Source organism: Lissotriton vulgaris, chromosome 12, assembly GCF_964263255.1.
Source record: "Lissotriton vulgaris chromosome 12, aLisVul1.2, whole genome shotgun sequence".
Classification (NCBI taxonomy): Eukaryota; Metazoa; Chordata; class Amphibia; order Caudata; family Salamandridae; genus Lissotriton; species Lissotriton vulgaris.
Genome location: NC_141700.1, coordinates 50377202 through 50659788, shown reverse-complemented (window position 1 = coordinate 50659788; position 282587 = coordinate 50377202). Strand labels below are relative to the sequence as shown.

Below are 282587 nucleotides of genomic sequence, written 5' to 3'. Positions count from 1 at the left end.
GGTCTAACAAAGGACCAGAGGTGCGACTTTGGAACTAGGGAACTAGTTTCGATTTCCGGCGTCGGCTCAATAACCTGTGATTCTGGACAAATCACTTAATCTCCCCGCACCTAAAAAAACTGACCTTGTGTAATATGACCCGGTGCTTATGTAAAGGTCTCTGATGCCTTTGCACCAAGTTTGCACTAAATAAAAGTGCCACAAAAGTCATATCCTTTACTTGAACATGGCGCCGCCAGAAGTGCTCTTTGGCTACATAGGCACAGAGGCCCATCGTCAGGTGGACAGTACTGTTCTGCACCAGCTGGTCACCATCCATATGACATACATAGCCGGCTTATCAGATGTTAGTGCCACTCCTGGCGTTAAAAACGAATGCGGAGGCCCCACCCCGGATGCTTTTTTCGTTTTGGTCTCCAGCACCCATTTCTAAGTATTTAAATGTACCTTAGGGAAAGAGAAAACATGGCGTCTGGCACCAGCTAGTGGGGTCAGTCTGTACAACCATGTCGTTATTAAGGAAGGCAGCAGTCTTGCTTGCAATTAAAAGCCTATAAATGATGTTGTATTTGAGCAAGGCCCTGGGCCAGGAAAATATAATGCCCCGCCCCTCCCCCGGATGACCCGGATTAACGGGCTGGGTGCTGGGACTAGATGGCCGAGCACCAGTTTAAGCTTAGTGCCTCCATGGCTCTCTGCTGTTCGCTGTCCTTGTTTGCTTGTTGCTCGTCCAGCCCACAGTAGCCAGTTGGATCAATCTAGTGATGGTGCCACTTGCCCATACATTCAGTTTATTTCTTTGCTCAAGGCAGAATATCCAGCTTCACATCTAATATTTGGTTTATTTGCTGCATTCCAGGTAGATTTACTGATGAGCTAAGAAGGCGACAACCAAGGTCAGCGGCCAGACCCCGGTCCTGCCAAGGATCCATTGGTGGGAGCTGCAGATTTGACCTGGTACCAGTGCTTAATTTATACAAAAATTGTCAGGACCCAGGATATTTCACACTGGTCCACTTCAGCAGGCTGTAAACACATGTAACTTAAACCCTTTGCGTCCAACGTCATGGTGGGTATGTGCGGAGGACAGCCGGGGGCCGACCGAACCACGCCCAGTCATAAATCACCCACATGCGGTCAACGGGTTAAACTGTAGAATTACATGCTAGTTTTATCATGTTTTTAAAATATATTAGAACATTGGAATATTGACAGCTCAGTTGAAGACATTGGAGTAGCTCTGGACTTAAAATGGCCGCTATAAGCCCGCAGTGCCAATATTCCAACGTTTGTTTTGATGTTTTTTCCTTTTTAATTTAGAGCATTCCACCCTTAGTGGATGGAATGTTCTAATAGCCTTAGAGCCCAGCTGCAGAGTGCTATACCAGTTGTTAAAGGCCTTCACTCTCGTTTTAACTCATGTTCAGGGCCTTTAGCAACCGGTATAACATTTGGCAGCAGGCTATGAGGCTATATTAAGTAGGTGAATGCTCTAATAATGAACTCTGATAAAAATAAAATACAGGCACAGTCCCACCAGGTGGTAGAATTCATAAATACATGGTGGTGTTTACAAACAAATTACGGTGCCAAGCACCGGCAAACACCATCACAAATTAAGCACTGGTATCTCCCATTCCTCAGGAACTTTGGTACTTTTCTTTTGATGTTGGGGTCCTGTTCAAACTGGGAGGTCTAGCCTCCAAACCTTCCACCTTATGGTCCCCATGACTTGGCCTGCAAACTTCGCAGTTAGGTGTCTGTATATCTGATGGGTGGATGAATGGGTAGATAGATAGATAGATAGATAGATAGATAGATAGATAGATAGATAGATAGATAGATAGATAGATAGATAGATAGATAGATAGATAGATAGATAGATAGATAGATAGATAGATAGATAGATAGATAGATAGATAGATAGATAGATAGATAGATAGGTAGGTAGGTAGGTAGGTAGACGTTACTGTACACATTCCTTGAAAAGTGCTCCAATGCTGTTGGCCACGTTTGTGCGCAATATTTACAGATATAGAAATAAAGCAAAATTAGGCTGAAATAAAGTGAAGCTGGGGTAGGCAATTGTAAGGGATCTGCTAAACATACCGAGGCTACCAGCAGCATGGGAGTCTCACCAAGGGTTCTTGTCTTCACGTTAGAACAAAGAGAGAGGACCCCTTTGCTGCAGTGTTATTCGGTGTCCCTTTTCTGGTCTGTGCAGTTTTCAGATCTCAGCTAAAAGCTCGAATCACTACTCTAAGGGCACTTTCACAGAAATAACCACGGTCCTTCTGCTCAGCCCTCCTGCTAATAAAAGCCATTTGCAGAATTGAAACTCTCTGCTGGAGTGTTCCACACAAATATTTGCAGAGTGATGGTGATGGCCGGCCGTGGTCATTAGAGAGCTCATTTCGGAGGCCTCCTCTTGACCCTGCTAGAATACAACCCTTCCGCCTGTCTGGCGAGCGAGTCAGTTAATAAAGTGCCCAGAGGCGGGCTGCCTAGGGGGAGGTGGGGAGGTTTCTAGACCGGCCAGGGTCTATGAAGGCCCTGCACGGGTGGCTACCTTATTTTTTTGTATGTTTATTGATTAGTTAATTAAAACCTTAACAATATTTGCATTATATAAAACAGATTACAAGGAAATGTATCATATAAGACCATTAACTTAACAGACCTAGGGCCAGATGTACGACGGGATTTTGCATGCTCAAACGGGTTTGCGACCCGTTTGCGCATGCAAAATCCCTGTGGTATATGTACTAACACTAATTTGCGAGTCCAAGGGCGTCCCTTCCTAATAGCGACTCGCAGCCCTATGTATGAATGTTTTGCGACCGCAATTGCGGTCGCAAAACACTTGCAATTTACTGCCCTCTTCAAGAGGGTGGTAATGCAGTCGCAAATGTGAAGGGGCCCCCAGGGGACCCCTTCCCCTCTGCAAATGCAGGGGAAAATATTTTTTAGGGGCAGGCAGTGGTCCCAGGGACCCCTACCTGCCCTTAAAAATTGAAACAAAAACGTTTAATTAAAAAAAAAAAAATACATCCTGTTTTCCTATAAGGAAAACGGGCTGCATTAAAAAAACTGCTTTATTTAAAAGCAGTCCCAGACATGGAGGTCTGCTGAGCCCAGCAGGCCACCATACCTGGGAGGGCCTGCCATTCTCAATGGGGTCGCAAATTTTGACAGCCTCATTAATATCCATGACCCATGCAATTTGCGATCCCATTTTGAATCACAAACAGTGTCTCAGACACTGTTGGACATTGGAAATTGCGACTCACATTTTGCGACTCACAATCAAGCGCAAATTGCGAGTCGCAATTTCCCATGGTCGTACATCTGGCCCCTAAAAACCAGTGAAAGAGAGACATGGGTATACATTGTTAAATATGCATTTTCAAATGGCATATTTAACATGAATAGTTATCGAAGAAGCTGACATATTTTAATTCCTTTATTGATATATAATTTATTAATATGTCATTCGAATGTACTTACATTCTAGTATGTCTTCTATGTGTGTGTAACTTCCAACTCTTACTAACCCCCCCCCCCCACTAAAGATGACGCAACCAAGGCTTTCTCAACTGCAGAAACCCTGCCTCATTCAAAGTTTTTTAATGTCAGCGATTTTCTACTCAACGGATTGTAAATTCCTTTTATGCCTCCCAGTGATGTGTTTAGACTGAGATACACTAATTGTTCTTAGTAAATAAATAAATATTTCCATTGATTAAGTGTGATGTCCGAAATGCCAAGTAGCAGGCGTTGCATTGGAGTAACTTGCCTAAAACTCAGAAGTTATCTTGTTGTAATATTGAAGACTTACAGCTGTGGGCCCTTAGCTGTGAAGTGCACCTTGGCATGAGCAAGCATTGTAGTCTCTCTTAGGGCCACATGTAAGATCGTTTTTAGCTGTCTCAGGCCGTTTGCGACTGCTTAATAGTTCTATGGCATGTACAAACCCTATTTTTCTAGTCGTAACCTATTACTGACTCTTAAAATTGGGTTTGCGACTCGCTATTAGGAAGGCGCATGCCAAGGGCGTCCCTTCCTAATAGCAACTCGCAGTGCCATGTATGAATATTTTGCGACCGAAATGCAGTCTCAAAACATTCGCATTTTACCACCAATGGAAAGTTGGTGGTAGACCAGTTGCAAATGGGAAGCGGCCCCCTTTGCGAATGTTGGTGCAAATATATATGAGCAGCCAGTGGTCTCACAAAGCAGTGCCTGAAATGGTTCATTTTTAGGTCTCGCCTGTCGATGCGCATGCGCATCGAGCTTGCGAGACTATGGGGGCTTATCCACTCTTGAACCAACTTGCAAGGAATCGTGGCGATTCCTTGCAGTGCACGAGAAATTTAACCTCAATGCGCATGCGCATTGAGCTAAAAAGCGCGTGCACATGCCCCCAGCCGCCTGCCTTGCCTACTCTCTCTCTCACACCCTCCCCCAGCTCCGCCCCCTCACTTCTTGATTGCACGGCCGCCAGGCCGTGCCTCCCCTACTCTCCTCCCCCCTCCTCCTCCTACTCTCCTCCCCTGCCTGCTCGTCTTTAGTTTGCCAATGGCGCCCGCGTTTTTTTTGTAAAGGGGTTTTCGCAAGCGGTAGCAGCACGTTATTTTGTGAAACATTTTGATTTACCTTTATTTTGAAGAAGGTGGCCGCCTCGGTGTTTAGAAGCTGACTCACTTCTTGATTGCACGCCTCCCCTACTCTCCTCCACCCTCCTCCTCCTACTCTCCTCCCCTGCCTGCTCGTCTTTAGTTTGCCAATGGCGTATGACATCGCTACTCTGGGAGATTCACCTACATTAAAGTAAGTCTTGCGCGCACCCGGCCCTTTGCCCGTTGAACAATGAGACTACTAGCTGCCTATATTATTATATATATTATTCTATCGTTTGTCCCGACTTGGCCCCATCTTTTAAATACGAGGGGAGCCGATCTCTCATCTTGCCCTTACCTGATCTCAATATCGGAACAACGTCGTTGCGCCTATATTGTAAGGGGCTTTAACTAGGTTAGTGCATTCAGAATGATCCTATCCGCTAAATCACGGGACTTCCGCCTTTTTCCTCCTCATGTTCCCTCTCCCCGCTCCGCCCCCTCCCCTGCCCGCCGTGTCGCATTTCTCCTCCCCCCTCCCCGTAGGACATCGCTACTCTGGGAGATTCACCTACATTAAAGTAAGTCTTGCGCGCACCCGGCCCTTTGCCCGTTGAACAATGAGACTACTAGCTGCCTATATTATTATATATATTATTCTATCGTTTGTTCCGACGTGGCCCCATCTTTTAAATACGAGGGGAGCCGATCTCTCATCTTGCCCTTACCTGATCTCAATATCGGAACAACGTCGTTGCGCCTATATTGTAAGGGGCTTTAACTAGGTTAGTGCATTCAGAATGATCCTATCCGCTAAATCACGGGACTTCCGCCTTTTTCCTCCTCTTGGTGCGGCCTTTGTTAGATAACAAAACCAAGCTTACCGTTATTCTCATTTTGGGATTATGACTCCTTCGGAGTCTCATGGAATGTTATACTAAATGTTTGCGAACTCACATCAATGCGCCCTATTACACCCTGCAGCCACAGGTCACCACTGATTTATGTTTTGAATTACCAATATACCATAATAAGAGACCAACACTCTCGTTTAAGGGGCTTACTTTATAATCAATAAAACTAGAAACTATTCATCCTGTCCTAAAACAATAGCGATACAATTATAGGGTTCTTAACCAAGCTCTGCCTTTTAATTTAAATAGCAATAATAAAATCGATGTTTTTTTACAAAATGATACAAGATGTATAGAAGGCTAAAATGTTTTATGATGTTGAACTACATTTTCCCTTACAGAATTGTATGTATAAAAACATCTTTGTTGACACTGTGCATTGGCAAAACTGAAAACATCTATTGAATGACTAAACCAACCTGATATAGGTATTAATAATAATGATGTATTTTATAGCTTTACCTTTTTTACTAGTACTTTGGGTGTCTTTCTGCTTTCTCACATAATACTCTATCCCTAAAAATAAATGTGAACTATATAGGGATCTCCACACAGGACTGCATGCACTATCTGAAACATACACCCCTCACCCTCACTCACTCACCCTCAACCCCTCACCCTCAACCCCTCACCCTCACTCACCCTCACCCTCACTCACCCTCAACCCCTCACCCTCACTCACCCTCAACCCCTCACCCTCACTCACCCTCAACCCCTCACCCTCACTCACCCTCACTCACCCTCACCACCCTCAACCCCTCACCCTCACCCTCAACCCCTCACCCTCACCCTCACTCACCCTCACCCTCACTCACCCTCACTCACCCTCAACCCCTCACCCTCACTCACCCTCACTCACCCTCACCCTCACTCACCCTCAACCCCTCACCCTCACTCACCCTCAACCCCTCACCCTCAACCCCTCACTCACCCTCACTCTCACTCATCCTCACTCACCCTCAACCCCTCACCCTCACCCTCACTCTCAACCCCTCACCCTAACTCACCCTCAACCCCTCACTCACCCTCAACCCCTCACTCACCCTCACCCTCACTCACCCTCAACCCCTCACCCTCAACATCAACCCCTCACCCTCACTCACCCTCAACCCCTCACCCACCCTCACTCACCCTCAACCCCTCACCCTCACTCACCCTCACTCACCCTCAACACCTCACCCTCACTCACCCTCACCCACCCTCACCCTCACCCTCACTCACCCTCAACCCCTCACCCTCACTCACCCTCAACCCCTCACCCTCACACAGTGCAATAGGTCTCGGAGCATTTGAGTTAGAGCTTTTAGAAATGTTTATGGCTTTTTTTATTTGTAATTCTTTAGCATTGGCTACAGGAAACAAAAATGCTAAAGATTTACAAAAAAAACCCATAAACAATTCTAAAAGCACGAACTCTAATGATGCGAGACCTATTGCATTTCCAATGCTTGTTATTTTTGTGTGGCATCCTGTTTTCCTTTGAGGAAAACGAGCTGCATTTCAAGATTAAAAATTGCTGTATTAAAAAAGCAGTTACAGACATGGGGGTCTGCTGAATCCGGCAGGCTACCGTCACTGTGAGTGCCGGCCAATAATGATGGGCCTCAAATTGTGACCTGCCTCATGAATATTAATGAGGCAGGTAGGTCCCTTGTGGCCCATTTGGGAATCACAATCAGTGTCTCACACACTGTTGTACATTCCATTTTGCGAGTCGGAAATTGCAATGATGGAATGATCGTACATCTGGCCCTGTGTTATGAAATATGTCTTTTCAAGATGCATGCCTCTCAGCAAATCTCCTGTATGCTGAGCAAAATGTTACCAATCGATGATAACTTTATGAAAATCAATTTGTGGCTTCTAATCTATTGAGAATCAAAAATTGTGTTGCCTCTTTCATTGCTCCGGTTCAGACAGGTAAGCAGCGAGATCTGATGAAGGTGCGGGATAATCTCATTATCCTACCTGAAGAAGTACATCTCCAGCCGAGCGTACCCCTCCACGCGTCACTGAAAACATAGTTACCACGGTGATAAAGACAAAGAGATCAGTCAATATGAAGCTTCTTCAGGCTCTTAATCTGCTCTTCTTAAGGATAAGTACATCATGAAGATATTTTCTGCAGCAAACACCTCTGAAATTATTCATCAGTAGAAGACACCTTTGATTTTTCAATTTTTTTACATGGTGATGTAAGGCGGGGCAATGTCTGCGATGAAATACTTCTTCGGTTGCACATCTGAAATTTGATTTGATCAGCAGCTGATCGAAGATAAGATCTTTGTAAACTTTGTTAAGACAGTAACAAATGGTTGTTCTGCTAAAAAAGTTACAAAAACATAGATTTAAACAAATTAAACTGCCAATTTACACAATCCTTCTGGATCCGTATGCTAGAAGTCAATATCATGCATTAAGCAAACGGCCTTGTCTTATTTCACAGTGTAGAATGTGGGGGCAGACGCATTACTTCAATTTGGACTTTGCATGGTTAGAAGAAGGCTGTCCGCATGTGATCCATGTGCTAGTGACAAATCCAAGGATGTGAAAAGGCAGGTCCGTGTTGCCTTCCGCTCCACGTTCCCAACGACTGAGAGTTATAAACAGTGAAGGTGAAGCTAGACTTTTTGGTTATGGATCTGCAAAAGTTGCAAATATTTTCAAACACAAGCTACCTGAAGTTAGAAAGTAAAAATTGCAAGGGAAAAAATCTTGCAAATGTTGGGTCTGCAGCAAACCCCTCTACTGCTAAGCAGTAATCACTTTCACCAGGAGAATCTGTTCTTAAAAAATGGTTGGGTCAAAATTCTTACCCAAAACTTTTTTGTATTTATGTCAATTTTGCAAACGTTTGCATACTGGATCTCAACCGCGAAAAGCCATAAAAATTAGCTGTTAGAAGAAAGGATGGAACCAAATGGACCCTGGCTGAGGGAACATGATTGCCTTTAGCGGGTCAGAGGATGAACAAAGAACCCCTCCCCCATTGAGATTCTATACTTAACATGTCACATTTATGATGTCTATGAACAACGTCGAATAGACCGGGGCCCTATTACGTACAGGGCGCAAACAAGGAAACTGCAGCCTATTAGTTTGAATGCACTGCCCTCAGGGCAGCCACAAGCTCGTGCTGCCCTGGGGGCAGCACATTCACGCGAAATAGAAGCAGCTGCTTCAAAGCCGCTCCGTGTTTGACACCTGCCTGCACTTTAAAGAGGGGGAGAGATCCCCTTGCAGCTGGGTGTAGTGAGTGACTGCACCCGCCAGCAAGGGGATGTCTGAGGAGTGCCCAGGACCACCTTGACCAACTCCAGAGTTCTGCCATGAGTGGGCTCACTGACAGTGCGCCACCTTTATGTGGCACACTGTGAGTGAACCTCCTGACAGCTTCTTTACCTCTGCGTCCGCATCCATAGTATGACTCGTGGCTGAGGTGAAGCGATTCCCTCATTTGCATGCAGTCACACCCCCATGCAAATCAGGGAACGCGCTCTTGAGATAGCGCGGGCGCAAAATGTGCTGCAGAGCTATCTGTGTTACAGAAGAGGCCGAACAGGCGTCTGCTGCCCCGTCTTTAATACCAAAGTACCCCGGGGGCGCACAAAGCAGGTGCAAACATCCATTGCGCCTCTGGGGTAATTCTGTAATATGCGCCCTGGTGTGCATGTATGTATGTGTGTGTGGAATCATTTGTTTGTGAAATTTTGACAAATTCTGTGAAAATGGTTACAAAATTACACAAATGTGAATTTCCAAGTACCTCACATGAAATCGTCACTCAGGGTCACATCTTGTGTAAAAGAAAGTCATAAGAGATACCAGCAGGAGGCTGATTCGAACTGATAATATCTCCCAGTGAGTGCTTGAACCAGTTTGTCATGAGCATAAAGTGACAAAGTTGGGCTTTGTGAAAGTTGATGAATTTCTTTAATTTTGCGTTGCACGAAATGTACAACTTTTGTAAACATAATTAAAATTTCACAAAGCCTACACGTGTGCATTATTCATGGAACACGGACATATACCAGACTGTGCCCCAGCCCTTCCAGCTTTACGGATGTTCAGATTCTCAACTTCCCTATGAGTCAAGTAGTCCTATATACATTATATAGCCCCTTAATGGAAAGCATAACACCTTTATTTGAAATTATCTTTCATTATATTTGAATAGAGCACCCCTACCAGGTGTTTGAAAAATTTTCAGGTCAGCTACGAGTTCTGGGTCACATGTACAATCATTTTTAGCGGTCGCAAACGGTGAATCGGGCTATTTGCGACCGCTAAAACGGCCTGCAGCATGTATCAACCTGTCACGACTCGCAAAATAGGGTTTGCGAGTCGCTATTACAAAAGGGCAAGTCACAGGGGGATGTACAATTGTTTTGCAACTGGAATGCGGTTGCAAAAGAATCGCAGTTTACTGCCTACTTCAAATAGGAGGTAAGCGAGTCGCAAACGGGAAGGGGTGCTGAGAGGACCCCTTCACCTTTGTGACTGGAAGCAAAAACGTATTTCATGAGCAGGCAGTGGTCCCACGAACCACTGCATACTCTTTAAAAATGAAACTGAAACATTTCATTTTTCTTTTTGAAACGCATCCCGCTTTCCTTTACGGAAAACAGCCTGTATTTTTTTTTAACTGCTTTATTGAAAACACAGTCACCGACATGGTGGTCTGCTGACCCCAGCAGGCCACCATCCCTGTGAGCGCTGGCCATTCTCAACGGGTCGCAAATTGCCACCTCCCCATATTAATAAAGAAGGTCCCTTGCGACCCATTTGGTAATCACAAACAGTGTCTGAGAAACTGTTGTACATTTCACTTTGTGACTCGCTAATTGCAGTGGTGTAGCAAGGTCAGGTGGTATCCGGTGCGGAAAATTTCTTGTCACCCCCGGCTTGACAAAATGGCAAGAATATGTGTTTAAACCACATATTTTTTTGCCATTTTGTCACCCCCCGCCGTGATGACACCTGGGGCCGCCCGCACCCACCACACCCCCCTTCCTATGCCACTGGCTAATTGGGCGTCGCAAAAAAATTGCAATTTGTGAGTCACAAAATGAAATGGTCATACATGTGGCGCCTAGTTCTTTTGTAATTCCATAAGGTTTGTTTTGTAATTGTGTAAAGCTTGTTTTGTAATGCTTGTTTTGTAATTCTGTAGAGCTTGTTGAGTAATTTTATAATACTAGTTTTGTAATTCTGTAAAGCTTGTAATGTAATTTTGTAATGCTTGTTTTGTAATTCTCTAAAACTTGTTTTGTAAATTTGTAAAGCTTGTTTTGTAATTTTGTAATGGTTGTTTTGTGATTTTTTTGGGGGTAGCTTGTGTTGTAATTATGTAATGCTTGTTTTTCATCGTGGATCTAATGAAACTGAAAGCAACATAGAGATGACCTTGATATTTTTCTACAGGCGATGGCCACAGAACTTGCTTTGTGGTGGAGACTAGACTCCAGATGGGACAAAGCCGTGGTAGCGAATGAGATGGCTAGAGGTGGAAGGGCAGGAACAAGTGAAAGGTGTCTAGACATTGGGCAGAACTGGACAATGCCAGAGGTGTAGAGAGGGGGCAGAGAACCATCAATCCGGACATTGGGCAGAACTGGACAATGCCAGAGGTGGGTAGAACTGGATAATGCCAGATGTAATCCAAGCACTTCCCCCTGGCTATCAGATCGCTCGCAGAGACCGTACCCAACGTCAAGGAGGAGGCATTGTGATTATATTCAAATCTGCATATCAGTGTCACTACTCGCCAGATTCGATTCCAGACTGTGAAAGTCTATCTTTCTGCCTTAAATTCACCCCTAACGACAGCATAACAGGGATACTCCTTTATCGCCCCCCAGGACCTCTGAACAACTTTCACACGTCACTACCTTCGCAAGCGGCGGTTGCTGCCATGTCCTCTTCCAATTTTACCATACTGGGCGACTTAAACATGCACTTTGACGACCGCTCTGACAATACTGCAAAGGAGATAGTTTCCAGCCTAGCCGCCATCCAATTGGAGCAACTAATCAAAACCCCTAGCCAGAACAAAGGTCATCTACTCGACCCTGTCTTTAGTAACTGTCCCAACCTTTCGGTTGGCTCCATCACACACCTCCCATGGACAGACCATTTTCTCATCCCCCTCACTTGGTCCACCCACAAAGTAACTCCTAACACCCCTTCCTCACGTACAATGAGGAACTGGTCAAAACTCCCTCTAGAACAGTGGCATAACCAACTAACGGCCACGAAACCCTCGTTCACCCAGGACCCCCTACTTGATAGTGGGATCTTTAATAAATGGATCGAGGAATCTCTCGACACCGTTCTTCCCATCAGGAAAACAGCATTAAAAAGAGCTCAAAAAACGGTCCCTTGGTACTCAGAAGAACTCAGGGAACTAAAACGTCAGTGTAGAAGGTCGGAAAGGAAATGGGGCCTTGAATACACTACCATTGACAAATCCAAATACAAGGAAGCCATAAAGGCATACAAACTTGGGATCACTATAGCCCAATCCACTTATTATAGAGAAAAAATCCTCTCTGCCAGATCTAAACCCAGAGAAATTTATCAAATCGTCAAAACCATCTCCAAAATTTCCTCCACTGCAGCTTCAGTGAACAACCTTATCAGCCGCTGAAATGATTTAGCCGATTTTTTTCATCAAAAAATCAACAATATATACTCTTCCTTCACCACCTCCGCCCCGAGCCTAATATCAATGGCCCTCATTTATCAACAGATACAACACTCCTGTGCCGAGCAACCATGAGCAACTTCCCACCACTAGACCTGGAATCACTTCAAACTCTTGCACAACAGATACAATCTGGCTCTCCCTCTGACCCAGAACCCCCCTCATGATGACCAAGGCCAGCCAACTATCTTTCCCACCCTTCTAGAGCTATTGAACTGTTCCTTGGAAAAGGGAGTCGTACCTCCCATACGGAAACAGGTGATGGTGAGAGCGCTTTTGAAAAAGCCCAATCTTAACGTGAACGACTCCAACAACTACCGTCCCATCTCCTTGTTACCTTGGGCAAGTAAGATACTGGAGAAACATGCTAATCTCCACCTAACTAAACACCTTGAAGAAAATCTCCTATTAGATGCCACGCAAACAGGATTCCGCCCAAAACATGGCACGGAAACAGCTCTTCTAGCCGTCGTGGAAGAATCTAGAAAGATTCTAGATCGAGGGGGATCAGTGGCAGTGGTCCTCCTCGATCTCAGCACCGCATTTGACACGGTGTGCCACAAAACCCTGTTGCAACGACTGCTTGATCTTGGAGTCTCTGGAGATGCTCTTGCTTGGTTAAGATCTTTCTTGAGTGGAAGGACCTTCCAGGTCTTCGATGATGACGCCCGCTCCACCAGCAAACCTCTGAACTGCGGGGTGCCCAAGGGCTCTTCCCTAAGCCCCACGCTGTTCAATGTGTACATGAGACCGCTGGCTGGGATCGTTCGTCAATATGGTATTAAGATCATATCATATGCGGACGACACCCAGCTCATGGTCTCTCTGGCACAAAAGAACAGCGGGCTCCCGCAGGTCAACATGGCCTCCTGCATGGAAGACATAAAAAGCTGGATGACGGCTTCTTCTCTAAAGCTGAATGGGGATAAAACCGAGATCCTGCTTCTCGGTCCCCCCTCCCCCACCACCATCCCCCAGCTATGGCCCTCCAGTTTGGGCTTGCCCCATACCCGAAGGAGAATATCAAGAGCTTAGGAGTCTGGCTCGATAAATCCCTGACTTTTAACACTCAGGCAACTAAGACATCAGCAATCTGCTTCGGATTAATCCGGATGCTAAAAAAATCCTTCCTATCCTCCCCCTTGAAGCCAAACAAATCGTTATCCAGGGCCTTATTCAATCTCGGCTTGATTTTAACAATGCCCTCTACTTGGGAGCACCGGAATACGTATTAGAAAAGCTTCAACGGACCCAGAACTGCGCAGCCCGGACCCTACTCCAGATACCCCGTAGAGAATCAGTCAAGGCAGGGATCCGATCACTCCACTGGCTCCCTGTCAGGGAGAGAATAAAATTTAAAGCCCTCTGTATCTCTAACCAAGCTTTCTACAGAGTCGGCCCTCAGATCAATCACTCCCTTCTCTCCCCCTACTGCCCCGGTAAACAACTTTGTTCTTCAAACGCCTGCCTGGCCGCAGTTCCCCGAATCAAAAGATCCAGGGCAGGGGGCAGGTCCTTTGAGCTCAACGCTGCTAAGCTTTGGAACTCCCTCCCCCCCTCCCTAAGGTCCAACCAGATCCTCTCTTCTTTCCGCAAAGAACTTAAAACTTTCCTTTTTAAAAACTAGGCACCCCTTTCCCCCTCAGAGTACTATACCCTCTACTCAGCGCCTGGACGCCCTCGGGCAGCAGCTGCGCTATACAAATTCCCTTTTCATTTCATTTCATTCATTGAGGAGAGGGGGCAGAGCGGCATCAAACCGGACATTTGGGCAGAACTGGTCAATGCCAGAGATGAAGAGAGGGGGCAGAGAACCATCAAACCGGAATTGGGCAGAACTGGGCAATGCCAGAGGTGAAGAGAGGGGGCAGAGAACCATCAAACCAGACATTGGGCAGAACTGGACAATGCCAGAGGTGAAGAGAGGGGGCAGAGCGCCATAAAACCAGACATTGGTCAAAATTGGACAATGCCAGAGGTGAAGAGAGGAGGCAGAGCGGCATCAAACTGGACATTGGGCCAAACTGGACAGTGCCAGATATGAAGAAAGGGGGTAGAGAATCATCAAACAAGAAGTTGGGCAGAACTGGATAATGCCAGAGGTAAGAGAGGGGGCAGAGCGGCATCAAACCAGACATTGGGCAGAATTGGACAGAGCCAAAGGTGAAGAGAGGAGCAGGGCTTTAAGTGGGCCGGGTTTCGCCGGTGCTGAGCACCGCCATTTCTAAAAAGCAGGTGTCGAGACGGGTCCCTGTTGAGCTCTCCGTTTTTGACAACACCATCGGGTGGAAACAAATCTTAACTCTGCAGCAGTGCCACCCTTCATTGCTTTTGATCTAATAACTTCAGAGACTCGTTAAAGTTCTATCACAGTCTCATCATTTCAGAGCTGAAGGATTATCATATTATATTGAACGAAGTCATTAGTTGTTGCTTATGCAACTAGCAACCATTGACAAAACCAATAGTTTTGGCCTGCTGTAGGTGTAATGTTAATTGTAGTGTTATATATCTGGGTGCAATGACAGAAACAGCAAAATACCAGCAGGGGCGGCACACTATGCTTAGCACAGATTTTTTGCTTACGTGTTTTAAGCCACGCCCTTCACTACATTGGCTCTGCCCCTTTGATAGACCCCCCGCCGTCCAGTTTTTCCATCCCACTTAAAGCCCTGGAGAGGGGGCAGAGCGCCTTTAAACCTCTAAAGATACAGGGCCAGATGTAGGTCACCAAATACAGGTCGGTAACGGCCGATTTCGGCCGTTACCGACCGGTATTTGGTGATGGAGATGTAGGGGGCCTAAATTTTACAGAATCGGTAAATTTACCGAATCGGTAAATTTACCGATTCTGTAAAATACTGATTCGGTAACTTTACCGAATCGGTAAATCTACATGTAGGTGGCACTGCAAACAGTGCCACAGGCCCCTAACAATTCGTTATTTACCATGTAATACTATTGCTTGGTAAATAACGGATTCCTGCGTACATGCACATCTGTGCATGTACACCTGTGTCATGTGGCACACAGACATGCCCTAAGGGCATGTATGTGTGTCACATGGCACACAAGCCTGAATCAGGGGTGCAACAGGGTGTCAAAGTGACACCCTGCCCCCCTTGTCAATTTGGTAATTTTACCGAATCGGTATTTACCAATTCAGCAATTGCCATAGGTTCCTATGGGCCTCAAGGCCCATAGGAATCAATGGCAATTACCAAATCAGTAAATACCGATTCGGTAATTCTTTGAGAAGATAAGGTTATGTGATCAAACATAATGAATTCGTGATGGGTCACCAGCTGCACCCTACCACACAGTCCAAGACTGACTGCCATAGACCCTGACTAATGGGGCTAAAGCTTCCCTGTGCAGAAATGCACTAAAGAGGGACACTAAAAGAGCCCTTAAAACTAATAAGCCAATGACTAGGAGGGATGTATGTCAGTACTATGCGATCTTTTAGATCGCGTACTTGACAACGCGATTTCTACAACGCAAGTCGTTACAACGACTTGCGTTGGAGGGCGCGGATTGAGGATTATTATTATGTTATATTCCAACACCAGCCCACGTAACAGTAGGAAAGGTGTTGGAATATAAAATTACAATATTTCTTAACCAACAGCGCCATCCAGCGCAAGTCGTAGTAACGACTTGCGTTGTAATGGCCGCTTGGTGAAGGTAGTGCAGTGTAAACACCGCGTTGTAAACGATGTTCCCCACTAGGAATCAGTGGTGAAAGTTCCCCATGAAAGGCGTCTGAAAAGTGAGCTCTCCCTTTAGTTAAACCTTTGAGTGGCGGTTACTATTACAGTGGAGCTGTGGTGTCTCCAGTCACCTGTAATGAGAAAATGGCCTATCTGCTCAACTGCAGTAACTTATTACAGTTGAGTTGTGACGTCATAATGCCTGCTGCCGGGGCTAGTAGTCGAGGTGAATGGCAGGTCACAGAACATAATTACAGCTGCAGTTAAAGCAAGAAAAATACTTTTCATTCTTCTGATCAGATTGCCTAAAATAAGATATAATCAGTAGAAACCAAGTATTTCTGGAATTATATTTTTTTACTCCACAATGTAGGCCATTATCAGGGTTATTAAAATGAATGCATGCTTCTTTATATTCAGAGGTACGTTTTTAAGTATGGCTTGCATTAAACTGAATCTAATTGTTTTGCAGTAAATTACGGATCGCTTTTTGAAGTGTTTAATTTTGCTCTACAGATTCTACTTATATTCTTAATTTCTGCCAACATGCTATCAGTTTCATGTGGAAGAGACAGACACAAATGATTTAAGCAGCTTGTGGAATGGGTGATGGTGTAACCCTGTTATATAAGGAATAAAATACCCTCAGCTGAATTTTGTAAGGATATTACAAGTCACCGCGGAGTTCCATTTCCTTATAAAGGAGCTCGGCGTGCAGCCTCGTTCCTCTATATGCTCATGGAACTCCTCGGTCACTTGCAATATCCTTAAAGTATGCGGCAGGAGTACCTAAACCCATATAGGAACACACAACTCAAGTGTAATAAGTGTATTACAGAAGAGCTGCTACATCACTTTCTTATTACAGGTGACAGGTGAAGTCACAATTACTGTAACATTACAGCCAGGTTTTGATACATATAATGAATCGTGTAGTCCTCATCCTCCCCCGCTCACCATCCCCGTTCCAAGCCTGAGTTTTTTGTATACTTCAGTATAGAGCCGAGCCGGCGGCTGCTTTCGAGCCACAGTAAATCGACCATGGAAACAAAACAAACTGTACTGTTCCGCGTGGTTACACCCACGAAGGATGTGCTCAGAGAGTGTTCATCTATGAGTCCTGGCGGTATTTTCTGGCGGTAGAGGCCTTAGGTGGCAGTGCAGATTTAAATCCTGGCTTTAGTTTCTTGTGGGCAATATTTGGAGCCATAGATTTGATGACAAAGCCGAGGCTTTGGTCTGTAATGCTGCCAAATCCAGGGCTTACACTGTGGACAGAGCTACCTCTGGTGTAGTCCCCTCTAACATATAAACACACTTGCCTAGGGCACCGTGGAAATGGCAAAATGTGTAGAAATCACATTAACAAACATATCTCCTGTGATCTGTGGTGGCCCGCTGGACACAGGTACCAAATTAGCTGGGTGACTCAGCCTTTCATGATATCGGCGATGATAAAATGATCAGCGTTTAAAAGCATTGGCAAACCCAATTGTTCTAATGTTGGTGTAGCGTGCTATTGGCTTTGACAATGCTTGTTTGTGTACAGGCATGAGTGCTGACAAAAGTATCTGCAAAGTACATGATAGCATAATGAAGGTTGCTTTATATGCAGTAACATCCAGTGTCAGCGCTCAACCCTCAGTGCTTCTGGGCCTCTGGCTGCTTGGAAACACTGAGACAAGCATTGGCAAAAACCAATATGTCTCGAAGAGGAGAGCTATTTTCTCTGGCAATGTTTTGTAGCCATGCTTTACAGCAGTGTGGATACTTCTAAGTGTAGCTAAAACTGATTTTAAAAAGCACTACGATGCAGCCACGGCTAGCGCTTTTTTTAAATGTGCATTAGCGCTGAATGCATAATGTTCTTTTTATTATTATTATGTTTAGCTATGCTGCACAGCAGCCACACCCTATACAGCGTGGCTACAAATCATTGCAAAAGTTGGCAATGTCCATGCTGTACAACATTTGCAAACAAGCCAATAGTCTCAAAGGTGAAACCCATTGGCTCTGCCAATGCTTGTTAGATGTTGGCACAACTCCCCTGTGATACTGACCAAATCAGTTAATCTCCCCATGCATGAAAAATAAAAAACATGTGACTGTTAGCTACAAATGCTACAGCATAAAGAAAGCAATTGCACCCACGGCTCGTCTTAAAAAAAGTACATTTGGAAACCGGAAACACATGTTGTCATAGTAAAAGCAAATAACATCTGTATTAAAATATGCATCCATTTCAAAGGAGACAAGGCCGTCTTTGAAGTGTGTGTGGCCTAGTAAAACATAGCTACATACGGCAAGAGGTTCAACCAGGACGACAGGGAAGAAGGAAAAAAATAAAATAAAAGTAGCACCTTGATCACAGCATGATCAATGGAAGGACGGCCATCAAGCTGATGCAATCAGTACTTGACCCGTGCTCCAGCCGAAAGAAGAGGAAGTGAAGACGGCACACACTGGCCAATTAGAAGGCAGTAAATAAGAGTGACAATGAAGCCAACGAATGCTTATCGGTGGACAGGCTGCCAAGCCCCTTGTATACAATATCTCTCGCAAGCAAGAGCGCATTAAGTGCATGCGCTATTGCAGGCGAGACCTAGAAACGGTGTGACTGGGATACTCATGTGGGCTGATCCAAGACATGATTAACAATGTCTTAAGCCAGTAGCTGAAGAGTCTGAACAAAAGAAACAAACCAGTGAGTGTAGGAGTCTAACCCTATGTCCCTGAAGCAATTACATAATACAAAATGCTCCCTGTAAATAGCACAAGCATCATACACATTTACCTCAAAAGCATTTCCAAAGCAAATCAGTCTCTCTTTGCTGATTTGGAGAGAGCATCGCAAAATGCTCTGCTAGTGCCCAACCAGTCCTGTTGAAAGTATCAAAAAACATCTTTTTTTTATATTTTGAAAAAGGCCACAGTATTGTGCTTCGCAACCCGCATTGTGTCATTGCCTTGCGAAGCGTTACGCAATTTGACGATGCAACAACACACATTGTGGCACAGAAAGTGGCAGTCATTTTAAAAGTTTAAAAAACAATCTTTCCTTGTTTTCTTTGATTTTTACTTAGCAATGTTGCTGCAATTGACTTTGCTAATTCCAGAGACATTTAAAAGCCTCTGTCAACGGCAAAGCCAATAGCTGCTACTGCCATGGAGCGGTACAGCATAGTGCAGCAGGGCAACGTGTTATTTATTTTATTTTTGCAAATTTATATAGCACGAACATGGCCCGAAGGCATCATAGCGCTTTACAGCAATTGCATGATACAAGGGTGCAGCAAGTTACAGTTGCGATAATTACGTTCCGACATATTGCATCGGTAGCTGCGACCAGGACAAAAGGAGCCACTGGATAGGGAGGTACACGGTTCAAGCATTGATTAAGATGGCGGGTACACACAATGAAGGTAGCTTGTCTCCTGGATAGAGTACTTAGGTATGGTCGAGGGTGATTAACCCATGTGTCTGTCAAACAGGAGAAGCTTAAGGTCCTTTTTAGGTTTTGACTGGCGATGCGTACTTCAGTACGCATGCGCCAAAAAACCTTTTGATGTGTGTGTGTGGGGTCGGGAATACGCCCTCTCCTCTCATTGGCTAGCTCCATAAATGGAGGCTAGCCATTGGCAGGAGGGGGCGTCCGTCAATCTCGGACCAGATTCGGGGTCGTTCCCGGGAATTTTTGGCTTTTGGCTACGTCACGCGACGTCAGCCAAAAGCCGGGAACGCCCCCGAATCTGGTCCGGCATTGAGCCGGCACCCTTTCCTGCTTGCGTGAGTGCTTTGCCGTCCGTTTCCCCTCCCGCCCCCCTCCCGCCGTCCGTGTCCTCTCCTGCCCCCCTCCCGCCGTCCGTGTCCCCTCCCGCCGTCCGTGTCCTCTCCCGCCCCCCTCCCGCCGTCCGTTTTGTAACATGTTTGTAGCGAACCTGCTGGGCATAATGAGTTTGATTTTTCTAATTTTGATGCCTTTGACTGTGTATCATGTTTGCATGTCACTGGAGAGTCCTGTGCAGGGAATTAACAAATGGGCAATTAAGAAAGATTTGTATAATCACTTGCTATGATCGAGCAGTGCCCGGTCATTGAAATACACACACGTTATGACGCTCATTCCTGCTTCAAGATTTCTTTCTACCGACTGAAGCGAAGCTATGAAAACAGCAGATGCCATAACGGCGCAGGATGAACCCTTCCTGGCGCATGACGCTTGCATTTCTCTTCAATCAACCAATCACAAAGCAAACCCCCCCCCCACCACCCCCCACCCGCGATGTCACCCACCGCTCGCTGCCATACTGCCCCCACTGTCTCCAGAGAGAGGCCTCCTCTGAGAGGACGGCTGGGCAGAGTCAGTCACACCTCATACAATGGTGAATGGTCGAAGGGAGAGCCTCTTCACCGGCTGCATCCGGGGACTCAGGACTGGGGAGGGCCACAGCCCGCACACAACCTACCAGTGCCTCCTTCAAGCCTACAGCCTCCACTGGCCCCGCGCCTGTAGGTGCGTTCAGGGGGTTCATGCACCTGAAGCGGAGCTCAGCCTGCAGGACGGGGAGTCAGAGCTTCCAGGTGCGTCCGTGTGTCCACTGGCCCCGCGCCTGGAGTTGCGTTCAGGGGGTTCATGCGCCTGCTGCGGAGCTCAGCCTGCAGGACGGGGAGTCAGTACTTCCAGGTGGGTCCGTGTGTCCTCTTGCGCAGTCTGCCGGTCTGGGCTTTTGCACCAACAGCTCTTTCCATTTTGGGGCTTTTAGTTTCGGTTTGCAGTCCCATCATGCATGCGCGGCTGGCTGAAAGCCCAGGACGGGCAGCAGGTGCCACAAACGACCAGGGCCGCTTGATGTAGGAATATCTGCTCTCCCTACCCAGGCCAGACCTCACCCTCCCCTCCATCCTGCCAGGGTACCACCACCCTCTACCCTTCCCCTGGCTGCTTGGCTCTCACATCCCGCATTCCTCGCCCTCCACCCACCCGTTCATTCTCACCACCTTTGCACCCTTACCCTCCCGCCCAGCTCTCAGGCCCTCCCACCCGGTACCTCTCACCCACCTTTGCACCCTTACCCTCCCGCCCAGCTCTCAGGCCCTCCCACCCGGTACCTCTCACCCACCTTTGCACCCTTACCCTCCCGCCCAGCTCTCAGGCCCTCCAACCCCGGTACCTCTCACCACCTTTGCTCCCGGCCCTCTCAGCTCTCAGGTCCTCCCACCCTGATCCCTCTCACCACCTTTCCTCCCGGCCCTCTCAGCTCTCAGGTCCTCCCACCCCGATACCTCTCACCACCTTTGCTCGAGCCCCTTCACCGGCTGCATCCGGGGACTCAGGACTGGGGAGGGCCACAGCCCGCACACAACCTACCAGTGCCTCCTTCAAGCCTACAGCCTCCACTGGCCCCGCGCCTGTAGGTGCGTTCAGGGGGTTCATGCACCTGAAGCGGAGCTCAGCCTGCAGGACGGGGAGTCAGAGCTTCCAGGCGCGTCCGTGTGTCCACTGGCCCCGCGCCTGGAGTTGCGTTCAGGGGGTTCATGCGCCTGCTGCGGAGCTCAGCCTGCAGGATGGGGAGTCAGTACTTCCAGGTGGGTCCGTGTGTCCTCTTGCGCAGTCTGCCGGTCTGGGCTTTTGCACCAACAGCTCTTTCCATTTTGGGGCTTTTAGTTTCGGTTTGCAGTCCCATCATGCATGCGCGGCTGGCTGAAAGCCCAGGACGGGCAGCAGGTGCCACAAACGACCAGGGCCGCTTGATGTAGGAATATCTGCTCTCCCTACCCAGGCCAGACCTCACCCTCCCCTCCATCCTGCCAGGGTACCACCACCCTCTACCCTTCCCCTGGCTGCTTGGCTCTCACATCCCGCATTCCTCGCCCTCCACCCACCCGTTCATTCTCACCACCTTTGCACCCTTACCCTCCCGCCCAGCTCTCAGGCCCTCCCACCCGGTACCTCTCACCCACCTTTGCACCCTTACCCTCCCGCCCAGCTCTCAGGCCCTCCCACCCGGTACCTCTCACCCACCTTTGCACCCTTACCCTCCCGCCCATCTCTCAGGCCCTCCAACCCCGGTACCTCTCACCACCTTTGCTCCCGGCCCTCTCAGCTCTCAGGTCCTCCCACCCCGATACCTCTCACCACCTTTCCTCCCGGCCCTCTCAGCTCTCAGGTCCTCCCACCCCGATACCGCTCACCACCTTTGCTCGAGCCCCTTCACCGGCTGCATCCGGGGACTCAGGACTGGGGAGGGCCACAGCCCGCACACAACCTACCAGTGCCTCCTTCAAGCCTACAGCCTCCACTGGCCCCGCGCCTGTAGGTGCGTTCAGGGGGTTCATGCACCTGAAGCGGAGCTCAGCCTGCAGGACGGGGAGTCAGAGCTTCCAGGCGCGTCCGTGTGTCCTCTGGCCCCGCGCCTGGAGTTGCGTTCAGGGGGTTCATGCGCCTGCTGCGGAGCTCAGCCTGCAGGACGGGGAGTCAGTATTTCCAGGTGGGTCCGTGTGTCCTCTTGCGCAGTCCGCCCGTCTGGGCTTTTGCACCAACAGCTCTTTCCATTTTGGGGCTTTTAGTTTCGGTTTGCAGTCCCATCATGCATGCGCGGCTGGCTGAAAGCCCAGGACGGGCAGCAGGTGCCACAAACGACCAGGGCCGCTTGATGTAGGAATATCTGCTCTCCCTACCCAGGCCAGACCTCACCCTCCCCTCCATCCTGCCAGGGTACCACCACCCTCTACCCTTCCCCTGGCTGCTTGGCTCTCACATCCCGCATTCCTCGCCCTCCACCCACCCGTTCATTCTCACCACCTTTGCACCCTTACCCTCCCGCCCAGCTCTCAGGCCCTCCCACCCGGTACCTCTCACCCACCTTTGCACCCTTACCCTCCCGCCCAGCTCTCAGGCCCTCCAACCCCGGTACCTCTCACCACCTTTGCTCCCGGCCCTCTCAGCTCTCAGGCCCTCCCACCCGGTACCTCTCACCCACCTTTGCACCCTTACCCTTTCGCCCAGCTCTCAGGCCCTCCCACCCGGTACCTCTCACCCACCTTTGCACCCTTACCCTCCCGCCCAGCTCTCAGGCCCTCCAACCCCGGTACCTCTCACCACCTTTGCTCCCGGCCCTCTCAGCTCTCAGGCCCTCCCACCCGGTACCTCTCACCCACCTTTGCACCCTTACCCTCCGGCCCAGCTCTCAGGCCCTCCCACCCGGTACCTCTCACCCACCTTTGCACCCTTACCCTCCCGCCCAGCTCTCAGGCCCTCCAACCCCGGTACCTCTCACCACCTTTGCTCCCGGCCCTCTCAGCTCTCAGGTCCTCCCACCCCGATACCTCTCACCACCTTTGCTCCCGGCCCTCTCAGCTCTCAGGTCCTCCCACCCCGATACCACTCACCACCTTTGCTCCCGGCCCTCTCAGCTCTCAGGTCCTCCCACCCCGATACCGCTCACCCACCTTTGCACTCAGGCCCTCCCCCGTTCACCCTCACGGAGAAGGACAGGACCTTGACGAATAGGAGACAAGCGGCCAGGCAGTGGGATGGAGGAGCTGGGATGGCTAGAGACAAGGAGGTAAAGGGCAGAAGCCGCGGGACACCGCTTGGGGTAGGGGTTTGTAGGCTAGAACCTGGGTGGACACCCTTGAGACAGCAGGACTTGATGGGCAGAAGCTAGAGGTGACGTTCAGAGGGGCTGGGGAGGTTGAGGGCAGATGTTGGGGATGCAGAAGTGTGGATGGTAGCAGCTGGGAGGGCAGATGCTCGGGGTGGCATCTGGGTGGACATGGTCTAGGATGACAGCACTGAGGGCGGAGGACCTGGGAAGTGAGGGTCAGGGGTCAGATCCCCGGGGAGCACAGCTTGAGAGGCAAGGCTTGTGACTGGAAGCAGGGAGAGGGTCGGGAGGAAATCCTGGTAAGAGAGGGCCTTGAAAAACTAAAGTTCATTGTGCTTGAGAGCGTCTGCGAAAACAATGCACTCTCTGAAGCACGTTAAAAGAGCACCCTTTCCATGTAACATAAATGAGGCTGCTGTTGGCGGATAATGTGACACATCGTTACATACGTGTTTTATTGTCATGGCTGAAAACGGAAGTATTGCCAGGGCTGTCATTTCAGTAATGCTAAAGACCATAACCAACGGAGGCCTCCCGTACCGAGTTTAAGCTTTCCCACAAGGCAACCTTCAGGCGTATGGCCATAAATTACTTAATATAGAAAATGACAGTTGTCAAGGGAAAATACTATCTCTCCTAAAACAGCTGAACAAGGATTATTGTGGTGGATTCCTTCCAACTACTTGGTGTTATTGTCTCTCATACCTGCAATATACAAGGAAAGAACAAGCCTGCTATGGTGTATGGCAGATACAAGGGTAACAGAACACTTCATACCAACCTGTTAGGTAAAGCGTGCTGTGCACAATAGCTTTAAAAACACCTCAAAGTGAGTAAAATCCAGTGTAGGTTAAAAGGGATGCCTAATGAAGTGTTTAAGTAAGCACATCTGTTAGGTATAGTGATCATCCCTGTAATTACACACAGAATTGCAAACAACACACTTGATAATGCAACAATCATGTATGGTAGACACTACATGCATTTCGAAAGCAAACGTTTTGCTCCATAGTTCCTCTGGTTGCACGGTGAGTCTGTAGTCACATTCCATGTCTATATAAACAGGGGTAGTTGACATGATTAAGTAAGGAAATCGTCCTGCAATGTGGTTAAGAGTCGGCTATGCAGTATTTACTGCATCAAGTCGCCCCCTCAGCCTATACATCTCAGAGTATCACACCAGGGCCTGAATATTAGCCGACTTGCGTTATTCATTCTAATTTTAAGTAATTGGTCTGAAGTCTGAGGTGGTGCTTTCTGAAGGCTAGGGGTGTTTTCTGAAGGCTGGGAGCTGATGTCTGAGGCTGGGGGTGCTTTCTGAAGGCTGGGGGTGCTTTCTGAAGGCTGGGGGTGCTTTCTGAAGGCTGGGGGTGCTTTCTGAAGGCTGTGAGGTGATGTCTGAGGCTGGGAGGTGCTGGCTGGGGGTGCTGTCTGAAGGCTGGGGGTGTTTTCTGAAGTCTAGCTGGTGTTTCCCAGAGAAACATATACATGATGCTTGTGAGACGGAAGGCTGTGCCCCATTGAAACAGTTACCAGCAGTCTCTGCCCTTGTGTCCTTGTATGGCGAAAAACTACTTTAATTATACCTGGGTCGGAAAATGCATAAAACCTCATGTGTGAAGGTGCCTTTAGTCCAGGCTTGTCAGAAGTGTTTGTGGGGCTTAAGTGAAAAAAACGAATGTGTAAGTCCAAGTTATTCAGTTTATGCAAGGTGCCAAGAGCACCTCAATGAGAGCTAAAATGATACAGTTTGTGGGGGGGCTCGCAGTGTGTGGGGGGCTAGCAGTGTGTGGGGGGCTCGCAGTGTGTGGGGGGCTCTGTGTGGGTGTGTGTGGGGGGGCTCTGTGTGTGGGGGGCTCTGTGTGGGTGTGTGTGTGGAGGGCTCTGTGTGTGTGTGTGTGTTGAGGGGGCTCTACGTGGGTTTTTGTGTGTGGCATTTGCGAGAGATTAAGCTACTGGCATTGTAAATGACAATGTCATTTATTTATGTTAAAAAAAGAAAATAACAATGTTAAGAGCAATGCCAATAGCTCTAACTTTAACAAAGGCAAAACCATTGCATTGTAAATGCTTGTTGAAGGTGGCTATGAAGGGTATTTGGTGAAGGAAGGGCGGGAGGTAAGGAGTTCCAGATTCTTGTGACACTACCAGAGAATGACCGGGTCATGTACCGCTCTCGACTGAAGGTGGGGGTTCCAGGAGCAGGGATTGGGCATTTCTGGAACGCCTATTTGCTTCGGACATTTTCCGTTTCTCACTTAGATAGGAGGGTGGAGAGGTGTGCAGCGCTCTGAGGGTAAGGTGGTTTTGAATTGGGTCCCAGCTTCAATGGGAAGCCATTGAAGGGTTAGTTGGGCGGGGGAATTGTGGTCACATTTCTTGAGACCTAATACGAGTCGCGATGCTGCATGTAGAGTTGCCCTTCAGTGGGCCTAGATAAACTTTGGGAATGCCTTAGAGAAGGGAAATTCCTCAAGCTAGTCTGGAGAGGACAAGAGACTGCACCACTATTTTGAGGTCTTGTTCTGGGATCTATTGTCTGACGCCCCAAAGCACCCTGAGTTTGTGTTGTGTGCTTTTGGCCGTGGCTGTGATGTGGCTGTTGAGAATTAGGTGATTGTCAATTGTGATACCAATGGATCTATCACACTGGACAATGGCAGGGCAGCCACCCAGGGCAGGAAAGTTGGCCATCCATTCATCTACTGGTGTTTTTGCTTTCGGAGGTGAGGTCAAAAGAAATTCTGTTTTAGTTGGGTTGAATTTTAGATGATGGTTAGACATCCAGTTTAGAGGAGCGTGATTGTAAGGAAGAAAAGGTCTTCAGGGGAAAAGACTTTCATGTATATTTGAGTGTCGTTAGTGTAGAGGTGGAAGAGAATCCCAGCGTTTCTGAGAATCACGCATATTGGTTCTAGGTACAGGCTAAAGATGGTTGGGAGAGGATCAAGCGTTGAAGGACCACTTGATGTACATTGACTGGTCTCGAGAATGCATTGCCCATATTCTTATTTGGGGAGCTGCTGATTAGGTAAGAGGAGAGCCAATAAAGACTGTACCGCCACAGCCCATACGTTGTTAAAGAATGGGAAGGAGTTCCAGATGCTTGACAGTGTAAAATGCAGCGAACAAATCCAGGAGGACCAGGAGGCAAGAGTTATTTGTCGAATCGCAGTTTCTGTACTGTGGCCCTGGTGGAAACCAGATTGGAAAGAGCCTAGGAGTATGTTTGTTTGATTGTGTGAAGCGAAATGGGAAGGAGCACAGCTTTCAATGACTTTGCCTAAAAATGGAAGTGTGGAGAGTGAGCGGTAGTGGTTCATGTTCTCTGGGTCGAAAGATGGTTTTATCAAGAGAGGAGAGACTTGACCCACTTTTAGTCGTTCCGGAAATAGGCCCTGTTGAAGAGAGGAGTTGACCATGTTGGTCCATAGGGGAAGTAGGTGTGTGGCAAGAGAATTGCTGATAGACCCTGGAATGGCGCCCTGAAGGTGGTTGGAGGGTTTAACTTTAGAGATTGTTCGCTGTAGGTCTCGTTAGGAAACAGGGGAGTAAGAGGTCCATGATTGAAGTGCCCTGCACTGTAGAATCTCAATTTCTGGCAGTTCACAGGCGTGTAGCGAAATATGGATGTTTCTGACATTTCTGTCAAAGAAGTCCACAAAGTGGTTGCTGCGAATTACTGATGGCTCAAGAGTTGAACTGGTGGAGGGGGTTGTAGTTTGTGCTAGAATCTCAACAGGTGCTTTGGTCTGTTCTTTGCAGAATTGTGAGGGGATTTGCCTCTAAGTATTCGGTCCTTGTACTGTTTTCGCGCTATTCAAAGCTTATTCATACTCAAGGGAGAGGGCGCTAATCTCCATTCTCTCTCACACTTTCTCATAAACTTTCTTTCTTCGTAACGTTCTCTTGAGAACCAAGGATTGGAGGATTTTGGTCTAGATAATTTCCTCTTCAGGGGTGTAAATTTGTAGATCAGGGATTCAATGCAGGAGTTGTATTTGTCGGTGGCCTCATTCATCTCTAAGTGAAAATGGAGATTAGGGAAGGCTGCTTCCAATGGAGACTGAGGCCACCCTTGCAGATTTGTGTCCTAGCTGCCAGGGCTCCCAAGGGGCCTGGCTCTAAAAAGACTTAACTTTCGTCCTTGTTTGTTCTGTTTTGACTGCTTGTATCCTTCTTGATGTATAAACTGTAAAGCGCTCTGATACCCTAGACGGTCATGTTGACGCTATAGAAAACTTTCTAAATAAATAAATAAGGCCCATGGTGGCCATGGCTTCTGTGTCAAGGTTGGGTGTGTCCCTGAACCATACTCCTTTTTCTTGGGTTGCCGGTCAGTTTTGGTATAAGAACCGGCGAGGGAGAATGGGATCTGCATGTGATCAGACCGGTCAATTGGAATGGGGTCGTATGACTGTAGATTGGGGAAATTTGAGATTATCAGGTCAAGGATGTCGCTTTTGTGTCATGTGGGTTGAAGGCAGTGTTGTTAGAGATCGTTGTCTCTGAGAAAGGCTGTAAAGGTGTCCACTAGGCTGGTACCCTCGATTCCCAAGTGGATGTTGAAGTCTCCAAGGAATACCAATTGTTATGACCAGGTCGATGGTAATTCATATTCAGTCTGATGTTGGAGGTAGTGGATGTGGGCATTTCCAGCGACATGCATTCAAAAGACTGAAACTGAGTTGTTTGGAGGATCCTGCAGCTCAATGAGTTTCTGTGAAAGAGTGTGAGACCTCCGCCTGGTCTATCTTTTTGGTCTCTACATAAGATGGAGTAATTGGGAGGAATCAGAAGGTCTAGAGCTTTGTTAGATGAGTCATGGAGCCATGTTTCAGTGAGAATCAGGAAATAAAGATTATGGTCCAGGATCGAGGCCGATGTCTCTAGGCAGTGTTTGCCTGCAGACCGACAATTGTGTGGCAGGCAGTTCAGGTAGAAGCTGCTGACTCTTTGGCTAAAAGGGGTACAAAAGGGGGTGGTGATGGACGGAGCATCTGAATCAATCAAACACTCACACCCAGTCAAAAGATCTGGGTTTAATCCATCACCGTTCTTTAGCCCACTCTGCCACCGCAGTTTAGACATGGCTATATGCAAATCAGTCTGACCCTGTGCCTCATGGGAACAGTCCAGCTCGAACTACCAAGCCATGTCTTCCCTGGACCGGAAACAAGCTTCCGAGGACCGGTTTCTGTCATTCCAGCCGTCTTCAGCCCGGCTTGCTTGAATCCAGTGGCAAAGTGAGCAAGGGACTCACGTCTGAGCATACCCTGCCACACTTATGGCGGCCGAAAGCGGTACAAAAGGGGGTGGTGATGGACGGAGCATCTGAATCAATCAAACACTCACACCCAGTCAAAAGATCTGGGTCTAATCCATCACCGTTCTTTAGCCCACTCTGCCACCCCAGTTCAGACATGGCTATATGCAAATCAGTCTGACCCTGTGCCTCATGGGAACAGTCCAGCCTGAACTGCCAAGCCATGTCTTCCCTGGACCGGAAACAAGCTTCCGAGGACCGGTTTCTGGCATTCCAGCCGTCTTCAGCCCGGCTTGCTTGAATCCAGTGGCAAAGTGAGCAAGGGACTCACGTCTGAGCATACCCTGCCACACTTATGGCGGCCAAAAGCGGTACAAAAGGGGGTGGTGATGGACGGAGCATCTGAATCAATCAAACACTCACACCCAGTCAAAAGATCTGGGTTTGATCCATCGCCGTTCTATAGCCCACTCTGCCACCCCAGTTCAGACATAGCCATATGCAAATCAGTCCGACCCTGTGCCTCATGGGAACAGTCCAGCCCGAACTGCCAAGCCATGTCTTCCCTGGACCGGAAACAAGCTTCCGAGGACCGGTTTCTTGCATTCCAGCCGTCTTCAGCCCGGCTTGCTTGAATCCAGTGGCAAAGTGAGCAAGGGACTCACGTCTGAGCATACCCTGCCACACTTATGGCGGCCGAAAGCGGTACAAAAGGGGGTGGTGATGGACGGAGCATCTGAATCAATCAAACACTCACACCTAGTCAAAAGATCTGGGTTTAATCCATGACCGTTCTTTAGCCCACTCTGCCACCCCAGTTCAGACATGGCTATATGCAAATCAGTCTGGCCCTGTGCCTCATGGGAACAGTCCAGCCCGACCTGCCAAGCCATGTCTTCCCTGGACCGGAAACAAGCTTCAGAGGACCGGTTTCTGGCATTCCAGCCGTCTTCAGCCCGGCTTGCTTGAATCCAGTGGCAAAGTGAGCAAGGCACTCACGTCTGAGCATACCCTGCCACACTTATGGCGGCCGAAAGCGGTTCAAAAGGGGGTGGTGATGGACGGAGCATCTGAATCAATCAAACACTCACACCCAGTCAAAAGATCTGGGTTTAATCCATCACCGTTCTTTAGCCCACTCTGCCACCCCAGTTCAGACATGGCTATATGCAAATCAGTCTGACCCTGTGCCTCATGGGAACAGTCCAGCCCGACCTGCCAAGCCATGTCTTCCCTGGACCGGAAACAAGCTTCAGAGGACCGGTTTCTGGCATTCCAGCCGTCTTCAGCCCAGCTTGCTTGAATCCAGTGGCAAAGTGAGCAAGGGACTCACGTCTGAGCATACCCTGCCACACTTATGGCGGCCGAAAGCGGTACAAAACGGGGTGGTGATGGACGGAGCATCTGAATCAATCAAACACTCACACCCAGTCAAAAGATCTGGGTTTAATCCATCACCGTTCTTTAGCCCATCTGCCACCCCAGTTCAGACATGGCCATATGAAAATCAGTCTGACCCTGTGCCTCATGGGAACAGTCCAGCCCGAACTGCCAAGCCATGTCTTCCCTGGACCGGAAACAAGCTTGCGATGACCGGTTTCTGGCATTCCAGCCGTCTTCAGCCTGGCTTCCTTGAATCCAGTGGCAAAGTGAGCAAGGGACTCACATCTGAGCATACCCTGCCACACTTATGGTGACCGAAAGCGGTACAAAAGGGGGTGGTGATGGACGGAGCATCTAAATCAATCAAACACTCACACCCAGTCAAAAGATCTGGGTTTAATCCATCACCGTTCTTTAGCCCACTTTGCCACCCCATTTCAGACATGGCCATATGCAAATCAGTCTGACCCTGTGCCTCATGGGAACAGTCCAGCCCGAACTGCCAAGCCATGTCTTCCCTGGACCTGGACTCTTTGGCTAGGCGGTTCAGGGAGGGAGGTTGGGATTTGTATCAAGTTAAGAGGGGGAGAACGTACACCAGGATGGCGTGCATTAGATTGCCTGCGGTTTGAGATAATGGTGGAGATCGGGAAGCCCACTGCTGGAATTGAGGGTCGGGTGGAACTTGAAGCTGCAAACTCTCTAGGAGAGAGTTTAGTTCGGAGATGGCTATGGGATGAGCGGATGTCAATTCTTCGAGAAAGGGGAAAGGAGCTTGTTGAGCAGAGGCCAGTTGGGTTAATCCGTTATTATTGGGGGAGATGTGCTGCTGGTATCTGGTGTTAGGAGATGTGATGGCAGTGGGCGATGAAGGGAAGGGCAGGGAGGCATATGGGTCGACTGTGGGGCGGAGTAGAGGGCGGGGAGGGCGACCTGGTGGGGAGATACTGTGTGTGCGAGGTTGGATAAGGGCAGTGCGGAGATGGTGTGTGGGGAGGTGCTTTCACGGACTGGTGTTGGCTGTGAGCAATAGGCTGAGGTGGGCATATCGGACTGCAGGGGAATCCAGAGAGAGAGGGGTTGTCTGGGTGGACCCTACAGGGTAGGGAGTTGGTGAGGGGTGTCAGAGATGAATTGAGAGGGGAGCGTGGAGGATCATCCGAGGGCTGGTTGTGGGATAAATAAGGTCGACTGTAGCCAGAATTATCTCATTGGCTTGGAACATGATTTTCCCGTTGTTGCAGATGGAAATAGCAAGGTTGCCCGAGAGGCCAAACGGAGAAAAGCATTTGAGTTTGCGACCAAAGGGTATGTTAGAGAGAGAGGAGGATGAGAGAAACGTGCATAGGGACCTGATCCATAGGTCAAGTGTTCTGTGTAAAGAGGAGGTGGTGGGTTTTGAGGGCGCCTTTGGGTTGGCAATGATATTGGTCTGCCAAGAGAGTTTCCGGGTGATCTCTCAGGGTTCCATGTTTCATGTTTTTCTTTGCGTATTTGGAAAGATTCGGGGGGTATTTGATCTTGCAAGCATTGGTGCCAGAAACGGACAGGCGCAATGGTGGGGAGCTGGTGCCAACGGGTGTCTCCGTCATGTTAGACTGTTAGAGGGTGGTACGAGATTGAAGGTAAAAGAAATTATTTAAATAACCATTGCCAGGGTAACGGTCTGCATTGTGCAATCACCCGCCAGGGGCGACCTTAGGCATGTGCAAGCTGTGCACCTGCACAGGGCCACCAAACCCCAGGGGCCACCACGCCAATATATATTCTTAATATAATAATCCTCTGAGGATGGATACATATTTGCCTGGCGGCCCCTAGCAGGGATTTGGCGGCCTCCGGCTCTGTTCCGCTTCCAAACACCCTGAATCCCCCCTCTTCACTGGCCTTTGCACTCAACCCCGCCCGGACACCCTCTTCCAGGGCCCCCTACCTACACTCCCTGCCCAGGGCCGCCATGAGCCTAGAGCCGCCCCTGCACCTGCAGTCTTGTGAGGCACTATGGTCATCCAGACCTTGAGCAAAGCCGCCATCAAGCGCCAGCATGACGCGAGGGAGGGTGGGAGGAAGGTGAGAGATGGGGTGAGTTAGGAGAAGCAATGGAAACGCGCATGCCAGATGCGCACTCCCGTGGAGAACTAAACAAGTAATGGGAAAAAATAGTCCCATGACGTGAGCAGTGGAAGGATTCACCTTATCCAATAAAGGCCAAGAGTAAACAAGCTATGTTCCAGGAGAAGGAAAAACACCGAAAGAGGAGGAAAGCCAACTATAAAGAGCAGTGAACAGAGACAGTGGCGTCACTAGGGGGGTGCGGGGGGTGCGGACCGCACCGGGTGACACCACCCACATGGGGTGACACCAAGGTTGCGCTGTGTAACACAGCTCTGCAGCCTCGCCTCTGCTCTGTGGGGGCGATGGGTAGATGATGTCACTTTTTGCTACCCCAGGCACGGTAGTGCACTGTAGTCCAGCAGGAATTGTATGACGATGTCACGGTGGAATAAGGACGTCTGTAGGAAAACATCGGGAGCAAGTCAGGAACCTTCAAACTGAAACGCATTTTGGCAATTATGTCGGAGCGGTGATGATGGGAGAGGGTTGTAGAAGTATGACCAGGCGGCAGCGTGCGGGGCCATGTGATGTATTCGTGATGATGAAGAGATGAAACAAAATATGGAAATGTCTGTCCTGAGCCACAAGAACAAAGAGAGGGAGCAGTTATTTTCGTATCTTGACTTTGTTAGAGGCAAGAACAACGCGTGAATTTTAGAGAATATTACTTTTATTGTGTACGGAAATGAATATTGATACATAACTTAACAATGACTTTTTTCAAAGCACAATAAAAAGCTGCATCATTTGTGGACTATAGTATTACCATCAAGCCAAAGAACATCCATATTATCTGGTTCGTTACAATTGCAGTTTGATTTATGCTGGGAAGGATTCCGATTTATGATATGCAGGTCAAGGGCACATCTTTACAGCAGAGGGACAACTAACTTTATTATTCTCCAGGGTCTTGTTATCTACCTTTTGCACAAGGCCATATGCAACAGCTGCGTTAACCAACTGAACAATCTTACTACGATTTGTACCAGAAATCTACAGAACAGTGCTGTAAAGAATACACTTTAACATTGCTGCTAAACTGCAATGCTCTTATCACAAGATGCATGTAAGTGAAGTGTTGTGTGTACGCACATATGTGTATGTACTACGTGCACACCCAACACATGCATACATCTATGTAATTTTGTACATGTAATCGGTTACCAAAGCGTTGCAGTTTAGTTCCAATATTAGTATGTCTTTTGCACAGTGTTGTAAAGGGGCCAATTAAAGAAAAGCGCTTAAGAAAGTGTGACAGTGGTACATTAGGAGCTGCAGATTAGGGAATTGCCTTGCAGCACACTGAATACAGGTGCCTGGGGACAACATCGACTGAGTAGATAAGGGCAGACTGACAAGGGTCTTCATGGGCAGTGAGGGGCTCGGGGTTCTAATGGGCGTGTTTTATGGACTTAGAAGCCTAAGGTTATTTTATGAATCAAGAGAGGAATTGAGGGCTAGCAGAGGTACTTTGGAAATATCTGACTGTCGAAGGCAAGCTGAGGTGATCTTTCTATGTGATTGGCTTCAAACACAGGTGGGGGCCCCTCAGAGGCTTTGGAGACTGGTACAGAGAGGCTAAAGGTCAGTTAAATCTTGCTGAAAGTAGGGGTGGGTTAAATTGGGAGAAGTGTGGTGCAGCGGCTAGAGCGGCTTACTCCAGAGAGAGAGGCTGGTGGCTCGATACCCAACGCCTGCGGCAGCTCAGCTCAGCATCATGTGATTATGGACAATGACTCACTTAATCTACGTGATGACCCCCAGCACCTGGATACCCTTAAGGGTGATAAGTTTTACAAAGCTGGAATTAAATGTGAGGGCCAGCAAGGGCTTCCGAGAGTTAGTTAGGGGTTGACTGAGGTCTGCTAAGGGTCTCTTTGGGTCATCTGTTGTCAGTAGAGAGTGAAAAATGATGGTCTGAGACCATGATGACAGGGTCTGTGAGAAGATGGAGGCAGAGTAAATGGATCCAAGAAGCCGCTGGTGAACGTGCGCTGTACAAATGTCTTTTTCATTCATTTTCATTCATTCATCTGTGTAATGAGTCGTGGTAGAGTGGGCTTCAACGCTGTCTGAGGATCAACTAAGGGTGCTGATAGACACTTGGAAATGTAACAACCAGCTGAGAGTTTATGATGAGAGTTGAAGGTAGGCTGATGGTGCCTCAGGACAAGCAGAGGGCCTCTTAGGGTGGATGAGTGCTAGCATTTAGTTGGCTGAAGTATAGCCTGTCAACTCTTAGTGTTAGCTGAGTGTTTATGGTGCCCAGTTGATGGTTTGTGAGAACTTGCTGGGGTGCTGCTGATACCAGCTAAGGGCTAGAGAGCCATGACACAATTTGTAATGACAAGTCGGGTACCTTCTTTACAACCAGAAGAAAGGTTCATTAACATGTCCCTGCCGACCAGAGGAGACCAGTATCCCCATGTTTGTCTAGCTTCTTGTTGTGTTCCAACTTACACCTGTTCGCTCTGTGAGGTTAGCTTGCTTTGCTGCTGCTTTTCCTCTGCCTGTTTTGTGTCTGAGCGCATCATGCACAGCTACTTCTCTGTACCTGCTCTGTGTTGTGTTTTGTGGAAAGGGTGCCCTTAAGCTAGCATTCTGTACCTGTTCTGTGGGTATGAGGGAAGTATATGCGATGTAAGTTTCCACTGCTGCTGTTGCCTGGTGTATGCACTGTTGGGCACTCATTACATTTAATGTTTAGTGGGCAGGGTGGAGGTGTGTACCACTGAATATTATATTTATTCTGCTTCTTTGAGTTTAGCCCAATCCCATTCAATATTTCAATAGAGTAAGCCATTTGGTGCGCCCAGACACTATTTCTTTACTCAATGGGAAATCACCATAAAACATTTTAGTACATTCTTAGTATCATTGGGATGTTACATTTAATTGAATCCGAGATAGTGAAACTGATTTAGATTATTGAATTATTAACGAGGATTTTGAATTATTGTTGTAAATTAGTGTGCATACTCTTTCCTAAGAAGAGCTTGCAAGGATATTTGATGGTATTTTATGTCCAGCATAAAAGGATAGTATGTGACATGCTGACCACTGAGGGCCCTATTTACAAAGGCTTGTGACACTTTTTATGCTTCTGTTGCACCACAGTTTGTAAAACTGCTGCAGCGTACAAAATGCGCCACATTTACAAAGTGATGCATCTAAACAGATGTGTCACTTTGTAAAGGCATGCGTCAGGTATAATGTATGCAGGGTGTGCATTCCCCGCAATAAAGGGTTGTAAAAGTGGTGCTGTGAAATCTATGAATTTTCACTGCAACACTTCTAGGACACTACTGCATCAATATCTTATGCCTGCCTCACAGCAGGCATAAGACTGACACAGGTCCTTTCACATGGGGCTTCCTTCTGCTTCTTCCTTCACTTTTGCACCTACAGATACGACAGTAATACTGACATATTTGTAACTCCTTGCGATGTGGAGCGGTGTACATTTATTATGGCGCATCTACGGTGTTGCAAGGAGGGCAATCTGAAAACTGTTGCATCGCTGTTTTCACCCAGCGATGTGACCGTTTTCATAAATGAGGCCCTGAGTATTTATCATCATAAAAAAGTGCTTGGCACTGACCTACGTCCTTTATCGAGCACACACTACTTGACTGTGAGGTGAAGGAAATTCCTATTGGAAAGCAGCCTGTCAAGCACAACAAACTGAGCAAATACCAACTAAGCATGAAACACATGTCCGAGAATATCCAGCACTGGCTATACCAACACTAGGCGGCAAACGCTTGAGAGACAGTGAGTATCAACACTATTGAGGACTGCATTTAGCAAAATGTCTTGGGAGTTCTGGTGCAGGCAATATGCTTCTAAGCCCAACAGTTTAATTTGTTTTAGTTAATGAACCCTGGGGATGTTCCTGTGTGCTTCAATGCGGTAAGTCGTGAGGGGGTGACACCATGAGTTACCCGCACCGGGTGACACCAACCCTAGTGACGCCACTGAACAGAGACTGACAAAAAAACATGTATTCGAAGCAGAGGTCTGTGTAGTATTGTATACAATGCTGTCTGCGACAGACAGCCTGACCTGTCGGGAGTGAGACTGAAAGAAAGGCTGTGTTAACAACTGCCACTCGCAGCGCCATGAAGCGCCAGAATTGGGCATGCCGGAGCTGTTCTAAAAGGAATCTAATATTCTTCTTGGTATTTTGTGTTCCAAGTAAATGTACATCACCAGCATGAGGTCATTTGATCTGCAATGCTGCATTATGCGGACAATAAACGCAAATAAAGCAAATGCATGTCTGTAAAGAAAAAATATTTCTGGAATGAACTAAACCTGGCAGATGAAGCCAGAATACTAGGCTGTGAATCTCTATCAATTTTTGTATTGCTTTGATCGTCAGCAGGAAGTGTGTTGAGGCTATGTATGTCAACATTGCCATCTAGTGGTAAGTGACGGTAGTGCGTGAAAAGTAAAATTAAAACAGGCGCCCCTTGAAAATCTATTCTGTTCTCAGACAGCCAGCTGCCTGGATAGGCATTCTTAAACGATTTTAACGCAAAAAGAGAGCCATAGGAACCAGGCAGCAAAGATTCTACAGCTTTTAGTTTCTCTAAAAGTGTTCTTGCTTCACAAGTAGCTGGGCAGACTCATGATTAGCCCTGGGTGGAGTTGGTGGAGTTTTACCCCGCAGAACTCCGCAAAGTGCCGTAAACACTCTGCCGCGCTCCGCAGAGTTCCGCCAGCGGCAGAGTCTTTTAAGTCCCACTGCTCGAATGGATTTTTAGCTCCGGGAGTTTGTCCTGCAGTGTAAAATCAGTACGAACGGCGCTACACGCAGCACCAGAGTGCTCTGCTGCTTTCGGCCGCTCGCGCAGGCAGCTTCCTCAACGCGAGCGACAGATTTCTCAGTGCGAGTAGTCACGACCTGCCATGACTGCCCACATTGAGAAATCTCGCCACGGGTGGGACTAGCGTGCATTTTTTTCTCACAAGTGGTTGTCGACTTAACGTTAGCGAGCCGCTCGAGAGAAAAATCTCTGCTCCGCATCAGTTTGTGGACCTTTTATGAACTCCGCGTGGTGTGGGCAAAGCTCCGCAAACCCTGCTTGCGGAGCGGAATTCTTCACCCATCCCTAATCATGATGGACTTTTCTGTCGCTGAGCGCTTATTTTATGAGCCTGCGGGATGTAAAGTGAATTATTTTAAAGCCGATTTTTCTCTGTTAGGGCCTGATGTAGGTCGGTCGGTAACGGCCGAAAATCGGTATTTTCGGCCGTTACCGACCGGTATACATGATTTGGCATGTAGGTGCAAAATTTTACAGAATCAGTAACTTTACCGATTCGGTAAAGTTACTGATTCTGTAAAATACCGACTCGGTAATTTTACCGATTCGGAGCCACCCATATGTAGGTGGGACTCTTCAGAGTCCCAGGAGCCTTAACGAATCGGTATTTTACCATCAAATCCAATTTGATGGTAAAATACCGATTTCAGGTGTGCATGCACATGTGTGCATGCACACCTAGCCATGTGACAGGCAGACCTGCCCTTAGGGCATGTATGCCTGCCACATGGCACCCAAGCCTGTTTTGGTGGTGCCAGGGGGTGTCAAAGTGACACCCCCTGCACCCTTGTGAATTCGGTATTTACCGATTCGGTAAATACCGAATCGGTAATGCCCATTAATTCCTATGGGCTTCAAAGCCCATAGGAATGAATGGGCATTACCGATTTGGTATTTACCGAATCGGTAAATACCGAATTCATCCGATTCGGTATTCCAGCACATCTAGAATACCTACATGTCGGACCCATTGATTTACCGATTTTAAATTACCGAATCGGTAAAATTCGGTAATTTAAAATCGGTAAATCGTTCCTACCTACATCTAGCCCTTAGTGTTTTATTTTAAGACAGCACATCTCAAAAAGCAGACAGATGCAAAGCTTGTCCACTGCTTCTGTACTTTACTATCTGAAAATAAATCACTGAATCAACAAAACATTGGGTTAAATTAATTGACTTTACACCCTGCAGGCGCATAAAACAAGGGCTTGGCTCTGCGCCAGAAAAGTACCCCAGGTGGCAAGTTTTTCTATACATCATCTTAGTAACAGTATGATTTATTTTCAGATTCTGGAGTGCAACTTATTGCCACGGCACAGTTGGCACACAATATGTTGTTTCTCAAAGTTGCGAGGGCTCTCCTGCTGCTCAATATATTTTCTGAAGAATGTTTGATTTAATTGAGTCATCTAGAGTCATTCGGCCATTGCTGTCTCATAAGCCACCCACTCCTAAAATATTAGGCAGAAAAATTGAATAACTTCTCAATTTTTAGGAATTTCGTGCCTCATGTGCAAAGAATCGATTCAGTAAAACTATTCACACATTGCCCACTGACTTTTACTGAATCATTATTGATCTTTCAAACTGACCCAAGTACTGATAGGTAAATTTCACAAAGTACAGAATCTTAGTGGGTTGTAATTACCACCTACCTCATCAATACTCATGAGAGGTTGCACATTGCAACCAACTGCGATTATCACAATCATAGGGATGGTGGCCTGCTGTGGTCAGTGATTGTTTATTAATAAAACAACTTTTTTTTTATGCAGCCTGTTTTCCTTTTGGTAAACGGGCTGCATTAAAAAGTTACACAAACCTTTTTCGGAGTAGGCTGTGGTCCCATGTATCTCTGATATCAATTGGCACATTTCTAGCTGCCTCCTCCTTGGGCAAATTGATTTATACTGAAATACGTTTTCTAATAAAGTAAATTACCCAATTCCCAAATACTTCTGTCTTTTCCCAGCAAAGGTCATGAATCACTGCTGAGGAGTAGCTGTTGTGTTTTCCCACTGCCACGCAAAGGTAGCTTAGAAATACAATTCTCTACATCCATGTGATGCTGGACCAGCAGGTGCATGTCATGGGGTGGCGTGAAGTCAAACTATGCCTTTGGTGATGCCAGAGAATCTCACACTTCTTTGCGAGGTAATGTTACTCTACTTAAGTGTTTCCCAAAGTGTGGACCGCGGACCCCCAGGGGTCCGTGACACATTCCCAGTGGGTCCAGGCAACAGTTTTAAAAGCACAGAAACATTTCTTGTATTATTTAGCAGCTTTCCAGCAACAATAAAAGTGTCAAGAGAATGCCAGTGATTAATGTACCTGCTGGAGAGCAAGGAGAGTTTTGTTCAGTGGCAGCTTTGATTTAACTAATGTAGCACAGAGGGTTAATGTGTCTACTGCAAAGAATGAGTAATATGCATCTTAAAAAGCAGTATTTTATGTGCCGAGGTTTGTGGTTACTGCTTTTGTCACACAGATTCTTTTGTTACTCTGCACTTCATAAGTGACAATCGTAATCTAGCAGAGGGACCTATAAACTGTCATCAAAGAGCTGCTTGCAAACTGATGGTACCAGTTAATAACTTATATTTTGTCCCAGTTATTCATTATGCTGATGCTGCTAAAAAGATATATTTGGGTGGAAATACATTTTTTATGTTAAAGTTAGTGCTAGCCACTGTGTTATGTTCTGAATCCTGAGTTTGTGCTTTTCCAGACCAAGCACTCTTTAAACATTTTATATACACACTGATTTACATGTATGATTCAATGTCTCTATATGTGTGTGATGTAAAGTGCTCTGACATCCTACAATGGTATGAGAGATGCTATAAAACAAATAAAATACATGTGACAGAGGGGCTATTATTTCAACATAAAATACTAAGGGCCAGATGTACGATGTTTTTATATGCGCGAACGGGTTCGCGAACCCGTTTGCTCATGCAAAAACCTATTGGGCCATGTGCATAGCCTATTTCGCGAGTCGCAATTAGTTTGCGACTCTCTAAATAGGTTTTGCAACTTTCAATTTGGAAGGGGCATTCCCTTCCAAATAGCGAGTCTCAAAACCATGTATAAATGTTTTGCGGTCGCAAAACAGTCACAATTACCTCCTACTTCAAGTAGATGGTAATGTATTCGCAAATGAGAAGGGGTCCCCAGGGGACCCCTTCCCCTTTGCAAATGCATGCAAAATTATTTTTTAAGGTCCGGCTGTGGTCCCAAGGACCTCTGCCTGCCCTTAGAAAATGAAACAAAAACGTTTCATTTTCTTTTTTCTTTTAAATGCATGGTAAACCGGCTGCATTTCTTTTTAAAAAACTGCTTTATTTAAAAGCAGTCAGAGACATGGTGGCCTGCAGAGCCCAGCCGGCCACCATCCCTGGGAGGGGTGGCATTCCCAATGGGCTCACAAATTGTGAGAGGCTCATTAATATTAATAAACCTCGCAATTTGTGACCCCAGTGGAATCCCAAACAGTGTTAAACACACTGTTGTACATTTCATTTAGCAACTCGCAATTTGCCACTCGCAATGTGTCGCCAATTGCGAGGCGCTAAATGAAATGGTCGTACATCTGGCCCCAAAATCCTTAGTATTTTGAGTATTTGTTTTGTGTGCACACGTGTGTATTTTGTTTCGAATTACTGTTTCAATGTTTGAAATTTAACTCCTACAAATTGCTTGGGGGTCCCCGGCTTCCAGTAGTGACTCAATGGGGGTCCTCAGGAGTCAAAAGTTTGGGAACCACTGCTCTCCTACATCCACCTCCACATGCATGGGGCAGCTCCTAATGTATACTCCAGCATCTCCCAGAAGTAGAGTGAACTCAGTGGGCCAAAGTGGAAGAAACCGGAAAGGTGATGGATTGCTAAACATTTGCTAACAACCCTTGTTGGTTAGCATGTAGATTATTGTTTCCTTGTGTTTTTTTATTTAAATGTACCTTGCATCAGACTGAGTTTGGGTGCTGAAGTTCCCCTGCTTTAAAGGGAAAGGTACTCTGTACAGGGTGCTACCACTGTGACAGCACGAGAGGCTGAGAAATGTACACATTGTCCTCATGTGAAAGAGCCCTGACCAGAAATTTCGGGTTGACCCATGAAAAGTTCAGGAGGAACTTATGGAGGGTTGCTTTACTTTTATTAATTTCAAAGACTCGATATCTTAGACACTTATTTGCTTCATATGATATTCTGACTACGATATTCCGATACCAAAGCCTGTAGGTGGCGCTGTTCTGTTGATAGCATTAAATACAAGACTGCAGGCTTGATGCTCTTTGCTTGTCATGCAGTGTTTCACTTACAGGAGCAAACTGTGCTCGTTTAACAGCTGCAATTCTAGTCTAGTAGATGATACTATTTGACTGTACAATATATTTTTCTTACCACCATATAATTAAAAAACACTGCCAAAGCTAATAGGACTGGCAAAGTGTTTATACATGTTATCATTTATTATGTGCGCCTTTACCTACCAATCTTACCTGCTTCTTTGTACAACGCTCTAAAATCCTTACGGGTCATGTTTGCGCTATATAAAACCTTTCAAATAAATAAATAATGAGCAATATATCTGCCAGGGATCTGACTGTACTAGGATTCAAAATCAAATTAGGTAATGGTCAGACCAAGCTCCTGGGTGCACAGTGAGCCTCTTTAATTATCATGTTCTTTTATTCGTGTGTGCCCACTAAATGAGAAAATCTTAGTTCAGGGATTCAAGTAAAAAAAAGTGAGGATGCAGAATCCCTTGAGTTTTCAAACCAGGGCTTAAAATCAGAGTTAAGTTAGAATGTTTAACAATTAGCAGGTTAGTGAAATTGATGACTTTCTGGGTCTGTTCTGTGTTCCTTCCCAGGGTCTATAGCAGAATTCCAGCTAGAGAAGGATTTGGCTAGGTTGGGGGTAAGGGAGCAGGAGCTCAAGCGTAAAATCTGTGGACTCTGGCACACATTAGGGAGTCTTAATCAGGAGGATCGATAGAAATCTTCTATATCTTTAAGAAGCTTGCCCTTCCCAAACCCTGCATTCTATCTGGTATACCTTGCCGCCGTGTCCCGTGTCTCTGCTCCTGCTCTCCTCGTGGAACTTGAGGAACAGGAAGCAGGCACCACTGACCCATCAAATTGCTGCAATGCAGCGTTGTGGTTGGTAAGCACCCAGGCTTCCCTGACCAATCACAACACTGCAGTGCAGCATAATGATTGGTCTGAGCATCCTGGTTGGCCGCTCAGCCAGGGGCTGGAGGGGTGGGCATGTTCTCTACGCATCTGTAATGCAGCCTGCATGGAGAACAGGAAAAGTGTGCATGACTGGTTTGGGCGGCCCGAGAGGGCAGACCAAACAGTCATGTGCACTTACAAGTGGGCAAACCACTCCTCCCCTGCCCTGCTCCAAGAGCAGAGCAGCCACGCCCCCCCCCCCGCAAAGCAGCACAAAGCATAAAATGGTAATAACTCAAAGTTATGGGAAACATCCTTTACAACGAAACTTTTACAACGCAGTGCTATTACAACGCAGGTTTTACAACAAAAACCATTACAACGCATTGCGCTGGGGGGGCGCTCTAGGATAGGGAATAGATTTAATTTACTATCCAACACCTTCCCTAGTGTCCACGGGGAATGGAGTTGGAATAGTAAATTAAACTATTCACTATCCAGCACCCCAAAGCACTATGCGTTGTAAAGGTTTGCGTTGTAAAACTGGCGTTGTAACAGCATGCGTGGTAAAAGCATGCGTTGTAACGTCATACATCCCAAAGTTATTATCATTTTATGTTTCTTCTTCGCACTGCTTAAAAGCAGTGGGGCGACGCTCCTCCATCATTGCGGAGGAGCCGCTACTGTGTATGGTTCTATGGTACTAATTGACCTGAATCAAGGTCATCTTTTAATTTATTTGATTTGTTTTGTGGAAAGCGGCCAAAGGCATGCATTATTTAGCGCTGGGCTATACTGGATGTTATAGATCTGTGTGAAGCATTTTGTACATAGATTGAATCATCAATAAATTTATGAGATATATATTTTAAAAGGAGTTACCAAATCTGATGCCTATAAAATACATCACATACGCCTTTCGAATTACGAGAGAGCAGCCCTTTGCGGGAACGATTCCAACTTTATTCTGTAAAATGGGTCCTAGTCTTACAGCAAAACATGTGTCGATGCTAGATTACATGGTAATGTTTTACTGTAACACCAGTGGCGTTATTACAGTAGATGGCACATTTTTGCGCGATAATTCCCAGGTTCTATGAACAATAATTCTCGCCTTACTTCACAGATGGCGCGACGTTTTACGACTCCGATAGTCGCGTAATCCATAAGAACATGCCATCTTGAAGCAATCATTCATACCTTATGCCACTGCGTCTCTCTGTTTTATTGCGATAATGAATATACATTACATACAATGTTGTAGTTCAACACACATCATCCTTACCTTTTTCAAGCAGGTTCTACGGGCGCGCGGCAATAAATCTCTACGCATTAGAGCAGATGGTATGGTTTCATGCCCATAATTTATACGCTGTCAGCGGATGGCTTTACTGGCAGACATTTTACCTTTTTTTGAACAGATGTAGACGTAATACTGGAAAGGTGTTTGCTTAACTAATTTTCTGACTTGGCATGGATGGTATGTTACAAATTTATTTGCTAGAAATTTGCCCAGAAAATCAGAAATGTGAGTGCAAGCAGTTTAGAGTGTCACTGATGGATTATTCATGCCTTTTAATTTAGAATAATGGCTTACTGAACTGTGAGCATCCCCATGTTTCTTTTCTCTTTTGTTTTGCATTAATTATGCAGCACCCAACGATCTGTATTAGGTACGTCTTCTGATGTGCCCCACCGAGAGCAAAATATGTGTCAGGGTTTGGGTCTAGCCCCTGATAGGAAGGGTTAGTATTTTACCAATCCGTGTCCTGAAAAACATTTTTGCAGGAACAGTGCTCTTTATGGTCACTTACTTTCTGGCTTGGCCTGGAAAATAATTTTACTGTTCCACACACTTGAGTATCAGCCAGTAAAAGGGCATTTGACAGATAATTTAGAGTGTGGCTGGTTGGGTTTTGATGAGTTTAAATGTGGTGATTATTTACGAGTTATATTTTGAACTCTCTGTGCTAAATTGTGACCTTCCCAGAATTCCTTTTTTATGTTTTGTTTTGACAGCATTCCTACTCCCATTAAGCCTGCTCAGTTGTGCATTAATGCTCCTACGACTCCCCATACAGCCCCTGGCTCCCTTAAAGGTCAAGGGTTAATCATGCTAATCATTCTATCCGGATTTTCAGTCGTCGTGACCTTTGAACCCTGTAAGACAAGGGAACGTCACTGTGTCCACCTCCTAATTACCTAAGGGTCAATCATTAAATCAGTCAATCTGGCTCTTGTACACTCTCTCACTGTTGGGACCCACAGAGGCCTCCGGCACAGCTGTGTGTAGCGGGCACAGCACGGTGGAATGTTGTCAATGTCAACCAAAACCCTCCCCCACCACCAGGGCACACATGGAGATCATGCCTGTGCACAGGGGCGTTTCCCAGCTCTGGAGTGTAAATGTAAATTGTGCAGAGAAATTCACAGAATTATGGGAATTTCGCTTTATGCTTGTTAGGCAAAATACCTGTATTTGTGCAATATGACCCTCTTGCGTAATTGGGCTCAGTTTGTGATAACATTTTACCCAAAAAGCACACAAAAACAACAACAATGACCAGAACAGAAGCGGCTGTTGGTTGTGCCACTCTGTGGTATTTTTAAACCACGACAAATATTGACAATAGAGCGCATCTTGTGAAAATAGAGCTCTAAATGACTGATTAAATGTGTACATAATTGCACATATTTTTTTGCATGATTTTCCACAGGTTTTGCGGAGTTTTGCACGCCTCTCCTTTGAAGTGAGACTAGAGCTGGTTTCTATAGGCAGAGGGCACATGAAGCGCACCTCCCTTTATTTCAGCTAGCGCCGACTGTCCTGTGCCTGGGCGCTAGAGCTCCTGCAGTGGTGTAGGTGAAGTTAATCTACCATAGGACAAGCCATTTTCCTTGTTACCTGCTTGGTGGAGAAGCTTCCCTCCTCTCACATAGTCTCTTAATACCAGGTCGATCTGGGCCCATCCTTGCGGAGCATGGATATTGCGCGTGCATGCACTGCGGATGTATATATGTTACCTGTCTGCCCGTTGCTGTGTGTGATGGAGATATGAAGAACAATGCATGTGTCTACAGCCCCTGTGGATTCCATTCTGCATCAGGCATACACTTCTGGTACCTAAGATGGAGGCTTGGAGGAGAACCCAAACACCGTAGCAAGGGGTGGGGTGGTCCCCCGTTCCCCTGTCCCCCCGCTCTTACACATGGCGGCCGCCGCAGGGACAACGAGTCTAGCTACGCCGCTGTCCCAGACCCTCAACCCAGTACATTCCAGAGATCTCTTTGGGTGGGTCAAGACCAAGGAGTGTTGCTGATACTAAGAAAGGAAGTATATTTATTTATTTTATTTATTTATTTATAAAGTTTTATATAGCACTAGCTTGACCCATGAGGGTATCAGAGCGCTTTACATTTAGGATCGTTGCGTTAAAATTTACATCAGATACAAGAGCACAGTAAGATACAGTACACATAAACAATGTTTCAAGATTCGTAGGAGGGAGGGGAGGAAGGAGTAATAGCAGGGTGACGAGGAGGGAACTGTGCCCAATGTCCGGCTGGGTAGGAGACGGTCAAGGGGGAAACCAAGGCCAATCTCCTCATTAGCTGTCTAACAGCTCCATCGGTCATCAGCCATGTTGCTCAGGTCTCAGTGTTCAGGGAAACCAGTTTTTAGTTTATTTGATTTGCGAAGGTTATATAGCGCTGTTTAGACCCAGAGGTATCAGAGCGCTGAACCAGAGGATCGTTGCATTACAAGGTACATCAAAAAGGAATTATATGGCGCTGGCTTGACCCGGAGCAATCAGAGCGCTACAACAGAGGAATATTGCGTTACAAGTTACATCAGTTACAATAGTGTAGTAAGGTACAGAAAATAAACAATGAGGTTGAGAACATTTGTAGGAAAGGAGGGAAGAAGGAGCCATAACAGGGAGACGAGAAAGAACTGACACCCAAAACATGGCAATGCCATTACATACAGAGACCCCAGAGGAAGCATATCCCTCCAATAGAGGCCACAGACAGCTCTGGCCCCTTTCCACAGCCCTCCCTTTCGTCTGTCCATCTTCCACAGACCCCACTAAATATACATGAGCCCTGCGGACCCTGCCCTCAGGCCCGGCAGACTACTGCAGCAGCTGTGCTCCTACACCTGTCCATGGGGGGCTCTTACCTTCCCCTTCAGGTCCAGCACGTACACGGCGCTGGCAGACATGGTGTCCGGGCGGTGGCAGGGCCTGGGCCTCGCTCGGTCTGTACCCTGGGGCCCCTTTGAAGCTTGGGAGACCCCGTTCCCTTTCTGGACCATCCTTTTCTGGGGGAGATTCCTCCCACTCCTCAAGTAAACAGCTAGTTACATGGGGCAGCCTCACTTGCCTTTGTGCTCCTGTCTTAGGTGGCTCCAGAGAGGAGGCTCCTAGACCCCATCCGCCCTGCCCACTCCCATACCCCCTACCTTCCTGCTCATACTTGTCACAAAGACCTTGGCTGGACCAATCTGTGTGGAAATCACAGAACTGTCAAACTGCCATGAGCCAGTGAGAGACCTGGACTGCTGGAACACACAGGGGCTCTCTGCAACTTGTTTAGAAATAGGATGTATGTCGTTACAACGCATACTTTTACAACGCATACCTTTACAACGCATTTTTAACACCCCAACATCCATTACAACGCATTCCATTACAACGCATGCCATTACAACGAAATCTTTGAAACTACCTTTACAACGCATTCCACTACAACGCATACTACATTTACAACGCATACCATTACAACGCATACCATTACATTGCATGTATGGTAAGTATTGGATGGTGTAGAGGTAAAAATTACTATTCTAACTCCAGGGGGTGCAACAGTAGGGTAAGTGTTGGATAGTGTAGGTATGCGTTGTAATGGTATGCGTTGTAATGACTGCGTTGTAAAGGTATGCGTTGTAGTGGTATGCGTTGTAATGACATGCGTTGTAATGGTTGCGTTGTAATGGCATGCGTTGTAATGGATGTTGCCAGGGGCGGATTGGCAAGGCGGGCATTCGGGCATGGGCCGAAGGGCCGGTGCCTCAGTGTCCTCTGTGGGCCGTTTTTTTCTCCCCTGTCCCAGTCCAAAGAGAGTGGACTAGGAAAGGGGAGAAAAAAAACCGGCCCACGGAGGGCACGAGACAGACAGAGAAAAAGAAAGCAGCCTCGCAGTGCGGCCGGCGATTGTCAGCTGTGGCCTCTCCTTCACCCCTGCCCTGCCAAGTAATCAAGCTGAGACTGGGCTGGGGAGGGGTGATTGTTTGTAAGAATCGGCCTCCCTGGGGGCCAGGTGTTTCTCAGGCCTTTGAGGCATTTGCACCTCGGCCCCCTGGCGCCCATGCAGCCCAGAAACGGTGTTAGTCTTAGCACCTCGCCCACAGCCCTTCTCATTCAGGGCATAGTGGGCGAGGAAGAATGGGTCTTGCTGTGGGGGCCAGGTGATGTTTGGAATTTTTTTATTTTATTTATTTATTTATGCGATTTTTATATAGCGCGGACTTTACCCGAAGGTGTCAGAGCGCTTCACACAATGAACAGTAATAATACATGAGGAGAAAAATTACAAGTGGACAAATTACAAAAGCAAACGTTAAGTTACATGAATCAAAAGTGACAATAGTGAGCAACCAAAATACATGAGGTAGCAATCGGTACATTACAGGAGGAAAAAGCGATATGTGTGCAGGTTACAAAAGCGTACAAAGTACAAGTAGAGGTATAATACTGCAATAAATGGCAGACACTCCAGCACAAGAACAAACGTTACGTAGGCAATGGTGGCACTTTTGCAAGTATCTAAAGCAAACAAAAGTGAGAGGTAGCATGCAGTGTGATACCAGAGAAAAGTGACATGTGCAAGTTACAAAAGGGTACCATACACAGGTACAAGGGCAATACTACAGTAAATGGTAAACACTCAAACTGCCAGAACACACTGGGAAGGCACTTCCCATGCACCAGCTTCACCTCAGCCTCCCCCTGTCTACCTGGCTACCTTGGATGACCCAGAAAGCTGTGTTTTGTGCTCCCCTGCCAGGACATTTTCCTGAGGCCTGGAGGGCTGATTAATTTACTAATTGCAGGGGCCTTACCTCTGTTCATGTGCTCCTGAGCTGAAGGTCTGGGGAGGGCTAAGTAGGTTAGTAATAGCAGGGGCTTTGCTGCTTTTCAGGTGCTCCTGTGCTGGAGGGCTGGAATAATTTTGTGACAGAAAGGGGCCTTGCTATTTTTTTTATTTGCTCAGCATGTAGGCCATTGGCACCTTGGCCCTGTGTCCTGTGCAAGAACAGTATCCTCCCACTTTCATTCCTTGTCTGTGCAAATAGTGTTTTATGAAAGGGCACGCCCCTTGAATGTGGGCCACGCCCCTTAAATATGGGCCACGCCTCTTGAATGTGGGCCACTTTTTTCGTCAGTGCCCGGGCCGAATTGTGATCCCAATCCGACCCTGGATGTTGCGTTGTAAAAGTTTTGTTGTAAAGGTAGTGCGTTGTAAAAGTTGCGTTGTAAGTGTTGTTTCCCTTAGAAATAGGGCTCCCAATTTTCTGTTTTTACTGAGTTTTACAAATAAATACAGACAAAAACAAGGTGCTTCCTGTCTGCATTTATGTTTTTTTAATGGAAAAACATAGAAAACTGTGTTTCTTTTGAGTGCCTCTCCACACTGTCTTCCATTCATTTCAGGCCAACAGCTGAACAGATAGATGGCATGGAAATGACAAACCAGGAATGAGGTTTCAATAAACACCAACATATGTCAGCGTCTATTTGTAGTGTAATGCTGGTCGTTCCTGTGGGTGTATTATTATGTCATATTTGGCTGCTTTATTTGCTAAATCACGACATGCGTCAAAGTAAGACCGCCTATTTATTAATTAAATAAATGAGGAAATATACCATATTACAACTTCATCTATTCAGAGAAGACTAAATAAATGTGGCTAGATACTGACAAGATGGGCAAAAAAGAAATATGGATATATACAGATGCAATTGTTAAAAAACATAAATACCATAAACCGGGAGCCCTAGCTTTAGATAAAGATGGGGCAGAAGAGTGGAGGCAATAGTGCAATGGGAGTTTTTTTTTCCATGTTGTTGTTTTTGAATTTCCTTTTCTCTTTTTCTTGATTATATAATTTAAATGTCAAAGGCATGCCCCTATAATGTATATTGTGGCAGAAGTCTTCTGGGTTACAGAGCTCTGCATAATATTTGGTATTTGACAAAATAAAATCTGTTTTAAAACAAGCATTGGAAATGCAATAGGTCTCGCAGCATTAGAGTTAGTGCTTTTAGAATTGTTTATGGGTTTTTTTGTAAATCTTTAGCATTTTTGTTTCCTGTAGCCAATGCTAAAGAATTTTTAAAAAAAAGCCATAAACATTTCTAAAAGCTCTAACTCAAATGCTCCGAGACCTATTGCACTGTGTGAGGGTGAGGGGTTGAGGGTGAGTGAGGGTGAGTGAGGGTGAGGGTGGGTGAGGGTGAGTGAGGGTGAGTGAGGGGTTGAGGGTGAGTGAGGGTGAGGGGTTGAGGGTGAGTGAGAGTGAGGGTGAGTGAGGGTGAGAGTGAGGGTGAGAGTGAGGGTGAGTGAGGGTGAGGGTGAGTGAGGGTGAGTGAGGGTGAGGGTGAGTGAGGTTGAGGGTGAGTGAGGGTGAGTGAGGGTGAGTGAGGGTGAGTGAGAGTGAGGGTGAGTGAGGGTGAGGGTGAGTGAGGGTGAGGGTGAGTGAGGGTGAGGGGTTGATGTTGAGGGTGAGGGGCTGAGGGTGAGTGAGGGTGAGTGAGGGGTTGAGGGTGAGTGAGGAGGAGTGAGAGTGCAAGAAAGTTGCAGTTTGGCTTTGAAACGGATTTGAGAGGTGTCTGCGTGAGAAATGAATGATGCATAGGAATGGACAGATTGGAAATGTGTTTCGAGGACGTGCTCGGGGTGTGCATACTGGAAGCAGGGTGATGGATTCGAGGCTATGAGCGAGGGTGATGCCGAGCTCACCTCAAGGAGAGGGTGAGGGGCCAGGGCAGAAAGTAGGTGCAACAGAAGGAGCTGTGTAGCAAGAAACGCTGAGGAACGTGTCACTTCTTCAGGCGGAGATGCAGCCTGCAAGTTATCTCGAAGAGTTAAACGCTCGCTGCTGATAGGTAGGTCCCTGTACGCAAACAATCGTCTAGAGTCGATAGTAGGTAATGACGAATCGATGAAGCTATCAAAGTTCTGGTTGGCTTGGAGCACGCGGTCTGCGGGTTACACGTAACTTCCTGGAGTTGTGTGTTCACTTAACATTAGTGGCTGCCGAATGCCTCACACGACGCCGATTCGCAGACGAGTGCTGCTCGGGCGGCTCAACACAGCAAATGGCCGCGGCTCTTTTAAAGCCATGTGCTGGGCATGAATGCAGCTGCTGCAACATAAAAGACCAAATGGCTGTTGACATTTGGTAAACCCTAAAAAGGTTTACTGAGCAAGGCCCTCCCCGGGAGTCCATGAATGCGAGAGAACAATCCGCATTCTTGGGGGCTAAGTGTGTGTTTGTTTAAGACCCACCCTCAATTCAGAAGCTAATTGTCTGAATGGAGATGAAGAGGTTGGTGTGCTCTTTTGGCCAGCGGGGGATTGAAGCTGTGTTTTTTTTTTTGTTTAGTTTAAAGCCTCCACCTAGTGAGGCAGCGGGGGTGGGTGGGGAGACGGGGCTGGCTGTCAGCTCAATTACCAGCTCCCAGAAGGACAGGAAATAAAGAGTTGTAGTTACAACGACAAGCTCTAAGGCATTTACAGTGTTACAAGTGCCTCCTAATACACCAATAGCTTGAAAGGGAACGATAAAATAATGTTACAGTTTAATCGCGAGTTAAAGTGAACTGGCGATGCGTCGAGGCAACAACTTTCCATAAAATAATTGGCTTTTTTTTTTGTTTAGTTTAAAGCCTCGACCTAGTGAGGCAGCGGGGGTGGGTGGGGAGACAGGGCTGGCTGTCAGCTCAATTACCAGCTCCCAGAAGGACAGGAAATAAAGAGTTGTAGTTACAACGACAAGCTCTAAGGCATTTACAGTGTTACAAGTGCCTCCTAATACACACCAATAGCTTGAAAGGGAACGATAAAATAATGTTACAGTTTAATCGCGAGTTAAAGTGAACTGGCGATGCGTCGAGGCAACAACTTTCCATAAAATAATTGGCTGCGCACCGCGGGTTAACGGAGCCGCGGCTCGTATTATTACACTAAAGACGCTGTCATTACGGACGCCGGGCATGAATATTTTACAAGGTTGGAGCCTGCCCGGTTCTCCCTCCGACACACACGGGGTTGTTGGGCCCACTATGCTCCCTCAGAGAAGTTGTGGACGTGGACATTCGCCACAGAAACACACAGGACCAGAAAGTAACCAACAGGACTATTTGCCCAAAACGTTAAGTTACTCCTCATCCGCACGTTGCCTGGAAAAGAAGCACACGAAGGCAAGCTCATCAGATAGGCAGGCAGGAAGGCAGAGAAGCACATGAAACAGAAAAAAACATCTGAAGTGGGAGAGTTTGGTTGGGGAGAAAGACACGAGTGAGCATGCAGAACACATGGACAGTGGAACACGGGACGGGAGAGAAGCACACGAAAAGCAAAACGGACCTCACCGGGGAGCGGAGGAAGATGGCGGGTAGAAGCACACAAGAGACACAGCAGCTTAGGAGGAAGAAACCAAGAAATAGTGCTGGGGGTATTTGTCAGGGGAGAAGCACAAGTGGGACAGGGTTTTCAAAGCGACACAGTGGAGTGCTGCAGAGCGAGTCAGCCCTGCCGACTATTAGCTGCTGGGGGCAGGATTTAACAAGACGGAGGGAAGAGAGGGGAGGGGGGAGGAGAAATGCGACACGGCGGGAAGGGGAGGGGGCGGAGCGGGTACAATAAACAAGACGGAGGGAAGAGAGGGGAGGGGGGAGGAGAAGTGCGACAGGGGAAATGCGAGACGGCGGGAAGGGGAGGGGGCGGAGCGGGTAAACAAAGACGGACGTGCACGCGCTTTTAAGCTCAATGCACATGCGCATTGAGCTTAAAAGTCACGGGCACTGCAAGGAATCGCCACGATTCCTTGCAGTGTGGATAAAGAGCGGATAAGTCCCAATACTCTCGCCTTGCTCGATGCGCATGCGCATCGACAGGCGAGACCTAAAAAAGATGGGGGCAGAAGCATCCAGTTCCAAAGATTTCCTGACTAGAAGCCCGGAGTCACCTACCAGTGGCTACTGGGAGATTCCTTTGTGCTCCATGGTCAGAGTGCTGACCGCTGAATCCCTGGCTGGGGCCCAGGGCAGTATCTTTGAGTAGAGTAGAGTAGCCTGCCAGCTGGGGCAGTCTGCAATTGAGTTTGGATCAGAGAGCTGGCTGATTACGCGGGAAGAGCATTGGGGGTGCCCATGCATGAAGAAGACACAGCTTAGAAGAAGCAAGGGCAGTAAGAGGGCTCGTCCAACCAATGCCACTACTGGGACACTGAAGTACAGAGATCCTGTCAGCTGGGCTGGAGTCGTGGCCACAGGATCTCCACACATAGGGCCGTTCGCCCATCACCACCACCGGGAACTGGACCACACACATGGAGAGCCACAGATGCAGAAGCCACCTGCACAGGAATCCCTCACTGACTATTCCACTAGGGTCAGAGAGGTATTATGGCAATGTGTGAGAACAGTGAGCTTAAATGGGGGGGGAGGGGGAGGGGACCAGGACTGTGACTAAGGAAAAGAGCCATCCCCACAGGATTCACTCCAGTGAGCCTCACCATGATGTTCCCACACTGGGCCAAACGCCCATGCCAGTTCCTAACAAGACTGTCCCGATTCACTGTGCGTACTGATTCCCATCGCCACTCCATAATTAGTTCCTTCTTATGTACAGTGTCTTTTCTAGTCTGCATAGTATTAAACTAGTTTGTGTTTTCTTTGATGCTAAGTATGGACTGGACAGCAGTTTATTGATTGTTATTTGGTGTTTATTGCTTGCTGAGCCTCTAACCCATCACCACAGACCTGAGTAAGCCTTGGACTGCTCTGCTTCGCTACCCTGAGAGTCAGGTGCAGGAGGGATGCTCTCTGCGATCAGTGTCCAATAGTAGGCTGAAGGACCCGGCACGGGTGGTAAACGTCTATGGTTGATCCATGGCCGAAGTGGGCAGGGTCTGAGGGGCACGACATGCCTTTTTAATTTGACTGAAACCGTTCCTGTACTTTATGTTAGAAGAGAAGCGTTCTAGGGCGGTTATTGTGACATTTGAGATGTCGTCACTGAAATGGGAGGGAGGGAGTCTCCACTGCTGTGAAGCTGAGAGAGAAACAAACAGAACAAGAAACAAGCCTTCTCACCTGAATGAATGAATTAATGAAATGTAAAAGAGCACAATTGGTTACTCCACAAATGTAAAGGCTACTTGGAAGCCAGTATTGGTTTAAAATTGATCGCGTCACTTAAAGCTTTGTGATGACAAAGATTTCTTTGTTTTTTTAAGATATTGTAAGGTGATTAGCTGAGCTGAGGAGTGCAAGCTTTTAATGAACACATAAAAATGTTTGCACTAGGTACAGTATGCATGTTACTAAGATCTATGTTTTGCAAGTACTTTTTAAAATCTTCCATCTAAATCTTTTTTGACCATTTGAGGGTAGCCTATTGTGTGTAATGAAAGTTTTAAATAATGACTTACATATTCAAAATGCTTTCTGTCAACAGTTGGACTGCACAACACTAAAAACACAGAAGTCACTATTACCAACTTCACCAACTAGAATTCAGTTCTGTGGCTCTCAGTTACATTCACAGATAGGTGCAGTGATCGCATTAACAAATAGAGGTTTCATAACGTGAGTGAGTGTATTTCTCACTGATAGTTTGACTTGCATTGATTTATCTGATAGAGACTATTAGTTATAGATCCCTTAGCTTAGAATTTCCCCCAGACGTCAGTCTGGATCCAGAGATTTCTCTTCGGCAGTACCCCTGCGCGTTGTTTGGTGGCGTTCGTCATCTTCGCATCTGTCATCGGCATCGTGGGCACCGGGATGATGTACCTGGGCATACATAGATGCCGCCCATGCGCACTGAAATCAGTTCTTTCTTTTTCCACGCCAGCCTAAGCCCTGGCCTGGAGAGAGCTACCCCTTAGCTGTTTTTTGGCTAGTCTTTTTTTACTTTTGTTCAACTTCTTTTTCGAGTTCCGAACTCCTGGTGCGTCGAGGGAAGTCCCAATGTCTGACCGGCTTCAAGGTTTGCAGCTCCTGCCATCGGGTGATGTCCGTGACGGATCCGCACCTCATGTGACTTTGGTGTCTGGAGCACGACCACAGCCCGAAGTTGTGCTCCGAGTGCCAGGCCATGAACCCAAAGCTTTGCGGGGCGGTCCCGAAAGCTGCTAAAGGCCTGGCACTTGGCTCCGCGTCCCTCCCGTTCTCATCCGAGAGGAAGGTCTCGAGAAAGGTCGCGGAGGCCACACTCCTCGCACTAGAAGTCATTGGGAGGTCTTCTGGTAGGTCAGAAAAACACAAGAAGAAGTCGAAGAAGCACTTGCGTCCTTTGACTTCTCCCCATCGGTCGGCTGATGCGACACAGGATTCCGAGCATTGTCACTCAAAGGCTTCGTCTCCGGCGCCTACTTCCGCAGTGGCTCTGTGCCTCACTGCTTTTCTGGGAGCCGTAGTGTCTCCTGCCCAAATTCAAAATTTCTTTGAGGTCCTATACCCAATTTTTGGCCAGCCCTGCTACGCTCGCGCAGCTTTGGGCCCCGCGGAGGCCTGGATCCATTTTGACGCTGGTTGAGCTCACTCGGTCTTCCCCGACGTCGATCCAGACGACGACGCTCCATGCGTCGACTGTGCCAGCGTTGGTGCCGACCCATCCTCATCCCCAAAATGGACACAGAGCCAGACCAACGACAATCGAAGTTGGTACCGATGCTGGAAGGGACTTTTGTCCCTGTGTTCATTCCTGGTATTCCTTTTGGGCCAGAAGGTGAAGAAGAGGACTGGAAGGGGCCGATGGACCCTTCAACTGACTAGCTTGAAGAATTGGACTGGCGAATGGACCTGGGTGATGCCAATGGTTTGGACACATTCCCTGACATTGGCTTGCTTTCTCCCCTTAACATGGCTATGGAGGAGGGAGCTTCCAATGCTGTGGTGGGGAGGAGGGCAGCCGAGGTCCTTGTCCTTGTGCTCACTATGACTAACCTCCTGCCACAGGTGCTTCAGCCTGCAGCTTCCTCTGCTCAACCCCTTTTGCCGTTCAACGAAGCCCTCATGGATGTCCTCTGGGCACTTGGTCCAAACCCAGCACAGGGGCTCCTGTGGATAGGACGATTGCCCCCGCTGTCACCCACTCCGGGCGACTTAGCATTCCTGACCCAACACACCTTCTTTGAGAGCTTGATTGTCTAAGCATCATCATCGAAAGGCGCATTCCTTTTTTCTCCTCCAGATAGGAAATCCAAGAAGCTGGATCACCTTGGGAAGATGTTTTCTTCCTCCAGTTTGGCATTGTTGTTGGAGAAAACTGCTTGCCTCTTGGGCCCATACTCCTATACTATCTGGGATACAGTCACAGCAGGTGCTGCCTCAGTGCCCAAAGGAGGCCCAGGTCGTTCTCTCTCAAGCAGTTGCAGATGGGAGAGACGCAACCAAATTTGCCATAAGATGTGGACTGGATATCACAGACTCACTGGGCAGAACGATTGCCACGTTGGGAGCTACGCCTAGTTGAGGACTTTTGGCTTTTCAGGGGATTTCCAGTCTTCTCTGACGGACATGCCCTTTGATGGCACTCACCTTTTTGATGACAAGGCAGACTCTGTGCTTGAGCGCTTCAAGGATTCTCGAGCTACGGACAGATCCTTTGCCCTCGCCGCTACCTCCCGCCCACCTCAGTCTGCCTTTCGTCCCATTTGTGGCTACGGTAGGGGAGCCCAGCCACGTCCTGTCCAAACTAGCCACAGAGTCATGCAAGCGTACCAGCCTCTGTGTGGCCGCGGACATGGGAGCCAGCGTTCTTGTGGGTCAGGGAGCCAGTTGGAGTGCCAGTCCACCCTTAAACCCCTGCCACCGCCTCCAAACCTTCCTAGTCTGATGTTCCAGGCACATCACCAGCCAGTTGGAGAAAGGATTGGCCATCACCTCCTCCGCTGGCAACCCATCACGTCAGACAGGTGGGTTCTGCAAATAGTCCGAAGGGGCTACTCCCTCCCCTTCGTGCCACCCTCATATGATCACATGTCGGTAGTATCATTTGGTACTTCTCCGCAAGGAAGTTTCAGCTCTCTTGGCCAAGGGAGCCATAGAGAGGGGCCTGTGCCAGAAGAAGGCTGTGGTTGCTATTCCCATTACTTTCTGGTGCCCAAAAAGGACAAAGGCCTGCGTCCTATCCTAGACCTCTGGGCCCTCAATTTGTTCCTCAGGAAGGAGAAGTTCAAACTGCTCACCCTAGCCCAAGTTCTGTGTGCACTCACCCCAGGAGACTGGATGGTGGAGTTGGACTTGCAGGATGCATATTTCCATATCCCCGTCCTGCCAGCCCACAGATGTTACCTTCGGTTCACGTGGGTCACACGCTTTTTCAGTTCACCGTCTCCCCCTTGATCTTACAAGCGCCCCTCGGGTGTTCACAAAGGTTATGGCGGTGGTTGCAGCTCATCTGCGCTGATCAGGGGTTCCAGTCTTCCCCTATCTCGATGACTGGCTGTTAAAGGCGGGCTCGCCCCAGGCTGTTGTCTCTCACCTCCAGACTAAGGCGGACCTCCTGCATTCGCTGGGGTTCACTGTCAATGAGCCTAAGTCACACCTGACTCACTCTCAGACACTCCCTTTCATCGGGTGCAGTTCTGGACACAGTGCAGTTTTGGGGCTATCCTCCTGAGCAGCGAGTCCGGGATATTCAGGCTATGATACCGATGTTTCAGCCTCTATCCCAGATTTCGGTGAGAAGGACTTTAAGTCTGCTGGGTCTCATGGCCTCCTGCTGGTCGATCATGCCAGGTGGCATATGCGGGCTCTGCAGTGGGACCTGAAGTTACAGTGGGCGCAGCATTAGGGGAATCTTTTCGACAACGTCCAGACCTCGAAGGCAACTGCACAACAACTGCAGTGGTGGCTAACGAACCAAGATTGGGTCAGAGGCAGATCCCTCTCCCTTACCCAACCAGATCTAATGTTGGTGACAACTGTGTCACTTCTGGGATGGGGTGGCCACCTGGGAGAGGCGAGATCAGAGGCGTCTGGTGAAGTCCGATCTTCATATCAGCCTTTTGGATCTCTGGACGATTAGACTGGCACTTGCGGTATTCCTACCCTCTTTCAAGGGGAGAGTGGTGCAGGTGTTTGCTGACAACACCACCGCCATGTGGAACTGCAACAAACAGGGTGGGTAGGGTTGTGGACCCTTTATCAAGAGGCTCTCTGCCTCTGGACATGGCTGGAAGATCAGAGCATATTCCTGGTGGTTCAACACCTGGCGAGCTGTCTGAACCCCAGGGCCAACAAACTCAGCCGTCAGTGCCTGGTTGATCACGAATGGTGTCTCCATCTGGAGGTGGCACATGGTCTCTTTCAGCGGTGGGGAGAGCCTTGGTTAGATCTATTTACCTCCGAAGAGATCACACAATGTCAGCAGTATTGCGTGTTGGAGTTTCTAAGGCGGCACTCGCTCGTCGACACTTTTCTTCACGAGTGGAACTACGGCCTCCTGTACGCCTTTCTGCCTGTACCACTTCTGCCCAAAGTGCTCAAGAATATCAAGCACGACCGGGCTCAAGTCATTCTTGTAGCTCCGGAATGGGCATGAAGAGGTTGGTACCCTGACCTTCTGAGAATGGCCATCGATACTCTGATCAGACTGCCCCTTCAGGAGGATCTTCTGTCGCAGCAGCAGGAGATCGTTCTTCATCCGAACCAGTCCAGTCTCCACCTCCTTGCGTGGAGATTGAGCGGCGACAGTTGACAGCTGTCGACCTTCCACCCGAAGTCTGTGATGTCATCTTGGCAGCCAGGCGTCCCTCCACTAAAATGGTATACACTTGTCATTGGAATAAGTTTGTGGCATGGTGCACAGCAAAGGCTGTGGATCCCCTTTCTACCCCTCTTTCGGTGGTCCTTTCGTGTATATACTCTCTTTGGCCCAGCAGGGTTCTGCTTTTGGCACTCTCAAAGGATATCTTGCAGCTATCTCTGCCTTTCTTTGGCTGCCAGTTCAGCCTTCTCTATTCAAATCACTTATTGTTAATAGATTCTTTAAGGACCTTACTCATCTGTTTCCTCAGCCTACTTTCATAATGCCCCAATGGGATTTAAATCTGGTTCTCACCTTTCTCGTGTGTGCTCCCTTCGAACCTCTTCATAACTTTCCCCTGAGGTTGCTGACTCTCAAAACTGCCGTTCTTGTTGCCATCACCTCTGCTCGCAGGGTGAGTGAGCTGCAGGCTCTATCTTCCAAGCCCCCTTTCCTATCTGTCCATCCAGATAAAGTGGTGCTTCAGCCCAAGCCTTCATTCCTTCCTAAGATAGTCACGCCCTTTCATGTGGGACAATCCATCACTCTACCCACCCTTTGCCCACCCCCACATCCCTCCAAGGAGGAGGAGAGACTCCATCGTCTGGACCCAAAACGTGCATTGTCTTTTAATCTTGATCTCACAAAAGACTTCTGGGTGGATGATCAACGCTTCGTTGGCTATGTGAGTGCCAAGAAAGGTCGGGCTGTTCAAAAATAGACCATCTCCCAATGGGTTGTCCTCTGCATCAAAATATGCCATGCTTTGGCAAAGAAGGAACCTCCTGTGGGATTGCGTGCTCATCCCACCAGAGCAACGGGTGCAACCACGGCGTTAGCATGTGGAGTCCCAGTCCGTGACACCTGTCAGGCAGTGTTGGACAGGCCACATGAAGGGCCACTCCTCCCCCGGCCCGACCAGGCCCGAGCCTGGTCACGCAGGTACCACACACCACCATTACACGTCCTCCGTCCCCTCCGGGACCCCTACCCTCGAACATGTCGACCTCGTGGGCCTGATTCACTGCCGGCCTGCGCGCCCATCCTGGGCGCCATCTTGGACACTCCACCACGAGGCCGCCTGGCCCCAGATCGACCTCAACCCTGGGCCTGGCCAGGTCTCAGACATCCCGGCACCACCATCCACCCAGGAGGTGAGCGGGCTACTTGGCAAGTCACTGGGGGAAAGAGGTGTCGATGGCTCTCCCCCGCCAGGTGCCGCTCGCCCATCGCTTCCCCGGGCGCTGGCTCCACCCCCCTGCTGGGTGTCTGGACTCCCTCATCCCGGACCTCCCGACCTCCAAGTGCGAGGGTCCGGACATCAAAGAACACCAGCCCTATAACTGGGGCAGCTCCAGAGCAGGAAGGCAGTTGTATCTTGGAGTCGAGAGACGCAGAGAAGAACTCATCCTTGACGGACTACTGGCGCTGCCGTAGCTCTGTCTCGTGCACCATCGTCTTGCCTGTTGGCGCTGCCGCAACCTTCGTAACCTTCATATCCTTCATCGTCGTCGGGACCTGCTGGCGTGGCCGCGGACCGTTTGCATTCACCATCTTCATCGGGACCTGCTGGCTCCGCCGCGGACCGTCGTTTCCTTCGTCCATCTCGGGACCTGCTGGCTCCGCCGCGGCCCGATCATCTAGAACGCCGAGCTCGAGGATTGAGAGCTAGTTTCATCTTTTGGTAACAAGACTGTCCCGCTACCCTTTTCCCAAGCCAGAGACCAGAACCGAGGGGACCCCTGAGTCCAGACCTCCTTGTACCATTCCATCGTAACCTTAAAGAATTGCCTATAAAGTCTCGTTGAACTTTACCCTTGTGTGGTGTCCGTCTGTGGGGGGGAAGTTACTTGTCTGTACGATCGCTGGAGACGGCTCTCCCCGGAGGTCTCTCCCCTTATCCTCGGCCGACCCTCCCGGTCCGTCTAACAGGCAGCAATGTGGACACCGCTACACACTTTTACCAGACACTTCTGCCTGGACAGCCAAGTCCGGAGGGACGGGTACCTTGCTCTGTTGGTCCTCCTGGACTTCCTGGTATGATCTTGCTTCGCAGACCCTCCTCCAGGGATGCTATTGCACGGGTATCTATTCTAAGGTAAGGAATTTACAACTAACAGTCTCTATCAGATGAACAAGTTACTTCGGTAACAATGTATCTGACAGAGACACATGTTTGTTGTATATTTCTTACCGCCCCACCCATCCTCCCCGCGAACTGATTTCTAGGTATAGGGACTCCCCTACAGGGAACTAATTTTGACGCACCAGTGGTCAGTGTCTTTCATGGCTCTGCGATTCTGGCGTGGAAAATCGTGTTAAGAACTGACGTCAGCACACATGGGCGTTCTATGTAGCGATGTCATACCGGAGCCCACTATGCCGATGACGGACGCGGAGCCGACCGATGCCACTTAAAGACACGCAGGAGTACTGCTGAAGAAAAAATCTCTGGATCCAGTCTGACGCCTAGGGCAATTCTAAGGTAAGGAATTACAACTAGCAGATGTCTCTTCCAGATACAGCATTACCGAAGGTAAGTAGCTTGTTCTTCTATATGGTGTGCGTATTTGGAGTTCCCTGAAGGTGAAAGACCAACACAATAGTTACAGAATATTTTGTTCTTTTTAGCCACTCCTTTTAATCCTGCCCCCACTGCACTCAGGATCACAATTCCTATACTTTTTTTATGCACTTTGACCTCTGCGGTTGATACAGTCTGAGCCCTGTAGCCCCTGTTTCCGAGCTGCAATGAATAAGTTATTGCTACTAGCAATGCTAGTCATACTGTTAGCACCACTTTTAGTGATTTTAATACTATCACTAATATGCTACTAGGGGGGACATCTGCACTAGTGCCTAGCAGTTATACGAGTGCCTAGAAAAGAGGACTTAGGAACTTTACTGAAGACTGGACAGTGTGAATGCACAGGCGGGATATACGCTTGTAGACAGCTCTTTATGTGAATGAACCTTCTTCAAAGATCTGTGTCTCTCCCCTGCGTCATGGCTGGAGGGAGGCACAGCGTGACCAAAGAGGCTGCCATCTTCCTGAGGTCGATGATGAGAGATATTGTCATTGTTTCATTCTATCATGTCTTATTTACATCACGTTTAACGGCACAGACGTGTGACTCAGAGCACTAGGTAAAACATGTTCATTTTTTTATTATTCGCGTTTAGTTCTTGTTTTTATGACAAGAGGGTGTATTTAAGCAGTTGCGCTACCTGCTGTGCAATCAAAATACATCAAGCATAACCTTCCCTTTGTTTCATCTCATCGTGTGATCCTGGCCACATATGTTTATCTTTTTTTTACCTTAGCCAAAATAGGGAGAGCCTTTACTTTACTTCATCACATCGTGTGATCCTGGGCACATGCTTTTATGAACTTGTACCTTAGCTAACATTGGGAAAGCCTTTACTATATTTCATCACATCGTGTGACCCTGGGCACATGATTTCATCAACTTGTACCTCAGCTAAAATTGGGAGACTTTCAAAGCAGGCCAACTCGCGGTGGTGTGGCCTTTAGAGCTCAAATTTTAAGATGCAGGTATACCGAATACCACGTGAACAGGTTGAACACAATAAGTAAACCGCTGCCTCTGTGAATACCTGGCCAGCCTGATACATTGAGATTTCTCCAGGTTCGCGCTCCCTTGAGGGTATCTCGCGCTGCTCGCCTCTTTGACCATACAAGGCGGCGGGCCAGCCAGCTGCCCGCTCCTAGGGGGCAGACTCATTTCTGCTTCTAATCTGAGAAATGCGCGCTTTTATCTAGCGCTTTGCCCCTGGACATTCCTCCTCCGCGCCATGCGCTATGTCATCTCCCTCTCCGGGCTGTCAGGGCTCCGATAACTCCGGGGACAGATCCCTGGCTGGAAGCACAGCCCGATAGAGCCCCTAAGGCCGCATTCATCTGGCGCTGTACCAGGGAGTGCTGGGGTCCAACGAGGAATGCTCAGATTTTTATTTCAATTATCCAGAAGGTGGCCTGAACTTTACCCACCACTTTAGTCGAATCTTTTCCTCCTGTGCACCACCCCCCCCTGAACACTCCCCGTTGCGGGGCCACCGGTTTACAAAAACACCACAAAGCTTTTAATTTAGCGTTTCATTAGCTTTGTTTGACACTCGTCGGCCGCCTTATTTTTAGCCCTGAAGTGTCTTTGATGCTGCAGGGCCGCAAGAATGTCCCCGGAGGCTGGTCTGAGCATCAGAGAGCCCGGCCTGGATGCAAAATCAAAGCTGGAAACAGGACAGCGCGGGGGCAGGGGGCACCCGGCGGGTTTAAAGGGCAGACATGCTTTCGAGCTGTAGGCAGGAGTTGAAAGCAGTGCTGTGGAGGTAAGAGGTGGGGTGTGAGCAAGGCCTCATTACAGAAAACAGTCTCAATTCACATCCACAAAGCGGTGGGCGAGGCTACAGATGAACAGGGAGAGCTGAGCCGAGCCCGGGCACGAGCCGAGCCCTGAAAATGTTTGCTGCATAAATCATACAGCAAACATCACTTGAAACATCGTAAAGTCTCTTCAAAATCCAAAAAGGTGTATTTCTTTCACATGTGGACGCTTTGCCATAATTAGGCCACGGTATAGTACTGAATTTAAAAGTGATCGTTTTTAAACACGAACCATTAGTGAACTAAGAGGCAAGACAATTGTTATGTAAACCGTATATCTGAAAGAAATTAGATTCCTTACCTTAGAATATCCCCAGGCGTCAGACTGGATCCGGAAGTTTTTGCGTAGCAGTACCCTTGCGCGTCGGTAGGCGTCGTCTGTGGCTCCGCGTCCGTCGTCGGCGTTGTGGGAACGGTGATGATGTCATGGGAGTACTTAGACGCCGCCTCCACGCGCTGACGTCAGTTCTTCTTTTTTCCGCGCCACCAGCGCAGATCCGGAGAAAGTGGTACCTTAGTCACTTTTTGACTAAACTTTTTACGATCCCTTTTGATCATTTTCGAGTCTTCGACTCCGAACGGTGCCGGTAGGGATGCCAGGTTTTAAACCCTGTGAGGACTGCGACCGACTGATGTCGGTAACCGACCCTCACCGCCGCTGTCTTCACTTTCTCGGCGTCGACCACAACGACAAGGCCTGCCCCGACTGCCGAGCCATGACTTCGAAAGCTAGGCGGGAGCGGTCCCGCAAGCGGCTCGAGCTCCTGCAGTCGGCCGCGTGTCACGAGAGGTCCCGGTCCGGACGGAGGTTGAGGGACCGGTCGCGGGGTCGGAGCCATCATAGCTCCAAGAGTCGACATCACTCATCAGGCTCAAAGTCGTCAGGTAAGCACAAGAAGTCAAAGAGACGTCATTGCTCTTCCGACTCCCCCCGACGCTCACGCGACGCGGCCGGGGGTCCGGGTGACACCGCCCACGCGGCTCCATCAGAGTCGCGGACGTCGCGACCTGCCCCATACCCTCCGGTCCCTGGGCAGCAAGCGACGCCGGAGGAGATCGAGCGCTTACTCATGTCCATGGAGTCCCTCTCTCCTCCGACGGGCTCCGCGGCGCCTTCGGGCCCAGCGGCCCGTCTAGGGGCCCTAGCGGGTCGGTTGCTTCGGCCCCGACTCCAGCGGGTGCTTTGGCCCCCACGCCGCCGACGCCTTTGGGCCCGGCGCCGCAGGGCCCCGCTGGATCTGCTTCCGGATCCAGGTCATCGCCGGTTGACCTAACGACCTCACCGGCGCCGGTCCCTAGGGTGTCACCTCCGGCGCCGCCTCTGGGCGATGCTGTCCCCGATGCCTCCCTCGATCCGGTTCCGGCGTCGGAACGGGCTGGGCGCCGCTTTCGACGCCGCTTGGAGAGTTTTACTTCAATGAACCGGCCCCATCCTTTGCCAACACTGATTTTCAGGACATGGGTGATGAGGAGTATTGGGAGGGGTCTGAGGACCCTCTGATACAAGAGTGTCAGTGCCAGCAGTACTGGACAGGTGAACTTGGGGATGCCAGTGGTCTGGACACTTCGCCAGACACTGGTTTTGTCTCACCCCCTACCGTGGCTACGGAGGAGGGGGCAACCTTCAGTGTGGTATTGACGTGGGCGGCCAAGGCCTTGGGCCTTGAGCTCCCCGTCGTGGCCGTGAGGACTAACCTCCTCACTGAGGTCCTTAAACCGCAGTCAAGCTCGGCCGAGCCTCTGCTGCCGTTTAATGAGGCCTTGACTGACGTTCTTTTGGGCACTTGGTCCAGGCCCGCTACAGGTCTGCCTGTAGATAGGAATGTGGCCAGACGCCACCGCCCGGCCCCGGGCGACCCTTGTTTCCTGTCCAACCATCCCACCCCCGAGAGCCTGGTCATCCAGGCCTCCAACTCCCAGACCGCATTCCCGTCGGCTCCACCCAATCGGGAATCCAAGAAGTATGAGCAATACGGCAAGAAGGTATTCTCCTCCCTGAGTTTGGGACTGCGGTCTTCCAACACCGCATGCCTCTTGGGCCGGCCCACCCACTCTCTGTGGGACATGGTCGCGGACTTGCTGCCACAATGCCCGGCGGAGGTCAAGGCTAAACTCACCCAAGCCCTTGCGGAGGGTCGAGATGCAGCACGCTATTCCATCCGGTGTGGGCTGGATACCACCGGCTCACTGGGTAGAGCGATGGCAACGATGGTGGCGATTCGTCTCCACGCCTGGTTAAGGTCCGTCAACTTTTTGGCCGATGTCCAGAATACTCTCATGGACATGCCGTTTGATGGCCGTCGCCTTTTTGGCGACAAGGCAGACCATGCGCTTGAGCGCTTTAAGGACTTCAGGACTACGGCCAAGTCCTTGGGCCTCTCGGCCCCGCGCCAGCAAACGGGTGCCTTTTGCTCCTTTCGTGGCCAAGGAAGGGGCGCCCCCACACGTGCTGCCAGCCACGCACCGCAGACTAATTTACAACGCGGTGGCAGCTGTGCGGACCGCCGTGGCGGCGGTCGGGGACAACGGCGAGGCCAGTCCACACCTACCCCTGCAGCATCCGCCTCAAAACCCTCTTAGTCTGTGCTTTCAGGCCCATGTGACGCCAGTGGGGGGCTGGGTTCGCCATCACCTCCTCCACTGGCGCACTGTCACATCGGACAGGTGGGTGCTGCAAATCGTCCGAAGGGGCTACTCCATCCCCTTCGAGGTGACCCCTCCAGCCATGCCACCGCAATACCACCGCGTGTCGGGGGATCACTTGCGCTTCTGCAGGAGGAAGTTACAGCCCTCTTGGCCAAGGGGGGCATCGAGCGCGTTCCTGGACCAGAAGTAGGGTGTGGTTGCTACTCCCATTACTTTCTGGTACCCAAGAAGGGCAAAGGAGGCCTGCGCCCTATCTTGGACCTACGGAACGTCAACCACTTCCTCCGGAAGGAGAAGTTCAAAATGCTGACACTGGCTCAGGTCTTAGCTGCCCTGGACCCAGGAGACTGAATGGTAGCGTTGGACTTGCAGGACTTTTATTTCCACATCCCCGTCCTGCCGGCCCACCGGCGCTACCTGCGGTTCATGGTAGGCCACGAGCACTTTCAGTTTACCGTACTCCCCTTCGGCCTTACCAGCGCCCCACGGGTGTTCACGAAGGTGATGGCGGTGGTCACAGCTCATCTGCATTATTTAGGGGTTTCAGTCTTCCCCTACCTCGATGACTGGTTGTTGAAGGCGGGCTCGCCCCAGACAGTCGTCAGCCACCTCCAGACGACGGCAGACCTCCTGCACCAGCTGGAGTTCTCCATCAATGTGCCAAAGTCACACCTGTGTCCCTCCCAGAAGCTCCTCTTCATCAGAGCGGTTCTCGACTTGGCGCAGTTTCGGGTTTATCCTCCCGAACAGCCGGTTCGGGATATTCAGGCTTTGATTCCGATCTTTCAGACTTCATCCCAGGTCTCGGTCAGGTTGACGCTGCGGCTTCTGGGGCTGATGGCCTCCTGCATCCTTCTGGTGCATCACGCTCGATGGCGGATGCGGGCTCTGCAGTGGGACCTGAAGTTTCAGTGGGCCCAGCATCAGGGCAACCTGTCCGACCATGACCTGATCTAGGAGGGCCCTACGAGACAGCTGCAGTGGTGGCTCACGGACCGCGATTGGGTCAGCGGCAGATCCCTCTCCCTTCCCCAACCGGAGCACGTGGTTGTGACGGACGCGTCCCTCCAGGGCTGGGGAGGCCACATGGGAGAGGCGAAGATCAGAGGCCTCTGGTCTCTGGCGGAATCCCGGCTTCATATCAACCTTCTGGAGCTGCGGACGATTCGTCTAGCACTGAAGGCATTCCTCCCCTCTGTCCGGGGGAGTGTAGCGCAGGTGTTCACTGACAACACCACTGCCATGTGGTACTGCACCAAACAGGGCGGGGTGGGGTCGTGGACCCTCTGCCAGGAGGCTCGGCGCCTCTGGCAATGGCTGGAACATCAGGGCGTGACCCTGGTGGTTCAACACCTGGCAGGTTCTCTGAATGCCCGGGCGGACAAACTCAGCCACCGGTGCATGATGGATCACGAATGGCGTCTGAACTCGGACGTGGCGCAAGGTCTCTTTCTGCAGTGGGGAGAGCCTTGGCTAGATCTATTCGCCACTGAAGAGAACGCGCAATGTCATTGGTTCTGCGTGTTGGAATTTCCAAGGCGGCACTCGCTCGGAGACGCTTTTCGTCGTGAGTGGAGTTGCGGTCTGTTGTACGCCTTTCCGCCTATACCACTTCTGCCCAGAGTGCTGAAGAAGATCAAATGTGACCAGGCCCAAGTCATCCTTGTGGCTCCAGACTGGGCACGAAGGTACTGGTATCCCGAGCTACTCAGTATGTCAGTCGATCCCCCGGTTCGTCTACCTCTTCAGGAGGACCTTCTGTCGCAGCAGCAGGGGACGGTCCTCCACCCGAACCTGTCCAGTCTCCACCTCCATGATTGGAGATTGAGAGGCGACAGTTGAGGCCATTTGACTTGCCTCCTGGAGTCTGTAACGTCATTCTGGCAGCCAGGCGTCCCTCCACAAAGTCGGTATACGCCTGCAGGTGGAACAGATTTGTGGCATGGTGCACAGCAAAGGCTGTGGATCCTCTCTCTGCCCCTCTTTCTGAGGTTCTTCTCTTCCTTCTTTCTCTTGCCCAGCAGGGCTCGGCTCTGGGCACTATCAAGGGCTACCTTTCTACCCTTTCAGCCTTCTTAAGGCTGCCTGATCAACCATCTTTGTTCAAGTCCCCTATTGGAACTCGTTTTCTGAAAGGCATCAAACACACGTTTCCACCTGTTCCGTTTTTGATTCCTCAGTGGGACTTGAACCTGGTTCTTACCTATCTGATGTGCGCTCCCTTTGAGCCGCTTCACAACTGTCCTCTCCGCCTTCTTACTCTGAAGACTGCTTTCCTGGTTGCCATCACCTCTGCCAGGAGAGTGAGTGAGCTCCAGGCTCTTTCATCCAAACCTCCTTTCCTTTCTGTCCATCCGGGCAACGTTGTGTTGCGGACTAGACCCTCTTTCCTGCCCAAGGTTGTCACGGCCTTCCACATCGAGCAGTCTATCACCTTTCCCACCTTCTTTCCGCCTCTGCATCCCTCAAAGGAGGTAGAGCGGTTCAACCGTCTGGACCCAAAACGTGCGCTCTCGTTTTATCTTGATCGCACTCGCCAGTTCCGGGTGGATGACCAACTCTTTGTTGGTTACGTGGGCGCTAAGAAGGGACTGGCGGTGCACAAGCGGACCATCTCTCAGTGGGTCGTCTTGTGTATCAAGGCTTGTTACTCCTTGGCGAAGAAGGAGCCTCCTGTTGGGCTGAGGGTACATTCCACTCGGGCCATGGCGGCTACCACTGCCCTGGGCCGGGGAGTCCCCTTGCAGGACATCTGTCAGGCAGCTATGTGGGCATCGCTGCACACGTTTGCAAGACACTACTGCCTGGACAGCCAAGTCTGGAGGGATGGCTTCTTTGGCCGTTCCGTCCTCCAGGACTTTCGGTGTGATTATTGGTTCGCAGACCCACCACCGGGGTTGGTATTGCTGGGGTATCTAATCTAAGGTAAGGAATCTAATACTAACCTGTTTCTTTCAGATGAACAAGTTACTTACCTTCGGTAACTATATATCTGTAAGAAACAGTAGTTAGTATTAGATTCCTTTCCGCCCCACCCACCCTCCCCGTTCTGCGAACCGATATCTAGGGTTAAGGTCATCCCCTTTCAGGGCCCTAGTTTCAATGGCACCAGTGTTGGTTTTTTAAAATGGCTCTGCGTTTCTGTTGCGGAAAAGCGGTGTCTAAGAACTGACGTCAGCGCACGGAGGTGGCGTCTAAGTACTCCAATGACGTCATCACGGCGCCCACGACGTCGACGATGGACGCGGAGCCGCAGACGACGCCTACCGACGCGCAGGGGTACTGCTACGCAAAAATTTCCGGATCCAGTCTGACGCCTGGGGATATTCTAAGGTAAGGAATCTAATACTAACTACTGTTTCTTACAGATATATCGTTACCGAAGGTAAGTAACTTGTTCAAGTGGCCTAGATTATTATACAGCCACATTATAGTTTATTAAATCAAACACACAAGTTTTTGTGTAACTGGTATTCGGAACTCACATGTCAGAAAAATGCTCTCATATGCGGAAATCAAGAAAAAAGGTTTAGTGAAGTAAACAGGAAAACTGTGATTTATCCAGGTTTTCTGGTTTCACTTTGTACAAATCAGCCAGTAAATTGGTATCTATTTGTCTTTCTTTATGGTAAGGCATTGCTTATACCTATTCGTGCATTTTTCTACAGTTTTTATGTAGAGCGATCTTGACCTGTTGGTATTGGAACTGCTTCACATGAGCACCAATTACATTGCACAAAGTCACCCTTCATTCATTCTATATATGGATGGGGAGATTAAGTAATTTGCCCAGAACCACTGGATGTTGAGCCAACGCTGAGAAGCAAAGTCGGCAGCTCTTGCTGTAACACCACGTCCAAGGGAACAGGAAGGGAGGGAGGCAGGCTTTCAGTGGCTCGCCACCTCTTCGCCTACGTCCACGCACAGACACTGCAGCTGAATTGCTGTTAAATTGCAGGCATTGAGCAGGAAGAGTTTAATTAGTGCGGTGTGATAGAGGCTCGATGAAGAAGCATGCCTGCGGGCACATTAAAATAGGCCCTTCGTGCGAGAATGAGGTACAGATTATAAGAAATCACAAATGTGCCGTATCATGCCAGGAGTGATTTATTATTTCCTGATGCTCACTCGCCATGCACGGTTTTATGATAGAACAACGCATGCCTGAACCATGCGGTCTTAACCACGACTGTGTCTTTACCACGCATGCCTTTACCACGCATTTTCGCTGAAAAGACATGATTGGGAAAGGGACATGTGTGCTAAAGATCATACCCCTGCCCCCAGCCCTGAAAACAGTCCCTTTTTCCCTGCCCTGTTCCCTAAAATCAACCCCTGCCCTAAACACTACCCTGACCAAGCCACCCCCACCCTGAAGTATAAAACTGCCCCATCCCTAAAAACTGTCCCTTTTCCCCCAACCCGCCCTAAATACTGTCCCCACGCACTAAAAACCACCCCAATCCCAGCGCCCCACACCCTGAGCCCTAAAAACTGACACCTATCCCTGTCCCTCACCCTGAGGCCTAAAACGGACTCAGCCCTGAAAACTGTCCCTTCCCCGCCCCGCCCTAAGCCCTACAAAATGACCCTGCGCCCTATAAACTACCCGCCCCCGGGTCTCCGCCCTAAGCCTTAAAAACTGTCCCCAACAACTGTAAAGTACCCCGACCCAGCCCCCCTGCCCTGAGCCCTAAAACTGCTCCCTGCCCTACACACAACCCCAACCTTGAGCCCTAAAAACGACCCCACATTGCCTTAACCAGGCCTATGTGTTGTTAAGGCGTATGCATGGCTCGGCTTGTGGGTAAACAGCGCGCGTGGCTAATTCCACGTTGTTAAGGCCGTTTCCCAACATGCATTGCTAGTACCCTCCCCTATTACATCACTTGTGACATGTTCTTGATAACATCCCTAGTGACGTCTGAAATGACAACATTGATTGTTCATTTAAAGCGGTATCGCTGTCATTTTCACCTAACTATAATATCCCTTTATCCTTTGTTTTTTTCATTGAATAAATACATATATATGGACTAACGGCTAGGGCTGTGGGTCTCAAATCTGGGGACCCTGGTTTGAGTCTCGGCAATGACGCTCGACATCTTGTGATTCTGGGCAAATCAGTTAATTTCCTCGTGCCTAACAAAAAATCAATGTGTCCTTGTGTAACTTAACTGGTCCTCATGTAAAGCGCTCTGATACCTTCGGGTCACGTTGGCGCTATATAAAACTCAGAAGAAAAAATATATATCAGAAGGAAAAAATATATAAATATAAATATGTGTGTGTGTGTTTAAATCTCACTTTTTATATAAACATATTAAGCAAAGTGAGAGTTATTTGGACAAATCCCTGTGGGTGGTGAGATGCAATGTCTTATTCTGTGCCACTTTATGGCACTTGCAACACCTGTGGTGGGCGGGGTGCGGGGCAGGATAAATCGCTCCTGCGCGATGTGTGTTTTACATCGAACAAAGTCTCACATTTTGTACATTTCCTCAAAGATTCCAACGTTTTGAAACAAAAAGTTGCCGAAATTGAGCGTGAGGAACTCTTGCACGTTCTCTCAGGCCTTGTTCATGGCCCCCGTCCCTGGCACCAGAGTCTCCCTGGTAGAATCCCCGTCTTTCACAAGAGGCTTGCACTAATCACGGAACTAATTCACGAATTTCAGCGGCGGGCGAGGGATTATTGTTAAAATGCGCACTATGTCAGGGCTGATACCGATGAAAGGGGGTGCTGCCTTTGAAGCCCGCAGGTGCAGACCGTATAAAGTTCACACACGTCCCTTGAAGTTGTGCACCCCCCTCCCCCCAGTTGTCTCGCGCTCCTTTACACGGTCGTTCGAGGCTCACGAGCCCCCAGACCATTCTTCACGCGGCCCGGAGATTAGCGCCTCGCTCCTCATCCACCGGCCACAATGAGCTTTGTCTGAAGCCTGCTGTGTTCAGATGTCGACACCTGCTTCTGTCAGGAAGTTAAAAATGGAAACACAAGCGCTTTATCCCCCTTAACAAAACGCAGCGACCCAAACATGGAGACAGGCCGTGCGCCGAGATCAGGCCCGCCCAGAATGCCGAGATAATGCCCTAGGAAGAGGGGTGAAGGGGTGAAGGGGGGGGGGGGGGCTGTGGGACTTGGTCACTTTCCAAAATCTCCATCCTGGCTCTTTTGGCGTTTAAAGCAAGTGAAAGTCCTGAGCGGGCTCACATCTGCTCTCGGTTCGCCCCGCTTCCTGACGCCAGTTCCCGCCAGCAGCGGCCCTCGCTTCCGCCGGAGAGCCGGAGCCTTCCGCCAAGATGGAGGCCATCAAGAAGAAGATGCAGATGCTGAAGCTGGACAAGGAGAACGCCATCGACCGCGCGGAGCAGGCGGAGGCGGACAAGAAGGCGGCGGAGGACAAGTGCAAGCAGGTACCAGGGCGGGGGGCCGCTGATTGTCCAACTAGGGGGGGCAAAGCAAGCCCCTGAGGTGCAGGGGGTCCCACTCTTCATGGGACCCCCATTTAGCGCATGGTCCATGAATATCTGTAAGATATGGGAGCATGAGGGGCACCCAACCAAATTCTGCAGGGGGGGTCCCATCATTTTGTGTTACGCTGCAGGGGTCCGCACCAGGCAGTGGGGTAGTGCGGGGAGGGCCAAAGGGGCTTTTGACCCGGGGGCAAAATCTTAGGGGGGCACTAAATGTTAAAACAAAAAAAATAATAATTACTACTAATTTTTTATCTTTTACAATTTTGTATCAAAAAGTGCTAACAGTCCACGGATGCCCTGGGTGCAGCAAACAACTCTAAGCCGCTGGCACCGGGCACAGGCAACGAGTTGATGCCTGAATCGAAAAATGTTGCTTTGGACGGTCAAGGTGTGCTCCTTCTTGAAAAGAATACCCACACGGAGTCACCTAAATTATCCTGCACAGGGAGCATTAATACATACCATAAGGACTTGGTATTTGGAAGGGACGCCCCTAACACCCTATTTCCGAATATTGAACCAATTTAATGATTCGGAAGACCTTTTCTGATTTGTTAATTAGATTTAATGCATTTTAAAAAGTGTTTTAGCGGCCGCTAACACTCAGATGATCAAACCTGAGGTTCTGCGGCTGTTAAAGCACTTTGTATATGTGGCCCCTAGTAACAAGTTTACGCACAATCAGGATGTTTGACCGTTAACTGTTTCTTAATGAGTTAGTGGATAATGTCAAGGCCATTCAAAGCCAGCAAGGGGGTGAACTGTCACTTACCTCTTTGGCAATATGAATTTACACCGGATGTGCCAACTAGACTGGCGTGAATGTTTTCTATTTTTGCAAAATGCACCACAAACTGCCTATTTTTGCAAATTTCCTTGAAACACAGGAAATTTCTCTGGGCCTTGGTGCACCATGATGTTTCATCTCATGAAATTCACTTTGCAAACCAGTTAGCAAAATGTTTTTTTCACAAGCAAAAACTTATCTTTGTCGGGTTTTGCGTTTCTGTAAAATATTGGTGCCAGCAACTGCCTTGGAATAAAATGTCACAATGTTAGAATTTTGAACTTTTTGATGATTCTTACTTTAGGCATTTACATGGCGCACTCTCAAACTGAAGTATCTTCTGTTCCTTAAATCATTGACATAACGAAACTTGAGGGGGCCTCCCTGCAAGGTACGTGGAGGGGCCCCCTCCAGGCTCAATCAGGAGCTCTCTGGCCAGAGTGCTGTGCTGAGGGGGCCCCCTGGAGGTTGGGGCCCCTGCACTGCGGGGGCTGCGGGGGCCTGTGTTACACCACTGCCATAAATAATAGGTGTTTTATTGCACAGCCCGTTGGTTCTCATTTTCCATCTATTGCCTCTACTCCTGATAATTCTCTCCTCAGCCATGCCTGATAAATCTCCCTTACACCGTATCGCTTATAATGCTTCCTTCACCCTATTCCAGATAATGCTCCTGTCACGTCTGTGTAGAATAACATCTTTTCACCCAATGCTGGATCATGTTTTACCACCAAAACCTGGCAGCAAAACATTAATATCTTACCACCAACTCAAAGGAAGTGGTAACCCTTTCCCAAACAGGAAGGGTCCCCAAGGGGCTCCTCCCCCGTTGTGTATGTTGACAAAAACGTTATTTAGAAGTTGACAGTGACCCACGGGACCACTGCCCTGTGCTTAATTTGAGCCAGTGCTTTTCAGTGTTTAGCACACCAGCACTTTATTGCCGGAACCTTCCCTTATGGCAGCGGCACCATGTGGCGCTGTTTGTGCAATGTAAAGATGAGCAGAAAAATTGTTGTCAATTTGTTATACAATAAAAACAACTAACACCTACCACCCAAGTAATTCTTAAAACTTTGGCGTCCTCAAACAGTCACATTTGTAAAACTTGTAGCACTGCGATGGTTAGTAGTTGTGTTAGTACAGGGGCAATGTGTGGTGCAAACTGCGGTGGCCTCCTGATGAGGGCCGTGGCACATATTTTTTTTTTACAAATTAAGCACTGCCACTTCATAGTCTACTGCTGGCACATTGCACCTGGCCTTGCTACAATTTTAAATCCCGAAGGGGAACTCCGAGAACCAACTGTACAATTTTATACTTAGCTGCTCTGTGTATACTACTGTGAGCTATGTTGTGAACATTTACTGCTGTAAAGCGCTCTGATACCTTCGGGTATAGCTAGCGCTATATGAAACTCTCAAATAAAAAAATAAGGTATTTGTAACTTTTCAGTTTTTTCTAAACGCATCCTGTTTTTCAAGGAAAACGGGATGTATTTTGAAAAACGTTGCTTTATTTAAAAGCAGTTGGAGACATTGTGGTCAGCTGCTTCAAGCAGGGTCCCAACCTTGTGTGTGGCCAATCTTAATAGGTCACAAGCTGAGGCCTACCTTGTGAATGTGGGTGAGGTAGGTTGAATTGCAATCCACTACGATTCTGTATTTCGTGACCTGATCTATTAGTACATAGGTAGTTTTGAAAATCAAAAAACGATTCAGTAAAAGTTGGTGTGCAATTTACGACTACTTTTACCAAATCCATTTTTTTAACATGGGGCCATTTGTGCCCGAAGCTGTCATCCTCACTGAGACGGAGTGCTATTACCTTAATATTTAATAGCTCATTCTGTACCCCATTGTAATTGTGCAAATCCCTATTTGTCCGTGAATGGGATTTTACCACTGAATCGGTATTTCAATTTTTGTAGTCATTGATGGACACCATCAATTTTCCTTTGTTACATTTTGACAATAAAAACCCAGAAAAACATGCCCAAGTAAAAAGGGTTTAAAAGAGGCAAAACGTACTAATTGGGGGCGCAATCACCAATACCGCGTATTATGCCTTATTCAAAATCTGCCGAATGGCTGGATAGTATAGAAACCGGTAACTACTCCACCTTGCAGAATTGTGCGCCTGGAGTTTCCTACATTAAACAAAAGGGAAAAGAGGCAACTTGAACTTAGAAAAAAGCAAAACTTATTTTTTTCAAATGTATCCCACCCGGACATGTATCCTTTTTGATTGGCGTATTCACAATGACACCATGGTTGGTCGGTGGGGAGACTCCATGTGTTGAGGGGCATGAAGACACAACTGGAACTGAGCCCACACTTCTCAGCAGGGCAAGGAGTGCTGGAGCAGAGCCTCTGCAGGGGTGTGTCAGGGCAGGTAGCAGCTGCACAAGCTTCGCCCACACCCAAACAGTTACTTCACAGGCAGCAGCAGTGCAAGCTACACACAAAGCCACAGAAAAGGTATTGTCCAGTCAGAAACGGTGTAAGCTTTGCACAAACACACACAAAGGTACAAACACATAGCAACAGTGCAGGTTTCACACAAATGAACTAAAGGTATAGTGCAAACTGCAACAGTGCAAGCTTCACACAAACACACAAAAGGTATAGTACGGACAGGATCAGTGATATCTTCACACACACACACACACAAAAGGTACAGTACGGACAGCAACAGTGCAAGCTTCACACAAACACGTAAAATATTGTGTAATCAGCAACAGCGCAGGCTTCACACAAACACACAAAGGTATAGTATGGACAGGATCAGTGAAATCTTCACACAAACACAAAAAATGTACAGTACAGACAGCAACAGTGCAAGCTTCACACAAACGCACAAAAGGTATAGTACACCCAGCAACATTGCAATCTTCACAAACACACAAAAATAACAGTACGGATAGCATCAGTGCAAGCTTCACACAAACACTTAAAAGGTATAGTACAAATAGCAACAGAGCAAGCTTCACACAAACACACAAAAGTTATATTACACACAGCAACATTACGATCTTCACAAACACACAAAAAATATAGTACAGACAGCAACAGTGCAAGGTTCACACAAAAGGTATAGTACACACAGCAAAAGTGCAAGCTTCACAAACAGACAACATGTATAGTACAGGCAGCAACAGTGACAACTTCACACCAACACATAAAAGGGATAGTACGCACCGCAACAGTGCAATCTTCACACAAAAGATGCAGTGCATACAGAAGTAGTGCAAGCTTCTCACATACGCAATAAGTAGAGAAAATACAGAGGCACCACAAGCTTCTCCCATGCACACAGAGAAATAAATATGTTTGGGGATTAGTAGTGCAAACTTTCCTTGTATACATGACATTCTCAGCAGAAACACCAGCAGTAGTGCAAGCTTCACTCAAAACCTAAATAGCTGCTGTTGGCTAAGCTCCCCTCATACATGCAGAACAGGAGTAGCACCCACAGCAGTAATGCAACCTTCTGGCACATGTGCACATGCACACACACCCCTATGTGTGCTCACAAACACACATGTGCGCTCACAAACACACACATATACATGCTCATTCCCTCTTATGTATGCTCATACAGACTCAGTAAGGCAAGGCATTAGTACACATCAGGTACAACACAAGGGAAGCACTGTAAGATTGCCACACTGACATAAATGGTGCAACGCAAGCAACCCAGTGCATGCTCTTTTCACACTCAGAACAGTAACAACGTAGACTGAAGAAGGGCAAGCGTTCCCCTCACACACAGACTGAAGAAGGGCAAGCGTTCCCCTCACACACAACAGGTACAACACAGGTAGTGAAATCACCAGCTGAAAAACTCTCACATATTACCAGCAGCGCACAGAGAAGCTGTGCAAGATCCCTTCACACAGTTACAAAAAAGCATGTGTAGGAAGCTGGTTCTGTATATGGTATACCACTAGGTGGTTATACTGTGCACAGAGTCCAGGCGTTCCCCAAAAGTGTACAGGGTTCAATCTATAACTCAAAGTGCTCTAATAGTGGTACTCTGAGCGAGGAGCCCTAGGCCCAACATAGAGGAGTGTAAAACATGTATTGCACTACAATGATCAATAATGGACACACAACTCAAGAAGGAGAACACAACCAATATTAGAAAAATAAGCTTTGTTTGTATTTTATTTCAAAAATGGAGTTCGGGCCAATGCTTTTCAATGGAGACTGGAGGTGCCTGGAGCCACACAACTTGCAGGTAGGTAAATCGGTTGCCGGGGCAAAGCTTTGGGGTTTAGATCAAGCACGGGGGGCACAAAGCCGCACCAAACGTACACCACCAGTGGCACAGGGGCAGCCGGGTGAAGGGTACAAAATCAGCGTCGGGCTCCGAATGCTTTTCAATGTAGTTTCTTCTTTTGGCAAACAGGCTGCACACTTTGCACCAGAGGTTAAAGGAGGGAGACCAACAACAGCAGAGGTAAGAAGAGATGTAGGGGGTATAGGGGCACCATCGGTTCAGCTCACCAAGGCCCAGGGGCTTCGGTGCAGGGGTGCCTTTCGATGTCAGAGTTGTTATTTAAAAGAGCTAGTCACAATCAGGGGCAGCCTCTGGATTTGCACTGCAGGAACCACCAGGGAGTCTGGGAAAGGTCAGCTGCCGCTGGACACAAGGTGGGGATCGCTGGGGAGATTTAACTGCACAGGTGAGCCACTCAGTCCCGGGCCGTTTGTGTCGAGGGCAGAGTGGGCAGGCAACGCATAACCGCCTGGATCCGGGGTACATTCGGGTTAGTTTCTTCTGGACAAGTCCGCACTCCACGGGAGATTGAAGTCTTTTTCAAAGGCAGCAGTCCTTCCAGGATTTTCAGAAGTCACTGACTGTAAGACAGGTCGCAGGTTCGCAGAAGTTGGAGATAGGCTGGTAGGGCTGGGGCAAGGCAGTCATTGTCTTCAGTCTTCTCTGCATGATCTTCTTCGAAGGTTGTCGCAAATTCAGTTTCTAGGTCTGGGGGAGACATCTAAATACTAGCCTTATGGACGTTTTTGGGGAGTAGCAGGTAAGGCCAAGTGGCACCTTACCTAGGGTGACTACGCCGTCTATTATGCCACCCTCCTATGGGAGGGGGCATAGACCTAGCCCTGAATAGAGGAGTCCACCCATCTTCAAGATGGCGGGGATTGAAAGATGTGCTTCACCTCGCCTCCCCCACCTTAGGAGTGGAGTTGGCAGTGGTGGGCACATCTCATATTTTTCTAAATTTTCCCACTGGTTTTCCCATCTAAAGTGGGGGTGTAAACCAGGGACTGGCTGGAAACATCGTTTACATTGCACGCGTTACAACGAGTGCCATTAAAACGAATGTTTTACAATGCAAAATCCATTACAACACATGTCATTACATCGCATAATCCATTACAACGCATTCCCCAAAGTAACTCCCTAGCGGAGATTAATAGTAATTGTGTTGTAATGGATTATGCGTTGTATGACATGCGTTGTAACGACATGCATTGTAATGGATTTTGCGATGTAAAAACTGTTGTAATGACACGTGTTGTAAGGTGTCATATTCAGGGCTGCCATCTGCTGCTAGAAGCAAAGGGTGGGGATCGCATTACAAAGGTGGCAAGCCTTTGAAACTTCCCCTCTTTGAGCACTCGCCTATCCTGGGGGAGGTGTGACACCTGTGCCCAGACCGAGCATTGTTTCTGGTCCCATAGAGCAGGGGCTCTCCACCCAGGGGTCCAGAAACATGTCTGGTGGTGGCTGGCTTTCTAAAGCCAGTCAGTGCCCACACCAGGGCCTGTAGTTTTTTAGTGGGCACCTCTGAGGTTCAATAAATCCCACACTGGCATCAATGTGAATTTATTAAAAGGAGTAGTTTGATGCCAAACACTCCAGGGATCAGAGAAGCCATCATGGTGCTGTGGAACTCGAGTTGTCAAGTTCCCAGCCCTTGTACTCTCTATTCTTCCCTGGCACTTACAATATTAGGGACTGGACCTTAATACTGTAGGGAATATCTGCTTATCCAGTATTAGGGGTGTCTTTCATAGATTCACATGCCTGAATCATTCCCCGTCGTCGAGACAGGAGTCTCCGGTATATAGAAAAGTAATGTCCTATAGACATACATAGAAAGAAGTAGGTCTAAGGGTCCCAACTTAGTAGCCTATCTATGTCCTTTTGTAAAAAGGACCAAACTCTAGAAGAGAGCCAATCAGATAACACCTCCCTTCAGAACCTTCCTGACAGGAGCCTCAGTCTCCCAGATTTTCTACCCCACGTTGTGCTAGGGAGTCTCCACCTGAGTTCTCCTCAGGTTTGCTCGTTTTAAGCTTCTTTCCTCACTATTTTGAATTACTTTCAGTAAAATCTGACTATTGCTGACCCACAGAAGAGGGGTCTCTTCAGAGCTTGTGCTTCTTGTAATAAGAAGAGATTACATATTGAGGACCAGCACAAGACATGTCTTTACTGTCTGTATCCGGACCATTCGCCAAAGGAATGCAAAATTTGTAGAACATTCTCTACAAAAACGCTCAAGGACAGAGAAGGACGACTTTTAATCTGGCTGAACAAACTTAAGACCAGGGACAACTTGGAGTCTTCAGAGGACGGTGAGATTGCTTCTGTCTCCTCTAAATTATCCTTGAAGAGGCCAAGGGTTACTTCCCCTAGCCCTTCAGACGCTCCTCCTAAAAAGACTGCAAAAAAGTCTACAGAGGCTAAATCTTCAGCGTCTGACAAGGAAGCTCCTACCTCCAGGAAGTCAGCGCCGTCGTCGATGACGACATCGTCGACGCTATCGTCAGCTCATAAGGAGACTGTGTCTCCTGTTCATGTTTCCACTTCGACGACGACAGTGTCAACGACGACGGCGTCGTCGGCATTTTCATCGTCGACCAAGACTACTCCATCGTTGTCGGCAGGTAAGACTGTGTCGTCGAATATCCTCATTAAAAACCAGTCGTCGACGCTTAAGATCTCGTCGACGACGTCTTCGTCAACGTCAGTGTCGACAACGAAGCCAAGGACCTCGACGCCTTTGCCGTCGACGAGGATCCTCTCGTCGACAGGTGTGCCGTCGACGACGACATCGACGACGAAGAAGACACCGTCGACGGCGGCGCCGTGGACGAAAGTTACATCGGTGCAGTTATCGTCGACGAGGGCACCGACGACGACATCGTCGACGATACAGTGGAAATAGTCGGAGATGATTCCTCCGTCGACGGGGAGTGTGGTTTCTATGCCGTCAACGACCTTACTGTCGTCAGTTCCGGTTTTGACAGATGAGGATGGTCTACAGCAATCCTCTCAAAGAGTAAAGACTGTAAAGAAGGCGCTTACACCGGACTTAACGTCTCCGAGTAGGGTGCAAAAATTGCCACCATCTCGTCTTCTACAGGATGAAGACTCTGATGAGGAACAGGACATGCAGGCTACGAGTCCATCTCACCTGATGGTAAAGTGCCAAAGCACTGACGATGAGGTTGACGACGTGGAATTTACTCAAGAAAATTCTGTTCAATCACAGGTCCAGACACAAATCACACCAATGGTATGTCTACCAGCATCCATAGTATCAGACATAAGGTTTTTGATCCAGGACTACAAGCAAACGTTTCCAGACTCTTCCACCCCACAGGCAGCGGGTCCGGTTCCATCAACGACTAGGGTGACGGCGTCTCCACGTGCTAGACCACCGCCCTTGGTGTCCCATCAGGAAAGGGAAGCAGTACAAGATCTTCCATCATCTGACGATGAGGAGGTGGAACAAGAAGAGGGGGAAGTCCAATCTGATCATGGGGACGATGTGGACTATATAGCTTCTTCCCCAGCCTCGCCTGAACCTACAAGCTCAGACTCACCTCCTGCAGACATAGGAGGATTCCACAATCTAGTAGAGAGAGCGGATAAAAGGTTCCATATGACTATGGAATCTCATGAAACTGACTGTTTTCTTTATGATTTTAAGGACCCGATTAAGAAGACAACCAGGTCCATTCCCATTATTGAGCACATATGGGAGCAGGGTCTGCAAATAATGCAAACACCGGCCTTAGTATCAGTGGTTGTGCCGAGACTGGATAAGAAGTACAAGGCCCCATCAACGGCACCAGCTTGCCTTACAGGTCAACCCAAGCCGGATTCAGTGGTCACTCAGGCGGCACAGAAAAATGCTAGGAACCCATCCTCGCAGGTGACAGCTCCACCAGATAAGGAGGGTAGGAAGCTGGACAGCATTGGGAAACGGTTCTCTACCACCTCAGCCATGACAGTGAAAGTGGCAAACTCAATTGCGCTGTTAGGGAGATATAACAGGCAGTTGTGGGCTGACATTGCTCCGTATCTCTCCGAGCTACCAGACGACACAAAAGAAGAGGTTCAATCCCTACTCAAAGAGGGCCAAACATCGGCTTCTGAACTGATTGACTGTGCTATGGATATAGCAATGACTGGTTTTAGGCAGCTGGCTGGGGCATTAGCATTGCGGAGGCAGGGGTGGCTCAAAGCTACCTCATTTAGGCAGGAGGTACAAGCTAAAGTCCTCGACATGCCTTACGATGGACAACACCTTTTTGGGGAGAAAATTGATGAGGCCCTGCAAGCGAAAAAAAAGGATACGGATACGGCAAGAGCACTGGGCACACTTCAATTCAGAAATCAGTCCTTTCGAGGGAGCAGGGGCAGAGGTCAATCCACTTACGGAGGACACTGTCAAAACAAGTCCTTCTATTCATATAATCAAGGCCGGTCACAGTTCCAGTCACGACAGCAGCAGCAAGGTCGGCAGACCTCTTATGGAAAATCCAACTATAGAGGGAAGAATCAAAAGAAAACCACTGGTGCACGCCAATGACCTTTTCCCGCAGCCAGTCCCTCCTCCATCTCATTCTTTCAAAATTGGAGGAAATCTAACCAACTACCTCCACAATTGGAAAGTAATTACAACCGACCGATGGGTGCTGCAATTGATACAATTTGGACACTCCATAGAATTCAAAACAATTCCCCCGACAACCCCTCCTCGTATAATGCACCACAGCAACATGCGATTCCTCCTTCAAGAAATCTCCTCTATGTTGAAAAAAGGAGCAATAGAGCGAGTACCATCGGCTCACAGAGGGAAGGGATTTTACTCCCGCTTCTTCCTGATCCAAAAGAAGGAGAAGAAATGGAGGCCCATATTGGATCTCAGGGCACTCAATGCATTCTTGAAGAGTCAATCGTTTCGCATGGTGACGATACAGGAGATCTTGGGACTCTTGGAGGAGGGGATTTCAGGATTTCATGACGTCGTTAGATCTACAAGACGCGTACTTTCACATCCCTATCCACAAACGGCACAGGAAATTCCTCAGATTTGCAGTGGCAAGTCAACACTACCAATTCTGTGTCCTACCGTTTGGCCTCAAGTCTGCGCCCAGGATTTTCACCAAATGCCTCTCCCCAATTGCAGCTTTCCTCAGGCAGCATGGGCACCAAGTCTTCCCATATTTGGACGACTGGCTGGTAAAGGCACCATCTCTAGCAGACGCAACTGCATCCTCCAACGCCTGTCTGAATCTCTTCAGGCATCTGGGTTTGACACTCAACCACGACAAATCCATCTTGCAACCCTCCCGGGTCATTATCTTTCTCAGGGCGACGTTGGATACGGTAAATGCGAAGGCATTCCCATTTCAGGAGAGGAAACACAAACTCGTCTCTCTGGCCGCGTCAGTGGCCTCAAAGAAGACTTTACCAGTCCGTACATTCAAATCATCTTAGGGATGATGTCCTTGTGCATCCTGCTTATACCGCACTGTCGCCTCAGGATGCGTCCGCTGCAAGAGGCTCTGTCCAGAGAGTGGACTCAATGCTCGGGATCCTTCGAGGACCGCATTGCGATCACACAGCAAATAACCAAGGCATTGCAGTGGTGGAGGTCGCTCAAGAACCTTTCACAAGGGTTGCCGTTTCTGCTCCCTGCAGCTCCGCACGTAATAACAACGGATGCTTCTCTGGAGGATTGGGGAGCAGTCTTTCAGGAATTACAGATTAGTGGCAAGTGGACAAACCAGGAAAAACAGCTTCATATCAACCTCCTGGAGCTGAGAGCGATTTTCCTAGCCCTGCAGGCTTTCATACCACGGATCAAGACATCCCCAGTGCTCGTCAGGACCGACAACACCACGACGATGCACTACTTGAACAAACAGGGAGGGACGCGTTCGCTCACACTATCTCGCGAATCATAGAAGATCTGGAATTGGCTTGTTCTCCACAACATCTCATTAAAAGCGGAGTACGTCCCAGGCAAGGACAATGTCATAGCAGATGCACTGAGCAGGCAGAGGTCTCTATCCCACGAATGGGAACTCAACATGGAAATGGTAGCTTACATCTTTGCAGTGTGGGGAACACCGCAGATCGACCTGTTTGCGACCAGGGAGAACGCCAAATGTCAAAGCTATGCAAGTAGTCATCCCCAGTCAAGGTCCCGCGGAAATGCATTTTCCATCGCATGACGCAACGTATTTGCGTACGCATTTCCGCCATTTCCAATGATCCCCAGGGTCCTCAGGAAAATGAAGGCGGAGCCTTGCACTCTGATTCTGATTGCCCCATTCTGGACGAGACAGCACTGGTTCACGGACCTTCATCGCCTCTCACTGCAACCGCCAATCCGCCTGCTTCAACATCCATCTCTGCTCACGATGAGCAACAAGCAGGTTCAACATCCGGATCTGAAATCTCTCAGGTTATCGGCTTGGCTCCTGAGTACCGAGAGTTCAGTAAACTGAGCATTCCGCAGGAGTGTAAAGACGTCCTAGCCAAGGCAAGAGAGGACAGTACTAACAAGACCTATTCCCTGAAGTGGAAACGTTTTTGTGTATGGTGTGCGGACAACGTTCTACGTCCCTTCCGCACCTCTCCGGAAAAAATATTACCCTATCTGCTACATCTGACGCAGTCGGGCTTGGCCCATGCATCCATTAGAGTACATCTGGCTGCAATTTCAAGATTTAAAAGAACATTGAAAGGACCCTCCCTCTGGTCCAATAGACTGATAAAACAGTTCCTCAAGGGACTTTACAGATCCTTTCCTCGGCCACGAATAATTCCTCCAACATGGCATCTCAATGTGGTTCTTAACCAATTGATGAAACACCCTTTTGAACCCATCCATAGGGCGGATATCAAATATCTTTCATGGAAGACAGCCCTTCTACTTGCACTTACATCAGCAAGGAGGGTCAGTGAATTGCAGGCTCTTTCCATACAAGACCCTTTCATGCAGTTTAAGGGTGACCTAGTGGTTCTCCGAACGAATCCTCGGTTCATTCCTAAAGTCCCGTCGGACTTCCACTTAAATGAGCCAGTGATCCTCAGGTCTTTTTTCCCTAATCCCAGCACTGCAGCCGAAAGATCTCTGCACTCATTGGACCTTAGGAGGTGTCTGAAGTTTTATATTGACAAAACTAACAATTTCAGGAAATCCACTCAGCTATTAATAGGCTTCAGTAGACCATGGGAGGGTATGCCACTTTCAAAACTAAGTATTTCAAGATGGATATCTTCGGCAATTGCCTTTTGACATGACAGAGCTGGACGGCCATTGCCAGCAAAAGTCAGAAGCTCATTCTACAAGAACCACTTCTGCAACACTTTTTGCAGGGGTGCCAGTTCTGGATATCTGCAGAGTGGCAACTTGGAAGTCGCCGCATACCTTCACCAGGCACTACTGCCTGGATACAGAGCTGATGAAGGATGCAGCAGTGGGACAAGCAGTGTTACGCCATCTGTTTCAGTAAGGTGAGCCTTCCTCTATCCCTCCATCCTTTTCTGGTATGCACATTCTATTATAATGTTTCTGGTTAATGGGTATCGATTATCTATAGTTACATGATATGTATTATTGGATGACTTGTATATGTTATTCCACCATAAATGTGCACAATGTATTGCTTGCTACTCTGATTCAGGCATGTGAATCTATGAAAGACACCCCTAATACTGGATAAGAAATGTGTTACTTACCTGTAACTGCAGTTATCCAGTATTGGTGTCTTTCATAGATTCACATGCAACCCTCCCGCCTCCCCTGGAAGGACTCACCTATCTCTCTATCAGTGCTACGCCTACCTAGCTTGGTGCGTACGAAAATCTGAGAGACTGAGGCTCCTGGCAGGAAGGTTCTAGAGGGGGGTGTTATCTGATTGGCTTTCTTCTAGAGTTCGGTCCTTTTTACAAAAGGACATAGATAGGCTACTAAGGTAGGACCCTTAGGCCTACTTCTCTCTATGTATGTCTATAGGACATTACTTTTCTATATACCAGAGACTCCCGTCTCGACGACGGGGAATGATTCAGGCATGTGAATCTATGAAAGACACCAATTCTGGATAACTGCAGTTACAGGTAAGTAACGCATTTCTTATGCAGATGTGGCCACATCTGTGATACAGTGCACCCTGCCTTAGAGCTGATAAAGTCTGCTTGAGGGGTGACTTACATATATCTTAGGCAGTGCTAGCTGGCATGGCACACAGGCAGTTTGCTATGTCAACTTGGTTATTGTTGTACCTCACAGGGACTTGCAAGCTGCCTGGCAGTGGCATGGTCCTAGCGAGGGGTCCCAGAGGACCCTCTTCAGCCTCCAGGCCCTAGGTACCCAGGGTACCATCTACTAGGTACTAACAGAGGGGGCAAAAGTACAAATTGTGGACATGTTTTTATGGAAAGAACACTGTTACTGGGAACCCAGACAGCAGGGACTGAGTACTCTACAGTCAAAATTGCATTGAAAGCTAGGCAAAAAGAGGGAGGGGGTACTGCAACAGAACCCCATTTTATTACAACATGGGCTACGCATCAGCTGTGCAATTATTCCTTAACAAACTCACAGTGTCTCTCTCTCTCTCATATACACACACACATAACACATAGTGCCACATTTGATCAGAACCCAAACCTCCCCTCTCACACAGAAAGTGTACATCATAGTCTTTAGGTGAGCAAGCTACACCTATGAACACAATGTGTGTTTAGGGCAAGCATAATTTCTAGAATCATCACACATGCACTAATATTGTACGCTAAACAGGTACAGCAGGGCTGGTAGTATTGCAGCCTTTCTTCACATGCGCACACTTACAACAGCTGGAATATAGGTAGTATAATTTCAGGCTTCCCTCAGACACAAATGTCAAACATGCCTAGCATGTGTCTTACCACTGTAAACCTGCCTTTTGGGCCGAACGGAGAAGGCTGCAGGATAAAACGTTACAAGCTTCCCTAAAACACAGAGAAGAGGCACATCACATGAATTTCACGTCATGCCTACTTCGCATATACAGCGGCTTTAGCATAGGCACAACTAATGCCACTGAATTTCACAGAGTACAAAAAACATAAACATTATTTGTACAAATTCTCCGATGGTCAGAACAGGCAGAAGACAGGCGGTAGAAGTGCAAGCTTCGCTCACACACAAGACAGTTGAAGTTGGCTGTGTCCATGCTTCATTTGTCATGATATTTGTACAACTTTTTTGTTCAAAGAGTTGTCAGGCCCTCAGCAACACAAAAAATAATACAAAACAGATCATGGGTGAAAAGCAATTGGCAGTCGATAGCACCTTAGGGAACTACTTTGTGTGCAGATGTGTTCCTTTTGAAAGTGCAAAATACCCTCACTCACAGTGAAGATTGCCAATGGTTGAAAAAGCATTGGACGCAATGCTATATTCTGTAGTGTAGTGCTTAATTTGATCCTGTTGTTTCCGGTGCTCTGCGCCTGCACTTAATTGTCAGCTCCAGCCCTTGTAGCTGTCTGCCACAAGGTGGCACTGTCCAGCTAATTTAGTGATAACCACAGCAACAGTTTATTATTAATGCAATACACATTTATTTTATTTATTTATTTTATTTATAAAGTTTTATATAGCGCAAACTAGATACCGAAGGATATCCAAGCGCTTTACAAGTGAGGCCAAGAGTGTAATGACAACAACAAATTAGTAAAAGACGGGGATCATACAATACACAAAAGAAAGCGGGCCATGAGGGGGCAATAATATGAATAGTAAAAAAACAGGGATCACATAGTAAACAGAAGTAAGCGGGCCATGAGGGGGGGAGTAATATGTGTAGTAAAAGATCCGTGTCAAATGAAGGTACCATCATAATAATAACAAAAGTCACCTGATCCCGTGAGTCTAACCCACTAGGGTAAGAATTTGTTCATTAGGAATCTTTTGGTCTCCAGTTTGAACGCTGTTGTCGAGGTGAGTTTGCGTACTTCCAGTGGTAGAGAGTTCCAAATCTTAGGGGCAGAGCCTGAGAGAGCTCGGAGACAAGTTCGCTTTTTGCTAAAGATGCCAGGTTTCAAGAGGAAAGCAGAGGCGCTTCTTGATGCTCTCTCCCCACAGGATAGTTCAAGTTGTTGTGCCAGGTAACTGGGAGTATTGAAGTGAAGGGCTTTCCGTGCTAGCACTGCAATCTTCATCTGAATTCGTGCTTCATAAGGTAGCCAGTTAAGAGATTTAAGGACTGGTGAAATGTGCTTGTTTCGTTTGGTGCCAGTAACTAGTCTTGCCACTGAGTTCAGTGGGGTCCTTAGTGGCGTCAAGGCGTATTTGGGAAGGCCGCAGAGAGTAGTACTGCCATAGTCTAACCTCGGCAGGACAAGCGATTGTACCACCTGCTTCAAGTCATTTTGTGACAGGAAAGGTTTGATATTTCTGAGAGTCCTTATCAAGTGATTTGTCCCTTTACAAACATTGCTGATGTGATTGTTCATATTCAGGTGCTTGTCCATAATGATTCCAAACGATTTGGCTAAGTCTATTGTAATCGGAGTGCTGTTGAAAGCAGTGAAGTGAGTCAGCCATAGATCGAGCTTTGGGGTGGGTTTCGGAGGGGAGATGAGCAGGAATTCTGTTTTGGCGGAGTTGAGCAGGAGATGGTTCTGGTTAACCAATTTTGAGTAGATGTTATGATAGTATTGAGCGAGATTATATTTCCTGGGGATGAGATTTTCAGGTAGAGTTGTGTGTCATCTGCATGTAGGCAGATGACACACAACTCTACCTGAAAATCTCATCCCCAGAAAATATAATCTCGCTCAATACTATCATAACATCTACTCAAAATTTGTGGAAGAAAATGTTTGTGGAGTTCAGTGCGTTAGCTAGTGGTCCCAAGAAGAGGATGGGAGAAAGAGCGGATCCTTGGGGAACCCCCATGAATACTGGAGAAGGCCGGGAGACGGGGTGGTTTGCCTTGAATCTTTGCGATCTGTGTTGGAGGAAGGAGGAGAACCATTGAACCACCAAATCCGAGAAGCCCATTCTATCCTGCAAGATGGATAGGAGGTTGTCATGATTAACCGTGTCGAAAGCTGAGGAAAGGTCCAAGAGGATCTTTCACTAGACATGACTATTATTTAAAAATAACATTAAAAATTACTATTATCTGCCGTCCAAGCCATTCTTACAGCTTTGAGGGCCTGAAATAGTTCAAATTGTCACACTTGAGGGAGTTTGATGGTTTGTAGTTGTGTTGTTTCCATCATTGGCCTCAGGGCAGGGGCCATGTGTGGTGCAAGCTGCAGTGACCGCCTGAGGAGAGCCCTGGGTCTTACAAATTAAGCAGTGCTGTAGTGTGAGGAAGAAACATGTTAACTCCATGCGCGCTAGCGGAATTCCGCTCCTGAGCTGAGTTTTCGTAAATCGCATGTTACGTGGCAAGCTGGGCTCGTCATCAGCGTGCGAGCGGGCTACGCCATGACGAGCCCAGCTCGTCATCAGCGTCGAAGGGGTTAATGACACAATAACAGAACAGTAGATGAAGAGAACTAACTGAAAGCCTCTATAAATAGGAATATTTAGATTTCAAACATAATTTCCGTAAATTCGCAGTCTTCCCTAACTCCAGACCTAGAAAGTAGGCGTATAAAACGTATTTTCCCTTATAATTGTAATGTAATGTAATGTAAATGTAATGTAATTCACAACTTGTGTCTCACAGTTTGGCTCACAGATGGGCTTCTAGTTACATCAGACACCAGGGGCTGCCATTTCCTGATTAGGAATTTGGCAGCTGGAATGGGGCCCTTCCCTCGCCCTACCCGCACTGCCGCGTCTCCCAAGAATGCTGAGTCGCCTCAAAGCGCTCTGAGGGCTGCCCCCTCGTCCCGCCAGATTCAAATAACTCAGCATAAATCAGGGAATTACTGGGTTTAGGGCGGGCTCCGCAGAGCTAAAAAATGCTTTGGTTCCTGCACCCAGGGTTAAGTGACATTAAAATATCTTCCAGCAAGATGAGGGCGCTGCTATATTTAATTTGACGTCGATGACCTAAGGAACGTTTTAGGCACGACGTAGATGTTTCTATATATATATATATATATTTATATTAATTATTGACGATTCCCTTTTCTTCTCAGTATGTCGTGCAAATAGAATATTTGATTTAGTTGATTTGCGGTGGCGGAAATTCAGATGTTAGGCGTGAAAATACAGTATAAAACAATTTAATTGCCGCCAATAAAGACACCAAGTCACGAAGCGAAGCTTTTCTTTCAAAATTAATATGTGACTCAGACCTTATGTGCGTGCGAGACAAGAAAGTGACGTATACGGTCGCATGTCTAGTTTACATTTGTGTACCATTTGCAAAATGCGACGTCACGTGCACTGGGCACATGCAATATCAATTATTTGTGTGTGGGCGGTGGGGGGGGGGGCTCAAGGTTGTGTGGGGGGGGTGTAGCAATGAACATTTAGGGACTTCCAGTCAGAAGTATCAGTTTCAGATATTTGCAAGTGAATTTCCCATATGTTTCTGGACGTTTGTTCCCCACTCAAAGGGTTCAGGGTGAGAATGTGCAGTCGTCGTGAGAAAGTGCACAAGCACACCCACTTCTCAAAGGATGTGTGTAGGAAGGTGTGCAAGGAAGAATACCACGGCAACACCACGCCCACAACAGCAGCACTCTCTGCCAGCACACACCATGCACGACCAATGAACAGACATCCAAACACACACCCATGAACCCCAATTGTGCCATTAATTGACCCCTCATTCCACTCACAACAACCGATTGCCCAAATAACACTTACACTATTTCACCACAGTGGGCAGGCGCACATCCTAGAAGAGTGCATTATCAATTTGTTAGAGCCATCCAGCCTGACCAATCACAGACAAAGAACATTCACCCACAACTCACTGGAACTAACAGACTCAGTGCCTGGGGCCTCACAAGTAGTTACAAAGCGCTATGCAATTACCAATACAATTTACTTCCCTAACACAGGAATGCACCCGCTCACAAGTCTGATAGCACTTCTTCAGAAGCTGGACTAGATTGTGGTATAGGACGGAAATCTCAGAATAGAAATGCTTCTCTTTCATATATATTGTACACAAGTATTTTTAAACAGAAACAATCCTAGTGGTTGTGCCTGGATTTCGAACCTGCAGTCTAAATGTAAATGTAAATGTAAATTGATACTTGTATAGCGCACTACTCACCCGCAAGGGTCTCAAGGCGCTTGTACGAATACCGCTGTGGAACCCGTCCTGGCTTTCCCTGTGAGGCGTCCACTCCTGGGCACCCCCAAGGTGGAGGCCAGGCATCCTTAGCGTTGTGGGGGCCGTTGTGGAGATTAAGCAAGCTATTGCCCAGAGTTGCAGAGTGGGACCCATGATTGGAACAGGATACATACAGGCCTCAACATCATGTGCGTAACTCACTGGTATAGTTTGAGGACATATATCATATATCTATTACAACTCCATGAATATACACGTCTCATGAAGGCAAGACACCAACACACATATCTTATTTAATACATGTGAGACAGTTTACGCTCATTTATACTACCGGTGGGCAGTGGGTCTGAAACATTCTTTTATTTAGGTGTAGCTAGAGCATTTCCCGACAAGTTATGTTTCCCCGTGTTGACGGCTATTTTAGAATAAACAGCATGAATACTTCTTCGCAAAAGCTTGTCCCCTCTACCAAATAACACAAAAGATACAGATTGTTATGTTATGTTGGTATTGACAAAAACTAAGACAGTGGAACTAATTCGAACATTTTATGAAACTGGGTGGATTTATTTAGTTCTCCTTGCCTGCAAACTGGTGAACAATTGGCTTCAACTGTGAAGCTTAGTTATGAAAGACAACATAATACAGGAACTCGCTTTATAAAAAAAAAGAAATTATTGATTACCGAACAATTTGACATTGACCGCCATATATTAAGACTGTTCGAATAAATGCAGACTGAAACATGCCTGCATAATATGTATACAGGTATTACAATCTTGGGAACAAAAATGCAATTAATAACAATTATTTCATTGTTAGAATATCAGAAGAAATTTTGAGAATGTGTATATTATTTTGCAATCTCACCAGCATATGCATTTTTGTGAACACAAATAAAAATCTACAGATATTTTATGTTTTATATGAACAAGCGTCGGACGAGGCCTATAAGTAATGGACAGATATTGAGGGGACCCTGTCGCAAAATGGACGACAAATGACCCCTTATTCGATATGTGCATAATATATCTATTTCCTTTTCTCGAAAGGTGGAAGATGAGCTGGTGGCACTACAGAAGAAACTAAAAGGAACAGAGGATGAGCTGGATAAATACTCCGAGGCCCTCAAAGATGCGCAAGAAAAACTAGAACAAGCCGATAAGAAAGCAACTGACGTACGTACAAGTGATGATCTGTTGTTCTACGGTGCTGTGTAGGCAGATTGTTTTGTAATTGCATTTATATAGTGCTTACTACCCCTGATGAGGCGTCAAAGTGCTTTTTCGGCGACTAGCCCGCTACTCCGGAACCCATAAAGGATTGGTTTGCATTTATATGTTATTTTATAGTTAGATGTAAACTTAAAAGTGGTGTTTGGGAGAAGCGTGTTAGCTATTAGGCTTCTGCCTACTTTTCTCTAGGTTTGTGCTATACAAATATTATTACATGCGTGCATACACATACATGTGACTTTCAGGGCTCGTGCTCTAATTGAACAGTGAAAGTGAGTGAATGCCAGCAGGCAGAGTGAGTGAGTGAGTCATTTTATCAGTGCTAAGACAATTAATCAGTGAGGGAATGTTTGAGGATGTAAGACACTCACTCAATTCATTTAATGAGTCCCTGGGTGAGTGAGTAAGGGAGAGATTGAGCCTGATAGACACCAGGTTAATTAGTTAAGTCAGGCTGTTACCCAAAGAGCGTGAGTTTAGGGGGTGAGTGGGGGAATGAGTAAGTCAGATAGTATTCGATCCGTCAGTTCATAAGTTCATTAGCGCTTTGACGCCTCATCAGGGGTAGTAAGTGCTATATAAATGCAATTACAATACAATAAGTGGTTGAGTGAGCGAGTGTGAGTCAGTAAGAAAACACGTCACTTCACTACTAGGAAAGATGCTTGACTGAGTGTCAATAAGTTTTGCGACTGCATTTTATGGTTTCTTCATTCGATTTTATCAATTGTGTATGTATACCTGCTTTTATGGTTGATATTTCTTAACCGAATAAAGCTTATTGAACTGAACTGAACTGAGTGACTGAATGGCTCATTAATCAGTAAGTCACATAATGAGTTGATAACGAAGTGAGCGAGTCGTGAATGAATTGAGTTAGAGAGTTTGTGAGTAAATAGAAGTGGGGTGAACCAGTCAGAACCTGAGTGACTGAATATGCAAACCAATCAGTAAGTCACTTAGTGGTGAATAGGTAATTAGGTGGGAGAGCGAGTGAGGGAGTGTTGCTTTTGCATAGTGCACAAAGTGAACTGAAGTCCCTCATGGAGCTTGCTTGAAATCCCATTGTGTATTGTTGTGGACTGAGTGCTACGGAAGCACAGGTGAGATCGCTTAAAGGTGATGCCCAACGCATCATTGGCGGCAGCTGCTCACCCTGCTTACCAGCCTGGACTACCCCAATGTGTTTATGTCCCATTAGTAAGGCAGATTGTCCCAGCATCTTCCCTGGTGCTCTTTAGCCACCCTAAGTTATAATGGGGTAGTGCACCCTCTATCCAGTGTTCAATAATCCACAGTCATAACAGTTCACTGATTAATGCTTGATTCTAGGTTTTTTTATGTTACACATTGCAAACTAACAGCCAACGCGTTTCGCTCCAATTACTGAGACTTCTTCATGGCATAAAAAAGTATGCTGATTCCTCACTTATTTCGAACAAGCAGATACAAAGCAATCACCTTCTACTTCAGTTTTGCCAATGGTCACATATTATGGTAGCTGCATATGTCCTGTCCTGCATGCAGCGTGGCGTCAGTCTGATCAATCACTTTCAATCAATCAATCAATCACTGTATTTCTAAAGCGCGCTACATACCCGTGAAGGTCTCAAGGCGTTGGGGGGGGGGGGGCTACTGATCGATGAGCCAGGTCTTGAGAAGTCTTCTGAAGGCCAGCAGGTCCTGGGTCTGTCGTAGGCTGTAGGGAGAGTGTTCCAGGTATTGGCGAGGTAGGAGAAAGATCTGCCGCCGGCGGTTGCTTTCCGGATACGAGGAACTGTGGCGAGGTTGGCTGAGCGGAGGTTTCGAGGGGGGTGTGGAAGCTGAGTCGGTTGTTGAAGTATGTAGGTCCGGTGTTGTGTAGTGCTTTGTGTGCGTGGATGAGGAGCTTGAAGGTGATCCTCTTGTTGACTGGGAGCCAGTGCAGGCCTCTCAGGTGGGGTGTGATGTGGCTGCGTCGGGGGACGTCGAGGATCAGTCGTGCCGAGGCGTTCTGGATTCGTTGTAAACGTCTCAGGAGCTTGGCTGCTGTTCCTGAGTAGAGGGCGTTCCCATAGTCGAGTCTGCTTGTGATGAGGGCCTGGGTGACGGTTTTTCTCGTGTCGGGGTGGGGATCCATTTGAAGATCCTGCGGAGCATTCTGGTGGTGTTGAAGCAGGACGCGGAGACGGCGTTGACTTGCCTGGTCATGGAGAGGGTGGAGTCGAGGATGACCCCCAGGTTGCGTGCGTTGTCTGTGGGTTCCGGGGCAGTGCCTAGCGATGTGGGCCACCAAGAGTCGCCCCAGGCTGATAGAGTGGGTCAGAGAATGAGGACCTCCGTCTTGTTTGAGTTCAGCTTCAGTCTGCTGTCCTTCATCCAGTCGGCTACGGCCTTCATTCCTCTGTGAAGGTTGGCTTTGGCGGTGTGGGGGTCTTCGGTGAGGGATATGATCAGCTGGGTGTCGTAGGCGTAGAAGATGATGTTGAGGTTATGTTGTTGTGCGACGTGGGCGAGCGGTGCTATGTAGATATTGAACAGCGTCGGGCTGAGGGAGGATCCCTGTGGGACACGGCAGATGATCTCGGTGGTTTTTGAGCGGAAGGGTGGGAGGCGGACGCTCTGGGTTCGGCCGGAGAGGAAGGATGTGGTCCAGGCCAGGGCCTTCTCTTGAATTCTGGCGTCATGGAGGCGTGCTGATAGGGTGCGGTGGCAGACTGTGTCAAAGGCTGCTGATAGGTCCAGGAGGATGAGGGCGGTTGTCTCTCCTTTGTCCATCAGGATCCTGATGTCGTTGGTGGCGGCAATGAGGGCGGTCTCGGTGCTGTGGTTGCTACGAAAACCGGTTTGGGAAGGGTCCAGGATGTTGTTGTCTTCGAGGTAGCAGTTTAGCTGTTTGTTGACAATCTTCTCTGTCACTTTTGCCGAGAACGGGAGCAGGGAGATGGGCCGGAAGTTCTTGAGGTCTTTGGGGTCCGCCTTGGGCTTCTTCAGAAGGGCGTTGATCTCGGCCTGCTTCCAGCTTTCCGGGAAGGTTACTGTCTCAAAGGAACTGTTGATTGTTTTCCGGAGGTGGGGCGCGATGGTTGTGCTGGCTTTGTTGAAGATGTGGTGAGGGCAGGGGTCAGATGGGATCCGGAGTGAATGGAGTTCATGGTTTTGATGGTGTCTTCGTCGCTGACGTAGGCCCAGGTGGTCAGGCGGCTGGTGCGGAAGGTGGTCAAAGGGTGATGGACTCGGTGGTGGGTGCGGGGGTGTCGGAGCTGAAGCTGTCGTGTATGTCGGTGATCTTGCAGTGAAAGAAGGTGGCCAGGGAGTCGCACAGGTCTTGTGATGGTGGAATGTCGTTGGTGTTGGCACTGCGGTTGGAGAGTTCTTTCACATTAATGAAGAGCTCTTTGGTGTTGTGTGTGTTGTTGTCTAAGCGGTCCTCTTGGCGGTCCTGATGAGTTGGTGGTGTCTGCTCTTGTGGGCTGTGTGGCTGTCTGTTGTTTGGTCTTGGAGCTTCTCCAGCTTTCGACAGGTGCGTTTGGAGATCCGGAGGTCTTTGCTGAACCAGGCGGTTTTCTTGCTGGTGTGGTTGGTTGTGGAGGTCATGAGGGGGGGGCGAGGGTGTTGGCGCAGTCGTTGATCCACAGTTTGAGGTTGGTCACATCGGTGTCTGGGTCGGTGGGGTCGGCGGGTGGTCTCAGGGCGAGGGTGGTAGTCAGTTGGCCCTTGGTGACCTTGCCCCAGCAGTGGCGTGGTAGTTGTTGGGTGTGGTGCTTTGTGGTGGGTTTCCTGAAGGTGAAGTGGACGCATCTGTGGTCGGTCCAGTGGGGTTCGTGGTGTGGTTGAAGGAGACATGGGGGCTTGTGGAGAAGATGGGGTCCAGTGTGTGTCCAGCGGCCTGGGGGGGTGTCATCACGAGCTGTTTGAGTCCGAGGTTGGCGAGGTTGGCGATCAGGGTGGTGGAGTTGGCATTGTTGTTGTTCTCGAGGTGGGAGTTCAAGTCCCCGAGGAGGATGTAGTCCGTGGAGGCGAGGGCGTGGGTGCTGACGAGGTCGGCGATGGTGTCGCTGAACTGTGGTCGTAGTCTGGGTGGTCTGTAGATGAGTGTTTCTCTGAGGGTCGTGTTGGGGTCGGTTTGGATCTGGAAGTGCATGTGCTTGGCGGTGGTGAGGGTGTCGTCGGTGTTGGTCGAGACTCTGAGGGTGTCCTTGTGGATGATGGCGATTCCCCCTCCCACTCCTTTGGTGCAGTCTCTGCGGGAGATCTTGTAGCCCTGTGGGATGGCTATGGCGATGTCTGGTGCTGAGGTGGTGTTCAGCCAGGTCTCCTTCAGGAAGGCGACGTCGGGGGTGGTAGAGTCTAGGAGCTCCCAGAGTTCGATGGCGTGCTTGCGAGAGGAGCGGGTGTTGAGGAGGATGCAGCGGAGGTGATTAAGTTCTCTGGTTGGTGGTTTAGTGGGCTGGATGCTGGTGAATCTGCAGTTCCGGCAGGCGAAAGGCCCTTGGGTGCGCTTCGGAGTGGCCCGGTGGCAGGGGTGGTCTCATCCGGTGTTGAGTGCATGGAGGGTGCTGGAGTGCAGTCTGGCGTTACGGGGGGTGCGGGGTCCAGGGGTTCAGACGCTGGGCGCAGTCCAGGCGTGGGCGGGCGCAGACGGGCTTGCCTCTGACGCGCCTTTGGCGTGCCAGCTGCGCACGTCCGCTGCGCTTGCTCGCGGCGACCTCCATAACAGGCGAAGTGGGAGGGAGGAGCAGCTGGGAGGCGGGAGCGGGGCGGCCAATGGGCGAGGGCAGGGAGACAAAAGGCAAAAGGGGGCGGGCCGCAGGGGAGCAGCGGCGGAAATCGGGGGCGGGGGGCTCAGAGGGCAGTGGCGAAAAAAGGATCGCCTAAGCAGAGAGACCAAAAGCAAAAAACAAAAGGCAATTTACAAAAGACAAGATGGGAGACATAACAAAAGATTAGCAACAAAAAATTAGCAGTACAGCCAAGCAGTCACCTGGGGCGGCGAACCCTCGGCAGCAGCGGGAGAGAGACACAAGACACGGGCACCCAGGAGGAGCCGTGCGGCGTGGGGAGCGACCCGAGGTCAGGTCACTTTCAGTCACTTTCAGACATTTTTCCAGACAGCCATTAAATACTAAATAATTCTTAACAGCAAAGACATAAGTATATAGTTTTGACAGAGTGTAGCTCAGGGTGTGAATTGTGTTAGCAGTGGAGATCGGGCCCCTTAATTTGCCCCTGATGGTCCCCACAATCTCATCTTATAGTGACAGAGTTTTACTTGTGATATGGCCACCCAAGTATCAGACACCCCACCTGTCCTACCACTGGGTGTGTTAAGAAGGGCACAAAAGGCTCATGGTTCAGATAAGTCATTTAAAGATGGCGGGCCTCAGTAAGTTGTAATTTTTTTTGCAATTATATAGCGCTTACTACCCCTGACAAGGCGTTGAAGTGCTTTTTTGGTGAGTGCAAGTTTGTTATTTGTACTGAAAAAGGATAGCGGAGGATGGAAGAGGGAATGGTTTGCATTTACATTTGAGGCCAGTGGGATTGAGAAAGACCCCCTAAGAAGACTGGTGGTGGCAGGTGATAGGAGAAGTGAAGTTTAAGAAATTAAACATAAGTTTCAGCAATTTTAATCGCAGCAAAAGAGTTAGACAAGAATTTGCAGAGCCAATAGGTCTGGGTTTAATGGGCTGATGTGTGCAGTCTTAGCACATTGGAGAGAGACACATGGGTGGGATAAAGTAGGAGTGGACAGAGGGCGCCAGCTCAGCGAACCCCAGCCAGGCCGCCGACAACCTCACGAAGTGGATCAGCAACTGAGCAGACGACCTCGCCCCACTGAGGACCCCGCCTAGCAGACCATGCAGCAAGAAGGCCCCATGGTTCACCGACGAACTCAAGAGCTCCAAGAAGAACTGCCGAGCCCTCGAGAAAGCCTGGAGAAGGGAGCCAACACCGGACAACATGACCACCCTCAAGCTCGCCACCCGGAAGCACCATCAACTGATCCGCGCCACCAAGAAAACAGCATTCAAGGACCGGCTGGACAACAACGCACACAACTGCAAGGAACTCTTCAACATCGTGAAAGAGCTCTCCAACCCCAACGCCGGAAACAACGACATCACCCCGTCGCAAGACCTCTGCAACTCCCTCGCCTCCTACTTCCACAACAAGATCGTTGACATACACAACAGCTTCAGCCCACAAACAACGCTCCCCACGACCGCACCAACGCTCCCCACCACCACCCTCAGCGCCTGGACCCAGATCAACACAGAAGACACCATCTGCACAATGAACTCTATCCACTCCGGATCTCCGACCGACCTCTGCCCCCACCACGTCTTCAACAAGGCCGACGCTATCATCGCACCCCACCTGCGGGACATCATCAACGCCTCCTTCGACACCGCCACCTTCCCTGAGAGCTGGAAGCACGCCGAACTCAGCGCTCTACTAAAGAAAACAACAGCGGACCGCACCGAACTCAAGAATTACCGCCCCATCTCGCTCCTCCCGTTCCCAGCCAAAGTCATCGAGAAGACCGTCAACAAGCAACTGGCCGCCTTCCTCGAGACGAATGGATCCCTCGACCCCTCACAGTCTGGCTTCCGAGCCAACCACAGCACCGAGACCGCCCTCATCGCTGCCACCGATGACATCCGAGCCCTGCTGGACAACGGTGAAACAGCGGCCCTCATCCTCCTAGACCTCTCCGCGGCGTTCGACACTGTCTGCCACCGCACCCTAGTGCAGCGCCTCAGCAACATCGGAATCCAGGAAAAGGCACTGGAGTGGATCATCTCCTTCCTCGCTGGAAGGACACAGAGAGTCCGCCTACCACCGTTCAGATCTGCAGCCACGGAAGTCATCTGCGGCGTTCCTCAGGGCTCCTTGCTCAGCCCCACCCTCTTCAACGTCTACATGAGCCCCCTTGCGGCCATCGCACGCCAGCACAACCTCAACATCATCTCCTACGCCGACGACACCCAGCTGATCCTCTCCCTGACCAACGACCCGCCGCCGCCAGAACCAACCTCCACGAAGGGATGAAAGACGTAGCCGAGTGGATGACGACCAGCCGCCTGAAACTGAACTCAGATAAGACGGAAGTCCTCATCCTTGGCTCCTCGCCCTCCGCCTGGGACGACTCCTGGTGGCCCCCCGCCCTGGGCACCGCACCCAAACCGACAGACCACGCACGCAACCTGGGCTTCATCCTGGACTCCTCCCTCTCCATGACCAGACAAGTCAACGCCATCTCCGCGTCCTGTTTCAACATCCTACGCATGCTAAGGAAGATCTTCCGGTGGATCCCCACCGAGACCAGGAAGACGGTCACCCAGGCCCTCGTCACCAGCCGACTAGACTACGGCAACGCCCTCTACGCCGGAACCACCGCCAAGCTCCAGAAGAGACTCCAGCGGATCCAGAACGCCTCAGCCAGACTCCTCCTCGACATCCCCCGACGCAGCCACATCTCCGGACACCTGAGAGACCTGCACTGGCTCCCCGTCAACAAGAGAATCACCTTCCGTCTCCTCACCCACGCACACAAAGCCCTACACGACCAAGGCCCGAGCTACCTCAACAACCGCCTCAACTTCTACGCTCCCAAACGCCACCTCCGATCGACCAACCACGCCCTCGCCGCCGTCCCCCGCATCCGAAGAGCAACAACAGGAGGAAGGTCCTTCTCCTACCTGGCCGCCAAGACCTGGAACACCCTCCCTACCGACCTCCGCCTGACCCAAGACCACCTCTCCTTCAGGAAGAAGCTGAAGACATGGCTGTTCGAGCAGTAGCGGCACCCCACCCCCTCCCCCAAGCGCCTTGAGACCCTCTGGGTAAGTAGCGCGCTCTATAAATGCCTTGATTGATTGATTGATTGAGATGTCTATAGAGTAGTCTGTGATGCAGTTCAAGGTAGCACTCGATGGAGGCGGAAGGATACACCTAGACAACAAATAGCAGTGAGAGAAGAAGCCGTCAGATTGGACGGATCCGAGGCGTGATTCCAAGCCTCAATCCAATGGCTGAAACAAGACTAGCGGAAGAAAACAAATGGCGGAAAGGACAGACTCACAGCCCAATCTGTGTATATTGGTGGCGCTGCCTTTGCTTGTTAGCTGCACTTTCACAACTCAGACCTACAAAAGCCAAAAAATTCCATAAACTGAGTGTGCGTTTTACATCACTTAGAGTCGAGATTACCCAAACTTCATTTATGCAGAGACCACATAGCAAAGTCCCCCGCTTTCCTGTCCAGATCAGCATTTCTAAGTGTGTTCGTCCAAGTGAAATTAACCGTGACTACAACTCCCAGAATGCAGCGGGGTGTAAAATCGACAACCAGGAAATGGAAAACGTGGACCCTGGAGATAAGAGATCTCTTGGGCCGCAAATGGTTCTTAAACTTTTCAGTCACTACTTTTCCCTTAAACGTGTCCTCCTAGGACTGGGCCAGTGTAAAGGTTCTCGGGGTCCCAGGTATAACAATGTTCTGTTTGGGTGCTCCCACTCCAGCGCTCAACAAAGTCTGGGTTGAAGCTATTTGTTTCAATCGAGCGCCCTCTTCTGTCGTTTCGTGGTAGAACTAGCATGCAATAGGCTGTCATGCAGCCAGGGGTGCCAACAGTGCCCCTGATGACTTGAAGCGTTATAAAAATGACGTCAATAACGTGACACGTTTATTTAAAGTAAAGCAAAGCTATACGTGACGCTAAAGGGTGGAATGAACATGACACACAGTAACGGTGAGAGATTTGATAAGAATTCAGGTAGTTTCAGTTGTTCCTTAATAGGAATTGGTTTAGAAATTACTGCATGCAAGGTGCCTTTGGCAAAAAAAAGCCAAGGGTGGGTAAATGTGCTTTAAGTGGCAGGGAGCCAGGTGGCGACTCTACTATTACTCCCACCTCCTACAAATTCCCTAAAATTATAAAAAATAAATGAGACTGTATTTGTTATTGTAACACTCGAGTATACGTGCAGAATATAAAACAGGCAGATGAAGGGCACACATAGGATTGACTAATAGCGCCAGGATTTCCCGCCATAAACCCAGGAAGCAATAACTGTCGCTGGGAGTACTTTGTAACGCGCAATCCCGTCGCGTTGCCACATAATTCGTGCTCTGCTGTCCCGCGCTGTCTGCTCCATGGTTTGTAGATATTAGGGGGTACACAGCCCCCCCGGGACAGTACAGAGTTTGCATCAAGAGACAAACGAAGACGGAGGCACATTATATCTAGAGAAGAGGCTAATTTTTATTTGGCCCACTTAATAATTTACTAGGCCAATAAAGTCAGGCCTGTCGCGGAATTACCGTTTTACGAGCCTTTTCGGTTTATACTTTCATATTTATCACTGCATTTTAATATTTATTGGCGAAAAAAGCCCAGTGTCAACGTAATGGCGCAATGCCTGCTGGGCCGGGGTGAAGCAAGGGCACCCCGGGTGATATGCAAATAATATCGACTTATGGATTCATTCCCTCCCACTTAAAATCCAATCTAAATTTGAAATCCAGTTTTCTTAGGGGCCGTGGACCAGAGCTGAGCCTGTGACAATCGACCCCTCTTGTTCTACATGGTCCATGCTAGGTGGAGTCAGGAGCACCCACAGGCACTGGCGAAGCTACTGTGGGTGCAATAGGTGCAGTGGCACCGGGGCCCGGAGATCTGAGGAGGGAATTGAACCCTGATAGTTGCTGTATTTTACTTCCATAGTAGCACTTAAAAGGCCATTTTCATTGCTTGCACCAAGACCCATTGCATCCTTGCTAACGCTGACAGGGCCATCACAGAAAGAGTGAGGAACCAGGCTCTGTGAGAGACTGAGTCGGCACATAGTGTGCAGCAGACAAAGTGAGGCGCACAGGGTCACTGACAGGCAGAGTAAGAACCACGGGGCCCATGACAGGCAGAGTAAGGACCACCGGGCCCGTGACAGGCAGAGTAAGGACCACGGGGCCCGTGACAGGCAGAGTAAGGACCACGGGGCCCGTGACAGACAGAGTGAAGATCACGGGGCAAGTGACAGACAGAGTTAGGACCACAGGGCCCGTGACAGGCAGAGTAAGGACCACGGGACCTGTGACAGGAAGAGTAAGGACCACAGGCCCGTGACAGGCGGAGTAAGGACCACGGAGCCCATGACAGGCAGAGTAAGGACCACAGGGCCCGTGACAGGCAGATTAAGGACCATGGGGCCCGTGGCAGGCAGATTAAGGACCACCGGCCAGTGAAAGGTAGAGTAAGGACCACGGGGCCCGTGGCAGGCAGAATAAAGACCACTGGGCCTGTGACAGACAGAGTAGGGAACACGGGGCCCGTGACAGGCAGAGTTAGGACCACAGGGCCCGTGACAGGCAGAGTAAGGACCACGGGACCTGTGACAGGAAGAGTAAGGACCACAGGCCTGTGACAGGCGGAGTAAGGACCACGGAGCCCGTGACAGGCAGAGTAAGGACCACAGGGCCCGTGACAGGCAGATTAAGGACCATGGGGCCCGTGGCAGGCAGATTAAGGACCACCGGCCAGTGAAAGGTAGAGTAAGGACCACGGGGCCCGTGGCAGGCAGAATAAGGACCACTGGGCCTGTGACAGACAGAGTAAGGAACACGGGGCCCGTGACAGGCAGAGTAAGGACCACAGGGCCCGTGACAGGCAGAGTAAGGACCACGGGGCCCGTGACAGGCAGAGTAAGGACCAAGGTGCCTGTGAAAGGCAGACTAAGGACCACAGGCCCGTGGCAGGCAGAGTAAGGACGACGGGGCCCGTGGCAGGCAGAGTAAGGACCACGGGGCCCGTGGCAGGCAGAGTAAAGACCACAGGGCCTGTGACAGACAGAGTAAGGACCACGAGGCCCGTGGCAGGCAGAGTAAGGACCAGGGGGCCCATGAAAGGCAGAGTAAGGACCACGGGGCCTGTGAAAGGCAGTCTAAGGACCACTGGGCCCGTGAAAGGAAGAGTAAGGATCACGGGGCCCGTGACAGGCAGAGTAAGGACCAAGGTGCCTGTGAAAGGCAGACTAAGGACCACAGGCCCGTGGCAGGCAGAGTAAGGATGACGGGGCCCGTGGCAGGCAGAGTAAGGACCACGGGACCCGTGACAGACAGACTGAAGAGCACGGGGCAAGTGACAGACAGAGTAAGGACCACAGGGCCCGTGACAGGCAGAGTAAGGACCACGGGGCCCGTGACAGGCAGAGTAAGGACGACGGGGCCCGTGGCAGGCAGAGTAAGGACCACGGGGCCCATGACAGACAGAGTGAAGAGCACGGGGCAAGTGACAGACAGAGTAAGGACCACAGGGCCCGTGACAGGCAGAGTAAGGACCACGGGGCCCGTGGCAGGCAGAGTAAGGACCACGGGGCCCGTGACAGACAGAGTGAAGAGCACGGGGCAAGTGACAGACAGAGTGAGGACCACAGGGCCCGTGACAGGCAGAGTAAGGACCACGGGGCCCGTGACAGGAAGAGTAAGGACCACAGGCCTGTGACAGGCGGAGTAAGGACCACGGAGCCCGTGACAGGCAGAGTAAGGACCACAGGGCCCGTGACAGGCTGAGTAAGGACCATGGGGCCCGTGGCAGGCAGAGTAAGGACCACCGGCCAGTGAAAGGTAGAGTAAGGACCACGGGGCCCGTGGCAGGCAGAATAAGGACCACTGGGCCTGTGACAGGCAGAGTAAGGACGACAGGGCCCGTGACAGGCAGAGTAAGGACCACAGGGCCCGTGACAGGAAGAGTAAGGACCACGGGGCCCGTGGCAGGCAGAGTAAGGACCACAGGGCCCGTGACAGGCAGAGTAAGGACCACGGGGCCCGTGACAGGCAGAGTAAGGACCACGGGCCCGTGACAGGCAGAGTAAGGCCCACTGGGCCCGTTGCAGACAGAGGGGCCTTTTTACAGGTGCATTTTGGAGTATGTAAACTGGTACTCCCGTCCCATTAATGTAGTCTTGCATGCCTTTCTCAATTGGCCCAAAAACATCTGAAATGGGAATAAAATGTGAATATTATGGGAATAGCGATATGTAATTTGTACAAATAGTTTCATAATTCATGGGGACAAGCTCGTTTATTTTTCATGAACAGAACATAAATTAATATGATGTTACAATACAAAACCTTAAAATTCCAGAAGGTCGCAAAACTTTGCCAATTAGTGTAGCTAAGCAGCTTTAACTCTCCCAATACACAATCTGCATGACATCACAAGTGACCTCACTGAGCGCCTTTACCAATGATGACATCTCTCTCCATTTGACGTAGACAGGCAGAAGGCGACGTAGCGGCGTTGAACCGGCGGATCCAGCTGGTGGAAGAGGAGCTGGACCGGGCCCAGGAGCGGCTGGCCACAGCCTTACAGAAGCTGGAGGAAGCGGAGAAGGCGGCAGACGAAAGCGAAAGGTACCCACACGAACACCGAACCCATGGCCTGCTGCTTTTAATGGGATGTGGTGGCCAGGCTAGGGTTTCAGTATTAAGCTATAGATAGGGGTCAAGAAGAGCACAATCCTTAGGCATCAATAGGCATTAAATGACTTAATAGTCACAATATACAAAAACATCAGTCCAGTTGGATGTCTGGAGATCTTCCTTGTTAGACAGGATAACAGAACCAAAAGTTCATATTGTAAGTTTTCTTTATTTGAAGTTACGTCATGTAGATTCAACAAAAAACAGCCGACACGTGTTTCGTCAGTACCATCAGTTGGTACAATGACTTTCTCAAGGCTTGACAGGCTGGATTGCCACAAGATGCGTAGAGGTCTAGTCTATATAAGAATATAGCTTAAAAGGCAGGAACCTAGCATGCGAATGGTGAGGATGAGTGCCAGTACTTAAATATCAGTCGGAACTTGAAGTCCCAGGCAATGGTCTTGGTAATACAAAGGCTGCACCCTAACCGTTGTAACGTTCCCCTATGTAAATCTGGAATGGTGGTCGTCCACCCGATCCAGTTAGAAGGGACAGCAGGGTCGTGCGAGGTGTCGGAATAGAGTGAACTGTGGCAGATTGGCAGATCGCAAAATGTCAGCGAACCAAAGCGCTGTCCCAAAATCTCTAGATGCTGCAATTAAGCAGTCGGGTCCGCATAGTAACGAGCCCAAGGAAAGTATTGGTAATGACAACCTCTCCAACATTAGAACAGCACCAGCCCTCCTACAGTTCAGGAAGAAACTGAAATCTCGCCTCTTCAAGGAATGCTGCCTCAGATAGGCCGACTTCTCACCCCTTCCACCAGGGCCGGATCTAGGGTAGTGCGATCGGTGCCACCGCACCAGGCGCTGATTTTAGGGGGCGCTGTGTTGTCAAATATGTCGTGGATTTAAAATTTCCTGCTGCAGCGATCCTTGCCTCCAGCAATTTTGAAGCAATAATAAGCATGTCAAGATAACTCTGGGGATTGATGGCCCTGCTGGGCAGCGAGGATGCTTTGATTTATCACAAAGTAGTGCAGAGGGTTAATATGCCTGCTGCACAGCACGTGTACCATGCAGATCACAGAAGTGCATATAATGTAAATAGTTCAGTGGGTTGATGCCTTTGTCACTAAGATCCTTTTGTTACTTGCAATTTATGAATTAAAATCCTAATATAGAATAGCGTGCTATTAACTGTTATAGAAGAGCTGCGTGGAAACTGCAAGGTGTTGCTTAGAGCATTATTGGCTTCTCCAGTCTTTCATTATCCTAATGTTGCAACAAAGTGTATTTGGGTAGAAATAAATTCTTATTAGTGAAGACAACCCCCAACCATGGTGGAATGTTTTTAATTCTGATTTTGTGCTTCTCCAGATCAAGCGCTCTTCAACTATCTCGTCTACCAGTATGGATGACATGTGACTCCCACACCCTGTAGTCCTCTTTCTTATGTAGCATTTCCTATACACTGATTTACACACAAGAGTGTTTGTCTCTGTGTAACTTGTGATGTAAAGTGCTCTGACACCCTACACCTGTATCATAACATAGCCCTTGCAGTGCGGAGGGCCCAGAGCTGCAGGTGGCCCCCTCAGCACAGTCCCCTAGCTGAGAGTGTGTCCCTCTGAATGACTGGACAAAGGTCACATACCAGGCACTGTTGGCTTCTGAACCTCTGCTGGGGACTGCCCAAAGATCAGACTGACTTTTCCATGAGGCTCTGAGACTGCGTGTTGACAAGCAATAAACTGTGTAAATCGATGACTGTGTTTGTGGTCACTATTGTCCTATTTTTGTGTCTTCAGAGGCATGAAAGTGATTGAAAACAGAGCCATGAAAGATGAAGAGAAGATGGAAATTCAGGAGATGCAGCTGAAGGAGGCCAAGCACATAGCCGAAGAGGCGGACCGGAAATATGAGGAGGTGAGGAGTTAAGTTTTACACAATGAGTTAGATATATTTCACAGGGGTGTTCTGAAACTCACAGGGAACTATGTCTGAGAGTTATGGCAAGGAGGCCAACAGTGGTCTCTCACGCAAGGCTTGGGTGTACGCAAACATATCTAGAGATTATGGCATCTTCGTAAAATGGAAACAAGGTCTGGGTGGTGTAAGACGTCTGGGAGAAATGAGGGTAGACTTGTGTACTTTGAGGGTCACTAGCGCAGGGGCATCCAGTTCAGGCCCAGAGCCACGTCATTTCAATATATCCACACAGAATAAATTTCCTTAGAGTGCATCTAATTGAACCCCCCTGACATTTCTCCAGAATATCTGGCATGGCTCTGGTCCTCTTGGATCTACACTGGACAACCCTTGCCTTAGAGCATTTACTTTACAAATTTCTTTACCATAGAGTTGAACAGTTAACTATAAGTCTCAGCACTGAGACAGACACTCGGGTGCCTGCATGCATCTCCAGAGGCCTTCTCTGTAGCCTCCGGACTGGCTCTCAAGGAATGGGAACAGGCAACAAGACGCGCTCCCTAGTGAAATGGATCCATTGAGTTAACAGCGGGAGGGTAGGCGTAAGCACGCTGAACTCGTGAGATGTTCACCCAAGGACGTGAGATACTGAGACACATCTCCGTAGCCCCAGAGTCTGCCGGTTGGTCATCGGCTATTATTCATAACGTAAGGCCAACAATACTTTATAAGATATGGAAAGTTTAACATTTTTCTAAACTGCTCCAAGGATGGATTTGGAAAGATCACTTTATTTGAATTCAGATCTGCTTAAGTGTTGATGTGGTACACTGTATAGGTGGCCTGATAGCTATGGGCTATCAATCAGAGCTTAACAGCCTTTGAAGGAAGGAATACCATTGTACATAAGATTTTGATGTAGAGTTGGTAGAAATGGAAAATTCTCTCATCTCTAGAAGACATGCTAAAATTATAAGGAAATCCGCCAGTGAAATTTCCAACAATTTGGGGAATAGCAGGCCATAGAAAATTCCACCATTGGAGTCTCCTCTGCAATTTAGATTTTGAAAGATATTGGGGGATTGTCAGTTGTCAACCAATTCAAAATATGGCCCACAAACTTTGTGAACTAAAATTCTTATCCGGTTCACATTTCTCCAGATTACTTTCGCTGATACAAATACAAAACTGTTTTTTCTCACCCACAGGTTGCCCGAAAACTCGTTATCCTGGAGGGCGAGCTCGAGCGAGCGGAGGAGCGCGCAGAGGTGTCAGAACTGTAAGTGTGGCGGATTACTTATCCTAAGTTTTGTAGTTCATTCAGCCTTCACCTTGGTTGTGTGGGAGTAAGACGTTTTTATGCTACAGGAAATGTGCTGCATACAGTGTTTGTGACTGCGTTAGTAATGTGTTACAGTTTTTGCCTTCATGACTAAAAAACATAGCTCTTCCAGCTGCCTTTCACATGTGGTTACTTCTGAGGAGGTTACTGCATGCCAGGCGGAGTATTGATTCAATTATGTAACCACATCAGTTGTTTACTCTCCTCTTTGTCGTGGCATTCAGGGGACATATTACTCCCCTTGTGTCTCCACTGAGCTGAGCTCCTCTGTTGCTCCCCCACTCCACGCAGACATTTTTGTGGCGGTCTCTGCAGCTGCAATGTGGTGTTGGCCCTCTCTGCTATGCAAAAAGAGCTTTCGCTCAAATAAAATGTAAATTTTCAATATACTAATCTGAGTGGCGTCCGCCATTTTGGATCTGTCAATAAAAAATAAGAAAATGGCATCTTCGTCATTCCACAGGAGGGCAAGCGTGGTGATGCTTGTAAGTGCATATGTCATCACTCATGCTTGCGTCTACAGAATGACGAGACTGTGGATAGCAGCAGTGTCATCTTGCCTTTTTTCTCTGTTTTTTATAGATGCTGTACAGCATTGGCAAAAATAATTTTGTTTTGCAGATGCTGTGCAGAGCATTAGAAGAAAGACTTGGCACAGTCAGTAGGTCAACAAGTGCCTAAGGCAGTATGACCTTTCATTGGCCCTAGCTTGTAGGGACCTCTCCTTCTCTGCCTACAGGCCTCTTCGTCCTGCAATAGGCAAACAACTGGGAAGAGAAAGCGATTGGAGCTTCATGAAGCATATGGAGGGGGATCGGGGGTTCGGCCATATTGGAATGGTTTTAGGTCAGTTTCTTAGTCTAGTTAAAATGTGTACCCATGGAGAGAACCAGCTCATGTTGTCAGGACTGTGGAATGGAATGGAATGGAATGGAATGGAATGGATGTGAATTTATAGAGCGCGAATTGCTGCCCGAAGGCGTCCAAGCGCTAGAATAACCAGGGACCTGCAGAGGGGCCTAACTGGGATTAGTGGGGCAGATTAAAAAGAAAAGTTTTTAACTGTTTCCGGAATGTGGGCAGATTGCAATTGGCTCTCAGGTGCAGGGGGAGGTTGTTCCATGCCATGGAAGCGTTGTAGGCGAACGTCCTGCCGCCAGATCTGGATCTTTTTATTCTTGGTATCGTGGCCAGGAAAGTCTGGCTGGAGCGGAGGTTTCTGCTGGGGAGGAAGTGGGTAATTAGGTCCCTGTGAAGGTGAACAACGAGGTAATCCAATGCTACACTGTTTTATAAAGTGCATATACCATATATTATTTACAAGCACATGCATAATACATTTTTTTTCTCTACAGCAAATGCAGCGACCTAGAAGAGGAGCTGAAAAACGTCACCAATAATTTGAAATCACTGGAGGCGCAATCAGAGAAGGTTGGCTGTTAACGAGCCACTGGCTCTCTATTTTCCCCTTTATTCGCAGATATCTCAAGTAGACCTAGAGTGGTCTTTCCTGTTTTTTTTTCTTCGTTCCTTAGCTGCATCATGGCAAGTGCAGAAGAGTAGTTATAATAGAAAGAGCTAAACATCATGTACCAGAATGCAAAGCAAAGGTGTAGGTTGGATGAATTACTGTCAGCTAATATGGGATAACTCAGATCTCTAAATACAGAGACTTGGGTGCTGTCTTACGGCCATGTGAGTGGAATGATGGGGACATTTTATCGTTCTCATACATTCTAAATAACTGAATTCCAGGACTCTGAATTTTATCTGGTTTGTTGAAAGGTCTGGTGTTCAAGCAAAGCAATTAGTAGCAGACTGGCCATAAGGCTAAAGGGACATTTCTCAACAAGATGGTGCTCCCGGTTGCCCACAGAGCTAAGGCAAGGACACTCATGCCAGGCTCCAGTTGGCACATGACTGACATCTCCCCAGCTCTACTGACCAATCATAAGAACGGTCCTTTTGGAAACCATCTCATTTTCCTCTGTACCAATCGACTTCTGTCAGGCAGAGTTTCCTTTTACACTTCATTGTTTTCAGGTCTGATAGTCCACTGGTTCAAATGAACTAAACTAAGACTTCAATTCCCAGAATGCACTGTTGTGGTAAATAAGAGCCTTTACTGGAAACTAGTGTTCGAATGACATGGAGTCACACTGTAACCCAGCTGAAGTAGTAGGGTAGGGCAAGAGGTATGTAGTCTTCATTCTGGCGTGGTCCCCCAGGTGTGGAAACACGCTAAACTCCTCCCACTCCTGAAAAAACCAGGACTAGATGTGTCGGTCCCGGGAAACTATCGACCCATCTCCCTCTTGCCTGCTCTCACAAAAATCTGTGAGAAGGCTGCTCTTCTACAAATGGAGAGCTTTGTGGAAACATCTAATGCCCTCCACCCGGCCCAATCGGACTTTAGGGCTGCCTATAGCACCGAGACGGCCCTGGTGGAGATGTCTGAAGCCATCCGGGAGTGTCTTGATGGAGGTGGCAGAGCGGTCCTAATTTTATTGGACCTCTCTGCCGCTTTCGATACTGTCCCCTATGATCTCCTTCTTGGCCGGCTGTCAGACATTGGTATTGGGGGAGTGGTGTTTGATTGGCTTTCTTCTTTTTTATCAGATAGGACCCAGCAGGTTTGGATGCCTCCGCATGCTTCGGAGCAAAGACCTTTGCTTACAGGGGTGCCGCAGGGGTCCACACTTAGCCCCCTTCTGTTCAATGTATACATTACACCTTTGGTATACTTGGCTGAACAGTTCGGGGCAAAAATTGTAGGGTATGCTGATGACACCCAGTTGTTGTTTACCTGGCCAGATGACAACCTGGACACTTTTACTGTTCATCTATGCCTGTCCTCAGTATTTCGCTGGTTAACACAGGCCCAGCTGAAGTGCAATGAGGACAAGTCCGAGGTGCTCTTTTACGGCTCCTTTCCCCCCTCATTCAAGAGCACACTCTGGCCCCCAAACATTCCTGGCCCAACAGAGATGGGGAGACCTGCTAAAAATCTGGGTATTTGGTTTACGGAGGATCTCAGATTTGAGTACCATATCAGAAAACTCACTGGCACTTGTTTTGCCACTCTGAAAATGCTCCGCAAATTTTTCCCCTTGCTCCCCAGGGAGGCCAGAGAGTCGGTTGCCAGAGCTCTCATACTGGCCCGCCTTGATTATGCCAATGCACTGTTTAGTGGCATTCCGGCATACCTGGTCAACCGCCTCCAAATTGTTCAGAATGCGGCTGTACGCCTATTATTTAACATCCCTAGGTGGAAGAGCGTGCGCACGGAGCTGCGCTCGCTTCACTGGCTTCCAGTAATACAACGCATTCGGTTTAAAGCCTTGGTGCTGGCGTTTCGCGCAATTCATGACCAAGGCCCTTTCTATCTGCAGAGAAGATTCACTAAGTACATCCCGGCACGCACCCTGCGATCTGCCTCATTGTTCAAACTGTCTCTTCCTCGCTTCAAACGCGCCAGACTGGGTGGTATGTCACTGTCGGTGGTGGTGGCTCGGGCCTGGAATGCCCTCCCTTTCCATCTTCGCTCCATGCCGACAGTAACTGCTTTTAAAAAACATCTGAAAACCCACCTATTTGCGAGTGCAGGTTAGGAGAATTCTCTTGCTGTCTTGTTCTTTGCCGCTTTGATCCCTCTCCGCGCCAGGATACTCACAAGTAACAGAGCGCGCTACAAAACGGTTTATAACATAACATATAACATAACATTCTAGGAGTTATTGGGGATACATATTTGGTTCTGGTTTAAACCATAGTCCCCCGTGACTGATGTTCAAGCAGGCTTAAAGAAGGTGTAAAATTCTAAAGTTAATCAATTCTGTATGTGAGTTGCTTGATCGGTCCAGTTTTTTTCTTTCCATTTAGGTATGTGTAGCCCTGTTTAGCTCCTTAAGAATCAAAGACTACAAGTACCAGAATACAAAGAAAAAGCATGGCGATGACAAACTGTAGACCCGTGGATCTTGGTCACTGGAGGCTCTCGAGTTATGAGAACAGCTCCAAGCCACTGGGTCACTGTGTTTCTAGTCCTGGACTTTCCTATTACAAGCCATTGTAAAATCCTACTTTAGTCCAGTTGGTTCTACTCTAAAGGCCAAGCCTTCGGTTCCCAGAATGCATCGTTGTGTTACATCACATCCCAAGGCAGGGATGGAAACAAAGTAAGTCGAGTGATATGAAGTGATCTATCACTTTTACAAGCTGAAAGGGCATCACTGAGCCGAGTTGGGTAGGACCTCCGGTCTGTTCTCTCTATACCAGCCAAGAAGCCACCGTCCTTGCTTTGTAGAGGACATGTTGCATTCTGGAACCTGAAGTTCATTTTACAACAATATGAGTATTGAGTAAAAAATCGTAGCCTAAAAGCCTGAATTCGCAGAAGATGTCATTCAATATAGCTGCTTTTTGTGTTATTATTGCACGATGGAAATACAAATATGCTTAAAGCTCTTTAATGGGAACAAGTCTGCGTCTTTGGACTGTGCAATAATAAAACTGGGCTTTTCTTAATTTGGTCTCCCAGCGCCATGCATGAATAGCCTATCCAGCCGTGGTTTTTTTCTCTGCATTCTGGGACATGTAGTCTGAATTTTACAATGGGCGGACAAACAACTCGGGCATGGACATGGAAAACGTTTTGTAGAAGTCTTCCAGGGTCCTTTCATGCTATGATGAGTAGCCAGCCTCCCCTCATCAGTGATATCTCTCTGGTGACATGCTATAACAGGGTTCTCCAACGAGTAGCTCGTGAGTTACTGGTAGATGTCTGTGTGCATCCCAGTATATATCAGAAAATATGGCTGCCAAAATAAAATCAAGAGCAATATAAGCATTTACCAGTGAGTGCGTGTGGATTTGTTCTGAAAGGAATACTGTTGTGGAGATAATAACGGCTGGGCACCGCCGTCTCCACAGTGCATCGTCAAAGAGCGCCGGTTGCCATAAACAGGGCCTCTTCGTGGGATATATATATATATATACACGCACACACACACATATATATATATGTGTGTGTGTGTGTGTGTATATATATATATCAAAAATGGAAAGCATGTATTTGAGATGAAAATGTGTGTATTTTCAGTACTCAGCAGCTTATATTTGAAGAAAAATAATTGAATTTCCAAAATATATTTTAAAATTATATTGATAGATCAATCATGTGGCACTACAGAGACTTATTACTAATACTATCACCCAGGCGCGCAACACCCATTGGGCTCACCGGGCTTCAGCCCCCCCCCGTCGCCTCCTCTGCCCGGGCTAAGATGGCACGCACTGAAATGGTGCAGGAAGGCTGCGCATCCGTTCCGAGAATGTGATTGCTTTAATCATTTCTGAGAGGCCCAGCAGCCCGAGCCAGACAGCCAGCCTCAAACAGTTTCACTGAGTGAACCCCCAGCCCCCACCTCTTGTTTTCATTTAGAGTGGCGCTGAGGTGAAATCCTTGCCTGAAGGCAGGGATTTCACCTAAACACTTGATGTGTTCAGCATGGGGTGTGAAGATGTGCACAGCAGGGGGAAAGGGCTGGTCAGTGCAGGTGACGCTTTTCCTTTGTAAAGGAATTCCTGCTGGCATCATAGCCCAGGGAGTGCTGTCTGCGCACTTGTATAAATGTGTATTCCATACAAGTGGACAGACAGCAAAACCCTGGGCTATGACGCCAGCAGAAATTGGGGGCAAGGGTGCCAATTTTTGATTTTCTCCTCAGGAGCATTTTTTAAATGCACAATCAAATAACGGTTGTTTTTTCCCTCTTTGAGCGTTGAAAACTTTGGTGTGCACTCCTCTAATGGACAGCCTTAAAATATCTTGTAAATCAGAAGTTTATTTCAGGTGACAGTAATATGAACCAAGCTATCAAGAGAAAGTGAACGATTCCCTGAATTTCGTAGAATAAAGCCCACTACGAACGTATGCATTTAGCTCAATAAATGTAATTTATATAGCAAAAACATAATCTAATATTATCAATAAATATGTCACTCGAAGGATTACTTGCAAGTGCTTTTCTAGAGTTAATTAGAAAACACCTTTATTTTTGCTGTCGTGATGGCAGTGGTAATGTAGGACTCAATTCATAAACATTTTGCTACGTGTACATGTGACTTTCTCGTTTACGTACTCCTACATCCCAAATGTGAGCAAGGAGTATTGCTGTCCTACTTTTGCTAGGAGTACCCAAAGAGTAAGCCCCTTGGTATATAGAATTAAAGAGGAGCCTTAGAGAAGTGTACGCTCTCAAAGTTCTCTTTCTGACCTGGTCTCCTCAGATCCTAATAAATAGACAGGAGCCCTCGACTCTCCACAAAAGTTCACTGACAGGAAGATGAGGACCCACTTATCGAGGAAGAAGTGGCAATCACTACAAAGTAGTGTCACAGACTCTTAACAGAAAAGCTGCTTACATTGCTCGGCTTACATTATGCACATGTAGTGTAAGTTTGTAGTGTTCATTTTTTGGGGTGCTAGTGGGTAACTTTAGGGTTCAGGGTGGGTGTGGGTTTTAGGTTGCCAGGGGGCAATTTTAGGGTTCAGGGTGGGTTACGGATCGGGGTGCCAGTGGGTAATTTTAGGGTTCTGAGTGGGTATGGGTTTTGGGGTTCCAGGGGGGTAATTTTAGGGATCCGGGCGGGCATGGGTTTTGGGGTGCCAGGCGGTAATTATAGGGTTCAGCGTGGGTATGTGTTTTGGTGTGCCAGGGGTAATTTTAGGGTTCAAGGCAGGTATGGGTTTTCGGGTGTCAGGGGGCAATTTTAGGGTTCAGGGTGGGTATGGGTTATGGGGTGCCAGGGGAGAATTTATGGTTCAGGATGGGTATGGGTTATGGGGTGCCAGGGGGGAATTTATGTTTCAGCATGGGTATGGGTTTTGGGGTGCCAGGGGTCATTTTCAGGTTCAGGGAGGGTATGGGTTTTGGGGTGCCGGGGGGTAATTTTAGGGTTCAGGGTGGTAATGGGTTTTGGGTGCCAGGGGGTAATTTTAGGGTTCAGCGTAGGTATGTGTTTTGGTGTGCCAGGGGTAATTTTAGGGTTCAGGGTGGGTATGGGTTTTGGGGTGCCAGGGGGGGATTTAATGTTCAGTATGGGTATGGGTTTTGGGGTGCCAGGGGTAATTTTAAGGTTCAGGGTGGGTATGGGTTTTGGGGGGCAAGGGTGTAATTTTAGGGATCAGCGCAGGTATGAGTTTTGAGGCTCCAGGGGGGTGATTTTAGGGTTCAGGGTGGGCATGGGTTTTGCGGTGCCAGGGGGTAATTTTGTGGTTCAGGGTGGTAATGGATTTGAGGGGGCAAGGTTGTAATTTTATGGATCAGTACGGCTATGGGTTTTGGGGTGCCAGAGGTAAATTTAGGGTTCAGGGTGGGTATGGTTTTGGGGGGCAAGGGTGTAATTTCAGGGATCAGCGCGGGTATGGGGGTTGGGGTTCTAGGGGGATGATTTCAGGGTTCAGGGTGGTAATGGGTTTTGGGGTGCGAGGGGGTAGTTTTAGGGTTTGGTGGTTATGGGTTTTGGGGTGCCAGGGGTGTAATTTGGAGGTTCGGGTGGTAATGGATTTTGGGGGGCAAGCAGTAATATGAGCGTTTAGCATGGGTATGGGTTTTGGGGTGCCAGGGGTAATTTTAGCGTTCAGGGTGGGTATGGGTTTTTGGGTACCTGGGGAAATTTTAGGGTTCAGGGCGGGTATGGGTTTTGGTGTGCCAAGGGGGTAACTTTGGGGTTCAGGGTGGGTATGGGTTATGGGGTACCCGGGGTAATTTTAGGGTTCAGGGTGGGTATGGGTTTTGGACTTGCAATGATAAACATTTCACAAGCACATTGTCCTCCTATAGAAGCAATTGTTGACGAACTGGCGAAAAAGGGTCGTCGCCTTGAAATGGCATTGTGAAAATTGGTTATATTGTGTTCCTAAAGTGCTTTGTAGTAAAATATATTAAATTGGTCTTTTAATTCAGTACATTCTGTTCCTTTTTCATAAGACAATAGGACATAAATGCATCAAATTAACACAAATGTGTGCTCTAATTGTTGTCCAGTTTCAAATGCAGAATTCATCACGTTTTCTCCGCTTGACCTGAGCATTATTCGATCCCGATTATCTACCATTTTAGCCCCGCCCCATTTTTTTAACATTAGCCACGCCCCTTCATTTGCCATGTTAGCCCCCCCCGAAATGAAGACCTAGTTGCGCCCCTGCTATCACCTTGGTACAAAGTGCACTGCAGCTGTGGCTGTTATGTATTACCCATGTAGAAGCATTCCACATTGACAAAGTCGTTTTCTTAACATTTTTTCTGGCAACCTGTCAGGTAAACTGAGGTGATCACTGCTCGTAAGCTTGCATATGGTGGCCATAAATTGGATCTTGCCCTGATGCCGTCACTAGTACACCAGTAATAATATAAGTAGCTTGGGATGATTTTCTCTGAACATAAGTAGCTCTTATTACCACAAAGGTTGTAGACCTCTGCACTAGAAGATTTGGACACAGGGATTGGTTTCTAATGACCTAGTTGCAGATGGGTTAGTACTTCTTACCGGCACAGACTTCACCGCACTCATGTTACACCATTTATGGGTCAAGTGCTTTTTTGCTCAATGAACCTTAAGCAGGGTGGTGGGGACATGAATGAAGCTGGCATTACAGCGATATAGAGGGAGCAACACCTGCACCAGGCCTCTTGTATGTTTAGACTCTCTTAGTCTTTCTACAAAGGAATGTTTCAAAACATACAGAACACTTTATATAAGTAAAAAAAAAATTCTACTTTGGCAAGTGGATTTGGTGACCAATTATGCATTGCAACTAGGAGGAGGTGTGAAAAGGGCATCCCCTCCTATTTGGAAGCCGCAGTGGAATGTATCAGTGCCTTGAAACCACACAACATTAATCAGATAACGACACCTCAAAATGGCGGTATCTGATTTCCACTGAAAGATTTTCCCTCTGAGAATCATGTCAGGCAACCTCGGGGGGAGCGGACACTGGTCCAGCTCTGTGTTCCCAAACTGGAATTATTCTGCATTACCTAAGACCTTTTGAATGTTCTACAATTATACATATAATATACTTAAATATAGGGACTTGTATCCAGCCCTCTTCATCCACTAGTCTCTTGCTGAAAGAATCACATTTATCATGGTACAATAGGTCAGTCCACTTTAGCCGTTGATGAACGCCACTGTCAGTGAAGGCCGTCTGCCCTTTTACAGGAGCACTTTCACACTCAAAGTAGTCCCCTTCAGTAACAGGGACTACTTGCCAATTTGTGTTTTTTAGACCAAAATGTTTTAGCTTTCAGCCAGTGTTTTATTTTATATTGTCCAGGGCCTGTCAGCTCCCCCAAAAGCAGAATTTTACAAAAACAACCACAAAATAAAATAGGCATTGACAGAGCCAATGGGCATTCTTCCAGCTCCAGACCTATTGGCTTTGCCAGTGCTTGTTTTAACACGATATTCTTTGGTGTGCTAAAAGTGAGTGATGGCTTTGGAGAACAGCTCACCTCTTGAGCAGGCTCTGCCCATGCTATTCACTCCACACCACACCCTTACATGTTGCTGGGAGTACATTGTTTCCTGGATAAAATGATTCTCCTACAACAAGAGGTTAATGCCCGGGTGTGCCCGGATACAGGGCTGGCACTGTGCAAACCTTTATTGACAAGTGTAAGGACTTTGAACCAATGGAGGTTTTCCAAAATAAACAGATATATGTAAGATATGGCTGCGCTTTACTCTGTTTTTTACGGTATTTGATTAAACTGTGTATCTAACATGCAATAACACCAGGTCTCTCAAGTTACCCAATCCCATGCATTGGTCGCTCACCTTGTTCATTTTTGTTTTCATTGCCTGGTGGGTTTTGTTGTCTGGTTTCACCCATTATGAAGCCAGGGCTACAAGTCACAGAACTGTACTTTAGTAGATACAAAATGAGTTGCAAGAGATCTCCATTCTGAAGGTGTGTTATGTTCCTTGTTATTTATTTATTTAGTTTGAAGTATTTTTAAATGACCTTTTCGGTTATGATGATTTGTAAGCTTTTATTTTGTCTTTAGAATTGGCATTGATCAATGAATTCCTTTTGCAGTACTCAGAAAAAGAAGATAAGTACGAAGAAGAAATTAAGCTCCTTACTGATAAACTCAAGGAGGTGAGATATTGCTGCTTGGGTCAATCTAAACTTTGCTCTTCTAAGCCGCCTTTTAAATTTCCCATGGTGTTGCATTCATGGCAAAAGGTATCGAGTAAGGCAGATCACATGTTCACTGTGCCGGAATGTCCTACTTCATCTTCCTAGCGCATAGAGTCGAAGATCAGCATGAACAGTGCTTCCTTCCAAGCAGGGCTGTGACCACTGAGCAGAGGTCTCCCCCATCTGATGGGCCTTTGGTATGCACCCCAAGATTATCCTTCTTTAGGTGGGAGAATTGAAGAAAGGGCGGCCTCTGTAGTGCTGTCTGCAGCCTGATTTCAAATTATGATGCCTTAGTTGACGACTGCCCCTGCTCCATGAATGGCATTAAAGTGTAAACATATTGACCAAGTGTGATAGACGTCTCACATCGCTATTGATTGGGTGTTCTGGCTGGAAGGTCAGTGACAGCGCTTGTACCAAGCATGAGTACAATGCCTGCAAGAAGGGCCCTCATTATTTGCCCAATGTAGGGAATGCATACCAGGGATTTCGATTCACAAAATTTAAGAGGTAAAGAAAGTTATATGTCGTACTCTTTGTCCTCTTTGGCATAACTGGGCCAACCCCTTGCCTCCTATTTGCTGGAAATTAGCAATGGAAAGGGCATGGAGTGGAATCTGCAGGAAGTAGATGTGGGTCTAGAGCCTTCTTTACTTCCTCTTCCTGTTGCTGTCTTCATTACCCTTGAGACGAAAGGACAGTGTCAGTGGTACTTAACGTCCACGCTACTTTATTTGAAATAAGTCTCGCATGTTGAGTTGTAGAGATCCTTAATGCTGCTAGTACATAAGTAATCGATACAGTGTTATCATATAAAATCAAATTCTCTTTTTACTATTGTGCTAAGAAGATGCTGCAATTACAAGGGAGTTGCCAGGTAAATAAAATACTCCCACTTTGAAAGACACCTCAGATGGAACAGAGCTAGCGTATGAGCGAGAAGCCATTCGGGGAATTACTCTCGTCCACACAATAGAAATGTACCTCTATCTGTCCTTCCTTTTGTCTGTTTTTCCTTCCTTCTCTCATTTCTTGTTTCTGCCCTTTTCCATCTTTCTGTCCTTCCTTCTCCAGATCGTTTTTCTGTCCTTTTATCCATCCATCAATTCATCATTCTTTGCTGCTTTCACCTTCTTCCAATCGATTCATCAATCCTTCTTTTCTTATATTCATCCACCTAACCTTTCCAATCCATCTATTCATGTTTCTTTCCACCCAGTAACTCTTCTCTCCATTCATTCATTCTTTCCATCAATCCATCCTTCCTTCAATCTACCTCTCTTTCGTCATGCACTCTTCTTCCCCTTGTTACCCCACCGCTCAGTTGTACACCCCAGTGGCATTTGTGAGCTTCTCCTTGGGATGATCTGTTTCAGATAATAGCTAAAGAACCAGTAAAAAATAAATGTAAATATTCTATACTAATCCGAACTGCTCAGTGGTACCTATCCCCCGCCCAAATTACTAACGCCAGGGGTTTATGACTACAATGAACAATTAGTTAATGAGACTCCATGTTATATTTATTTTTTCCTCTTATTTAATTATCCTTTTTTGACAGGCTGAGACCCGTGCGGAATTTGCTGAAAGGACAGTCGCTAAACTTGAAAAGACAATCGATGACCTGGAAGGTACAGTAGAGAAAGAGCTAAGACTATTGAGCTTCTGTTTTGCATGGAGTGCTATGAGGTGATGAAAAATCATGATTAGCAGAATCTGTCCCCAGTATGAAGGGATAAATAGGCAAGAAGTTGTAAGGTAGGAAAAAACAGCACACCCTTTACGATGTCCCGGAGTTCTCACTTTGATGCTTCATGGAGAGGGCACGCAATTTGCACGACTCTATGTTCTACCATAAGAATGAGTTTTACATTTCATCCTGCCAAAATATTTTTTCCAGGATATCAACAACCGCAATATTGTAAAATGAAGAATACATAAATCTATATATCTTGACAATATATAAATATTCAAGAATCATTGATGTCTGAGTGAAAAGTAGTTAATCTGTACTTACCTATACATAGTGATCGTCACAGTATTGTAAGATGAAGTTACATAAATCTAAATATCTTGAGGATATGTAAATATTCAAGATTTGTTGAGGAGGGAGTTAAAATTAGTAAATCTGTACTTATCTATACATAGTTATCGTCACAGTATTGTAAAATGAAGTATACATAAATCTATATATCTTGAGGATATATAAATATGCAAGGGTCGTTGAGGTGGGAGTTAAAAATAGTAAATCTGTACTTATCTATACATAGTTATCGTCACAGTATTGTAAAATGAAGTATACATAAATCTATATATCTTGAGGATATATAAATATGCAAGGGTCGTTGAGGTGGGAGTTAAAAATAGTAAATCTGTACTTACCTATACATAGTTATCGTCACAGTATTATGAAATGAAGTATACCTAAGTCTTTATATCTTGACGATATATACATATTCAAGGTTCATTGATGTGGGAGTTAAAAATAGTAAATCTGTACTTGCCTTTAAATAGTTATTGTCAGAAAACTGTGATATTTGATATGCTGGAAATACTGTTACAGCAGGACAAACTATGTCACTGGATATTGTGCCAACGTTCCAACACTCGATGGACACACTCTACTTCTATAAAGTTACCATATTGTCTGTGCCGCCTATTTTTGAACAAAATGACAAATTCCCTTTACTTGCATGCTTCTAAAACAAAGCACCTTCTTCAGGAGTTAAACTGGTACCAGGGCACTTTCCTCCATGGCTTTGCCGGCCCCTATGGCAGGAGCCTGATCTGAACAAAGCAGGTGCTTCCATGCTGGGAGAGCCATTCCTACCTGTGAAATAATAGATGGTCAGTGGGCCCGTTAAAGCTATTTCCGTCTGAATATTTGCTGTTGCAGACTTTGATCGATTGGAAAATAAATACTCATCCTGTCCAGCACTACTAGAATATTAGTCTCAGAAAGCACTGCAGGAATGCAAGAATGTTCTTAGTGAGAATATTGGGACACAACAGAGGTTTTTTAGCAGAAACTAAAAGGCATACTGTAAATTAATAGAGGTAATTGCAGGGTAGGCATCCAATGGGTTTCCTATAGGAAAACGCACTTTTATAAGATATATGTGTAATAAATCTGATATAACACTATTGTAAATGATAGGCAGCCTTGCAAACCACCCTTGTTGATATGACGTCTTGCTATTTTATTACTATCTGAATGTGTTTTAGGAACTCTTACGCGAACCCTACTAGAGTTTCCTAGAAGAATTCTTGAGTATACCTTTACAGTGTTTAATTGGTGACTTACTAATCAACCTTATAAGAAACTACAAGAAACCAACAATAATAGGTAACAAAAGTAAGACTGCGGGGAAAACATGCACGTACCATTGTATTGCATTCCATTTAAAATGGCACATTGTACAGGTGTGGTATTAAAATCACAGCAAATATATGTGTACTGTATCATCTTTGAGAGAAGTGAGAGTAGAGGCACATTTACTGACATGTCGATTTCCTTTTTGCTTCAAATACCATTGTATTTCCCCACATTCAAAACCTCCATCCGATGTACTTTCCTGTTGGAGCAAAAAGAAGCCCACCCTTTATTAAAGTTGCGCGCAAAGAGACAGCAGTGGTTACAATTTTAAGGATTAATTCAAGGCAAATTTAAAAAACAAAGCACAGATGTGCATAAAATGTACAAATCATTTGCAATGTGGCATCCTATTCTATAACAGAAAATGTGCCTATAAGTGTGTACGTCATTACATTACTTTGTCCAAAATGCTTGAGTTAAATCTTAGTTGATTTCATTGTGTCTCTACCTGTTCGTAACCACCTTTTTGTTCTTTTTCACTTTTGTTCATTCCATCTCTCAACCCGTTGTTGTCCATATCTTTCTACTTCCGGTGGATGCTGTGCTGTTCTACATCATTTCCTGTGCACTTCTGCTTCCTGTGGACTATGGGCTGTTCTTCATCATTCCCTACGCTCTTCTACTTCCTGTGGACTATGTGCTGATCTACACTCTTCTATATCCTGTTGATGTTTTGGTGTTCTACATCATTTCCTGTGTCCTTCAATGCCCTGTGAACTGTGTGCTGATCTGCATAATTCCCTGTGCTTTTCTACTTCCTGTGGACTTCACGTTGATCTGCATCATTCCCTCTGCTCACCTTCTGTCCATGGATTCATTTCTGCTCTTGACCTCTAACTGTATCTTTCGGATTTTCTCTTAACCATAATTTTGACTAAATGTCATATTGTCTTTGCACCTTACTCCTTATTGCACCTGATCTGTTGCTCTTTGACCTGTAGATGAGTTGTACGCTCAGAAATTGAAGTACAAGGCTATCAGCGAGGAGCTCGACCATGCACTTAATGATATGACTTCCTTATAAAGGTTTTGTCGCCTCTGTGCCCCAACATAGTTCTTCTACTAAGTGTAACTTTTTCACTGTTCAGTATTCTACTTTCTGTTTGTCTGCTGACTCTAAACTTGTCATAAAACTACAATTCTCTCCTAAAACTCCTGCTCAATTCCGCTTTCTTTGTGTCTATAAAAATGTTACTGTTTTAATAAAATCAAAGAAACCCACTTACCTATTGCGTCATTTCTTATCCTTGTAAATTAATGGAAGAGCATCTACCACATGCAACCAAGAGCAATACGCAAAGTCCTTAGACACACCTACTCATCCTGAAACCTCAAAACCATCCTCTTTGAGGATGTTTTTGAGGATGAGTAGGCGATCAAAGAGGATGTTTTTGAGGTTTTAGGATGAGTAGGTGTGTCTAAGGACTTTGCGTATTGCTCTTGGTTGCATGTGCTAGATGCGAGCAGTTATCCATTTTGTGGCCCAGGTGTGATGTTTTCTATATATGCATCACAATGCAGGTTTGTGTCTTATAATGTGAAGTTGTATGTGTGAGTGTTTTTTTTACATTTATGCTATTTTTGCATTATACTCTGGTTTCTCTTCAAACCGAATAAATCTTTCGCCTTTATGCTATTTTTGCATGTATGTTTCCGGGATGTATACTGGTGTTGCGTGTGACTTGATTTTGTCATCCATTTGTCAACGATATGGCTTTGGTTCTGGGTTATGCGCTTCATAGTGAGTGGGTTCGCTCGAGCTTGAGGTGTCTGAGTATGACCCTTTGTAGGTGAGACTGGACAATGGTGTATGCTGTTGCTTGTTTGGTATGCCCTGCTCCCATAAAAGTCCAGATATAGGGTAGGAGAGGTGTGTTCTTTGCTTGTAGTAATTGACGTTTGCAATGTACTGATGATGGGGTTGAGGTAAGGGGCAGTTTTTGGTTTGGACGATGAGAGTATTCAAAGAGCCACGTATTATTCTCCAACACCACAGAGGACTCATTCGTACCTAACCTACTAACATCGCCTGCTCGTCCGCTAGGGCGGAGGAGTGTCGCCCCACACAAAAAATAAAATGATAATAACATAACGTTATCATTTTATTTTTATGGTATTGGTCCAGTTTTTTTAAGGGGTGGGACTGGGGTGTCAGCCAGCAGGGGGAGGAGTGGTATTTGCACATAAATGTGCATGACGATTTGTCCGGCCGCCTGGGGCTGGCCAAACCGTCATGCACACTGTGCACGCTCTCCACCCAGACTGCATTACAGCCTGGGTGGAGAACATGCCTGGTCTTCCACTCCCTCTCTGAGCGCCAAACCACGGTGCTCAGACCAATCAGGATGCTGCTATAAGCAGCGTCGTGATTGGCTGAGAGAGACTGGGAGCCTGGGTGCTTCTTGTAGCGGCGTCCCCGACAAAAGAATGGAGAGGCAGTGGCCAGGTAAGTGCTGTTTTCTTTCTTTTTTTTTAACCCATCCTCCTGCCTGCCACCCGCCCGCCCCACCACCGTGGCCCCATAGCAGCAGCCACTGCCTACTAAAGCACATGTGGGATCCTGGGCAGGCTTCCCTATCTCTCTCTCTGTCTCGAGTAAAACTAGAGACCAGGGGCAAACCTGCATGCCTTATCTAGACAAACATATACATCACATGCATACCCCGGTTAGCCTCTCCTTCGAGGCATATTGCGTTGCCAATGCAATGGTTCCAAGTGCAAGACAGCATGTCTCTCTCACTCATGCTGATGTATGGGTACTGGGTATCCAGGTCCCTGACAGTCTGTCCCTCTGTATAATACCAGAATACCATGTTTTTAATGTCATGATAAAAAAATATTGTAGCCAGAACACTGACTACTAGTCTATCGTGAGAATGAGTACTTATTATTTTTACCTCCATCTTGAAGATATATAAATCAACAAGATACATAGATGTGGGGTTAAGAATAGTAAATCTATACTTGCTTATACACACTTTATTTAACAGTATTTTGAAAGTCATGTTGCCATTAAATAGAGGGAATCCAGGTCAGGGACCATCTGACCATCCCATTCTTCTAGTTATACAGATGATTTAGTTCGCAAACACTGTGTCCCTCCCAGTCATGCTGCCATACATGTACACGGAACCCATGTCCCAGACCACCTGTTCTTGCCAGTCGTGTGGCGCCACCATACAGAGGCCTCTGGTCTCTCCCAGTCATGTTACCTTACAGATACAGGGAACAGTGTGTCCCTCCTGGGCTTTGGGAAAAAACAAGCCATGTACCAAACCACAGCCAAAATAAGTTGTCAGCCCGAATATTACAAAATCAGACATTTGACATTGTGACGGGGACAAGATGGCTGTGTTTTTTCTAATTACTCATGGAGAGTCCCTTATCTCAGCCCTTTTAATCCCATAAATTAATATCAATAACAATAACTTGTTTTGTTATAACTTCCTTTTATGTATGGGCTTATACTTCAGGCCTGCCATTCCATAAGCGCTGTGTGGGTGAATCCAAACGTAATTAGTGAGTGATAGATGCGCTTACTCAGTTTTGTGTCAATATTGTAATATATATCAAATAAGCTACCTATGACAATGATAGAACGCAGAAGGTATCCAAAAATGATGACTTGGATATGGATGTGTAGTTTGCTGTGACGGGCGATAAACCCACAGTCCTTCTAGTATGAAGCTGCTTGTCATATCTCTAAGGTTACTAGACAACTCCATATCACTTTGTGGACCGCATTCCAGTGCAGTTTCCCTTCTACAAACCAGTGCCATCCAGAAGCTTAAACTAACTGGTTCGATTGAGATGAGCTAGAACCACAAATCCCAAAGTACGCTCTGTTAGTAAATGGATGGCCAGGGCATGGTTCTGGTATCACTGATGGAATGGTGTTGTCTTGTAGAACCAAGGCCATTGTTATCACGTACCACGGTTGCACAGATTATAGTTATTGGTTAGGGGTATCTCATGGGCCACAACTGCAAAATTCAAACTCTGGGGCGGATTAACAAAAGCATATATGAGTACGGGAAGCAGTACTACAGGAGTAATTTACATACTCATTAATACCATTGTGAATTACCCCACCCCCAATTGTCCAACTTCCTATTAGAGAAAGTGAAAAGTGATCACATCCCTTACTATTTGTACCAGCTGTTTATGAATCAATCGATCAGGATTTATAAAGCACGGCTAATCGCCCAATAGGGTATCCAGGCCCTTATGAATATTCCCATTGCAGGTGTTTTAGGGCCAATTCACAAAGGCATTTAAGAGTACTTATGTACTCGTATTCACATAATCATTAATGCTTTTGTGACTCAGCCCCTTTGACTTCCAGGAGATTCAAATTTGGATGAATGAGAGCAAATATACCCTAAAAAATATTGTAATCGTCAGATGCCTCTCAACTTGCACGCAGCCTAAACCCTCTCTACAGAATCATGAAGCAGTGCCAAAGCCAACAGTTTCGCATTTTGTTTTGTGCATGTGGAACGCAGAGACGTACAAACAAAAGGATACCCGAGTACAAAATGAAAAGATTAAAGTGCCCTCTGCACTGCTATTAATCATCCTCTGGAAGGAAAATCTGCACGAAAAATAACCTAATAATTCTACAAAGCTCACAGTGAAACCTAAACCGGGAACACAAATCAATGTCATTTTATAGTGTGCTACTGTAATCGCTATGCAAACCTCAGTTCTGTAGCTAAGAAATTGATTCATTTGTCTTTCCCATAAAACAACCTGTGGCGACAGGACACAGTCACAGTAGAATGGGCAAATTTGAAGCAGGTTTGGAAAAGAAAAAAACATGCTGTGACAATCTTAAAATCAGTACTACTTTCACATTAACAAAATACAATTGTGCCTGACTCCAAAATGGAAACTGTGAAGATATTGAGTACTGTGATTGTACGCTTCAGTGATAGGGAGGAAATGTCACATGCTAATTGCTCAATCGTTACATGGCACACTTAATGACTGTCAACCTCACTAATCTCAAAGCCAACAGTTCTGCATTCCAGTCTCATAAGCACCAGTCACAAGCCTACACTTTTGCGTTCCTGGCTAGCACCAATCACAATCCAACAAATCTGTGTTCCAGACTCACATGCACCATTGTACTCTGACCATCCACTCCCCATCCCGGGAAAAGATTTGCCTCCACAACATATGTGTGTGAGTGTTTTTTTATGAGTGTAAAAACCCATTTTTTAAAATCACAAATGTGGCTTTACGCTCATAAAAAGACTATTCACACTTGCATGTTGATCTCACGAGAGCAATTGTCTGAATTCAGCCTTTAGGGTCAAGACGCATATTTTAATTCTGTAAGCAAAGTGTCTGCTGTCTTCTTCTTCCCTGGAAACAGCACTGTATGTCATGCTTGCTGATCAGTATGGCACCCTTGCGGTGGAACCCTAAACAAACTGAGAATTTTGGTTAAAAAAAATTAGCTCTTGTGCATGCATTGACGTTCAAATATTTCCTTATGAGGTTGAGCCTGGGCAGCGCATGCGCTGCTCTACAGCATGCTGTATTGGAGTATGGCATACAAGCCCCGTCCACTCTCCGTCCATATTTGTCATTGGCATGTGTCATTACCCTTCGAAAATACTAGCTTCTGATTTGGTAATAGGCTTATTAGTCCCTCCTTAGTACAGCCTTGTCTTCATTTGTAACCTCTCATGAGGACTGGCCATTTCACTTCGGTTGTTAATCAATCAATCAATCATAGCATTTATAAAGCGCACTACATACCCGTGAGGGTCTCAAGGCGTACACTGTACCTCTTTTTTAGTCTGTAAGCACTATTTTCTTTAATGAGTTTCTCCTACTGCAGGCACAACATACTTTCCTGCAACATTCAGCGCACCATGCGCGCTTTCACTTTCCCAGCAGCACGAGACAATAACAGCCGAGGTCTCGCATTTACAAGAGTTTGAGCTGTTGGCATTGGAAATGACGTTTTTTTATGTCTTAATTAGCAAAACAAATAAATAAAAGGCATTGTCATTTACAATGCCAGTAGCTTAAACTCTCGCAAATGTGAGATCCATTGCTTTGCAAATGCTTGTTTTTCACTAATTCTTCTAACCTCAACATGCCCCATGCCTACCATGAATTTCAAAGTGTGCACTGCCCTCTATGCATGTATGTATGTGGGGAACTTCTATAGCGCAAATCTATTTGAGAAGCACCAGGGCTACAAGAAACTTGTCACCTCCATTCACTTCAAGGCTATCACCAGCCTCAAACACCTGCCTTCAATCACCATGGAGACGCAGAGTTGAGAGACATGTTACTTTACACGTGTGCATTGATTGCCTATTGATGGCACTTGATTACATTCATATCTGTGGGTTAATAGGTCTGTGATCACTGGACCACTTGTAGTTTTTCCGGTTATATTTCTTGATCATCTGGCTCCTATGGTGTGGTCCACTTCATTCAGATATTCCTGAAGTTAGTAATATTTTTTTCAGACTTCCACATCTAAATTTAGATTTCATTTCACCATATCTCGTAGGGATAACAAATGATGGGATAACATTTTGTGCAGGTGATTCTCTGTGATTACCAACAATTAGCTATATTTTTAAGACCCAAACATGCTACACGTCCGATTTAGGCAGGCGGCTCCAGGGTTTTTCAGGCAAAATGACGTTAGTTTACTTTTCTCTGGATTAAAACTTTCGTCACTGTATTGAGATGAAAATTAACTTCAAGAAATGGTTCCCAAATATCCCACTTAGGTTTGCCTGTGTGTACAACACCTCCCCATTAAGTACATTCCCAAAATGCTAAAAGAAATGGAAGAGATGTAAATACACATTCTAAGTGTATCATTTATTACTTGTATGACACCCCTGCCAAACCCCATTTGTCAAGACTACTAACTTTTTTCATATGTTAATTTTTCCACCTTATAAAATATCCTTTATTTCATTCTATACACGTCAATAGGAAAACAACATACTTAACTATTTCTGTTCCAGAATCCACCATTTGTATATCGATAAACGTGGACATCTTTGATAAGAGCACTATTCTGATAACAGATGTTTAAAGTTAAGTTTTTTAAAAAAAATGTACAATCTTTGTTGGGCCCATGAAACGCATTGTTTAATAGTTAGAAAATAGGTTTAATAAAACATTTTTATTTTGTGGGGGTTTTTTTTTGCCTTTTTTTTTTTTTTTACTTTGAAACTATGTTCTCGTGGCCAGTCACGCTCGGCTCCACCAATAGCAGCGGCCCTCCGGCTCCCGGCCTGGTCCGCACTTCCTGCTTCGGGCCACTCCAGTAAACTTTAGCCCTGAGCGACGACGGCCCGCTCCCTCCGTTGGAGGGCGGACACCAGAGGTGACGCAGCGGCGCGCCCGCGTCCAATCGGGAGCCGCCGGCCCGCCTGATGGACGCGCGGCTCGGCCAGTAGGGCGCCGCGGCTGGCATTTCCTGTATGTGTCCGTGTTTTAATATGGCGAAGACGTACGACTATCTGTTCAAACTGCTGCTCATCGGCGACTCCGGGGTGGGCAAGACCTGCGTCCTCTTCAGGTTCTCCGAGGATGCCTTCAACTCCACCTTCATCTCCACGATAGGTGAGTGGGAGGAGCCTGGGGTTCAGGTGAAACACCCACGGGGCCGGGGTGGGGGGACCGGGGAGAGTGCACTTTACCGGGAGTCAGCAGGCCCCTTCCCCGCGGGTGGGAGTGCCCAGCACCAGGGGCCTCGTACCTTTGGGGTACCTACTGTCAGGGTCTCTCTGCTGGGTAGAGGAGGCTCCAGTCCTCCTTTTTCTATGAATTCTGGGACTTATAGTCTTGTTTGCTACATTAGAAAATACTTCAAGTACCAGAATGCAAAGGAAATAACCTGGCATGAAGCACAAAATCATGCATGGACATTGGGGACTTGCAGGGCCGTTTCTAGGTGTTTTGCCGCCCTAGGCGAGAATTGAAAAATGCCGCCCCATCCCTTTTACTACCAACACTCGCTCCCCCTGTCATCCAGGCTAAAAGAATTATATATAAAAAGCAATAGATATAAAAGAACTTGTATTAGGGGCTAGTAGCAAGAAGACTAGATAGCTGGATGTTGTACACTCCTTACTGACAGGGAAATTATTCACAACTCTGAATCATTACCATTAACAACGAAGAGCAGAGAGTTTAACCAGAATGCAGAGTTTTCTCACCACTAATTAAGAGGTCCACTCCACACTGGGGGTTGACGAAATTGTGATTTTGTTCTCAAAATAGACGTCACTTTTACACATATTTAACAAAATGACGCACATTTCCTAAAATGCTCTAGGACAATATCTCAAATGAAATTGACACACACAAGCTTACTCCAGGTAATAAAACAAAAAGTCAGAAAAATATCACAATAGGAAAATGGCAAAAATGTATTTATAAAATTCATGCAATGCCAATATTCTCATTGCTTGGTATTTGGCAGCCGTAATGAAACTTTCACTCAGGCCTACTTATATCCTAGAATGGCAAATTGTCTCTCAATAGCAGGGCCGTTTATTTTTCGAATTACAGATAACCCTTAATCTCCCCATTATGCTTCTATAACCTTATTCTTTCACATACACACTTCCAGATGGGTCGTCTCATGCAGGTAGGCTTGGAAGGACACTGAGAAACCAGCGCCAGCCTTTGACTGCCTGCCCACTCTCCTTGACCTGTTCTCTCCTCCTTCCTCTCTTTTCTTTCTCCCTCATCCACTTAAGCAATTCTCTCCTCACCCCTCCCCTCGTCCCTCCTCACAGCCCCCTGTATCTTTCCCTGTCTCTGTACCCCTACCCCCTCCCCCCCAATACCCTCATCCTTCTGCAGCTCCCCTCTATCGCGGTGTACTTGGGGCTGCAAGGTCTCCTCACTTCACCTGTAAGTGCTTAAAGTGCACATGGTAATTGCAGCACACCGGCTTGTCATGTCATCTCTCCTCTCTCATCCTCTCCTCAACCCCCACCCTGCGCTTAACCCTCCTCTCTCACTCAGCTGCCATAACCATTTGCAATTTACCACTCCACCCCCACAGCACCCACCTCAATGTGCAGCTGCTCTCGTTCTTATCTCTGTGTCCACTTGTACCTCCATGACTCTGCCAGGCCCTCCATGTCCATCCTCTTCCCGGAATGTTTCAGCTTTTTCTTCTTACCTTTTCTATCTCTCTGCTGGTCTTTGCGTTCCCTCGTTTTATGTTCTGTTCTGTCTTCACAAGTCCATGTGCCCCCACGTTTTACTCTCCTCAGCATGGTCATGAAGAGTAGATAGGTATGGCGTAGTCCTGCGTGTATATTTATCGGGGAGGGGGGTCTCTGCAGTCTTTGTGGTCACAGTTCTGAGAACATTAACTCCTGCCACTGAGCGGGGAGGGGTAGAGCGAGGCCTGTCCAGAGACTGATTCACCGGATCACACATTCGCTTTTTACAGACAGGAGAGCTATTAGTTTCCATCTGTGCGTCACCCCACTTGTCTCCCCCGGCGCACCCCTGTCTTGGAGCATACCTATGTACCTGACTGTTTCCCTGCCTCTCTGTCTGTTCTGTCTGTACTGTGACTCTGATGGCACGTGCAGCGCAGCAATGCTGGCACTGCACAGATCGCAGCGCACACGACCCCCTCCAGTGGCGCCAAATGTGACATCAAGGCCTACAACATTTTTCCCCCTTTTGCCTCCCTAGCCCTTTTGCCGCCCTAGGCAGCCGCCTAGTCCTGCCTAATGGTAGAAACGGCCCTGGGGACTTGGCAGCAATGTAGTAACCTCCAGGAATGTCATTACTGCCAAGTTTTCCAGGTCCATGGGCGCAGGGTGCTTTATAATGGAATGAACAAAGACTACAAGTCCCAGAATTCAAAGAAAAAATGTAATCTGGAGTAGCATATAAATGGCTGTGAGAAACGTGGCGGGGCTGGCACTGAGTGGCAAGGATCATATTACACAAAGGGCAGAGGTGTAACGAAACTTGAGGAGACCCCCTTGCAGGGTACGTTAATCTTGAGCCCTCCGGCCAAAGTGTGGTGCTGAGGGGACACCCTGGATCTTGGGGGCCTGTGTTATGCCCCTGACAAAGGGTCACCCAATCACCTTCCCTCCTCATTATGGGGAGAGAGTCCAGCGATGTAGAGTGCTAGGGTTCCCATAGTCTGGACTTAAGCAGGTAGGGTCAGGCTATTAGTTTCACAGACTGATGGGAATTGTAGTGATGAGTTACTACCTCCATTCAACAGGTTTGAATGATACACCTGATAGCAAGATTTATTTTTATCATAGAAAAGCCCAGGACTGGAAAGTTGTTATCCTGATCAACCTGGTTGGCAGTTAGTATCCACATCACTCCATGTCATCATAGATCCTGTTTTCAGTCTTGGGCTTTCCCGTGACAAACAAATAAATTCTAAGAGCTGTAGTATTGATGTTGTTCCTTTGAACTAGTTAGACTAACACATCTGTCGGCTATAATTTGGAGAGGAAAAGGATTCAGGTGGCGGCCACAACAAGTAGTCTAACCTCTGGGAACTCACTAAGTATTTGCAAAATTCGTATAATTTGCCTTTGCATAAATATGAGAAATTTCAGTAGAACTACTCGTAATTGGGGCTCCCAGTTTTCATTTTTACATATAAATACAGACCGAAAACAATGTGATTCCTGTCTGCCTTCATTTATTTATTTAAAAAAATTGAAAAATACAAATATGGGCTTCTTTTGAGTGTCTTTCCAGACTGTCTTTTATTAATTTCAGGCCAATAGCTGAGCAGATGGATGGCATTGAGAGTTAAAAAAACAGGATGAGGTTTCATTCATTTTTGACATTTGTCAACATCCATTTGTAGTATAATGCCAACATTTACCTGTGGGTGTATTTTTATGTAGACACGACAGATGCCAAAGTATGAGCTCATATTTATTTGGTAAATAAATGTGGAAATATACCATATTACAACTTCGTCTATTCAGAGAACCTGAAATAAATATGGGTAAATAATGACAAGATGGACAAAAAAGAAATATGGATGGAAATGTTAAAAAAATAAATACCTAAAGCCGGGAGCCCTACTCTTAATTATGCCAAATGCAGATTTGTCATTCCGCGCTATATTGTCATGTGAAATGCATATTTGAGTTATTTTTGCATAAGAATGCATTTAAACAAAGCACCGTGAACAGCTGCTGCTCGTGGTTTGTTATGTACGGAATTTGTTTTTTACAGTGAATGCCGCATTTTGCATTAAGATTTGACTGCAAAAGGCGTGTAATTATGTAATGTAGCATAACGGCATAATTTCTGGAATTCGTATACTGTAATATTACGCGAATTATAGCAGCATAATTTAGATTTCACACAGGCCTGGGTTACCTCACTTAACTGCAGGAGGGAGTGGAGCATGTGCTTTATAGTGCTGTTACTAAGGCCCCCATATAAGCCCCTTAATGGAGCGGAATTGGGGCCTGCGAAGAAGCACTAGGAGCTTCCTACTTGGTGTTCCATAATGTTCTTCCTAAGTCTCTGAGGTTGTGGTGAAGGAAGACCTGGGTGACAGTTACTCTAGGTTCAAGTGTTGTAAGGGACGGAGCATGGCCTCTTGTAATAAACCACAATTAGCCCACAGATGTAGATCATTCTGTGGTTCCTAATATTTGTCTGGGGGAGGGGGGGAGGGGGGGGGAGATAGAATCTGATATTATTTTGGAACTATAAATAGGTTGTAAAGTGAATGATTAAAACATCTTTGGTAATCTTGAGCCCGAGTGGAAAGTAAATATGTGATGCTTTGTTATGTTATTATTGTTCAATATTACACCTCTGCCATGAGGGGGATTCAATCATCTTGGCGGTATTGGAAGTCTTCTAATCTTGTCTAATACCTAAGGATTAGAAAGGCCCAAATCTGACATTCTCTAGCTACCCTAAGCGTGGAAAGACCAAAAATGGTACATTATTGGTTATCTTTAACATCCTATATAAACTAAATGAATGCAGAGATGTGCTGGAGGGGGAGGGCTTTAGAGCCTCAATTCAGATTTACCCAGTGGCGGTTTTACCATTAGGGCGTTTGGGCGTTGCCCCACCTATAATTATCAGGCAATTTATTCAAGCGGCGCGTTAATAAAAGTTTTATAAATTAACGCGCCGCTCGAGTAAATTGCCCGATAATTATTGCCCTGCGGCCGTGGTGTGTGTCATGGACTTCAACTTGGACAGTATGCACTGTCTGACACTGGGTGGCGCTGGACTGACTGTGCCGGGCCGGCACAGTGCGCACTCACTGCGCATGTGGTGTTTGCCCGGCAGGGCTTTTTTAGCTAGCAAACTATGCGGATTTAAAAAAAACAACCGATTAGGGGTTTGCCTGCCTAATGCAACGTACCCCATTGCTAAAAAAACGAACGACGTTTTTTTAATGCTCAGCCCAATCCTGATGCTACTCTCTTTAGAGAGCAGCTCTCCTCTAAAGAGAGCAGCATCAGGATTGGCTACTACTGTGTCTCGGCAAGTTGGCAGCCATTACTAATTAGTCTAGGCGCCAACGGGACCCCAGAGCAGAGATGGTGCGGACCCGGTCAAGTGAAGACAAGGTAAGTTTTTTATTTTATTTATCCCCACCCCCCTGGCCTCCACTGTGAGCGAGCCGTGACTGAGATTCAATATATTTTTTTTTACGGATGAATGATATAAAGTTATGGAGAAATGTACAACAATGATTAGGACAATTGGACAAAGTGCCCCCATACGCCTGCCACAAAAGTAGCCTAGCAAACATGATGTTTGCTAGTTGTGATAATCACTGTCCTGTGAGACACATACATGCAGATGCCACAAGGTGCAAGGAACACGGAGTGCAAGGCCACAGTGCCCTCCGTTTCTGCTGAGTGCATGTCATCCTCCTTAAGTGGCAGAGCCTGCTCTCTGGCTCAGCCCTTCATACTAAAATTTCATTAGTACCCAGGCCGCTGACATTTGCTCGATTGCTCTGAGGTGATGGTTATGTTTCGAGGCGTCCGTGCTGCTCATGTGTCTTTGAGGCACTGTTGTCGGTATTTGGATTGGATTCGGTATATTTCAGTTTAGTTCCTCTGGGCGCCTTAAATGTGGACTACTGAGTACATGGGCCTGTGTTGCTGATCGGACAGACGCCAGACACCTACTTGGCTGCAGCTGTTATTGTGCACTTGCTGATGCTGGGCTTGTTCCTAATGTTTACTGCAGAGGTAGGTTCGTATATATACGTTCTGGGACTGCTTGTTGATCAGGTTCATGGGTCACTGATGTCACTGTATGATTTGTTGTATTTTTGCTGAGTCTGGAGTTGTCCTGTGGGAAATAAGCAGACATAACATCCTAGTGAGATCACACTGGAGATATCACACATAACAGAAGAAGGAAGCAGGTGAGACAGTGGGAGAGGGGGAACAATAGAAACCGAGCAAGCGAGGGAGAATGCAGGAGAGAAACAGGGCCAGAACGAGGGAGAGGTTTTAACTGCAGAGTTCTGGGGTAGTTGTAGTGTCCGCCATTGTAGTGATGTAGTGCGTGGGATCGGTCTGTGTGTAGGGTGTGGTAGTAGCGGAAGGCCTTATCTTAATGTAGGGTGGGTGTGGTCTGTCCGTCTTTTGGTTTAGGGCGTCAGTAGTAATGACGAATATGAGGCAGGAGTCCGAATAGTGGGATTGCACTCTCAATTTTGCTTGCCATTGCACCATTTGCCCACTCTTTTTTTCAAAATGTTCCCCCCGTAGGTGGGTCAGGCTCGCTCGCTATGCTCTCTTGCCGTAGAGAAGTACGACAATTGTTTTACGCCCTACCACTTTCAAATGTCACCAGCCGCCACTGGATTTACCACCTGAGTTTCCCAAGACAGTATAGAGGTTCATCAGTTCAGGTATGTAGCATACCTTTGTCAACATCTGACCTACCTTACAACTAACTAGCTATGGCACTCAATTAATTAAAATGAAACTTCCAGGTAGGAAATGTTTATTGGTTCAGACTAAAAACATTCTCTCAACAAATGTTGATTTTTGGGACCTTCCCGGGGATGGAAAGACATAAGAAGTGTTAGTAGGTTCCATAGCGAACTCTGGAAGACTTTCAGCTGACTGAGTCATGAGAGAAGAAAGTGGGCATGAACCCAATCTTTACCTATTAGTGTATACTTCTGTTACCAGAGTAATTAGGTTTAATGTCCTCAAAACGTAACGCTGATTGGAGAACACAGGATTGAGGGAGGAGGGGGGACTTTAGTGTATAATGATAGATGAGGCTGGTCGCAGAGATTACATTTGAGTGGTAACTTTGAGATGAACTCCAAAGAGGGAAGTTCAGTGATACTGAAAGCAGCTCGGGGGAAAATATTGTAAAAAATCTGCGGCAGGCCTTTCTGTCTACACCAACGTTTATCTGATGTCTCTGCAAACAGCAGCAGCTTCTCGATGTTCCAAAGAGCCAATTAAAATGCATTGGAGATGGAGAGAGTAAGTCTTGGACCTCATTAACTACTCACGCCTGAACCTTCTTAGGAAACCCTCCCTTTCTTGCATGTACTATCATCAGACTGTTGCATTTTCTCTCTCGCTAACCAAAAATGTGCTTTTCATTTCTATGCCTCCACTTTTCTCTGTGACATTCCAAACCCTTTGAGCACTTTAGATGGTCTAGTCCATGCTTTATATAACCTTGAAAGAGGCCAGTGGTTTCCAAACTGTATTCTGTGGCTCCCTGGGGACCCATAAAAACCAAGCCAGGGGAGCCGCTCACCTAGCACTTTAATGCATTTAATGTTGAAGGGTCTGTTGGCTTTAGACTTAAACGCATGATGTGGATTATTTGTAAATGACATGTCAAGGGAAATTACCTACGTATTTTACTGGATCCCCACGTTCAAACACTCCCAAAGTAAGCGAAAGATACCGGATTTATTTTGTTGGACTTGTTAATAGTTTAGTTTTTTCAAAATGCATTTTAAAACCAATGCAAATTATCAGGAAAGTACAGTTGTCCTGTCTATTAAACACTAAGTTTTACTAAGTATTGACATTTGTACTTGAATCCTAGGTACTCCCAGTCCACATTTCTTTGAGTACACTCACATGGCTGGACAGGCCTGCTCTCTCCTTGAGCACAGGGAAGTAAAACACCATACACTGCATAATGCCAACATTTGGAACCAAGAAAGAAGGATGTTTAAAAAAAAAAAATCGGAGGAATTTGTTTTAGTTGCATTGATTTAGAGGCAATTTTAGGGAGGAGACGGCTAAAATAAAGCTGTATGTGGTTTAAAAAATCGTGAGTCACCCTGCTGAGACAGGTGTATTGGCACGTATGACATGGGTAGAATTTGAAGTGCATGCAAATATTCTTCAAGCACAGAAACACTTTGGTAATGGGCCCTCATGCATAGGGGTGCTATCTAGCACTGTAAGTGGGATAAAGTTTGAGAGGGTACTCTAAAAAAAGGCATGGGCAAAGAAGTGTAAGTAGATTTTATTAGAGGCGCCTCTTCAGTAATGCAAAACACCCTGCGTATATGATTATAATACCTTCATCTGCTTCTTCCCAAATATTTTTGGGGAGAAAATACAAGTACTCCCGAGGCCGGGCTTACATCCACCCCATCCTTCAAAAAAAGTAACAGTGGGGAGCTGCGGGCAATGGTCAGTGGGTCAAGGGAACCTCGGGTTGAAAAAGTTTGGGAACCACTGAAATAGACCAACAAAAATGAATTCTTCCCATCATGCAATTAAATGTTGTATATTCCATATTTTACTCACTCACAAAAGTGTGTGATGTCTTGACAAAAGCACTGTTTTTTTCTGTAGATAATCATAACTTTCTTTGTGTCGTACACCTCTCAATCCGTGCATAGTAGTGTGCTCTATTCATGCTTTGAGTTGTTGTGATAAATGCTTTGGATTTTTGTAGACAGACGCAACAAAATTATTTTTGTATAATGTTCATTAGGTTGCACTTCTAGTTAATTTTAGAGAAAGGGGTGTGTTTTGCAGAAAATGCTTGATTTGATGTAACTTTTTTTGTCATCCATGTACCTCATGCAGTGGCCCTGTTGAGGGTGGGAGGTGTTTTTTTTCCATGGCAAATTGCAACTGTTTTGTCTTCCTCCTTGTTTGTCTCATAGCATAGTGCAGTGGATCTTAATCCATAGCTCACTGACTCTGCAATGCCTACTTGGGCTAAACAATATCATATCAATAAAGTATAGGCATATAAAAAGTACAATTTGAAATCTAAAAGCATTTGAAATGCTCTGAAATTGTAGCTTAAAATTAAGTTGGTATCTTTTGCTTGATTGTGTCATACATTTGTTGCGATTATGAAATTCAACCAGATGGAGTGGAAATAGAAAATACCACAGTATGGTTCTGATAAGTGATAGAGATTGAAACCCAGATGGTTTAGAGATAGTTAATCATTAAAGATTTCCGGTTAGTCTAGTTTTGAAACAGAAGCGTACCAGCAGATCATGATTTAAAAAGAGTATCTTGTTATGCCCTACTTCCTAAAGGATTTCCTCTGTATAGCAGCAGCCGAAGATACAGTTGTTCAAGTATACATTTACTCCTCGTTGGATACCAAGTACATGTGAGATTCTTCAGTGTAACATATTCCAAATGTACACAGCTGAGCGATGGTTCTGTCTGAATGCCTGCCACTGTGTACGTATCCATTGAAAAAGTTAAAGGGAAGTTAAGATTAATGAGGGTGTAATAGGGGCTAAATCTTGCACCCTAAAAATACAAGAGATTGAAATAGTAAGGTATTGCCTTAAACTCACTTCGCACATGCATAGTACTCACTTAACCTTCACACACATCTCTATTGGTTTTCTGTGGCCCACAGCATGTGGCGGATCAAGGAAGATCCGAGCTGGCAACAGCTGTCGAAAACACCTCTGACGGCTGTCTGCTGCCCCTGTGTGTCCTAACGAATTCAAAGATGGCACTGGGGCAGATGTCAACTTCCATGGTAGTCCATGGCACAGCAAATTCTCCGAGCCAAGGAGGGCAGGGCAGCCATAGGGGGCACAAGCACTCTGTTCACAGTTGGGAACATTTCCCCTCATTCCTTGTCAAGAGAAGATGAGGTTTGGGGGTATCGTCAGGTTTCCTACTGCCCTGCACTCAGGCAACCACATTCTGCCCCACAGTATGGCAGTGCAATGGGGAGCCACGGGCAAATAAGCACCATGGACAAAGCACGGGCCGGTGTTTGGAAGCTCTTTCAGACATTTTGAGGAAGACGTTTAATAAAACCCCACCCATTGTTCCAATGTTTGTGCTCTTTAGGCTATTGGGACATATGTTGTGTCCATTGAGCAAATTGTTTCCCCATTGTTCTGTTGGCAAGGATTTACTATAAATTGGTTATGTATTATCAGATTACATTTCCAAAATGGCTGAAAAATGTTACCCACACCAAGAAAATACACTGAATGACAAACACTTGTGTACCATTACAATTTGCAGTTTTTATTATAAGCGTTTCTGAGTTACTTGTATAGAATATTTGATGCGGTAAACCCCATGTTTAATGGAAAAGTGCCAGTGACTTTGATTGATGATGAGTTGGTGTAGTTCAGTCTAGCATTTTAGTGCCATTTCATTCATATTTTTCTTAATTGTGGTTGAATGACCCTCATTCCATGACAGAAAGTTCAGGCTTTCATGGGGTTTCTGTAGCTGGAGGGCTCTTTGTCACTGCTCCCACCAACAGAGGTGGAAAAGATTTACAATCTTTTAGAAGGCTAGGAAAACTCATCCGAGTTCAGAGCTGTTCTCGGGAGACACCCCACCCCAGAGCAAGGTGTGATGTGTTTTGTCTAGCTTATCGCAGTAAGCTAGGTAACAATGGAAGTGTTGTGCAAGACCTACAACAACTTGGACAGCATTATCATTTTGGACAGGGCTGCTCGGCCCATAATAGTCAGTGGTAGCCATGGCTTCCTATCAGAGTCGAATAAAGCATGCTACAATGCATGCATTTTTACATCGCGTAATTACATCGACTTGCAGTAGATGGCGCTGTAACATTAGGAATGTATAATTTACGATTCCAACTCCAGCCTACTCAACAGTAGGGAAGGTGTTGAAATAGTAAATTATACTATTCCTTATGTTAGAGCGCCATCTACTGCAAGTCGATGTAATGACGTGTGTAGTAATGGCATCGCTTTGTAACAACACAGTCGTTGTAACAACCGCATTGTAAAGGCTTTGCAGTCTGATGACTACGATGTAAAGGTTGTTTCCCATCAGTCCTGTCCCTCCTCCCCTCCACCTCCCACCACACCCACATACCTTCTATTCCCTCCCAGCCCCCTGGTAATATAAATGCCTAGATATTTCAACCTGTCTGGGTCAGCCAAGCCATCTAGGGTCCTTCTTAGCAGCTATGAGAGGGCTTATACTTTTATGAACAAAACCATTTTCCTCTGCCATTTGCTCTCACCGCTACATAACCGCTTTCAGGATCAGCCCATATTCTGGTCACCTGAAGGGTGGGGGATGGAGGCGGGGTTCTTTCTCGCTAGAATCCCAATGACCAGGGAGCCTGTAATAATCCAGAAATAGCTTGGTTTAAGTAGGTTTAATGTTCAGCACAGCATCACGTCCTAGTACAGCAGTATCCAAGTTACAACTGACAAAGACAGCAGAATGCTGTATGAGGAAAGCTCTGTTCAGAATACAGAACATCATAAGAAACATAACATGGCACATGCAGTTAAAAGGAAAGGGTTACAGATGAGATAAAACTTCAGCTATACAGAATGTAATACATCTCCCTCATTAAAAGAAAGAACAAAATACATATTATTCAAAATCCTGTAAAGTAGTAGGTCTTCTTCTGACACGCACATCATCTTTGACTCTTGATGCGGTCGATCATGCTATCCTGATCGACCGTGTCAGAAACGCCGGCATCCAGGGTATCGCGCTGGACTGGGTGCGGTCTTTCTTGCAAGGCCGCTCGCAGGCAGTCCACCTGTCTACTTTCACTGCTCCCTTTTCCTCTCTCACCTGTGGTGTCCCTCAAGGTTCTGCTCTTTCTCCCCTTCTTTTTAATTTATATATGCAACCACTTATGGTCTCCCTTCGTCACTCGCCTGCAACTATCTATAATTATGCTGATGACCTTCAGTTGGTCTTTCCCTTGGACACTCTACCCTCTTCCCGTTATAATTTTCAAACCACAATGTTGTTGATCTCAGACTGGATGGCTCACAGCCAGCTCAAGTTGAATCCGTCAAAAACGGAACTTGTCCTGGTGGGTGGCCCTACTAATCCTTGGAATGACACTTATTGGCCTCCTTCCCTTGGTATCCCTCCCAGCCCGGTCAGCACTGTGAAAAGCCTTGGAGTGGTTATCTCTGAGGATCTATCCATGAAACCCCAGATCTCGGCTGTGACATCATCCTGTTTTTTTCAACTGCGCAGGATCCGTAAGATCTGTCGTTTTCTCACCAGAGAGGCTCTCATTTTAGTTTTACTGGCTCTGGTCATCTCCAGGATTGACTTTGCTAATCTCCTGTACGTGGGGATTCCTGCTTATCAGCTCCACAAACTTCAGTTAATCCAGAATCAGGCGGCCCGCTTGGTGTTTCACCAACCTAAACACCAGCATGTTTCTCCCCTTCTGAGGAGCCTTCATTGGCTCCCAGTGGCCCAACAGTGCTCCTTCAAACTCTGATGCACGGTCTTCAAATCTCTTCACGATCGCGCCCCTGAATTTGTGTCTTCTAAACTGAAGAGATATCTTCCCACCCGTAATCTAAGATCATCTGCTGATAATCTTCTCTGCATTCCATCTTTCCGTCGGAAGAAGCATGGCGGCTTGCGCTTTTCTTCTCTCGGCCCCATCTTTTGGAATTCCCTTCCCTCTTCTTTTCGTCACTGCCCTACCTATGAGTCATTTAGGAGAACCTTAAAAACTTTTCTTTTCAAAGCTGGAACAGTATGATCCCCTGGCCCTGGTTTGTTATGTCTGTTATGAGCGCCAAGAAACCGTCCCGGTGTACGTGCGCGGTAGAAATTATTTAACATAACATAACATAACATAACATTGATGCTACTGAGTCAGAAAAAGAACCCAAATCAATTCTTCCATTGGAATTGTCACATTGGACAAGATTATCTTGAAACTAAAACTGCAAATCATTTTGTGTTGGACATTTTGCAACTTTACTCAAATTCCAGACCTTGCCATCTTGGGTGATGACAGAATTACTGAAAACTCTTTTAATTTGAATGGGTCTACCATACTTAGCAAAGGAATGAGTAACTATAAAAGGTTTCAGAATCCTAACCCAAACACCCACACAAAAACTATGCTCCCTTGTCTTCCACCTCTTATTGTACCACAAAGCTGACTTACTCTGTTTACAACTAACTTTATTTGCAACGCTTTGGATATCAACTTCACCTTCTCCCAGATTTTTGCATTTTTCCTTAAACCACCAGGGACAAATGTTAGACGCAGGATCCCTACCTTTAAGTAACTTGAACGGACTAACTTCCGTTGTGGTATGGGGAGTTATGCGATAGGTCCAAAGCTTCTCCCTAAGCACATTCAACCAATTGCCCTTCTCTTTAATGGCATCAGCAACAAAACTCTTCAATACTCGGTTAAAGCGTTCAACTTGTCCGTTCTCATGCGGTTCATAAAGGGATCTCCGAATGTGTTTGATATTGCAGGTTTGCAAGAAAGATTTCATCTCAGATGACACCAACTGTACACCATTGTCCGACACTAGCACAGACGGGCAACCTTCCCTTGCAAAAACTTCCTTAAGGAAAGTAATAACAACCTCAGAAGTCACCTTAGCCACAAATTTCACTTCTGGCCATTTTGAGTGGTAGTCAATCATAACTAATGCAAAACGTGAGACTTCAGGTAAAATATGAAAGGGGCCTGAAATATCAAAGGCTATTTTGTTCCAAGGAAATTCAGGCCACTTGACAGTTTTAAGAGGTGGAATATACAATTTTAACATTTTATCCTTGGTACAACACTCGCTACATTCCCTAACTGTGCAGTCAATATACCTGTCCATCCCTGGCCACCAAAAATTCAATCTTATTGAACGCTTCATGGCTGAAATACCAGGATGCGTTTTTTTGCGCTAACCTAAGAATCAGCTCCTGTACACCCACTGGTGGAATGCATTTTCCAGATTTGAAAATCAATTTACCTTCACAACACAACTCATCAGCTATATTACAGAAAGGAAGCAAATCATCCCTGACACTGGTTTTATTGGGCCAACCCTTAAAAAGATAACCCTTTAACATTCCAAATCTCTCATCCTCATCTTGACATTTCATCCAAAATTGTTCTGTGATATCTTGATACTGAGGAGAAACAACATCAGACCAATTCAAAACAAAATCAATTTCACTAATGCTGTTGACTTTGTCTTCCTGACTTTGACAAGGAAGGCGTGAAAGGCAGTCAGCAGTAAAAAAAAAAATTCCAGGAATGTATTCCACGGTGAAATTATATTCTTGTAATTTCGATGCCAACCGTGCCATCCTTGCCGTAGAGTTCCAACCTCCACCAACCGATAAGATATGTACAAGCGGCTTGTGGTCGGTTCTCAAGATAAACTCGCTGCCCCAAATGTAAATTCTATAATGTTCAATGGCCCACACACAGGAGAGCAGTTCCCGTTCAATAACAGCATACCAGCGCTCCGTCTCACTCAATGTCCTAGATGAAAAAGCCACATTCCATTCCATGACCCCGTCAGTCTGAGATCACACACAACCCAAACCATACAAACTTGCGTCAGTAGTGATAACATTTCTTACCCATTCTAAAAGGTTTCAAAGTTGGTGAATTGACAATATCATGCTTAATATCAGTAAATGCTTTTTCTTGTTCAGCTTCCCAAACAAATTCATTACTTTGTCTCAATAATCTTCTTAATGGCTCCGTTTTGGTAGCAAAATTAACTACAAATTTGCTGTAGTATTCACACATGCCTGAAAAAGACAACAATTGTTCCTTATTGCTTGGGGCTGGAGCATTAAGAATGGCTTCAACATTAGATTTTTTAGGAATTAAACCTTCCCCCAGATAGTGTATGTCCCAAGGACTCAACAGATTTTCTAAAAAGTTTGCATTTGTGTGCTTTGAGAGTAAGACCATACCTCTCTAACCTGCTACAAACTTCATTTAAGTGTGAAGCATGCTCAACCTCATTTTTTGAAAAGATCAATATGTCATCCTGAAAACACTTTACGAACAAATCAAGGTCTCTGAAAATTTGGAACAAAACACGTTGAAAAACGGAAGCAGCCGATGCCAAACCAAAAGGCATCCTTTTGTATTGGAAAAGACCCATGGGAGTAATAAAGGCTGTGTACTTTTTTGAATCTTCCGTAAGTTCAATTTGATGGTACGCAGATCTAAGATCTAAAGTGGAAAAAATCTGTGCACCATCAAAAAGAGAAACAAGTTCATTAATATTAGGCAGGGGATGGCAATCAATAATAAAATTAGAATTAAGTGCCCTCAAATCAATGCAAACTCTCAATTTTTTGATCGGGTTTGCGCACCAAAACAATGGGCGAAACCCATTCAGACGATTCAATGGGTTCTATAATAGTGTCTTTTAACAAATCATTCAACATTTCTTTTAATTCATCTCTAACATTTAGAGGAACCCTCTTAGCTTTTGTTTAACAGGAAGTGCTCCTTCTTTTAACACAATCTTATGTGAAAAGTTTTCCAATTTCCCTAACCGTTCACAGAAGACTTTGCTAAACCTGTTGCTCCAAAATGAAATATCATTTTGCCTTTCATCACTAGAACAAATGACATTTATCATTTCCTGCTCACTGCAAAGAGAGATGGGATCTTTGGCCCTTGGATTTAATTTGATGCCAAGTTCCCATTGGTCATGCCAGCCCAGAACATTGACTCCCTTCGCAGCAATGTATAACTTGATAAAAGCTGATCTTCTTCCTCTAAAGCTTAACGGAACTTTTAAGAATCCTTCAATATCAATCTTATTCCCATTGAAACCTTCTGCAAATATATCTGAAGGTTGTAGAGTGGAAATATCACACACAGTTTGCAGTTTCTCATTAAAGTATTCCTTAGTAATTATGGTCCATGGGGACCAGAATCCACCATAAGTTCAATATCAATAGTAAGAAAATGAAAAATAAATTTTGGAGATTTCCTACTAGTTAATACTATACACCCACTTTGAACAATGGAAACTACATAACCACGATCTAGATCCTGCTTAGTTTCATCAGCAATAGTAAGCGCAGATACCTTTGTGGGAGTGATAGTGTTAGAGGGCACATGTAGTGGTCCTGGGCAAAACTGAGAGTTAAAACGTTTTTCTCTACAAACATTACTAAAATGTCCCAATCTATTGCAAATATTACATGTTTTGTTTATAGCAGGACAACCTTGGAAAGAAGCAATGTGTGATTTGCTACCACACCTAAAACATGACACAGAACTATTAGAAAAATCTGTTCTCCTATAATTGGAACTGTAAGCATTGTTGGCTCTTAATTGAGTAGGAATAACATTTTTAGCATAGCATCTACTTTGGGTTTAACAAGACATACTTCTTCATCTGTACTACCTTTACTAGTGTTAGAACTTTGTTTAACAACAATGTCCATCCATTTTTCTGACATCTCAGTGGATTTGGCAATAGCGATAGTTTCTTGCAAATTAGGGTCACCTATACACCACAATTTGTCCTGAACCTTTTTGTTCTTGACATGAACAATGATTTGATCACGGATCATTTCATCACACATGGCTCCAAAAGTACAGTGTAGGGTTAGAGCTCTTAAAGAAGTGAGGAAATCATCAAAAGATTCTTCCTGCTTTTGTGCCCTAGTATACATTTTGAAACGGTTCAAAGCAGTATTAGCTGTAGGTTTAAATCTTTTCTCTAATCTACTAAGAGCCTCAGTATAAACATTCATGGTATCACCACTACCAGTGGGAACAGATAATTGTGGTAAAGTTCTAAAAATCTCTTGTCCCTCAGACCCTAAACAGTGCAATAAAATACTTTTTTTTCTCTCTTCTCCCATGCGTTCCCCATCTATAGCTCTCATATAATTGAAAAATTCCTCCTTCCACCTTGACCAAGGCATGGGAGGATCTCCTTTTGACCTGTAAAAACTTAGCAGGAGGGTCAAACTACATTGTTATGGTGATGTGATCGTAATTAATAAAATGGATTAAAACACAGTAAAATAAGAAAATACAATTGGTCAAGAATAAATAAACTGCATACACAAAAGCAGAATAAAGAAAATGTCAATGTACTTAATAAAGAAATGCACAATGTACTTAAAGTTGTTAGAAGAAACGAATCCCACGAGTGTCTTCTAAAACTGAGTAGTAAATAATCTTGTTGAGGTGTTCAGAGCAAGAAGGAGGGAAAATATACTGCAAACGCTGGAAAAATTCAACTAAATGCTGACACGAAGAAGAATAATGAAGGTGTTTGAAAATCCGAGATTGCCGTGTGGGGTTGCTAGGAGACAACAAACAAAATGGAGGCACGTAACGTGGTGAAGGTTGCGCGCTTGCGCGAAGAGATTCCTTAGCGCGATGACGTTCTCCTGTAAACCGAACATTGCGCGAAGGATTTCTTTTGAAGAGTGAAGCTCCGTGTTGGATGCAGATGAAAGACGATGACGTCTTAAGAGCGTTTCCAAAAGACGTTCTTTGAGTCTGCAACGTGTTGGGGAATGACGTATCCTTCGTTCTTTCGTCACCGAAGACACAGGGAAACGAGTGCGGTTGCCAAGTGACGAAAATAACAACTGGTTGCCAAGAGCCGTGACGAGTGGAACAGCGAAGCGAAGAGCATCGAGTGGCAGATAACCAGTAAGTTAAAAGATGCAGACAATGTAGAAACAAGTACAAAACATCCTCCGGTTTTAAAACAAAACAAATTCCTCGAGGAGATAGTATTAAAAGCAGTGGAATAAAGCAAAATGTTCCTTGAAGAAAGATAAGATCAGAAAAGGTGCAAAATTCCCCAAAATCTTCCAAAGTGCAGGAATGGGTCCAAACTCCGCTCCTGTGCTGAAGATGGCTGGAGTAAGGTTGTCCTCGTCGCCAAATTTTGTAATAATCCAGAAATAGCTTGGTTTAAGTAGGTTTAATGTTCAGCACAGCATCACGTCCTAGTACAGCAGTATCCAAGTTACAACTGACAAAGACAGCAGAATGCTGTATGAGGAAAGCTCTGTTCAGAATACAGAACGTCACAAGAAACATAACATGGCAAATGCAGTTAAAGGGAAAGGGTTACAGATAAGATAAAACTTCAGCTATACAGAATGTAACAGAGCCACTCTTCTAGCCATCATGTGCAAGCATGTTATTGAGTGGCGCTGCTCAGTCATTCGTGCCAGAGGGCCCCTCGCCAGCAATTCGCTGAGGAGCAACCGGATCATCTCCAATGTCTCCAATGCCTTCCCTCCGCCCCTCTAAGCAGTCTCAGCCTCCACCGTCAGCCCCCTCTGGAGCATCGTCAGCCAGACCTTTTTAGGTCTCGCCTAGAGACGCAGAATATGTGCTACTCGCCATGGCGAGATCTGTTGTCGATTTTCTGCCAAAGGGGGGCAGGAGATGTGCGCACACCTGGACAGGCGATGTGTATGCCTCACCGGCGTTTCAGCAGAACGCGCGCATGGCGCGCTTCCACTTTCCCAGGTTCCTGCGTGGACATGGATCTGCCGCACCTGTCCGCTTTTCTAACCACACATTGGCCTGTTTTAGGGCCTTTGTTAAGCTGGTAGTTTTCATGACACTGGCTTCTGGCAGCCTCTGGCCTTCCTGTGACGGGGGGTGGGGGGGGAGACACAAGTGTGTGTGCTTAAGTGGTGATCAATTGGACCCGAGACCGCCAGACAGCAACTCCTATTGCTTCTAACAACGTGTAAGGTCGTCATTAGCTCCCCCCTTCAGCTATCTAACCCCCCTCCGCCGCACCCCCCCCACCCCGAGTTTCCAGACATTTAAGGCCTGACATCACTGCTCGTGAAAAGTTATTCGCAGACTGTAACCTTGAAAAGTGCATACATTCACACTACTTCGTGCGGCGGGTTTTTAGGAAGAAGGTGGAAAAATGACGCAGCTAGAATTACTCGGGCGTTGTGAAAGAGCGGACTAGGATTGCAACTTTCCTGGCACTGGTTTATTTTCCTTTCACAATTTAATTTTCTTTTGCAGTTTTATTTAGCACAAACACCACCCGAAGGTATGGGATTGCTTTACTTAAGACCGTTACTTTACACTAGGACGCACCACATTTGTAGACATCTGGAGATTAAGACATGTGCCTAGAATCGCAGGATGCTGAGCCTTCACCGAGACTCGAACCCGGTTTCCCAGATGTGTAGTCAGCAGCTCTGACCGTTATGCCACATCATCTACTTTACGTTTACATACACTTCATTGTCCTGTTTACATTTCAGATAAACTCCAGGTGTAGAGCAGCTTTCTTTTGTGGTCATTCTGTAGCCCTCAGTCGTGCAGGGAGACCCGGTTGTCAAAGAGCTGCATTTACTCACCAGGGATTCACTAATTACAGGGACCAATGAAAAGCCACCCAGTGGTGAACTACGGACGGGCTACATATATCTGTATATATATATTCTTAATGAGCCCACAATATGTCTCACAACTGTCTAGTAAAAGATGCATAAAAAGGTTTACACTTGATACATTGTGCCTGGGTATTACTAAAAAAAAATTTTTTGACACACTTGTCTTATCTTTAACACCAAGGGCCTGATCTAGGGTCGTACACTCCATAACCTTCACCTTTTGCAAGTGCACTGTCACAGCATTAGTCATAAGGCGGACCGGCTGTCTGTCACGTTGGGAGGGAAAAACCCATCAGCCAAACTTCAAATCAGACCCCAAATCTCTTGTCACGTTTTTGGCAGCTTGTCATACTGAGTGTAATACAATTTTAAAATATTGGCTTGCATATTCACAGAACTTTCATGTCGGCTGGCACCTCTTAGCAATATAAATACACATGTCCATATTCCCCAGTTCACCTACCAAGATTCAGTTCTGTGACTGGTTGAACTCGGACAACTGTAGTGATCTCATTACCCAATTCATCTCTCATACCATTAGGGCTTCAAGTGTGCCGCATCTCACCGGTGCTAAGCTCCAGTATTCTTTAGGTCTCGCCTAGCGATGCAGCGCATGCGCTGCTCGCCATGGCGAGATCTATTGTCGTCTATATTTATTTTATTTTTTTTTCTGTCAAAGGGGGACAGGAGATGTGCATGCGCCCGGACAGGCGATGTGCACGTGTATGGCTCGCCGCCGTTTCAGCAGAATGTGCGCATGGCGCGCTTTCACTTTCCCAGGTTCCTGCGTGGACACCGATCTGCCGTATCTGTTCTAAAACGCTCTTCGGCGCTCTCGTGGGATGGGTGTCTCCAAGTTGGGCTTGGTTCTGCGCACATGTGATAACAGTAATGAAGCGTGGTCTGTGCATCTCCAGCTCTCATCTGTCTACGCTTGAGTAATTTAGCCCCTACCATCCATTACCGCCTTTTGGAGCGGCACAGAGCGTTTCCGGAAGCCGGGCACAGCCAGGACCGCCAGCTGAGCCAAAAATTAAACTGATGAAGGGAAGCTCTGTGGCAGTGCATCTCAACCTCGGAGTGGGCGCCGTCATCGCAGGTGGGGCTCACGATTTGTTTTCTGTCTCTTGTCTACCCTGTGTCATTTCTGCGGGGTTACTTAAGAGCATTTTGCGTAATCGCCTCCTCAAGTAACGGGCTGTAATAAACACTCCTGTCCCAAGAATAGCTGCACGCACGGGCACCTTGCTTTGCTTACTAAGATGCAAGGTGTGATACGTTGCATGAATTCATTGCTACAGAAGTTAACATAGTATAGCACAAATAAATTAATTTGTATTGCGGGGCTTATAAAACCCATGTTTGGAAATAGCAGGGGGATGCAGTAAATACTATGGGTAATATAGGAACACAGTAGAGTTCACACAGCGTCTCTGAAACCTGCAAGAGGTAAACGTGCTGCTGCTCGCCTGTGTTGTATAAATTACTGTTCACTAAAGGATTGCACGTTGTGCTTCACTCTTCCGCTTTATCATAAGCCTTCCTCCTTATCTTCGCACTGTTTCCCTATATTAGAAGGCTCTGCCTCCCAGGTGCAAATTAGGGCCGCTTATTTTCACTTTCACATACACGGGCAGACAGCACCATGGGATCTGCAGTCTATAGGAAAGGGGAGGACTGTGCTTACATGTACAGAGGGTGGGCTAGCCTGATGTTTAAACCCTCTCATGGTACCGGAGTATGGGAGCCGATGCACCTTGAAATGTCACAGGCTTATGGCACCCTAAAGGTGCCAATTTAAAACTCAAACTGCTAGGAGTTATATTTGCAAGCCTCACACATGCAAACCTGCAAACCTTCAACTGTAGACTCATATTTACTTCTTCCTCTGCTAACAGTTTAGCCACTTTTGCCTAACATTTTATCACTCTACCTCCTCGTTCTCTTAACCCCATCCACCTTTCTCCCTCCGCTGCACATTCTATGTTCCCCACGCTTCTCATGTGTTTGCCAGCCCCAAACCCCCCCCGCCCTGCTAGTATACAGCATTGCACTTCACATCTTACAGGTGACTGATTACTAGCATTACACATGTTCTAAGAGAAAAATAGAAGAGGGCAGTATGTTGCCCACGATGCTGCTGCGAGTAAACTTCGCTATTAGCTGCCGTGTCTGTCTGTGAGTGCTCACATGGGTTTAAATTTAACAGCACAGGCTCAGATTTGTTTGCTACCCTATTTGTCATGTGACATAATTATCAGTTTCAAACCGGGCTGCGCTTTACACAGTACATAAACTGGGGTGTGAACCCTGCGCAATTTTGGTGCTGTGAACAAATTTATGAAGGAGAATGGGGATTTAGGAAGTTGGAGGTTCATTTAGAGCAAAATGCACACTCTTCCCTAATGATGGGCGAGGTGTCATCTACTGCTGCCACAATCATAATAATTGTGCTATATTTAATGGATTCTAACTCATTCTGCACTCTTCATTTGACTGCTTGCTAAATTTTTCTTCTTTATCTGAATATCTTTGCATTAATACAACATTGCGGCAGACACTCACTCATATAAGGATTAATTTGTGCCAGAAACCTATTTATTTGGGTTTGTAATCTGTTTGGTTTGATTAACTTTAACATGAACCAAAAGGTTTGCTGCAATTGTTGTGAGAGAACATAATAAATTGCCATTTCCACCGGCCTTTTAAATTAAAGCAGTTAATAAGTGCTGTGGTTGCTTATATGTAAACATTTATTTTCTGAAAAGATAGCTTGCTACGAACAAGGTCTACATATCCTTGCATGCTGTTAGACTTCGCAGCCTTGCTGTGTCTCTATTCATACATCTACTAAACTACAAAACACATAGATAAAAGACATTCTCATTTACAACGCCAATAGCTCGAACTCACACAAATGCAAGACCTATTGCATTGCAAATGCTTGTTCTCTGTGGGACCCTTTCAACCGCTGCCCCCATTGAGGTGGAGGACTCCTTGTCTGGACGCCTCGTTGGGCGTCCACCAACCACTCTCAAGCCCTGTACGTATGGTCAAACAGTAAGGCCTTGTCTTGGAAGAGCACTCTGAGCTTGGCCGGGCACAACATCACGTAACGACGTTTCTGACCAGTAGCTTCTGCTTCACCAGATCGAAAGTCTTCTTCTGTGTTGGACCACTTTGGTGAAGTGTGGAATTATAAGAATTTGTGTAAATTCGAATTTCACTCCCAGCCCCCCCTGAAGGGGTGACTTTTTTTTTAAGCTATCAACAGGAAGAGAGGGATGCCTGGAAAGATAAACCCACAAGCAAAAGACCTGTGAATGGTAGTCACAAGAGCCTGAAACAGAGAGGAATGTGTCTGGCTGTAAGAGGAGCTAATCTCAGTGGCCACAGATCATAGACCATTTCCCATCTACAGTACCTGTATCTCTGTGAAGCCAATCCCCCCAGCTTTTTCAGTGTTCTCTCCCAATGACCTTTAACTCGGATACTTTCTTACCTTTTTGTAAGTTATCATTGGCACTAAGGTCTATGGAGGTGCCCACATTAGAGCCCCTTTCCTGCCTGTCAGAGTGGAGAAGTAGAGGATGTATCTCCAGCTTTTTCTCTGATATCAGTTCCTGACCAAAGAGTAGAGTTATTACTTGTGTCTTATTGTACTGTGTAAATTTACTGACATGGCGCCTAAACCCTTCTCGGTGGTTGGGAAAGAAAAGCCTGCCCATTTGCCTAACTGGTAGAGAGGAATTTTGAAGTGTGACCTAAATAGGTTGGTGTTGTGTGTAAGGTTAAGAAGGGTTCTACAAGCATGTTGCAGCTAAGGTTTGGCTAGGCTTATATATGGATTGAAGAAGAGAGATGTGATATTGATGGTCGCATTTGCAGATAATTGACACCTTCTCGGTGATGTGGCTGTTGGTCCGTTGAGTGGTTACTAAATCATGTTCTTCTCTAGGTGCTGACCCGGGCACATTGCTTACCTTTAGGGATTTCTTGCTAATGGCCTGAGAGGGGGCAGTTTTCTTCATTGAAGGTGAAGATTGGCAAATACTGGTCTTTTTTATTACTTTAGCCATTAATGACCTGGTTATAAGCTGGACACGTTTTGTTGGATCTTCTGGGCGCGTTTCTTCTTGGACAGAAACTTTAGTATCACACTCACTACTTCCCGGCAATGTTCAAAGCAAATGTATTTGTTAATTTTAAACCTCCACTTTCTTAAATACAATTTACCTTTTGGGTATAGTCATGACACTAATATGGTAACCAGTTGTGAGCAAGAAGCTTATATATGAGGTGGAAGATGTTGAAAACTTCTCTCGTTTTCCTCCTATGAGTAAAATTGATGGCTGATGCAGTTTTCCTCTAAAAGTGCTGCCCTGCAGCGAGAGTTGATCGACTGTCCTTGTCGTTAGATTCTCTTACCAGTTTAGCGTACAAGGTTGAGTCTGCGACAAGTTGCAAGATGTTCGCGTGCATTACTGAGATTAAGCATTTCCTTCTTTCATCTGTGGAAGAAATTTGATGATTTCTGCAAGGGCTGGTGGCTACTAGCCCTCATCTTAACGTCAACAACATTTCTTGCTGTGAAACATTTAGAAATAATTAATTTCATGTAGAAAAGGTGATATTTTATGCATACTTACTTTTTGTTTTTTCATAGGAATCGACTTTAAAATTAGGACGATAGAACTAGATGGCAAGAGAATCAAACTGCAGATATGGTAAGGATTGTGTTTTTTAAAAAAAATCTAGAGTGCTGGAATGAGTAATTGTGCATGCAACTATTTGAGATGTGCATAAGCCATAAAACAATTAATTTTTTTAATTAATAAAAGATAATGCTGAGTTGCAATGTCTGATGAATGCTTACCATCTGCTTTCTTGTCAAGATTGTTTCCAAATCTGAATTTTTATATATTCTTTAAGTTTAAATGGGTTGAGAAGAGAGCAGTTCCGTCGTAGTTTGGTGAATAAGGGACTTGGGAGCTGATGAAACTGCTCCTTTGCCTTTGCGCACAACACGGTTATCTTAACATGTTTTAACCGCAGATATGCCTGACATTAAAGATCTCTGTCTTACCCACGACCACTCTCCTCCATTTTTTATTAAGCTGTGTTTGAAAAGCACTTCTCTAGCTTAATTCACTTATATTTCCAAATCAATGTTATTTTATCTTTAACCTACTCGGTGAATTCTGACTTATTGCATTTACAAGGCTGCAATTTCTTTTCTTGGCATTTTGAAAGACCTAGAAAGCAGTTCTGCTCTGTCAATCACAATAGGTGAAACTCAGCTTAAAATTGAGAAGCATTGATTTAAAATGGTGCTAATGATGTGATTTAAAATAAATGCAGTCAGGTTCTCTTAATTTCTCCTGACATCGGAGAGTCCCTTGCAAATACCCTTAGTACTTCAATGGGACGCACATTCTATCTAGGCCGCTCTCTGTTCACATTTATATCGTGTGGCTGTCTGGTCTGCTGATATTCGCATGTTTTACTGCTCCACCTCGGGAGATGTTACCAAGGGTAAACCTACACTTTTAATGTTTCAGGGACACAGCAGGACAAGAACGATTTCGAACCATCACCACTGCATACTACAGAGGAGCAATGGTAGGCAAAATAGTTTGTCATTTACCCTTTACATCGTTATAAATATTGATACTTGCCAAGTATTTTCTTGTTGCATATTAACAATGTTCTCATTTGCCTTTTTAGAATACTGTATACTATGGCTATCTCACCCTGATCAGAAGGATCGAATTTTAAGATACACACTATGTTGATGGTTCCCATTTCTTGCATGCAAATTTATTACAGGTGGAAATCCAGAAAATCTTGCATGGGTCTGCCCCTTTAACCAACATTGGCTATCCTTGCCATAGAAGACAAACCCTACATGGAGGGGATGGGTTTTGAGGGTTTGTCCCTAGAGTCTTGAGGGTAAGATGCACTGGAGGATTGTGCACTGCACTGCACTGTGTGTGAGGGACTTTTGAGGGCCTTCCATAGCCATGCCAGAGGTCCTACCTTCAATAACCTTATATACTTCACATTGGGGTGGGGCAAAGTGAACGTGCAGGTCTCTGATCTTTGGACTCTTTACCATATCTTGCCTGAGCACCTGATTCTGTCGGGGGCTGGTGCTCTCTTCATTACCCAGCCTGCATCCAGAAGGTGTTCTGTGTTGCCCTTACATTGGGCCTAGCTCATTTCATGTCCAATCCCATCCCAAGATTTGTCACTAGGCTTGCGCTGCCTCAATGAAGGACCCTCCTTAGCCTCGATCACATATAGGGATTTTAAGGCTGGATTCCTCTTGTTGCGGCCCCACTATTCAGCTCTAGAACCCTTCACAATCCACCAAGCAGTACAGAGCTGGGCTTCTATACATGCTTTTTGCTGAACCTCCCTTCAATCATTTAACCTTTTCTTAAGCACCTTTCGATTGGGCCACTTCAGAAACACTGTAGCCCTTCTTTTTGCCTTATTGGAATATCCCTTCACAAATATATTACAAGCCCTGCTACAGAGCCAAAGACTTCTTAGATTTTCTAGTGACCTCAGGTTGTGTCGCATGCTTTGCCCAAAGTGATCTTGTACCTCTCTGTTGCCAGTCGGACTCAATGGTGTACCATTGTTTGGAGTCCTATTCACTCTGCAATGAAACCTTGCGCTGGGCCCGTAACACAGGATGGTGTAAACATCCACCATGCAACCCTCAGTGATCCTGCCTGAGCCTATTAGTGACCGACATCAGAGACTCCTTCATGGTTTGTGGGTAAAGGATATGTGGATGCTTTGCAGAATCCTTTTCAACATCTGTTCTCTGTAATTGCTTTTTGTGGGAAAGTCTCCTGTCTTTAGTCAGATGGTGTTCTTTACGATTATACGTCTTTACTAGTCAAACTTCAACTCCTTGCTCTGGTTTGACAGCACAGGGTAGTGTGTACAAATCTGATTCCCCACAAAAGTTCACCCTGTCCTCTTGCGCCGCCCCTACCCCCAGTCGCCTGCTCTAGTCAAATTGAAGCATTTATTGGTTCTGCGTCTGTTCATGCCTTCCCTTGAAGAAGTTATTCAGGCTTAATCTGAGGTGTCTCGTCCCCTTTAAGGAGATGTGGTTGTGGGTCGGGGGGCAGGGTGCAGGGTTGTGCCTACCATTACAGACTTTAGTGATATCTATGGATCCTTTACTAGGTTTTGTGCTTTGGAGAACAGGATCTTGGGTATTGATTGGTATTGCCAATGATGTTTACCAGGAGTGATTACAGACCACGAAGACCCAATTTTAGTCCTAGTAGATTCCCAGTTTTGCGATGTTCTTGATGGGAGGGTTTAGGAAGCTGGCTCTCTATATAGTGCACCAAAATGAGGTCCACTGGGCAGAGATTCCAGGCGACCCTTGCTGGTTTACAGGGTTTAACATATAAACCCAAATGCTCTCTTTCATGGTAGTGTGGACGCGCAGTTTAAGCTTATCAGAGGATAGTGTTAAACATTTATTGTGTACACAGTCAGTAAGTGAGAGACACACGCAATAATGAAATCCGACACCAATTAATAAAAATAACACCAATTTTTATATGAATTTAGACACCAAGACCATTGTTATCTGGTAATTACTTTTTAAAATAGTGATTTTTCGAGATTTAGAAAATGCACTGTATTGCTTCTTTAAAGTGGTAATGTTATCCTATGGGAGGGGGGTGGACATATACTGGATTTGGATTTTAAGTAAGTAAGTGAGGGGTAAAATCCAAGGCAGCATAAACGGGTCACCTCAGTCTGCTCTGGAGAGGTGCAGAGGTGCTTTTTGGTGTTGAGAGCTCAAGTCTTGAGGGTCTTGGGCACACAGGGACACAGTCTGTCCGATCAGGCTAGAGGGCTCGTGTGCAGCTGTGCTTTTTCAGGCAGTGTCGCGTCACTGTAGACTCTCGCAGTTCTCGGTTCCTGCAGAAAGAGGCTGCAGACGGCGACTGGGGGACTTGTCTGACCAAACCTAAGGGTGGGCTCCGCTTTAGAGAGTCTCAGGACCACGTTGACTCCATCTCCTCCCTCAGACTTGTGCTGTGGGGCGCGGGTGCAGGGTTGCTTTGTGTCTCATTCGTTCAGAGACTCACTCCGTGTCTTGGGGGAAACAACCTTTACAACGCAGTCATTATATCGCAACATCCTTTACAATGCATGTCACTACAACGAAGGCATTGCAATGCATACCATTACAACGCATGTCACTACAACGCAGGCATTACAACGCATACCATTACAATGCATAGTACCCCTACACTATCCAACACTTACCCTACTGTTGCACCCCCTGGAGTTAGAATAGTCATTTTTACCCCTACACCATCAAACACTTACCCTCCTGTTGCACCCTCTGAAGCCAGAATGGTAATTTTTACCCCTATACTATCCAATACTTACCTTAAATGCAATGTAATGGTATGCATTGTAATGGTATGCGTTGTAATGGTATCATGCTATGTAATGGAATGTGTTGTAAAGGTAGTTTCTAAAAATGCAATGTAATGGAATGCGTTGTAAAGGATGTTGCGATGTAAAAACTGCGTTGTAAATGTATGCTTTGTAGCATCGTGCATTCGTGTCTTGGAGACCTGGTGAGGAGGAGAAACAGGGCAGCATGGCCACTCAGTGCTGGCCTGGTAAATCCTTACTTCCCTTGATGGAAGGTCTTGCTTTGCGCTGTTGGGAGTCCAGACTGGACCACCAACAAGCCTTGGTTGCTGAAACTGCTCAAGTACCCAGGATATTGGTGATGGGTGGCTCCTGGACGTCCTGGCATATCCAAACTCGGTAATGAGACGGATCTGGCTTCCTGGAGCACGAAGACCATTTTCTTTCGTGCTGGTCCTTCGATGATCCCGATAGCTGACAACACCGTGGACCGGCAGATACTTTGCGGTTCCTGCAGATGAAGGTGAGCAGTTTTGCTACTCCAAGGGAGACCTTCTCGGTTGTTGAGGTGCTGGGGAGTTCTTTATTTTTTTATTTAAACATTTTAGAAGCATTTTGTGGAAACAAAAGCAGCGTACGGCAGGGCCAGCATTATCTAATAGTAGACCTATATATTGCATCACTTTGCCAAACAAAAAAATACAATAGTGCTAGATAGTATTTTCTACAATACCAATGCAAAGAATAAGAACCAGCCCAACCTCAGGACCACATTCGCTCACCACTGCTACTTAACCCCCACAACAGTCAGCTCTGTCCCTCATCCCAGCTCGCAACATGGTCATGACCTGTCATAACTCGCCCTGGACAGGGGACATAAACTCTTAATCCCGTCTTAGGCAGTGTATCAGTTCAACTTGAGTGGATCAAGCAGATCTACGTAAAATTCCAGTCCCTCCAGCTAGGGAGGACCCACATCTAGTGAGTATGCTAGCCTTCTATCATCTGGGAGTTCCCGGCAGTCTTCCAGGCGAGGTGGGGATCAGGGTTTTGCAGGATTCCACTAATAACTCCTAGGCTCGGGCCATATCCAGTGATCCACGTCACTGGTAAGCCTCTCGCAGCAGCACCAAACACTCATAACTTGCCCATCTTTGTAGATCACTTTTCACTTTTCCAGACCGCTACCATTCGTACCTTTTTTTTGCTAAGATGGAATTTAGGGGTGTTAAGGAGAGTGAAAGGTAATAGCCAATTGGCTAGATACCCTTGGGGTCACTACACTCCCTAGATGACCACTTCCTTTGGGAAGTGGTCATCACCCTGACCCAGAATTCCACGAGGTACAAGATGGTGGTATTCCTATCTTCGTGTTCACTTCAGGCTGTCTAGAGGTGTGTCCAGCCTGGCAGTGCAACACTCCTTCTACATAGCTAACTTTCCCGCCTGTCCTGGTGCCAAATTAGCTTCAAGGTAGGGGATGTCCTCCAAGTTTGCATATTAAAGGCAGTGGGGTCTTTGAAGCTCCCTACCTTTTCATGGTAATTTTCCAGCCATCCTGCTGGCAAAGGTGTAAACGCCTCCTGCCAGCGCAGGCATTGTTTCTGACCTCTGATAGCGGGGCTTTCACCTCAATAGTGGTCAGAAACTCACCTGTGATTGCAGACTGAACTTGGCCAGTCATCCCGCACACTAGAGGACTAGTAGGGTTCAGGGTGCATGCTTCAATAATTCCATCACTGGAGTCCGTGTGGGTGTATTAATATGGGGTGTTTTATACCAAACACCATAGGTTTCAGTGAAGTCATTATGTAGCTGGGAAACTCTTTTTAACCAGTGCCCAGTACATACCTTAAGAGGGCTCTCCTGCTCACTTGCAATATCTTGTAATGGAACTGGACTTTACAGGGGCATATCTGGTCCTGCAGATATGTGCTTACGTGCTATAATGCACCATGCCTTAGGGCTCTAAAGACTGTTGTAGGGGTGACTTACATATATAGCCCATGCAAAGTCATTGGCATGGCGCACAGGATTGTGCCACATTGTGTTTTCAAATATGGTTTGCACCATGTAGCACAGCCTGCAATGGTAGTGCGTGTGTGGGTCTCTTAGGGTGGCATAACCTATGCTGCAGCCCTTCGGGACCTTCTTTAGTATCCATGGCCTAGGTACCTGGAGTACCATTTACTAGAGACAAACGGGGGTGCTAATGTCCTTGGCTATTTGGAAAAAAAAGACCAATTTGTTTTAAGGAAGGAGCACTGGCACTGAGGTCTGGTTAGCAGGCTTCAGTGCACTGGCAGAGTGGAAAGCCTTCATCCAGCAGCTAAAAAGGGGATAACGAGTGGGGGGGAGCTACTGCCACAGAAGCCCAGTTTCCTACAGAGGGCATGGGTGCTGATTGTTTTCCCTCCTCCTTGGTTGAAGAAAAGGAATTTGGTTACTGAGCTTCCTCCAGTGTCTGTTCGTCTGCACGCACCTCCCTTCCCTCCCTCAATTAACTTGTGTCAAGGCACCCATCTACATACGTGTATGACTGATCACACATTGCTTATTGTTGAATTCATCCCTGTAAAACAGTGTTAACCAATTTCACATGTTTTCTGGAAACTTGATTGTCTGGTGTTTTGTGTTCTGCTTTTTTTTAACTAGATTTGGTGTTTGAATAATTTATAGTCATTGACTGTATATTAATCTCTCTGTATTTTTTTTACTTCAATCAGGGTATTATGTTGGTGTATGACATCACAAATGAGAAGTCTTTCGATAACATCAAAAACTGGATACGGAACATAGAAGAGGTATTTAGATTACATCACATACTTTTGCTACAAGGAACCCCGCTGGCCTTGGGGTACTTAAACATACAACCTGTCAGTGTATGACTGTAAAATCTTGGAGTTTGATCGTACAACAATTTATTTGATATATTTTGCAGTTTTCTCACACAGCGAGTGTACATGCACTATGGAATTAGGGGAGTTATTGAAACCGGTATTAACACGTTCACATAATGTAGCATGATTTTGCTTTGGAGCACATACTTCCATTTGCGCAGTCGGGTCTTTTTACTTATTCTCTTCTTTGAGTAGACCAGCATATGAATGAGAAACAGGACCTGGCTAGACGGATCTCCAGCAGCACCACTCACCGGCTAGCTCTAGCCTCCTTGCAGCAGCCCTCTCGCCTATCTAACATTAGTTAAAATAGGATGCACTGTTCCGTTCTTCTACCCTCCCGCTCTAAAATGACACACTCCCTGCTCATTCGTTAAGACCTCTACACTCCTTGTTCTAACATGACCTCTTGTGATTTTTCTGCAACAGAACCCAATGCTCAGCCACCACCCCACACAATAAACACATTGAAGTCTTGAGGATGACACTGGAATGCATTATCCCGAGCAAATGATCACATGAACAGAATGTGATCTGCAAGCAACCCTGGGATTGTGGGAACACACACACTTTCCCGACAAACTGTAGTGCTGTCAAGCCTTGCGAATGACCGATATGCATCCTTGCCAATGGTAGTGAATAACCTCAGTTGGCACTTAACAGTAAGGCAGTAAGGCCCAGAAGTAAGTACCGATGTTCCTTCAGTGGAACACATGGTGTGGAACAAAATTGAGCTTATGAAGGATAAAGTCTTGAAGCTTCAGGGGTTGCTGGTGGTTTGGCCAGTCGGGTCTTAGCAAGAAAAATAAGACCTAAAAAACCTTTGTTCATTGAGGTGGATAAGAGTATTTGTCGTTCCAATGGATCCAGTGCTTTATTTGAGCTGGTGGGAGCCACCGGCGCTTATTTTTGGGGGCCAGCACTTATTTTTTGTTATCCAATATTTACTGAGTGAAAAGAGAGAAAAACACTTAGATTGGAAAGACGGCAAAACCGTCACAGAGGGAGAAGGCAGGAACCTCCAGGAGTGAGAAGAGGGGACAAGGAGTGACTGGTAGTGGAGTAATTTCACTGGACACTGACTCCTGAGTAGTTACGGGCTCCGGCACTCATTCTTTCACAAGTTAAGCGCTAATTGGAAAATACCTAGTAACTGGGTATGAGAGTTGTAAACCATTCTTGTCAGCTTGGGTGATATGATGTGGAAACTTAGTCCCCTTGATTTGCTATATGAAGGCAGTTACGCGTCTTATATCTTAAAGGATTCACGTGCCATCATAGAAACGTAAAGCGTGTAAAGATTTTGTCAAAGTGCATTTTACTGCAACTGGTTGTTTTCTTTATCAGTCTGATTCCGGTCTTAGAATTGTTGATGTCTTTAAAAAACCTTATCTTCACAGTGGTGGTCTACCAATTATTCGAAGTGCTTGTTCTGTTCTGCAAGTACCTGTTCAAGCTCCTACAAGTCCATTGACATTTCTGTGGCTTTAAAACATGCAATTTCTGATTCTAACTTAGTCAATAAAATGCCCATAGGTGGGGGTGAGGGGGGGGAAGTGTTTCTGAACCCTATTCAGCAAGTTGTTGAGTTAGGTTGATATTTAAGAAAAACTGCTTAACTTTTAAATTAATCACCTGTGACAATTTGGCAACAGAGTCAAACTTTGCAATTTACCTCACATATTAATGGATTCTGTAGCAGACGATTTTGATAATCAAAAGCTGTGCTTGATGAGACTAAGATGTTTCATGCTGAAGGCCAGGACTATTTGATGCTAGAAGAAGTTTTGGAAACCATCGAAGAGCATGGCTCCTTTTTCAAAGTTTGCTTGGTAATTTCTCCTACACACAGATCTGTCCCATTGGAAACCTCCGACGTTACTGCGATCTTGTGACAGGTTTGAAATCTGATTATTACACAGTTGTACACATTGCACAGCTGCTCAAACCTTTAAAAGTTTTGTGTAGACACAAAATGAGCCCAGGGAGCATCCGAGCGCTGTGTGCAATAATCCAACACCAACAACAGTAGTTAAACTGAGAAAAAAACATGTCGATCAACAGCAATAAAATAGACATATCAAGAGTTAATACTAGGTAGTCTAAGGCAAACTTACACAGATATCTTATTGGAGAGTAGAGGATGGAAGTTTAGGCACCTCTAACAAGATACGTCCCAGAAAATCATTCATGGTGTTCTTTTACAGCTCGAGCGAAGGTGTCTGTCTGAAGTGGGTGGATCGGAAGGGCGATGGGTCTGCCCTTAGGGGTGGGTCCCATGCTCACTGTGCCTTAGGATTTAAGCTGCATCTAAATGATGCCAGAATGGACATGAAACACTCGGGGGTTGGTTTGTGTCCAGTTCAGAGGGGTCATGGCTTGGCAGTTCAGGCTGAACAGTGTTTACTGTGGCACGACAAAGGCTGATTTCTTTAAGGTTGGGGTCTTCTAGAATGGGACAGTGAGCAAAAATGAAATCCGTTAAAATGCTGCTTAAAAATAATTACCAGAGACTTGGGCTGCTGGAATTATGCGATTTTGCTGCTTCAACTTTTTCCACATGATTATGGATTTGCTACATAACCCATCATCAGCTGTATAATCTACAGGTTTTAACAACATTTTGTTTCCAGCGAAAGCAGATCAAAAGTGATTAAAAACGCAGCCACGTGTTTTGCAGCGCAGTGTAAGGCAAAGGTTGACAGTCAGTCAGTCAAAAGATAACTTTACTTGGACTGGTCACTTTTCTTACTGATGTTTGGGTGCTAAACTGCTATTAAAGAGGTGAAATATTTGCCCATTCAATGTTAACATGAGTAAAATTAACAAAACAAATGATACTATTACAAAATGTGCTGCGTTATGCCAAATAATTTGCATTTTTTGACCACTTAATATAGCCTACCCTTCCGCATAATTTGGTTCACCACTGCTGCATAAAACGGATTAGTTTGGGCATTCCATAAATCATCTTGTTTTTCTCTTATATGAGGCAGGCAGTTTTGTACAACCCTAAGTTTCAAATGGAAGCCATCTTACGGAGAAAAGGGCTGATATGGTATGGCTGAATTTCTTGAGTGGCAACGAGTTGATAGCGTATTACAGAAAAGTTACAGGCGAGATCGACCCCTTTTGATGAGCCCTGTAAGAAGGGATTTGTTCAAATCCATTGATGAAATGACCTTGGATTGAACTACCTTGTTGAGCCCCCGTTTGGCTCAACCTGCCTGTCTGTTTCCCTCTAGTTCTGTTTACTGCCAACAAACTTCCCTGCAAGGCTTGGGCATAGCAATTAAAACCTTTAGGAGGTTACTACTGTTTGTAAGTCAATATCTGTATTTATATTTGGTTAATAGTTTTAATTTTGCATTATTTTATTGTTTGTTAGCATGCATCGGCGGACGTTGAAAAGATGATTCTTGGAAACAAATGTGATGTGAATGAGAAACGGCAAGTTTCTAAAGAGAGAGGAGAGAAGGTAATTGGTTTTTTATTTGTCAATAGTTCTACGATTTGCAAATGTTAGTCGCTCAGCTATGCAGTCTCCTTTTAAGTTAAAGTTTGTGGTTTGTATAGTTTTCATATCTCTTTGGACCCAGTGCACATCAGTCGAAAGCATCTATCCCCATGGCAAAAAGTGTGGGTGACCATGACAAAAAGGGGCACTTACCTACACCTTAATGTAATGTGAGCCTTTTTAGTTCTCTTGTCCTTAATGCATAAGTGGTGGAAGTGTGTGATGCACCATGAACAGAATGCTGGCTCTTCGGGGCGGTGTGAACACAGCAGGAGTATGTTAACCCTGTGCCTTTGTTTGGAGACGTACTGGTGGTTGGAAGGAGTTACTGGATAATATTGCTATAGTTTCAGACCGCTATATGCATGCACCTCTGGAGTGACCACCCATATTTCACAGCAGGGAAGGCAAAACACTAGGTGCTATGGAGCTCTCGAACATGTTTCTCTAGCACAAGTTACCTGAAGGTGCTCTTGCACAGGTCTTTGATGGAGGGGTAATGTGGATGCCGAACCCCTCCAAGCAGCATGTGTGTTAAGCAAGATGGGGTGCCTGGGTAGTAGCAGGAATGATGCACCCTCCTGTTGAGGAGGTTGGTACTTCAGTGTGGCCCTCCAATGCCTGTCCCTTATGAGACGAGTGATGATTGTAGACCTTGTCCATGATTCTTTAGTAGGCCAGAGCAGAAAGAATAGCAACAATGCCTGGTTTTCGTATGCAAGCTAACTAACCTAGCTCCTGGTCGATATGATTAGGTAGATGCTCTACTTCTGGGAACTTTTGTGGCTTCTTTTTTTTTAAAGGACCAATCCCCAATTTGCGTTACTCGCATTTAAACATACCAGTAATCCGGTCAAGGACATGCTTCACTTAAAAATCTTCATGGCAAACAAACAACCATGGCCCTTAACAGGTTAGTATTTCTGTTTCTCACTACTGCCAGAGAACTTTCAGACATTCAAATGTCCTGCTATCTATGTTGACAGGAAGGTGGGTGGGGGAGTGGTGTCGGGCTGTGCGAGAACGGTGTCCTATTTTAGATCCAGTTCCCTTGAGCTAAGTTGACACCTCATTTGGCCAAAATGATATATCAACTTGATGCCGCTTGTTGACTGACACTTCCTTTCAGATCTAAACCTGAGGGGAGTCTCTGAGATATGTGGATAATGTGCCTGAAATGTTCTAACCTCTCCCTAACTCGACAGGTACCTCAATAGCCATCTGATGAACAAGAGGTGTTATGCCTGATGGGTTTCAACTAAAGAAAATCCCCCACTCATTTTTCATGTCGAAACATGGTTTAGGTGTTTCAGATCTTTCTAAATTCTCAAGCACCCGATCATTCGTAGTCACAAGCTTCAAGTGATCCTTGTCAGGCGGAGAATCGCATATAACGTTAACGGTATTCAGCATACAAAACTGTATTCTAGACAAGCCTCACTTTGTATAACATATCCACCTCCGTAAGTGGATCTGCGAAGCATCCAGTGAGTTTGAGAGGCTCATGAACCCCCCACACGTGGACCATCGTAAGATTGTCATCTGACTTGTACTGTAATCCCACTTTCTGTGAGGGGTGTTTGCTCCCATTGGTATTCCCTTTCAGGAAGTCCCCTTTTTCCCAAATAATTGGTGAAAATGTCCTTACATACCAACATTTATATTCCCTCCTCTCATCGTGCATGTGTTTGTTATTTTTTTATCCACGTGTGTAACTCTGAAGATTATTAAATTTGTACTGTTTTTGTTTTTTTACCACACCTTAAGGGGTAGACCAAGCATGGGTGATGTTTTAGTTCTCTCTGAAATTAAAGAGGATTCCTTTTCAGTCAAAGGGGCAGCGGTAATAGATACCTAATTTGGGGCCCTGGTCTCTAAACTTCTTTTCTTCAACATGGCAAGGTGAAACCTGTATGCTACCGCCCTCCAAGACATGCATTTATACATGATTATAATAGGACATCAGATCTAATGCCTCGTCCACGAGTGTGCTTGCATTACATACTGCTCAGGATTCGCATGCAGTTCTGCTATTCGGTGTAATAGATTCACAGTCTCACCTATGTGCCCACCACAGAAGAGGAAGGGACCTGTGGCCATGGAACATACAGTAGCATACACCCATTCCTCAGTCGTGGAAAGAAAAACGATGTAGTTATTTACTACACACGTCTGTGCTGTAGTTGATGTGCAGACCATCTGTCCTTTTCTGAGTAATGTTCTATTTCAAACGTTAACACAGAGAAATCAAAAGTCTACTTGGTGCGGTGGAAAGGTGTTAGGTTTTAATCAGTTAGTCTAGCAAAAGTAATTCTAAGAAAGATTGTTTATCCTCTTTACTGAGTTGAAAAAAAGAAAGTCTTGTTCATCCAAAGCTTTGAGGGTTGTAAAAGATGTTGCATGCACAATCCTTCACGCGGGCTGTGTTTTCAGATACCCAATGTCACGAAGAAACTCGCATATAGAATTGAATGAAAGGAAAACATTTTTAGGTCTGGCATTGGCGAACGCCTTTAGATTTTAAAAACAGTATATGTAATATAGCTGTAGGGACTATGAACATCCCTCTTCAATCCATTGGTGTATTATTGTCACATTTTTCCTCCGCTCACTACAGCATACAACATGGAACAGTGGTTCCGGCCACTTCAGCAATTGGCAACCTTCACTCTGAGGTACAACATTCTGCTTGTTCACAGGCAGTGCATTTGCACAAAAAGGAACTACTTTGGCAATGTGTGCTGTTTGAGACCAAAAATTATCTCTCACACACAATAATACATTCATGGTCCAACAATGCAAGCATTGACAAAAAACATAAAAAGGCTGTCAGATGATTGGTAGGGCAGTGTGTGTATTTCCAAGTGAAAATCTGTCGCAGAGCAATAGTTTGATGGTATTACTTGTAGTTTGTGAATTAACCACTCCACCAAGGCTTAGTCTAAGCCAAAGCAAGGGAAATGATTAACGTTTATAATGGATGTGACTGGCTGTGATTAAACTGGTGTTTTTATTCTGTTCTTTATACAGCTGGCTTTAGATTATGAAATTAAGTTCATGGAGACGAGCGCAAAAGCAAACATCAATGTAGAGAATGTAAGTACTATAAGTTTTCTATCTCTTTGTTATCTATGGATTTGATGCTTACCTCAAGGCAAGTTAAACAACGTTATAGCAATACATTCTTAAAGAGAAAAAAAAACTCCCCAAATCACATTTCATAGATAATCACATAAGGAAAATAAACAATGGGGCTGTTGTTTCTTCTTTGATTCTATGGACTTAGTCTGCCTCTAAGCATTATGTACTTGACAGTCTAAACAATGTCTACGTCTGATGAAACTTCTGCCCATTGGTCAGCAACTGAGACTTGAAAAAAGTTATGAAGACACATATTTTTCTTTGTTAATTTGGTTTTCACCAGCACCGAATCCTGTGTTCAGGTCCAACCAGTCCATGACTATAACCGTCCATGTACCATTTACGTACATGATATGCAAGTAGCCCCTGACCCCTGTGCACATTTGGGAAGCTCATTTCCGTGGCAACTAAAAAAGATAACTGCTCGTTTATATTGTGTTCCATATTGACCTCGCGAAAAGGTTGCAAGGTCAGTTCCTTCATTCAGTTGAACAAGACATGTTAGTTTTTTTGGACAATGTAGCTGCTTTCCCACCACTTTGTTTAATTGAGCAGTAACTGGTGATTTGTTTTGACCGTTTAGCTGCTTTTCCATCAGAAGTGATGACCGGACAGCAGACTTTGAACCATATTAGTTCAGGTCAAGCATGGACAGCCTAATCTTTCCAGATTTCTCGCTGTACGAGAGGCTGACCGCGTAGCGTGTCTAGGCCTACTTTTTCTTGAATTACTCTTAAGTGCGCAAGAAGATAACGTGTCTCCTCACCTGATGGTTTGTTAATAAATGTTAGTGGCTCACATTTGCCAGTAATCGTTCCGAGATTTTAGTTGCCCTTTGCTGCCAAATAATAAAACCATACATTGGGGATTTCAGTCTCCTCCTTTTTACGAAGAGAGCATATAGAAATGTTTTAAATAAAGTAAGCAGAAGATTGAAGTCGAAGTATGTTTGGGGTATATGTTGTAACATTACGTGTAATAGAAATATTAATTTATGTAAAGTACACAAACAATATTGTATCTGCCAAAGAAGGAAGGTTTCAGTTTATCCCATTGCTTTAAACGCGCATTCATGATATTTGAGAGTGGATTTCTAAAACTGATTCTGCCAACTGGTCCAACATACCAGACAGTGGTTCCCCATATCCTGCCAGTATTTGCAATATTCGAAAGCGTACTCCGGCATGCCCAATTTGATTAAAGTTGTTTTTAGCTATATTCAGCTTGGATCTTGAGGAGAATCCAAACATCTGCACTACTGTTTCTACTTTACGTCCCAAGGCCACAGTTAGCTGCGTTGTATTTGTGGCACATTGTCGGCATATCAGCAAAATGTTATGCCTTGGTTCGGCCTACATGACAAAGACGTGGGCGGATGTGGCAGCCCTTTTAGGCACGCTGTACTATAGAGCAGATCCGACAGACTACCAGTCGCAGAGACTCTCACCAATGTCTCTTCAGTGTCAATTAAAACTGCTGGATCTCGTTAAAGATGGTCTGCCCACGTCAACTGCTGTTGTGATTGAGAGTTCTATCGACTGTGGTGTTCTCATTCCGCTTCATCGAGTTGCGTTGTCGAATCCACCCTGTTAGTGGCGGTGAAGTATGCAGTTACCAGTGGCTCTAAAGTAGACAACCTTCACCTTGGGATTAGTTCGATAAAAAATACAGTGCTGGGGCTGTTCGTCTTCCACAGCTCTGTGGCTCAAGGTTTTGCGATCATCCGCAGGATGGAGCCTATTCTCCCATGCTTGGAAAGTTGGACACTCCTGGACCCACGCCTCAGTCCTTTATGGCACTGAGCACGCTACGCTGAGTGCCCGGTGGTTTTTAATCTGTTTGTTTTTGTTTCAGATGGAGATGATTTTTCAATAATGTCATCAGTCCTGGGTCTTTATTTCTGCCCATTTCAGGGTTGTTTGTTTCGTTATCTTGCAATTATCTCTCCACTCAAAACGCTAACAAATTAGAAAACGCACATAAAACCGTGTTGCCTGCAATAGCCCCTTCCTCGCCATTTCTCTAAAGTTTTGCCAGTTCTTAGTTTTTATTTATCCATGGACAGCATTCCCAAAACGTAGCATCTTCTCAACTTCTGCAGTATGTTATTCATGGTGGAGTTATTTTCTTTGAATAGGGCACCGCCTCCATTAAAGACTAATATTTCATCTTCGACAACCTCTGCATCAGTGTAGTTAGTGTCTGCAAGTTGGACACATTTTGTCCTTTATTGATGACCTCTTGTTAAATGGAAAGTACTTGTTAAAAGTGTCAAGACTTCTCTACATAAATTCTCATTAATATATATGTATATTTAGTCATATGGGTCCCACAGCATCCGAGAGGCCTGATGCAGGAACACTCCAGTACTTGGGCAGTTCTATTAAAGGGGTCGAAAAGATACACCCTCTGAAAAAATGGCATCAAAAACCCGTTCAGCATTTCATGTTCCCTCATTCAGCTTCGCCAGTCTAGAGATGCCTTGTACTTTCCAGGTGACTGTAATAGATTTTGTGAAAATGGCCCGTAATATGGATGCAATGTTACAGGATTTTTATCCTTTCAGTCTGTTGCATGCCCTTCAAGACTTGACCAGCAGAGGGCATTGCAGCTTTATCCTCTAATGATCACATCTTAAGGTGTACGATGCTTCAAGGATGTTCCTGATTCCTTAGATGAGGCTTCTAGTAGGAGGATATTACTAAATATTTTCTGCAAATTAAAGAAAATAAGAACATTGACAACCATAGCAGGAAAATTAGGACCCATGCTTTCCTGGCTCATTATCTTACTACGTTTTCCTTGCTTTTTCTGTTCAACGTATTTCACCACATACATAAGTCAGATCAGTGTTGTGTAGTCTGTGACTTTAATTATTTTGGAATCGCGGTCCCCTTCACTTGTTTGTCGAGATCGAATTTGCATCATTTATCTCATCTCTGTCCCTCATTACTTGTGGAAGCTGTATTTGTTGATCCTCTACCTTATGCTGGTGCCTGTTCACTGTGGGTATTTTATACATTACCCTACAATTTCAAAATTTGCATGCCTACTTAATATTTGTATGTGGCTTCATGTGCAGTTAATTGGAATATTCATCCAACATCTAAAATTAAGCTTTCTCTACAGCTGGAAAAAATTGTTCTATTATATTCGTTTTCTTGGTCAAATATATGCTGCTGAGAATGGTTTGCAGCTAGGAGCCATAGAGTTCAATACCAGAAGAGCCAAATGTAGCCTTTATTGATAAGAGTAAAGCCGAAGGGAATAGCTATTCATGATTTTTATCTTTTTCTCAACTTTTGCAGAGAATTGATGATTTTGTCTTTTGAGGATGTTTAGAGATTTTTTCCCAATTAGGTCTACGTTTTAGGAGAAATGTATAATATTTGCTAGCCTCTTAAAATATGCAAAACCTGACACATTCATCAGAGCAAGACAATCTGCAAATCCCTAGGCCACGATTCTGTAAAGAAGTGCATGGAACACAACCTATGTTGTTGCTGCAGTTAAAAAAAAAATGTAAAAAAATATTATATGTTTTTTTAGGTCTCGCGACCTATCAATGCGCGCAAGCGCATTGAGCGGAGCGAGAATTCAAGTGCTCGAAATCCTCATCAAACCAAGGGCTTCTTGCGCTGCGGTTTTCATTAAGTTCACATGAATCACGTGACCAAACAAGCACGCGCATTCACAGCCGCACAGCACATCAAAGGGCTTCTCCTCCCCTAATTATTCATGGCCGGCCGCAGGCCGGCCGTACTTTCAGTTTCCCGGCCGCTCTGCATTATCAGGTACGTGTTGTTTCACTTTGTGTCCGTGCGTGCATCTCCCTCGTGGTTTTCCCCCACCACTTGTGTTGTTCTCTCCCTTGTGAACCCAACCCACCCCCCTTGCATTTCCCGTACTTGTCTTTATTTTTCCGTGCGTGCCTTTATTTAATGTTATCCGAGATTCACTGACGTGATGGAAGGAGTCCAGCTTCAGTAAACTTTCAGGGACATTTTTCTTTAAACCAACCTCCGAGCCTTTCAGAATCGTAAGGTTTGTCTTCCTTTGCTGAAAGAGCGGGCTTTGATACTACGCTTACAGCTGGGCTGCCGTAGAGTGGGATTGTACCATTGTATGTTATTTGTTTACAGCTTTTGTTAGAGCGGAAGGCGTCAATGGAGGGAAGCGCCTTCTAGTCTTTCAACGCTCTCTGATTAGTGACTTACTTCTAGGGATTTCAGTCTTTCTTTGACCTTTGTTCTCTACATCCTGAGCAGGAGCTGGTCAGTCTGCCTCTGTTAATGCATGCATTCCTTCTATAGTTGGCAGCAGGCTTCCTTCTGCTCTGTTGGTCACACACTGCTCCAGCTGAGCGAGTGTCCTCTGGCCATTCTTCCCCTGATTGAAGCACATGTTTGTGGCTCCTCGCATGAGTTTGCACTAGTCCCAGTGCACTGCACACTGGGCTGTGCTCTCTGGACACATTAGTAGACGAAGCGCAGCTGCAGCACTTGACATTCCACGGTAGCTGAGTAGCAACTGAGCTCCAGGAAGTGAAAAGATCCGATGTCCTCGTTCTCCGAGGCACTGAGGCACAAGGCGCCTGTGGCTCTCTCAGCGTCGAGCAGCTCTGGGCTCTGATGATGTGAGTACGTTCACCCTCTGCTTCGGTTTCTAACTTGTGCTTAGTTTGCTTCTGTGATCCGCGCTGCCCCCTTGGTGATGTCTGATCTTGCTCGTGCTGTGTGTGTTTTACTTGTGTGTCTGGCTCGGGGGGGTCTGCATTCATCTCTGGCAGTGACTGCCCGTGTGACTGGGCCACCCTGGCAATGCCCCTTGAGGTGAACCGACCCCCAGGCTTGCAGGCTCTGGTCCCGCTCTTTGCTCCTCGTGCATCTGCCCCAGCCCCTCCAGCGGAGGCCGTGCAGGCCCCCTGCATCCTTTGCATAACTGGCCCTTCTGCTCATTAACCGTTATCTTCGTGTGCATTGATTGGTTTCTCTGCTCCTCGTGGAGTGCATTGATAAGCAAAGCTGCAGCCGAACGCTCGCAACATGTGTCTGTGCTGCGGCTCAAAGGGCGGGTCGAACCATTCACTGTGAAATCTACAGAATCGATGAACTCCTCAGGACAGCATCCGTGGAAGCGCTAAGTAGACTCATCGGCCGTCACTTCAGGGCTATAGATGCCCATTTCCGTCACAGCTCCATCAAAGGGCGCAGCGTTTCTTTAGGACCAGGACGCACAATGTGTGTGTGTGTGTGTATATATATATATATATATATATATATATATATATATATACTGTTTCACAAGTTACCCACAGGCAGGGCGCACTCCCATGTCGGCGTGTCATCTGGATAAGGAAATGTCAGGCACATCCAGCGTCTGCAGTAACCTGACGCGTTTCGAGTAAGCACTCTTAATCATAGGTTTCCACTGCCACACAAAAACTGCCAACAAAATGGTTTCCAGCGTTCTCCCTTTAATTAAAGCCGTTAACCAAAGTCAGGTGAGTACAGCTTCAATTGCATGATGGGACTGGAAGTCCAAGTATAAATCCCAAGTGGGCTGTAGGCAGTTCTGCATGAATTAATTGTTCATCACGGGTGTGCCAGCACGAACATTCCCCAAATACACCATCCGCCTGTCTGATCCGCTCGGCTGAAAGCAAGTCCAGCAGTGGGTAACTTGTGAAACAGTATGTTTTTTCGGCCGACCCGGCCGAGGGGTGCACCGCCGCGCAGCAGGCGGCTCTGCTGCTGGACTTGGTTTCAGCCGAGCGGATCAGACAGGCGGATGGTGTATTTGGGGAATGTTCGTGCTGGCACACCCGTGATGAACAATTAATTCATGCAGAACTGCCTACAGCCCACTTGGGATTTATACTTGGACTTCCAGTCCCATCATGCAATTGAAGCTGTACTCACCTGACTTTGGTTAACGGCTATTATTAAAGGGAGAACGCTGGAAACCATTTTGTTGGCAGTTTTTGTGTGGCAGTGGAAACCTATGATTAAGAGTGCTTACTCGAAACGCGTCAGGTTACTGCAGATGCTGGATGTGCCTGACATTTCCTTATCTAGATGACACGCCGACATGGGAGTGCGCCCTGCCTGTGGGTAACTTGTGAAACAGTAATATATATATATATATATATATATATATATATATATATATATATATATATATATATATATATATTACATTACTGTGGTAATCCTGCATTGAGAGCGTGAAGTGAGCACAGCACTTGACACGTGGATGTTTTATGTCCAAAACAATGAGTAACAACCTGTTGCCATAACACAAATTGAAAGACCAGTCACTTTTATAAGTGAAAACATAGTAATCATGGAACTGCCAGGCTTTGTTTTAAAAAATAAACAAAAAAAAACAAAAACTATTTCAAGTTTGAACTCCTACCATAACTGTTAATCCATGCCATATATATATATATATATATATATATATATATATATATATATATATATATATATATATATATATATATATACAGATCTTGTAGACACAGGCACCACCCTTTTCACATATGTTACTCGTGTCTCCAGGATCTACGTATGATTTGACAGGCAGAAGGGTGGCTCGGTTTCTGATTATCCAAAGAGTTCCCGTGTATACCGCACTTTTTGAGCCAGAGTTGCCATCCATCTCTCATCCCATCTCCAGCTTCCCTCTTTCTTGGAAGGATGGACTGCTGTCATGGTTCAGTTGCTTGTTGGATCAGCCTGCAAGCGCCGCTCTCGCTTTCATGCAGGTGGCATAGACTGGATAGGTCTCGCAGTAGGAAAGTTGGAGCTATTACAATTGCAAATAACAATGCCTTTTATTTTTGTTTTCATTTAAAAAACATAAAGGGCTTTGTCATTTACAAAACCAATAGCTCCAACTTTCCAACTTTCCTACTGCGAGACCTATTGGCAACGCCAGTGCTTGTTTTATAAGCAACATAGAACAAGCATTGGCATAGGGACCTTCTAAGTATTTAGTTGTGTAGAACAATATCCTTGTTGCAACCACATCAACTGTTGCGTGGCTAAACACTTAAAAGGTCCCAAAGACGAGATCTATTGGCTATGCCAGTGCTTGGTGTGGTTGTGTGTGTGTGTGGTTGTGTGTGTGTGTGTGTGGCTGTATGTGTGGACATAGGTGCAACTAAGTAATCATGCTATATAGCATTTCGAGGGTTTACATATCCTGAAATCACAAGTTTGTTGACCGTAGTTTTTATGTTCATCTGGGCTTCAGAGCCTCCGGAATATACTCGGAACATATGTGTTAAAGCTACTTAGAGTATTTCATAGAAGGAATCGGGTGCAGTAAAAGGATGAGAGAAAGGTATTGCACTAGAGAGTGTGGTAAAGAAAGCAGGGAATTTTTAGGAATCCTTATGTATGCCTTCGATATTATTCAAGACAGTCACTCGTTCATATTGCTTAAGATAAATGAATAAATATGCTGCTGTTGCCGATTTCAGTTGTTTGTTGAGTAAGACTTGAAGTTGTGAGCAGTAGGATTCTGGACTCACTGCATTTAGACCCCGCCCTTATTTACACGGATCCCCCCACTTACAAAGCTCTCAACATGATGCCTCCAGGCCGCACCCCTATTAATGACTTCCCCACTTAAAGGCAGCCGTAGTGTGCAAAGGAAAGGGTGTGTGATTCCCATTCTGCTATCGCGACTTTTAGCTGGACTGGCACACTGTAGGGTTAGGTGTCTGAATAAACTTAAATGTAGAAGAAACTGAGGCTAGGTAAAACTGAGGGACAATTAAATAAGCAGGACTACTGCAGACCTATTAAATAAGAGCAGTAGCATGTCCATCCAGCGTGCCAAGCTTGTTAACAGTGTTGGGAACAGAAGGACTTCTACTCAATTGACCCGACGTTCATTTCAGTGTTCTTGGGAGGATGAATATCGGCATTATCCCTGCTGCGATGAAAGCCTTTGCCCATCGGCCTTTCATAGATCTTTGTATTGACCTTTACTGCCGTCTTTTCATGCGTGAGTTGTGATGTGCTGTGTGCACATGTTTTGCAATGACTTACTCATATGCATAGATCTGTTTCCAAAAATGAATACTGAATAGTGGAGAAAAAGATGCGAGATGCGAGTGGCTAATAGGAATGATTTCTGGTGGTGAAGCCAGAGCTTAGGGAACCAGTCACGTCAATTATTTATATGTACCAAACTTAAAACTGATTAACACCGTATCATGAGAGCCACATTCACTGATTCAGTACTTAATGATGCCGGTACTACCTTAATTTAGTTAGTCCTTGATGCCGGTCCTGCTAAGTCTAATAAGATCTGGGGGGGGGGGGGGGGGGGGTTTCACCTCTGAGTTCATTAAGAGGCTTCGAAGTCGGTACAGGGGATCCTTTTAGATTTTAAAAGAATACCTTTAACTGGAAGAGCATGTTTGACCTTGTAGAGCAAATACAAAATTCTTATATATATTGCAAGCTCAAGGGGCCTAAACTAAATACATTCTTCCTTACTGTCTCAACAATTTTGGCTTTCCCCGCTCTGGGTATGTAAAACGGAACAAATGTACACAGAAACGGGAAAGCTTGCTAAAGCATAAGACATATTTTCCAGGCACAGTAATAGTGGCTATTTGTGGAACAAACTTCGTCAGTTCGAAAATCTCTGCCATTGAGAAGATGTGGAAAACCATGCAGGAAACAGAATCTTTAATTTCCCCCAAAATAACCCAAGCATTGGCCGCGCGGCTCACTGAGAACATCAAAGTGGCCAAAAGTGGAGAAAGGAGGGGTGAGTGCACGCCGAGGTGACAAGAAGGACTGAGCGAGAAGGAAGGGGGGAATACCAGCAGCAGAGCAGCCTGATTAAAGATTATAGCTGACAAAAAGGGAGGGGGGAGTGTAAAAGCGAAATAGCAGCAGGGAAGGGGGCGGAGAGGAGGCTCTGAGGGAGAGCGACGTAAAGCCATATGGCTGCTTCGCGCGTTCACGCCTCGAGCACTGTAGCTCTATGCCATCTATGCCAGCGGTAGCACTCTGAAAGCCCCTTTACTAAATATCTCGCTAGCAGCGCATGCGCGCTGGCTCGGCGTGACCAAAAAAAGAAATTAAAATCAAATCTATACGGAGAAACACAAAAAGAAACCCCTTAATTGGATTTAATGCTTCCTATTGCGTTCCTAACAAAAAGAAAGGTGCTTGTGAAGGGGTACATTTGACATGGCAGTCTCCTGAGCTACTAGTCTAATTGTACAGTTTTTAAATCTGCTTTAAGTGCATTTTAACTCGCAGGCGAGACTAATGTTCTTTAAAACGGTTGGGACGTCCTCTATTTACAAAGAAAATTCTGTGCGCTGCTATATATTAATGGGTTGCATCCAGCCAACTTGATAGAAACACTTGATGTCTCTGTGGTCTTGAACCTCCCTGTTTCATATTATTTACCTTCAACGTGCTCACTAGTCTGTGCTGATCCATGAAGATCAATCTCTGTTTATACTTTGTGTCCAGTAACCAAACCTGAGAGTAGTGCTTGGACCAGTTGACTTACAGTTGCATGGCTGTGAAGTGGAGTTAAATATTCATTAATCCCATGCATGAAGTCGCGGGCAGAACTTTTACCAAATGTGGGACCTTAAAACCTAGCCATGGACACTTATGACATAACTAATTCGTTTTTGTAATGTTTTGTGATTTATAGGCATTTTTTACACTTGCAAGAGATATCAAAGCAAAAATGGACAAAAAGTTGGTGAGTACAAAGCATTTAATTAGAGAAAATAAAAATATTTCTTGTAAACAAATCTAGAATTTCCATGATATTGAGTGACGGTTGCTCCTGATCACTAGAAAATAGTCAATGTTCCAACGTTCCAAGTACGACTTCTTCCAGGCAAATAATTGTTGTGAATCATTTAACCTAATTTCTAATGCTTAAGAGCTGTGCAGAAATCCAACATCCATCACTTTTCAGACATTTAATTTGAGAATTCAGTGAGTTTATTTTTCTCGCACAAATTATTTTCCTGTAGTCAAGTGTATGAAAATTGTAAACTGACAGATTTTGGTATGGTGTTGTGAATTAGCTGTATGAAGACATTTTAACATCTCCCACATCTACCTTCAGCCAACTTTAGAAGATCTGTAAACCACTACAAGAGTAAGCAATACCTTTTTCTTAACATATCACACTGGGTCAAAACTGCTTAAGGACAAATTTTTTGTCCTGCTATTTTTTTTTATGGAGTTTTTTTTGTCTCTAAGAAATAAAGATTCTATTATTAAAACACTGAGTAGCAGAACCAAACAAGGCTGTAAAGATTGAATTGGTGAGTGACGTCCAAATTTGTAAACTCTTTTACGAACTAAGGCTCTCATTGGACGGATTTGAGGAAGCATTAGGTATTCGAATCGGGTAAGTACTTTTGAAGTTATGAATTTTTACAGTTTTAAAAAAATGGACACTGCATTTTCGGGATCGGCAACGTTATCCTACGAAGAAAAAACATGTATTGCATTTGGGCACTTGACAACGATTTAAAGAACGGTTCTTCTGGAGTTGAGATGAGTATGGGGCAAGGTCCAAGATCACACCAACAGGTCACCTCAGGAGGCACTGTGGCGTCCAATTGCAGAGGTGTCTCAGCGTTGGGTGTCCCATTTACTTTAATGGAAGAATGGTCCGTTAGTAATGAGGCTGCAAGCTTGGACTGGGGGACCTGTCCGGGGGAACCCACATGGGTGTCCCCATCCCCCCCCCCTTGAGATCCTCGGACACGCCGGGACACCTTTGGTCCCCTTCTCCTCTGGCTGTAGGGTTCGAGTACAGTGGTGTCTTTTGGGGTTGAATTCTGGTGCCGGAGTCTCTTGCTATTGGAGGGGGCCTGCAGAAAGAGGCGGCAGGCAGCGACTGGAAGTCCCTTCTGGGCAAACCCAAACGTGGGCTTAGCTTTTGTGGGTCTGGGGACCCCGTTGGCACCGTCAACTCCCTTGGACATGGCCTCAGGAGCGTGGGTGGAAAGGTGTTTTGAGACGTCGGGTGGTAGCAATCACAGACTCACTTCTTGGTCTTTGTTTTCTGCGGGAGGGACAAATAGGACAGCTGGTTCCCTCACGATGTGGGTCTCACGGTCTCTGAAGCGCCTCGAAGCCTTGGCTGCTGCAAGGGATCCGGTACCAGAGTATTGGTCCTGGTGTCCTCTTACTCTGGGCAAGACAGATCTGACCGTCAGCAGCTCAGGGTCCTCTTCCAAGGGAGTTGCTGCGTTGGAATGGCCGAGAAGTGGGAAGTCGGGGGACCGCACCTTGGCTGCAGGGGAGTAGCTCCTCTAAAGCAAGGTAATTTCTTTGTCGATTTACGAAGCACTGAGAGCCCTCCAGGTTTCTTGAGATCTGCACAGCGGCAGGATGCTTCATGTGTGTCAGGTGCGGCAGGCAGGCCGGCAAGTTGGGTGCCAAGTCAATCATGCTCCTCTTTTTGTATCCAACGAAAATCTGAAGTCCTGGTATCTGGCTTCCCTAAATACTCACTTGAGGGGTGTTAAGGGGAGTGACTGGTAGTAACGAACGGTCTACTTACACCTGGGATCACTACACCCCCTATATGACCACTTACTGTGGGAAGTGGGCCTAACCGTGTGCCAGAATTCCTAACTGGGCCAACACAATGATGGCCACTTCTGAAAAGTTGTACACCGTCCCCATCAGGTTAGACCACCTTGGGGGTGGGCACGCCTACCCGACTAGCTAATTTTCCCACCAGTCCAGGGATCAAGAGGGTTCTGGACAAAAGGGAGTTGGCTTCCTCTCCTGTGACGGGAGCCGGAGTTGCCTTTTAAAGGCAGTAGTGTCTTTGCAGCTCCCCTGCCTTGGAATGCTAATGAGCAGGTCATCCTATAGGAGGGGGTGTAATCACCCTTTTCCGAAAAGTCTTTGTTTCCGACCTACTGAGAGAAAAGGCTCTCATCCCTGGGGTCAGAAATTCATCTTTGGCAAAAGACTGGACTGAACCAGTCAGCTAGCACACTAGAGGCCTGGTGGTTTCAGGGGTACCTCAAAGGTACCTTCTGGATGTGTGAATCAATAAATCCATCATTGGAATTGTTTTGGGTTTATTAATAAGAGGTGAAGAGTGCTGGGTTTGAAGAAGCACAAACTCAGTATTCAGAATGTAACACTGTTGTTAGGGTTGGCATTGCTAGTAAAAATGTATTTATACCCAAACTCTTTTAAGCAACATTAGGATAATGAAAGACTAAGGAGAAAAACTTGACCATCTAACCTGTACCATGTCGTTTGCATGCAGCTCTTTGATGACGCTGTATAGCTCATTGTGCTAGATTATGATTGTAACTTATGAACTGCACCGTAACAAAAAGGTGTCTGTGGTAAAAGCAGTAACTCACTACGCAATGCACATGAAATACTGTTCTGTGATCTGTATGTTACACGTCCTTTGCAGCAGGCAAATTAACCCTCTGCTCTAACTTAGATAAGTCAAAACTGCCACTAGACAAACCTCCAATCTCTCTCCAGTAGGTAAATTAATAACCAGAGTTATCTTGACACTGTTATTGTTGCCCGAAAACTACTGACTATACAAGGAACTCTGCAGCAAGTGCTTGCAAAACTGCTGCACGGCTACAAAATGACACCCAGTAACAACACCCCCTCCCTCAATCCTTCCAGCCTCCAGGGCAAAGGTCTGGTACTGCCAGTCCGGCCTTGGTATTCACCCTACATAAAGAGTAAGATTGATCAGAACACCACATATTTGGTGACGACTTTGAGTACTCTTCATCTCCCATTTTAATTGGTGCTCCCAGTTTTCAAACATTAATGGTACCCAGGTAACTGACCCAGGTTAAGGAGAAATCTGCACCAATTGATTAAAATAACTGACCTACAAATTATGAAAAAACCTAAGTTTGAAAAGAGAAAGGACAGAGACCATCACTTAGCTGAGTAAGAGGTATAATAAAGTATGGAACGGTGAATCAAGTGGCAAAAAAGTGACATTCTATACATCCATTCTGGCTATTGATTTTGTATAATTGACTTAAAAAACACATAGTCCTTGGGTATTTAATCGGTGATATCCCAGAAAAGGCTATATTAGGAAATTTAGATTCATGGCATCCTTACTTCTATTTAGGTAGATGTAGAAGGATAGTAATCACATTTTTATCAGATGATAGAACCAGCTGAGTATTACTTTTATCAACAAAGCTAAACCTGCTGATCTCCCATTTAGGGAGTAACCGCTAAGAAAATGTATAATGTGAAAGAAGACTGGATATCGAAGGTAGATCCATTTCATTAGGTTTCACATTAGGATATGATCTGGAGATTAAGAAAGGGGTCAAATGGACATTTAATAGATTCTTGTGTTTTATTTTATCGAGATAAGATTTACAAACGTTTCGAAATAGTAGTGAATTGTATCCACATTGTTAGTAAGTTACAAAAAACCTAGTGTCTCTATTGTGGAGATGCTTTAAAAATTGAAATGGTTTGAGGGTATTGGGACGATATACAATTCTGACAGTTAACATTACAATTTGTATTGAATTACATTGTGTCATGGTCTGATAAAAAGAAAATTTAACGGTTATAAAAAGGTTCTGTTTGTCAAATCGTATTTTGTCAAATTAAATAAATGCCGAATGCCACCTACAACATTCTGCCTGCATTTTGTGCCTTAAAATGGTCTCGGTGGCTGGTGCTGATTATTGTGGGGATGCAGCTATATAAAAATAGCTGTCAATGCTAAATGTGCGTTGTTTAGGAGCTATTACATATAGAGCCGATTATATGTGTCAGGATTTATGTGTACTCGCTAGGCTGATTAGTTTTTCCTGTTTGGGGTGTCTGTATTGTGCAATTAGTGGTAATGAAGGGTTACTCAAGGGTTAGAATGGTGAGTGGGTGAATCATGAGGTTAAGAATGGAGAGTGTATTCATCATTAGTCAGACTTAATTTACATGAGGAGGTTATTAGTATTGTATAATGTTGAACAGTATGATATCATTTTGTCTGCCGGAAAGAGTTTGTGAATTTAAGTTTTACCTTCAAAGAATTAGGGAGTACATCATTTAAAATAAAGAATGGCTAGAGTTATGAACTTTCTAGTTTCTCTTACTTGCGGCATTTTAAATTTTGTACTGTACTCTAAATATTTGCATAATAATTGATCTTTGGCATAACATACACAAATTTATTTCCCAAGAAGTCTGAAGATATTTTTATGGATATTTTTATTTTCAAACAAAAATCTGTAAAAATGTGGTGGGAAATTAGGAATTACTAGAGGAATTGGACCCAGAATTACATTTTTTTCTACAAGTAACTTAATTTCTGTAGATCCAATTTATAAAGGTCTGGACTTTCCTCCTCCTCAAGGTGCCTCTGGTATTGGTAATCCCTAGGGTGGGGAGAGTCCGGAGCATTTTCTGAGCCGCTTGTAATGAAAACCCGGATGCTTGCAGTGTAAAGGATGCAAGTACAGCTACTCTTCCTTCTGCTTGGATACAAACATGTTATCTAGAACACTGTATATTTTAGTAACACGAAGTAGGTCTTTAAATTTGTTTACATACAACACACATGAGTTTAAGTCTTTCTGTCTAGTATTTAAAATTGCATCGTAATACATTTTTTATTTTTTATTTTATGTCTTTAGGAGGGGAACAGCCCACAAGGCAGCAACCAGGGAGTCCGAATCACACAAGACCAACAAAAGAAAAGCAGCTTTTTTCGATGCGTTCTACTGTGATGGAGTTTGCCTTCGTACGAGTGTCTTACTCATTTGAACTGGACTGTGCCTGTTGCGAATTTTACGTTCCACTGTGAACTTAAAAACTTTCAATCTAGCCCTTCCGAGCTGTGGCTGTCCAGATGAGATTAAACCATTGTGTTTATTTAAGATAGTGGTCTCCCTTTTCAAAATCGAGAATGGAGCCAAGTTAAACAAAAAAGTGTATTCCGCTAATATTTTTGTCTTCAGTCTCATGTCTGATCTAAATAACAATTGAAACAGCTGAGCTCACCAAAGTAGAGTGGTATCCACGTGTGGTATCTCCTTCCAGCCCACCTTGTTTTGAAAAATTACAGATTTGTTTAAAAAAGAAAAGCACCTTCTGTTACACAGAAACCCATGGATTTGCAGTACAGGTCTTTGCAACACGGAATGATGCAAGTCTTCGCTGCTTATCTTCTCTAACGTGGATACCACGAAAAATTATTTTCATCCTGTTCATAATATATTTACTTAAACTGACCAATATTTTTGTAAATGTGTTATAAATATAGAAAATTATTTTTGTATTACTTTGGTGCGCTTCGATGTTTTAATTTATTTTGCTGCAGCGGATAATCTTTCTGGAGATTAAGCACCCTTTGCTAATATCAAAAGTGTACAGATATTTTTCTTATGTTCGGAGGAGACAGTGCAGTGCTGCCTTGCTGCTTCCCTGACCACCAACTGCACTGTTTTTGTATATTAGTAGCGTGCCTACGAGAACAAAAAAATGCAATAGTCTCTTATCCGATTTCTTGAAACTTCTATTTTACGCTGACCTGCCAACGTGCTAATTTACAGGTGTTTATAAACATGTATATTAATATGTACATAGATATACGTATGTTTATGCCACATTTAGTTAACCTCTTTACTTTAATTTTAAAGTAAGGTACATGTAAGCGTAAGAAGTATGCTCGAAGTATTTTGTAGCATATGTCCAGCTCTAAAACATCCTTCTGGTCGTATACTTCTCATTGTGTATGTGTCTCATTTGCAATGTTTTCTTTATTAATCCTGCCGAAAGATAATTCATTGTAATTGGGAATGGATTGCTTCCTTCTTGAGAAAATATATACAACTTGAATAACTTTTTGCATATATGTACAAAAAATGTGGCACAAATATACCCTGCTGTAGAATAGGGGCATTAAAAGCATCTTCTTTCTTGTGCAATGCTATGTAAATGAACTTGTGCTTTCCTTTGCTATTTCATATATCTGCATTTATTCTTAAATTGAGTGATTTATCTCACTCCTACGCCTGCAAACATTCCTTTTATGCAGTTTGTGTGTACACAGTAGTATGTGTGCAAACGATTGTGTGCTCACTTTAACGCATACAGTACTGTATTAAAAATACAATTTGTACAGTGATGCACAACTGCAAGACCATTCCATTCTATAAGAATCCAAACGGTGGACATTCCCAAACCCATAAATGAGTTTTCCAAAAGAGAGTTCATGTGCATAAGACAATACTTACCGCAGCCACCACATGTAGGACCTTGGGTTTTCAAGCAACTGCTGGTGAGCTGTTATAACAGTAGTGCCTGGTATTGAACATTTATAATTCGCCATATTGTGAACACTGGTATAATAATGACTTTATGACAAGAGTTGTTGAACTATGTGTTGAACCAGAAAGTTGAGAACTAGGAAATCGTACCAACACGTCAGGCTTTTCAGAAGCTGAGGTAAAGTTATTAATTGGTATGATCGACTTTAGTATAATTTAAAGTAAAAGGAACATATCAATGGCCTGCTGTTCACTGGAATATTTTTAACCTGCTTTGTTTACATCTAAGACTGCACTTCAGGAAAACAAAAACATTAAAGCTCATTTTAAGGTTATTGATTTACCAAACCTGCAGTTTTTATTTAATTTGTGTGTTCTGCATGGTAAAATGTAAATTGATGTCAGTTGTACAGTTCTACCTGGTGTGTGTGAATGCAATGGACTTTAACACATAGAGGCATGTTAGTGATTGGTGTGGATTCATGGTGTTTGTGAACTTTGTGACAAGGTTTTAACATTGGTACCTTAGGATGATGCTAAAGTCAACATTGTGTCAATAGTCAAGACTTTTTTGTTGTAGGAGCTATCGCGGAGAAGACTCTGTCCATTACAGGGCCTTTAGGAGGAAAGCTAACAGAAAATACTGGCACTTGCAGCATGCAATTACTTAATGCCTCCAGCAAGCCATTAAACCTTAATTTTTAAGCAGGGTATATCCATCACATCAGTGAGGGCTATATGTGATCCTGTTAGGTCATTGCACTTCCCCTCCAACCCGCTACCATACTCCACATGAACCTCCACACTACATGCAGTCTCTGTTGCAAAGGTTACAAATGTTGTATGAATTTATGTGCTATTTATTAGCACCAACCTGCCTGAAAAACATTCGAGGGAAGTACAGGGTCCAAGGCAAAGACACGGTCAACATATGCTTAGAGGAGTAACCGTTTATGGACTGTTGCCGTATGACGTTTTGTTGTTATTCTGGAGGGAGGCTTCCTCACTTTCTTAAATTGGAGCAGGATTTGGACAGTCTTGATGGATACCGGGATATCTTGCCACTGCCTAGGTGTATAGCTAGCGAAGGCTTTTCTTTTTTTTTTTTTTTTTCTTTTTTGGCACCATTTTTTGTTTAAACCGTTGGACTAACCCTGGTGTGGGTTTACCAAAAGCCTCTGAAGATGTTGACCTTGTCAGCCAGGTAGGCATTTCTGCAAATTGTGACAATCCAGCTGTTTCTGAAGATAGTGCGGGCTGTGAAGGGTAGACGCTGGAGTTCCATCTGGGTTGGTGGGGTCTGGTGATATTTCTTCAGTTTCCTAATGAGCTGAGCTGTAGCATGTGGGATACCCTTAAGGCTTCCCAGTGTGGAGTCTGAGGGGTTGTGGAGGAGGAGGAGGAGGGTTGTTCTACCATCCAGATGTGAGAGTGCAAGTACTTGAACAGCGGTTCTGAAGTAGCTTTCTCAAAGGAATGATTTTTGCTTCTTATGTACTTGAGTTTGTTGATGTGCTCCTTGAGGGGGAGCTCGGTGTCATATTTGAATCGGAGAGACTTTTCATTAGGTGAAAATAGGGCTTTGAATCCGTCCAGATTAATGAAATTGAAACAGGTTTGGACTAATTGTTGCTTATTGTTCTTGAGGAATAGTCAGAGTCCTGTTTTGGTGAGGTAAGGGTTCAGGTAGGTACTGGACATGCTTAGACTGTGTTGGATGTCAGAACAGACGAGACTTCCAAATATGGTTGTCTGTCATCAGTGTATTGTTGAATTTTAATGTTCTCTCTCTGAGCCACAAGAGGCCTCATACTAAGGTTGAAGATGTTGGGACAAAAGATCGAACCCTAGGGTACTCGGAAGATGATTCTGATCTTCTGCGACAGGATGTGACCAAATGAAGAGGCGTCAGTTGGATAAGTGGGAGGAGAACTAGTGAAAGACGTTTCCAGTGAACCCCATTCACGACTTCACAGTGTGGTGATATACAGAGTTGAAATAAGTTGAGAGGTCCTACTATATACGGAGGCAGGGTTAATCTTTATCTGTGGTCCAGAGGGTGGTTTCTAGGATTTGTAAGGTAGTGGTCTCTGTGCTGCGCGTGATCTGATGCAGGAGATCGTTTTTGAGTTCTCAAAGTTGTGCACAGATTTGTTTTCAGTGATCTTACTCATGAAGAAAAGGTCAGTGGTGGGACAGTACTTGGCAAGATCATTTGGGTCTAGTTTGAGTTTCTTCTGGCCTGGCATTGATAATGGTATAATGGTGAATAAGGTTCAAGAGCTTTTCCAAAAAGGGTTTTGATGAAGGGCGAGGAAAAGACTATCGGGGCACGGCTTGAAAGGAGTGCAGTCATGGAGAAACTGGTTTGAAGGATGACCATTGAGGTATGCAGCAGTGGTGATCAGAGGTGCATCAAGGTCGATGTTGTCCATTTGCTGTGGTACCTTCTGGTTTTTTGTTTAGTTTTTTTTTAAATTAAAAATGTAGTTGCTTGCATTGCACTTTTACATGGAATGTGGATAGGGATGTCAAGCTTTGGGTTTATGCACTTCTTGATCTTTTTAAGAGTGTTCTCCTTCTATTTTTAGATTTGGGTAGTTCTTGGCTTTGACTGATGTGAGGAGTTGTCTTTGTATTGCACAGGGGGATTGCGAGTTGTGAGAACAGGGTTGTGTTTTTCTTTTCTTTCCTGTCTGGGTGGAGTCTGTTGTCTTTGGAATACCAGGATGCAGTAGTGTTCGGCTTGTTCTTTCTTGTTTTAGTTGGAGCTTGGGTGTTCACGTGGCTTTGCTATGTCTTTGTGTGGTCTAATTCTGGGTTTTATTGCAGGGATGGGCAGTGGGGGATGCTGTATGTAGCACATGAGTATGTCCATCTTAGTAAGTTGCAGGGGCGCAGGAGTTCTGGCGGAAGGCCTTTCCTGGCCCTAACCTGTCCACTCTTAACTGAGACCGTTTTATTGAAATAAGGAGTAGGCAGAAAGTGACGCTTTTTTTCAATGGAGTTGAATGCTCACAACTGTAGTGTTGTTAAATCTTTGAAGATGGATGGTGGGGAAGGAAATCTGCTTGTATTTTAAAGATGGTTTTGGTGTGAAACCAGTTAATGCAATGTAATATTGGGAGTTCAGCTAAGCTTTCCATGCTGCACCATTTTCAGCCTGGACACCTCCCAAGTGCTGAACACTTCTCCACCTGGCACAACCCCTCCATGCTGATTCTTGCTCAGCCTAGAGATCGCCACAATGCTGATACCTCCTGTTGCATAGCTTTCTTCCTTTCACTTCCTCCGTGGGCCTCTCAGTCACAGGGTAACTTTAAATCTCCTTGCCAGTGTTACAATTGAAGACCTGTGGATGCAGGCACAGAACATTGCATGCAGCCCAGTACATTGTAATTGTAGTTAAACTTGTAAGGCGCTCAGCTACCCACATGGGGTCTCCCGGCGCCGCTTGAGGTGGCACTAAAAGTCCCGATTATCACTGAGGGAAGAGCCAGGTCTTGAGATCGCTACAAAATTTCATCCAAGAAGGTTCGAATTTCAGCGCAACAGGGAGGAATTCCACAGCTTCGGAGCCAGGCAGGAAAAGGAGCGTCCGCCCATTCTCGTCAGCTTAAAACGTGGAATCAAAAAGTTCCGCAAAGATGAAGATCTGAGAAGACGAGGTGGAGAGTATTGTTGGACCAGGGACTGGAGGTATGCCGGAGCAGACCCCTGCTTGATCTTAAACATAAAGCAAAGGGCCTTAAATTTGACTCGGCTTTCAATACGGAACCAGTGTAGGTCTTTTAGATAGGGGGAAATGGTGGATCTCCAGGGAACATTGCACAGGAGACGAGCTGCTGAATTTTGGACAAGCTGGAGTTTCCTCTGGATTTCCACGGTGGCTCCAAGGTAGAGCACATTGCCGTAGCCCAGGCAAGAGGTGACCAAGGCCTGGACTACAGTGCGTCTTGTCGAGTCCGGGAGCATCCAGAGGATTTTCCGGAGCCACCCTAAGATGGAAAAACAGGTGGCTGCCACTCTGACCGCTTGTCGCCGCATGGAGAGCGAGTCGTCCAGAACAAAACCAAGGTTTCATACCTGCGCGACAGGCATTGGTAGCGGGCCCATTTCCGGTAGCCAATGTTGGGGAACAGATGTTTATGCTTGCCCAAGATGACCACCTCCGGCTTGTCGCCATTCAGTTTCAGGAGGTTCAACTGCATCCACTCTGCCACTCGGCTGAGTCCCTGTTTGAGAGCAGATGGAGCACTTGACTCAGCCGAGGAAAGGGAAAAGATGATTTGGGTGTCGTCTGCGTAGGAGTAAAGGGAAAGACCAGCGTCTTCCACGATAGTTGCCAGGGGCCTCACATAGATGTTAAAGAGCATAGGGCTCAGTGAGGACCCCTGGGGCACCCAGTGCGCAGACGAATGGGCAGAGGAAGAGGAGTTAAGGAAACAACCTGAAATGATCAGCCACTCAAGAAGGAGGACAGCCAGGCCAGTGCAGAACCGGTCACCTCAGCCACCTTCAGAGCGTTCAAGAGGACAGGGTGCGAGACCGTGTCAAATGCGGCGCTTAAATCTAAAAGTATAAGCGCCAAGGTTTCGCCCTGATCGAGGCGAGAGCGTAGGCTCTCGCTGACCCCCAGGAGAGTGGTCTCCGTGGAGAAATGGGAGCGAAACCCAGATTGGGACGGATGCAAAAATCCAGTGGTCTCCACGTGGGAGGTTAGATGTGTGTTAATGTGCCTCTCCAGGATCTTTGAGAACATTGGCAGCAGAGAGATGGGGCGGAAGTTAGAAAGCGTCTTAGGATCAGCGCCAGGTTTTTTTTTAGAAGTGGGACCACCATGGCTCTTTTCCATTCGTCCGGGACGATGGATTCCCGTAATGAGGAATTAAGGAGCTCTTGAATGACCAGGAGTAGGTCCGGAGATAGCTGTCGAAGAGTATCAGTAGGGATTGGATCCAAGGGAGAGCCTGAATTTACCCTGGCCATACAATCCCGAAGCAAGCTTTGATCTAACTGGTGCCACTCCGTAACCCGTGCCGTAGAACATGGAAATCCATGTATTCCTAAAGTGGGAGAGTCATGAAGTACCCCAGTGGGAGCAGTAGAGAGAGAGTGTTAGATTGTGTCGACTTTAGATATAAAAAAGTCGGCGATTTTGTTGCATTGAGTTTCCCCCAAAGCCGGTCGAGTAGGAGAGGTTTTTGAGCCAGCTAGCTTCTTCACCATAGAAAAAAGGGCTTTCGGCCGACTAGTGGTACTATTAATGGACACTGAAACATATAGGGCTTTCGCCTTTCTACAGGCTCGATGGTACTGCCTGAGAACTGAGCGATATATCAGTTTATCACTTGGAGTGTATGTTTTCCTCCAGCATCTCTCTTGATGTTTGCATTTGGACTTCAATTTTTTCAGGTTGTCTGTGAACCACGGGGCCGGGGGGAGGTGTGTGATGAATCGTCTAGAACATAATGGCAGATGGCAGTTAATGTTAGAGGTCAACCAGTGGGAGACTTTCTGATTCAGAGAGGTACACTTTAACTTAATGTCTGGGCGTCTAGCCTATAGTGAGGCGTTAAACGCAGGGATGTTCAGCTTGGTCCAAGCCCTATAATTACCCCTAGCACCAGAAAAGGTCGCTTTTTTAGCACTCTCTGCGACCAGGCTGAAATGAATGGCGAAGTGGTCAGACCAGTCATGGGGAAGAGCGGGAACGTATGTGTTGATATATTTATTCCCATGTAGATCCGGAAGGCAATAGAGCAATCAGTTGTAAGAGTTCCTGCCCCACCAGGAGCAGGATTTAATCCCCTCTGTCACTCAGTCGCTTCTCCTGGTTTCAAAAGACAAACCCCCCATATCCTGAGGTGCCACAGGACTTGCATGTAACTTAGTCAAGACATGACAGGACAAGTCTTAGTAGAGATAGTGGATGTGTGCACTGCTCTTGAACAGTGCTTAATTTTAGCCATTGGTTTCCGGTGCTCGGTGCCGGCACTTAATTGTCAACAGCGCCGCTTGTGACAGTCTGCCACAAGGTGGCGCTGTCTGGCTAATTTAGAGATGACCACAACAGTTAGTCATTTTTAATGTTCATTGAATTAATAATTTCTTACTGCCCATGCCATTCTTATAGCTTTGGGGGCATGAAATAGCCTGAAGTGTCACATTTGCAGGAGTGTGATGGTTAGTAGTTGTTTTGTTACTATCCTTGGCAGCATGCCAGGGCCAATATTTGGTGCAAGCTTCAGTGGCCTCCTGACAACAGCCCGGCACTCATGTTTTTACAAACTAAGCACTGCTTATAAGTTTATGGAGAGCTGATGTTGTGTTTACAGAGTGTTTCTATGCCTGTGTGCATAGTTTGTGTATGAGGGTGCTTTTTAGTGTAAGGGCAGGAAGGAGTGAAGTCACAAGGATGTTGTGAATGATTGCCGATTTGTGAATGCCTGTTTTTATTTTTAAGTAACTGTGTTTTGTTCACATAGTACTCGACTTTGAAGTGCTCCTTAAAAACATGCTGCATCCATCAGCGATGCTGTCTCTGCTGCGCCTCCACTGTCTTCTGTCGTCCTCGCTGATTTGTGCTCACTGTTTTGTGAGCTCTTGTGTTACTGCACCTTGCCAGTTTCTTTTGTGTTCCCTCAAATGTCTCACTTCAATCTTTCCCTCTGTTTCCCCCACTGACCTGTTCCCCCCTGCTGTGAGCCTGGACTTTATCTTCCCATCCATGCTGGTGTTGCATTAACGTAGCTGCCCACAGTGCCACCACAAGAGGGCGCCATGGGGTACCAGGCTGCAACAAATAGTCTCATAATTGTTCCATTTGCTAAGGAAGGTAGTGCTACAAATGACTGTCTTTTTGTCTGTGGGTTTGAAAATGCTTGAACCCTGGCAGGGTGCAAGGTTAAGCAACTTGTGGTGAAGGCCTTTTGCCCCTCCTCACTTGGGCTCTCTTTTTAGTTTTACATTTTACACATTTTAGCAGTCTTCGTTTTAGCCCTTTTACATATTTTTATTTTCACTATATGATTCTAAGAAACACTGCAGACGCTGTTTGTTTTTAGAAAGCCTTTCCTGCTACATAGTCTGTACTCTTCGCTCAAGGCTAGGAACAGAGAACGAGATATCCTAGTGCGTGCTTTGTCTGCTCGGAGACGGCTTCTAACATCTAGGCACATCATTGCATCAGAGCTGTATCTCTAGCACTGGCTGGGGGGTTACTATATAAACAGTGAACTGTCCCTTTGTGGGTCATGGGGGGCCCTCCAGCCTCAACGATCCTGGGACGGCATGCAGCTCTGCAAATGTAGATCTTCCATTTCGTATATTCCCTCAAGAAGTTATTAGTTGAACGTCCGTGTGTTTAATTCCTTACTTAGTTTTGTTCATATTGCAAACCTGAAGAAGAGGGGGCCAAAGATTTTATTTTATTTTATTTTTTAAACTTGTAAGGCGCAAACAGCTACCCTAAAAGGGTTTCCCGGCGCCGAGACACCGCACAGAAGAGTGGTACGGGTTCGCGGGGTCGTTAATGTTTATTGTTCGAACAACCAGGTTTTGATGTTTTTCCTGAACCTAGAATAACTGACCTCCTTGCGAATGTGGGACGGAAGTGAATTCCAAAGGGTCGGACCCTGATGAGCAAAGGATCTACCTCCCATTCTAGAGAGTTTGAACCTAGGCACACACAAGTTTGCTGCTGATTGTGACCGTAGGTTTCTTTTGGGAATGTAGGGATGAACTAATGCCTGCAGGTATTTAGGTGCGGTGCCTGCTTTTATCCTGAACATATAGTTCAGGGTTTTGAATCTGATCTGGTTTTCCACCCTGAGCCAGTGCAGATCACGCAATTTAGGAGTGTTTGAACCTGTCTGTGAACTGCAAGTTCCAGGCAAGTCTCGAACGAGCCTGAAACCAGAGATATTTCTTCACATTGAAAGTGGTGATGTCCTGATATCTGCCCAGAGGTGGTCTGTGCCCGATGCAGCAGCTCCTGTGAACCAGAGTTTGCAGTTTCGGAACTGAGGGCTGATCACAGGGTGGGTGGCCACTTCAAAGTGAAGGCTGAAACGTGGATCTGCTGTTCAATTCGAGGCTAGAAGGCTAGCATTAATTACCCAAATGTATGGCACTCCATGTACAAAGCTCGCCAGCAAGATAGAAGGCGTTGCCAAGATTTAAACTAGTGACGTGTGAAGCGCCACAGATGTCAGCGGCGAATGTTTAACTCACTGAGCCACCCTACCAGCGCAGTCGAAGGATGGCAGAGCTCAGGTGACCTCATGCCTTCTGAGTTTCTTTCAGGCAGTACTAGTGAGTCAGCCAACTGCATTAATGTTGATAGACGTTAAAATAAAACTGAAAATCCGGAGTTTGAACTGATGTTGCTAAAATTGAGGACGTGGGTACAGGCGTACAGCTGACAAGTGGGCAGGCGGAAACCGAGGTTTGGCTTTGCCGCCTCACTCCGGACTCCAAACAGGTACACGATGAACTCCAGCCACCGCCCACGCCCCACAAATAACCTTGAATCACTCTTTAGCCTCGGAGCGGCTATTTTGGGCCGGTGAGCAGTAACCGCGCGAAGGGCGTTGACCCGGAAGCCCGTTATCCGTCCGTTCTTCCAAGGTGGAGTCTCTTGAAAGACAGCGGATCATGACGGTGCGTCGACGCTGAGCCGCAGAGCGCGAGCCCGGCGTGCCTTGTGCTGCACCGTTTATGCACGGCAAACTGGGTTCATGCAGACTGGCCAGTTACAGATGTTTCCAGAGGATTCCATTGTAGCGGTCATTTGAATATACCTGCCTAGCAGAAACAACGAGAAATGACATAGGTTAATTTAAAACCAGTAAAATTATAATTTAAAACAACAAATGCAGCCAAAAGGCACCAATGGAAATATACACCAAACCAGTTCCGGCTGGAACTTCACTTTTCACCACTGAACTTCATGAAAGCCGCGTGCAAGAATGTGGATCCACTAGAAACCACTTGTCCTTGGTCAACTGGAATTTCCAGCGGGGTTGGTAGTAAGCGTCCTGTGAATAACACTTTCTGACTCGCTGGCGCAACCACTTCCTGGCTGATTCACTGGACACGTGTGTTGTGTTGTCGCACTTCCTTGCCTGAAGAATAGGGCATCACTCAAGTCATCCAGTGACACATTTAATTATTTCTCAGACATGTGAGCTGGGTCTTGTCTGTGTCTTTTTAGAATAAAGGTCAGTGTCCCAGCAGAAATTAGAATGACTGAATGGTGGTTTCGCATAGCGCTGCGTCATCTGAGGTAGGGTTTCCGGGAGCTTTGGCTAACGCACTGTCATAGAGAAAACAAAGTGTCATGTGGAGAGTCACTGTGTGTATGCAGTGATTTTGTAAACTGCTTACACAACTTCCCTTTTCAGGTGAAGGGAGATGTGAGCAGGTGTATATTGCTCTGAATGCGAAGCTCGAGAAAAAATGACCAGTACCCTTTTAACGACAAAAAAGTATCATTATCTTTGCCAATAAACCTTTGCCACTACCGCTGTGCAAAGAAACTATTGCCACTACCACTGTGCAAAGAAACCATTGCCACTGCCACTGTGCAAAGAAACCATTGCCACTACCGCTGTGCAAAGAAACCATTGCCACTACCGCTGTGCAAAGAAACCATTGCCACTACCGCTGTGCAAAGAAACCATTGCCACTACCGCTGTGCAAAGAAACCATTGCCACTACCGCTGTGCAAAGAAACCATTGCCACTACCGCTGTGCAAAGAAACCATTGCCACTACCCGTGCAAAGAAACCATTGCCACTACCCCTGTACAAAGAAACTATTGCCACTATCCTATTTTCAAAGAACCCATTGCCACTACCCTTTTTGTGAGAATCCTGAGTTTGCAAATGGGTAGTGACAATGGTTTCTTGGGATGGGGCAAAGAAACCATTGTCACTACCCCTTTGCCAAGAAACCATTGTCACTACCCTTTTGCCAAGAAACCATTGTCACTACCCTTTTGCACAGAAACCATTGCCACTACCGCTGTGCAAAGAAACCATTGCCACTACCGCTGTGCAAAGAAACCATTGCCACTACCGCTGTGCAAAGAAACCATTGCCACTACCCGTGCAAAGAAACCATTGCCACTACCCCTGTGCAAAGAAACTATTGCCACTATCCTATTTTCAAAGAACCCATTGCCACTACCCTTTTTGTGAGAATCCTGAGTTTGCAAATGGGTAGTGACAATGGTTTCTTGGGATGGGGCAAAGAAACCATTGTCACTACCCCTTTGCCAAGAAACCATTGTCACTACCCCTTTGCCAAGAAACCATTGTCACTACCCTTTTGCACAGAAACCATTGTCACCACCTATTTGCAAAGAAACCATTGCCACTACCCTTTTGCAAAGAAACCATTGCCACTACCGCTGTGCAAAGAAACCATTGCCACTACCCGTGCAAAGAAACCATTGCCACTACCCCTGTGCAAAGAAACCATTGCCACTATCCTATTTTCAAAGAACCCATTGCCGCTACCCTTTTTGTGAGAATCCTGACTTTGCAAAAGGGTAGTGACAATGGTTTCTTGGGATGGGGCAAAGAAACCATTGTCACTACCCCTTTGCCAAGAAACCATTGTCACTACCCCTTTGCCAAGAAACCATTGTCACTACCCCTTTGCCAAGAAACCATTGTCACTACCCCTTTGCCAAGAAACCATTGTCCCCACCTATTTGCAAAGAAACCATTGCCACTACCCTTTTTGTGAGAATCCTGACTTTGCAAAAGGGTAGTGACAATGGTTTCTTGGGATGGGGCAAAGAAACCATTGTCACTACCCCTTTGCCAAGAAACCATTGTCACTACCCCTTTGCCAAGAAACCATTGTCACTACCCCTTTGCCAAGAAACCATTGTCACTACCCCTTTGCCAAGAAACCATTGTCACTACCCTTTTGCACAGAAACCATTGTCCCCACCTATTTGCAAAGAAACCATTGTCACTACCCCTTTGCCTAGAAACCATTGTCACTACCCCTTTGCCAAGAAACCATTGTCACTACCCCTTTGCCAAGAAACCATTGTCACTACCCATTTGCCAAGAAACCATTGTCACTACCCCTTTGCCAAGAAACCATTGTCACTACCCCTTTGCCAAGAAACCATTGTCTCCACCTATTTGCAAAGAAACCATTGCCACTACCCTTTTTGTGAGATTCCTGACTTTGCAAAAGGGTAGTGACAATGGTTTCTTTGGATGGGGCAAAGAAACCGTTGTCGCTACCCCTTTGCCAAGAAACCATTGTCACTACCCCTTTGCCAAGAAACCATTGTCACTACCCCTTTGCCAAGAAACCATTGTCACTACCCTTTTGCACAGAAACCATTGTCACCACCTATTTGCAAAGAAACCATTGTCACTACCCCTTTGCCTAGAAACCATTGTCACTACCCCTTTGCCTAGAAACCATTGTCACTACCCCTTTGCCTAGAAACCATTATCACTACACCTTTGCCAAGAAACCATTGTCACTACCCCTTTGCCAAGAAACCATTGTCACTACCCCTTCGCCAAGAAACCATTGTCACCACCTATTTGCAAAGAAATCATTGCTACTACCCTTTTTGTGAGAATCCTGACTTTGCAAAAGGGTAGTGACAATGGTTTCTTGGGATGGGGCAAAGAAACCATTGTCACTACCCCTTTGCCAAGAAACCATTGTCACTACCCCTTTGCCAAGAAACCATTGTCACTACCCTTTTGCACAGAAACCATTGTCACCACCTATTTGCAAAGAAACCATTGTCACTACCCCTTTGCCTAGAAACCATTGTCACTACCCCTTTGCCTAGAAACCATTGTCACTACCCCTTTGCCAAGAAACCATTGTCACTACCCTTTTGCACAGAAACCATTGTCACCACCTATTTGCAAAGAAACCATTGCCACTACCCTTTTGCAAACAAGCCATTGTCACTACCCTTTTGCAAAGAAACAATTGCCACTTCCTTTTTGCAAACAAACCATTTCCCTTCCCTTTTGCAAATAAACCATAGTCCCTTCCCTATTGCAAGAAATCATTGTCACCACCCTTTTGCAAGAAATCATTGTCACCACCCTTTTGCAAAGAAACCATTGCCACTCCCCTTTTGCAAAGAAACCATTGTCACTTCCCTTTTGCAAAGGAACCATTGCCACTTCCCTTTTTCAATAAAACCATAGTCACTTCCCTTTTGCAAAGAAAACATTGTCACTACTCCTTTGCAAATAAACCATTGTCTCTACCCTTTTGCATAGAAGCCATTGTCACAACTCCTTTGCAAAGAAACCATTGCCATTACCCTTTTGCAAAGAAACCATTGCACTCCCCGTTTTGGTAAGAATCCGGACAATACCTCCTTCCCAAGAAACCATTGCTTCTACCCCTTTGAGAAGAAGCTAGTTACTACCGCTTTGCAAATAACCCATTGCCACTACCCCTTTGCAATGAAACCATTGTCACAACCCCTTTGCAAAGAAACCATTGCCACTACCCTTTTGCAAAGAAACCATTGCACGCCCCTTTTTGGTAAGAATCCGGACTATACCCCCTTCCTAAGAAACCATTGCCTCTACACCTTTGCAAAGAAGCTAGTTACTACCGCTTGGCAAAGTACCCATTGCCACTTCCCTTTGCAAAGAAACAATTGCCACTATCCTATTTTCAAATAACCCATTGCCGCTACCCTTTTGGTGAGAATCCTGACTTTGCCCCCATGTCAAGAAACCATTGTCACTACCCTTTGGCAAAGAAACCATTGCCACTTGATTGATTGATGCAGGGCTTTAACCCCTTCGCTGCGGCGGCTATTCAGCCGCAGCGCTAGGGGGGGAGGGGCGGGCGGTCGCGCGGCGGTCCCGTGCTTGTGACGGAACTGCTCCGTCATGGGTCGCGGGTGAGCTGTGCTTTTGACGGAACGGTTCCGTCACAAACCCGCCCGCCCATTAATTAGTCGGCGCAGGCGCGGAATTCGCGCCTCGCAGGCGCGGCGAGCGGGCCGTGACGGAACCAATCCGTCACAAGCACAGCTCACCCGTGGCTTGTGACGGAGCGGTTCCGTCACAAGCATGCAACGGGTTAAGTGGGATGAAAAAACTGGAGGGGTGGGTCCAAGGGGGCATGGTCAATGTAATTAGGGGCGTGGCTTAAAAACACATAAGCTAAAAGTTTGTGCTTGGCATAGTGTGCCGCCCGCCTGGTATTTTGTTGTTTCTGTCATTGCATCCAGATATATTATACAAAAAGTATCATCATACTTAAAAGTCAGGACTATTGGCTTTGTCAATGGTTGTTAGTTGCATAAGATAAATAAGTAGCAACGGCTTGTATATAATATTGAAAAAGCTTCCACGCCAAGCCCTGGTGACACCACGACAATGTTGCTGCTCCTGAGTTTCAAAAAGAGAAGGAAAATCCAGAGAGAAAAGGACTCTTTAAAGGATTGTCCTTGCCCTACAATGCTCGAAAAAAACGGACCGCCTGTGCCGGGGCACAAAGTCCGATAGAGACCCGTTTCGAGGCCTCCTTAAAAAAACTGCCGGTGCTCAGCACCGGTTGGACCCGGCCCACTTAAAGCCCTGGATTGATGCAAAGACATCATTGCCACTACCTCGTTGTCAATAAATAATTTCTACTACCTCTTTGCAGAATCCATTGCCTCTGTGTCTTTGCTAAGGAACCTCATTGCCTAGAAACCATTGCCACAATTTCTTTGCCCCAAAAATGTTTTTGCAAATAGGTCGCGATAATGATATCTTGGCCACTGGGGAACCCACTGCCACCACCTACCGGTCTAAGAAGGATTGAATACGATGACGCATGCAGCTCTTGTACTTTAAAGCCAACTTGGGCAGCTGCCTATAATCTACACCACCGCAATGCTACACATGTCCTAAAAACGACCTTGTTCAAACAAGATGGGGAGCACGCAAGTGACAAAGTGTCCTTTTGCCCGGAGCTTCAAAAATACCGAGGGGGCAGGCTAGAACACTGCGAGGTACTGTGCCATACTTGAGGCTTGTAGGAGGCACCCTCTCATGCAAAGTGCCCTGAAAGAAAAAAAAACGTTTACAAATCATGAAAAACCGCAGCCGGAATGAAAAGAGCAGGAGCTGGTGAACCGCACTCGCGGGGGGGCAGTAACCCGATATGCCCGCCCCAGGAGGGAGGACTGGTCTATTCCTGGTACTTCCTGGTGGCGCTCACCTGCGCCCGGACACGCCCCCGCTGTAGTATCACCGAGGCCGGGAGAGGTGGAAACGAAACCAGCGCGGGCCATGAGCGGCGGCGAGGCGGCCAGCGCTCCCTCTGCACGGGCAGGTGAGTGCGGGACGGCCATTGACGGGCACAGAGCCGCAGAGGCCCCAGGCCCTCGATGCAAAGCATTCATAGGCAAGGGGAAGACCTCTGGGCTCGGGGCAAGCAGGAAGAAAATCCCAGTCACGACTGTAACTAGTATAAGCGCACTCCGGTCCAAATCTGTGCGCCCGAAGGAATATTAGGAGGTTTGCAGGGGCCTCGCTCAGTCGGTGCAGTTCGTGGGGTGTGAGACGCAAACTTACCAACTAAAAAGCGGTGGACTATAGGAGGGGGGCGAGGGGACCAGGGTTCGGGGGTGGTCCGTTTTCATGAGGAAGAGGGGTGGACTGGGGGGGACTGTTCCCACGAGAGACTGGGGTGGCCTGTTTCCACGAGATAGAGGGGTGGTACTGGGGTGGACTAGTCCCACGAGGGACGGGGTTGATACTAGAGATGCCCCCGTTTTAGTTGTAGTTTCAAGAGAGTGCATAGGCCTGGGCACGATACTAAACAGGACTATAAATAAAACAGGAATGTATTAATTCGTTCCATGACTTGTGTGTCTGTATTTACTTTATTTGTCAGTGCTATCGTACGCAGCTCCACAACACATTTAAACGTGTTTTTTCTTTATATTGGCTGTTTGAAGTATGCACACAGGTGCTAAAAATACCGGCTTTAGGTGATTTTGCTTCTTAAAATACCGGTGGTGATGGCACAAAACCGGCCATGAGGCAACGCTAGTTGGTACTGATTTTCATTAGATGGGCCTCTGTCGAGAGTGCTGATGATGTTGATGAAAAACAATGGGTGTGCTTAGAAGCCCGAGACTGGCACAGCTTTCCAAGCCTACTACTGCCAATGTTTGTGAATTCCAAAAAATAGTACATTTGCAGCAATTGAAGCACTATGACTGTTTGCAGATTTACTACTTTTGGGGTCAGCCGGGGACTATATACATTTAGGTTCTCAATTTAAAAAATGAACACGGTAAAAGTTTTCATTGAAAAGAAAAAAATGAGAAAACCCAACATGCCATAGCGGACCAGAATCGGGAACCCCAGTTGAACCACCAAGGAGGGCCGCACAGAGTCCAAAGCAACCCTGGCAAGTGTTGTCAGACTAGTCCCTGTACGGTGCATGGCGAGTGCAGCGAGCGAGCCGGACCACTACAAGGGGAGCTTCAGGGGTTTTCTGCCCAAGAAAATTTGGTGAAAAATAGTGAATTCCACAGCACATTTATTTCATTATATATTCAATGTATTAGTTTTTAAAGCATAGTAAATGATAACCGTAAGTGCACCATGATGCAGCAATCTTTATCGAGTTTCTTCAATGATGCCCTCACGATCACCCTCCAACAGTGCCCCTCATCTCTCCATAGCCCCCCTCTCACATGTATTTGACTTGTTTCATAGCACCTCTCATATCAGTGTAGGGTGTTGGCACACCTTATATCACACACAAATACAGAGACAATGACTCATACGTGTGTAAATCGGTGTATAGAAAATGTAACATAAGGCCTCGCATGTCATCCATACTGGCAGGCATTTTTTATGAGGTCTTGGTCTGGGAAAGCACAAACTCGGGTTTCAGAACATAACAACACACTGGTTAGGGTTGCTTTTGCTAATAATAATTTAGTTCTACCCAAACAACCCATTTTTAGCAAAATTAGGATAATGAAAGCCTGGGAAAAAATAACTTTCTAACCTAGCCTACGATTGTAATTTATGAACTGCACAGTGACAAATGGATTTCTGTGACAAAAGCAGTAACCCACTGAGCTATGCGCATAGAATACTGTTCTGTGATCTGCGTAGTACATGCTCTTTGCAGCAGGCATATTAGCCCTCTGTGCTACCATAGACAAGTCAAAACTGCCCCTAGACAAATCTCCGATCTCTCTCCAGGAGGTACATTAATCACCAGAGTCATCTTGGCACTGTTATTGTTGCTTGAAAACTGTTGGACATTCAAGGCCCTCTACAGTGCTTTTAAACGTGCCGCACTGCTACAAAACTAGCCCCTGGTAACAAAAGCAGCCCTCACCCTTTTAGCCAACCAGAGAAACACCTGATGCCCAGTCCGGCCTTGCTACTATGCCAAGAATGCTTTTTTTATGTGTGGTGTCACACACCAGACACACTCCTAAAGCTGTGCCCTTCCATGTTTGCTGGTACATTGTATTTTTTAAATTCTGATGTTTTTGACAGTTTTTTTGTTTTTTTTGTTTTAGTTGAATAGATTTGAAGTATCTGTTAATGTGTTGGTATTATTACAAAATTGAAAAAAACAAACTAGCGTATACATGCACAAATATATATCTTCATTATCCTCTTTGCTGTCATTTGGTACCCATTTCTCTCTTGCTCTTCCTTGCTCTGTCATCCTCTTTCCTTCTCCATTGAAAGAATAAACTCCAACTGATAAATAACAACCTGCCTTTATGAAGGTGTGGGTGTGGCTTAAGGAGGATAGAGGAAAAAAGGGCTAAATCGACTCCAGTCACTAATGAGCATTAGACCATTGGAGCGTTGAGCGCTCCATTTAAGACAATGGAGTGCTCCGGGCTTCTTCTGGCTGGTAGAAGCCCAGAAAGCAACATTCCAATGTTTTTTTTTTATATCGCACCTGTTGGTGTAAACAAAGGCCTCTGGGAGCCCATGGGGATTTAAACCCCTCTCGGGCTCCGAGAGGCCTTTGTTTTTACAATTTAGAACATTCTGCCCTCTACGGGCAGAATGTTCTACTAGCCTTAGAGCTCTTCGCTGAGGCAGCTGTGCGCTATATAAGAATACTTAACATAACATAAGAATACTTAACATAACATATCTGCTGATTCTCAGTGGCCTGGCAACCGGGCGCTGAATATGCTAAAACCATGATCCCTCTCTCCACTTCCCACTTCTGTGTAGCTTTCTTTTCCATATCCGCATCTGGCTGCAGACCGCTGTAGAGGTCTATTGGCAGCACTGCTGAGTTCCATACTACCAGGGTCTTGGCATTGATTTACAGTGTGCTGGCAACAAAACATGATGTCGCTGGTGGAGCTTCTACTGCATTTTTCTGTTTCTCAAATTTAAGTGCATGGAATTATGGCCCCACCTGTGCACCATGGGCCGCGAAACCTTTTTGGTTTACGTGCACTTTATAAATATGCTGTAACATAACATCAATTATTTTGTATATTACAGGCAAGCTAGACGTGTTGCCTTGCCAAATGCTTGCTTTCCTATAGACATGGTTGCTATTCTTCGTCCGCTTTCTCCAATCACAAAATATCCTTTTTCCTGTGTTCTTGTCCCCCCTCTCTACGTCTCCCCATCACCTTGCACCCTCTCCAAAAGCTGTTCTGCCATTTTCTGCCTCCTGCGTCTGCCATGTTTTGTCACTATGCAGCAATGTTTTCTTTTGTTCATGTCCCCTCATCTCATCTTTTCACCTCCACCCACACACTCTGCTCAGGCTCTCCTGACCCTTCCTGCACATTGCAGCTGCTACCTTGTTGAAGGAGCTGTAAGGTTGTTTTTTCCTGCTCCTCTTGCTGTCTGTGTATTCTCATGTGTCCCAAGCCACCCGGATCCTTTGCATAGGCTATCCCTGGCAACCTTGTAGTAGCTAGAAACCAATCTACCTGTACAGGGCGGGCTTAGAGAGTGTCTGGAGGATGTAAAGACTTGGATGTCCCAATCGTCTTTAAAATTAAATGGGGACAAAACCGAGCTTATGGTCCTCGGCAACTCGGTCCCTAGCTTCCCTGCCGCCCTCTGGCCACCCAGCATGGGACCTCCACCAACCCCCAAAGACAGCATCAAAAGCCTGGGAATTTGGATGGACAGATCCCTTTCCTTCAACGTACAAGCTACGAAACTTTCGGCTACCTGCTTTGGCATCATGAAGATGCTTAGGAAAATTTTCCCTCTCCTCCCCATGGAAGCCAGACAAGCAGCTGTACAAGGCCTGATCCAATCCCGTCTGGATTTTAATAACGTTCTCTACCTCGGCGCCCCGGAATCCACCTTGAGAAGGCTGCAGATTGTGCAGAACTGCGCTGCACGCATGCTACTCGATCTTCCCCGCAGACAGTCAGTAAGGCCCGGGCTGGTTTCTCTCCACTGGCTACCGGTGCGCCAGAGAGTTATGTTCAAAGCCATGTGCATAACCCACCAGTCATTCTGGAACTCTGGCCCCAGGATCACACAGGACCTAATCAATCATTACAGGCCCAATAGGAATCTAAGATCTAACCAGACCTTTCTAGCAGTAACCCCGAGAGTGAAAAGATCTAGATCAGGAGGTAGGTCGTTCTCCTACAATGCTGCTAGGGCCTGGAACGCCCTTCCACTGTACTTAAGATCCAACCCCAACCTCACGACCTTCCGTAAACAATTGAAAAGCTTCCTATTTCACCCAGTCTAATCTTCCTCACTCTCCCCTCTGTGTTCCTCACGGTTGGACCTTCAGGATTCCTAGTGCTTGGACGCCTCTGGGCAGCAATTCGCGCTCTACAAATTCACATCCTATCCTTTCCTATCCTATCCTGGTCTTCTACTCCTTTGTCCCGGGGATGTCCCCATTTAGTCCACACATATAATCCCCGCCCCTTCCTGCACATCATGGCTGGCATGTTGTCTTATGGTCACAGTTTGTTTCGACTTATTCTGCTTTCCCATCTCTCCACGCCTCTTTCGCTAGGCTGCAGCCTTTGTATAGGAGGTCCTTGTTCCGTCCTGTAGTGTGCGCGAGTCAAGTTGTGTCACGAGTACGGATGTACCCCCCCCCCCCGCACCCAGACTTCCGGTCATACACTTTGTCCAGCCTTAAGCTGTGTTTAGCCCATCCCACATTTCTAGAATGTCCACTTGAACAACAATAACATTCCATAAATCTGATTGCTCTCAAGCTTGGAAATGCCTTTGCAAACTATCTGCAGACATGTGCCTACTAGTGTGTACTACGGTTGCCCAGTGGTACCCTACGACCTCTGCGTTCACTGATTGGGCTAAAGAAGCTCTAACTCCTTTCACTTTAATAAAGAAGTATAGGTGTGGCCAGAGAGCACGCGCCAAGATTTGTCCTCCACAAGAAATGTAGTATTGGTGGATGTTGTCGAACACAAAGGCCTGACGCGTCTACCGGTCATAAGAGGAGAAATCTTTAACTGCAAGATGTACAAAGCAGTTTTTGGTCTTTGGTCAGAGTTTGCAATAGAAAAACTTCCTTCAGCAAGGTACTCAACCCATTTTAGCAGCAAGTAAATTCTTTCCGACTCCTAAAATGGCTTTAGAAATGGACAAGGAATACCTATCTGGAAAGGGGGTGTTGTAGAAGCCTCTTCCAATTATTGAGCCCTATTCATATGTATCAAGGGTTTATGAATGAAAAAGTGTTTTAAACCATTGCGACCCAATGTGATACTGATTTCTAAGAACCGATCTACTGGCTTAATAACGACAAAGGTCGGTTCTTAAAAATCTCTACTGGTCGCAAAAATACTGGCCACAATTTCCATCCAGTACTTTCTTTGTGGCTAGACCTTCGTGCATATGGCCCTAGATTCTCAAAGCCCGGCTTTTAAAGGAGCACTTTCATACTTCTGAAAACAATAGATGGAATGTTGCCATGGGGATGCTTCTTAATTGAAAAGAAGTGCCAATTTTGTTGCCCAGGTGACCAACCACAGATTGAGGCATGATGTCATTATGAGACCTAAGGGAATGAAAGTGGCATGGCGACCCTTAAAGAAAACAGAAGAGGTTTTTGTACAGCGCACATCTTGGACGCACATATGTACAGGTGCTCGAAAATGTGATACTGAACAAAAAGAGCGCTCGGTGAAATAAAGTATTTGCCTAAGATCACGCAGTTTAGGCAAGCAGGGAAGTCTGTATTGATTCCAAATTTTCTAATTTCATTGTGCAATTCAGTCACTAGATGGGCATCTCTTTCTGACATCCAAGATGAACGCTTTCTCTTTTATTATAGGAGGATGAAATTAAAGCATGGGCGACGGGCAGAATTCACATTTTATTTTTTTGCAGCTTCACATCCCACAAAGCTTGCATTGCCTTTTCATCTGACACAAATAAATGTACCCTTTTGTTTTCTATTCAGCACAGGGAGATTTGCTAGGATTCACAGGGTGCTGAGCCAAGGGCAGGGCTCGAACCCGGTTCCCCTTTTTACATGGCCAGCAGCTGTGGCCCCTCGTTTTAAAGTTCCAAGTAAACCCATTCTATCTTGTACTTATAATTTCAGTAGTGAGAATAGTTTATAGAAGTATAAAGAAAGAGCAAAAAAGGGCTGAGGTAATTCACAAGAGCTGCACTTGTCAATGAATATTAGGGCAGGTGATGGTGGTGCAGGAAAACCTGGGAGTGCACCCCTCTCCACTCCTTATTTGGGAAACCCAAAATTACAACAACTTGAGAAATAGGAATTCCGCACACAAAAAACAGATAATACATTACAAAAGCATTTAAGTCAAAATCATTGCTGATAGTGTGAAGAAATCCTTCTAGTCAATGCACTCTCGTTTTCTTTTTTGAAAAATGATTCTTTATTGAGAGCGAAGAATAAATCAAGCAGATAAAATCCAAAAATCAAATTCCGTTAGCCGACGCGTTTCGTCCCAAAAAGGGACTTTTTCAAGGCTCTTAAAATTAGATCAGGATGTATAGTCACAATCAAAATATGTGTGTCAGTAATTGGTTCGTTCTTGTGACATAAAGGGAACATTTCTGTATAATCACCCAAAGTCAAGGCACGGTGGCTGATATCAAGCGTCTCAGCGTCTGATTTGAATGTCAGCAGCACCGTCCGCAAGGATCAGGGGCCTGGATATGCCTGCCATAGTGACAGGCACATCCTAATACACAGAGTGGGACCACCGCCTTCCGGTGGGCGGTCCCAGCTCTGCAGCGATAGCGGGTGGACTGATGTCCGCTCGCCATTGTATTGAGCCCCTCGGTTAGGAGTCACCGAGTCACAATAGAGTCCGTGACTATTTTTACTGTATTATTTGCACTAAACTGTTTTTAAAGTTAACTGCTGATTGAATTCGAGTCTTAGACGGTCCGTAGACGCTTCTTTTCCTTAACGAATTGGTGCTAAGAGCAACCAATCAGACGGGGAGGGGCGGAGTTTGAAGCACCATGTGGGCTTTAAAACTATGGCGGCAGCGCAGAAAGTGCAGCCGGCACGCCCTGCTGGCGCGACAGAGGCAAGCCTGTCTGTGCCCGGACGGGACCAGGAGCCAGTCACTTTGGCCAAAAATGTATTTACACGCCTGCCGTACTAAAAGCCCAGGCCCCGCAAGAAAAGCTACAGCTTGACCCACTATTTAAACATAAGCTCAATAAACTCGGCCTCCTAAATCATGGTCCTGAAATAGATCTCAGTGGCTGCGAGTTCGGCAATCATGCAATGAGCCATAAAAATATCCTCCCCTTAGCGAACAACCACCCTACAAAATATCCTATGTCTAAACACTTGCTCCATGTTCGAGCATCAGCTAGAGTTGTTTAATTTATTAGACTCCAACTCAACGGATAAGCTGTTTATGACGGAAACCTGGCTAACAGATGAATCCACCCCTGATAGTTTAGCAGCACTCCCAGAAAACTATTATCTTCTACAGTCCAACAGATCCACTGGGAAAAGAGGGGGCGGGTGGAACCTGCCATCAAAAAGAGTCAATCTTTCACCACCATCTCCACTTTAGGGATTACACTAGTTGATAGCTTAACAGTTAAACTGGTCTCCCCCACCTCTGCACTGGTGTGTGTTCTCATTTATAGACCGCCAATAGCGATGCCAGAGTTTCCCAAAGTAATTGCGAATTCCATTGCTTTACTAACCGTGGACTATGCCAAAAGTGTTGATAATCAGAGAAATGGACTACTGGGCAAATGAGGAGGAAGAGGGAAAGGGCTCCAGGGAAAAGACCAAAACACTACAAAGTCTGAATCTCATACAACATATCCAGGTGCCTACGCACATCAAAGGAGACTCACTTAACCAAGATTGGCCGATCAACCTCACTATTGGGAACTTGGCCATCCACCCTTGTATTTGGTCAGACCATCATATAATTAGTTTTACACTGGGTGATATCATCCTGCCCAAATCCTCGCACCTTCCCAAAAGTATGATCAGAAATTGGAAACGTATAAACACAAATTCCTTTTGTAACACCCTCGCTCTCCAGCTACCCACCATGTCACCTAATGAAGACACACTTCTTGGAAAGAATTTTCCAACTGGCAGTTGAAGGCTAGAAATGTACATGCCCCTCTAGAGATCCAAACCCCCACGCTCGGCGATATGAAACATCAAAATGGTTTTCCACTGAGTTAAAAATTGCTAAATTAAGAATGCGCCAGGCCGAACAGAAATGGTGCAAAATGTTCTCGCCAGAAACCAAGGAGCTATTTAAGCTAAGCTGGACAGCCCACCAAAAAGCAATCTTAGAGGCAAAAAAAATCTTTTTTTACTGACAGTCATTAACTCAGATAACAAAGCGAAAGACCTCTACAATATAGTTGGAGACCTATCTAACCCCGATCGAGTATCAATCCCTCACAGAAACGATGCGATTACATTAATGTCTTCTTCTTTGACCTAATAAAGAAAATACAAGAAACCATTGTCCCTAGCTATCAGGATAGGCAAAATGTACCTGACAATAGTAATTCTAACACCATGGCTACTTCCCCTGCCTAAATAAACTTGTGGAACTTCTAAGCAGAGTAAAATCTGGCTCTCCCAAAGTTGTTTGCCCACCTCGCATACAAAAACTCATTTTCACCTCCTTTCCGGAGTGCACTCTCTCCGTATTGCACCTATCCCTCACCCAAGGCGGTGTCCCATCAGCTTTCAAAGAAGCAGTGATTAATCCACTTTAACAAAAAAACAGGTGTTAGATGATCATAGGCCTATATCTCTTCTTCCCTTTCCTGCAAAAGTTCTAGAGGTTCGTGTAGCCAAACATCTCTGCTCCTTCATAGAAGAAACACATTTCCTGGATTCCCACCAGGCACGTTTGCGGCCCTCAAACTCCACTGAATCAATTATTCTGTCCGTAGTGGATGACCCAAAAGAAAAGGCTGATGAGGGATGCACTTGGGTACTGATCCTATTGGACCTATCTTCAGCGTTCGATGCTGTTGATCATGAGATCTTACTAGATCAAATTGCTGCAGCATGTCTCAGAGGCACCGCCTAAAACTGGTTGAAACTTTTTTATTAGACCGAAAGCAATTTGTCCGTCTCACACCTTATAATTCTGACATTGTCAGTATGAACTGTGGGGTACCTCAGGGTTCCTCCCTGTCTCCCCATGTTTTCATCTACATCCGCCCTCTGATATATATTCTGCAATAAAAAAAAAGGTTAAGATCTACAATTATTCCGATGACTTGCATTTCATTTTTACAATCGATGAGACACCGGACTCCAAGGTGTTCCTACAGAATACTCTGCTGTTCATTAGAAACTGGATGAACTGCAACCAGTTAAAGCTTAACTCTGACAAAACAGAGACTGTCATCCCAACAATAAATGAAACCAAGGACCCCTGCTCACTGGCCAGTGGAGCTTGGCCCCACACCCATACCTAGGAGTACAATAAAAAGTCTTGGCATCCAAAGCTCATATAAACTCTCATGTCCTCCTGCTTCCTCCAACTCAGGAAGTTTAGGAAAATTAGAATATTCTTTAGTAGAGAGGTCAGTATCCAAATTGTCATGGCCCTGACTCTGTCGAGAATAGATTACGCGAATGCCACATATCTGTGTCTCCTGATCAATCAAAATTACCGACTACAGATGATACAAAACCAAGCTTTCAGAATCATTTGTCAACAACCTAGGCATTGCCACACAAGGCCACTGATGGAGCTTCACTGGCTCCCAGTGGCGCAGCGGTCTATGTTCAAAATAGGATGTATCCTCTTTAAAGCAATCCGCAGCAAAGGCCCCAAATATCTATCCTCAAGGATTCATAGATACTCCCCGAAGCGCAATCCAAGATCTGTGCAAATTAACCTATTGGAGGTCCCAAGATTTAGACGTAAAAGGACAGGAGGGTCCAGTTTTTCCATACAAAGACCCACATTTTGGAATTCTATGTCCATCGCCATCAGACAGGCAGCAGACTACATGCGTTTCAGGAAAAAGATCAAAAATTGGCTTTTCACCCAAGCGTATAGGTAGGCTCGGACCCCTATTAATGGTGGCCTCCCCAATCCAGCGCCAAGAGACATATCGGTTTGCATGCGCTTTATACATTTCCCCTAACATAACAGCACAAAATGTTTAATAAGTCCTGGAATACCTTATGAAAGTGTTCCATTTTTAGACCTGAGCAAATAAAAAAAAAAGATTTCACAACCATATACTCAGTGTGTGTTTGATGCAATAAGCTAGGTGGAGGATGCGCGTGATTGAAATGTAGATGTTGACGCAACTCGGAACCGTTTCACAGAAATTCAAGCCTTTTTTTTTTTTGCTGAGAATTTTATTTTGTCTCTGTTATGCATTTTGTGTGGTTGCGAGGTGTGCTGATGAGAGACTATTGACACAACGTGCCTTTGTCATTTACAATTATTTGACTAAGCCTGTTGCATGTGAACAACCAGAGACCAGGAGCAGCGTGGAAAGCTGCAGTGCAAACTCATTATCGCTGTCTCGCGAGATGGCAGACAGGTTCCTCGTCTGCAGAGCACCTCTGAAGGAACTCGTTAAGAGTAAAAATTAACTTCATCAAGAGCCTTGTGCTCTTGGGTGAGACTGTCAACAAGGGTGTGCCAGTTATGAGAGCAACTTGTGATCTGAACTCCATTATTCCGTGACAGGTGGTCACTGAACATCCGCGCGGTGAGAGAGATGCAGACGGCCAACGGCACCAGGAAATGGTTCCTGGAAACCCAAGCCCTATGGTTTATAGAACACGGTGTGCCCATATGGTTCCATGGACTCATCACAAGAGAGTAAGCAATTTGTTTTATCTAAATGGTTCATCATCGAAAGAATTCTCAAAACATATTTCATGTTAAAATAAGTACTGAGTAACAGCAGGTGTTGATCACACCATTTTGTACCTACTTGTGATCTAAAGCTTAATGTAATATGGGAAATATCAGGTGATAAGCAGAATCCTCTTGTAGTAGGGGAAAACTTCATGTGGTTTGGGAATTTCATGTGCTATGGGAAAACTGCATTTTATATAGTGAAATTAATGTGATGTGGGGATCCTTTGTGTGATAAATTTCAATTTAATGTGATATGGGATCCTTCATGTGATAGACTTCAATTTAATGTGATATGGGGAACTTCATGTGATAGATTTCAATTTAATGTGATATGGGATCCTTCATGTGATAGACTTCAATTTAATGTGATATGGGGAACTTCATGTGATAGATTTCAATTTAATGTGATATGGGATCCTTCATGTGATAGACTTCAATTTAATGTGATATGGGATCCTTCATGTGATAGACTTCAATTTAATGTCATATGGGGAACTTCATGTGATAGACTTCAATTTAATGTGATATGGGGAACTTCATGCGATAGACTTCAATTTAATGTCATATGGGGAGCTTCATGTGATAGACTTCAATTTAATGTGATATGGGGAACTTCATGTGATAGACTTCAATTTAATGTGATATGGGATCCTTCATGTGATAGACTTCAATTTAATGTGATATGGGGAACTTCATGTGATAGACTTCAATTTAATGTGATATGGGATCCTTCATGTGATAGACTTCAATTTAATGTGATATGGGGAACTTCATGTGATAGACTTCAATTTAATGTCATATGGGGAACTTCATGTGATAGACTTCAATTTAATGTCATATGGGGAACTTCATGTGATAGACTTCAATTTAATGTGATATGGGGAACTTCATGCGATAGACTTCAATTTAATGTCATATGGGGAGCTTCATGTGATAGACTTCAATTTAATGTGATATAGGGAACTTCATGTGATAGACTTCAATTTAATGTCATATGGGGAGCTTCATGTAATATGGATAAACCTTGTGTAAGGGTAAAGTTTCATGTCGTATAGGGATACTGGTGTGTGATATTTGACAATGTCTTGTGAGATGTTAAAGCTCACGCGATACGGGAAAACTTGATGAGGGAGACCGGGACACCTAATGAAATCAAGAGAAACATTAAACCATGCCTGTTGTCTTTTTAGAGAAGCGGAAATTTTGTTGAAGAATAAAACTCCTGGATCATTTCTGGTTCGCGTCAGTGAAAGCCGTATAGGTTACAGCTTATCGTACAGGTAAGAATGGTTTTACTGTCTTCCTTTAAAGGATGCTTAACCGAGTAGGGTAACACAGTGGGTTGGTATGCCTGCGGAAGAGATTCGCCTGTGGCCTGAAAGTCAAGGTTGGGTCCTAAAGAAACTTAATCACAACAAAGGTTCACAATGAATTACAAAACAATAGGACGCAGACCTCATGCAGCTCGACAACATTGAGGTGCCCTTGGCTAGGTGTAGCTTCGGGCAAGAATTTAACAGTACTAGTTCTTCACATGAGACCTGATCTAAATCTTTAAACTCCTCCACCCTCCACTTACTAAGTGCTACGAATTTTGTAAGTGTCATGGTGCAGCTGGCGGTACGTGCAGGTGTTGGAAGCAACCCTGGTGGAACCGGTTCTGAAGACTCCTTCAATGTCGAAAAGATCACCTCGTTGTTTGTTTTTTCCATGACGAACCCTGCTGAATCCCCTTCTTGGTTCAGATATATTGTGCTCCATTTCGTTTTTCCTACTGTTTTGTTTTCCTGATTTCAATGAAGTTACCTCCTTTGACCATTTTCCTGAGAATGGGAGGTTCCTCTAGCCCTTTTTTACTCCCACACCCAAGATCAAAATAGATTTTTCTTGGATGCTTCCTTCCAGTAATCCCCATGATTCCTTCCACCTAACCCCTCCTTTCTTCTGTTTTTAAGGGGAGACGCATATTACTCCACCTTCTTTCCTCACAGCAATACCACACCCCCTTACAGACCCTCTCATTCGCATGTTTCTTATTGTATCTCTAATTCCCATTGTTTTATTTTCCTACACTGACCTCTTTTCTGGTTCCTCTTTTCCTTTTTACATGGCCTGTTCCTAGCATGCTGCCTCCTTCAACCCTCCCCCACAAGCACTATAGAAATGAAAAACATACTAGGCAGCTTTTTTTTAATAATAAATTATTATCTCTGACAATCCAGTGCTCCAAACATATGTTAGCAGTTTAAGGATTTTGTAGGATTGTTATTTTTTGGGGGTTTTTTTTAGATAGTTTTCAAACCACAAATTAGTTTCAATTCAAGTTTTTTTTCCTTCTAATTTTTTGTGGAATAATGTGGAAAGGAGCATTGTGATTGACTGAAATGAAGAAAAAGCATTGTTAATTATGTAGCATTTCATAAAAGTGAAAGCAATTGACGTGTTACATTTTCCATATTATTCTATTACTCTAGCTATTTAAGCATTTTAATAGACTTGGGTATTAAACCGAAAGATGCTCCAATGCCGTAAATATGCATTTTCGATTTTAGTAGCGAGATCATAGACGAAATACATATATCATGCACAAAATATTATCCATCAATATGTGCAACCTTCTTGCAATAAGTACTGCCCTTCTTGAATCTGAGTATGTCTTAAGACCTGTCTCATAGACGTCCGCGTGAGACTTCCTTTGTGTTCTAAGTGTATGCTAGAAGCAGCACTTTGCAACAAAACAAATCTCCTGCAGAACAGAATGTAAGTGTTCGATGTATACATGAGTGTCTCTCGAGGGCATTTTTCATGAAACACATCAGACCTTAAAATACAAATGTTGAACTTTGAGTCTCTCTTAAATTCTGATTTTACTTTTGATTAAAAAGTGGCACCTTTCTAAATGAACATTATTTGGCGACAACGGGGAAACATCTGGTTGCATATCTGCATTTAGGTGACTTGTTGCAACATGCATTTGCAATAGCAATAGGTCTGGCTTTAAAAGATTGTTGTATGGTAATGTGAAGCATTAGAAGTAAAAATCACGAGAATGGATCTGAATTTGTGAGAAAGGAAAGAATTATAAAATAATGTTGGTGTAGGTTGAAAGGTCCAGTAACAGTTGCTCTGTTTAGCCAGACCTAAAGGTCCATGTAAATTACTGACTGCCCTCCTCCCACCTGTGTCCTGCCAGAGAAAAACATCACAAATTGAGTTATCTAAGTCACTTCAATAGCATTACAATGGCATGTGTGCCCCCGAATGTTAAAGCTCAGGCAGCTGGATAAATAAACAACATTATTACAGCTGTGTGGTGGGTAAACACTTTTATGCAGAAGCACACAACGTCTGCTCAATCAAAACACGTACTGCTGGCTCCCAACAGGTGGATACAGCCATGGCCCCTCTCCTGGTGATTCTCACTAAATTGTCTGGCAACAGCTGTGCTGTCAGACCAAACACAAATAAATCTAGTGTGTAAAAGCTACCAAGGAGCATTCATGGGTTTGGAAATCCTTCATCAAATGGAAGATGGTATAGTTGGGTACCCGTTGTCTGTGTTGCGTGGTCTTTTGTTTCAGGGTTTCTTTCTCACCCTCCTCCTCTACGCGCTTGTTTAATGTCAGTTGAGTGAGTTGAGTGAGGAGGGTGGTTAATTACCAGTTTCTGTTTGGCATGTGAGAGGTGCTATTAGCAAGGTAGGTGGCAAAGAAAAGTGTCCTAGCATTATCAGTTTTACAGTAGTGGTCATTTAATGGCACCAGCTGCCATTCGTGGGCCTCCAGAAGCCCTTAGGCCTGGGATACCAGGGCAGTGCCAGGGTCACTGAAGGGAGAGCCAGTGGGAGCAACCACCACCCGTGGCTTCTGCGGACTCTCATCCGTTCACGTTTCTGAGCACTGTTGACGCATACACATGCGTGCGACGTGCAACACTGTGTGCCTGTCAGTATGCTGCTGCTTCCTAGTTCATTTTGAAGATCTCCTCTTTGGTGAAAGATATTTGTTTCTTCAGGAAAGGATCCTTTATAAGGCTTCTTATGTGCAATATTTTGTGTATCTGTTTGTTGAGCGATACACTGTGTGTCACTTTTCCTCCTCGAAGATTTGTATGCTCTTATGTTAGCGAGTTGTATTTTTATTTCCAATATTTTATATTGTCAACATACATGGGGCCACGTGTATCAAAAAGAATTTTGCAATTTCCAAATAGCCATTTTTACAGAATCGCTTATTTTGGTATTCGCAAAATGCTACGTATGTAAGGAATCGCCAAATATCTAGCGATTCCTTAATATTACTAAATAGCCATTCGCTAAATAGCTAATCGCTATTAAGTAATATTGCTCCCTTCGTTCCTGTGGACCTAAAGGCCTATAGGTGCAAATGGTTTTGCACTAGCCAATTTGCGATTACCTAATTGGTAATCACAAATTAGGTAATCGAAAGTCAAAGGGTGCTGGGGGGTAGGGGGGTTGGTAAGGTCCACCTAAAGCACCCCCCCCCCAAATAAAATGTGCACATGTAAAGCGCACGCATGCCCTATGGACATGTGTGTGCTACATGGCACTGTGAAAAATGCATTTTTGTTTATTTTTCTAAATTTGCACATGGTTACCATTGGTTGGTAGTTGAGGATAATAGCATTTTCCAAACTGCCCTTTTTGCATTCAGAAAATGCTTGGTACATGTGGTAAGGGAATCGCAAATTGCAATTCCCAATTTGTAGTCACAATTTTAGGTAATCGCCATTTTTACAATTACCTAAAATTGCAACTCCAAAGCCTTTCATACATCTTTAAAGGCTATTTTGCATTTGCAAATGGCCAAAATTACAGATTTGCACCTTTCGCGAATGCAAATGTTATAATACATGTGGCCCTTAGTTATTATTCTATTGTTATAGGTTTTTTTTTGTTGTGAAGGCTTCGTCAACAGATAAACAATGATGATAAAAGAATTATCACGAAAGGGAAGTAAAGATTGCATCAATTTTGCATGAGGGTCTGACATTCAGGATGCATCAATTGTTTTGTTTTCTCTTCTAGTGCCCTTGACCGCTGCCGGCACTTTAAGATCGACGTCCTAGACGATGGACGGTTTGAAGTTGTGGGAGCACCGGATATTCACAAAACACTAGAGGATCTAGTCCAGTTCCACCAACGAAACCCAATTAGCCCATACAATGAAGTACTAACGCAACCATGTGGACAGGTGAGCGCCTTACGAATTGTCTTTCCCTATCCACCTGAGCGGGTAACTGTCTGGGATATACATTCGAGTTACCTTCGTATCAGCATCACCTCAAGAACTCTCCCTTTTTTCCAGGGTACCAGGTCAAAATGAAGACTGGAAAAACATTCAGGCCAAAAATGTAGGGAAACATCTAGGGTTTGGTGGGATGTGTGAAGAGGTGTAAATCTGTGGTTTCTACCATCCTGGCAGTCTCGGAAGGTTCCTGATGATGGTGCAACGGTGGTCCCTAATGTTGGAGACCATCTACTGGTGGTCCATCCATCACAGAGCCACCAAGGGCAGTGTGCCAGAAACCTGCCCAGTTAGAAAATGGCTTCCAATGCTTATACTGCCTTCCTTTGTCCACCATGCAAGGCATGGCAGACCCTAAGTGGAAAAATATTTGCTGGCTTCTTGCACCAGGTGCAAACACCCTGTGTGTCACAGCCGCTTATTTTCTTTTCATTGACAACAGCAAATCTCAGAATTCCATGTTGTACATAAAAATGGCTGAAAGACAACATATTGGCGAGGTAGAAAAGAAAAGAAATAAATGAAAAGCGCCTTGATTTAAAGTTGTGTCTGATACATTGGACCTAGAATTAAATACATTAAGACAGCGATGTAATGGAACAGCCATGGGGGGCGATTCCCAAAGGGCTTCCGCTTTTGTGGCAGAGGAGAGGCCCCGCTGTAGTCGCGAGGGGGGGTCCGCACTTGTGGTTGGACCTCCGCAGTAGGAGTCTGAGGTGCGGAGGTCCTCCCACGAGTGCGGGACCCATACCACGAGTGTGGGACCCCAGCCACGACTTGGTGGCCACCACGAGTGCGTAGGGTCTTTGTAAATTGAGCCCATTATAAGAGACCGGCTAGGTACAAGGATTTCTGACACCCCAAACAAATATGCCATATACTCATCCCTCCTGCTTGGCAATAAGGCCGCCTTTGCTGCCGATAAGAGCGATCTAGCTCCTACTGTTTGTATGCCTCTTAGTGTGGACTTAAAACCAGCCCTCCAATGTTCCTAGGTGAAGGCTGATCAATAGCAGCGAATGTGTTCATGATTGACTGGGAAATCACTTGTAAAAAAAATGGTTGAGAATCTATGTTTGGAATGTGTCTTATGTGCCATTGCACTAGCAGTGCACGAGTTTTAACACCATATGTTGTGGATTGCACAAAGATGGTCCATGAAGGTTGGAATCCTAGCATATTGTAAAGTAACTACTGACATTATAAGTGGTTCCTATTTAGGTTCATTGCAGCCCATTTAATTCAAGTGAATGTCTTTCAAGCCTGCCATTAATCCAAAACTCATTATCAATGTCTCTCAATCCTGGTGGATTAGTCATTTATCTCAGTGGATCACCACAAACATCTAGGGAGTCAACGCTGAGGCTGGTACGGGAGCAGTATTGGCTTGCCCTGGGAATGTAAAAGGCCTATTTCCTTGTTTTTTCTTTTGTGCGCTTCTCCAGTGTGATGGTGTCCTGTTGCGGGTCTGAAGAGAACCACCAGAGATGGTGAACTTCTATGCAAAATAATTGAGGGTTCGGTTGTGATGGCTTTGTAGATGATGCAGCTGGTTTTGAAGATGGTGTGGGTCAGCAGGGGAGTCAATGGACTTCCATCATGATGGAGGCGATACTGCGGCATTCAGGGTGCCCTGGAGGGGGAACCAGTGTGAAGTCAGGGAGGTCATGGAGCAGAGCGTACCGTGTTTAATTTGAGCTGGTGGTTTCTGGTGCTCGGCACCAGCTCGTAGTTGTCATTACTACACTTATGACACTCTGCCACATGGTGGCGCTGTTCATCAAATTTAGGGATAAGCAGAACAATAGTTGTTTATGAATACAATATACATTAGAAATACGAACACCTGCCTTTGAGCCATTCCTTTAGCTTTGGAAACCTGGAATAATGTGACTGTCGCACGTGCAGCAAGAGAGATGGTTAGTAGATGTTTTGGTACCGTTATTGGCACCGATGACGGGGGCAACAGGTGGCGCAAGCTGCAGTGGATTCTTGGTCAGGGCCCTGGGTCTTATTATTTTACAAAGTAAGGTACTGAGAGTGTTACCACCAGCCATATTTAAGAGTATGAGGGTTTGAAAAAAAAGCTGTGAAGTCACTCTGGGGAAACTGTTTTATTTTCTTTAGAAGGGAGCGCTGCTACTGGGCAGTCTTATGATATTTTTTTGGCAATATGTTCCTTGAAGGTACGGTTAGAGTCCAGGGTTAATCCAAGTGACATGGCATTCAGTGAGAGTCGGGGGCTCAAAGGAGACCAGGTTCATGTCGTTGAGCCAGGTTTCCACTGTATCATATTTGTCGTTTTTGGAAAATAACAGGAATTCTGTCTTTGTTGGGTTGCATTTTGGGCAGATCAGCAGCAGTTTCTTTATGTGGGTGGGTAGTGTCACCCTTACCCCCACGAGCAGCGCGAAGTGTCAAAAATAAAATGGCAATCAAAATTATTTCACGAATCATTTCACTGCCATTTCATTTTTCACCATGGCGCACCACTGTCGCCAGACGGCCTTTGAGCCAGGAGGACGTGTCCTCTGCTGCCGATTGGCAGCAGGAGGACTGGAATAGTGCTGGCCGCACACTTCAAAGGGCGCATGTCAGTTTGGTCAGCGGCCATGCGCCAGCCAAAGTGACATGCTCCCTTTGAAGCTCTCCACCCAGCTGTCTTAGACATCTGGGTGGAGATCAAGTAGAGGCCTCTAGGGCCTGAAGGAGCGTTAGGCCAACCCACTCCATCCAATCCTGGCGCTGCTCTCAAGCAGCATGAGAGCAACGTCTGGATTGGTTAGAGTGGGTTCTTAGTTCCACAGTCTTTGTAAGGACCGCAAGGAGGACGCGGAGCTCGCCGAAGTACAATTTAGTTTTATTTAATTAACATAATGTGTAATCCATGTACTGCTTGTTTTATTTTGGAAGGAGGGGTTGTTTTTATTTGGGCTATTGTGGGAGGTTTTTTTTGTATGGGCTTTTGTGTTTTTGGAGGTGGCGGGGCAGTTCCTGAGGCAGGCACAGGACATCCAGGTCTGGATGAGATACAGTCAGTATTCAAGCTGTGTTGTGTGTCTCAAGCAGAGGAAGCGTTCTGGTAGAATTGCACATCATCATCATCATCTGCATATTGGTGAATGTAGATCCTGTCGCCTGTGAGTAGAGACCCAATGTGCTCCATGTGGAGGAGGAAAGATCCCGGGGAGTCTGAAGGTGAGGATATTTAAGGATCTTGAGGTGCCCATGAACGCGAACTGGTGTAGGCTGGAAAGGTAGGAGGGTAACCAGTGAAGGACAACGTCGGTCAATCCAGTTCGAAACTTCAGGATGTGGATGAGGGATAGATGGTTGACTGTGTTGAAGGCAGCTGACAGGCCTGGAAATATCAGAATATCTATTGACTGTACCTAAATAAAAGCTGGGAATCCAATAAGTTGAATAATTTATAACAGCTGTTCCATTCCTTTCCAGAAAAGTGCAACACAGAAAGATTACGAAGACTTGTTTGAGTTTAATAAAGCTGAGATAAAGACTGATCCGATTCCACATAAGCCCGGGGTTCCATCCCATCAACCACAGGTGCAAAATATTGGATGGAACATCCCACCAACACTTCCACAAAGGAACCTTCCAGACAGTAATCGACCCCCTATCCCACCCAGAACAAAACATCCCGAGCCATCTTCCAAGAAATTATGTCCCTTACCTCCCCTACCACAAAATACAGGAACCAACCAACTGTACCCTTCTCTTGCAGAGGAAATGAAGTCGAATGCTTCTGCACAAGATTCAGTAAGTACTGGGTTTATAAATCATATATATACATACACATATATATCTTAATTTGTTCATTTTAGGTTTAACATGAATGGCCATTGCTCAATTCATGGTGAACATATTGTATTCTCTGCATACGCTAAGCCATTGGCTTCTTCTGCATTGGATCCTAATGCCATTGGCTTGAGGCATTGTCAGTCACTTTTTAGACCTGCCCACAGGAGTGTTTTAGTTTCACCTTCTTTCCATTGGCTGTTTGAGTGTATCATTCACCTCCATTGAAATGTATGAAAAACTATTTTTCATCTGAAAAGTACACGCGGTAATCACACATTTAATTCCCCATTTTATCCGTGCTTGGTATACACAAAGCAATTCTTTTTTAATTGTTTTGAACTGCAGCAAGCATTTCCGTATTGCTTTTGTCGGTTTTCGAGTGTGAATGTCAAACCTTTTTGCTTTGTCAATGCAGGTTTATAGTTATAACGCAGTTACCTCTAAATTCCGAATCAAACTAGAAAGTGGTGAACATAATTTGCCTATTGGGAAATTATGATATTCAGAAGTTTACATCTGTGTTTTGAGCTGTTTGTTGCAAAAGCTTTTGATAGCATACGGAACATGCTATTATTTTACGTCTTTAATCGAGTTAATGTCTCTCCTATACTCTGTACCAGTAAAATTGTGCACATACTTTTTGAGTCTGGTTTTTTAAGGCTGCACATAAAATAATCCATATTTTTTCCAGACACACAATGCACCACTATCTTTAGTAGTGTGGCGAGAAAAAAAGACAAATGGGAAAAAATCCTTCGCTGTCCGTGTGGAACAGAAGTGATAAAAGTCTTGTGATAATCCTTATTATAGCTCTGAAGACCATGCTTAATTGGTAAAAAAAAAAAAAATGAGCGCCAGGGCCCTCTTTAGGAGGACACGACACCTTGCTCCCCCCACTGCCCCTGCCAGCGCTGCCAATGACAATTAGATTATACCAGGCCCACAAAGCTATAACAAGCATTTACAATGCAATGGTTTCGCCTTTGGAAAAGTTAGAGCTATTGGCATTGTAAATGACAAAATTTGTATTTATGTGTTGGTTTTGAAAACAGATAAATAAATGGCATTGTCATTTACATTGCCATTAGCTTAATCTCTGCAGTCACTTTGCAGTCACTCTGCACTCCCTAGCACTCCCTACCAGTCACTTTGCAGTCACTCTGCACTCCCTAGCACTCCCTAGCAGTCACTTTGCAGTCACTCTGCACTCCCTAGCAGTCACTCTGCAGTCCCTAGCACTCCCTAGTCACTCTGCAGTCCCTAGCACTCCCTAGTCACTATGCAGTCCCTAGCACTCCCTAGTCACTATGCAGTCCCTAGCACTCCCTAGTCACTCTGCAGTCCCTAGCACTCCCTAGTCACTCTGCAGTCCCTAGCACTCCCTAGTCACTCTGCAGTCCCTAGCACTCCCTAGTCACTCTGCACTCCCTAGTCACTCTGCACTCCCTAGTCACTCTGCACTCCCTAGTCACTCTGCACTCCCTAGTCACTCTGCACTCCCTAGTCACTCTGCACTCCCTAGTCACTCTGCACTCCCTAGTCACTCTGCACTCCCTAGTCACTCTGCACTCCCTAGTCACTCTGCACTCTCTACTCTGCACTCTCTACTCTGCACTCTCTACTCTGCACACTCACTTTGCACTTTGCACTTTGCACTCTGCACTCACACTCTGCACTCACACTCTGCACTCTCTACTCTGCACTCCCTAGTCACTCTGCACTCTCTACCCTGCACTCTCTACTCTGCACTCTACTCTGCACACCCTCTACTCTGCACACCCTCTACTCTGCACACCCTCTACTCTGCACACCCTCTACTCTGCACTCTCTACTCTGCACACCCTCTACTCTGCACTCACTACACTGCACTCACTACTCTGCACTCACTACTCTGCACTCTCTACTCTGCACTCTCTACTCTGCACACTCTCTACTCTGCACACTCTCTACTCTGCACACTCTCTACTCTGCACACTCTCTACTCTGCACTCTCTACTCTGCACTCTCTACTCTGCACTCTCTACTCTGCACTCTCTACTCTGCACTCTCACTTTGCACTCTGCACTCACACTCTGCACTCACACTCTGCACTCTCTACTCTGCACTCCCTAGTCACTCTGCACTCTCTACTCTGCACTCTCTACTCTGCACTCTCTACTCTGCACACCCTCTACTCTGCACACCCTCTACTCTGCACACCCTCTACTCTGCACACCCTCTACTCTTCACACCCTCTACTCTGCACACCCTCTACTCTGCACACCCTCTGCTCTGCACCCTCTACTCTGCACTCTCTACTCTGCACTCTCTACTCTGCACTCTCTACTCTCTCTACTCTGCACTCTCTACTCTGCACTCTCTACTCTGCACTCTCTACTTACTCTGCACTCTCCACTCTGCACTCTCTACTCTGCACTCAATTTGCACTCTGCACTCACACTCTGCACTCTCTACTCTGCACTCCCTAGTCACTCACACTCTGCACTCCCTAGTCACTCTCTACTCTGCACTCTACTCTGCACTCTCTACTCTGCACTCTCTACTCTGCACTCTCTACTCTGCACTCTCTACTCTGCACACTCTCTACTCTGCACACTCTCTACTCTGCACACTCTCTACTCTGCACACTCTCTACTCTGCACACTCTACTCTGCACTCTGCACTCACACTCTGCACTCACACTCTGCACTCACACTCTGCACTCACACTCTGCACTCTCTACTCTGCACTCTCTACTCTGCACACCCTCTACTCTGCACACCCTCTACTCTGCACACCCTCTACTCTGCACACCCTCTACTCTGCACACCCTCTGCTCTGCACCCTCTGCTCTGCACCCTCTACTCTGCACCCTCTACTCTGCACTCTCTACTCTGCACTCTCTACTCTGCACTTTCTACTCTGCACTCTCTACTCTGCACTCTCTACTCTGCACTCTCTACTCTGCACTCTCTACTCTGCACTCTCTACTCTGCACTCTCTACTCTGCACTCTCTACTCTGCACTCTCTACTCACTCTGCACTCTCCACTCTGCACTCTCTACTCTGCACTCAATTTGCACTCTGCACTCACACTCTGCATTCTCTACTCTGCACTCCCTAGTCACTCACACTCTGCACTCCCTAGTCACTCTCTACTCTGCACTCTACTCTGCACTCTCTACTCTGCACTCTCTACTCTCTCTACTCTGCACACTCACTTTGCACTTTGCACTCACACTCTGCACACTCTCTACTCTGCACACTCTCTACTCTGCACACTCTCAACTCTGCACTCTCTACTCTGCACACTCTCTACTCTGCACACTCTCTACTCTGCACTCTCTCTACTCTGCACTCTCTCTACTCTGCACTCTCTCTACTCTGCACTCTCTACTCTGCACTCTCTACTCTGCACTCTCTACTCTGCACTCTCTACTCTGCACTCTCTACTCTGCACTCTCTACTCACTCTGCACTCTCTACTCTGCACTATCTACTCACTCTGCACTCTCTACTCTGCACTCACTTTGCACTCTGCACTCTCACTCTGCACTCTCTACTCTGCAATCCCTAGTCACTCACACTCTGCACTCCCTAGTCACTCTCTACTCTGCACTCTCTACTCTGCACTCTCTACTCTCTACTCTGCACTCTCTACTCTGCACTCTCTACTCTGCACACTCACTTTGCACTCTGCACTCACACTCTGCACTCTCTACTCTGCACTCCCTAGTCCCTCTGCACTCTCTACTCTGCACTCCCTAGTCACTCTGCACTCTCTACTCTGCACTCCCTAGTCACTCTGCACTCCCTAGTCACTCTGCACTCCCTACTCTGCACTCCCTACTCTGCACTCCCTACTCTGTTCTTTTTCTACTAATTCGACCTCTAATCAGGTACAGCATCCTGTTGAGTGTGCTACTTGGCCCAATATTGCGGTCACAGCACTTCTGTCCCCTTGTTGGAGTATTTCATTCGTTTTCGGCTCAAGGTCAGACTACGAAAATGGCCCAGCAGCAATTTGATCTACAGAAGTATGCTACATTAAAGAGTACACTTCTGCACATTAACAATACTTGAAATGATGCATATTTCACATGCGCCGCAGTGCGTGCCCATTCTCACCTGCCTAACTTTCTTCCATTCAGAAGGAACAGTGCATTTGAAGCAAAGCCTGGAGTTAACCTTGGCAGCACACAGACCTGTGTCATCCGCCCTGCCCTTCTCCCATCCTGGTGCATTGTTTCTACAATCTCTCTCTCTTTTTTTTAATACTGTGCTGCGCAGCAACACAAGGAACAAAAAAAAATACCCAGAAAGACGGCTTAACCTTCACCCCTGTCTTTTTTCACTACTGTGTGAATTAAGCTGCTTACAGCGGGCTTGCAGTTTACATCAGCATTCCAACAATGAGCGATGTTTTCAGGGGTGTCCAATACGCAGCTCAAAAAGGGGGTGGGGGCTCTCTTTTGGAACACAGATCGCAATTAAAAATGTTTATATGCTTGACCTGTGGGTATGCTTACAAACAAAAGTTAAAAGGATGGGTTTTGATGTTTTTCAGAGACGATTAGCATAATGCTGTAATTAAGGCTCCCGGCAGCTGTATCCCCTCAGCTATTATACTGACTAAACCTATTTATCTGGGGCGTTCTGGCGCGCTGGCTGAGCGCGCGGGTTTTGCCAGTCGACTGGATGAATAGACACACGCCGTGTTCTTGCTCGCGATCTATCGCCATATGCCTGTCTTTTACAGTTCTTTGGTGCATGGTGTTCAAGAAGTGGATAATTAGCTAAATTAATTAATTGACACTCACACTTGTAATTAGAAAACGGTTACATGCCGCGGTCCTCGTTGGGACTACTTCAGCTTCTGAGGGGCTGATATTAAAATACTGTAACATCATTAAGAACGCGCAGTGTTGCCGGCCGTGCGTATTGTAAACAAGTCCTTGCGAGCGAAAGCCACGCAGCATACTGTTACTTCGATGCCACGTCTCGGGAGGGGGGCGGGGCTTCGAGGGCATGCAGTCGGATAAAATTCAGAGTGGATGGATGACCTTAACAATTAGTGCATATTTTTGTTTTTCTTCATTTGTCAGTACAATTCACAAACAGACGGAGACAATTTTGCTAACATTTCTTTCTTTCGTATGCACGGACGTGTAATGTTTTAAGTTGATGAGTTAAACACTCCTCGAATGAGTGACACGGCGGTACACGATTTGAGGAGCCTAGATGAAGATTGGCGCTCCAAACACCCTAAACATTTAAATACAATAATCTTTCTGTGGTGTACGGCACAGAACATGGCGAAGGTTGAGAGTCAGAAAGTCCTGACCATGGTTTAACAAGCACTCACCTGGGCTTCCTCCGTCGGCCGTGGTCGGCATGGAATGACAAAAACAAACCCAGAAAAAAAAAACGAAACTCCGCCCACCTCCGCGATGACGACATCGCAGAGGCGGAGAGGGAAAAAATCGCGGGAACGCCCACGAATCTGGTCCGGCCATGACGGACAGATCTTTGTTCCAATGGCTAGCCTCCATTTATGGCACTAGCCAATGGAACAGAGGGCGTAATCCCAAGCCCACTCTGTACTAACAGAAGATTTCGCCTGCGCCGAAAAGCTGCGCAGTGCGCAGCCTTCGGCCAGCCGAAACCTAAAAATGGCTCGGGAGGACCTATTAGTCATTTTAATATATTTTATATTAGTAATAAACTGTTGTTTCGATCTTCTATAAAGTCACCACCGGCTCAAATTAAGCACTGCCTGCAGCCCTTTTATAAGGCTCCTTATCCCAAAATTAAATCACACACACAAGCTAAGAATAAGCTAATTATCACTTATGAATGGACATTTTAGCCACCGAAGGTAACGCCTAAAAAACAAACACTAGGTAAAATAACTCAGAGGCAGATTTATCGAGATTGTGCACCACCACAAAGTTATGCAAAAAGCCACAAAGTCTTGATATGGTATTTACTTTGCTGCACATTTTTTTGTGCTCTGGGAAAGTGCCCTTATTGTAGTACAAAGATTACTTTGCACTCGTGTGTCAAGGGAAATCCAGCGGGTGGTGCTTAGGAGTTCCAGGGCAAATACCCATGGCTTGTGAAGTAAAGCTGTATCTGCTAATGTTGTCAGACTTGGCTCTGCGTCAAAAGACAACGCCTACTTGAGGCGGGAGCAAAGAATCAAATGTTTGTATTCCTTCTTACATTTAACACATTGCAGTGCACAGCACTCATCCAATGTGTGAACTGTTTTACAAAATGTCCAGGTGTAGGAGTTTGTGCAGGAAGGGTACTCTTCAGTACAAAACCTATGCCAGACAGCACAAACGCTTTTGTGCTGCAGTGCAAAGGTGTGCGCGTTGCGCTAGGCACCCTTGATGAACAACAGGGCAGGGTCAGAAGCAGCAACAGTGTACATTTAGTAAACCTGGATTTCAGCTACTCATTTCCAATGCAATGCATCATAGTAACTTCGGTTGTTGCGCTGCGCCATTGTTTCGTAAATCAGTCCCCTAGAGAAATTCAGTGTAAAATCTTGCCCTGAATATTATGAGGGCGGTGGACATGTAAAATTCGGGTGTGCATTTATTGGTTAGCATCAAATTTAATTAGAAAGTAAGGAGGAAATAGAAGTGGTTGAGGTGTGAGTGCAGAAGGTTGCAAGGGAGAGCGGAGAGGAATCATGGGTGAAAATTAGGATGGATTTATTTTCTGTGGAACGTTCCAGACCATGGGAATTCTGTACTCTTAGCCACAGCGGGGTATTTTCAATGGGATCAGGACCAACAAAGCAAGCTTAAACTTCATATCTCTAAATTATAGGGATCCTACTGACCCCTTTTTCAAGGCTTTCCCTCCCAAGAAACTTCTGAGCACTATATTAAGACCTAGAGTATACTTGGAATGACGCTTACATAGGACTGCTAAATTTTACATTATTTGTGGAGATATGCATCGGTAATTCTTCAGTATGCGGAACTCTTTACACATGCAACTACATCATGGTCTGTACTGCAGTCAGTGAATTACAGGAATACTTCTGAAATGCATTGAAAATTCCTAAAAAAGTAGACATTTACTCCAACAGTATGCTGTTATCTTCTAGTAACCCTGAGTTTACTAGAGGCCACAAGTTAAACTCCCTTGATTAGGGAATAACCTACCACGCCCACAATTGCGGGGTCATTATAGGCTCTTTTTACCTATGCCATCTACCACATGCTCCAAGCAGACAGTAAATGACCGGAAGGGGGTCGGTGTGGGTCAGGAGAGGGGGGAAGGCATGGAACAGGATAGGCCGTCTGTGGCCATTACAGCCTGTCATGGCGGGGTTTGCATTGTGCGCCCCATCCAGTGGTGACGGAGGTGGGTCTCTGCACGCACCCCCCCCTCCAGTTGTGGTTTTATGGGGTGTGGTACACGTCCAGTAAAACAGAGTCTGGTGTTACCAGACATGGTCATTTCAGGCCTGCAAACACGGACCTCTCATATTTACCTTAGAACATTTTTCACATGTAAGGAAACCACTGCAGGCAGCTAGTAATGGCGCCCTGGGTGTAAGAATATAAGTATACATGTCTCATCTGTCTTTCATACAGTATTTGTGAAGGATGTCTTAAGGAGTATTTTTCTGGAGGTGGGGATTCAAATTATATCTTTAATTTTACAAGCTGAGGTTGAAAATTTACTGTACTTTGTAAAGCGCTTTATAGCCCCAACTTTTCCAAAACGTTCACATGTGCACTACGGCAACAGAAGTAGTGTGTGTTTTTAACTTAAAACTTTGTAAAATCTTTAACCCATTTTTGTTTTTGTTTAACACAAACTTTTTGAAGGAAAATGTTTTGATACACAATGGCTTGTGCACTTCACTTAGTAGACAAAAATAATTATCAAACTTTCCAGTGTTTAATATGCATTTTTTATTCTTTTATTTTGTAGACTTCCATTATGTCTGGCTTGTACCCTTGGAAAAATAAAATGACGAATTCCGCAAGTTCTGATTCGCTCCTCACTGATACAAACTCTGAAAAGTTACCTCCCAAGCATTCTTCATCCGGTGAAGTCCAGAAATGGAAAGAGACAGACATTTTGCCAAAAGCTAGCAGTGACAATATTGGGAAAAATAACTGGCACATTGATAAACTGCTGAACCCTGCCAAGGAGTTTAAAAATAAGGTTCTCCCAGCCTTGGAAAACAAGGTCACAGCTATGAACAATTTTAAAATTCCACTCAGTCCCAAGCTTGCTGGGGTAATGAACAAAATGGGCGTGGAAACATCTTACCCAAAAACTACTGCCGGGAACGTCTGCTCAGGGCCAGCTACTGGACAAAAATGCAATGTAACATCTCATCAAAAAAACTCACCAACATTTGGAACTAGTCCGTCGCCATTTGTGTCCAATCACCCGACAGGTTCACAAAATATATCCACATTGAATTCAAGGGGGGAAAAGGAAGCCACTGTCAATGATCCTTCTCTCATCTACCAGTATAAAAGGCCCCCACCATTTGCACCCGGATTCTAGGAATTTGTAAACTGAGTAAGGCACATATGAAACATTATTCCTAGTCTAGATGGTAATTTAAGAGATTGCACTTGGTGTTTCTATCAAATTAACTTGTAGAATGTTGTTCCTACTACCAGGATTTCAAAATGTAAATGTTATCATTTGCGGTTTGTCTAACAAAAGATATCTCAACCTGGAGTCTTAAAAATGTTTAATTGTACTATTAGCTGAAGCCGGTTTCCCAAAAACAATTTAAATGGTTTTTGAGTTAGATATTGCTTCTCTATACACAATATTAATTTATATGGATACAAATATGAAAAAAATGTTTGCAGTAGTTTTGAAAATAATAGAAGTGCTTCTTACATTAAAACACATTTTTTACATGTTTTGAAACATTAGATAATGCTTCATATTTATTGCATTACATTCAGGCCAATCAAAGTCCCAATATTTCATATAGTAACTTGATTATGCAACTCTGTGTATTAAATATTTTCAACATTTTTTGTTCATGTGTGTTCAGTGATGTTGTGCAGTGGAGCATGTAGTCCTGGGAGAACAAAACATAAAGTTTAAATCTATGAATTCTGGAGTGATTAAGGACTTGTCGAACCCTCATATTTTTTGTGGTTTACATTCAAGTTGATTTGATTCCTAAATATTTCTTCATACTTTTGCACATTACAAAATATGTTTTGCTCATGCCATGTACTTGCATTTTTGCTACTGTGGATTTAGGCATTGAACAACCTTAAATCACTTCAAAATTACTTGAATAGAATATTGAATATTACAGATGATGAAATTCATGTTTTTTCAATGTATTAATGCGATTGGGCCTTGTAATATATAGAATTTCTCTTATCTTGTATTGGGTCCTGCAAACCAAACTAAAAAAGATTTCTTATAGGCCTTGTACTGCGCTATATGCTGTTGTAAGATGGCTGCACAGGAATTTCATTGTTTTCTTTCATTTTCTATGATTTCAAAAAAGCTATTAAAAAATCATCCGCAAATGTACCATTAGGGTATAGAAACATTTTCAACATATATGCATCATAGATTTATAATGTCATAAATAAAAGCCGCTCATACTAAGCACAATGCACTTTAGGTGGTTCTGGATTTAGTCAAACTGACATATAGTTAGAATAATTGAGATCTTTTCTTATCACTCATTTATTGAATGTGATGCCTTGTCTCATTGCGAGACGGATGACGAGAACACCTCCTTGGCCAATTGGAACTTCCTTTATAAAAGGATTTCTCTAAAGGTTAATGGCTCTTCAGAGTACCACGTTTAAGAATTTCCAACCAAAAATATTGATTCCATATTAAAATAACAGGCACAATAAATTCAATTTACTTTAAATTCCTGGATGTGGTGGTGACTGCCAGGCAACCTTATTAATGGGACAATAGGGTGAGCACCTCCCTCAAGGCCATTATAGATAAAGTTTCCCGGCCTAGCTTTTGTTTTAAAGTCAAATTGATTCTGGACTTGTAGTATTGTTTTGCTTCCTTTGAAGTTATCAGATTAAAAAACCTGAATTTAATGTATTATATTTGGAAGTTTCAGGACTGGAGGCGGTGTCCATAATGACCTCATGTCAGGTGGTCTCCTTGTTTGACAAGTAAATAAGAGGACTAAAATGTTCACTAGAATATGAAGCGCTAAATACATATTTACGTTAGCCATCTATGAAGTGATTTTTTCTGCAAGTATCAATGTACAAACACAAGCGGTGGCTGTCCTTACATCAATAGGAAATGCTACAAGTACCACAGCAATTAACAACAAGGCATGAGACCATCAGAAAGGTGGGCAGTGTGGGTCTATGTTAGTATAGAGAAGGCACCACAGAAAATGCATTGCAAATATTCTACCCTAATTAAAGCTTCCCAAGAGTTTATTTAAATTAATTGGTATGTAGCCAAGAACCTAAATCAACAAATTCCTCTGAAGGAGAAATGTTTTTTGTTCACCCGTAGACCAAACTCACTCAAGCCCAAAACCTTAATCCTACCTAAAAATGAATATACACCTTAATGTACTTTTTAAAAAAACACTCCAATCCATACCTTGACTTTCACCCTAATTCTAAACCAAACCCTAATGCTAATCCTACACCTATTGGTCATTCTTTAATTTACCTTCATTTGAAACCACACCGTAACCCTAGTCCTAATGTACTCTTACCCAATCCCTATTGCTAATCCATACACTCATTTTAACTGCAAGCAAACTCTTCACCCGACCTAAACTTCAATTAACATAACCCACTTTTAGCCTCATTACTAAAGACCGCTGTACTGATTTACCTGAACATTTCTTTGTAATGACTTTACCATTTTGGAGAGACTCTGTAATGGTATTCTGTGTTCAGGAGAAACGTGTGTGGCCTCCACACCTTTCTTCTTATATCTATACCAGACTCCCTTATCGATTGTCAATAGTTGCTGAAAGGTTTGAGAGGGCACCTATGCGCTCCTCTTCTTTTGAGATTACATATTGTATAGTAGACGGGCACCCCTCAGAACAGAGGCCTACTTGCCAGCAATAACACTTTGTCCCTCATTTAGTTACGGATTCCTTAAAAAGTTAGAGATTTGCTCCTTTATATGTATTCCTATGTCTGTAGTACACTTCTGCCTTTTTTGGATCTACTGAAAATTCCAGGTGTACTATTGGGAAACGGCAAGAGTAGCTTGTTTCCAGGAGTATTTTAGAAATTCTTTTGGGGATTACAAGTTACATGCAAAAGCATCTTCCCGTGGCTAAATGTACATGGTCTAAATGTATGTGGCTGTATGTACCTCACAGTAGTTCATTTCTACTTTTAATAAAATGCTCTACACAGAAAACATTTATCTCCACTGAGAAATCTCTTCCTTATACCCTCTCAAGTTTTGGGGCTGTTCCATGAATTGTATACAGGTTAACTTCACCCCTTGACGGAAATTCTGTTTCCAGCATGGGAATGGGCTGTGAACCTTTGGAAGTATCCATAGACGTACAAACTTTCCATGGCATTCTCATCCTTCAATGTCCCCTCCCCACCCTGGTAAGCGAATTTATTCATATGTTTCATACAACATATGTTTTGCAAGCGTAAATACATATGTTGTGAAAAGCAGCTGTGGATTTATACTTGTGACAAATCGCAAGATGTGCACCCCCGTTCAAGTTATGTGCGCATATGTCTTTAATAATCGAGATATTTTAGTTTTAGGGTAACTACATCAAGCAGAATTTAAGTTACGCAGTTTTACCACGCCTATTTAGTAATACCCCTATGTGTCAATGATCAACCAAGCAGAAAGTTCCATAGTTTCTCTACGTCATGTCTTTATTTAGAAACTGATTTTCCAGCAGTATTTCCTTGTTTAATGTATCTCAGGTTTATTGTCGCTGAAAGAGCATAACGGCTTCAGATCGCATTATTTCCTCTTTTTGTAGTTGCTTTACTTTATTCCCAGCTGCCTGTGCCTTCATTTCAGCTCTTTTCCTAACAGGCTGTTGGCAACTCAGGGACCAAACAGGCAGGATAAGAAAGCTTATCTTCCCGCTAGTACGGTTTCACTGATGATCTCTTTGGTCAGCGTCAGAACAATATGAGGTAATGATTTTATTGGGTAAGTCACACATCACCTGCAGTTTCCCTTTTTAAACAGTTTCTGTATGTTACTTGTTACATTTGAAAAGTTTACCGTGGAATCTTACATGTCAAAATACAATATATTTGGTACAACACATACCAAACAAAATTACAAACTCAAAGCTTAATATTGAATTAGAAACTCTGTGAAAATGTGAGTGCCATATTTACCTGTTCTGCTGTTATCTTTCCATAATACTTTAATTCACAATGTAGTTAACTGGTAGCACTCCCAAAATATGCATTACTGTACCACCTTCCAGACTCTGTAAGCCATTTCAAATATGTTGCAAGTTTGTGAGAGGGGTACTGGCAAGTATGAGGACCGAGATTTTATTTTGTGTAACAAAGTTTTAATAAGAAATGTATATTTTAAGTAGTAAAAGACACTTCTCATTTACTTTCTTAAAATGAATGTACATAGAACTGAATAGAGAATCAGTAGGCAAGGTTTAACAGCAGATACAAATTATCTACAATTTCCCCCTTGTATACAGAGGAGTATCTTTAACAAATAACCTTTTCCAATATGATGTATATCATCCTTGGTATCTAATCCTTTCCTCCTTTACAACTAGTGCACACAGTAAAATAGAATATTATGAAAATTATTCATACTTGTTCTGTGTGTCGGTGATATCGATTAACGAACGGTGTCATTTGGTACTGATAAGGTCTACATAGCAACATTTTAAGTTTACAAAAATGTGTCCAGTCGAGTCACTACATGTTTCCATATTGCAATTTTTTGAAAAACATTTAAAATGTCCCTAATCAATTTGAAAAAAATCATCCTATGACAACTCAAGCTTAACACATAAAGTTAAAGGAAATGCTTTTACAAGTTCTTCTGAATGGATGAACCATAGGGATGTTGAAGATCTGAGACAATCTGGCCTGCACTGAGCCTTTTTGGTAGACCCATTTCTCTTTGATCATCAGTAGACCATCTCAAGGATTAAGGAACCATTTTTTGACTGAGATTTTCATTCAGACTTTAGAAATCATGTTGAAACGTCCCCTCCTCGGCTCAGAGGCTCAAATCCGAATGTGAAAAGTACTGTTGGGGAGAAAAAGAGTATACAATTGTATCAATACAAGCTTTTGTTACTGAGTAATTTAACAATTAATCTGGCACTTTAAATCTTTTACATTGGCAATACGCTTTCAATACTTTAGGAATACAGAATTCATTTGAGGGCTTTGGGCAAACGTTTACATTTCTAATGGACGAATTTAGCAATCTACTTAAAAGCAAGGTCTATTAACTTAAGGTAGATTTTTCTAAAACTATTCCCATTACATTAAGATTTCAGTTTGCTTGTTTGACCATTTTAAAAGTTGATTTCATAGTTTTAGATATTGAGGCAACATAGTTAATGCTCTAGTGTTAGCCTAGTGCAAGTGTAATACTTGTTTCTGCACATGGTCTTTTGTTGTTCTTTGTTTTGAAGGATTGGTGCACTGATCTGAACCATTTGATTGGCCTTCAGTGCCACCAAGCCATACCCCCCCATATAATTTTCTTACGTCTAAACCGACATAGTCAAATTTCAGCAAAAACACTCCCACGTGGAAGCTCTAATTCAGTTTGAAACTAAACAGACACGTTTAGGCCTCATTCTCTTTCTATATTTCTACAAATAGTGGAACACAGACGCTCTGAACAACTTGCTCCTCCACATCCCTTTTCATGTCCATACTTACTGTCGTCTGTGACAAGATGGAGAGGAACAAGAAAATGCACAAGAATAGGTGCTGAGATAACCAGGGATGCAGGAGTACATGAGCAGCAAGTACTAATTTACCAAAGCAGGGAGGGAATTCATGGGCAGTGCTCCTCCATTATCATAACTGCCTTGGCGTAAAATAAGTTCATACTTTGTTATGATTGCTATATATGTGTAATGGGCCAGCATAACCTTCTCTTTTACATCAGATAAAAATTCTGTGATTCTCCCTTTAGCGATCCTAAAAATATGAGCATTTTAGTTACCTAAGAAAATCTGGTGCTCGCACAATCATGTGTTGGAAGTCTTCTAGGGAGAGTTTGCCATCGTTGTCCACATCGGCTTCATCGATTACTTTTTCACAAACAAGACACACCTCTTCCGGGGTTAACTCGTTTCGGGTCAGTTTGTTGAGGGTTTTCTCCAAGTCGGATTTACAGATAAAATCATCATTGTTAAAATCTAACAAAGTAAGCATTATTTAGTTTAGTTAACATCTCAATGATTTAATACGTTTTAATAGGTTTTACACATGATATAGTAGAGTATCCTGTTCAAGTTAATCAGACGTTACACCTGTTTGAAGCACTTTCTTTATGTGTTCAATTTAAAAACTAGCACGATTCAAATGCAAACAAAATTGAAAAACAATTAAAGGTTAAGCAGGACATGAACAAAAATATTGTAGAAAGCGAAAGATGAGTGCAAGCAAGGCAGAGGAAATATGTCTTTTACAAACATGCCATTGAGATCAATACCCATTGTTGTATTCATTGAAAATAAAAGCTGAGTGGGTCATCCTGACATGAAGACGGGATCACTTTCAGTGAAAATGCTCCCCCAACCAGTGAGGCACCCAAAATAGGCAGGTGATTTGCCATTGAACCAATATAGGAAAAACCTTTGTAGTCTCAGAGGAGTGGCAAGCCATTCTCTAGGGTGTAAATGCCCCTGGAGTTCACAGAGTGTATTATACATATATAGGGCCCAATTTACTAAAATAGTTTAAAATCTACACCCAGGAATATCCAGGTTTGGTGCAAATTTACAGATTTGTTTCGGGATGTTAAAGAAATTCCAGAAGTACTTGTAAGAAGCTATGACAAAAGCGGCTGACCAGTAATACATTCACATGCATAAGCAGTTACACATGTGAGTGGTGCATGGTGTATAAGTATGCCGCTGCAAATGCTAATATAAATGCTATAAAAAAAATCCCCCAACTGCAAAATATTTACAGGAGGTAATCCCTCATCATTCTCATGATGGATAAGAATGTTCTCCTGTCTTTGTGGTGAGTAAATCTTTAACTATGGCCATATTGGGAATACGTCTTTAAAACGTTTGCGCATACTGACAATCTCACAGGCTTTTGGCTGTTGACAAAATTTCCATGACGTTTGCGCCTCGGAATTCCCACTTCTTCTGAGCAGATTTAACACACTGTTGTAATTTTAAAGGTGAGTACATAGATTTTGGAGGCTAAATACGCATTTTGTGAATTGTAAAAGTGAATTTGCGCTCATAAACAAAGCCGCTTGCACAACAAATGTTGAATTTAGGTGCCCAAATGGCTTTGTGCATTGGACCAAAAATTGTGAAATATGAACCTATCCACACAGGTCATCTGAGAACAGATTCTGTAACAAAAATTGATGTGGATTATCATTCTGTAACAAGTTTTCATCTACTGTACAACCTTAATTTTTGGTTGGGCCATGTCTATGGGCAAAGTCTTGATACTTAGCTAACAAGAGTGTCACCTGCTTACTCACCATAAATCTTAAAGGCATAGTACGCTTTCAGATCCCTTGGCGCCATTTCACTCAGCACAGAAAACATATCCAAAAAGTCATCCAATGTCATATTGCCATCTCCGTCTTCGGAAAAGACCTCCGCTATCCTCTGGCGGAAGGGGTTGTCCTACAAAGTCAATCGAAAACAAGACCTATTTTTGGCAAATCATCATCTCGAGCAAGAATCCAAGTGATATGTAAGGTATGTCTTTTTGCACACTTATGTGTTAATTTCAGCAGTATCAGTCTGTCTAATATATTGTTTGTGCATGTTGTGCTTCTTGTTAATATGAAATGTGCTTGAATGCCTCAAGGAAAATGAAAATATATGTGGTGTTAAGATAATAAATTCTTTGGCATACAGCACTTGGCTTTCATGCCTTAAACATAGTACATTCTTTGAAAATAAATCACATTTTTACTTTAGTAAAAACTTTATCCAACTACATTAGATTAAAACCCCTTACCTTATGCAAACCTATTGATGCTATTAGACAACCAAAAAAAAGGACTAATACAATGCCTAATGCAATGCAAAATTACATTTCTTAAAGTGTTAAAATATTATTTAAAGTTTATTACAATTCTCTAGCACTTAAGGGTATTGCTGAAAGATGGTTCACCTGACTTCATATAGGGAACAGGTCTATGCCAAGATTTTTGTGCATCGATGTATCAAATATTACCTTCAAGGAGGCAGTCTTTCAGCCAACACTAACAGCACACCTACAGCATAGGCAGCAGCTGTGCAAGCTTCCCTCTCACGATTTAAAGGTATTGCAGCGGTGCAAACTTCCCTCTCATGCTTCAAAGGTATTGGCAGCAGTGCAAGCTTCCCTCTCACGATTTAAAGGTATTGCAGCGGTGCAAACTTCCCTCTCATGCATCAGAGGTATTGGCAGCAGTGTAAGCTTCCCTCTTACGCTTCAAAGGTATCAGCAGCAGTGCAAGCTTCCCTCTCATGCTTCAAATGTATCGGCAGCAGTGTAAGCTTCCCTCTTACGGTTCAAAGGTATTGGCAGCAGTGCAAGCTTCCCTCTCACGCTTTAAAGGTATCGGCAGCGGTGCAAGCTTCCCTCTCACGCTTCAAAGGTATCGGCAGCGGTGTAAGCTTCCCTCTTACGCTTCAAAAGTATCAGCCGCAGTGCAAGCTTTCCTCTCGCGCTTTAAAGGTATCGGCAGCGGTGCAAGCTTCCCTCTCACGCTTCAAAGGTATCGGCAGCGGTGTAAGCTTCCCTCTTACGCTTCAAAAGTATCAGCAGCAGTGCAAGCTTTCCTCTCGCGCTTTAAAGGTATCGGCAGCGGTGCAAGCTTCCCTCTCACGCTTCAAAGGTATCGGCAGTGGTGCAAGCTACCCTCTTACGTTTCAAAGGTATCAGCAGAGGTGCAAGCTTCCCTCTCATACTTCAAAGGTATCGGCAGCAGTGCAATCTTCCCTCGCATGCGCACAGAGCAGGTACAGCTTGGCCAACAGCGAAGCACGTTACCTCATACACACACCGCAGATGGAGTAACCTTTCCTCACACATTAAAGATCAGTACATGTATACACAGAAGAGGAATAAATATTCCAGTGTGTCTTGCTTTGACAGTTGTGTGTCATGGGTGTATCTGGTTTGATTCCAAGTCTACGCTGGCAGAGGCAAAAGGGTTACCCAGATCTGGGCACTGTCGCAAAACTGTTTCGCCGTGAACAGGTTTATTAAATATGCACAAAAGGGAATTATGGAAGAATGTTAATCTCTAGCTCGCCTAGTTGCAGTCACTGGGTGGTTCCTCTTAGCTGCCAGCAAAGGCGCTCCCATATGACGTCACGATCGTGATTAACCTCTGACTGTATTTGCTTTGTTTTGTTTCTTTGCTAGGGCGTTCTTCCCACCCTTTTTCCCAGTAAAACATCAAATAGTTAGTCAAGTAAATGCGTCGAAGCCAAACATGGAGCGGGGTCGAGTTTTACCACAAATAGAATTGAAACTCAGACAAACACGCGGCTGAAAAGTGATAAAATGATTTGCATTGCTGTTTCCAGCAGAACACTTTGTGAGATAAAAAAAACATGACAGCCCAAAAGTGATGCATTAGAAGCAAGCGACAATGTGATTCGAATTTAAAAAGTGAAAATGAATAGAGTTTAAGGATTTTTTTTAAATGGTGGTAGAAGTGAACCCGAATGGCCCTAGCCGGGTTATTTAGCCCAGCATCCCCCCCCCCCCCCCGCCCCCCCCCCCTTCGGTTGCCACGAGACACTTCGCTCCGTGATTGACGCTGCACAAATAATCTCGCTCGCCCAGGTGCTGTAAACAAGCGCCTTTGATACCTCTTGAGCCCTTTAAGAGGGAGGCCTGGACAGCCCTCACTAAGCAGGGGCGTGGCTACCATTGGTGCAACAGGTGCAGTGTCACCGGGGCCCATTGAACCCTTATAATTTATATTTTACTACCCTAACAGCTGTCCAAGGGGCCATTTTCCTTGCTTGCTCCAGGGACAATGGCATCCTTCCTATGCTGCTGTGTGCAGTGCTTTAAATGGACCGGTACTAAGTGCCTGCGCTTCTTTCATTTGAAAGGGAGAAGAGTACCTGCACTCCTCAGGAGCACACAGGTACTCTCGATGGTGAGTACCTGCAATTCTTTCATTTGAAGGGGGGGAGTACCTGCACTTCTTGAATGATGTGAAAGTGAGAGTACCTGCACTTCTTTCATTTGAAGGGGAGAGTACCTGCACTTCTCAGGAGCACACAGGTACTCTCGATGGGAAGTACCTGCACTTCTTTCATTTGAAGGGGGGGGAGTACCTGCAATTCTCAGGAGCACACAGGTACTCTCGATGGCGAGTACATGCACTTCTTTCATTTGAAGGGGGGAGTACCTGCACTTCTCAGGAGCACACAGGTACTCTCGATGGCGAGTACCTGCGCTTCTTTCATTTGAAGGGGGAGTACCTGCAATTCTCAGGAGCACACAGGTACTCTCGATGGTGAGTACCTGCGCTTCTTTCATTTGAAGGGGAGGGTACCTGCACTTCTCAGGAGCACACAGGTACTCTCGATGGCGAGTACCTGCACTTCTTTCATTTGAAGGGGAGAGTACCTGCAATTCTCAGGAGCACACAGGTACTCTCGATGGTGAGTACCTGCGCTTCTTTCATTTGAAGGGGAGAGTACCTGCACTTCTCAGGAGCACACAGGTACTCTCGATGGTGAGTACCTGCACTTCTTTTATATGAAGGGGAGAGTACCTGCACTTCTCAGGAGCACACAGGTTCTCTCGATGGCGAGTACCTGCACTTCTTTCATTTGAAGGGGAGAGTACCTGCACTTCGCAGGAGCACACAGGTACTCTCGATGGCGAGTACCTGCACTACTTTCATTTGAAGGGGAGAGTACCTGCACTTCTCAGGAGCTCACAGGTACTCTCGAAGGCGAGTACCCGCTCTTCTTTCATTTGAAGGGGAGAGTACCTGCACTTCTCAGGAGCACACAGGTACTCTCGATGGTGAGTACCTGCGCTTCTTTCATTTGAAGGGGAGAGTACCTGCACTTCTCAGGAGCACACAGGTACTCTCGATGGCGAGTACCTTCACTTCTTTCATTTGAAGGGGAGAGTACCTGCACTTCTCAGGAGCACACAGGTACTCTCGATTGTGAGTACCTGCACTTCTTTCATTTGTAGAAGAGTACCTGCACTTTTCAGGAGCACACAGGTACTCTCGATGGTGAGTACCTGCGCTTCTTTCATTTGAGGGGGAGAGTACCTGCAATTCTCAGGAGCACATAGGTACTCTCGATGGTGAGTACCTGCGCTTCTTTCATTTGAAGGGGAGAGTACCTGCAATTCTCAGGAGCACACAGGTACTCTCGATGGCGAGTACCTGCGCTTCTATAGTTCCATTGAAAGCACTGACTGTGTTTAAGACCATACACTAGATTACCAGTGGCCCCTTGTTAGACGGGGACCTGGAGGGTCGGCCGAGGACAGGGGGAGAGGCCTCCGGTGAGGGCCGTCTCCAGCGATCGTACAGACAAGTAACTTCCCCCCCACAGATGGACACCACACAAGGATGAGGTCAACACTCTTTATATACGATTCTTAAGGCAGAGGTATCAACGGTACAGTGAGGTCGGACACGAGGGTCCTCTCAATTCTAGTCTCTGAGGGGGAAAGGGTAGCGGGACAGTCTTGGTACCGGTCTGGTACGGGTGGCAAGATGGGTAGCTCACAATCCTCGAGCTCGGAATTCTGGAAGGTCGGGCCGCGGCAGCGCCAGCCGGCTAGGATGACAAGTCTCACTTGAGAAGGGCCGCGGCAGCGCCAGCAGGCAGGAACAATGGTGCACAAGGATGGGCCGCGGCAGCGCCAGCAGGTCCCGACGATGGTTCACAAGGATGGGCGGCGGCAGCGCCAGCAGGTCCCGACGAAGGTTCACAAGGATGGGCCGCGGCAGCGCCAGCAGGTCCCGACGAAGGTGTAGGTTGCAGAGGGCCGCGGCAGCGCCAGCAGGCAGGAGCGATGGTTCACAAGGATGGGCCGCGGCAGCGCCAGCAGGTCCCGACGAAGGCGTAGGTTGCAGAGGGCCGCGGCAGCGCCAGCAGGCAGGATCGATGATTCACAAGGCAGGGCTGCGGCAGCGCCAGCAGTCCGTCAAGGATGAGTTCTTCAAGGTGTCTCTCGACTCCAGGATACAACTGCCTTCCTGTTCTGGATCTGCCCCAGTTATAGGTCTGGCCTCCTTTGATGTCCGGGCCCTCGCGCTGGGAGGTCGGGAGGTCCGGGATGAGGGAGTCCAGACACCCAGCAGGGGGGTGGAGCCAGCGCCCGGGGAGGCTGGGGGCGATCGGCACCTGGCGGGGGAGAGCCATCGACACTCCTTTCTCCCATTGACCTGCCAAGTGGTCTCTTCACCTCCTGGGTGGATGGTGGTGCCTCGATGTCGGGGCCTGGCCAGGCCCAGGGTTGGGGTCGAGCTGAGGCCACGCGGCCTCGTGGTGCAGTGTCCAAGATGGCGGCGGAGCCGGGGCAGTGCCGCTGAAGGTGGCCCGGCCCGGCCGATGTCGTGGTGTTCGGGAGCAGGCGTCCCGTTGGGGACAGGTTGTAGGTTGCTTCTGCGGGTTGTCAGGGTGGTTCTTCTGGTGATACTGGGAGAGCCGGTGTTCGGGTCTTCCTATGCGGGGAGGCAGCGGCCCGCGCACGAGGCCTGTCCAACACCCCTTAAATTGTGATCCCTGAACACACAAACACACACCTGTTTGAGCATGCAACTCGACTTCAAGGGGTGCGATGCTTATCGCACCGGTAATTGCCAGGTGCAAAAAAAATTGCACCCTTTCTTAAATTTCGGCAGGCTGACCCTGCTGGAATTTAAACAAGCATTTACAATGCAATAGTCTCGATTTGCCAGGAATCACACAGTGAAAGAAACCCTTTTCAATCCGCAATGTTAATACGAAATATACACAAAATAAATGCAATTCATTCTAAATTCAACAATGACATTAGGCGTAGGTTCATTTTTATAGGCAAGAGAAGATTAAATCATTTGCCCAAAATCACAGGACGTAAAACTGACGCCGAGACTCGAACCTGGCTTCTCAGATCTCAAGTCTGCAACTCTAGCACTAAGGTCACATGCCCACATCATGGGTTCAAGGGGGGGTGGCAGGTAAAAGCCAGATGAAAGCTCGGCTTGTTATGGGCTCGAGGTTCCAAGAGGATCACGAGCCGAGCCAGGCTCAGGCTGGAGCCTGGCTAGAGCTTTCAGTGGCTTGTCCACCCCTATACCACACCCTATGCGGTGCCGAGGATCTGCAGACAGCTCTGCCAATGCACCTCAATGTTCAGCAGCAACGACATTTTCTATTCCTGTACTGATGCCCACATGTAGCTCAGATAATTAATGGTGAGTAGCGCTGATTCCTGCCACACATTCACCGATGCCCACATGTGGCTCTGCTGATGCACCTCAATGCACCCACTCCTGCCTCACATTCACCGATGCCCACATGTGGCTCTGCTGATGCACCTCGATGCACACACTCCTGCCTCACATTTACAGATGCCCACAACTGGCTCAGATGACGCACCTCAATGCACACACTCCTGCCACACATTTACAGATGCCCACATCTGGCTCAGATGACGCACCTCAATGCACACACTCCTGCCACACATTTACAGATGCCCACAACTGGCTCAGATGACGCACCTCGATGCACACACTCCTGCCTCACATTTACAGATGCCCACAACTGGCTCAGATGACGCACCTCAATGCACACACTCCTGCCACACATTTACAGATGCCCACATCTGGCTCAGATGACGCACCTCAATGCACACACTCCTGCCACACATTTACAGATGCCCACAACTGGCTCAGATGACGCACCTCGATGCACACACTCCTGCCACACATTTACAGATGCCCACATCTGGCTCAGATGATGCACCTCAATGCACACACTCCTGCCACACATTTACAGATGCCCACAACTGGCTCAGATGACGCACCTCGATGCACACACTCCTGCCACACATTTACAGATGCCCACATCTGGCTCAGATGACGCACCTCGATGCACACACTCCTGCCACACATTTACAGATGCCCACATCTGGCTCAGATGACGCACCTCGATGCACACACTCCTGCCACACATTTACAGATGCCCACATCTGGCTCAGATGACGCACCTCAATGCACACACTCCTGCCACACATTTACAGATGCCCACATCTGGCTCAGATGACGAACCTCAAGGCACACACTCTTGCCACACATTTACAGATGCTCACATCTGGCTCAGATAATGCACCTCAATGATTAGTAGCAAAAACTCATGTCACACATTTACAGGTACCTTCAGGTGGCTCGGCTGATGCACCTCAATGCACCCACTCCTGCCACACATTTACAGGTGCCGCATGTGGCTCGGCTGATGCAACTCAGTGCACATAATCAGCCACACATTTACAGATGGCCACATCTGGCTTAGATGATGCACCTCAATGCTGAGCAGCAACAACTCCTGCCACACATTTACAGGTGCCTTCAGGTGGCTCCTCTGATGCCCCTCAATCAACCCACTCCTGCCACACATTTACAGGTGCCGCATGTAGATAAGCTGATGCAACTCAATGCACACACTCCTGCCACACATTTGCAGGTGCCAGCAGGTGGCTCGGCTGATACACCTCAATACACACACTCTTGCCACACATTTACAGGTGTCCGCGGGTGGCTACTCTGCTGTACCTCAATGCAGAGCAGCACCCACTCCTGTTACAGCAGTGTTTGTGAACATAGCTTTGCCAAAGTTCCCCCAATGCTGAGCTGGAACAATTGCCGTGTACCGGAGAGGGTGTCTGCAAAGAGCTCTGCCCATGTACCTCATCGTGTAACAAGCCCTCCTGCCCCTGTACTGATGCTCACTCACAGCGCTGCCAGGTACCTCAACAGTGGCCACGGTATCCCCTCTTCCAATACTGCCTCTTGCCCACAGCCCTGCCAGGGCACCGCAGGGCTCACAGGCAACAAGGTTGGCATCAACATGTGGGTACCGGGACCCAGACAGCTCTGTCCTGATCGCCAGCACTTGAATCTTTTTTCAGTAGCCGCACATATTAAACAGTCTACACAAATTACTTTCATGAATGCTTGCAAAGCGCTCCGAAGCTATTAAGTCGGAGCTGTTAAAAATGAATCTAAAAAATAGGAAATTGTCCCAGAATAGCAGCACCCATATATCAGACATCCCCCCATCCCGTGACATTCGACCCAAACTACTGACAACAAAAGAATAAACTTACTAATCACAAGAACCAACCTTCTTGGGCCCCGGAGTATCGTGCAAATTGCCATACAGAGCTTTAAAGTGTCACGAGGGGTAGTAAGCGCTATATAAATGCAAATACAATAACAGAACATACTGTAACATACTGCACAAAACTCATTGGATGGCTCGCAATTAAATCGAGGTGTAGTGGACGGTAAATCCGCGTAACTCACGAAAAACTCCGCAGGGACTCTAATAACGGGACCGGTTATTGGCAAAAAAACAGGCTGTTGTCAAAATGCCGCCTGTAATCGTGTGCAATAATAAACTTACAGCACTTCTTGCCCTGTTCTTTACGCCTCTGCCAATATTGTTGGGTTTCATACGCAGGTAAGCTCCTAAAACTACAACTCCCGACGGGCGCTCTGCTGGGAGATCTGCACTGCGCATGCCTTGAGCTACTGCTGTCTCGGCAGGGGCAGAGTGCACCCTTCGACGAGTAAAGATGTTGCGGTGCAGGATAGCAGCGGCCCCGGGCGCTCTCAGTCGGGTCTTCGGGGGGAAGCCGACAGTGCACTTCACAACCTTTGAGTGTGCGTGGAGACCCTACAGCTCGGGACAGGTGAGACCTTTCTGTGTCAAAGGTTAGGAGGAGTAGTGACAGGAGTCCTGAGGCAAGTTATGCAACGAGGTCGGGAAAGTAGGACAAGGCAGATGAGACTCGGGGTCCCTGTGCCCCACATCCCTCTTGTCTTGACCACAGGACGTGACATCCAGATGCCTCGCGGGGGTCACCTTGGGGTCCGTAAAGTGCAGTTCGCCCCGGTCTCACTTGCAATGAGCCCGGCCAATGAATGCACTTCATTTTTCTCGGTAGGCGGCACCAGCTGGAGGAGAGCAGAGGAAGCGACAGCTGTTCGTATCAGCTGAGGAAACTGCGACGAGAGAGGAGCGGCCCCCACGACCACGTTTCTTCGAGGCAGAAATACCTCGGAGAAACGCAGCCTCATTTTTGCATTCGGGGGCGTGGTTTTCGTTCTCTACTCTTCCCATTGGCTGGAAGATAAAATTCCAGCCAATGGGAAGAGGAGAGAAAGAAAACAAGAAAGAAGCTTAAAAAAACAACCCCAATCGGGAAAAGACGGGGCTTAAAGGGAGTGACGCCCCTCTCCTCCAATGGCTGGCCAGCATTTACGAGGCCAGCCAATGGAGAAGAGGGGCGGGTTCAAGCCACCTAACTAATAAACATTAAATCTGCAGACCGAACTGCGCAAGCGCAGCCCACGGTAATCGACCTAAAAATGGGAAACGATCATGAATTTACCAGGATATGCGCATTTGAGTGCAATGCAGGGCGTATCTTTGAGGTGGGGGGGTTGGAGTGTTACACCCCTCTAATAAATGAATTTTTTTTCAGTCTTTCAGTCGGGTATGGTGAGGTGTTTGTCGGATTTTGCCGCAACTTTTTACATACACACAAACACACAGTCTCTCTCCATCTCTCGGTTTTGAAAGTCTTCAAAAATGTTGGTCATTTTACAAAATAGTGTGATTTCTCTCAGAACCTCTACCAATTCGCATTCCTCTCCCTTTTCACTTCCCCTTAAGCTTCTCTTATGTGTCCTCATTGTGATATAATGTATTTTAACATTATTTATTGGTAAATCTGACGCCCGCCCTACCCAATCTTACTGACCAAGCCACGACCCTGCTACCATAAACACCAACATTTGTACGATAGCCCCCAAGAATTCCTGATAGGTGATAATTATTGCATCTGATAAATTCTGAACACCTTGATGGTGGACTTCTATCAAATGCAATCATATCTGATTGGGTTTACCTGTAATGTGGCACGTGGTGTAAATACTACACAAAAACATTTTCAAATTTAAAACAGGTGCAAATAAAAACCCCAGTGATGCTCAAATGTGTGTGTGTTCCTAGGCTTATTTGCACTCGCAGTTTGCACAGGTATAAATCAGTGTTTGACTCACCACATCCTGTAACCCTCGCACACCAGCATTGAGAGCATTTGATGCTCCAGTCACTGACTTGCCTAGGAGGTCTGAATTTGAGGCCATTTCTCTTTCTCTTGTTTCTAACGGTACTTTGTAATAAATGGTACACTCTAAAAATATACAGATGTACTAGTCGTTTCTGTGGTCGCAAACCCTGCGATTTGCAAAATCCCAGGGGTTTACACCTGAAAAATCTAGTTTTCATATGTACTGCCCCCATTTTTTGATTTTAAAATTGTTCCAAATGATAAAATGGAGTTTCCGACCCAAACCGAATAGCATTTTGTAAGGAGCCAGTAAGGGCATATCTGCCAGATTGTGAGGGGGTGTGGTATGTCAAAGGTTTTTGACCATAAATTCGGGTTGCAAACCTTTGATCAGTTACCAATTCTCAAGTTCTTGTGGAACTTATTTTTGTTCCTGTTTTAAAAAAATACTTTTCCGATTTGGAATGCAATCACAGGGGCGTTAGGATATCTGGCCCTATGTGCTTAATTTCTGCCAGTGTTTGCAGGTGATGGGCACCAGGACACATTTTTGGCACCAGGGCCTATTTTTCTGCGTCAGACATAGAACCAGAGCAGAGACAGTAACCAAAACAAGCATTTACAATGCAATGGTTTTGCCTTTGTTAAAGTTAGAGCCATTGGCATTGCTCTTGACATTATTTTTATTTATGTTTTTTTTAACATAAATAAATGGCATTGCCATTTACAATGCCACTAGCTTTATCTCTCGCAAATGACACACACAAACACCCACAGAGAGCCCCCCCAAACACACAGAGCCCCCCACACACACAGCCACACAGAGCCCCCCACACACACAGCCACACAGAGCCCCCCACACACACAGCCCCCCAATTATAAGGTACTTAAAATGAGTAATTTTGTCAAAATGACACGTCATGTGTAAGATTATAATGTGTTATTACGCATGCACCATGTGTGCGCCTGGTATTGTTTGACATTAAGATGTGATACAAAGTGACGCTCGGTTAGTACGTCTTACTTTGTTTTAAGTCCATGGGATTTTTGCTGTCCTCCCCGATGCCCCTTCATTGCATTTTGCACTCTTTGAGAAAGAGAGAGAAAGAAAGAGGCCCAGAGAGAGAGAGATAGAGGTCCACCGAGAGCGAGAGAGAGAGAGAGAGACCCACCGAGAGAGAGAGAGAGAGAGAGAGAGAGAGAGAGAGAGACCCACCGAGAGAAAGAGAGAGAGGGAGAGAGAGAGAGAGAGAGAGAGAGAGACCCACCGAGAGAGAGAGAGAGAGAGAGACCCACAGAGAGAGAGAGAGAGAGACCCAGAGAGAGAGAGAGAGAGAGAGAGAGAGAGAGAGACCCACCGAGAGAGAGAGAGAGAGACCCACCGAGAGAGAGAGAGAGAGAGAGAGAGAGCCACCGAGAGAGAGAGACCCACCGAAAGAGAGAGAGAGACCCACAGAGAGAGAGAGAGAGAGACCCACAGAGAGAGAGAGAGAGAGAGAGAGACCCACAGAGAGAGAGAGAGAGGCCCACCGAGAGAGAGAGAGAGGGAGAGAGAGAGAGACCCAGCGAGAGAGAGAGAGAGAGAGAGAGAGAGAGAGAGAGACACCCACCGAGAGAGAGAGAGAGATAGACCCACCGAGAGAGAGAGAGAGAGAGGGAGAGAGAGAGGGAGAGAGAGAGAGAGAGAGACCCACCGAGAGAGAGAAAGAGAGAGAGAGAGAGAGAGAGAGAGAGAGACCCACCGAGAGAGAGAGAGAGAGAGAGAGAGAGAGACCCACCGAGAGAGAGAGAGAGAGAGAGGCCCACTGAGAGAGAGAGAGGCCCACCAAGAGAGAGAAAGGGAGAGAGAGAGGCCCACCGAGAGAGATAGAAAGAGAGAGGCCCACCGAGAGAGGAAGGGAGTGAGTGAGTCAGATCACACGAAAGAGGCCCCAGTATAGCACACACTAGAGTGCACATTACAGGGCACAGAAGAGAGTTGGACTGCACACTCTGGAGCGGCGCAGACGGGGAGCGACGGGAAACAAGGCTTGCAAAACCGCAGGAAGGAGCCCACAACATGAGAGAGTGACGGGGAATAAAAGAAGAAATCTGGAACAACAGAACGAGTTTAGAACAAGGGACTAGTGCAGAAGTGACATCAGCAGTGTGTGCGCAACCCGCAGGGAGCGTCCGCCGAGGGCCCGGCCACACTCGAGGCATGGCGGCGCAGCTACACAGCGGCCCAGTGTGTGCGTGTGTGTGTGTTTGTGGCTTACAGCACACCCATAGCAAGGCTGTCCTCTTTCTCTAAAAAAAGAAGTGCATAAAAGAAAAAAAGAAGGAGCAGGCCTTCTTACTCCATGCATTCAGGGTTTGGAATGACATCCCAGCAGACCTGCCCCAACCCAGCTCCAATTTAGGAAGATGCTGAAGACCCACCTCTTTAAAAAACACATCAAGATGTAGTACTATCCACTTTGACCCTAGGAAAATAGCTATCCCTCAATTCACCTATTGAGTTTATCATTTTCTTAGGCTCTGCAAGGCATTCTGCTGCCTTTTGGTTAGGTTTGCTTGTTCTAAAATCAATCTCTCGCTCTCTCTCTCTCTCTCTCTATATATATATATATATATATATATATATATATATATATATATATATATATATATATAATGATTTTTGCATATTTGACATGTAAAAGAGTCTCTTGTGCACTACAATGGAAGCACTCCTAATGAGATAGAATTATGCACCCAACAGCCTACAGAACGAGGTGAGAGATAATTTCTCCTCATAAGCCCATTTGCTGTGTAGGTATATTAATCGCGCTGTCCAGCAAGACCGATAAAAAAAACATGTTGAAGAATCCCTATATGCCAAGCCTCACTGGAGTATACCACCAAATGTTTTGCCTCATTTCAGACTCTTCTCACATTACTGCTCCGAGTCTGCCCAGCATTTTTAAACTAATCCCGTTACTTTCTGCCCGTACACTCCCAGCCTAAATGCAGTTTGGGTCATTTACCAATTTCTATGTTGATACTTGCATGTCTTTTTGGCACTTTGGACCCAAAGGAGCATGATCTTGTGAATATGTGGGGTTTATTTGCAGTGATCTGAGTGGGGATGTGGGATCTTCTCTACTGTATTGATACCACTAGGAGGTTTAAATCCCTCTCTCGCCTCCAGTCTCCCTCTCAGACCTCTGTGATCTCTCTTCTACTGTACAGCGGCAGTTGCAGTCTTTACGCGTGTCATATCACCCCCTTCTAACATGGAGCTGCTGTGGACGTACGTACTTCCCTCTCCCTCGGTATTCGTGCAGCTCAGGTATGCCTCCCCCCTCTGAATGAGGAAGCCTCGTAGGGGTCTCTGTGTACCACTTCCGGGGCAGAGCTTGTCGTATATTGGCACTTCTGCTTAGGGACCCTTTGCTTCCGGGGACGTGGCCCCAGCGTTGTACACGCACCTAAAATGAGGTGTTTCCAGAAATGAGCGCAGTACTCTCTACACGAGGCCAAAAAAAAACATTTATGGTGAAACTTCGAGAATGGACATCATATAGTGAAATAGGGACCCTGGCGCTGCTTCCGGAAATAATCTGGACACAAGAACCCAGAGGGGGCCTCCAGGACTCGGTATTAATGTTTCCGGTGCCCCCTCGCAAAGGATGTCTGCTGTTACAGAACAACTCGTGTCGTTAACGTTGGCTGCAGCGCTGCGATCTGTCTGCAGCGTTTGCAGTGGATGCGCTGCAGGGACCTGTATTGCTTTTAGTAAAGGCGCTGTTTGGAACGGCAGCGCTTACCGTTAAGGTAAGTAATGGAATGTGCTGGGATTGCAGTGCAGGCACCAGTGGAATGCTAGCAGTGCTTGCTAAGAAAGCACTGCTTGGACCTGTCTGCATTGCCTGGCGTGGGGGGCACTGCTGGGGTCTGCAGTGCCCGCAGCAGAGGCTTCGGATCGCCGATGCTTCCGGGGGAGGCAGTGCTGGGATCAGCAAATCCCGTTGGGATCCTGGGACAGGATGAGAACGAGTAGTCCGGGTTGGTGCGCTGGCCTTTAGCTCGAGTTGGTCAAGGTAAAGAATTACATTCTGGACTTTGCCCGAGAGCACAGAAAGTCACTACCGACTCGGTTTATGAATGACTTGGAATGGCGGGAGTCAGTGGCCGGGGTACATTCCACGCTGTGGCATCAAAAGGCTGGATGCCAGCCTCCTGCCTGGCACACGAGATGTCCGATGTTGCTTCCTTAAATAGCACTCTGTGAGAGTCGGTGGGAGGGGGCGCGGGGCTCCCCTCACTCCTGCGCCCTGCTTTGGCGCAGGCAGTCCGTGCTCGGAATCATTCCAATTACCTGCCGCTCCCGCTGGCAGCCTCCGCCCGGAGCCGGCCGGCTCTCGGGCGCTGCTACTTTTAACACCGCCGCCCGCCGGAGCCGCTAATTGCCGCCTTCCCGTTCGAGTGCCGGCAATGCCGGACCAGACACGGGGGCGTTCCCGGCGTCCCGTGACGTCGGCAAAAGCCAAAGAATGTCGGGAACGCCCCCGTGTCTGGTCCGGCATTGACGGACAGGCCCCTCGTCCAATGGCAAGGCTCCGTTTACGGAGCCAGCCAATCAAGGACGAGGGCCGAACCAAGCCACCCTACGGTTCTCAACAGGATTTCGCCTGCGCCGAAAAGATGCGCAGAGCGCATCTTCGGCGAGGCAAAACCTAAAAAAAGGGAGCTGGAATGCGAAAGATAGAAAAAGAGTGACAAAGGGAGAAAGAAGGGATGAGTTCAAATCAAGTCTAGGCAGCCTCGGTATTCATGAGATAAAGGGCCATGTGTATGAAGCTCAAATGGGTTTGCAAATGCCGAAATTTGCAGAATTTCGGCGTTTGCGTACTCATTTTTCGCTAAATGGTATGTATGTAGCAAATTTGAGTGCAAAATAAGGAATCGCAAATTTGCGATTCCTTATTTTGCGATTGCATTTAAGGAATCTCAAATTTTGCGATTCCTTAAATGCAATGTATGAAACACCCAAGTGGTGCGATTTCTCATTAAGAAATCGCAAATTACCACCAACTTGAAGTTGGTAGTAATTTGCTATTTCTTTCACAAAAGCACTTTTTTTGCATTTGTGAAGGTGCCATGTGGCTCATATACATGCCCTTAGGGCATGTATGTGCGCCATATGTGCACACACGTGAATTTCAGGGGTTCATCAGGGTGTCCTTATGACACCCTTGCACCCTTGAAATTATTCTCAATTTGCGATACTCAAATTGCGAATCGCAAATTGAGAATAACTTCACATTCATTCCTATGGGCCTCCTGGCCCATAGAAATGAATGGGAAATTATTCCTTAATTGCGATTCGCAATTTGCTAATCGCAATTAAGGAATTTTAAGAAATCGCAAAAAAAATGCAATTTTCTACATACGTACCAATTTTTAAATCTCAAATAGCGATTTCTAAAAAATCGCTATTTGAGATTCGCAAATCTGGATGTTGATACATCTGCCCCAAAGAGAGGAAATGTAGGGTGGTGGAAGAAAGAGGCATGAGTTTGAATCAAGACCAGGCAGCCTCGGTGTTCAGGAGATAAAGAGACAGGAAGTGTAGGGGGTGGAAGAAAGAGGCATGAAGTGGAATCAAGACCAGGCAGCCTCGGTATTCAGGGGATAAAGAGACAGGAAGAAAAGCATGAGATGGAACAGTCTTGTATTCTATAACCCTGGCATTCAGAAGCACCAGGTACAGAATCTTACATAAAACTTTGGGCTCAGCACTCATGTCATTATTTAAGAAGTGCCTGTAGTTGATTCATATTCCATGTCCAGAAATGGTTCCTTGGTGTGGAATCCAGTCCTGATTCCTCTTCCACAAAGGAACACATCCACACACAAAGTAGTTCCCTTCAGTACCAAGAGCTACGTGAGCAATGTGTACTTTGTGACGCTGAAAAAGAATTGTTTTTCCCAATCTTTTTGTATCTTGGTGAGAGCCTGGAAGCTCCAACAACCATATATTATAAAAAGAATGGAAAAATAAAACAAGCATTGACAGTCAAAAGGCTTGCAGCCAATGCCAGATCAAATGGCATTTTGAAAGCGTGATTATTTATTGTATGAGGGCGCTGCTGAGTGCTTCCTCTGAGGAGGAGGTGAGGTAAATTTATAGTTGCAGGTGCGAAGGACCATTTAGTTGCTAGTTTAGTGTCCAAAAATAACAACGCCATTAGATGCAAAAGCCCAGGCCAGTCTTAAGTCACCTCTTGGTATGAGGCTCTATATAGCAAGTAGTAGTATAGAACTGACGCAGGTCTGGCACCTACCTTAAACTCGGGCATGCTGCCGATCAGCTCATATGGGATCTTCACGTCTGGCTTGTTTGTATAGTCGTCTGGCACGAGCTGGGGAGCGAGGTCTCGATACCGGTGGAACAACCTGAACATTGGAAGAGAAAGATGTACACGTTAACAGGGTTAGCTTTCTTTGTGTGAGTCTGACAAAATAGACCCAGTTTAATTCTGCAGGGCCATAGGTCGGATATATAAAGCCACTGCGGCAAAAAGTTTGCTAAGTTAGAATATAACACTGAGCTTCAAAATAACAAGAGGGACCAGACAGGGGTGCCCTCTTTCTCAGCTCCTATTTAATTTATATATTGAACCCTTCGCAGAAAAGATTAGGAGGGATCCACAAATTACCCCCTTTGAGTATGGTTCTTGGTGGAAAACAATTTCTGTAGTAGGGGATCTCTGTGTATAGTCATAATCTAGTGAATAGTCCCGCCCATGTGCGTGGACCCCGGAGCAATCAAAAATAATCTCTTACAGTGTCAAAAAATGCAGAAATGCACAGCACTTAAGAGAGAATTTAAAGACATATAATGCAGCCCCCAACAGGCTACACTGTCCAGTACTTCAGCTAGAAATTCCACCAAAAAAATCCACAAAACAGCAAAGCCTGTCCAGATTTTAATTTTCTTCAGTACAAACCCCTCTGGGAGATAGAGCGGAAGACCTGGACAGACAAGCCCCATAGGCTGCCATTATGTGTCTCAGAATAGGGTACTGTGCCTTTAAGAGAACTTTCCAGAACTTCAGAGTATCCCAGAATGCCTTGCAGGTCTTTCGTTCTTTCAGTTCTTTTTTCCGGCTCCTGCAAGCATGACCCTGGAGCATTGAGCTCTCCCTGTTCAAGGGTTTTTGTTGGTGTTTTTGCACTAAAATCGTTTTTTGTGTACTTTATCTGTACCTTAAAGCTTTCTTCTTGGCTTGTGACACCCCTTGGTCGAAATAATGCCTGCATTATTTGATAAATGCCCGGAGTGCTCCAGGAAGAAGGCCAAGACAGATCCCCATGAGGTCTGTATCCTCTGCCTTCCCTCTTCCCACATCCCTGAGGAGTGTGAGATCTGCCAGGGTTTCTCTGGCAGGACCCTGAAAGACAGAAAGAAAATCAGGCTTCAGGGACTAGAAGAAAGGAGACAGAAGACGCAAGATGGGTCTGGAGGGGCTTCTTCTGCCCATGCTGAGGCCCCTGGGGGGCTCCCCGGGGGCAGGAAGCCCAGCACACGTCCCCATTCTCCGTCTGGGTCGGTGGCACCCTCCAAGACGTCGAGAGGGAAGTCCGCGGCCAGCTCCCCTTCTCCCCAGGGCTCTGGGTCGAGAAAACGTCGACCGTCGACGTCGAGGGACCTACACAGGCCGCCGTCGGACGCGGAGACGGTGTCATCGTCGCTGTCTTCGGCGTCGACGTCGAGCGATCGGCGTCGACAGGAACGGCGTCGACAGGAACGGCGTCGACAGGATCGGCGTCGACGAACGCCGCCGAGGCAATACCGTCGATCGCCTTCAAGACACAAGGCTTCATCGTCGTCGAGGGGATCCTCGTCGTCGAGCCCGCCGTCGACGCAGAAGCACTCGCCGGCGAGACGGAGGCGTGCCCCGTCGAGGCGAAGAAGATCGTCGTCAAGGTCTACGTCGAGACGCCCCAAGGCGACGGCGAGACGGTCGCCGTCGAGACGCAAGCGGTCGCCGTCAAGGCACAGGAGATCGTCGTCGAGATGGTCCGGGTCAACGTCGAGACACGCGAGTCGCTCGACGCCGAAGAGAAAGAGACGGTCGACGCCGAAGGGCCGCTCGACGTCGAGGGACCGACGGTCGACTCCTGAACACCGGTCAACGGTGCCGGATGCCCGTACTAAGCGCCCTGAGGCTGTGGGGGGCTCCCCTCAGCCCAGGAAGGATGGTGGATCACCGGGATCGGTGCACTCGGAGGTTTATACGCCAAAGAAGTCCACCTCCTCCCCCGTTGCCTAGAGGGCCGCGTCCGAGGATGGCTACACCTCCCCCGTTGCCTCCTCTGCCAGAGAAGCCTCCGCCGGTTCCACCAAGGTCGGCCTCGTTGCCTCACCTTCCGACCCCTCCCAAGAAGACTCCTAAGTCTAAAGAACCGCGTAAGCCCAAGTTGGCTACCCCGGATAGGCCGGTGGACCGGCCGAAGCCCAGGAGGTCGAAGTCGCGCTCCAGACGGAGAGAACGATCGAGGAGCAGGCGCAGGTCCTCCACTCGTTCCAGACGACGCCATAGGAGACGTAGATCTAGGACGGATACATCTTCCAGGACTCGCTCCTATTCCCCTACTCTGTCCGATTCCCCGGACACTAGGGTGTCTCCTATCGATGACATCGGTACATTCCAGGATGTTCTCCTGAGGGGGGCCGCGAAGTTGGGTATCACGGTGACGGCTCCTACACCTACGACGTCCGTGATATTCGAGACTTTGCACAAGAAGCACCTGTCTCGCCCTCTGTTGCCCTTGGTTCCGGGACTGGTTGAACCGGCACAAGAACTATTTCTTACGCCTGCGGTGGTTAGGGCCGCCCCTTCTAGGCTTTTGAAGAAATACAGGGCACCGGACTCTGACCCTGCCTTCCTGAGGATGGACCCAGTCCCCGACTCAGTGATTGTTACGGCAGCCAGAAAACAACACTCTACCTCCCCGTCCTCCACCGTGCCTCCGGACAAGGAGAGCCGCTGGATTGATTCGGCGGGAAGGAAAGCATGCGGGACTTCCTCCACCACGATGAAGGCTTCCAGCGACTCGGCATTACTGGGACGATATGACCGGGCGCTTTGGGATTCCATGGAACAGTTCGCGGACCTTGTGCCGCCCGACAGGAAGGAGGACTTTATGGAAATCGTCAAGGAGGGGATGCTGGTTTTGAACCAGGCCATCAGTGCCGCAGCGGATATTTCCTTGTTGGCGGCACATGGCTACTGCCACGGTATCAACCAGCGCCGCCATGCATGGCTCAGGCTGACGTCTCTCAAGCCCGAGGCGCAACAGCGGGTGGCCAACCTGCCGTTTTCCGGGGACACGCTCTTCGGAAAACACGCGGATGACGAGATGGCCCGGATGAAGGCCGATGCGGAAACCCTGACGGCAGTGGGCTTGGAAAAGCCCAAGGACAAGAAGCCATACCGCCAGTTCCAACGGCGGTTCGGTTCGCAAGGGAAAGGAAGAGGACAGTCTTCGGGACAACAGCAGCAGCAACAACAGCAGCAGTTCCGAAGACCTTTCCAAAAACATCAGAGGGGTAGAGGTGGACAGCATCCCTCTACCGCGAACAAGGGCCCGGCCGGGTCTCGACCCTGAGCGGTTACTTCCCCGTCATCCGTTACCCACTCCGGTGGGGGGAAGCGTTCAATTTTTCCTGGTAGAGTGGATAAAAATTACTCAGGACAAGTGGGTGCTGAATATTGTTTGCAATGGATACAGTCTTCGGTTCATCAGCCCTCCTCCAGCGATCCCTCCGGTCAGCTTGCAGTATCAGCTGCGCGAGCTCCAGGCGGAGGCCGATATCCTGTTGAGGAAAAGGGCGATAGAAGACGTACCTCTGTCTCAAAGAGGAAGAGGTCTGTACTCCCGGTTCATTCTGGTTCGCAAAAAGGACAAGAACGAGTTCAGGCCCATTCTGGACTTGCGGCAGGCAAACAAGTGGATTCGCAGAGAAAAGTTTTGCATGCTGTCGTTGCATCAGATTTATCCTCAGTTGCAACAGGGGGACTGGCTTTGCGCCATAGACCTACAAGATGCGTACTTCCACGTGCCCATCGCGCACAAGCACAGGAAGTTTCTGTGATTTCAAGTCTGCACCAATCATTACCAATACACAGTGCTGCCTTTCGGACTAAAATCTGCACCCAGGACATTCTCGAAGTGCATGGCAGTGGTAGCGGCACACCTAAGGAAAGGCAAGGTGTTTGTCTACCCGTACCTGGACGATTGGTTGATCAAGGCCTCCTCCTTCTCAGAAGCTCAGGCAGACTTCCAGAAGACGTGCGTTCTCTTGAACAAGCTGGGGTTGCACATCAACATGTCCAAGTCTGTCCCGATCCCGGTCCAGTGCATTCAGTACTTGGGAGCCTCTATCAATACGCTGTCAGCAAGCGTGTCTCCTTCGGAGGAGTGACGGAGATCGATCCTTCGGAAGGCTCAGGCTCTTATGACCGTTCCATCTACAACAGTGAGGACGGTGTCTTCTCTACTGGGGTCGATGGCCTCTTGTATCTTCCTCACTCCTCATGCACGGCTACACATGAGACCTCTGCAGGAGTGCTTGGAGGACCAATGGGACCAGAGCAGAGGATCTTGGGATGACAAGATACGACTATCTCTGCATGCTCTTCAGTCTCTGAAGTGGTGGTGTTCAGCGGAGAATCTCCTCAGAGGGGTTCCCTTCCACAAGGACATTCCTACTCAGACGATCGTGACGGATGCTTCTCTCCAGGGCTGGGGAGCGCATTCGGGGGACTTACAGATCCAAGGCACGTGGTCTCAGACGGAGTCCACGTATCACATCAATTTCCTGGAACTCAGAGCTGTTCACTTGGCGCTGAAGGCCTTTCATCCGTCCTTCCGGACCAGCTCTCTGCTTGTACAGGCGGACAATACGACCACGATGTATTACCTCAACAAGCATGGGGGGGTCGAGATCGCGCACCCTGTCTCGGGAGGCGCAGTCGATCTGGCACTGGCTTCTGGCAAGAGGATTGACGATAACGGCTACCCACCTGCCAGGTGTGCAGAATGTTCAGGCGGACGCACTGAGCAGGCTGATTCAGGAAAACCACGAGTGGGTCATAAACGACGACGTACTAGGAGAAGTCTTCGCAAGGTGGGGGACTCCAGACGTAGATCTGTTCGCCACCGCCGAAAACAGCAAATGCCGAGACTTCGCCTCCAGGTACTACCAGCAAGGGACACTGGGGAACGCACTCTGGATCAACTGGTCGAACAGCTTTGTTTACGCTTTTCCGCCCATTCCCCTGATTCCAGCGGTGCTCATCAAGCTGTCCCGGTCCAGGGCACGGATGATCCTGATTGCCCCGGAATGGCCCAGACAGAGGTGGTTCACGGACCTTCTGCACCGGTCCCTCCTTCCGCACATTCGGTTGCCGTGCAGGCCGGACCTTCTCACGAAGTTCGGGGGGCAGATGGTACACCCCAACCTCTCGTCCTTGAGTTTGGCGGCATGGCTCCTGAGGTAGTGCAATATGGACATTTGAATCTACCTGAAGATTGTATGGACATACTGAAGGAGTCTAAGAGGCCCTACACTCGAACGTCCTACGCTTACAAGTGGAAGAGGTTTTGTATCTGGTGTGTGTCCAGGAACTTGGATCCTACGACGTGCAAGGAAGATGTCATACTTCCCTACCTTCTACATTTGGCGCGATCTGGCCTTAATGTTCACTCTATTAGGGTTCATCTCGCTGCATTGACTGCCTACAGGAAAAGCCCTTCACAGACTTCCTTCTTTCAGATCCCTGTGATCAAAGACTTTTTGGAAGGCTTGAAGAAAGTGTTCCCTCCTGTCAGGCTTCCATCGCCTTCATGGGAATTGAATGTGGTGCTGTCCAGTTTGATGAAGGAGCCTTTTGAACCCATTCATAAGGCTTCGTTGCAGCACCTGTCCTGGAAGGCGGCGTTCCTTGTGGCCATTACATCGGCCCGCAGGGTGAGTGAAATTCAGGCGTTGTGTTGTAATGAACCTTATACTGTGTTTCATGCTGGTAAGGTTGTTATGCGGACTCACCCTAAATTTCTTCCCAAGGTTGTTTCTGACTTTCATGTCAATCAAACCATTCTCCAGTATTACATCTTTCATAGATTCACATGCTTGTATCTTCCCCGTCGTCATGGTGGGAGTCTCACGGTAACAGAATGACCAAGCAGTATCATAGAGAAGAAAAACTGCATAGAAAATCCCCATAGGGGCTGTATTATTTGGTAACCAGACCATTTCTTTGTTTGGTCCAAAAGCCAGCCAATCAGCATTGCTGCCCTGCCCTCACACTCCCCAGCAGAAGCTTCCTGCCTTAGATTTCCAACCGCCTTCGTGTGAGAAAGGAGTCTCCCTGAGCTCTGCTCAGTTCTTCTGTTCCTGAGTGAACTTTTGACCCTTTGGAATCTTGTTTCCTGTCTACTATATTGAGGTATTGTGTGTACTTATTTTCCTCATGATGGCTGAAAGCTCTAAAAAGAGGCTGTTCAGGCCATGCAGATCCTGTGGGAAGGCCAGACTTTTCTCTGAGGACCCACATGAGGACTGCCTTTACTGTCTCTACCCTAAACACCTGGTGAAAGACTGTAAGCTCTGTAGAACATTTTCTGACAAGACTAAAAGAGACAGAGAGGCTAGATTACTGTTATGGCTTCAGAAGAAGAAGGCCACATCAGGCTCAGATTCTGAGGAGGAATCTTCTCATTCCACTCCCAAGAAAAGAAAGGCCTCTGTTTCTGTGGAGAAGGTGGAGTCTAAAAGGAGTAAATCTAAGGAAAAATCAACCTCATCTCTTCCTATTACTCCTCTGGAGAAGCAGTCAAGTCTTAAAGGACCTGGGTCTGCACCTTCTACCAGCTCCCTAGCTTCTGCTACTAAGCCTGTGGTGAAGGCTTCCGCTCCGTCGACGACGACTTCGTCAACGACTACGGCTTCGTCGACGATAGGATCTAAAGCTGCGTCGACGACTACGACGTTTACGACAACAACATCAACGAGTAAGATTTCACTGTCGGCGAAAAGCCGACGACGACGACTCCGTCGACGACAGGTTCGATGTTGAGGATGTCGATGGGGGTCCCGTCGACGAAGGTCCCGTCGACGATGGTTCCGTCGACGAAGGTCCCGTCGACGATGGTTCCGTCGACGAAGGTCCCGTCGACGAAGGTCCCGTCGACGAAGGTTCCGTCGACGAAGGTTCCGTCGACGAAGGTTCCGTCGACGAAGGTTCCGTCGACGATGGTCCCGTCGACGAAGGTCCCGTCGACGATGGTTCCGTCGACGATGGTCCCGTCGACGGTGGTTCCGTCGACGATGGTTCCGTCGACGAAAATCGTGCTATCATCTGCAAAAGCGTTCAATTCTCCGCAGTCGAAGACCATGATCTCGATCCGGTCTTTTCAGTCGACAAGAGGTTCGGCTACTATCAGTAAATCCGCAGAGTTCACCTCATGGACAAAGATTTCCCCTTTGCCACCATCCTCATTGCTGGAGCAGGACTCAGATGGAGAGGAGTCCTCAGGTGCCGCCTACAGTCCTTCTCAGCTTCAGATAAAGAGCCAAGACACGGACGAGGAGGAAGTTTATTCCTTCAGGGACAGACCACAATCTTCCAGATATGAGTCATTTCAGGAATCTGGTGATTATGATGAGGAGGAGGAGCAGCATGTGGACTCACGGGAGGAGGAACGTCAAGAGACGGTTTCTATACCTCTCAACCTTGTGTCTGATCTTAGGTCGATGCTAAACGACTACTACCGGCGTTTCCCAGAGGCGAATTCCTCGCAACCAGCTACGCAGACGCCTTCCTCGCAGACACCTAAAGCACCTGCTTCTCAAGAACAAGGGGTGAAATCTCCGCAGGTGGTTACTATAAGGGACGACCTAACGGACTCTGACGAAGATGAACAGCCCGAAGAAGGAGAGCTTGTTCATGATGCTTCGGGGCAGGAATGGGACGAATACGTTTTACCATCGGCTGCATCACCTGACCCACTCAAATCTACCTCCCCTCCTCAAGACATCGGAGGCTTCCATGATATCATGGAAAGGGCGGCCAAGAGATTCAGTCTGGATGTGGAGGTGCAAGAGACGGATTGTTTCTTGTACGATTTCAAGGATGATAACAAAAGGTCACTTCGCCCAATTCCGATTATCCCTCACATCTGGGAGGAGGGTCTAAAGATTCTGAAAACACCGGCGTCTATAGCGGTTTCAGTTCCCCGAATAAAAAAAAAATACAGAGCTCCAGAATCCACAGCAGCCTGCCTCATTGGGCATCCCAGGCCGGAATCAGTCGTGACGCAGGCGGCGCAAAGAAATTCAAAGAACCCGGTGGCTACTTCCCTAGTGCCACCAGACAAGGAAGGAAGGAGAATGGATGGGGCAGGTAAGAGGTTTGCGGTCATGGCAGCCTCTACCATTAAAGCGGCAAATGCTATGGCACTGCTTGGCCGTTACAACAGACAAATATGGTCCGATCTGGCACCCATACTCTCTGCGCTTCCGGAAGATAGAAAGGAAGAAGCGGCAGCCCTCCTCAAAGAAGGAGCAAAATCTGCTGCCGAATCTATCGACATCGCCATGGATGTCTCGTCTATGGCCTTCAGACAAATGGCTGGAGCGGTTTCGCTTCGCAGGCAGGGCTGGCTCAAGGCGACTTCTTTTCGTCCAGAGGTGCAGGCGAAAATTGTCGATATGCCTTTTGACGGTGAAAATTTATTTGGGATACATATCGATGAGGCGTTGCAAGGCATAAAGTCGGACACGGATACAGCTAGAGCGCTGGGATCTCTCCAGCAGGGAAGGTTTCAGTCCTTTCGAAAGAGGGGTGCAAGAGGTCAATTTAATCAAAGACCCTCTTTTCAATCCAACCGATATCAACCGTATAATCAGCAGGGATATCGACAGTATAATACTAACAACCAGTTCAGGTCCTCCAACTCCTCTTACCAGCAACAGTCCAGAGGTAAAGCAAACGCCAGGGGAAAACTCAGCAGTCTAATAGACGTCAATGATTTCAGGCCGGCGCTCCCCACACAACAGATCCCCGACAACGACCACTATCTGTCTCAATACTACACCAACTGGATGTCCATAACATCGGACAAATGGGTTCTAGATGTCATAAGCAGGGGTCACACGCTGGAATTTGTGGAAATACCACCGGATCACCCCCCAGTACTCAGGCTCAACCAACATCGCAAGGAAATGCAGAAAGAAGTACACTCGCTTCTGCAAAAGGGAGCCATAGAGGAAGTGCCACAACATCTCAGAGGGAGAGGCTTCTATTCGCATTTCTTCCTCATCAAAAAGAAACAAGCCCAGAAATGGAGACAGGTATTGGACTTGAGGGATCTCAATCAATACATAAAAAAGATACCCTTCAGAATGTTATCGTTGCAAGAGATCCTACTCATGATAAAGGAAAAGGACTACATGGCGTCCTTGGATCTCATGGATGCGTACTTCCATATTCCCATTCATCGGAAGCACAGGAAGTATTTAAGATTTGTTGTGGAGAGTCGCCACTTCCAGTTCAAAGTCCTGCCATTCGGACTCAAATCAGCCCCGAGGGTATTCACCAAATGCATGGCCCCGGTGGCAGCCCACTTAAGACTGCAAGGGCATTACATTTATCCATATCTGGACGACTGGTTGGTGACAGGTCCATCTTTCAGGGACGCAGCAAGAGCTCTTCAGAGCTGCATCCGGCTGTTTCAGCGCTTGGGCCTGAGGACCAACTTAGAGAAATCCTCGCTGACTCCGGCCCAAGGCATCCAGTTCCTGGGGGCATGGAGATGCACCAGAGCAGGGAAAGCCTATCCTTCCGAAGACCGAATGAGAAAGATCATGGGGCTAACGGCATCACTTCAGGCAAAAAAGTCCACTTCCGTGAGGATATACAAGTCCATGTTGGGGATGATGTCATCCTGCATCCCACTGGTACCAAACTGTCGTCTTCGAATGAGACCTTTGCAGGAACAACTGGACGAACAGTGGGTCCAGGCCAGAGGAACCTTCGAGGATCGCATTGCCATCACGAACCATATGAAGGTGGCCATGTCATGGTGGAAGATTCTAAAGAACCTGGACCAAGGCTTGAGCTTTATTCCTCGAGATCACGACTTCGTGATGACAACGGACGCTTCGCTGAAGGGATGGGGTGCGCATCTTCAGGAGCTGGAAATTCAGGGCCTTTGGTCAGATTGGGAAGCTCAGCTTCACATAAACATGTTGGAGCTCAAAGCGGTGTTCCTAGGGCTTCAAGCATTCCTTCCCAGAATACGCCAATCGTCAGTACTTATCCAAACGGACAGCACCACGACCATGTTTTACCTGCTGAAACAGGGCGGAACAAGATCCAAACAGCTGTCGACATTGGCGCAAAGGATCTGGAAATGGCTCATAACCAACGGAATTTCAATTCAGGCTCAGCATATACAGGGAGTCCTCAACACAAAGGCGGACGCCCTGAGCCACACTCACAATGCGACACACGAGTGGGAACTACACGACACTCAGATTCGCATCTTGTTTCAAAGGTGGGGCACTCCCACATTAGATTTGTTCGCAACACAAAACAACTCAAAGTGCGTTCAATTTGCGTCCAGGTACCATCAACAGGGCTCCAAGGGAAATGCATTCCTCATGGACTGGACAGGAAGGTTTGCATACGCGTTCCCTCCGTTCCCGTTGATACCACGAATCCTGCGCAAGATGAGATTGGAACCGTGCCGGATCATATTGATAGCACCAGCCTGGCCAAGACAGGCGTGGTTTTCAGACCTGCTTCAATTGTCGAGGGGCGACAAGATCCAGCTCCCGACATTTCAAGACCTCATCTCCATGAAAGAAGGGCTGAAAACAGCAAATGCCGAGACTTCGCCTCCAGGTACTACCAGCAAGGGACGCTGGGGAACGCACTCTGGATCAACTGGTCGAACAGCTTTGTTTACGCTTTTCCGCCCATTCCCCTGATTCCAGCGGTGCTCATCAAGCTGTCCCGGTCCAGGGCACGGATGATCCTGATTGCCCCGGAATGGCCCAGACAGTGGTGGTTCACGGACCTTCTGCACCGGTCCCTCCTTCCGCACATTCGGTTGCCGTGCAGGCCGGACCTTCTCACAAAGTTCGGGGGGCAGATGGTACACCCCAACCTCTTGTCCTTGAGTTTGGCGGCATGGCTCCTGAGGTAGTGCAATATGGACATTTGAATCTACCTGAAGATTGTATGGACATACTGAAGGAGTCTAAGAGGCCCTCCACTCGAACGTCCTACGCTTACAAGTGGAAGAGGTTTTGTATCTGGTGTGTGTCCAGGAACTTGGATCCTACGACGTGCAAGGAAGATGTCATACTTCCCTACCTTCTACATTTGGCGCGATCTGGCCTTAATGTTCACTCTATTAGGGTTCATCTCGCTGCATTGACTGCCTACAGGAAAAGCCCTTCACAGACTTCCTTCTTTCAGATCCCTGTGATCAAAGACTTTTTGGAAGGCTTGAAGAAAGTGTTCCCTCCTGTCAGGCTTCCATCGCCTTCATGGGAATTGAATGTGGTGCTGTCCAGTTTGATGAAGGAGCCTTTTGAACCCATTCATAAGGCTTCGTTGCAGCACCTGTCCTGGAAGGCGGCGTTCCTCGTGGCCATTACATCGGCCCGCAGGGTGAGTGAAATTCAGGCGTTGTGTTGTAATGAACCTTATACTGTGTTTCATGCTGGTAAGGTTGTTATGCGGACTCACCCTAAATTTCTTCCCAAGGTTGTTTCTGACTTTCATGTCAATCAAACCATTACTTTACCTACGTTTTTTCAGGATCCTTCATCTCCAGCGGAAAGGTCTTTACATTCCCTGGATGTTAGGAGGGTGTTGAAATTTTACCTGGATAAGACTAAAGGTATTCGTAGGTCAGACCAATTGTTTATCAATTATGGATCGGTCAGGACGGGTCTTGCGACCTCTAAGCAATCCATCTCTAGGTGGATTGTGTCCTGCATACAACTGTGTTACCAGAAAGCTAATAAGACCTTAGGAGGTAAGCCTAAGGCTCATTCCACCAGGGGCAAAGCTGCCACGACAGCCTTGCTCCGTAATGTGCCGATTGCAGAAATTTGCAAGGCTGCCACTTGGAAGTCAGTTCATACCTTTACTAAGCATTACTGTCTGGATGCTGATGCCAGGGCAGATGCTCAGGTGGGACAGGCTTCGCTGCGGAATTTGTTCGCACAATAGTGGTGTTGGTTCTCTTTTCTCCACCGCCGCTTTGGTATGGGGATGGGCTTGCCATTCTATTCACTAGATTATGACTATACACAGAGATCCCCTACTACAGAAGGAGTAGTTTCTTTTCTGTAACTCCAGTTCTGTAGTAGGGGTATCTCTGTTATAGTCATAAGCGCCCGCCCTCCTCCCCGGTGGAGAGAGATATTCATGTGAGAAATGCTACAGGTCTGGCGTGTTATGCCTTCAAAAAGAACTGAAAGTAAGATAGACCTGCAAGGCATTCTGGGATACTGTGAAGTTCTGGAAAGTTCTCTTAAAGGCACAGTACCCTATTCTGAGACACATAATGGCAGCCTATGGGGCTTGTCTGTCCAGGTCTTCCTCTCTATCTCCCAGAGGGGTTTGTACTGAAGAAAATGAAAATCTGGACAGGCTTTGCTGTTTTGTGGATTTTTTTGGTGGAATTTCTAGCTGAAGTACTGGACAGTGTAGCCTGTTGGGGGCTGCATTATATGTCTTTAAATTCTCTCTTAAGTGTCTGTGCATTTCTGCATTTTTTGACACTGTAAGAGATTATTTTTGATTGCTCCGGGGTCCACGCACATGGGCGGGACTATTCACTAGATTATGACTATAACAGAGATACCCCTACTACAGAACTGGAGTTACAGAAAAGAAACTACTCCTTCCCTATACACCGATGATGTTATGATATATTCACAAAGTCTTGTGCAACTTTAGAAAGTTTAGACCGACTAGTGGATGAGTTTGGGAAGGTCGAAGGCTGTGAGGCAGACCCCGCCAAGACAGACCCAATGGTCTGGAAATCAGAGGAGAGGCACAAGCTGATACAAAAATTAGATAAAATACTTCAGTATAGTAGTGGGCCATTCGTTAGGAGAACTGGCAGATTTGCATTTTAACAGAATGATGACGTAGATTAATAGATTATTAGTTAGCTGGTCACATCTTCCATTAATGATTTATGGGAGGTCTAGTTTAATTAAAATGTCAGTTCTCCCTAAATTCACTTTCTTTTTTAATATGTTTTAATATGATACCTCTTCATTTTAAGAATATTTGGTTTCAAAAGCTTCACAGTAAAGTAGATTATTTTATATGAGCAGCAAAGGGTATAAGAATTCCAATGAGGAAATTGCGGAAAAAGTATGCTAAGGGGGGCATTGCACTCCCAGACTTCTAATTATATGCCTGGGCCTTTCAGTTAAAGAACGCTATATTTCTCTCATCTAATAAAGGGGGGTCAGGGAATATAAAGCTTTGGGCGACCCTGCTTACGGAAGTGGGAAATGAAGGGCCCGAGTTTGGACATCAAAAATTATTTGAAAAAAATCAGACTAAAAGTGTTGCGGGCGGCAACCCAATTATGGGAAGAGATCCGACGTACAACAAAAGTACCGTATTATAGCAAGTATTCTCCGATATGGGATTCCCTGGGTTGCCCTGAATGTGTGAAAGATAAGCTGGCAGTGAGTTTAAGAGAAGCCGGCATTACTGAATGGGGTCAGATCTTTTAAGAGGGCAAATTATATTCTTGGGAACAGTTCCAACAAGCAACTAAGATGACGGTGTCCAAGTTTAAATTTATACAACTACAGAGTTGGGCCCAATCGGTGGATGAGTATAAAGAAGGAAATAATGAGTTGGAAGAGCATCTGATCACAAGCAAGCAACAAAAGAAGGCGGTGGCAACCTGGTACGAGCTGATCATGGATATTCAAGAAAAAAGACTAAAGTTGCCAACCAGCTATGAGGAGAATTAATCTCGCCTTCAAACCCTTGTAGCAAGTATCTTTTCGTCTACTATACATGCTAGTTAAACCTGCATATCTAAGAAGAAACCATTTATTCACCCTTCACAGAGCCTACTGGTCACCGAAAAGGCTAGCGAAATTAAAATGTAAAAAAAAATGTAAATTCAGTATTTGTTAAGTGTGAACAGTTATCCGAAGGTATCCCGGCGCTGGGGGCCATCGGGAAGATTAAGCAAGCTATTGCCCAGAGTCACCTGGTGCTAGGCTGAACTGCCGCCGGTGCCGGGGATCGAACCGTGAGCCCCAGATTCCAGCGTCAGTCGCCCTTAAAAGGAGCAAACATACTTATACATCTTGAGGTGAGTCTTGAACTAATTAGTTTTGGGTTACCCCCCCCCCCGGAGGCTGGAGTTAAACTGGATTAAGGGGATAAATTGCTATTTTATCTTGCATTATTGGGAAGAAGGCTGATTTGTAAACCGTGGATATACTCGACACCGCCAACAAAATCTGAATGGCTTGAATCAGCCCATTATGTATACGGGATGGGGCTAAATCGCTCATCCTCAAAAAGAGTGGCCAAGCTATGGACCCATTTGCACATTGGCTGGAAAAGAAGGATGGATAATTATTGGAGAATTAGATTATGTTGAAATAATTTATCTCAGTCCAATGATTATGGTCATAGGGGGGAGATGACATGGTAATCAATACCCCTCCTTTTTGCTTAGCCTATTAAACTGTTATCGCCTATGTCTCCTAAAAGGGCAGGATACCAAGTGATAAAGGAGAAGTTCAGAGATCTCAGTTAGAAATAAAGAAGGCAAAAGAGGAAATATAAAAAAAAATAGACCCAGGTTATGTTGATAATGGTATAATATCAAAATCAGATTATAGATGGGATAATGTACTGCCACCTGTCCATTCTAAGGATACTGCAAGTCACTGAGGGGCTCTGTGGCCAAAATAGGCAGGAGCAAGGCATTAAAGGTCAGATGAACATCAAGGTGATGTATATCTAGGGTAGCCAACCTGCCATGATGTATGTGTGACATTACATGTTTGAGGTGTGTGTATGTGTGATGTTGTCACATTATGTGGAAGACATTTTGGGTGACACTTAAAACTTAAAACTGCTCTTAGACAGCCTTAAATGCACTTGGATTCAATCCACATATGCCTGTCAGTACAAGGCGCCTGCCAACCCAAAGTGCCCTTAATCGTTACTGACAACCCCTCAAGGTTCCTTTTGAGACTTTACTACTAGGTGCATCAGCACAGAAAACTGAGAAGGTTAACTCCAATGCCTTACGTGCGGTTGCCTACTAGTTAGTAGAGTCAGGCGTCCTCTCCTCTATCCAGCCCCCTGTAACCAAACCCCCTACCACAGGAAGTATAAACATCAACCACAGAAGGCTGTAAAAGGCAGTAATGGCCCCAGACAGTTCATGCATCAATGGCCCCATGCAGTAATGAACATTTCAAAGGCAGATCCTTCAGGATAAATCTACTACCAGTAAATGGTGACCCAGTATTTAATGTACTGTGCAACTTCCAAGCACCCTGATTTATAGTCCAGGCGCCATTGCTCAAGCGTGTCAAAAAGTGCGCCTCAGAACTCGCAGTCCATCAAGGCCAAAGATGAGACATTAATTTTTGTTTTAAGCTTTTCAAATTAAAGAACAAAACTTCTAAGCCACTCCAATTCTTCCCTGCACCCCACGGCGCTACCATTTATTGACTAATATTGGTCGCAGCATTTTATGGCTCCTTAGGTCCTGGGTTGGAGGGAGCAAAAGAATCAGAGAATAGAGTTACGATTATAAATATTACATATGAAATAATAGATGCTCCACATCACTATCGTATTGTATAATATCCGTTTATGACACATTCTCCAAGTAGCTATCAATAGTGTAGCATGTGCTGTGTCACCGAGCCCGAGAGGTGTGAGGGACCCTCTGCACCTCAATTAATTGGAGCACAGGAGAGCTCTAGAATGACTAGATGCCCCCCAACATTGGACTGGAAGGGTGAATTTTGAGCTGGATGAGATGCTCAAGTCTCAGTGTCGCAAAAAATCTTATTTTTACACGGTTTATAGCAGTTGAGTCAACGCCTGACAGTAAACAGAGTTTATGGGGTGAGTGGGAGACTCATGTGCTGCCTTGCGGGTCAGAGGTGGTAGACGACAGTAGGCTCAAAGTCCAGGCAGAGAACCCAGCTGTCGCAATGCTGGCTGTGGCGGGTTGTCACTTGCTGCTTGTAATAAATTATTACAAGCAGTTAGGCTTCTTTACCACGCAGGTACATTTTGTGCTTTTACCACACATGCCTTTAACACAAAGGTTGGTTATTGTGCATTTAAGTAAAATTAAGATGTATATATCTATATATATGTATATGTATGGTGGGTAGTGATAACGGGTCCTATGGCTAAATTTAGGGTTATGGGTGGGTAGTGGTCTAGTGGTAAGAGTCATTTTAGGATTTAGGGATGGGTAGAGGTAAATAATTTTATTATTTCTTATGCTATTATTAGTAGGCACATTTTAATTGGAGAATGATTATTATTATTGCTGTAATTATTAGTGACGTAGTCTTTGGTATGATGATCAGATCTATTATTATTTTTGTGGTTCTTAGTGACATTTTCATTGTTAGATTATCAGAATTATTAATAGTATTATTATTGTTATTATTAGTGACATTATCATTGTACGATGATCAGATTTTTTATTTTTTATTGGGCCATATGTATCAACACACTTCCCCATAGACACAGAATGGGCAAACCCCTTTGATACATCTGGCCCATTGTTATTAGTAGCATAGCTGATTCTGTTATTTCTATTAATGGTGTTACACTTAATACCTGATTTATTATTACTAATATTATAAAATGTTCAGTGAATTAAATGTTGGCCTCCTACATCTACAGTGATAGCCAGTAAAGGGATCCAGTACAGCTAAGGTGAGCACTTAATTTTCACCTCCTAACCCTTATTATCTGCCTTTACCCTGAGAACTCATTCTAGGTGCATTACAATCGCAAACAAAGAAATCGCAACATATACACCTCAACGCTTTTCACCCAGGCAGAGATTATTTTAAATGCAGCAGGATCATTTTAAACAAAAGTATAGAGTAAGTCAAAGAGATAAAAATGAATTCAGATTGTCTGAAAAACAGTCAGAAAGTGAAATTTGCTTCCATTAAGGGTCTTTCCTGTTAAGCACAGCTGCTTAGATAAAAGAGGTATTGTGAATAACACAGAATTACATGTTACCCATCTATAATTCATGGGGAGAAAATTAAAAAGTTATCTTGGCAATGGGTTCTTAGGTTTCATATAATCCCATCTTAGAAACAATGGCTGCCAAACCTGTACGCGGGCTGTGTTCCCGCGCCAGACTGACCTCTGGATGCCCTCCCCGGGATGAAAGTGAACTTGATATGAACCAAACCCAGCTGTACTTTTAAGGGCACCCGCCAATAGGAATCTCCCCTTTCCTGACGATTATAACACAACTCGACAACAAAAAAGTGAATAAAAATAACATTATGGATAACAATATTTCTCCAACTTGTTTTACTATTTGTTTTTCTACAGTGCTTTTAGATGTAAAGCAATTCCAGTGTTACAGCACTTGCTGAAGTTTTTAATCAATTTCCCCAACCTCAGAAAGCTTGAACTAGTCACTGTGATGAGAGCTCTAAACAGCTTTAAAGCAAGGATTTGTGTAGTCACAGGCATTATTATATTTATTTGTTTGGCGGCTCCCCTCCCCCACATACCAACAAGACCATTTGTTGCACTCTGGTACCCCCTTACGACCATTTGTTGTAGCACCGTAGGACAGCTGCCTCCAACACTATTAATGAGACAACGTCAATAAATGTAATGAGCAAGCTTGAGTTTGCATGGTGTACTTTACATTCGGTTTATATATCTGTACTATGAAGGCAGAAGTTCTGGGTCCATGGTTACCTTTGTACTGAGTAAGCACCTAAAGTCCTGGCTCAGTTCACTGTTATCCTTCAGGCATGCAATATTTCCAAAGTTGGGTTTTGATAACTGTAGAGTTATGAGGAAACTTTGCTAATTTCATAATGTTAGAAGAGTTAAAAAAATAAGTGGACAATGTTGCAGGTTCGAGGTTTATTTATATATCAATTTAGAAAAAGTTTTTTATAAAAAAGTGAACATTGGTCGCACTGCTGATTTGCGGGTTTGCAACACATGGCATTTACTTCAATAAAAAGATTTAAACCATACAAAGTGAACATTACAATACATTACTTAGTCTTACACAAATAACATAAAATACAAGCGAGAATTTAAACATCTAAATACAATTAAAAGTAATATATTTTAAGAAACTTTGATTATGATTTTCAGGTGGGCATATTGACTGAATTGCTTCTTTCACTGACCATTTTGTGAATAAAACATTTGATGCATATGGCTTGTGCATGCCTACCAATGCTGTACACCCTAGAACTAGAAGTGCTAAATCTTGGCTATACTCTGAACGTAAGCCTGTTCAAACATCTTTTTCTATCTTACCAAATTTACCACCAGACTAAGGTTCAGAAAGAAGCAACACGCTACAGGGACCAGTGCCTTTCCCTTTACATCTCAACTCTAAACCTAGTGATAAAGGAAGTTAAAAGTGTGATCTGGGAGCAGCAATTAAAATACTTCTTAAAACTATACAATTCTACAGATAGTTTTAAAATGTTGAATAATATCCGGTTCTCTTGATACTTTATATTTATATATTTTCTTCTAGATTTATGAAGCACACAAAACTTCTTTGTTCAACTTGCACAGATATTTCCTCAAGCTTTACTGTAAGAGATTTACAATACTTCTTCGGTCAGTGCAAGACCCATCAATTTGTGGTGCTGCGGGTTCCTTTTCTGAATGTGTTTTCCAATGCAGTAACAGTATGTATTTTTAATGTCAATCGTATTTTACTTCATGCTGAATTGTGCACATTTATGATTAGTCACTCTTAATTGAATAAAGTGCTGTTTGAATTTGATTTGCCTGTAGTGGGAGCTTGCTGTATGCAAACAATCTTTGAATTTCTACATTTAAAGCCTTTGTTGTTACTCCCACCAAAGCTGTGTCCAGTGATATTAAATACATTTCCTGTGACTGTATATTTATAGATCTAAAATTAATCTAGGAGATCTAGGGACTCAGATGAACTTTAGTTTCCTGGGGTCTCTTTCAAGGAACAACCAAACTTCTTCCCAAGTAACAAAGTTCAGAATTATTTTGATACAGACCATGGTTACGGGAAAATACTATTGTTTTTTTAGTTTATGTCATATTGATTGTCAAAAAAGTCTGTGTGGAGTTTTGCTACTCTCATTCCAGGCTCCTAAGTAGACAGGTGGCACACATTAAAACAAGAGATTTTATGGCAAGACAGGAGGCTAGCATTATGCATAACCTTTTATTCAGCACTTCTAAGCTGCGACACTTTAAGCTTTAAACACATAACACTGTATGACAATTTAAACAAACTAGAACAAACTCCTACAACAATGATAGGAATCCACTGGGGGGATGAACATTTCTGAAATATGAATTGAAAATAAAATCCTTGCCTTAATCGATTTGTTGTGAATATCTTTTGCTTCTGGCCCAAGTACAAACTATCATAACTGTTGTTGGTGTATCAAAGGATCTGTCATAAGGACAAAAGACCTTTTAGGACTCACCACTTCAAAATTGACATATCTTTTAAAAGTTGATTCTGAAGAAGGAAAATCAGCAAATGCTTGCACTTACATTTTTAGGGGGAAAATGTCCCCTGTATGTGGATTTTTCCATGGGCGACAACCTCCACAGCTTTGCAAAGTTCCAAAGTTTTACATCTCAATTGGTGGGACTGTAACTTTGTACACCTCTAGTTTTCTGTCAGGGTTAATCAGTTTTGAAACATGTGATCGTCAACACACTCACTAAGGAAATGAGCTTGTAACTAAGGAAGGAAAATAACACACAACTGGTGTGTTTGTTAAAAGTACTGCTCTGCAAATGTCATTCAACAGTCAATACACAGGACCCAACCTAGGTTATCAACATCTTTGAAAGTGGTGGGAACAATGGCGGGGAATTCTCAAAAGGCTCGTCCATAAATAATCCATGGCCTATTCATTGAACAATTATGGCCCTGGGCTCAGTTCAACACATGTAAAAACAGACCAGGCTTGGGTTTCATTCGCAGTGAACTGCACATTTATTGCAGACTTTCACTTCAGTCTCTTTTTAGAACATTCTCTGTAGTGAACCAGGGTGTAGATGTTTTCTGCAAGGGAATTGCATTATAGACATCAGTGTGCGACTTCGCCGCTTGTCAATCTGACCGAACAGGTCTAAATGCAAAATGAGAAAATTGCAACCTTTTTCTCAACACTTGCCAACTGCTCTGTCTAACATGATAAGTTTTAAAGGGCTTTGCCTGGGGGACAATGCATTTTGGGGATTTATCTTAAAGAAGCTGTCATCAGACACAGTCGTTCATGTGCACTGAGCTCTATGACGTCACACCCACAGTTTATTCTCAAATATAAAGAAAAATACTGGGGTGTCCTCATGAATGAAAAATGGTAGAATATTTGGATCTACCTATGTTTTCCAAGTCATGGGAATTTTTTAACTCACTCACAAAATTTGTGAAGTTTGTATAAAGCTAAATTTGTGAAATGTTGTGTATTGTTTGCTTTTTGCAGACTGGCTCGATTTCCGCATCCACTCTCAAAGTAGTAAGTACCCTTTGATTGCAGGGACTGTCATGGCAATGTGCTTTTTAGGACCCAAAACAAATTTGTAGTTATTAGTTAAAAACTCAATCAAAAGCTTTCACTAGTCTCAGGTCTAGTTGCTTCCTTCAGGAAACTGAAGGAAGCTGCCTTATGTTTTTTCCAGAAGAGGCCAAGCTCAAGAGGGTGCCAGGTTGCCATAAAATGGCTCATACATAGTTTTGTTGCTGGGCAAGGGAAGCCCACAAATGGCAAAATGTAATTTTGCACGTAGCTCTGAAAATCCGTGCTGCACCGATGATTGGTTGATGCCACTGTAGAGCTATTCTTCAAGCAGTTATCCTCCCCTACCATAGACAGTCTGAGGCTCACTAGAGCGTCTACCAAGCACTACACACAAAAGCTCAAAGCACTTTTTCATGTAATATTGTTGAATGGTTTTTACAAACCAAATAAACTAATAATCAAAGTAAAAAGAGACCCTCGTTGGAGGACATCCTCTGTTACCCCACCTAAACATGCGTTGGTGTTTGCGGGCTCTTTCTCACTCAGTTTCCACTGTTACTTCATCACTTGAGCACTGATACTGCGTACTAACTATATGTGACTCGCCATTTTGAATGTTCCTAAATATTCATAGAGGCGCAACTTTTCACATGCTTATCAAATACAAAAGGGGCGATACTCTCGTAACACCAAGGTCACACATCTAATCCTCTACATACAACTGTGGAAAATCTCCCATGTTGGTGGATTTTCTGTAGCATTCAATCTGGGGACAGACAGACCCTCAAATCCAGGGTTTGTACAAAGTATTGAGGGAGAAATATCATGTGGACAAAATCTGATGAAGGTAAGTTTCTATGGGAAAGCAGCGTTTTACTATAGTTAACTCTACATATACGTATCTATCATCAAGGTATGTATATGTGGAATTAAGAATAGTAAATCTACACATACCTATTTGCACTTACCTTCTCAATATTTTAGTCCTCTGTACTTTTGACACTATTTTCTGTCCACACAATATTTTTGGCATTGATATTCCAGCAGACATCCCTCAAGTCCTAGGAATCCCTTTCAGACCGCCATGTTTCGGTGGGTGTTCCAATCTTGTCCAGTAACTCTCCAACCACTTTCAGGGAGGGAGGGTGTCATAAAATGGTGTGTAGTGTTTACAAACTTCCATGTCAATCCTGCAGTAGAATGCTCCACCCTGAAGAGTGGACTTTCTCACTCAGAAACCTCTGTGCAAGTAAATCCCTTTACCAGTTTGAAACCAACTTTCCTGAATCAGAAAAGTACATTTGCAGGTGTAAATTAAGCTACTAAGATTAGGGGCCTCATTTGAACTATGAGACGAACTGGCCAAGGACTGTCTATCCTTCATTGAAATGTGGTTTGATCTTAGTAATGCTAAAGCAACAGCTCGCTTGCCTACTCCCTGCAGAGAAATGAAGGTTTGCTGAGCCGGCGCCATGTTTAAAGCACTCTTCAAACTTTTCTACTCAGAAAAACACAACCTGTGAATGCAGGAGTTGTTTTCTCTGAACAAAGATTAAATGGGCCTATGCCAAGGAAGTGTCTCCCTGTGCGGGGAACCATTCTGCATTTTCTCTGCCCATGTCCCCCGCACCGCGCAGGAAAGTGAGTGATGCTAGTTCCTCCCTCAGTAGGGGGAGGACGACCATCAGGGTGACCAGACGGCCCACAGGGTCAAAGGTTAACCGTGGCAGTGCCAGCAAGGAGGGTTATGACGCTTCCCTAGACTATGTGGAGCTGTGAGTTTTGGGGGGGAGGAGGTGGGGGGGGGGGGGGTAGCACTGATGATTTACAATGGGACTTCCACTCTGTCAAACTCTACTTCTGTCCTACGTCTGACTTGTACTCACCAACGGCTTTGAAGAATGTATTTATTAATGTATGCGTTTTTATATAGAGCGCACTTTACCCAGTGGTGTCAGAGCGCTTTACAATAGAGCGAAGAAGGTTACATGAGAAATTCAGAGTAACAAGGTAGTAAGTGACAATACATATAGGTACTAAAGTTCCTCATGGTGAGAGTTACGTATTTACAAATGACATAATCTTCACAGATTACATATTTAGAAAAGTTAAAGCGATAAAGGTTACACAAATACTTACAGAATGTGACCTCAAACCTGCAAGTGAGGAATTGTCATAAGCCACCAGGCTCATCAAACTAGCAAAAATATTTTTTAAGATAGCTGTGCAAAGGGTGTTTGAGGGATAAATAAGAATCTATAAATTAGTTGTTCTGGTGAGGTAATGTGTTAGTAGACGTTCTGCGCCATTTGCACCATCGCGTAGAATTGTCACTTCCTTATCAGTAACGCGATAGTGTTATCGGAGTCACTTACTTTACAACAGTTTGTAGACAGATAGCACCCAGAAGGCGGAAGAAGGCACCTGTATGCAAGACAAGGGGGAAATGTAATAGTGTGTTTCCCATGGGCTAGAGTTCAAAGGTCACGGGGCGACGCCAGCCCAGCCAGGGCTTGAACTTGGCAGGACCTGAGGAAGGTGTTGGGTTGCACACCCTCTGTTCTGCCTGCTGGCCCGAGCAGCCAGCGCCCTCAGCAGAAAATGACATGAAATTAGCCTCGGCCTGATCCTCCCAGAGACAACTGCTGGGAGCTTTGCTATTCAGCAGCTGCTGAGTGATCTGAGTTGGATGCAGCCGGCTACAGTTCATCGCATGGCCTTTTGTCAAAGTCAGAAGTTCAAGGCTTGTGGAGGTGAACACATGCAGTAACAAGCATTGGCAAAGCCAATAAATAAGCGGCACCTTTGGGACCGATTGGCTTTGGCAATGGTCTTTAGCCATGCAAACAAATAAAATGAAGGAAATAAATGTGTGTGGACATGCACGACACATTTGTGAGCTTACAAAATGATGTGGCTACTAGCTATTCACGTTGGATGAGGTAACTAAAAAAGAAAAAAATCTTGAAAGTGCTTTTTAAGCAGGTGGGTGAAGCCAACGGGGGGCAAAAACAATGGGGCGGCAAAAGTAACACAGGGAGGACCAGGTGGGGAGCAGAAGCAATACTGGTAATGAGGGGTGGAAGCAACAACAAAAAGATCACCATAGTATCATTTAGAATTAAATAAAGTAGTATATAAGAGATTTGGCACAAATCACCAATTGAACTTAGGGGCAGATTAGGATGGTGGACGGACCGGCGTCCGTCCGCCACCCCAGAGGAGGAGGGACCGTCCGCAGGGGCAGCGGCGGTCCCTCCATGCTAATTAGGATGTGACCGCCACCCTGGCGGTCACATCCTGTATTTTTAACATTGCGGCGGGTGCTGCTTGAAGCAGCACACGCCGCAATTTAAAAAAAATGCATGTTTACATTTGCATGCACGAAGCTGCAGGCACCTCGTGGTGCCTGCCGCTTCGTGCACACAAAGGCAGGGGGGTACCATAGGTACCCCCCATGTGCACCCCCACCCCCTTTTACCCCTGGGGGCCCGCAACGGGCCCCCAAAGACGACACTGTATGCCTTTCCACGGCGGAAATGCCGCCGTGGAAAGGCATATGACCGCAGCTATCCTAATATGGCTGGCGGTGTCTGATAGACACCGCCAGCCATGTTAGAGCTTTTCCATCGCGGTCGGAAGGCGACCGCGGCAGAAAAAAGGCAGACAGAAAATAGATCCCCCAGCCATCCTAATCTGGCTGGGGTCTTTTTCCAGTCCGCAGCGGATAATCCGCATCCTCCGGGCCGGCGGTGGCTTCCGCCGGCCCGGAGGATGTGGATTATCCGCAATCATAATCAGCCCCTTAGTTCCCAAGACCAAGCATCCAATCATAGTACATACTCTTCATGTTTGCATTACACTTCATAAGCATGGCTGGAGTTCTCAGTGCGTAAGTGATGGCACAGTGAAGTCGGTGACGAAACGGAAGCGTGCATGTACAAAAAGAGAGGTATCGGACACATAACCTGTCCCATCAGTGAGGTATAGCTTGAGTCTCACAGCACAGTGAGCACGGGACCCACGAGTGGGCATATTCATCGCACTAAGGCGTTCAGAGCAACAACAACAAAGTGATGGATGGACAGGGGCGTAGCTTGGTCAGTAAGATTGGGGAGATGTGAGTTTCAGATTTTTCAACTATCATGCTGGCATATAATGTTGAAATACATTATACGGCACAAAGGACGCATGAGAGGGGCTTGAGGGCCGTGGAAAGGGAGAGGAAGGCAGATTGGTGGGAGTAAGTGAGAGAAAACACAATATTTGGTAAAATAACCAACATTTTTAAGAAGTTTCAAAATAGTGAGAAGGAGAGATTGTGTGCATTTTTGCCCGAATGTATGTAAATATTCCTGGTGTAATCGGACGAACACCTCACCATACCCGACTGAAAGCACCTGGACCCAACTACTTATCAGAATAATTCCTGGTAAAATCCGACAAACACCTCACCATACCCCACCCTCTCCCCCGACCCCATCAAAGCTATGCACCTCTGGATGGAATGCTTGAATACATCTTGGTACTGATTTGCATAAGGCGGGCCTTTGTCTAGAGTGCCATGGTGGGTGAAAAAAATGAACTGGAAAACGGCTTGAATGATTGCCCGTGGCCCAAGTGTGTGCCAGCGAGCACAGCACTTTACCACGGTTGGCGTGTGCAGTTGACGGCTGGGGGCCGTCATGAACCCGCCCACTCTTTAGAAGTACCGCACAGGCGCATAATCGCATCCGCACGCTAGGGGTTAAACAAACTCACATCAATCGAATAACATAATATTGCAGACCACCTGCAGAATGGAAACAAAAACAGATGAGGACAGGAGGTCTCGTCACTGCCTTCAGCACTCAAAGATTAAGCTGGGACAGCATGTCTGCCACTGTTCAGTACAAAATGTACGGTAAAGCACCCGGATGCTCTTTTAAACCTGTGTTTCCATCCCTGCCCCTGTGGCTAGGCTGTGGTCCGAGGAGACAGAGGACGAAACCCCCAAGGCACAGCCTTAAATGCTCGCGCTAAGTTTAATTTCTGCTAAGTTTCATTTTCACTGTGCCTCACGATGACATCACCTCAGCCAGCCAACCCCTTACATGTCCAGGGGCCCCTGAAGAGGCTCAGCCCCGTGGCGCAACTAAGGGCGCCCCTCCCCTAGGCGCGGGGGGCGCCGGTTCAGTTCCAGAGCCATGCCACGTTTTTGGGATATCCAGATGATATTAATTTACATTCAACAAATCTAAATGTTCATTCTTTACACAGTCAGTGATTGTCCTAAAACTCTGTCATGGCTGTGTCTCTCGTGGTCCTGTGCTGGACACCTCTCAGGACTGTGGTATTGCCACAGTGCAAAATACTGATGAAATAAAGTACAATTCTGAGGTTTGGATCTGTCAGAATGCTTGTCTCAAGTCCTTTCATAAATATTGCTATAAAGGCTCCCTCTGTGTGATCTACAACTGCGCTTGTCAAGCCACCGAATAGTCAAATCCAGTTAGATTTCAGGATGTCCACAATAAATATGAATGAAACCAATTTTGCTGCAATTAATCCTAGCAGAGAATATTTGACTTTTTTGGTTAGATTTCTAAATACCCAGGTAAATTTTACAATTTGGTGACTGGTTGAACCCAGCTCTGTTCTTCTTATACATGGCGGCCTCCAGGGACCCTCGTCCGGCGCAAACTACTTTTGAAACCTGTTCGAAGTTTGAAGATCTCTGTCACTTTGCCTCCACTCCCTGCTACGTATCAGGCAGGTTCACCAAACAAAATTGTAAAATTCAGAAATGTACTGTTTGAAAATGTCTTCATATTATGCAGATAAATTTGCAAAGTCCAGATGCAGCCTCACCAGCAAAGTTCCTGGTATTTTTCTAATTGTTGCCTAATTTCTTCAGCCTCACCCCCGCCCCCTCCTTCCCAACAACATTTAATCTTTTTACTGACTTAACAGAGAGGAAGTTTGTTTCTTCTGCACTTCCTTTGCTTCTCCTTTTTCTGTCCCCCTTTTGTGCTTTTGCACTCCTGGTTGTCTTCACACCTGTCCCCATTTATACGTTCTCTCCACCCACTTCTTTCCTTCCTAATAAAACTGAAATGAAGAACTTTTTCCTTTGGCATTTTTACCTCCCCTCATTGGGTCTGAATCTCTTATTTCCACACCATGAGGATAACTAAATGCTCCACTGTCAGCATATAAAAGTGCAAACCCATATTTCTGGGGACAAAATGTGAATTTCCATTTGGAAATGAATTTACTGAAATGTGAAATTAACCAGATATGTCCTGTCAGGGACCGGTTGTGGCCGTTTCTGGTACAGGAAGGATGAAAATGCTGGTGAACACACCTAACTTCACAAGTGTGTGGGTAGGGACAGGATTTCCCTTCCTGAAAACCGTGAGAGATGTCATGGCAGGAGTAAATCGGAATTCCAGATGAGAAATGTAGGGAAAAGCCCCAAAATGAGAGTGCGTTACAGGGAAAGTTATTTATCTTCGGGGGGAGGAAATGATTTGCCATGTTTGAAAATTCTAAAAACTGTCTGAAAGTGCAAACGCACTTATACATTACATATTACCACTAAGAGATGTCCATATGAGCAGCAGCCGTGCCACGTACATGAGCCAATGGAGGTGATTGCGTCTTTTTTTTATATAAGTTGGCAAGTTTTGTGTGCTGTATCACAAATGCCAATTTCTGATGCAGAACAGGATCTTATTTCATGTCCTATGTAATCAGGATGCTGGCTAAAAACCCAAAGGATCATTCATGACGTTCTGTTAAACCAGTTTTTCATGGCACCCACTGCTTTATAAAAAAAAATTCAATTGAATGAATCATCACAGCTCTTTGTCTGCCAAAAAAATAATTCTTTAGGGAAGTATCAACAAAACCATGATGGAAATATGTCTATATTTATTCCATCTCTAAAAAGGGAGCAGCAAAATATTAGATGCTTTCATCTAACAAGAACTAGAGTAAAAATAAGAAATGATGCAAGAATTGCTATAATGTTGGGTTTCAAAGGCACAGACAGAGTATCATACATTTTCACAGATTAGCAGCACGAGACATTTGAATGTCCTAGCGGTGAATTAAATTTATAACAGGAGCCAAGCAGGGTATCCCCCTTGAGTGACAGTTACACTCCTGATGCCCCTTAAATATACATTCTGAACTCTGCACTGGCCTGCTTTATAATGATATTAATAATTATTATTATAATGTCCTCATTTTACGTGAGTGCCACCACGTGAGCTACATATCGCCGTCTTTAGAATTACTCTACAATCCGTTTTTGCTGTACACATAAGAGAGACTATATCGTTTGGACGTATTGAATGTTTTGCATTTCCTTTATGCCATTAAAATATTTCTTGTATTTGAGGGAGCCTCAAAGGTCACAGTTGAATTTGCTTAAGAACGCAGAGGCGGCCCTGGGCGAAGCAACCTCCAGCACACGCGGATAGTGTGTACAACGTGGGACATGAAGGCCGGTTGAGGCGTTATACACTTGGTTCTCCCTATAGGTCATATGTGTAATTCAACTCTTCAATTACAATATAGCGTCACCCACACTTGGAATCTTCTCAGATTAGGATCCACTTTAGCACCAGAGATTCCTCTTTCTACAGAGAATGGTTGTGCATAGAGTGTTGAGCTCAAAATGTCCTGTTAGAGGACAAAACAACACTTTCAGACTCACCTGAGAATTTCCTTTCTTGTGAAGAATGTGCAATCCTGTAATATAAAAAAAATAGACACAGTTTGTTTTCCCCCTTTATGTAAACACTCAAAATATTATCTTATGCGTTTTAGACCTTACAAAATATTTGTGCCTACACAAAAGAAGAGCATTGCATTACTCCGACAAGAGCGTCAGAATTATGCAATTTTACATCCTACAGTAAAATAAATGCTCTTGGTATAGTTTACACATTTTAAACAAGCAAAGGGTGGACTGTGCTACTCCACAGTCCTAGAATCCCACTTAAATTTTCCTTGTAAATTTAACAGTTGAATTTGCTATCTTCGTGTCTATGACATTGAAGAGGCTCTTGATCAATATCCTTTGCAACCCCAACGCTTCCTACCAAATTTCCTCATCTTTCACAGCTTTTCGGTTTTGCTGTCGTAAACTCTCACCTGGTACGTATCAAGCTGTTCAGTGGTGAAAATAGTCTGCTTGTTGCCCATTCTCGCAACAGCATCCGGCGACCATGCTTCCCCTCCGAAGATGGCCTTTATGGGACAGCCACATACTGAGATATGAAAAACCAGAACAATGGGGCAAAGAGGCGGGCAGGGATCAGATGGCCGGATCCCTCGCTCCCCCCTGGTCAGAACCATAATAGGGGCATTTCATCGAATCTTTAGTCTGAGCGAAGAAAGCCTCCCATCCAGTTACAGCCAAGTGCACAGAAATACGCGTCTACGCTTGCACCGCCAACTGCATGCTCAACCGAGACTCATATTACAACATTGAACCCAGCAGCCGGCAAAGCGCCTCCTTCCCTACCTGACCTCCTGCAGAAGAAGATGGAGGGAGACCCCTTTCTAAACAATATCCCAACTTTATTAGAATATCACATATTAACATATACCTTCTGCAATAGGAATTTTTTTTTATTTAATTGAGCACATCCAGGCATTTTCATGCATTGCAGTCTATTCGATGACGTACTTGTGGGTAATACTCAGTGCTAGTCATTGGTAAAACACTGAACATTCCCACACCGCTGGAATATATTAAGTCTGAAAAGAATGCATCAATTGTGTCCTTTTGAAGGGTCGAAATACTTCGAGGCCCAGAAGCAGATATTTGATACCCCAATCCTTTCCAGGTAGAGGCTGACAAATGAGATTTTTCATTGGCAATTGACCTGACCTTTCTGTGCCTGCACCTTGTTTTGAATTCCATATGGATATATGAGAATCACCTTGTTTTGTCCCAGCCTTCTTTCCGGTAAGTTGGCAAGCAATGGATAAACTGTCTCAATAAGTACACTGGTGGCGGAATTGTCCGTGACCAGTATAAACTCACTAATACTACAAGAATACAATAAAAGTCTGTAAATAAATGAATAATTGAAGTGCCAGATCAGCGCCACATCTTTCTGCAGATGAAGATTCTATGAACTCGACGATGCCTTTTTCTTGGCAAACTTGAGCGGTAAATTGATCATACGGGTAGCCGTACATAGAGTTTCACTCACATATTTCAGAGAGAAAAGCATAAGATTGCAAGCTCATTGTGCCACTATAGATAGATGAAGACCACTCTTAAACCAATGGGGTTTATTCCTGCCTCAAAAGGCACAGTGGCTGACCGAACTGTTATGTTATGCTATGGTATTTTGTTGTTGTTATGTTAAGCAATGTTATTTTATGTTCTGTTATGGTATGTTATTTTGCTGTTTTTATGTTAAGCAATGTTATTTTATGTTCTGTTATGGTATGTTATTTTGCTGTTTTTATGTTAAGCAATGTTATTTTATGTTCTGTTATGGTATGTTATTTTGTTGTTTTTATGTTAAGCAATGTTATTTTATGTTCTGTTATGGTATGTTATTTTGTTGTTTTTATGTTAAGCAATGTTATTTTATGTTCTGTTATGGTATGTTATTTTGTTGTTTTTATGTTAAGCAATGTTATTTTATGTTCTGTTATGGTATGTTATTTTGTTGTTTTTATGTTAAGCAATGTTATTTTATGTTCTGTTATGGTATGTTATTTTGTTGTTTTTATGTTAAGCAATGTTATTTTATGTTCTGTTATGGTATGTTATTTTGCTGTTTTTATGTTAAGCAATGTTATTTTATGTTCTGTTATGGTATGTTATTTTGCTGTTTTTATGTTAAGCAATGTTATTTTATGTTCTGTTATGGTATGTTATTTTGCTGTTTTTATGTTAAGCAATGTTATTTTATGTTCTGTTATGGTATGTTATTTTGTTGTTTTTATGTTAAGCAATGTTATTTTATTGTATGCTATGTTATTTTGTGGTTGTTATATTATGTTATGCAATGTTATGTTACATTATATCTTGCTATGTTATGTTATGCAATGTTATGTTATATCTTATGGTATGCAATAATATTTTATGCAAAGTTATGTTATGCTATGTTATTTTGTTATGTTATATTCTGTTATGTTGTTATGTTATTTAATGTTATGTTTTGCTATTTTTTGTTGTTGTTATGTTATGTTTTGTTATGCAGTGTTATGTTATGTCGTGCTATGTTATGCCCTAGACATATTTTGACTGCTTTGTGCCTCTGCATTGCGATACAGGCATGTCCTATGGCTGAGCAAGAAATGGAACCCACATCCGGGTAACAGCATGCCACACAGGGTTGTTCATTAGTATCAAAAAAGTGATGGAATAAATGCGTGAATTAATCTCAGCCAGTGGTAACGACTCTGCTCCACATTCCATTCCATCGTTTGTACCACTGTGTTACTACAGGCAGGGACTAACCATATTCAAATCAGTTGTTGTCCCATAATGGGACATAGTGCTAGGTCACGTGTCCATCACATGGGAACACGAGCGACTCCAGACGCGCGCTGCACGGGTCCCATGGCTGACTGTGGCATAGGGCACAAGTGGCACTTCCTTGATGAGGCCTCACCAGGTCTGGGGTCACTTGTGTATTGGTGCACAGGATTGGTAGCCTGGAAGTTTGGGCTTCACTGCGCCTTTGGGCAGACCAAGAATGATTTGGGCACGGTTGGACTTTAGCGCATCCTAGAGCAATTACAATTGGCTGCCTTGAATTCAAGCACTTTATTTAACACTTTGTTATTCACACGTCATGTTTGACACCCTCAACCACTATGGTCCCAATTAAAAGTTTGGAGGAATCCTGTGTGCAGGTTACAGGTGTTTGGAATTACTTAAATTAGCCGCCTTCTTGTGCACATAATTCCTTTAAGTAAGAGTAATACCCCTTGGAATGGGGAATAACTGTGCAGACCCAATAATGCACATTATTCATAATTCCAAGTGGATTTTAAGACAGACATTTACAACCTGCTCTAAGCCAATGGAAAGTGTCTGCAGAACCTCTCTGCCTGAGTAGGGGAACACAGGGGTGAATATTACCTGGTGACTAGTCTGTAAGGCTCGAGTTAAGGGCTGCGCAATGGGTTCAAGTTGCAAGGCAGTCCTTACCCTATGCGATTTTACCACATAGATTTTCTGGCTGGTAAAATTGAGCCTCATGTTTCCGCACCAAGAAAATCCAGGATTGCGTGTGCACGGTGGAATTCCACACAAGAATTACACTCTGAGCAGCCCTGAATCTTGGCTAAGAATCAGTGGCGTAGCTCGGTCAGTAAGATTGGGTGGTTGAACTTCAGATTTCCCAACAATTACACTGGAGTATCTTGTGAAAATACATCATATGGAAACAGTGCTTAATTTGAGCAGGTGGTTTCCAGTGCTCAGTACCAACACTTAAATATCAACACCGGGGCTTGCACCAGTCTGCCACATGGTGGTGCTGCTAAAAATGACAATTGACTGCTGCCCCAACCATTCTTCTAGCTTTGGGGGCCTGGAGTAGGCTGTAATTGTGTTGGTAGTGCCATTGGCCGCCCCGGTCCGTGCAGGTGACTGCGGTAGGGCGGTGGGGCCGATTAAGGGGGGATTTCGAGGGACAATGCTGAGGAAAAGTTAATTATTTATTTAATTTTCCCTCAGCATTGTCCCTCGAAATCCCCTCTTATCCGGCCCCACCGCTGTTACCTGCAGGGACCGCGGCGGGCCATTGGCAGCGCTGGCAGGGGCAATGGGTGGTGCGAGCTGCAGTAGCTCCTGACGAAGGCCCTGGCGCTTATGTTGTTTACAAATTAAGCTCTATATGAAAAGCAGAGCCTGGGGGGGGGGCTTGAGGGGCAGTGTGTTAGCGGCACTTAAAGCACAATAGTTTTCAAAGTAAGCAACATTTCTTAAGACCTTCAAAACCAGGAGTTGGGCGGGGACAGAAGATGGTATAGGGAAAGTAAAAGGAAACAAGCTTTTGCAATGCAATAGGTCTCACATTTATGAGAGTTTGAGCAATTGGCATTGTAAATGCCAACAGCCTAAATTCTCGTAAATGCGAGACCTATTACATTGCAAATTTTATTTTTTGGGTTGTTAAAGCCCCCATGCCACACTTTCATGTGCATGAAGTTTGCGCCATTTTCTTTAGCAGAGGTGTGTCTAAGGTACGCAGCCCCTATTAAAGTGAAACCGCGGCATGGGGGCTTTTATAAAAAATAATTTTTTTAAAGCATCTGCTTGGCAAACAAATGCGTTTTTTAACAAAAAGTCCCATGCCACGGTTTCACTAATAGGGGCTGCGCACCCACCTTTCCTTAGACACGGCTCTTCTAAAGAAAGGGGCGCGGCCTTCATGCACGTGAAAGTGCCGCATGGGGGCTTTGATAATAAAAAAAAATTTGCAATGCCATAGGTCTCGCACTTGCAAGAGTTTACCATCCCAATAGCTTAAACTCTTGTAAATGCGAGACCTATCGTATGGCAAAGAAGCAGCTACCTATGTCCCGGCTGCTTGGAAAGCGAAAGCGTGCATAGCGCACTGAATGTAAGGAAAGCACGTCATGCCTACAGTAGAGCAAAACCCATTAACCCTTTCCATGCTCATGACGAGCTCAGCTCGTCATGATGCACGGTTGAGCTGTGCTGATGACGAGCTGAGCTCGTCATGAAATGATGGTAATGACGATAATTCAGCATAGGAGGGGAAAACACCTAGCAGCCAAGGTGTTAAAGAAAATAGTGTTGACAGCCTAATTAAAACATACGGCGTTGCAACAGAAGTAAAAGGGCCAGTCGCCATGGGAGGTTTCAAATGAAGACAATGCGGTACTAGGGAGGATCTAACAAGGTGATTAAGGAATCAGAAACCAGCATTTACAAAGGACACAAGCCAATGAAAAATATGGGGCTTCACATCCCTAACTCAATACAGCATGGCTCGCAGAGCGGCGCATGCGCTGCCCAGGCTCGACCTAAAAATAAATAAAACCACTTACCTTCCACTCACTGCATCGCGACTTGGCGATGCGGCGAGGGCAAGGTAAGTGGTTTTATTTATTTTGTAATGTTACTTTCCCTATCCCGTTTGTCCACTTCCTCCCCCACTCGCCCCGCCCCCGCCACCCCACCACTGTTTTTTGTGCCAGCCAGGCCTGTTCAAAACAAAGACAGGAGAGCTAGTGTGTGTGTGTGTGTGTGTGTTTTTGACGGTGTCTATGTGAAAATGCCAGGTGAAATCCAATCGACACCTCACCATACCAGACTGAAAGCACTGGCACCTATATTGTTAGGGGAGGTGTAACTCCCCAAACACCCCCCTGAAGCTATGCCCATGCAAAAAAAAAAGAGGGTTAGTGTTAGAGGCCCATATTGATAAAGGGAAAAGTAAAAATACAAACCCTGCTCCCTGAGTTCAACAATCTATTCAAAAGCTTCGGAGATCACCCACTAAGGGACAAGAACTCTGGGGAGCTACCAAAAAGATGAACACTTCTATCTAACACAGTTTGGGTATAGCATCCACGCCAATGACGTCTCATGATATCAGTGCCCCAACAGAGGACCGAGGGGGCCCCTGCTTTCCGGCTCCCACAAGGACGTGTGTGGTCTATTTGGTCAGTCAGGGAAAGTTGATTCCTTAAAAGAAGTGGTGAGGGTGCTTAGTTGTCTGCAGTACCACACACAGTTATAGACAATTTTCAGATTTGAGCTCATGACTGGTAAACAGACATAATATTGAATCAAAAATATAGACAGGACATAATATCGAGTAAAAAATATCGACTACACAAAATATCGGCCAGACATAATATCGACTACAAAAATATCGAGTTATATCGATATTAATAGCCAAAATATTGATTCAAAAATATAGACTAGACATAATATCGACTATATAGAATATAGACAAAAGAAAAAGGAAAATAAGGTAAGTTTTGACTACTTTTTAATAATTGTGTAATATAAATCTGTAGCGGGTAGTGGGTTTATAGGGGAATAGGGTGGGAAGTCATTTAAATAGAATTAAATAATTATGTAATTATTAATAATATTTG

General features: G+C 45.8%; 4 protein-coding genes across 4 annotated transcripts; 3 read left to right on the top strand and 1 right to left on the bottom strand.

The window, feature by feature from the left end:
• Positions 1–71610: 71610 nt before the first annotated feature.
• TPM4 (tropomyosin 4) lies at positions 71611–121974 on the top strand. Its single transcript, XM_086947042.1, has 9 exons — positions 71611–71854; positions 91297–91422; positions 103743–103876; positions 105699–105816; positions 107028–107098; positions 108517–108592; positions 117270–117332; positions 118939–119008; positions 121695–121974. The coding sequence occupies exons 1-9, from the start codon at positions 71741–71743 to the stop codon at positions 121775–121777; spliced, it is 855 nt and encodes a 284-aa protein (XP_086803168.1). The 5' UTR covers positions 71611–71740; the 3' UTR covers positions 121778–121974.
• A 6080-nt stretch (positions 121975–128054) lies between these two features.
• Positions 128055–182045, top strand: RAB8A (RAB8A, member RAS oncogene family). The gene is made up of 8 exons (XM_086947041.1): positions 128055–128364; positions 152071–152131; positions 152966–153026; positions 158561–158638; positions 162123–162212; positions 165282–165347; positions 175095–175145; positions 180076–182045. The coding sequence occupies exons 1-8, from the start codon at positions 128223–128225 to the stop codon at positions 180166–180168; spliced, it is 642 nt and encodes a 213-aa protein (XP_086803167.1). The 5' UTR covers positions 128055–128222; the 3' UTR covers positions 180169–182045.
• Positions 182046–195912: 13867 nt separating this feature from the next.
• HSH2D (hematopoietic SH2 domain containing) lies at positions 195913–227540 on the top strand. Its single transcript, XM_086947040.1, has 6 exons — positions 195913–196059; positions 206900–207034; positions 208267–208356; positions 212124–212289; positions 215800–216120; positions 224103–227540. Exons 2-6 carry the CDS (start codon positions 206931–206933, stop codon positions 224688–224690), a joined length of 1269 nt encoding a protein of 422 aa, XP_086803166.1. The 5' UTR covers positions 195913–196059; positions 206900–206930; the 3' UTR covers positions 224691–227540.
• Positions 227541–228646: 1106 nt separating this feature from the next.
• CIB3 (calcium and integrin binding family member 3) lies at positions 228647–276760 on the bottom strand. Its single transcript, XM_086946334.1, has 6 exons — positions 276627–276760; positions 276187–276221; positions 247951–248062; positions 231840–231987; positions 230331–230526; positions 228647–229394 (listed from the first exon to the last, which is right to left on the bottom strand). The coding sequence occupies exons 1-6, from the start codon at positions 276675–276677 to the stop codon at positions 229373–229375; spliced, it is 564 nt and encodes a 187-aa protein (XP_086802460.1). The 5' UTR covers positions 276678–276760; the 3' UTR covers positions 228647–229372.
• Positions 276761–282587: the final 5827 nt, after the last annotated feature.

Bases quoted from the DNA above. Each gene is read 5' to 3' on its own strand.
- RAB8A (XM_086947041.1), top strand. From the start codon at position 128,223: ATGTGTCCGTGTTTTAATATGGCGAAGACGTACGACTATCTGTTCAAA. The intron at 128,365-152,070 runs GTGAGTGGGAGG...GTTTTTTCATAG, and splicing joins CACCTTCATCTCCACGATAG to GAATCGACTTTAAAATTAGG. The intron at 162,213-165,281 runs GTAATTGGTTTT...TTCTTTATACAG, and splicing joins CTAAAGAGAGAGGAGAGAAG to CTGGCTTTAGATTATGAAAT.
- CIB3 (XM_086946334.1), bottom strand. From the start codon at position 276,677: ATGGGCAACAAGCAGACTATTTTCACCACTGAACAGCTTGATACGTAC. The intron at 276,222-276,626 runs GTGAGAGTTTAC...TTTATATTACAG, and splicing joins AACAGCTTGATACGTACCAG to GATTGCACATTCTTCACAAG. The intron at 230,527-231,839 runs GTGAGTAAGCAG...TTACTTTGTTAG, and splicing joins CTATGCCTTTAAGATTTATG to ATTTTAACAATGATGATTTT.
- HSH2D (XM_086947040.1), top strand. From the start codon at position 206,931: ATGCAGACGGCCAACGGCACCAGGAAATGGTTCCTGGAAACCCAAGCC. The intron at 208,357-212,123 runs GTAAGAATGGTT...TTTCTCTTCTAG, and splicing joins GGTTACAGCTTATCGTACAG to TGCCCTTGACCGCTGCCGGC. The intron at 216,121-224,102 runs GTAAGTACTGGG...TTTATTTTGTAG, and splicing joins ATGCTTCTGCACAAGATTCA to ACTTCCATTATGTCTGGCTT.
- TPM4 (XM_086947042.1), top strand. From the start codon at position 71,741: ATGGAGGCCATCAAGAAGAAGATGCAGATGCTGAAGCTGGACAAGGAG. The intron at 108,593-117,269 runs GTTGGCTGTTAA...TTCCTTTTGCAG, and splicing joins TGGAGGCGCAATCAGAGAAG to TACTCAGAAAAAGAAGATAA. The intron at 119,009-121,694 runs GTACAGTAGAGA...TTTGACCTGTAG, and splicing joins GACAATCGATGACCTGGAAG to ATGAGTTGTACGCTCAGAAA.